Source organism: Babylonia areolata, chromosome 25 (genome assembly GCF_041734735.1).
Source record: "Babylonia areolata isolate BAREFJ2019XMU chromosome 25, ASM4173473v1, whole genome shotgun sequence".
In the NCBI taxonomy this organism is placed as follows: domain Eukaryota; kingdom Metazoa; phylum Mollusca; class Gastropoda; order Neogastropoda; family Buccinidae; genus Babylonia; species Babylonia areolata.
In genome coordinates, this window is record NC_134900.1 from 31,312,692 (window position 1) to 31,567,369 (window position 254,678).

The following is a 254,678-nucleotide window of genomic DNA, read 5'->3' on the forward strand; positions in this document are numbered from 1 at the left end:
AATCGATGGATGCTTTCAATATATATGTATATGCTTTCCCTCATCCCTCCACCCCCTCACCATACCCCCACCCCCTTGTGCACTCCGGCATTTGCAAGGCCCTTCTCCCCCACCCCACCTCCCCAACCCAACCGACCCCCTTGATGCTGCTTGCAGAAAAGTACGTGTCAGACGACCTCTGCCATTTCTCTGTAGTCCTCCCGTCCACTCTATTGTGGGAAATGGCCTCAGTGTTGTGTTGTGCAATGATTCAGTACAGGGCTTGGGGTTGGTTTTGCAATCGTCATCGTCGTCGTCTTCATCTTCTTCTTCCAGTGATTTTTGCTCTTGTCCTTTTTACTTATTTCTTTTAATTGGTTTCGCTCACCCCCACTTCTGTGTGTGTGTGTGTGTGTGTGTGTGTGTGTGTTCCAAGGCCAGATTGGAAGAATAAGCCCTGCCAAAATTTTATTCTTTGAATAAAACGTTTCGAGTTTTCTCTCTGTCTCTGTCTCTGTCTCTCTCTCTCTCTCTCTCTCTCTCTCTCTCTCTCTCTCTCTCTCTCTCTCTCTCTCTAATTTCTGATTGCATTGTTATCTCTGACATGCAAGCGTTTTGTCGACGACATATGTGTCTTATTTGGAATGGCATTGCTTTATTGCGTTACGGCTGGTATGATAATGAGAATGAAATGCCTGTTTGAATACTTTCTCAAACCGCTCTGTGTGTGTGTGTGTGTGTGTGTGCGTGAGAGAGAGAGAGAGAGAGAGAGGGGATGAATAGTAACGGTGTGTCATCATATGAGTAATCCAGATCACCGTGATGAAATCTCCACCCACCCACCCCACTCGCCAGTGCTCCCCCCACCCCACCCCCCTACCCGTCCCCACCCTTCCCTTATTCACCCGTTCGCCTGTGGACAATTTCGAGGTCTCGCACCACTGTACTAGTTCATCTTGGGTCGTGCCTTGTTGTGTTTCTCCTGATAATTCCAAAATAGACGTGAAAAATTGACCGACAGACTAGATTTATTTGAAACAAATGAGGGAAAAAAAATATATTAAAGGTGCAAAATTTACCTGTAGTTCGAGTCTGTGGTGTCAGTATGGGCATCATAGGTGGCGAACATCCTCTGGTCTGACATTTGTTTTACTGTGCAATTGTTTCACGCATGAACTTTTTTTTTTTTTTTTTGGGGGGGGGGGGGGGGGGGGGAGGGAGGATAGTAGATAACGTGCATGATCATCTTGGGGGTGGGTGGGGGTGGAAGCGATCGCTAAGGGCTAAGGCGTGGAAAAGAAAGAACACTGTGTGGCTGGGTGGATAGGTGGATGTGTCAGGATGGCGGAAGGGTAAAGCTGATTCTTCCACCCCCAGCCCCCGCCCAGTTCTTCATGGATCATGTTCTCGTCTTATTGCGTGATTGCGTACATCTTGGAACAGCACATCTGTGCAAATTGTTGTTGGACAGTCTTTGTTTTCGTGGATGTTATTGCGCCGAAGTTTTGTTCTGTTTTTTATTTCTTTCCAAACGAGCCGAGTGCATTCCGCGCGTAGCATGAAGTACGGAGACATTGCCCCCCTCCCCCTCCCCCCCCCCCCCCACCTCTACCGCCCCCCCCCTCCCCATCCCCATCCCCCGCTCATTCCTCCACAACCATCCCCCCCACTCCAAGTCACTCATTCTCGCACAGTGCAGGAAGTCTACGAGTGAGTATACAAGTACATGTTCCGCATATATATGCGATGTGCGCACATTGTGTATTTCATCAGTGCCATTCCACCCCCCTTTCGCCGCCTTCCTTCCCGTCCTCCCAGTTTTTCCACCCCACACAACCACCACCACATCACATCAACCCATCCCCAAATACCCGTGTTGTGTTTCCCGCTCAGTACAGCGCACGAGTGTGTATGCATGTTCTGCATGTGCCGCTTGCGCACATTGTCAGTGTATGTCATCGGCAACATTCCTTTCGCTCCCCATGAAGTGACGAGCAAGTGCCAACTTTTTTTCCTTTTTGTTGTGTGTGTGTGTGTGTGTGTGTGTGAAGGATGGGAATTGTGTTGGTGATAGTATAGAGATGTGGTGGGGCGTAGGGTGGCGAAAGGAGGAGGGCATGTAGTGGGAATATTGGGGGGAGGGGGGATAACTATTGTATTGGGTATGTGATTCCGATTTTCAAAAGGATGCGGTGTGAATATGCGCAGTTTGCAGAAATCGATGTCAAGTGAAGTTGTCTCTTCTTTCTCATTCTTCTTTTGCCTTGTCTGTGTCTCTATGCTGTGTACAAAATGCCAAAGAAGTGATGCCAATGATTATATGTGTAGCCCTTTGGAATACATTCGTTCTCTCTCTCTCTCTCTCTCTCTCTCTCTCTCGTTTTTCTCTTTCTCTTTCTCTCTCTCTCTTACACACACACACACACACACACACACACACACACACACACACACACACACACACACACACACACACAGTCGCCCTCTCATTTAAGAGCCGTGAACCATGCCATCCATGATGCCATTTCTGACGATACACACCTGCATCCGTTTTTTACTTCCACCAACTCCAGGTATCTTGTCACCACCTTGCGCGTTATCTTTAGAGGAGTGGAGGAGGATTGGCTTCTGCATTGTTCTCGCCTTGCTGTCTCTTAAAACCCTATGTTTAAAAGTACATGCCCCCCCCCCCCCCCCCCCCCCCCCCCCAACACACACACACACACACTTCCCCCAAAAAGGTTACGTAACTCGTTCTTGGAAAGCATACCTGCGCTGAGAATCCCCATCAGGCAAGAGACCGGAAGGTAGATGGCATAAAAAGAAGGAAAGAAAGAAAGAACGAAAGAGAAAAAAAGCGAAAAAAAAGAAGAAGAAAAGAACAGGAAAGAAAAAAAAAAGTAGGACTTCGATTTCGGCGTCGGTGGAGTGTCTGACGTCATCAATCAGCCTCGTGTCGTGAGCTTTATAGCGTGTTTTCTGAAAGGTTGCCGGTCGTATTTGGAAATGTGATGAAGAGGTGCCGTGGAAACAGAAACGCCAGCGTCTTGGCGCATCGATCTTGGCGAGGCGAAGAGAACGAGAGAGAAGAGAGAGAGGAGAGAGAGAGAGAGCTCTGTTACCGTCGTATGGATTGAAACACGAGATGTCGGCGTGGAGAATATACAGCCTCTAAGGAGGAAGGGGGTGGGGAGGGAGGGGGGAGGGATGGATATCGGGCTGAAGAAAATAAAGTCAGCACCATAATGTAGCAAGCTGGATATGCTGGAAGTCAAGTCAGTGGCAAGTTGGCGTTTTATATTGGAGGAGAGAAAAACGGGTGTGAGATCAGGTAGGGTAGTGTAAGGCAAGTGTTGGTTCTAAAAGGTCACTGGCTGTCATGGCTTCAGCTAGCTGCAGAGCCTGGCTGGCGTCGAAATCTGTTATACAGTTTTCGCTTGGATTGCGCAACTGGCTAAAAGTAGAACTACGTCAAGCAAATTTTTACTTTTTTTTTTTCTTTCTCTCTCTCTCTCTCTCCTCGTGTGAACAGGGATGGTGGAATGGAAGGTCGTGGGTGAGGGTTTATAAGGAAATGAAGTCTGCAGTGGAGAAAGAATTCATCAATATAAGTAGTTTTTTTTGTGTTTTTTTAAAGGTCTGTAATTGTTCTGATTGTAGTCGGTTTGAATATTTCAAATTGATTTGGGTTGGATTACGTTCGGTTTTTTTGTTTTGTTTTGTTTTTTATTGCGAAAGTAGTATACTGTTTTCTGCTCACAGATCAGACAGCACTCCCCCAATGTCTCTCGCTCTCTCTGTGTCTCCTTTCCTCCCCAAGTGCGCGGGTGGACACGTGGATGTGTTCTTGTTACGCTGTTTCATTATTTCAATTTTTTTTCTTGGCCCACTCCTTTGTTATGGGCCGAAGCCATAAAAAATAAAAACATTGTCATGATCCACCCCCACCTCCCAACCCCGCTCTCTCTCTCTTTCGATGGAGCTTTGCCAGTGCCATTGCTTGCAAGCTAGTTACAAAAGATCGTATCTAAAATATCTAGACAACACCGCTCAGTTCTGTTGGGTCATGGTGTTTTTGGGTGCGTTGGCAACCCAGGCAAAGGAGTCGTGTATTTTTTTGCCATTGTTATCTTCTTGGAAGTCACGTGATGTCTGTCAGACCCTGTTCTTTCAGTCACCAAAATGATGTCTGATTTTGTACGCTCTGTTCTTTGTGATGTCTTTGTAAGTGTGTCTCCTAGCTTATCCATTCTCCTGTCCCTATACGACTCCCTACTCCCTCTTTCTGTGTTCTTTTCGTTAGGGGAAGAGGGGGAAGGGGAGGGAGTCAGGAGATGGATCAGACTTATTATACAGAAACTGTCACCCCACCCCACTCCCCTCCACCGCACACTGCAGCTTTGACTGATTGAAGGCGTCGTTTTCAACACTTGGATCTGAGTTGATGCGTGTCTGTGTCTGTCTGTGTGTGTGCACTTTTTTCTGGGATGTAGTGCACTCCACTTTCATCAAGTTACGCTCTCGCATTGATTGTCTTACGTTGGTGACAAGAAGTTACTAGTTCACTTCACACTTATTCTTGTAGCCTGTCTGTCTGTCTCTCTATCAGCCTGCCTGTTTCGGTATGTCTTCCACACACGCACGCACGCACGCACGCACGCACACACACACACACACACACACACACACACACACACACACACACACACAGTTTCATCATCTAGTCTACAGAGGTGAGGAACACGTCAATATGACTTGTAAAGGAGACACTGCCACAAAGGAGGATGTAAAGACGTGGGTAACTAACCGGATAAAACGTTCTCTCTTTCACATCCCTTCCCTTGACAGTTGACATTGTCAATGATGATGATGGATCAAGTATGACGACAGGACTGGTCAGAATACGGCGCAGTTTTATCGGTCGGTTCAGTGTAAAACGTGCAGTCATTTGTGGGGAAAGGAAACATTTAATGGAAACAAAAGGCATTTTGGTTTTGACATCAGAGAACAGAAATGACTTCAGTCTTTTGAAAATCTGGTTGCAGGGTGGGGTTTATTGAAGACAAATCATCGGAAACTTTGGTATCAAATTGGATCTCATAAAACTGCCAGCAAGGCAGATCTTTCGAAATTACCTGCAGGATCGGGTGGATCTCTTTGAAGTCTAGCAGCTAGGTGTGTTTTGAAACCTGTCTGCAAGGTGAATCTCTGAAAGTGTGTCTGGAAGGTGAGATTAAAAAAACAAGCAAACAAAAAAACACTGATAGCAAGGTAGATCTGTGCCATTAAAAAGGTAAGCACTGTTAAAAAGGTAAGCACTGTTCTGGTAGCAAGGTAGATCTGTGCCATTAAAATGGTTAGCACTTACACTGATTACATGTCTGATCTTAAATATCAATGCTGTCTTTTGGAGCTATGGTTTCTTCGTGTTCTCAGGAAACTCGGGTATCTTGGTGGATCTGTAGAAACTCATTCTGATATCAGAGTTGATCTTTTGACCTTCCTTCGACTTGTTTCGGGTTTTATTGGTCTGAACACTGCCGGTGTTGGTATTTTTCGCTTTGAAACATCATGTTTACGGATACTTGTTATTGACCTCTGTTCAGCTTTGAGATAGCTGTTGTGGTCGGCTGAATATTAAACACCATGAGTGAGATAGCCTTTGTGGTCTGATGACTGTTAAACAACATGAATGAACACCTTAGCTTAAGTTATTGATGATTTTTTATGAGAGATGGCGACTCTCTTTTGGAACCAGCTGAAAGGGGGATGGAGAGGGGGGTCGGGTGAAAGGGAGGATTGGGTGGGTGTGTGGGGAAGCAAGTGCGCTGGCCGCTGATGGAGCTAATCTCTGAATATCGCGGCCCTGGTTGAAGGACGGTCACGGGAGTTGCCGATACAGCGGCAGGCCTGATAAAGACATGAAAGGGGGGCCGGTGCAGGCAAGCTGATCCCTTGATGTGGGGCATTATTTATAAGTTTGTGCAGCGATAAGCGCGCACCCCCTGTCCCCCGCCTCCACCCCCTCACCGCTCGCCTGTGCTCACTGTTCGGAGCTTTGATGATGTAGTCTTCATGGTCTGTGCCAGTGTGCAGCAGCCGTGAGCGGTATATCGGGTTGTCTTGGAACTGCTGGCTGGTGTTTGTTTTGCTGTTCGGCACAGGATGATTAAAGGCTGTACCTGATGGGTGGGTGGTTTGTTGTGGGTTGGCTTACCTTGCTGCTGAGCCGCTCTGGGCAGATGGAGCCAGAACATGGTTAGGGAGTCAGTTGCTGCGCCCCCCCCCCCCCCACCCCTCCCCCTCGCCACCGCGCCTCCCCCCTCCCGTGCGCTCACTCGCTCTCTTTCTCTCTTCTTTCAATCTTTGTCTCTCTCCCCCCCCTCTCTCTCTCTCTCTCTCTCTCTCTCTCTCTCTTTCTCTCTCTGTCTGCTTGTATGTACACGCATGCACGCACACTTTCGTCCACCACTATCGTTACAGCATTCACTTCAGCGTCTGTGTTGCCCCAGTCACAAAAACAATGTGTTACAACTTCTTCTTCTGTCCTTGAGCAGCAACACTTGCTCACATGAAAACATTTGTTCGCGGGCTTTTTTCGTCAGTGACCGTTTCAAATAGGCGTTACAAGCGAAGTAACCAAACTTTTTTCTTTTCTGAAGTGCTCTGCCTGTGCGTCTAGGTAACGGTCTTCTCCGTCATAAATTTCTCGACGTGGCGGTGTTTATTTGAAGATGTAAATACCGATACTAGTGGATTTGTAAGCCATGTTGGTAGACATAACAGCAAAGGTATTTCATGTGCTTTCACGTAAAATACGTTCACCCTTGTGAGGGAGAGGGGAGGGGGAGAGAAAATGCTAGGTATGCATTGTTTTTTGGGTGTGTGATTTCCCCACCTCAGATGAGACTTCCGTGTCTGGCTAGACGATGAGAAACAATAGAATCAGTAAATAAACATCTCCCTCCCTCTGTCTTCGTCTGTCTTCTCTCTCGCTTGTTTTATCCACACACAAGCACACACACACATGCGCGCGCGGCGCGCGCACACACACACGCACACACGCACACACACACACACACACACACACACACACTATGACGCATCGAACACAAGCTTTGCACATCAGATACTGAGACAGAAAGCCTGTCGTGTGTGTGTGTGTGTGTGTTCCCTCGTCGCCTATCCTTTACCTGTCTCAGTGTCTGTCGTGCATTCGTTGTGTGATTGCTTGCTTGGTTTCCACGTTTTGTACTGACCCCGCTTCCTAAGAACCCACCTCCACATCCTTCCTATCCCCAGCCCTCCTCACCCACCCCCTCCTTCTGCGTTACTCACATGCCATTGCAATATTACGTTGTCGTGGCTGTTAACTTAGCGTTGATGAATACTTTGCATGATTGATAAGCCGCTGGTAAGAGCGTTGACATTTTGGCTGCAGGGGAAGGGGGGAGGGGTGGAGACGACGGGGTGTGTGCCAGTTGCCTCATTAGGCTGATGGAGGGTCCTGCAGGCTCCTGTCATTTACATTTACTGCTTTGGACCTCCTGCCTGCTGCCACGAGTTGGCCAGGCCAGGCTGAAAGAGTGTGGCGGTGGTGCCTTTTGCTATTTGTATTATGGATGCTGCTTGTCGTGGCTGCTGTTACATATAGTGCGGCGGTTGAGTGAACACTTGTTTTGGGGTTGTGTTCGTGACCCGATTTTCTATGGTTCGAAAGCAGAGAGAGCGTTGCAAATTTTCGTTCATGTACGCCATTGCTCCGATTCTGAAAATCTGACTATAACGTTAACGCTCTAAAATGTTATTTCCTCCCTGTGCTTTCAAAAAATATTGACATGGAATGACCAACACTGCGGCTGTCTGTATCTCTCAGCCTGGTTGACGCCGTGACATGTTGTCAGAGCACAGTCTTATCAAGTCATCCCAAACCTGAATGGAGTCCATGGGAACATCGTCATCGTCATCACCCCCCCACTCCTCCCACCTCCCGTCATTCAACATCATCGAAATACCGAAAACAAAATGCCCCAAATTATGAGGAATTTTTAAGAAAACGTTCAGATGGAGAGGGAAGGACAGGGGTAGATCTAGAAAGGAGAAACAGTCCCGATGGTTACTTTCGTGGCTATGAATGTGTGTTTGATCAAAGTAACAAAGGTTTGAGGAACCTGTTATATGAGTACGTTGAAAGGAGCAAAATTGGACCTGAATCATTTTTTTTTGGGGGGGGGGGGAAATGAAAGAACAATTAGGCTTGGAGAGTGAAGTATTTACAGTAAAGAGAAGTAACTCTCCATTTGATGTGATATTCTTCTCAAACAGGTTTGTCGAATTCCAAACAAGTCTGTTGAAAACGATCGCCACATCTGACCCCCACCTCTCTCTCTCTCTCTCTCTCTCTCTCTCTCTCGTGGGTTTTTTTGTTTGTTTTTGTTTTGTTTTATTGACTTGTTTGTTTTTCCATCCTTGATTCAAAGTGACAAATCAGATGACCGATAGAAAAGTTAAAATTAAAAAAATAATAAATGATTAAAACGAAAGAGGCTGTTGGCACATTGTCCTTGAACTTGAAGAGGAAAATGGTATCATAGCTTGACCGCGGTGTTTGTGTTGATTTATATAGAGCAGGCAGCCAGGCAGGCAAGCCAAAAAAACAGCGGATAATATAATCGCGTTATGCGTATGCGGTGTAATTAGCTAAAAACCCTTGCTGCCAAAGTATGCAGACTTGTTACACCAAACGTTTTTCTTTTTTTAAATTAAAAAAAAAAAGATTATTAGAGATTCTTCTAATAAGTTATTTAACAAGATAGTCAGGCCCTGCAAATATTTTATAAACCGCGCTTTTTTCCTATCAGATTTCCCTTTCGCCCATATCTTTTAGCACGTATAAAATAAGAATGAAAAAAAGAAAAGTACTTGAGCGATTGCTTGTGTGTTTGTATGTCGTATACTTAATTGGTGATGCATTTCCAGTCAGAACGTTTTACTTTGGAAGTGTAAAAATGAGAGCAGCTGCCGGAAGGACAAGTAAACGAGTGATAGACTCAGCTCCTTCTGTCGTCTAACAAGGCGAGGACGCGTGCACACACACACACACACACACACACACAGCGTTCGCGCACGCACGCACCCACGTATATATGCACGAGCAACTCTTTCTAGTTTGATGATGACGGACAGGCCGGTAAGGAGTAGGTTTGTCCTGGCCAGAAGAGAGACGTGCTGCCCGTGCAGTGGCTGGTGGCTGCCGGCATGCAGTATACAGAAAAGTAAGGCGGCGACGTGCGGCAGGACTGACGGTGAAGTGTCCGGATCGAAGGCTTCTTTCCCAATCAATGGTTTGGCCATGGGAAAGTGAACAGCAGGCAGGTCCCTCTTAGAGAGGTGTGTGTGTGTGCGCGCGCGCGCGTGTGTGTGTGTGTGTGTGTGTGTGTGTTCTTGCTTGTGTGTGTGGTTGTGTGTGTATGTGTTTGTGTCAGTGTGTGTAGGGATGGGGACCGTGTCTTGACGAGCACCCTTGAGGGGGATCAATACAGTGTCCAGAGAGAGAAAGAGAGAATGGCTGGAGAAGGACGCTCCGTCACCCACGAGAGGGGATGGGGAAGAGGGCATGGGGGTGTCGGTATGTCGGTATCAGACAGATCACTAACTGGAGACACTGTCTCACTTTTATTAAATTCCCAAGCACCACCATCACCATAAAATCAAAGAGAGAGAGAGATGGGGGAGGGGAGGTGCAGTGTTTTTGAGGCGATGGGAACGTCTCCTTTACCTAGGGGGTAGGCCAGCATGAGACTCGGATGGTTTAGATCGGATCGTACTTTCGGCCACAATCGTGCTCTATACACCCCGACACCCATATAAGAGACGGAGATGGGGATATGTACAACGAACCCCGATGAAAACAGACGCATATAATCTGTATCAGATGTGCACACTACTTTTGGTACATGAATATTCAGTGCCGGTGACATGCAAGTTCAGACAATTGTTTCTGCATTCATTTGCTTGGACATAAATTTCGGAAGTATCTTAACATGGATAAAACAAACCAGCGCATCAACTTCACGTATCAAACGTAAAGCCAGAAAGTGGGTGCAAAATGTTTCCTTGGAAAGCATATGACTTCATGCTCTCCAGCTTTTGATATCTCTGCTGTTCTGTTCGACATGCTTTTACAGATTGTAAGCGTTTGTTTGTTCTAACCACCTCTGATCGAAAATTTTACCGTGTTAATTGGTGGCTACTTCCTTCTGTTGTTTCGTTTTCCTGTTCACCTTCAACACTGCTGCTTATACCACCACCTACCACGTTCTTAAAGAGTGTACCATTATTCAATATTGTTTTCATTGAAAGTAGTGTAGTTTTGTCTGATATGCCTTTCAGTTCTTTCCAGAACACTGATGAAGTTGTTTCTGTTTCCCTGTAGAAATACTGCCATATTCGTTTTCTTATTCCCATTGAGTTTCGTGTTCTTGTTTAGCCTTTATGTATGCTATCCAGTCGTGGGTCTGCCTGAATATCCACTAACGTGAAAACTACCAATATTGTACGTAAAGAAGCGAAATTGTAATGTGAGTAATCGTGCAATACATGTATGTTGGCGGTTCTTGGTTTCTTGTATCTTGTGTGCCACTTTGCATTGCGTATTTGAAACTGAGGCTCGGGCTTTTCCAGTCGCGTTTCTTGTTTATTTGTTGTGCGAGGTGGGTCTTTCGTTAATGTCCGTAATTTTCTGAAAAGAACGGGAGATTCTGGTTTGACCTGTGAGAGTCTGTGACACAGACTGGGAATGCTGACATCTGGTTAGGGGCTGGTGACGGGTTGCTTCACGTGCGTATGCTGGATTCCTTCGGGCAGACTCTGCCCGTTGTATCTGCAGCTTTATTCATGGTTGTGTCCGGAAGCTGTGTCTTGGTTACTGCCTGTTTTTGTTTTGTTTTTGGGTTGTTTTTTTGTTGTTGTTTTTTTTGTTTTTGTTTTTTTTGTTGGATAGGCTCCTTTTTCTCATTCGTCTTCAGTGTTCGATACGCTTGGAAGTGGTTCGAGAATCGATGCAGAAGCATCTTCGTCCCTATCGTTTTTCCTCTCCACCGCTGTCACCTTGTCTTCTCTTCACTATCCTCCCACTGCCGTTGACAGGTGGTGTGTCTAGATCTTCCTGTTGCGAGTGCTGCATACGATTGATTATTACTGTTGGCGATATCGTCAGCGTTTCCGTGATGAGCACTTCAGTCGTTTGTGGTGGTGGTGGTCTCAGCAGCAGCTGATGTCAAGGGGACATCGTATCCGGGAGGATGTAGGTCCACTTCTTCTTCGTTTGTTTGTTGTTTCTGGATTGGTTTGTTTTAAGCAGTGTTTCATTTGAAAACATCACAAAACAAATCCAATGCATGCAATGACAGGACCTCAGGAAAGTTCTTTGTTAGTCCTGTCGCAGTGTACATGTATAGAAGCGCTAATATGCGACTGATGCTCACAGCTTCACGGTAGGTTCTCGTGCCAAGAGAAACATGAGGCTGCCACTTGGCAGCAATTCTCCGCCTTGCGCACAGGCGTCCTGTCCTGTACTCGCCACTGACCTTCGCCATTGCCCTCTTTTCTTCTCTGCTGCTGCTGTCTTTCGTTTCTAATAGGAACCAGAGGGGTCCTGGAATGGAGAAAGCAGATAGTGTCTGTGATGGTTATTATATGTTATATCTGTTGAAGATCGCGTGGCACCATTGGTCCATCAGGAAGTGGGACTGTTTTCACATGGATGCTGTGGATCCCACCACAAGTTGGTTGGAGCTGACGGTAGCTAGGGTCGAAAGCCTGCCCGTCCCGCTAAGTCTCGTGCTCTTGCTGTCGTACAGCTTGTGCTGTTGTCATCAGAGTGTGATGTCGTTGGGGTTACGGCTGGTAATCGTTTCTGGGGCTATGTTTGGTTGTCGTTTTTGGGTGTGTGTTTGTAAATCGTTTTGGGGGTTAGTGCGTTTGGTAATCATTTTTGATTGGTTTAAACGTTTTGATCAAAGAAACCAGATAAAATACAGCATTGACAGCATTCAGTATGAAATGCATTGAAAGAAAACAACTCTTGAGCAGCAACGAGCTTGGGCTTAAGGCGTGTGCCCTTTTGTGCAACGCATCATGCGATTACCAAACGCAAAGGCGAAAGATAAACTTAACATTCCACAGAACATAATGAGTAATCGTTTCGGGGATACGACTGGTAATCGTGCGACGTGCAGTTGATGGTCAGTCTGGCATTCGTATGCTCTGCTGTAGTGTGACCGATGGAAATCATCGCTTTTCTACTACTTATGGTGGTTTTGAAGACACAGAGAGAGGGGCTGTAAGTGGAAGTTAAGGACAGGCCAACATGAATATTGTGACAGGGACGGCCGGAAAGAGTTGGGAGTCGTGGGGGTTGAGGTGTGGAGGGATGTGAGAGGGAAATATCAACAAATCGAAAGATAGGGGTGTGCAATGTACAAAATATATTATTATGCTGTGTCGATTATGGTCAGGCTACGTACAAAACTGCTAACCTGAGCAAATATACTTACACACCTTTCCTTATCGATTAGTTTTTTTAATTGTTACAGCAATAACACCAAAATGAATTGAAAGAGAAGAAAGGTAATGATGATAAAAGAGGACATGTGCGCATTAGGGAATGGAGTGGGGTGTTTAGTCCTGGAGCCGACCCTCTGGTAGACATTTATGAGAATTCTCTCACTGCAGCACTTTTCTTTTAGCGTCATATCCATCTTTCCCACAATATAACCGCACCATCATAACTTTTTTTGTGTGTGCATGTATATGAAGTTACACAATAACACACATGCACGCAGGCGCACATAATCACACATCAGTTGAACATAACGCTCGAGTCCATGTGTACTACAGACTGTGACGAAATTCGTGGCTGCGCCTTTATGGTGTGTTCACTACACTAGATAATATGCCTGCAGTATCTCATTGAGCCCTGCGACTGAGCGTCAAAATCCGTCTCATTATAACGGTTTTAGGTTCCTTCGTATACATGAAACATAAGGGAAGGGAACTAACTTCTACGGTGTTTCTGGATGTGTCCACACTTGATTTGGAGGAAAACCGTGTATTTTCTGTTATTTTCAGCATCAGTTTGGCATGGAAGCCCGCCGAGGCTGTAAGTTCCCCAGGGATGAACGGGGGGTAATATGTGGGTGTGCAGGTGAGGTCAAAAGCCCAGTTTTTGAGGGTGTCTCTGGGGGGGGGGGGGGGGGGATCTTTCGGCCTCTCCTGCACCTCGATCGAGATGTCTGGTACTCAACACACTTGCCCTAACCCGCCTGGCTTTCTGTCTGTCCGTCTGTCTCTCTGTCTCGCTCTCTCTCGCACGCGCGCGCATGCACGCTCACAAACGCACACACTAGCACCACAATTTATAAACAACAACAACAACAACAAAACATACCTCCCACCCCACCTCCCCAGCTTCCAGTAGTATCTTATCCACTGCCCGTTCAGTGCAGTCAGTCTGTCATAACGAAAGGTTTACCACACCACACCACGTTGGCTTGCCACATCAACCATCGCCTGCCACCATGCAGCCTGCCTTTGGAAGGAAAAAAAAAACGAAAAGAAAAGAAAAAGAAGAAGAAACCGCTCCATCGATTCGTGCGATCTGTATTGGAATCCAGCAGAGGGCAGATAGGGAGGTTGTTGGGGTGTGGGGAAAACGTTCAGCCACAGCCCCCCACCCCGCCCTTAACCTAAAAAAAAAAAAAAAAAAAAAAAGCTGGAAAGGAGAGGTCTGGCTGTGTTGGACAGTACAGGAAGTAAAAGCCAGCATCACATCGGGTGATGGCGACTGGAGCGGGAGAGGGGGTGGGGGTGGAGAGAGTGGGAGTTGTAAAGGAAGGGGTGGGGGGGGTGTTGGCAAGTGGCGTGAGTGAGTGAAGTGGCCCATCGATAAATCGATTCAGGGCGCCATAAAGCCGACCTCCCACTCCCCTCCCGCCATCCTCACCTTTACTACCCCTTCCATCATAATTTACCCTGTTTCTGTCTGGACGTATGGGTATAGGGACGGACCTACCACCACCGTTACCACCCACCTTTGTATCACTTTTCCTCATCTATATCCTCTGTCTTTCTCTCCCCCCACCCCCACCCCACCGTCTCCTTTACTCACACTCACACCTCCCCCACCTTCCTTCTTCCATTGCCTGCCAGTTAATGACGTCTTGTGTGATGATGGCCGGCCGTCCTTGCTCTACTTGGATGATTGGGTGAGGTCCAGGGTTTCAGTTTTCAGTTTCAAGGGGGTGTCAAAACGTGCAGGCTGATCCAAATACACTACATCCCATCAGCTTTGTGGTGGATAGGAGGCAGCAGATGCATGACATTTGCATCAACTCAACGCACTGGTCAGGCCAAAGTCCAAAGAATCAATGTGTTGAGTGGTTGAGGGTGAGTAGGTTTGTGTGCTGGCCAGTTTGCCCAGTTGTCCCACTTTGTGAATAGTGTACCGGTGTGCCTCCTTGGGTCAGTATGCGCCTCCTTGGGTCAGTATGCGGACTTAGGTAGGGAAGAATGGTTGCTCTATGGGGTGAGGGGTAAGGATGTGTATATCTGTGTGTGTGTGTGGCATCTCCCTTTCTGTCTGTCTTGCTACCCCTCCCCCTTTCTCTCCCTCTCCCCCCTCTATCTGTCTATCTATATGTCTATATATCTGTCTACTACATCCTTCCCTCTCTCTTGTATGATGCTGTGGAGTGTGTTATTGAATACCACTTGTGCTGCAGATGTAGGCTGTAATAATAATAACCATGCTGGTCATGACTGCTGGTGAATTTGGTTATTTCCTGCTCTGCAGTGTGTATAGCAGACATTGGACTTTGACCATCATGGAGAGGCCTGTCAGTCTTCCCTATTAAGTGTCCAATAAGATCTTTCTTGTTTGTGTATGTGTGTGTGTGTGTTGTGAGTGAGTGTGTGTGTGTGTGTGTGTGTGTGTGTGTGTGTGAAAGAGAGAGAGAGTGCCCCATTCTTCATTTTCTTCTGAATCAGATTTAGATTGGGTGAAACTTGGTAGGTGTCATGATTTTGGTTCATGATCAGTAGCTTTAAGTAATTAATGAACAAATTTTGTTGTTGTTGTTTTTCATCACATACTTTCATGTCACCCTAATTGTAGGAGCAGACCCAGAATTCTCAGCTACGGTTTGACCTCTCAGATGGTTTGGTGAGGGTATGATTTAGTAACTTGAGTGTAGGACTGAATTGGGGGGGAGGGGGGGGGGCAAAAAGCCCTTCAGGCCAAGATGTTAACAGCTTGGGGTTTTGGTCCAGTGAAGGTTGCACAGTTCTAGGGGGTGAGTCCTGGTTATCTGTTCAAGTGTGCAAAACATCTGGCATTCCTAGAGAAACTGGCTGTCAGAAGTGGGGTGAAGTCCTGGCTGGCATTCCAGAATGAAATCCTGGCTGTGCTTTTTGGTGTTCCCAGGGGGAAGCCCTTGGAGCATAGGATGCCCTCAGACATGAATGCACAAGCACACACATGCATACATGGACATGTGTATGCAGTAAACATATGCCTGCAACTAAAATGCGTGCACACAGACACACTTGTATACATGCACACACGCACACACACACACACACACACACACACGCACACATGCACACGCACACACGCTCGTTTCTCTTTCTCTTTTTCTTTCCTTCACACACACACACACACTTTCTGAGTCTCTCTCTCTCTCTCTTGAATTGTTCCATTCCCCGAGTGGGGCAATGATAAAAGCCACATCAAATGGAATGACACTTTTATTATGTTTTGAATTCATCACAATCTGGCTGGCAGCTAAAACTGTACCAAATGATGTGACATTAAACAGAATTGCCCCATTGATCGAATTTCTTACTAATCCATTGCCCACTATGTTAGGTTTTACTTGCACACGCTCTTACAGACATGAACATGCACACACATGTGCATACATACACCCTGTTACAGTACCCACATATGCAAGCACACACACAACACAGACACATGTGTATACATATGCATGCATGATCCAATCATACATACTGAAAAAACATGCAAGCACGCACATAATTGCACACAGTTAAATTCCACATGACACACTAGTGTGTCAGAATGAAGGATGATGAACAATAACTTCTTTCAGTGCAAACCAATAGAAACCTACACAAACAAAAAGGTGATACATTTAAAAAAAAAATTTTTTAACATATTATAACATTACAGATTGATCGGAGCAACAGCATACACTCTGTTTCAGCCCTTACATGCTTTATTTTTCTCAGAACTAGTTGGTGGTTTGATGTTTACATGATTTTGTTGAAAATGTTTGGCTTTTTTGATGGTTGCATTGTTCATTTGTGTTGCGTGGTTCGGATGGTTCCATTGTGACCTGTTTTCATAGGCTTGTGTGGGTGGAACAAGTGACAGCCCAACAAGTAATTAAATAACAGAGTATTGATTGTGCAGTTTCTTCCCCCCCAGCAGCTTTTTTTTTTTTTTTTTTTTTTTTTTTTTTTCTTTAAATCGATGGTGGTTGTTGAGCCTGAGAAATGAGGACACCTTTTATTTATCAACTTGGTGTGTTTGAACAAAGCCAGTCTCTGCCTTTTTGAAATCACATTGATTTGATTCGTCAGTGTTTCATATGTGCGTGCGTGCAAGTGTGTGTGTCCTTTGTAAACCTTTACAAAAAGGTAGTTTCCAAGCAACCACAATAACAAGAGAAACCAAAATTGGGTAAGTTATGGACATTGATAGGTCCTTTTTTAATTTTAGCCCATGCCTTTTTGAAGACAGTCTGTAGTTGAAAATCATAAATCCTTGATAAATTTTATGTGCAGTCATGTTCGTACTTGAACATAGATATTTCCATCTTCCTCCTCTTCTTATTAATGCTGTTTCCTTTCTTTCTTTTTTTTAAGAATATTTAAAAGATAAAATTCAGATGTGAAAAGGTGCAAAGCAAGAAGCAGCAGAAATGATGATGAGTCGACACAATGCCAGAAGCGTTACACTGGCATTCAAAATAACTCATTGATTTCTTGCTTTCTTCTCCCACTCTTTGTTCCACTTGCGCTGGGTTCCAGAAGCTCTGGCTGTTTAGGCCAAAGAGAAGTCTGGGTTTTTCTTCTTGTTTATTGCTTTGAGCTAATCTATTGCTTTTTTATTGACAAGAGAATGACCATAAGAAAAAAAACTCTTATCAAACTCATCAAAATGCCAGTTTTGTTTTTTTTTGTTTTTGTTTTTTGCTTGGGTGGGTGGGTATGACATGATACTGTTGATGACTTTGATGTGTGTTCAATAAAAATCTGTGCGTTTGAACAAGGATTTGAAAACAGAATACTCAGATTAGCAAAGAGAAAGCAGTGAGACATGGAAACATGCTTCGCTGCTGACTTGTTGATTCTATTTCTGCTTGATAAACTGTGTTGAATAATAACGGAAGGGTTCATGTACCGAGTTTGCCCTCAGATGGCGAAACACTATCCTAGGTGTGGTCCCCAGAAGGCCAGATATATATATACATATACATATCAGTTTTCTCCCACAGGTTAAGGAAAAGATAGGTCAGAATGGATATGACTTGTGTGTTAAAAAAAACAAAAACAAACAACAACAATAAAACTCCAAGTATCAGGTGGTTGAGTTCAGTCTGTGTGTGTGTCTGCATCAACAAAGGTCAGCAAGGTCAGAATTGTTGACTTGGAAGGCTCCATCAGCTGTGATGATGGGGGATCAACGGAGAGGAGATCTGCAAGCCAATCAGGGCAGAGAAGCAACTGAGGGTTTTGTTCATTGTAGGGACCCATGTAGTGTGTAGATATTACAGGGTTCACATGATACCTTCCAGTCTTTTTTCTCGGTTGTGAAGCAAATTTTTCTTTGATATATATTTGTTTTGGCTTTGTGTTTGGTTTGGAAAATGTATTAGTCTGGTCCCGGAAAAGAATGGAATGATGTTTGATCATATCTGTGAGAACCCTGGATTATATTATGTGCTTTAGAAATTTCCTTTTGATTATAGGAGTAATTACTTTTAATATTGGCAGTATGTAGGTAGAAATTAAGTAGTGATTGTCTCACATCACTTTATTTTTGCTTTTCCACTCAGTGATAGTCATTTGTACAGCAAGGCACAGACTCCTTCATTTTATTAGATTTTTTAAACTTCTTTCCCAATTCCAGACATTGGCCATATTCAGACAACATGTTTGTAATATCGTTTGTTGGTTGCGTTCAGACTGAGCTCAGAAACTGAAAACATTGTAAACTGCAGAAAGGACATTGCAGGTTGAACATTGTTTACAAATATGGGCTGTCAACATTGTTTACAAACATGGACTGTCAATTATACACACCATCTCACCTGCGGTGCATTCCAGGTTAAAATATGAAACCACCCACCTCTCAGCATGTTTTCTGTTCTGTTGACATTGGTAATGGCTTCAGTAGATGTTCCCTATCCAGGCTTGGTGTATTGATTTTACCTCCTGTCACTGTGTCTCCTGTGCCTGTGGAGGATCAATTCATTGTGCATGGAGTTTTCTCTTGTTTCAGTCAGATAGCTTATTTAATTTTAGAAAGTGATGGTAGACACCTTCGTGAGACTCTATGGTGATGGCATTGCTGACGCCCCTACCCTGTCCCCGCCACACCCCATTTCCCAGTTAATTTGTGTGAGTGTTGTGAAGCTGACCATTTAGCTCTGACAACAACTATTTACACTCAGTTTTTATTATTGATACTATGATATAGCACGCATCTTTGGTCAGAGACCAAACGCTAAGAGCTTTACAAACACAGAGTCGTTTGTACAACAGGCTGTCTACTTGGGTAGAGCCTGCTGACAGCCGCCTTTAGGTGCTCATCATTCGTTTCTTGTGTCATTCAATTAGGTTTCAATCATGTGTACACACACACACACACACACACACACACACACACACACACACACACACACATATACACACGGTGAGGTGATTGTGAGATGGGGCAGGGAAGCTGAGAGGTGATGGGTTTGATGTTGACCCACAGAACAAGTAGAAGCTGTTGATCTAAATGTCCCCCATGTGGTATGTGTGTGTTTCAGGTGGGTGAGAGGTAGTGAGGAGGCAGCCTGATCGGAGCCATGGCGGGTTCAAACCCGTTCGGCCTGACCCTTCAGGAGCTGAGGGAGTTGATGGAACACCGGGGCGGTGAGGCCCTGGACATTATCAACAACAAATATGGAGGAGTGGTGGAGATCTGCAAGAAGCTCAAGTCTTCACCCACTGAAGGTAAACTGCTTTGTACCTCACTTTTGGAGGTGTGGGGTGGAGAAGGGAAGAGAAAAATGACCCATTGGATGTGTATTTTATTCAAGGGGTGATACAGGCAAAAAGCTTGTATTCTTCACCAGCTGAAGGTAAACTGCTTCCTACATGGTTCAGATGTTGAAGGATGGAGAAAGAAAAGGCTAGTGTAGGGGAGAGAAGAGAAAAATGACTCAGAGGATAGATGTATATGTTACTGAAGGGGGAACAAATTTTACACAACACACACACACACACACACACCAGACTCACAGACACACACACACACACACACACACACACACACACGGTTTCTAATGAAAACTGGCACTGCTGCGTGTTTGTTTGACCCAGGTCTGTCTGGTGACCTGGACCGCACGGAGCGAGTGGAGGTGTACGGCACCAACGTGATCCCCCCCAAACCCCCGAAGTCCTTCCTTCGCCTGGTGTGGGAGGCCCTGCAGGACGTCACACTGCTCATCCTCATCGTCGCCGCCATCATCTCTCTCGGTCTCTCCTTCTACAAGGGGGAGCAGGAAGGTGAGATAGCTATTCAGCTTGCCCGTTGTGGGCAATGAGTGTAGCTGCCGTCCATGACTTCTTTCGGGTCTTTGGAAAAATTTTTTTTTTTTTAGTTAACAAAGCATTTGTTTGGATGAAGAAGGTATCAAGTGTGCCATCATTTACCTCAGCCTGTTTCTTCTATAAGAGGGAGAAGGAAGGTGAGATGTTGGCAGTGAACTGCCATACTTCTTTAGGGTCTTTTCTTTAAAAAAGCAAACTTTTTACCCTGAGTGGGGTGGGGTTGAAAGGTAAGAAAGATACCAAGTCTGCCATCATCTCCGTTGGCCTGTCCTTCTGCAAGAGGGAGCAGGAAGGTGAATGATGACAGCAGTGTTGGCAGTGTGAGCTTCCATCACTTCTTTGGGGTCTTTTCTTGGAAAAAAAACAACCCACCATCTTTTTAACACTAAGTAGGGTGTGGAAGAAGGTAAGAAAGATGTCAAGAGTGCCATTATTTCCCCTTGGCCTGCCCTTATTCGAGAGGGAACAGGAATGTGTGATGATATCAGCAGTGTTGGCGAGGAGAGCTGCCATAACTTCTTTGGGGCCTTAAAAAACAAACAACTGTTAACACTTCTTGGGGGTGTTTTCTGTAAAAGGAACGCAAAAGGAACGTGGTGTAGTGTATATAGATTTGTCCGAACATAGTGATGCCTTCTTGAGAAACAAAACTATATTTGATATAATACGGTTTATTTATATTGTGCCTAATCAAATGATTTTGCTGTTAGTACTTTACAAAACAACATTTCTGATGAAATATCATCCTTCAAAACATGCAGGTTGGCACAGTTAAGCGGACAAACTGTCTATATCACAGCATGAACATACATGTATGCCTACATAATATGTGATGATGATAATGATAATCATAATAATAATTGTTGTAGTAGTAGTAGTAATAATGATGATAATAATGATAGTAATAATTATTGTATGATGATGATAATGATAACAGTTCTCTGAGTACCACTGCTACTGATAATGATGATGATGATAACAACGATAACAACAGCTTATCCCATACATTTGTGACTGCAGAGGAAGAGGACGAGGACGAGAGCTACAGGGCCAAGGCGGACAGCAGCCTGGAGGAGAAGGTGGGGTGGATTGACGGCCTGGCCATCCTGGTGGCCGTGGCCGTGGTGGTGCTAGTGACTGCCTTCAATGACTGGAGCAAGGAGAAGCAATTCCGGGGACTCCAGAGCAAAATTGAGCATGAACATAGGTTTTCTGTGATCCGTAATGGGGAGCTGCATCAGATTCCCGTGGGAGACCTACTAGTGGGGGAAATCTGCCAGATTAAATATGGTGAGTCGGGTTGCTCGGTTTGTGTGTTGGTGTTGAGTGAGAATTATTTTTCATCAAACATGTGGGGGTTTTGTTGTCTTTATTAATGCGTTATTTTTGTGCGCTTTCATTATTTCCACTTTAATTCTTTCTTTCTTGGTGGATATTTGTTGACTGTAGAAGACTTTAGAATTTGATATATAAAGCTGATTGTAGGAGACTTTTATATAGAAGAATCAAGTGCATTATAGGAGACTTAAAAATAGATCTGTATCAATCTGTTTGTGGGAGAGACTTTAAAACAGGTATCAAGCTGATAGTTGGAGATTTTATAACAGAAGTATCAAGCTGATCATAGGAGACTTCAAAACAGGTATCAAGCTAATAGTACAAGATTTTATAACAGAGTTATCAAGCTGGTTGTAAGAGACTTGTAAAATAGGCACATCAAGCTGGTTGTAGGAGACTTTAAAACAGGTGTATCTAGCAGTAAAATAGGCACATCAAGCTGGTGGTAGGAGACTTTAAAACAGGTGTATCTAGCTGTAAAATAGGCACATCAAGCTGGTTGTAGGAGACTTTAAAACGAGTGTATCTAGCAGTAAAATAGGCACATCAAGCTGGCTGTAGGAGACTTTAAAACAGGTGTATCTAGCAGTAAAATAGGCACATTAAGCTGGCTGTAGGAGACTTTAAAACAGGTGTATCTAGCAGTAAAATAGGCACATCATGCTGGTTGTAGGAGACTTTAAAACAGGTGTATCTAGCAGTAAAATAGGCACATCAAGCTGGCTGTAGGAGACTTTAAAACAGGTGTATCTAGCTGTAAAATAGGCACATCAAGCTGGCTGTAGGAGACTTAACAGTTGTATCTAGCTGTAAAATAGGCACACCAAGCTGGCTGTAGGAGACTTAAAAACAGGTGTATCTAGCAGTATAATAGGTACATCAAGCTGGTTGTAGGAGACTTTAAAACAGGTGTATCTAGCAGTAAAATAGGCACATCAAGCTGGCTGTAGGAGACTTTAAAACAGGTGTATCTAGCAGTATAATAGGTACATCAAGCTGGTTGTAGGAGACTTTAAAACAAAGGTATGAAGCTGTTTGCAGGAGACTTTTATAATGGACATTCATGATTGTTGGATGCTTTAAAAAAAAAAACAACCACCAGATGTGTCAAGCTGATTTTAGACTTGAAAATGGACATATGAAACTGATTGTTGGAGACTTTCAATTTGTGAAAGGTTTAAACTTAAATTTCACTTTCATAAGTCAAAATGCCACTATTTTCTTTGTCCTGTCGTTGCTGTCATAACTCATAAAAAACTCAGTTACTTTCTCAGAAGTTTGTCTTCTTCTGTTCTGTGTTGATGATGGTGACACTTAGGTGAAGATCGATGGATGATTTTTTGTTTGACCTGGCAAAAAAAAGCTTCTTTCCTTTCTGGTATCTGATTCACAGGGAAAATAAAATTGGTATGAGTTAACTTGTACCAGTAGAATGCGTTTTAACACACATGTCAGGCTGATTGTAGGAGACTTAAAAACACATTGTTGGAGACTTATAACAGTCATGAAGCTGATCATAGGAGAGATAATCAAGCACTGTTCCTCTTGTTACAATGATAGGGCTCCACTCACTCACCTGACTGCAGATAATCAAGACTGATCAGTGTTATATGTAAACTTGAGAAGCGGCCACATATTTTTCTTAACCTATGTGTCTATTGGCATGCACTGACTAGGATGTGGTGGAATGAAAGAGCTGATAACCAGTTAGCAACTAGCCGAAAGGCTTAGAGAGGTGGGATGTTGTGTGCTCTCAAGGTTGCCTTCACACCCTCACTCCCTATCTTTTATCATTTTTGTCTTGCCTTTAAACCTAACATTCCTGTGTTGAATTCTGGGTGGGTAGGATGGTGAATTAACATACATGTTGGGTGTCCAAAGCTTGTATTTTTATAGTTGGCATGATTTTCCCTGTTAAGAGTGGCTCTTCCCAGCATCACTGATGGACTGGATCCTTTGGGGACAGTAGTGTTCTTGAAGGTGTCATACCTGGTACACACCAGCGCAGAAAAATGTAGCCATTTTCAGCTTGAGTCTTTTCGGAAATGTCTTTGTTTTAATCTCTCTCTCTCTCTCTCTCTCTCTCTCTCTCTCTCTCTCTCTCTCTCTCTCTCTCTCTCTCTCTCTGTCTGCTCTCTTTCTCCCACCTCTCTCTCTCTCTTTCTCTCTCCCTCTCCCCCTTTCCCCACCCCCCTCTCTCTGTTTGTCTCCCACTTTGTCCCCCTCCCTTTCTGCCTTTGCTTTCTCTCCCATCCCTACCTCTGTTTCTTTTACACACTCACACACCCACATACACACATGCATGAATAATTATACAGAGAAAGATAAAAGAGACCTTTTTTTTTTTTTTTTCTTTTTTAACATGGATTTCATTTTTGTCTGATTGCTAGATCCTCTCCTTTGTCAGTTTTATTTCCTCTTTCCCACTCCTTTATTGTTATTTTTAGTGGGATTACAAAAAGTTACATTTGATAACAGGTGAATGTCAGTGTTTCTGGATGGTTGAAAGAGAGAGAGCGTCCAACATTTTGAAAGTGAAATGTTTCAAACAGGGTTTCTAACCATGCACTCTTCAAATATCCATTAAATAAAATTCTGTCCCTCAAAAATCTTTGAGGTCTATCTGTCATATTGTTCAGAAGTGTTTTCCAAAAATCTGCATGAACAGTCTGAAAGAAGAGGTTACATGGTAGAAAGGGGCAAGGGGGGCAGGAGCGCAGATGAGTTATTGGGAGGGGTTCGGGGGTGGGTGGGTGGGGGGATGGTGAGCTGGTTTTTACTTGGGGGGTGGGGAGGTGGCGTTTCACAAACAGGAGAAATTAACAGGCAAGACTTTTTTTAAATCTAGCCCCAGTGAAAGAGAGTTAAGTCATGGAACACAAAAATAGTAACTGCTAGGACAGTTGCTGAAAGAGCGATCAGATGTTGGGGAAATTTCCCCTCCTTTGAGAAAGCCATGTATTTGTTGTGATTGTATTGAAGCTCTAACTGTTACCCAGTTTTTTGCTGTTTGAGAATGGTGGAGGAAATCACATTAGTCGAGGGTTCTGCAGCACTTTACTGACACTAAATATAGTCAATACTAACCGACTGCCTTCCTTGATGATGTATGTATGTGAAAAAGATAAATCCACATCGATCAGTGTGCGTCATAGCCAAACAGTTGTGGAAACAACAAATATGCACAGCTTATACTGCCTCCAGAAATAGAGCATAGTTGTCCGACAGCAGGGTAAAAATGGCCGTACATTATGAAAGGCCTTTCATAGAAGTAAATAGCAACCTGGACAGAAAATTAAGTACTGAAGTAGGTGGAGGCTATGGCAAAGTAGATGGAGACTGTGGCTCCATTCTGACGATGGACATTTTCTGATGCCATTCATTAACAAGATTTGACCCTATTGTAGCCTTTCCTTGCTTTTTAGTTTTCTCACAAACATGTAGAGTAGAGAAAACATAGGGAAAAAAAAATGCCTATGTCCAGGTTGGATTCAGCAGTGTCCATAACTTTGAATGAACTTGACATGAAATCAAAGATTTATCCTACAGCCATTGAGCAGTTCCTCCACCATGTAGAACTAGAACAGTTTGTAAACTGAACTGAGAGATATGCCTGCTGACTAAAATTATTATTACTTACTTTCATAAATGATGTTGGATGTAATTATTCAATTAAGTATTTCTGATCCACTCCAGATTTGCTTTCAGTAAACATTGCAAATAGCTTGCAAAATTTGAGATCAGCTGCTACAGAAATGAGGGTGTATTGACTGAGAAATAGAATAAACAGACACTGCATTATATACATCCACTCCCTTACATGATAGATACCCCTATACTAAAACAAAATGATTCTTACAGTCCCTGTGGCACTTGTTTTTTTTGTCCAAAACATATATTCCTCAAAATGTAAGTGTGTGTATGCTTGTGACTGAGTGTATAACTGTATGTGTGAATGTGGAGATATGTATTCGATGTATATGAGTGTATAACTATATGTGTGAATGTGGAGATATGTATTGGATGTATTGTTATTTATTTACCTGAAGACCAATGGGAATATGGAAGATAACTGAGAGAGACCAAAAAAACAACAAACAAACAAACAAAAAACCACAGCAGAGATGCTGGTTTTAACTATAAAAAAGATATATATGAATATTTTTTTGTTAAACTCTTAATCTTATACATATTGTTTGTATAGACCGATGAGTAAAAAAAAAAATATTTTTGAAAATGAGTGTCATTTTACTTTTAGCAGTATTGATGATTTTTTAACTGCACACGGTTATTTCATTTCTTTCCCATTCTCTTTTTATATAAGTGTACATGAAAGCCAACAGCAAAGTGAGAGCTGTATTATCAGTGGTTTCTCCAGTCAGTGGGAAACCATTTACAGCTTAGTCTTTTGTGAAGGACTATGACTCTCAAACTAGGAGGCAAAATTGCACTGGCTCTTAGTGCTGCAGCCTTGTGGGCTAGTTGGCTTTTGGGAACCAACCCAACGCTGACTGTCCTAAAACCCTCATGGCCGAGAGAGTGGGGATGTACTTGGGCAAGGCACTCTCCACTATAATCAAATTCTAGCCCAAATGTCGGAACAGCAGTTGCCTCCTCTGCTGTTCTGATGGTCATAGTGGGACACGACTTGACTATCATATACATATGAAAGTGTGTGTGTATGTGCATGTATATGAGGGAGAGGGAAATTTCATCTCCTGTTCCATCCCACTTTCTTCTTTGTCCTTGCACTGAAAGAAAATCCCAAACCCTTAAGTTGTCTATTTCTCTCTTTCATATTTTGTTTTTTGTTGTCATCATAACATCATATTGCATTTTGCCTTAGATGAGTGCAAGCATGCCACTGGTATAAAACACTTCAGTTTAAATGTTCATTGATAGGAAGAGTCCATGTCTTCCCAACTTCTGCTAAACTTTAAAATTTACTCACCTTTCTTCTTCTTGTTTCCTCTTCTTCCTTGTTCTCCCTCTGTTTCTCCTTCTCTCTCTTTCGGTTTCTCTCTAATACTTCATTTGAAATTGTTCATAGCACAGTGAAAAATGTTTCTTCTATGTGTGTGTTTGTGCTCTTGTGTACTTTGACGTATTATTGTAAAACAGTGTGTGTGTGTGTGTGTGCGCGCGCGCACGTGTGTGTGTGTGTGCTCTTGTGTACTTTGACTGATGTATTATTGTAAAGCAGTGTGTGTGTGTGTGTGTGTGTGTGTGTGCTCTTGTGTACTTTGATGTATTATTGTAAAGCACTTGGAGAGGTTTAAAAGTGCATAATGAATGTACTTCTTCTTTTCATTGTGGTCTTTGATATTACTTCTTTGTCTGTCTGTCCCCTTGTCCCTCTTCAGGACTTTGTCCTGTTTTTCTCTCACACACACACACACACACACACACACACACACACACACACACACACACACAGAGAATACTTTATTATCTCCATGAAGAAAACACATGTAAACAGTGCACAAGAATCACAGTCATATTACATTTGAACACACATGCACAGGTGTGATGTAGGGTATATATAGTTTGATCACCTGTGGATCAGTCACGGATACCTCTTGGAAACTGAAGCCACATAAATAAATGTTTACAAACACATTGGAAATCCACTGTCTGTACCAGTAATTGTAAGAGGATAAAAGTGTCTAATGAATATCAGAGGTTTTTACAGATAGACTACCCCTTGTTGTCCAAAATGAGACGAGCTTTTTATCAGTGTTACAGTCAGTCGAAAAACATGAACTAAACAATGTCATGGAAATTAACGTTGGTGCTTGTTTTATGAAAAGCTTGACATGCTGTGTTTAAAACATAACAGTTCAGATGTTCATGACTTTAAGTGAGGAACACACATACACACACACACACACACACACACACACACACACACACACACACACACACACTTACATGCACACACACACACACACACACACACACACACACACACACACACACACACACACACACCCCACTCATGCATGCATGCACAGAGTGTTTAGAAATAATTTGCCATTTTGACCATGTTATCGGTTCAAGGACACAGTGCATGTATGAAAGATCTTTAAAACAAATAGAATGCTTATTCCGTTTGTGGTATTTAAAAAAAAAAAGAAAGAAAAAAAAAAGAAAAATAAGAAAAACACAAAGTGATCAAAGGTGAATGGTTTCAGGATATTCGCCATTCTCTTTCATCAGCAGTGTAGCAGATGATTGTTTTTTTCAAGCAAAACAAACATACTGAAGTAATGCCTTTTTTGTATACCCACATGTACACCATAGAATTATTTTTGTAAGTGACCCGTGAAGTGACAGACCAAGTGTATGGGGATGAGGAGCCTGCATGTTTGAACGTTAATGATGATGCCAAGGAACTTAAGTGTTATTTTGTTAAATAGATCCCACAACACATCAGTACAAAACTTCATTGAACTGAAAATGATTAATGACCAAATGATAAATTGTTTGAACACACACTCACTGCAAACATTCGTGCTTATTTCCTGAGAGGTTGATATCTGTGCATCTTATAATATAAAAGTTAAGGCTGTAGGTTCCACAGCCTATGATGGCCATCATGGCAGTGAATTCATATCACTGTCAAGGATTTGGCAATGGAAGGTAGGGCCTAATCCTCTCTGTCACTTTAACCTTGCCCAACCGAAGTTTGGTACCCATCCACACCTGGGTAGAGTGAGGAAAATGAGAGTGAAGTGCCTTTCCCAAACACTGAATACCAAGCCGAAACAGGGCCTGATCACCTGGTGAACACTGGATCAAAAGTCCAGCGACTGTCCAATTCAGCTGCAATGCCTCCGTCTTGAATATATAGTTTGCTAATGAATTTGCTCTTTTTAACTTAGTGGCTAGTGTGTCCTAACATGCTGGATAAAATGACCCATCATCAGTAAGCAGTTTGAAAACATGCCTGGGTTTGTTTTTTTTCCATCTTTTTTTTTTTCCTGTATACTTTTGCCTTCATTTTGGAGAATGTTTATAATGGGTTTTTTTTCCAGAACTTTTCTTAAAACTAGGAGGAAAAGGTTATGATATGAAGAGCCATATGTGTGTTCATGTGTGTACGGATATTCCCTGTCTCAAGTCTCTCTCTCTCACTCTTTCTCAGTCCCCCCTTAAGTAATAAAATTCTGCTTATTTATTCATCCATCCATGTTCCTTTAAACATCACATATGGCTCAGACCAGAGGATACATCATGAAGAGCATCTCTGGAAAATGATCATTCTGACCTTGATCTTGTCTCCATGATCACAAGTTCACAGTCGTTTTTATTGTTGTTTTTATTGTTCGCTTATTTCTTTAAAAAAAAAAAAAAAAGAAGAAGAAAATACTAAACCAAAGAAAAATCCTGACTGATGACAGGTACTGATAAACAGATGCATTGATCAGAGTTTTCTTTTTAGATCTAACACCTTTCTAAGTACGTGTAGTTTGCAGACATTGGGATTGGTAGTTTTTGTTGGGGGTTGGGGGAGGTAAGTTTTTTGCAGGATGCACTTCTTTGTGGATTTAAAATGACTGATATCTTGTTCATGGTTCAATGTCAGGGAAAGTCCTAAAAGACTATGATTTGGTCAGCACTGAAGCTGACTGCTCTGGTCACCCTTTCACAGACACAATCAGAACGTGGTTACCCAATCGACAAGTGGAGAGAGCATTTCCACTCGTCTACCCTGTGGTTTAGTTGCCCCAGACAGTTGGACGGGTGGGTATTCTGAGACTTGCTTATTAGTTTGTTCACCTGAACTGCATTTCTGTTTGCAGGCGACCCAGCTTATTAATTTGTTCACCAGTATACTGCATTTCTATTTCCAGGCGATCTATTACCAGCAGACGGGGTCATCATCCAGAGTAATGATTTAAAAATAGACGAGAGCTCATTGACGGGAGAATCGGATCATGTGAAGAAGGGAGAGAACACAGACCCCATGTTGTTATCAGGTAAGTTTCAGTAATAATGATGATGATAATAATAATCATAATGATAATAAGAATGATCATAATGATAATAACAATGGAATGATAATAATAGATAATAATAATAATGGTGATGTGAAATTATATAGACCCTATTTTCTAAAAAGGGCTCCAAGTACTTTTGAAAAAACTGGGGTAAATATACATACAGATAAAAATTGTTATACTATGCACACACTCACACGCACACGCACTCGCACTCACACTCTCACTTTCACATGTATACAAATTCCAGTGTTCTGAGTAGTGCACTTAAATGCTTAGGTAAAAGATCTAACTTTTGTGTGATGGTAGGATAGAGAGGGGGTCTAACAGAACATGTTTGGGATGGTATAGAGAAGGTCTAACAGGTTTGATATGATACAGAGAAGGTCTAACAGGTGTGTGATGGAAGAGAGGGTGTCTCTCAGGTGTGTGATGGTAGAGAGAGGGTCTGACAGGTGTGTGATGGTAGAGAGGGTCTGACAGGTGTGTGAGGGTCTGATAGGTGTGTGATGGTAGAGAGAGGGTCTGTCAGGTGTGTGATGGTAGAGAGAGGGTCTGACAGGTGTGTGATGGTAGAGAGAGGGTCTGTCAGGTGTGTGATGGTAGAGAGAGGGTCTGTCAGGTGTGTGATGGTAGAGAGAGGGTCTGTCAGGTGTGTGGTGGTAGAGAGAGGGTCTGACAGGTGTGTGGTGGTAGAGAGAGGGTCTGACAGGTGTGTGGTGGTAGAGAGAGAGGGTCTGTCAGGTGTGTGATGGTAGAGAGAGGGTCTGTCAGGTGTGTGATGGTAGAGAGAGGGTCTGTCAGGTGTGTGATGGTAGAGAGAGGGTCTGTCAGGTGTGTGATGGTAGAGGTCTGACAGGTGTGTGATGGTAGAGAGAGGGTCTGACAGGTGTGTGATGGTAGAGACAGGGTCTGACAGGTGTGTGGTGGTAGAGAGGGTCGGTCAGGTGTGTGGTGGTAGAGAGAGGGTCTGTCAGGTGTGTGATGGTAGAGAGAGGGTCTGTCAGGTGTGTGGTGGTAGAGAGAGGGTCTGACAGGTGTGTGATGGTAGAGAGAGGGTCTGTCAGGTGTGTGATGGTAGAGAGAGGGTCTGTCAGGTGTGTGATGGTAGAGAGAGGGTCTGTCAGGTGTGTGATGGTAGAGAGAGGGTCTGACAGGTGTGTGATGGTAGAGGGGGTCTGTCAGGTGTGTGATGGTAGAGAGAGGGTCTGACAGGTGTGTGATGGTAGAGAGAGGGTCTGACAGGTGTGTGATGGTAGAGAGAGGGTCTGACAGGTGTGTGATGGTAGAGGGGGTCTGTCAGGTGTGTGGTGGTAGAGAGGGGGTCTGACAGGTGTGTGATGGTAGAGAGAGGGTCTGTCAGGTGTGTGATGGTAGAGAGAGGGTCTGACAGGTGTGTGATGGTAGAGAGAGGGTCTGTCAGGTGTGTGATGGTAGAGAGAGGGTCTGACAGGTGTGTGATGGTAGAGGGGGTCTGTCAGGTGTGTGATGGTAGAGAGAGGGTCTGACAGGTGTGTGATGGTAGAGAGAGGGTCTGACAGGTGTGTGATGGTAGAGAGAGGGTCTGACAGGTGTGTGATGGTAGAGGGGGTTTGTCAGGTGTGTGATGGTAGAGAGAGGGTCTGACAGGTGTGTGATGGTAGAGAGAGGGTCTGACAGGTGTGTGATGGTAGAGAGAGGGTCTGTCAGGTGTGTGATAGTAGAGAGAGTGTCTGACAGGTGTGTGATGGTAGAGGGGGTCTGTCAGGTGTGTGATGGTAGAGGGAGTCTGTCAGGTGTGTCATGGTAGAGAGAGGGTCTGACAGGTGTGTGATGGTAGAGAGAGGGTCTGTCAGGTGTGTGGTGGTAGAGAGGGTCTGTCAGGTGTGTGGTGGAGAGAGGATCTGTCAGGTGTGTGAAGGTGTGTGATGGTAGAGAGAGGGTCTGTCAGGTGTGTGATGGTAGAGAGGGTCTGTCAGGTGTGTGGTGGTAGAGAGAGGATCTGTCAGGTGTGTGAAGGTGTGTGATGGTAGAGAGAGGGTCTGACAGGTGTGTGATGGTAGAGAGAGGGTCTGACAGGTGTGTGATGGTAGAGAGGGTCTGTCAGGTGTGTGGTGAAGAGAGGATCTGTCAGGTGTGTGAAGGTGTGTGATGGTAGAGAGAGGGTCTGTCAGGTGTGTGATGGTAGAGAGAGGGTCTGACAGGTGTGTGATGGTAGAGAGAGGGTCTGACAGGTGTGTGATGGTAGAGAGAGGGTCTGACAGGTGTGTGATGGTAGAGGGGGTCTGTCAGGTGTGTGATGGTAGAGGGGTGTGTGATGGTAGAGAGAGGGTCTGACAGGTGTGTGATGGTAGAGAGGGTCTGTCAGGTGTGTGATGGTAGAGAGGGTCTGTCAGGTGTGTAATGGTAGAGAGGGTCTGACAGGTGTGTGATGGTAGAGAGAGGGTCTGACAGGTGTGTGATGGTAGAGAGAGGGTCTAACAGGTGTGTGATGGTAGAGAGGGTCTGTCAGGTGTGTGATGGTAGAGAGCGGGTCTGTCAGGTGTATGATGGTAGAGGTCTGACAGGTGTGTGATGGTAGAGAGAGGGTCTGACAGGTGTGTGATGGTAGAGAGGGTCTGTCAGTTGTGTGATGGTAGAGAGAGGTCTAACAGGCTTATGATGGTAGAGACGGTCTGTCAGGTGTGCAATGATAGAGAGGGTCTTCCAGGTGTGTGATGGTAGAGAGAGGGTCTAACAGGCTTGTGATGGTAGAGAGGGTGTTGCAGGCACCCACGTAATGGAGGGCAGTGGCAAGATGGTGGTGACGGCCGTGGGGGTGAACTCTCAGACTGGTATCATCTTTGCTCTGCTTGGTGCATCCCAAGACGATGAGTACGCTGCCAAGAAGAAGAAGAAGGGCGAAGAAGACTCGGAAGCTGGTGAGTTTCTCACAGCCATGCATGAAGCTTAGCACTTAGCCCTATGGACAGTGTTCTGTCACTCCCTGCACACAAATATACTTTATACAGATGCATGCCTTCTGAAATAACTCTAAAGATGCATTTTCCTGATAACAACGCCTTCTATTGAAGAATCCGTTGACACGCTTAGTGTGTGACAGCATGTAAGGATTGCAGTTGACATCCAGGATGTATTGTGATTTTTTTTTCTTATTATTCACATGATAGCATTAATCTTGATTTGAGTGTGCAGTGAAGCATTTGTTTGCATCTGAGAGCATGTATGTGCGTTTTTATGACATGCCATGGGTTTGAAATGAGCAATTAGAATTACAAACAGAAAAGAAAGTTATAATGATGATAGTATTGTGGAATTTTGTGCTTTGTTTCCCTTACAGATCCTGGAGGTGTCAATATTTATGTGAAAGTTGTTTACTTCTTGTTTTGAAGCAAACTGTTCATTTTGGTTAGCATGATGTTTTGGGTTCAGATTTTGTTCTCTGAGTTTGTGCTGCCTGGAGCAAGAACAAACAGAATATAGCATCGTATGAACTATATGTTTAACACAAGTTGAATTTTGACAGGTAGGGAACAGAACATTTTTGTTGTTCGTTTGAATGGATGCCAACAATACAGGTAGAGTAATTGTGATCACTTCAAAACAGCTGTTTGTAAGTGAAGATGATACATGTAACTTCCAGCAGTCAATGTCCTTATGGTATGTTGTGTCTATTGTTTGGAATTGAGAATTGTTGACATGTGGATGTGAATATTTAATGAATACTCCGGTTCTCAAGTAAGTTCGATGCAAAAAGCTAATAAGCATTATAAGTGTCGTGGATGTGGATAGTTAGATGTCAAGGTTTCTCAGTTTGCTACTGTTTAGTAGCTTTTAGTTTTTTTGTAAGATGAAATCAGTCAGGAAATAGTCATAGGAAGCATGGTATAATAATGTATGTATCAAATACATTGTGTACAATGACACAGTGCTCAGTAACAGACAAATATTGCATTGTGTACATGATACAGTGTATATTGCAAGTATTAAAAAGAGTTGGGGCTTTTGGTTTTGGCCGGAAAGTGATACTAATGGAATAACATAAGGGCTATGCTTTAATGATCTGTGTTGTTTTACAATCAGCCATTGCAGAGTAAGTGCTGGATGTGCCTTGTTGCTGGACAGGGAAAGCAATTGAAGAAAATAAGTGCCATGAAAATGACACCGATGTTGTTATTATAGATGGTGATTATACATATTGTAGCAATGAAAATATTGATAATGATTTTGATGATGATGATGAAATGCTAAAAATGTTATGACTACTATTGATAATAATGTGAGGATAATCATTTGTGACTCCATTAGTAGGATAGGGTCGTAGACTTTGTTAGATGTCAGACATGCATTATGATGTCAGTCAGTTGTACCCCAGCTCCAGGGCTTGCACACTCACATGTGCTCACACACACACACACACACACACACACACACACACACATACACACACACACACACACACACACACACACACACACACACACACACACACATGCTTTGATTTTTTTTTTTTTTTTCCTTAAAGGTTTCCAACACGAACATGAGATTAAACATAACTAATGCCAGAGGACAGTGCCACCCTAGCAGCTAGTTTCTCATTCCCAGTGCATCCCTTGAGAACCATTTTCATGCATTGACTGATAACATGTGCCAGTAGACAGGTTTCCTTGCATTATTACTGTGTATCATTTCGTCTAGAACCGAATGCCAAGTGCACTATCAGTTTTCTTCCTGTAGTCTTTAGTTTTATTTTCAATCAGACTCTTTTGTCCAGAGATTTGTGCTGCATCAGTTTAGTTTTCTTCATTTATTCATTTATTTATTTATACAGTTCCATCCGCTAGACTAGATGGCCAGTTTTATTAGTTAGCAACTATCACGGTTCCTTGCCACTTTCTGTATCTGGGCCGTCACTGTCTTAAGGAACTTAACTGCCCCATAGTTTTATAAATATTTTCAAGTGTGAGAGTGGTATCCACAGGTTTATCATTCCAGTGTTAAAAACATAGTTTTATTTGATTAAATTCATACTAGAATGAGTTTTTTCTCAAAGTGAGATCAAGCTTTGGATCCCGTCCCAGTGCCCATACTAACCTACTGATGTGTTGATTAGAAAGTGTGTTGATTTTGAAGCGAGTGATTTTGCTCTGTCCATGGCTGTCTTGTGCGATGGGACAGCACATGACGTACGCCTAGTGGCGGTCAAAGGTACAGTTGTCCCTCAAACTCTCCCCCTCCCCACCCCCCACCCCCTCTTGGGCCACTATTGGTCCTACTTGCTACCTTACCTTACCACACTGATGTGTTCTGCATTGTTTGTAGTGTGGCATACAGTGCTCTCTGATGAGCTTGTCAAGCCTTTTTTTCCTCTGTTTTTTTCTTCTCCTTTCTTTTTCTTCTTCTCATTCTCTCTCTGTCTCTCTCTTTGCTAATATGTATTCATTCTGTTTGGCCAGACTGGATATCTTACCTTTCTTTCCCCCCGTTATATGTTTACATTTCTTAATTTTGTGGGGCTTTGGCAATCTGCTTGGTCTGTCCCCCCTCCCCCAACCTCCCTTTCTTGTGTCCCAGAATCATTGGAAAATGACGGCTGTAGGCTTTACACAATCATCAGCTTGTCAACTGCCCGCCTCAGACAGTGCTGGTGGGCCATAGTCCTGTTCCTTTCAGTGTCAGAGCACTGATAATGCTTATTCAGTGTCAGAAGTTTAGGTTTTATACTGTTGACTACAGGCCGAATAAGATGGAGGTTTTAAGGGGGGGGGGGGGGGGGGGTAAAAAAAATGTGCTTTTTCTCTTTTTTTATATATTTATTGATTTATTTGTTTATCTGTCTATCTTTTTCTCTCTTTTTTTCCTTTCTTTTCTGTTTGTGTTTAAAGTTCCATGTGGCTTTTTTTTTTCTTTTTTTTTTTTAACTTTAATACACATTCTGTTGGACAAGGCTAGGCAAGGCAACTTTTCTCTTTAAATGAAAAAATAACTGTTGAGGGTACAAAAAATATACATGTTTGTATGTGTTTTTAAAACACTTCCATACCACAAGTTATGTATAATAAATGCTTCTCTTTTTGTTTAATTGACGAGGAAAGGGGTCATGGGAAAACATAGGTGACTACTGCTGTATTTAAACACATACATTGTTTCTCTCATTAAAGTGAGTAATATTTGGCATCTCCCAGTTGTTGGGCTTTTTAGTGGACTTCTCATGTTGCAAAATAAACGTATGGGAAAAAAGACTGCTGATACAAATCTGAGGTGTCAAGAGAGAGTAAAAATTCATCTGTCATCTGTTCCTCCCATTTGTTTTAGCTGTTTTGTTTGTGTGTGTTGAAGTGAGTGGTGAGAGTGTAGAGATGGATGGACTTGATGTGTGTATGATGTGGAGAGAGCTTTAAGGGGTGTGCTGTACCAGGCAGATTGTCTCTCTGCCCCCCAGGCTTTCCACACTTATCTATATCACACATTTCAGTGTAGTGTTCTTTTTTTTTATATAATAAATTTTAGTGTATACCCTTGTACTTTTTTTTTTTTTTACGGCTTTTACTAATGACCTCATTTGTGCCATTTTTTTAACTCAACTTTCAGGACACCGCAAAAACAATCATGGACAGGCAGAACCATGTAAGTGACCACCACCTCCTACCACTTATTATTCTTGCTGCCAAATGCCTCATTAGCTACAGCAGTGTCTGTTATTACTATTACCATGTCTGCTGCTGCTCAAGTCAGGGGGCTGCTTTAGCTGGTGTCAGCCAAGTTGGCAGTGAGGGAAAGGGGTAAGGAGGGGGGACGGCTGTGTTGGGGTTGGGGGGGGGGAGAAGAGACATGTAACCTTGAAATAATGGGTGCAGACGTTGGGATTATTTAGGTGTAGATTTGTGTAGCTGTGTCTGAACTGTACTGGAAGATGATGAGCACCTAAAGGCAGCTGTCAGTCAAGTCTGCCCAGAGAGGCAGCCTGTTGTGCAAATGACTCCTATCTTTATAATGCACTCTAAGCTTGGTCTCTGACCAAAGATAGGCTCTATATAAGTATCCAAAATATATATATCATAGATAATGAATAGGATTTGTCCAGTTCATGATCCTTGTTCACAGTCCTCACGTTCTGATGTGGCACAGTTTGCACGTCTGGCTTTGGTTTTCATTTCCAAGAAATTTTCTTCATATATGTTATGTATTTTGGAGGGTCTGTTTGATTTCAGATGTGCCTGAAAATGTTGAAATGTTGTATAAACTTATCAAAGCACAGTCAGCAGGATAGGTATGTGTGTTGTTGGTCCAAGGTGAACACACAAATGTCTCCATTTCAAAGACGTGCAGTTGATTGTTTGTACTGTGACTGACAACAGAGCTGTATTCAGAAGTTCGGAAAGGTGTTCAACAGGAAAGAATGAGAACAGAGAAAATCAATCACTTCAAGGTTGCCTGGGAATTGCTTAGGATCAGGTGAACAGAAGAAAGTATTTCCCTTCAACCATTGGTTGGTTGCTTCTTTGTTTACAGGGTTTTTTTTGTTTGTTTGGTTGGTTGGTTGGTTGTTTTTTTGTGTGTGTGTGGGTTTTTTTTTGTTGTTTTTTTTTTTATAAACCAGTTGTCTTTGTGATTGTTGACATCAATTCTGGCAGTGGAATCCAGTGCAGGTTGAAGTCTTGGGAAATAAAGAAACACTTGTGTCATTTGTAAATGCTAGGACGAGTTCTGCATTTGTCAAGTTCTGCTAGCACGTGCTTTTCTCCAGATTGCTAGTTTTATGATGGCTTCAGAATGTTGAGTGAAGGACCTTTGGCAGTGCAGTATAGTGTGAAGTTGGGCAGCACAAAGGCAGAGTGTGGACTGAAATGAGAAGAGAACAGGTTGAGAATTCATGGGTGAAGGAGAAGTCATGCAGTGGGAGGTAGAAAGTCAAGGATTTGGGGAAAGAAATAAAGGGACTGAAGGGAAAAAATATGCAAGGGGAAAAAAGAACAACCCAGTGGAGTTGAGGGAGGAGGGTGAATGTGATGTCCTGTTCTGGGGGAAAAAAAAAAAGCAAAAAAAAAAACACAAAAAAACCCACTGATGATGAGTTGTTGGTCTGTGTGTCCTGTCCCCTGCCCACAGTGCTACACTTTTTGTCAACATAACCCACCAGTTTCCCTTCCCCTTTCCCCACCTCCCAACCTCAACACACCTCTTTTATTTTCATCATACCTCACCACCCCATCCCACTCCTTTGCAATCTTTTTTAAGATTCTGGTCGACATTATTACCTTGCTGATGTGGCTTAAGTATTTCTGGTGTCAGGTCAAGCTCTGCTTTTGAGAGATGTGATAAGTCTTGCACAGCCTCCATATTTTGGAAACAGGCTAACGCGTAACAGAAATCAAGACGATCACGTCAAGATGATCTTGTCCACAGATGGATCTTTTGCTATTAGTTTTGAGTTCCAGAGAGGTGTCAAACTGTGTAGATGGATCCATGTATGCTACACCACATTTGTTTCAGGGGGGGGGGGGGGGGGGAGCAGATCCCTAACCTTTGCTTAAACCCATCACAATGGTAAGGCCTTGAGATAATTGTCTGATTTGGTTGGGTTTTTTGGGGGATTTTTTTCAAATGTCCTTTGATCATTTGTGTAAAGCTGTGGATGGACATACACACGGGGAAAAAAAAAAAAAAAAAAAGATGGAATTATTCACAAATTGCCTGTCAGAACTGTGCTTAACCGAAAAGTTTGTGGAAATTAAGATGGAAAACTGAGACTTTGCTGAGAAAGAAAATGGTGTTAACGCTTGTACAGTGGGTAATGATGCTGACCTGTTGTTGTTTTTTTCCTCCTTCACAGTTGTAGATTTGACCAGTCTGTCCTCTTTCATATTCCAATCCCCTCTCCCTCCATCCCTCCACTTTTGAACGCTTGTCTTTTTAAGATACCAGCTTTGCTCTGGGCTTTTTGTGGCTGTAAATGTAGTGAGATGGAACCCCAAGATTCCCAGGCAGGATTCATTGTGGAACTGTGTTCACAAAGCGTAGTGCAGTGTCATTTAGTGCCCTGCTTTGGATGTGGCTATGGTTTGTTTTGGCTTTTTGTTGTCACAACCTGTGATGTTTTGCTTTAGTTGTAAAAAAAAAAAAAAAAAAAAAAAAAAAAAGGAGAAGAAGAAGAAGAAAAAATGGTGTGGGGGAGGACTGTATGAAGAGAGAGTTGGGTTTTTTTAGACTGAATTAAGTTTGTCCCAAACACTTGCTGGATAGATACACTGTATGCCGTCAAGTCCATTTGAGTGCCGCATTCTGATAAACTAGAACCAGATGAAAATAAAATAAAAACAGAACTATATTAATCAGCTGGGCTCAAGTATATCAGTACAAACGAGACTGCTGCACTCCAATGGTCAGGAGATGTACAGTGTAGTCTGGGAAAGTGAAAGGAAGATGATGAGCATGTGTGTGTGTGTGTGTGTGAGTGTGTGTGTGTTTAGATTGCTTTGTAATTTTTTGTAAACATTAACATATATAATAAATATGTTGAAAACTTAGTGATATTATTGGTGGTATATTAGTGCATGTACCAGATTATGGGGAAATTACATTATATAGTTGCATACGAGATGAATGGATGAATAGCAACTGCAAGTTTTCTCTCACAGTTGGTATATAGATATATAAGTATATATGAATATATATAATCCTTTTTTTTTCTTTTCCTATGCACTGTTTGATTGGTAAATGCAGTGGAGTTTGTTTAGTGTAGCTAAAGAACTGTAGTAAGGGTGGTATGGTGGCGTTGACATGCATGCATAACGCTGTTTTGAGGTGCATGAAGATGATTTTTTCCCTTTTTTTTCTCTTAATACTTCACTTTTTTCCTCCATTTCCTCCCTCCCCTCATTCTCTTCCCAGTGACCATCCTGTGCTGTGTCCATTCTTCATTCTTGCTTCATTTCAACAAGAAACAAGCAGTGTTTCTTTCAGGGTTGTGTTTTGATACTCCAAGTTAAGGGCAGTGGGTTGGGTGTCCTCATTTTGTAAGTCTTCTTTCCTTTAACTAACCCAGTTTTCTTGGCTCTCTGTCAGCTAGTTCAAGAAAATTAGATGAGAAGAAAAAAACACAAATACCTCAGCTGATAAATGTTTAACATTGATCTTGTGGATTTTTTTCTTTGAGTTTTATAAACTTGATGATGGTTTGATATGCAGAAATGTTATTACATTAATGGCTGTCTCAAAGTGTAGTTGCTTCCAGTGCGACAATTCGAAATATCGGCAGAATTTAAAAGAGCATATATTTGTTGTCTTTTAAATCTGAAGTGGTTTAGTTCATCCTGCTCAACAGAATAGTATAAATTTCTACAGTAAATAAGTGGCGTAAGGACTTTAAGCATTTGTCTGGGTAAAAATGATTGGTTCAATCTGTTGGCAATGTTTTAAGAGAGAACATCTTGTCGATAAAGTTATTTATAGACACAAGTCCTTCCATTGACCAGAATATTTATCATTGATAAATTTTCATCAAAAGCAAGGAGACCACAGGCCTAAACCTGCATAATTTTGGTTCCTGCCTTGCCAAGGACTGTAACCCTTCTGCCCCAACTTCCCCTGTCTCCTTGCCCCTTCTGTATCTCTGTCTTTCCACATCGATTTTCTCTTTTTTCAGCTGAGTATTACTCTTTGTTTTATTTCTGTCTTCTTTTCTCTTTGAAAAGTGGTTTTCTTCCCTGGTTTGAATCCTGGGTTTGAATGTTTGGAAGAGTGGAAGCATGTGTTGATGGTACCAGTGGGTGCACAATGGGGTGGAACATGGAGCATTATAATCTTGCACATTGACTGATGAATTCATGTGGATTTCTGGAGTAAGGTCTGTTTCTTGTGACCTGATTATTTCTGATTAAAAACCAAGGGTTTTTTGGTTGTTGTTGTTTTTTAGCAGCTGTACACTGTGTGCTTAAGTAGCAAAATAAACAAGAAAAAAAAATTCAGTTTGCTTTGAAATTTACCTTGTAGCTGATGGTGTCTTTCTTCCATTAACATGTTAGAACATTTTGTACACCTCACCTCAACAGTTAAGGCATTCATATTAGTTGTATTCTTGATTGTTCATGCTGAGGCCTACAAGGGAGAATATTTCATGAAAGTGAGCCGGAACCGGCAGTCTGTATACAACTGTGCATCTTTCGTATCTAAGATCCATCAAGGTTAGGAAGAGGCAGTCACTGAAGTCAACTGCAGGTAGGACATCTTTAAAATGGGAAGTGAGGGAAAGCGATCATCTCAGATATGAAGCCTTTATTGCATAGTAACTTCATTGCCTGAAACTTCAAATTGACACCAATTTAACTTCTTTTTTTTTTTTAATCAGATGGTCATAGCTATGTCCTAGACTTCACCAGATTTTCTTTCTTTTTTTGTGTGTGACCCTCTTAGGATGACAACTTTTGATCGTGTGTACACCAGTGATCATTGCTGAAAACTTTGAAAAATTGTAACAAAGGAAAATATCTGGTTCCTTCGCCCCTTCATGTTCCTTGCAGCAAAACAAAATGAAGAATCTGTTTTCAAACTCTTCCTGAATGATCAGGTCACCAGGAAATGGATGTGCTCTTCATCTGTCTTAGATTTGATAGTTATTATTTAACTCTTGTGCCCGTCACTGACCCTCCTTGTTTGTTTTCTTGTTCTTGTCTCAAGACTATCTTTCTATAGGGTTGGCTGTATAATCTTGGGTGTGGGTGCTTCTTTTCTTTCCTTTTTTTATATTTTATTTTATCCAGTATGCTTTCACAGTTTCTTTATTGACTCCTTATGCATGCATGTCACACGTCAAAGATTTAACATGTCATCTTTGCATGAGAGAAAAGAGGTGACAAGGTTAATATCATGTACATATATATGTATATTATTGCATGGAATGTAGGGTATGTCTCCTTTTATTGCTGTGTTGAGAGGTTTGTGGGTGTAAGGCTTTCATGATACATGTACTAATAACTGCCTGCTGCATCCATGCTTTCTGCGCTCTAGAGATGTTCCGATGGGTTCTCTTATCTTCATACCGCAGACTGTTGTCAGTGATTACAATTTAAGGCAAAAAATTAAAGTTCTAATAATGCAATATGAATTTTAGAAGAGAAAAGAAAAGAAAGCATTGATGCAGTAGATAATGATAACATGAAACTTTAATGATTTTACAGGGAATGGCAAATGGTAAATTGAAGAATGATATTGCTGAGTGATTTAAAGAATGTCTCAACATTAATTTTTTGCATGCTGATTGTTTGGTTTGTGATTGAAAACTGTTTGAATTGCCATGAGTTTGGTTTTGCCCATGTTTGAATTGCCCGTGTTTGAATGACGGAGTTTTGTTTGTTTGTTGTTTGTTTCTTTCTTTAGTGCTGTCCAATGAAGCGGGCGGCAAAGTGGGTACGTTCTTCTCAAGTCCTTTCGTCCTTTTGTCTTCTCTCTTTTTCTCACCGTGACCTGTTTTTTCACCATTCATCTTTGCATTAGATCATATCAAGTAAAACCTCAAAGGACATTCTCTTGATTTTTGCCTTGATGTAAAAAAAAAAGAAAAGTTTCTTCCATCTCTCTCTTCATGGCCTTCAGCATTGAGGTTAAAAGTGGACCTGGTTTTCAAGTGCTTCGATGAATGTTTTGCATTAACCTCTTGACTGCTGAATCTTGATGAAATAAGATTAGTGGAATACAAGTTTAAGTGTGATTGTTACTTCATGTGTGCTTGTCAGCAGTGTAATTGATTTTAGCGAACAACAGCAATACAATCCTGGAAGAAAGGGAGTCGAGAAACAGAATGGTGGCTGACGTCCTGACCTGTAAGCTCTGTCTTGTCTCAATGAGGTGGCAGTCCTCCATGTATGAGCATAGTCATCAGCAGCAGTCAAGGGTTTAATGCACTGAGAAAACCTGTAAATTGTCAGTACTGACAGTTGATTCTTGAAAGAAGAGGCAGACAAATTCTCTCTTGCTATGTCTGATTCACAAAGGATCTTGGCATGGAAGAATGCTTAACAGCATGAAGTGTGTATTCATGAATTGAGAGTGGCATCTTGTCTAACGATTCCTCTTGAGACTGTCTTCAGTTCTGCAGTCTACTTGGGAAGTGACGGATACATTCATTGCATTGTTCATCACTTGGGAAGTGACGGATATATTCATTGCATTGTTCATCACTTGGGAAGTCACTGATATGTTCCTTGCAGTGTTCATCACTTGGGAAGGGACTGAAATGTTCATTACTTGGGAAGGGACTGATACATTCATTGCATCGTTCAGCTCTGACATCAGCCTTTGCCCTGTCAGTCTGAGACTGCTCTTATGGACAAGTTTGATATTTAATATTCATTATTTTCGTTTATTATTTTCGTTTCTGTCTATGCCTGTCTATCTCTCCATTGTGTATTTCTCCTGATCCCATCCCCCCTCCCCTCTCTCTCTCTCTCTCTCTCATTCAAAGTTAGAATTAATTTACTGTGCACAAGAAGCACTTTTGTTCTACAGGTTTAAGTTTGTACGTATTTTACATTTTGTTGTGGCTGAGTGATCACCATATTGTGTACTTTTGACCTCTTTCTAGGGGCCGGAGGCCTGGAGATTAAAGTTTTGTTCTTGTTCTTGTTCTTGTTCTCTCTCTCTCTCATTCACATGCGCACGTAAACACACAAACACACACACACAGTGTTGTGCAGAAACTTTATTTTAGTGAGTGAGGATAGCTGATCTACAATATTTTTTATAGTGGTTTTTGTTTTTTGAATTTAGTTTTCAGTGCCTTTTACAATAGAAACCAATAGTTTTTTTGGTGTTTTTTTTTTTTTCAATCAAGTGTTTAGATGAAGTTCAACAAGCCCTTTTGAAATTCAAGGTCAGAGGTCACAGAACGTAGCATTATAATAACAGGAAAAACTTCTAGGCACAAAAGAGATAAGGTCTTGCAATTAAGCTTGATAACAGGTATTGATGAAGCTGAGAAAAAAATTCAAAAAAAGTCAAGGTCAGGAGTCAAGAGTTCAAGGTCACATGGTAAAATGCGGAAAAAATGTTGAAGTATGATAGAGCTTCAAAGAAACATTCTATTTCTTCTATTTTTTTTCTTTTTTATGATTAAAACCTGTTTGAGTGATTGGTTTTGGCCATTGAAAACAATTTCAAAAGTCAAAGTTGGAAGTCAAGGTCACAAAGGTGCCGTTGAAAATATCCTGTTGCAACAGGTTGATTTGCTCAATAGTGTCCGTTTTTTTGTTGTTGTTTTTTTCCCCCTTTATGCAGTATTTCTATGTCAGTTGTGTGTATGACATGTGGCATTTCCACTTTTGACTGTTCCTTAAGAAGAACCTATAGGTCAGAAACATTAACGTTTCCTGTCAAAGTGAGCCATATTTGACAACCTACTGTTCTTGTTTTACAGATTTTCTCTCCTATTGTCAGTTTCATAGACTCAGCAGTCATCTTTTGTTGTTTTGAATTAGATTTAATTCTGTTCGATTCAAGAGACGTTATTGTTTGACTCAAACAATTAAAACAGAAAATGTGCTTTTATTCAAATACTTACCAGCACAATATAGCAACCTTTCTTCTTATTATTATTATGAGCAATTACGCCTAATCTTGAAAATAAGCCCTAGGTGTTTACAAATAGAACACATATGTAAATATCAAAAATTGAACACAAGATACCAAACATTAAAACTGTTCATCCACCACCACCCACACAATACACACAAGCACATGCGTACGTACGCACACAAGCCATAGCACACAATTGTAAATAGTACACAATCAAAAATACCACCAAACAAATCCTGAAACTATCAAAACTCACTCACAAATAGTCATTTTAGATCATACTGGAAACGGATGAGCTGTTGAGAATTAATCTGGAAGGGAAAAACCCTCAGAGCACAGTTTACAATTAATTGGCATCTTCTTTTTAGTGAGTGATATTTTAGCCTCAATGAAATACTCATCAGCAGATTATCATAACCTTTCAGTTCATAGTTTAAGAATGATTGGCATATTCTTATTATTATGTTTTTTTGGTGAGTAATGATCACACTTTTCACCCCACCCCAACCCCTTCCCCACACCCCTCCTCCCCCTCTCTGCTGTGTGTGTGTGTCCCCCCTGAACTCCAGACATGGACAGCATCAACGTGTCCATCCCCAACAACTCGCACAACTCAGCGGGGGCGGCGGTTCGCTCCCCTCCGACACTGGTGAACAAGGACGGGGACGGGGCCCCCAACAACCAGGTGGTGGCCAACGCCTCAGGGGACGCAGGAGAGGAGGCAAAGGAGAAGAAGAGCGGCTTCGGCCGCAAGGAGAAGTCGGTGCTGCAGACCAAGCTGACCCGCCTGGCCATCCAGATCGGCTACGCTGGTGAGTCGGTCCGTCTGTCCATGTTGCCTGTGTTGTTTCGTTCTTAACCCCCTTGAGTGCCTGCTGGGGGTGGGGGTGGAGGTGGGGACAGTAGAAGGTTGGTGTTTCCAGTCATAAATCAGCATCAAGAACAATCTGCTCCCAAAACAACAGGTCAAAATCGAATGCGTGAATTTTTAGCTTTCCAGAGATATTTCCCTTATTTTGATGATGTCATCACTAGGTACAGTGGCACTCAAGGAGTTTATGTATGTGTTGCATTGGAAGTTCTAATGTACAGTACATCTTTATTCATCCATTTGGAAATTAAATTGCATTAGAAGTTGCATTAGAAGTTATATGTTATGACAGAGCATACCATGAATAAGAACTTATCCTTTTTATTGCAGACAATAATGCAATGGGTCTTTTTTAGGACAGGAACTACCATTTAAGAAATTCTTATTTGGAATTAGTGTGTGTTTCTTTGTGTTGTTTGAAGTCTGTGTTGATTTATTTTACTGTTTGATAGATCAAACTACTGTATTTTATTACATACATGTATTTATTTGATATCATTTACTCATTGACTTTTTAGTTCAACCTTTTTTTTTTTAAATTTAGGTTTATGAGGGTTAGATTCAACTGTGTTAATTGAGTGACGAACCTTTGAATGCACACATAATTCAGAAGTGAGAAACCAAGTTCGGCAAATCATCTAACCCTGTGAAAACTTCTGACCAGTGAACAGACACAAACTGAAGTGGTAGGGGCATGTCTTAGGATCAGCAGGACTTACCAGGAGTCACGACAATCCTGCACGACACAGTGCAAGGGAGAAGAGTGAGAGAGGGGCAGACAGAAAAAGAGATGGGAGGACAATAACCCAGACCATATGGACAGGCCTTATGCTGGGCAACACCCTGACATAGACAAGGAACAGGGAGAAATGAAGAACTGGTAGCCAGGTTATCAGTGTTGGCCCTACAGTGGAGACTATGGGATATAAGAAGAAGAATGATGCTCTCTCTCTCTCTGTTTTTTTGTTCGTTTGTTTTTGCCAGAACGACCTGAAGCAGTAAGAGAAAATTATGTTCTTTTTATGTTTAATCTTTTTTTTTTTCTTTTTTTTTTTACCTAATTGCAGTTCATGAATATGTTGTCATGCTTTCTTTGCTTTTTTTTTTTTTTTTTTTTTTTTAACCCCAAAAGGTAACACTTTCAGTTCCCTTTGTATCATAGTTAAAAATCAATCAAGTGTTGTACATGGAATTGAAGTGAGGATGTTGATGACTTAAGAGTTCAGTGTTGTACATTGAAATAAAGTGACTGATGTTGGTGACCACGCAGGAACGGGCATCGCTGTGCTGACGGTGGTGATCCTGATCGTCAAGTTCTGCATCCAAGAGTTCGCCATTGACGGGCGGACGTGGACCTCGGAGTCGACCACGCGCTACATCGAGACATTTGTCAAGTACTTCATCATTGGTGTCACCGTGCTGGTGGTGGCTGTGCCTGAGGGCCTGCCCCTTGCCGTCACTCTGGCTCTGGCCTACTCTGTCAAGGTCAGTGCTCAGTTATTTATATATATTTATGTATGTCTGTATTTATTATACAGTTGTGGGTAAGCGGTACAAAGACACGCAGAAGAACGCTATCACAATGTGCGACATCAACCCCAACCAATTCTACAGCTGTGTGTAAGTGGTTCAAAGTCACCCAGAAAATCACCTTCACAGTATGCCACTTCAGCCCCTACCAGTACACTACCCTGGCCAGTGACTGAAATGCCTGTTGCCGTGCCCATCCACCAAGCTGCCAGCACCTTTGAAGCAAGTTGTCTTGTCAGTCTGGAGTAAAGAGGACCAGGTGGAAAAGCAGGGACGAACAGAACCTAGTGCAGACAAGACATTTCCTTACAGCATTCCGGAAAGGACCTGCTGCTTTCTAGTCAGACTTGTCAGCCACCAGCATTTTTCTGCACAAAGAGGACATGACTGATTTGATCTTCATACTATTCTTTGATCTCATAGTCATCACCAACAACGGCATACAGTTGTGTTGTGTGTGTGATTTTGGACATATTTTTAATTGATCTTTAAACATTATTTTGGTTTCTTTTTTTAATGTTTTCAGAACTAACAGGTATTCAGCCCTGAAAATGCCCCTTTTCTGTCAGCTGGACAATGAGCAGCATGATCGGATTTGAATGGATGGATTGTTGGTCAGAAATATGGATGGTGATATGGATGGATTGTCGGTCAGAAATATGGATGGTGATATGGATGGATTGTTGGTCAGAAATATTGATGGTGATAGGGGTGGATTGTTGGTCAGAAATATTGATGGTCATGTGGATGGATTGTTGGTCAGAAATATTGATGGTGATGTGGATGGATTGTTGGTCAGAAATTTATAATGGTGATGTGGATGGATTGTTGGTCAGAAATATTGATGGTCATGTGGGTGGATTGTTGGTCAGAAATATTGATGGTCATGTGGATGGATTGTTGGTCAGAAATATTGATGATGATAAAGGTGGATTGTTGGTCAGAAATACTGATGGTGATGTGGATGGATTGTTGGTCAGAAATCTTGATGGTGATAAAGGTGGATTGTTGGTCAGAAATATTGATGGTGACTTTACTACTGAAATGGGTTGATCGTTGATCAGAAATGTTGTGTCAGTGACTGTAGAATTGAAATGGGTTGATGGATGATCGGTGACTGGATTGCTGAAGAGGGGAGGTGGGTGTTGTGCAGAAAATGATGCATGACAACAACCTGGTGCGTCACCTGGACGCCTGCGAGACCATGGGCAACGCCACCGCCATCTGCTCTGACAAGACTGGCACCCTGACCACCAACCGCATGACTGTTGTCCAGAGCTACATTGGCGGTCAGTAGCTGGCTTTGTTTGCACTGTAGGGCTGTGTTAGTGAAGGAGGGTGGGTTTTTTGGGGGTGGGAGGGGGAGGGCGGGAGACCAGGAGTGGTGGACACCTTTTAGGGTCATCTACAATGTTCATCCCCCAGTGTCAAAATGTTTCGAATAACCAGCCGCCCTGTCTGCCATTTCAGTTACTGTTTGTTGTTGGGTTGGGGGGATGTCGGGGAAAGAAATTACTTTTCTTTCAGTTGAATTATGTTTATATCATCATGTCCTAAGTGTTGTGTCATTGTTATGTGGACATATCATGGTGACATGGGAGAACAGTTGTTTTCCAGGTTTTGAGTTGAGACCTTTGCGTGTGTTTGGAAGTGTTGACATCTTTTTTTTTCCTTCAAAACAATAGCCCTTCAGTTTGTTTATTTTATAGAATTAATTGTTGTTAGTCTTCCAGTGAACTTGAATTTAATTTGAATGCATTGATGTTCTCCCGTTTCTCAGCTGTATAATCTTTGACCAAGACCCAAGGTGGTGATGAGTGGATGTGGTGTTTGTGCCATATTGTCCAGACTGTAAGGCAATACTTTGACCCATGTGCCCCTTTAATAGGGTGCACCTAAGGTGCAGCTATGTCTAAAAGAAGTTGTGAATTGGATTTGTATCATATTTTGGTTGATGTTTGACTTTGTGGGGCACTACTGTATGAAGTCTGTCAGTAGGTGCATGCCGATAGCTCAATCATGGATGATGTCAGTCTAATCTCTCTTGATCTTATATTCAGGAACAATTTTTGTTTTGATTGTTTGAATGTTGATCTTTCTCGCTTTTGATCTTTTTTGCTTTCATTTAATTTTTTTTTTTCGTTGGCCTTACAATATACTGCACCATATATATTTTTTTTAAATCAGAATTTTTGAAAAATGCGGGGTGCGCCTTCTTACATGGAGGACCATGTAGTCTGTAAATTATGTTAGGTATGTGTGGCTGTTTGCAGAGGTTCACCACAAGTCCACACCACCCTATTCTTCCTTGAAAGGGGATCTGGGTCATCTGGTGGTGGAGTCAGTGTCTGTCAACAGCGGCTACACCTCCAAAGTTCTGGTCAGTGCTTTCTCTCTCTCTCTCTTTCTCTCTCTCTCTTTCTCTCACTCACTTCCTCTCCCTCACCCCACTCTCTCCTTCCTGCCCTCTTTCTCTCACTATCTCCCATACCTTCTCTCCCTCCTACCCCCCCACCCCCCTGTCTCCTTCCTTCCCCCTCCCTCTCCCTCCTTCCCTCTCTCTTCTGCCCCCTGTCTCTTTCTCCAGCTGTCCTATCCTTCTTTTCAAGCAATTAGCAGTTTGTTTATACAAAGGTTTCAAAATTAGAAGTACAATATGTAGTCGAGTGACTTCATGTTTGTGTTTATGTTAAGGAATACTAGTTAATGTGTAGTTATTTGTACCTCTAATGTTTGTTTACCTCACCACTTCATGAGGGGCTATAGCCTATATTGAATGAAACATCTGTATCCATATATTCTACCCTTCCTCTCTGTCTGTCTGTCTGTCTTGATCCCTCTGTCTCTTTGTCCCTCTTACTCTTCTTGTCATTAAGGTAGTGTGTGTTGCTGACATTGACAGTCCCCAGAGATGGATGGAGACAACTCCCCCCTCTCTCCCTTCCTCTCTCTCCTTTGCTCTCTACCTCTCTCTCTCTTCCCTCACCCCCTCTCTCCCTCATTATCTCTCCCTCCCTACCTCGGCTTTCCTCCCTGCCCCTCTCCCTCTTCCCTCCTCCCTCACTCTCCCTCTCACTCTTGCTCCCATTCTCATTGTTATATCGTGTCTTTAAATCTTTGACAGCCTCCAGAGACGGACGGGGAGATGCCGAAGCAGGTGGGCAACAAGACGGAGTGCGGGCTGCTGGGCTTTGTGCTGGACCTGAAACAGAGCTACGACAGAGTGCGCGAGCAGCACCCCGAGGAGTCCCTGGTCAAGGTGTACACCTTCAACTCCGTCCGCAAGTCCATGAGCACCGTCATCAACCGCGGCAACGGCAGCTTCCGCCTCTACACCAAGGGGGCCTCCGAGATCGTCCTGAAGAAGTCAGTGGAGTAGTTGGTAGTAGTATTCGTAACAGCAGCTGTTTTGTGGTAGTTGTAGTGGTAGTAGTCTTCAGTTTAATGACAACTACTGCCTGTATACCAAGGAGTCAGTGGAGCAGTTAGTAGTAACAGTAGTTGTAGTAGCCTTCAATCTAATGGCAACTACTCAGTAGTAGTAGTAGTTGTTGAAGTAATTATAGTCATGAATTTAACCCTTTCACCGCCAGCAAGTTTGGAGTGCAACACTCCCTGGCGCCAGCTGATTTTCAAGAAAGAGCAAGAAATTATACCTGACGATTTCAAATTACTATAACTTTTTGAGAAATGGTGGCATTGTTGGGTGTTTTTTTTTAGCAATAAATGATGTTAGTACAAGTGAAATATTTTGATTTTTGTGTTAATTATCATGTTTTGTTTTGTTTTTCAATACAAATTTTGCACTTTGACACATTACAGACATAAACAAACACAGGTACAACACAAACATCACTGCAGTGCAGTTGAAAACAAAGCAAACTCACCAGTTGAAGTCTTCAGTGCAGCTATATTTCCCATGTAATGGTGTGATCCAGAATATAATCCATGGGAAACACACAGAATGAACTTGCGATTTTGTAGAAAAATGATGATTTCTGTCACTTCACTTGAAGGTTTCACAGTGTCCTCACTTGAAATATCTAACTATGGTGGAACTATATATACACTTTAAAACTATCTGATGAAACTGAAATACTACTAAAGTCAGAAAATAAATGAATGGAGATAAAATATATACAAATATGTACACATGTCTAAACTGTTCACTGTTGGAGACCGTGATTTTTTGTTGCTGCTGCTTTCCTTTAGTCCTCCACAGTGTGGTATAATTCAAAGCACAGAGTGGGACACATGGGTTTGTTGCACTGCTTGCATTCAGAACGGGTCTGTGTCCTCTTCCATCCAGGGGTTCTGCGGTCGCTGCACACGGTGCATTCTGGTCGCTGGCTGTCGGTCCACTCCTGCATGAAGTGTCGCTCTGTCAGTCGTCCTGGTTTTGGTGTGTCTGACTGATGTCTGATTCTGCTGGTGGGAACAAAGCCCTCCAGCAGACCATCAATCACCTGTTCCCTGAACTGTCGTGCAGGAAGGACACTCCCTCTGGTCACTTTCTTGTAGGTTATGTAGCCATTTGTGAGTGCCACTTCGCGCACACGGTGGTAGACAGCGTGGTATCATTTTGATACCTTGTGTGGGTAGGCACATGTCCCCAGCAGCTGGTCAGTGAGGTCAACACCACCCATGTACTGGTTGTAGTCCTCAGCCACCATGGGTTTTTCAATGGTTTTGAAGCCACCCTGGTGTTTTCCTGACTTCATCCTCTTGTCAATGGTGGTGTTGGAATGGACTGACGACAAAAAGACAACATATTTAGTGTCATGCCACCCACATGCAGCAATGTTGGTGACTGACTTCAGGAAGATTGGGTCATCACTCTTTCTCAGTCGGCTGTTGTTTGGCAGCAAGGCAGGAGGCATGTTCTTTCTTCCAGGGCGTACTGTCCCACAGCGACCTATCCCAAGTCGCTGAAGTTCATGGACAAGGTTGGGCGAGGTGTAGACGGAGTCAGTGAAGATGATGTGACTGCTGTCCTTCAGTTCCTTCACTAGTTGGAGAACAACCTGCTCTGTTACACTAAAGTCTCCAGCTATCTGTAGATTGGAGAATGTCTCCTTTACTGTGTATATCAAAAATTTCAAGGCGTATCCAGATTTTGCCTCTGACAAGCAGAATTGCTTGATACCATATCAAATTGGCTTCAGAGGCAAATATTGTCGAAAGAAGATACGTCCTTTGAATTTGATCATGGTCTTATCTATGGAGAGCTGTTGTTCTGGGCTGTAGACCTGGCTGTAGAGTGGATCCACAATGTTGAGGAGAGGTCTGATCTTGAAGAGTGGGTCACACCCCTCCTCACCCCGTTGTACCTGCCTGGAGTTGTCACTGAAGTGGAAGAACCTGCTTATCAGCTCATACCTGTTCCTGGACATTATTGATCCAAATGGCAGGTTGAGCAGCCAGTATGTCCGCCAGTAGTCTTCAATTTCAAAAAACTTGCAGAAGTACTGAAAAGATAGCGTCAATCGATAGAAGGAGATTCCCCTGGTCACATGCACAAAATATGGCCTTTCAAACCTCCCCAAAATAAGAGTGATTGGTTTGTGAATGACCTACCCTCTTTTGGTCGCATTTCGCTGACCACGGCGGCCTCCCTAGCGGGTGCCAAAATGCAACCACAGCGCCCAAAGTGTTAAGAATAACTACCACCTCTACATCAAGGGTCCTCCAAGATATCTTGAAGAAATCAGTGCAGTAGTTACTTGTAGTAGTTGTAATAGTCATACCAGTCTTCATTTTAATGGCAACAAGTCAGTAGTAGTATTTGTTGCAGTAGTCTTCAGTTTAACAACTACTGCCTCTACACCAAGGGGGCCTCAAAGATCATCTTGAAGAAGTTGGTGCAGTTGTCGTAATACTTGCTGTCTTGAGCTGACTTTAGCATCTTTCTTTTTAAATGAAGTCAGTTTGTAGAAGTTCAGTTTAGTGGCAGCTACTGTGTCAACACTCAAGGGGGTTGCTTGAGATCCTCTTGAAGACAGTGGAGTAGGAGTTGTTGTTGTAGAAATCATCTTCAGTTTTAACATCTTTCTTAAGTGAAGTGGTTGTAGTAGTAGCCTTCAATCTAGTATCTTTCCTTTTAAGTGAAGTTGGTGTTGTAATAATAATCTTTAATTTGACGTCTTTCCTTCTTGATGAAGTAAATAGCTCATGTGTTTATGCAAACAAAGTGAGTCTGTGTCTTAACCCTGTGTTTTGGATGTTTGTGTTGTGTTATGTGTGTATGTGTGAGAGGGATTCTTTTGTTTTTTTTTTTTTTTTTGTTTTTGTTGTTGTTGTCTTTTTTTGCATGAACACCAAAACCAAAATTGATGACGTATGGATCTGCAGCTGATGTTTGTTGTTGTCAATACAGATGTAGCTACATCATCAACAAGGATGGGGAGCCGCAGCAGTTCACGGCCAGCAACCAGGAGGAGCTGGTGAAGACGGTGATCGAACCCATGGCCAGCGACGGACTGAGAACCATCTGTATTGCCTACAAGGACTTTGTCAAAGGTCAGCAATGCTGTCTCTCTTGTGCTCACGTGTGGCAGTACTTCTGTTTGATCAAGATTTTGGTAGTGGCTATTATTTTGGTAGGTTTTTTTTACTTTTTTTTAGTCTCAGTAGATTTCTCTGTATGAAATTCAGTGGTGTGTGAGTGTGAGAGGAGAAAACATTCCTTTATTCATACTGCTGTGTGGCTGTGAGAGGGGAGAGCGTTCCTTCGTTCAAAGAGATGGTGTGTGTCTGCGACAGGGGAGACCAGCGCCCCCAACGAGGTGTCTGTGGAGGAGGAGCCAAACTGGGAGGAGGAGGACAGCATTGTGAAGGGACTGACCTGTATCTACATTGTGGGCATTGAGGACCCTGTCAGAGATGAGGTACATCATGAGGAGTTCACTGCCCCTGGGGCCACTAAGCGGCAGTGGGACTTGAAACTGTGTACTTTTGATTAATGGTGATGTGATGGCTTGTTCTCCTTTCTGCCTCTTCCTTGTCTTCACTTTCTCCAGTTTTAGAGTTCTGCATGCGTGTGAGTGACTGGTGCGAAAGCGCTTTGATTTGTCTTTGCACAAGATTCAGCGCTATATAAATACTATGATGATGATGATTATTATTTTCCTACTGTGTGTGTTGGGGGGGGGAGGGGTGGAGGGGGGGGTGAGTGTTTGTGCACATAAGTATGTGATATCACAAGAAGAACTGCAGCTAAGGCAGGCAAAATTTGTTCACGACTGTTTCTCTTTGTGAACATAAACATAGTTACAAATGTGATGAGGACCATGGGAGCTTGTGACATTATGCACAACAAATTAGATTTATGTCATACTTCTATTGTCTTGTACTAAGGTTTCATGGTATAAAAGCATTCTATTTGGCATTGTTTACTGTACCTTGTCAAACTGATGCTTACGAGGCCTCTCAGCTTGCTCTGCTTGGCCAGATTTAACAAGGCAAAACAGTGAAAAAATGCCCAGCCAAGTCCACACTGCTCTAACCAATCAGACACACAATCAGCTACAAGCATTGATCACTCCTCCTTTCTAGTCTGTTCTGTTCTATTCTATTCTGTTCCATTCTGTACGCCCAGCCAAGTCTGTACTGCTCTAGCCAATCAAATGCTGTTAGCAGCTACAAGCGATGCCTCATTCCTCCTTTTTTGTCTATTTTGTTCTGTTTCATTCTGTTCTGTTCTGTTTAATCCCACCAGAGGTTTCATAACTATAAAGTGTGTGTATGATTGCTCCCAGGTTCCGGAAGCGATCCGTAACTGCAAGTCCGCGGGTATCTGCGTGCGGATGGTGACAGGTGACAATGTGAACACGGCACGCTCCATTGCCTCCAAGTGCGGCATCATCCAGCCTGGTGACGACGGCCTAGTCCTGGAGGGCAAGGAGTTCAACCGTCGCATCCGTAACTCCAACGGCGAGGTGAGTCCATCCACCTTGAAGAGATACAGAGTAGATGGCATATAGCATGTGCAAAAGTGTACACTGATGGGGAGGTGAGACTGTCCATATGGTGGAGATAATAGAACAGATAACATGTACAAAAGTTAAGTATGACTTGACAAAAGCAGAGTAAGTAAAGAAAGTGTGCTAATGGGGAGGTTAAATACACCTTAAGCAGTGTAAGTAAAGACCGTATGCTGACAAGTAGGCAAGTTACAGCATGCCAAAGCAAGGCAAGGTGTGGCATAGCATAACAAGACAAAGCGAGGCAACTTTATTTTGCATTAAAATCCATTGTTTCATCTGAGGTACTTAGAGTGCATTGTATGGGGAGTTTGCACTATGTAAATGTTATCATTATTATTGTTATAAACACTGATGTGGGTCCACTGGTGTGTGCAGATCTCACAGGAGAAGATTGATGAGGTGTGGCCCAAGCTGCGAGTGTTGGCAAGGTCCTCCCCCCAGGACAAGTACACGTTGGTGAAGGGCATCATCGACTCCCGGCTCAGCTCCAACAGGGAAGTGGTGGCCGTCACAGGGGATGGCACCAACGACGGCCCTGCCCTCAAAAAGGCTGATGTCGGCTTTGCCATGGTGAGCGTGTGGTCTGCAGAGTTTGTGTCACTGGTCCCAAAGCCAGGTTTAGTTGTTGTGGGGGTGCTGCAATTCTGAAAGCATCACCATCATCTCCCATTTCTGATGGTCGTAGGGTAGGGCCTGGGTTTCAGCAAAGCTTCTTTCTCAGTGTCTGTCCAGTCAGTGACTTTGTTGTAGCTTTTCCACCAGTTGTGTATTTGTCACCTCCACCCCAGTGGCTAATGGTGAATGCTGAGTTTACTCCTGGAAAACCATCCCCATTGTTGGGAGATTACTCCCCACCCCCACTTTTTCCAAATTTCACCCTGAAGTTTGGGGAATAAAACTGGTAGAAGAATTTTTCGTGTAGGTAAATGTTGAAGTTTTTTTCTGCTCTGTGCATGTGTAATTGTGGTCACATGACTGACAATAGATGGCAGTGCAGTGAGGATGTGCTGCATATCCCACACTTGTCTCTTGTCCTTCCCATATGTCTGCCTTGGCAGAGTTCATTCGTTTGTTAGTTTTCCTGATACCCAATAAAACCTGATCTTTGGTGTGTGTCCATGGCATAGTTCATTTATCAGTTAGTTTTCCTGGTACCCAATAAAACCTGATCTTTGGTGTGTGCCTTGGCAGGGAATCTCTGGCACTGACGTGGCCAAAGAGGCTTCAGACATCATCCTGACGGACGACAACTTCACCAGCATTGTGAAGGCGGTGATGTGGGGACGCAACGTTTACGACAGCATCGCCAAGTTCCTGCAGTTCCAGCTGACTGTCAACGTGGTGGCTGTCATTGTCGCCTTCATCGGCGCCTGCAGTATCGGGGTAAGTACACCTTTGTGTCTGTGCTTTTATGTCACTATTGCCACAAGTAAAAGACTTCATGTCTGTACTGTCATGTCGTTTCTGGAGCTGCATCTTAGTATATTTCTGATATTTCAGGTGCAAGACCTCATGTCTGCTTGCATGTTGTATTTGGAACTGTACTTCGGTGTATTTCCCTGCAGTATTGGCATAAGTACGAAACCTCATGTCTCTGCTTTCATGTTGTTTCTTGAACTGCACCTTAGTTTATTTATTATCTTTTTAGCAGATATGTCCCTTCAATATCTCTCCACTATTGTGATGATGATAGTCTTTCACATTTCCAAATTCAACAGACAGAAATGGATCGGGAGTGTGTGTGCATGTGAGTTTGTTCTGGGGTGCTTTGTGCTGAAATTAGGAGGCAAGATTGCACTGGCTCTTTGCACTGCAGCCTTGGGGGCTAGCTGGCCTTTGGGAACCATTCCAACACCATCTCTCCTAAAAAAACAACTCTTTGCACAGAGAGAGGGGATATAACTTTGGCAAGACACTATCCACTATAATTAAATTTAGCCCAGGACAGCAGATGTCTCCTCTGCTGATCTGGTGGTCATAGTTGGACACATACATATCACACATATTGATACACTTTGTGACTGAGGTGTGGTTGCGGTTGGTGTGTACAGGACAGCCCCCTGAAGGCCATCCAGATGCTGTGGGTCAACCTGATCATGGACACCCTGGCCTCCCTGGCACTGGCCACAGAGCTGCCCAGCAGTGAGCTGCTCAAGCGCAAGCCCTACGGCCGCACCAAGCCCCTCATCTCCAAGACCATGTTTAAGAACATCACTGGCCATGCCATCTACCAGATCATTGTCATCCTTGTCCTGCTCTTCAAAGGTGGGGGACTGCCGGTGTCTGTGGGGGTTTTTTGGGGGGTTGGTTGTTGGGAGGTTTTTGGTTGGTTGTTGTGTGTAGAGGTTTTGGTTGGTTGATATGTGTGGAGGTTTTTGGTTGGTGGTTGTGTGTAGAGGTTTTGGTTGGTTGATATGTGTGTGGTGGTTGTGTGTAGAGGTTTTGGTTGGTTGATATGTGTGGAGGTGTTTGGTTGGTGGTTGTGTGTAGAAGTTTTGGTTGGTTGATATGTGTGTGGTGGTTTTGTGTAGAGGTTTTAGTTGGTTGATATGTGTGGAGGTTTTTGGTTGGTGGTTGTGTGTAGAGGTTTTGGTTGGTTGATATGTATGGAGGTTTTTGGTTGGTTGGAGTGTGTCTCTGGTTGGTTGATATGTTTGGAGGTTTTGGTTGGTTGATATGTTTGGAGGTTTTTGGTTTTGTGTTCGGTCTTGAGGTTTTGTATTTGTTGATGTGGTTGTTTTTTGACTGTATTTGTATTTATTACACTTTTTTTTCCTTTTTTTTTTCCAAGCCCAGAGTGTTTCAACTGGGCAACCACTTTGCTTCCATGGCATTGTCACAGTAGTGTTCCTTGGTAAAAAAAAAAATTAAAAAAACCCCAAACAAACCGCAAACAAGTACACATGCAGACATAAGAAATAAATAAAAAGTAGTGCTGCACTGTAGCAACATGCTCACCCTGTGGAAAGAAGCCTGAATTTCTCACATAGAAATGTGTTGTGACAAAGAGTAATACAATTCAATGCAAACCAACATAATGCTGTTACACACTGCAGTGCAATGCAGTACAACAGAACACAGTATAACAGTGCAACACAACACAGTGCAGTGCAATACAGTTCATTACAATTCAGTACAACAGAACAGAGTACAATACAACAGAATGCAATTCAACACAGTACAGTACAATACAGTTCAACACAGTACAGCACAACACAATACAGTAATGCTGTGCAGTGCAGTGCAAAACAATACAATGCAGTTCAACACAGTACAACATAGTACAACACAGTACAGCACAACACAATACAGTAATGCTGTGCAGTGCAATGCAAAACAATACAATGCAGTTAACACAGTACAACATAGTTCAGCACAGTACAATACAGTAATGCTGTGCAGTGCAATGCAAAACAATACATTGCAGTTCAACACAGTACAACATAGTTCAACACAGTACAATACAGTAATGCTGTACAGTGCAATGCAAAACAATACAATCCAGTTCAACACAGTACAACATAGTACAACACAGTACAATACAGTAATGCTGTACAGTGCAATGCAAAACAATACAATGCAGTTCAACACAGTACAACATAGTTCAACACAGTACAATACAGTAATGCTGTACAGTGCAATGCAAAACAATACAATGCAGTTCAACACAGTACAACATAGTTCAACACAGTACAATACAGTAATGCTGTACAGTGCAATGCAAAACAATACAATGCAGTTCAACACAGTACAACATAGTTCAACACAGTACAGTACAGTAATGCTGTGCAGTGCAATGCAAAACAATACAATGCAGTTCAACACAGTACAACATAGTTCAGCACAGTACAATACAGTAATGCTGTGCAGTGCAATGCAAAACAATACAATGCAGTTCAACACAGTACAACATAGTTCAACACAGTACAACATAGTTCAACACAGTACAGTACAGTAATGCTGTGCAGTGCAATGCAAAACAATACAATGCAGTTCAACACAGTACAACATAGTTCAACACAGTACAACATAGTTCAACACAGTACAATACAGTAATGCTGTGCAGCGCAATGCAAAACAATACAATGCAGTTCAACACAGTACAACATAGTTCAACACAGTACAACATAGTTCAGCACAGTACAATACAGTAATGCTGTGCAGCGCAATGCAAAACAATACAGTGCAGTTCAACACAGTACAACATAGTTCAGCACAGTACAATACAGTAATGCTGTGCAGTGCAATGCAAAACAATACATTGCAGTTCAACACAGTACAACATAGTTCAACACAGTACAATACAGTAATGCTGTGCAGTGCAATGCAAAACAATACAATGCAGTTCAACACAGTACAACATAGTTCAACACAGTACAATACAGTAATGCTGTGCAGTGCAATGCAAAACAATACAATGCAGTTCAACACAGTACAACATAGTTCAGCACAGTACAGCACAGTACAATACAGTAATGCTGTGCAGTGCAGTGCAAAACAATACAATGCAGTTCAACACAGTACAACATAGTTCAACACAGTACAGCACAGTACAACACAGTACAATACAGTAATGCTGTGAATACAATTCAGTACAACATAGTACAATACAGTACAATACAACACAACACAGTACCATACAATAATGCCGTTCCTACCCCTGCTATCCCAGGCGCGGACCTGTTTGGCATCGATGAGGGCATCGAGGCGGCCCAGAAGCTGCATGCTCCCCCCAACCAGCACTTCACCATCATCTTCAACTCCTTTGTCATGATGACGCTTTTCAACGAGGTCAATGCCCGTAAGATCCACGACCAGCGCAACATTGTGGAGGGCCTGCGACGCAACCCTGTCTTCATCGGCATCTGGATCGGTACCTTCATCCTGCAGGTGAGGAGGGCAGAGCTGTGCAGTACAGTACAGCACATTACAGCACAATACGTTGAATTGCAGTGCATTACAAAACTGTACTACGCTACACTACACTAACCTACCCTGTCTTGTCCTATCCTGTCTTATCCTATCCTATCCTTTCCTATCCTATCCTATCCTATAGTATCCTATACTATACTATACACTGTGATACAACTATAGAATACTATGCTATACCATACAATACAAGCACACTTCGCGAATCGCATAAGAGCAGTGATAAGAACATATAGGTAAAAGCACCCACAATTTAAATAATTAAAAAAAAAAGAAAAGATACAAACAGCATAAAATCTAAGGGGAAAAAACTTTGTCTAAACATGATTTCTCTTCATTTTTCATCACACACACACACACACACACACACACACACACACACACACACACACACAAGAAAAAGTGATGAAATTGAACATTGATACCAGGATATCTTTCTTACTCTTGTCACTGATCTAGCAGAAGAATTTTTGCTTTATTTTAGCTCTTTGTGTTTGGTATAGAAAAGTTATGTTCTGGTCTGGAAAAGGTCTGACTTTTTGTTTGGTCACTGCTGTGGGAACCAGGATTCCTGATGTGTTATGTGCGTGGGTGTGTGCAGGTGGTGATCGTGCAAGTGGGCGGCCTGGCGTTCCAGACCCACGAGCTGACCGCTGACCAGTGGCTGTGGTGTATCTTTCTAGGCGTGGGCTGTCTCATCTGGGGACAGGTGAGCACTGTAACAAAGCCTGACACTTTGTACCCCATCAGTACAGCTGCACTGTTGTTTCTGTGGACCAGTCCTTCAATGGCTGAGTGCACTGTCAAGGCCATACTTCATTCACGAAACACACACATCACCATCAAAAACATGCTCAGTCTCCTTGAAAACACTAAAGAGCAATGCAGAGGCTAAAAGCAGCTGGCTGAAAGCTCAGAGTGATAATGCAATGTATTGAGAATGCAAAAAATGCTTACAGAAGTATGGACCATACTTGGTCCAAAGGATGCAACCAGGTGAAAAATCAGTTCAAAAGGTATCAAGTGTTAACTGAGAAGGAAAAAAAAGAAAAACAGAACTGTGACCACAGCAGTGATGTGAAGGCAGCTCTCCACAGTTTATTTTGTCATAAGAGATTACTTGATCCTATGTTCGGAGTTGAGTTTTCACCACCTCAGTTCAACCCACGTTTGATGGGAATTTAACTGGCTGGATGCTGATGTCAGGCAGCAGAATACAGAACACGGTTCAGATACCTTGTTTTGTTGTCATTTAACACATACTGGACTATCCCAACACTGCAAGCTGTTAATTGTTCTCTGAGAAAGGAACATGTTGGATTGATTTTTTTAATGAATTTTTATGTACACACAAGAAGAAGAAAAAACCAAAACACAGTTAGGTCATCTGGGTATTTCTTTTAGCAGAAGCAGAGTAAATCTTAAGATATATTCAAGAATAACAATGTTGGTAGCAGGATGTTGTTACATGTGCAAGGTAGAATCACAGGTACAACGTTTCCTTTGGCTAACTTAACACAAGTAATGCAGAAAAAAAAGGAAAATAAATGAGTCTTGTCCAACAGGACTTTCTATGGATACCATTTTCCATGCAATTTAGAATGTTTTGACTCAGTGAAATGTTCATATTTTTCTATGTTTCTTGGTTGTTGTATTCATTTGCTTTTATAAAGAAAGTATGTGGCAAACGAGAGAGAGATTTAATTTGATAATCTTGCCCGGTCCATGCTCCAGTGCTGAGTTGTGTAATGGACAAGGGCAGAGAATGAATGAATGAAATGACAGCTGTGTTAGTGATCCCTGCAAATTCAAATGATATTGATAAGAAGCAGCAGCTTGATAATAAAAATTATAAAAGTATTCATCTTGTCCATTGCCAAAGCTAAGCTCTTTCACACCACACACACACACACACACACACACACACACACACACACACACACACATGCAAGCAAGCACATGTTTAGATCATCACAACAATACCTATCTGCAACACTGATGTTTATGTTTGTGGTTTACATCATCATGGTGCTACCAACCTCCAGCACTCAATGTTTTCTCTGTGTTTGTTTTAGACCTTCACAACAAAACCTGCTCACAACTCTGTCTGTGGTTTAGATCATTGCATTGATTCCTTCCTTAACATGTTTTGTTTGTCCTTGTGTGTGTGGTTTAGATCATCACAGCAGTACAGCACTTCATGTTTGTCTGTCTGTCTGTCTGGTTTAGATCATCACAACGATACCTACCCGCAAGTTGCCACGGTTACGGTTGCCGTGTGGAGGAAGGAAGGAGGCGAGCGAGGACCAGATCGACGGGGAGGTGATAGAGGATGACCCCGTAGGGGACGGCCGGGGTCAGATCCTGTGGGTGCGCGGCCTGACCCGACTTCAACAACAGGTAGGTCACCCTTGTCCTGTTCTCACCCCACCCCCTCTCACCCCCTTTGTCCCTGCCCTCGTCCCCCTTCTCTCCCTCCTCCTTCCCATTAACCTCGCGTGTGTGTGTGTGTGTGTTGAGCGGATGACGCATGTATGCGTGTTTGATTTTGGCACCTTGGTGTGTGTAAAGACCTTTTTTTTTTTTTTACCCATAGTATGACCCAGGTTGACCGTGTGTGTTTTTGCTGTGCGTTGCATATTCAGTGTGTGTGTGTGTGTATGTGTAATGTGTACTTGCTTGCTGCCTGGAAGGGTTTGTTGGTGTGGTGTGTTTTGCAGTGTATTTCAGTGGTTGGGTTTTGGTGTGTCAATATTAACTGTGTGTTTGAGTGTTTGGAAATGTGTGTATGTGCCTGTTTCATGTTACGTTTGGGTGTCTCGTTTAGTGTGCGCATCACAGTGTAGAGAACTTTTTGTGGTGATGGCTTTTTGACGCATCAAATTTGAGAGTAAGCCGGCCCTACCCAGTGTAATCTGATTTATTATGTTATCGATCCATCTAAAAGGCCATTAAAGCAGATAAGTGTAATTGTTATTGTCAGGAGATTACCTGTTCCTGGTGTTAACCTCTCTGATGTTTTTTCTTTGGGTATATGTTACACCATACCAAGAAATTCTGGATCCCCTGTTCTGTCACTGCTGACCCTCTTCTGCCCCTACAAAAAAGACAATTGAACATCGTTACATACTTTTTCTGTATTTTAACTGAATGAAACATGTGATGCCATTCAGTACTTCAGTGTGATTGGGTTCAATTGGCCAAAGTTGAGAGCTAAACTGATGTTCCACTTTGATGCCTCAAAAACCTCTCTGCTGTCCCATTTTAGTCGGCCGTTGTGCATTGAAGTGCAGAGGTTGGTCTGTGTTGTTGGCTGTGTGGCTGTGTCCATCAGCTGTGGTTGTTTGAGAGTTCCCAGTGTGAGTGTTGGGGTTGGGTATGTTGCCTGTAGACAGAGGAGACCTACTGTCTTTTGGCAAGTCCTAGGTTGCAGCAGTTTTGTCCATCAGTATTTTAGTCTGTTGAATTCTGTGTGTGCTGTTTTGTGTGTGTGCTGTTGTTTTGTATGTATATCATGGGCATCAGTGTGTCCTGCTTTTGTAGGCTGGGATGTTGGGTGGGATTTGGTAGGAGGTTGTGAGGTGTGCTGCATTGTCCTCGGTGGTAGTTGATGAACTGGCAGAAAATCTGCTGAGAGACCCATGGTGATGATGGTGGTTTTCCATGGAAGGGAAGCACATTGGCTGTAACTCGCTTGTTTTACATTACAGAAATCCACAGGTTAATCAAGTTTCTGTAATGAAAGGAAATCACCTGAGACAGAATATAACAGCAGGGAGAAATTTTTTAATCACAGTGATAGGGAGAAAGGAGGTGGGGAAACCAGCTTGCTTAGGTGGGGGAACGAAGGCTGGAGAATTAGTTGATGGCATTCTCCAGTATGCAAGGTCAATGAGCAAAGGAAATGTGAAACGCCAGGTCAGTTTTATCTTGATACCGCCCTTCAGCCACCTGCCTGGGTTTGAAAAATAGTAGTTTAAAGTTTTTGCTTTGCGGCTGTCTCATGGAGGTAGGAAATGGTGGTCACAGGAAGTGAGACAGTTGAAAAGACTTTGTTCTCAGATGATGAAGTATGAGTCATGGAGTGCTGTAAAAAATGTATGAATTGGATTTGTTGTTTGTGAGGGAGTGAGCAGTTTTCATGCACAAGTGTCATTGTACTGCATAGAAGTGATGGGAAGACAAAGTGGGAGATGGTGGGGAAGAAAGGACAGGACGTCTTGTTGCATGTGTGTATTGTGTGCTGTGTGGGCCATGGGCATTGCTCACCTTGTGTCTGCATCCTGCTGTGGGTTGTGAGTGGTGAGCTTTGTGACGCTGTACGCTTCTTCAGTCTGTGCTGTGTCATAAAGGGTGTTTTTTTTCCCCCTTATATTATTACATGTTGGGACAGAGTGTGTCTGTACATGTCATGCACATGTATCCCAATACATTCCATATCCTTTGTTCGGAGAGAGAAAATGTGACAGGGAAATAGGGGAGGCAGGGGGTAAAAGGGAATTCTTATCTGTCAAAGGATGATTAGAGTGAATGGGTGTGTGAATGCAATGTGAAAGAAGGGTGATGTGGAAGCTGCTTCTCTTGTGGTAAAAGTGTGTCCAGCATGCGGATGTGTGTTGTTTGGTGTGAACTGTCTTGTCACAGTCTTGTTTCATCCTGTCCTGTCCTGTGTTGTCGTGTTTGTGATAATTACAGGTAAGTGATGATTTGGCAAGAGTGTTGTTCTGATGTGTGTACCTAATGTGTACCTAATACTGGTGTTTTGTAAAAATGTGTTGAACATGTTATGCAGTACTGATGATTAACATTGATTTTTAATGGTTACGACTGTGAGCATGGATCTTTGTTACTTGATGTGATCAGTATATGTATAATCTGTAGATGGTAATTGTTTTCTTGATTTGCAGGTTTGTAGTCATGTAGAATTTTTAGTTGTCTAGTGTCTTACAAATTGGGTTTGTTTTTTTGTTTTTTTTATTAATTCAGTGTTGAGTAGATGTATTTTTCCATGTTTTAAAATAGATTTGATAGTGTCCTTATTTTATATGAAGGTTATTTTTGTTCATTCCCCACCCCTTCCTTTTCTTTTGCTGGGTGGGTTGCAAAATTATGTTTCCAAACCAGTAAGAACTGTGTTTAGGATGATGTCCCCAGTTGATTGTTTATGGGACCTTTTGGTTGTCATAGGCTGTCATAACCTACATGCAGTATATATACATATATATACATATATAAGGTAATAGATGATTAAACAAAAAGCGTGTAACCAAGATAGTTTAGAGAAAAAGTAAATATATATTGTATGACATATGATAACATAACAATCATTGCAGAAAATAGAACATTTCCAGTTAATTGTTGTTGTGGCTAATATCAGGACAGAGATGATCATGTTGCCTGTGTGATCTCATGCTGAATGTTTTTCTAACTGAAGTAAAATGTTGTTGGAACTGTTCGTCATCCGTGTTTGTGAGATGATCTGCGTCTTTCTAACATGTGTGTGTGTGTGTGTGTGTCCGTCCTTGTGAGCATCAGAAGTGGTGTTTGTTCTGTGTTTCCCCCACAGTCCTTGGAAAAGAAACCATCATGCGCAATCATGTGTTTTGTGGTCCTGTGGCCTGTCCTCAAGTGTTTGTGTGGCCAGCGATCATTGTGAAAGGGAGTCCATCCCCCTCATGCTGTTCCATTCCTGCAGTGCTCTCCCCTCTCTCTCACTCTCTCCATGTTTCTCTCTCTCTGCACTCATGTCATGTGGTGTTGTCATTCTCTCACCATCTCTCTCAGGTGTGTGGTTGGTGGCCTCTCTGTAGTAGTGTTTCTCCAGTCCGCCTGTTCTTTCTCTTCAGGACGTCGGTGTTGTTTCTCTTCTTCCTCTTCCTTCTCTCCCTGACCACCACTGTCCTCTTAAAAGTCACTAGCCAGTCAATATCTCCTTACACAAGTATAGGCGCCCAGTTTTTCCACAGACTTTTTTCTGCCAAGGGTCCGTGGATGATTGTTGTAGGCTCTGGTGTTTTCTGATGACCACCTGGTTTTTGTTAGGTGTGGCTGCGTATTGTGGGTGCCTGGATGCGTGGATGTGTACATGCATGAGTGTGTTCAACATGAATATATAGGTATGTTCATGAATGAATCTGTGAATTGAAAAATTGTGATTAAAGTTTAGAAAGAAATAGTATCTTTGCTTAACGTTGACCATTGTTAAAGAAGTATATCATATTTTTTATCAACGCTGACCTTTGTTTAAGAACACTGCTCTCAAAATGTGAATCTAGGCTGTTGGGTTTTCTTTGTATTTTTTCATAATTTTGTTTCAGAAAATTGTACTGTCAGCCCTTATTTTGTGTAACAGTCTTGATTTTTTTAGATACTTCAATGATTTGCAGTGGCACAAAAACCTAAAAAGAAATAGGAGACAGCATTACTTACCCAGGGTTTATCTGATTGATTGGTTTATGCCAAAGGACAGTGGTGTTGTGAAAGTGTTCTCTTTGAAAGATGTTGTGACTGTTGCTTCTGTCAACAGCCTTGAATGTTGCTGTTGTTGTAATTGTCATGTACACTGATTTTTTTTTCTATGGCTCCAGTGGCTTAAACACATGTTGTACAGAAGCAGAGATGTCTCTGAATAAAACACCAAGCAGTGTTTTTTGGAGAGTTTCTTTTCCCTAAATGAGGGAGTAATGGACAATAGTTGATACTGGGGTACAGTAAGTTTGTAAGAGAGAGAATGTTGCACCAAAACTGATAATGCAGTTAAAGAACTGACAAAGCAGAGATTGTTACACCAAATTTGAGAATGCAGTATCTGCCGGTTTAAAAGGCAACATGTGATGAAGATGTGTTGACAGTTTTTTTGTCTCCATCGTTGTACACATTGCTCTTAGAAGTATGTATCTGTATATTTTGTTTGAATTGACTTTTTTTTTTCTTTTTTTTTTCTTCTGCAGTTTATCATAGTGCGGTATCATCAAGTTGTATTTCATTAAATTCATTAAAGGAGCAACATCTGTTGATTCATGCTGAAGTTCACCAAGTTTTTTGGGTTTTTTTTTTTTTAACTAATAACTTCATTTTATATGTTCACCAACTTTTTCAAACAAAACTTTGTTTTATATATTCACTAACTTTTTCAAACAATTTCCTACTATCAATCCAAAGTGATGTAATACATTTTGAGTAAATCAGAAGTAAAGGAACAGCCAGTAGCAGCATTTTTTATTTATTTCTTTTAATGATTCCAGTAAACTCTGCTTGGTGTTAGAGACCCCAAACCTGATGTTGTGATTGTGTAGATTGTGACAAATGGCTCTCTATACAGCTTTTCCTTCCAAACAGCTATTAATTGAATCTCTGCTCTTGTTGTGATTATGCCATCAACAGGACTGACAGAAGGATAGTGATGTTGATCTGGATTTGCTGTGATGTAGGGTGGGAGGCTGTGTTTGGTATTGGATGCAAGAGTGACCCGAGTGTGGTGTGTGTGATCAAGGCAGTGCCTGGTGTAGTGAACAATAATGGCGGTACAAAAGCCAGAGAGACCTCATGTGTTGGGTGATGATCACCGGGACTGGCCAGGCAGAAGGGGCCCCTGGTGCAAAGCTGATGGGAGGAAATCAGTGACACTGATATGGCAAAACAAATGATAAAATAATAATAATAATAATAATACAAACATGCACTGTGTTTGTAAGAGGCTTGGCAGTGTGGTGGTGTCTGTCACTCACTGGGGCAGGGCCTAGGGAAGGTAGCAAAACTGGGTGTGGTGAGGAGGGGGGAATCAGTGACACTGATGTGCAGGAATAAACCAAATATGCATTGTGTATAGTAGTATATAACGGGCCTGGCAGTGTGGTGGTATCAGTCACAGGGACGGTGCTTTGTTGTACCTAACAGGCACGGCAGTCACTTTGCTGATACCAGTCATGGGGAGAGGGTCTAGGAAATATGGCTAAAATGGGTGCCTGAAAAGAAAAAAACAAAAAAAACACATGCACTTGTACAGTAGTGTGTAATAGGCTTGGCAGTTGGGTAGCATTACTCATGGGGACAGTGCCTATGATTTATAGGAAAAAGAAATGGGTGTTGTGGTAGGGGAAGCCAATGACACTGATGTGCAAATAAAATCCAAACCTGCACAGTGTGCAGTATCATATGATAGGTTGGACAGTCAGGTCGGTGGTTCCAGTCATGGGGACGTGGTATAGGAAATCTGCTGAAACGGGTGTGGTGCTGGTGGAGGCGAAATCAGTGTGAAGAGTGCAGGTATTGGCTTCTGTGAGGTGTCAGTCAGCATGGAGGTTTGAAGGTATAAATTAACATGGAGACTTCAAGGCTTTTGCTATGGAAGTATGACTGTTCAGTGTCTTCAGGGTTTTTACAGTGGAACTGGGTTTATGAAATGAGTGTTCCAGTCTCTTGCTATGAAAGAATGATAGGACCAATGCTGGGGGAATGAATGGTCTGGATTGTGGGGAAATAGTGGAGAGAAATGGTCCCCAGGTCATCCATAGTGCCCCAAACATCAGAGACTATGGGATTGAAGAAGTGTCAAGCTCATGTCAGTGGGAGGAGGGTGGGCTTGGCTAGTGGGACAGCATTAAGCTAGTGGTGTGTCTTGAATCATGGGGGGGGGGGGGGGGGGGGGGGGACAGTGATTTGTTGACAGAGGAGAAAGGAATAGTCTAGCTGATTGTGAGCTGAGGAGCACTCAGGAGCTGATGATTTTGGGGAACGAACAAGCTCTGATAGTGGCACAAAGAGTTGACTGTAGTTGGGGTGGGGGGTTACTGAGTATGAAATGTTCAGATGTTGATTGTTGGGGATTAGGCAGATGATCACAGCAGGTGGATTGTCAAAATCAGAATAACTTCATTATCCCAGCAAGAGAAATTGAGTATTGTGAAGTCTGTGATAAGACAGATTATAAGCATGACTGATATTGAGACAGTGGTATTGTGCAAGGAGCTAGCTGTGGTAAAGTATGTGGTATACATGGTGTTTTGTGTGATGTGGGGGGAAGGGGGAATATCAAAACAGTGCTGTAGGGGAAGGGATGGAAATGCCTCTTTAGACGTTCACTGTTGAGGTGTTTGACCAGTGTGGACAGTGGACCTGCATCTGGCAATATTGATACTCTGTCTCTGAGAACATGTTTTTGTGAACAGGGAAGAAAAGCACTGGGGAGTCAGTTTGGGCCATGTGTTGTGGGAATGAGCTTGAAGATGATCTATCACTGGGTTTTGATGGTCCTTCACAACAGATAACAAACAGTGTTGATGTCAGTATCAGTCCTCTCCAACATTTTTAGATGGATACTGTTTGGTCAGGCCAGCCAACAGGAGTAGTGACATAATGAGTGAAAGAAAGCTCAGGGTATAACATGATCCGGCATAAGGCAGAGCATGGCAAGAAAAAATGGATATTGTGGATCATAGTTCTGATGACCTTTGAAGTTAAGGTTGCCATGGATGACATTGCAGGTGATACAGAAGAAAACATCATGATGCAGGCAGTGCATGCATGGTCATTCAGTGCTCACAGATAACAACTGCAACCATTTGTTGATAGGGTTGATGCCAGCTGTGTGAAAAGGTTGCAATAAACATCGTTGTTGATGGTGCAGAAATAGGATGGTGGTGTTAGTCTGGCTGATGGCAGCCTGGTTCCTGTTGCACTGAGGATCAGGGAGTTGTGTGTGTAGTGAGAGTGGAGCAGAGAAGGGAGAGGACAGGCATAGTGGCATTGGTGTTTCTTGGATTAAAGATAGTTTAAAACAGGACAGGGAGGGAGATGTTGGGGGATGGGGCAGATGCTGATGCAGGACGTGTGTGTTATGTGTACTGCCAGCTGCGTGTTGTGCGTGCCTTCAAGAGCACGCTGGAGGACCTGGAGGAGAAACGCAGCGTTCATAGCTTCCACAGCTTCCACAGCCTGCGCTCGTCGCGCTCACATCACGGGCCCCGCACCATCACGGAGGAGGCGGCAGCAGCCCCCAATGCCCACCACAACCACGACCGCTTCCTGCGCACCACCCCGCCCCGCCTCACCTCACCCTCCTACCCCACCGCCCCCTCCTTCCGTGTCAAGAGCCAGTCGTTTGAGAACGTGCCCCTGGTCAGCAAGCAGCCCTCCCCCATCCTGGCCTCTACCAACCCCGCACACAAGGCCTCTCCCCCCAAGACGTTGAGCCACTCAGACATTGCCAGCCACAGATCAGAGACTTCTATGTGAGGGGGCCAGGCACATGCAGAGACGGGAGGCTGGCCTGCCACTGTACTGTCTGTCCCTGTCGATAGAGGGCTGGGCCATGGTTCCAGACTTCCTTTCACTGTTAACACTGTGTGTGACCTTGTCCAATTGGCTGGTGTATGTGTGTGTGCATGCCTCTCAACGTCAGTCAGACTTTGTGCTGAGCACCGTCAATGCACAGTCTGTGTGCTGTGGTACCGGATGTCACATCCTGTGTCTGTGAAAATGAAGGAACAGAAACCAGAAAAAGGACAGATGGGTATGTCCCCTGAACTACTGCTACACAGTGAACATGCTTGGATGGTTTACATTGGAGAACTAAGGTTGTTGCCTGGACGCTATGACTGCACGAAGGAAAAAGGGGACCAGGACACTATCCGCTTTGGATCACAACCAACTGCTCCGTTCCTTCCCCATCAGCAGAAAGACACAGCACAGAAGGGACAGTGATGTCATCAGACATGGCTGTGTCTGCCCCCACCCCCTAACAGTTGCACTTGTGTGTGTGTGTACGTCGTGTGACCTGTAGGAAGCAAAAGAAACTTGAACTTGCGGGCTGATGGCAACGACTCATTCCTACTACAGCTACTATGTATTTTAGAGAGAAAGGAGGACAAGTTTCAGATCGGGTCAGTCCTGTATGTGTATGTCTGTGTCACATGTAGATGATACCCCAGATAGGTGACAGTTTTCATGGGGATGGATGGATCTACACAACATTTTGGATTTTGTTGTTCATATTTCCTGATTATGATGATGAGTGCAGAGAGACTTGCACAAGCGTTTCCTCTCTTCTTCTCTTACATACAGCAAACGGTGGATGTTTTGAGTGAGAGACAACTGAAACATGTTCTGTTGTTGAAAATGGTGTATATATGTTGCACAAGAGCAAGAATTAGTACAGCACAGATTATTGTGTGCCCAGTTCAGATGTATGTCTCTTTCTTTTCCCTCTCTCTCCTCACAGTTTTCTGTGTATCTCCCTCAGCCCCTGTATATCTCTGTTGGTCTGTCTGTATCTCTCTCACTCTCTCTCTCTCTCGTTCTCTCTCTCTCTCTCTCTCTCTCTCTCTCTCTCTCTCTCAATCTCAGCAACTTTCCCATTTCTCAAGAATGTAACACTTTGCTTGGGTTCTGTGTCTGAAGAAAATTGTTCAGTGTACCATTGATGCATATTTTTTCTTTCGGTCACATTTTGATTTTCTTCTGGGCTGGGTTGCATGAGGCAATCTTTGCGGCGCAGTGTTTGCCTGGAGTTAAAATTTTTTGTTCCTAAATATATGGAATTGACCATAGAGTCAGGAACATTCATTACGAAAAGCAAACTTAGCACTGCTAAGTTCACTCATGCAGCCCATCCCCAGTGCGTATTGAAAAGTTTTCTGATATCAGTTTGTGTAATCAAAAAACAAAACAAACAGGAGAAAGTTTGTTCATGCTATGCCTTTTTTTCCCTTTCCATTTGGATTGTGAATGTTTGACTTGGATCTTTAGGATGATCTAGACTTCAAGGAAAAGGGACTATTAGTATCATGTTGACAGTTAGAAGGGGGGGCGGGGTGTGTGGGGGGGGGGGAAGGGGGGGGTTGTTGTTATTTTTTTGTCAGAATGATTTTGACTACATAATGGAATGATTGTTGACTTGTCAGATTTTTGACTGTGTGTGTGAAGGGTTGGGACCAAGATTCTTACATATTTACCACAGCTGGGTTCCCATTTTAGATACATACACCCGGAAAAGATGTACAGTGTAAAGAGCAGGACAAATACACACCAAAAGTACAATGCTGGGGCGTTGTTCGGTGCAGTGGCGAATGAAAATGAACTGGTCCACAGAATAGTGCTGTGTGTTAAAAATGGACTGGTTCAGTGAAGACACATTGCAGTGCAAGTCATTCAGTTAAAAAATGACTGTTCTGTGGATCATGATACAGTTCAGTTCAGTTTTGGTAGCCATGGATACGAGGTCAAAAGAGAGTCCTCAATTCGACACACACACATTGATTGATACGCATGCACACACACATCCTTTTCCTGTGCACCTTTTTGTGGTAATCGTTTCTTTCAGAACAGCGAGTTTTTGTTTTCTTTTTCTTTTTTTAACCCAGTGAAGATGGTAGACATCAATCAAGTGAAGATGGTGTTTTCAGTATGAGTATGTCTGCAATCTGATGATGGGTTCAACATCAAACCAAGCAGAGCTAACTGCCAGAGCTTAGGTGGTTAGACATGGTGACCCTATACTGTTTACCTTAAAAAGAAAGTACCATAAACTGTCTGCTCAGTTCATTGTTTTTTGAAGTGAGAAACAGAAGTTCTCTTTTCCAGTGATAGATTCAGTTCAGTTCCACTGTACTGGCCATTGTGGAAATTTGTCTCAAGAGTCTACAGGCAAGACAAAGAAACCACTCAAGAATTCAGTCCCCTAGAGCGCAAACGAAAGAATTCAGATTTTTTAAATCGGCATATCCATGACAAAGTCAAGTTCTATCATCCCAGTTGACCTGTCGAAGTAGAGATCTGAATTTGTGACTTGTCAGGCCAGGGATAAAAAAAAGAAGAAAATTTGAATATCTGGAGTTAGTGTATGTGCATGTACATGATTTTTGTTGGTTGCTGCCATTGTTACTGTTCCTGCCGATGGTAATGACCTAGGCCTTTGGTTGGTTAGTATGGCTGATCAGCCCTCTGATGTGTGGGGTCAAGGTTGAAGGTTGTTTGCATTGTGCGGCACATATGCTGATGTTGATGTTTGTCCTCTTGACCTACATGTCAGTTGATGAAACAAAAATGCACAATCTGAATCTTTTTTTCTTTCTTTTTTTTGGAGGGGTGGGGTGGGGGAAGGGGGTCAGATTTTGTCATTTATGAACTTCATGTGTGTGTGTGTGTGAGAATGTGTGTATGCATGGCAAGATACCTATTGGAGTTGAACTTTATTTTTTGGTCATTTTTGTTTTCTCCTTGTGGGTTATGGTTGCTTTGTGCAATCAAGAAGTGTTGAGGTTGTACCTTGTAGATTTTTTGAGAGATGAAGAACTAACCTGGTGTCTGGACTGAATATATGCACTGATTATCAGGGCGAACGGATGGGTACTGTTATTGTCAATCAAACACATGCTTTTTGTTGGATGAATTCAGAAGATAAACTGTTTGTTAGTCGGGTCTGTGATCAAACTTTTCCAATGCTTTCATGATTTTTTTTTCTTCCTCCTCCACATGTCAGTCCCTACTGTGATATTTTGCTCTTTGTTTTTTGTTGTTGTTTTTTTTCCCTTTTTTTGGTGGAGATGCAGTTAAAAAGATTCCATTTGTAGGCATATCAGTGATTGTACCATAGGAATGTTTTCACTGTTGAGGATGTTTCGCTCTGCTTAGTGTGGTACTAGTCAATGTAAGTAGTTGATCAGCCTGTAGATTGTGTGTGTGTGTGTGTTGGTTGTAGAGTTTTCACACTTTACATAGCCCCCTCTGAGTGTGTGTTTGTGTGTGTGTGTGTGTGTATTGATGATGACCTGTTAGTTGAGTTGGTGTGCCCTGTGATCTGAATTAACCTTCATCGCATTGCTGGAGGCTGTGGTATGATCTCACACTGTGCAGAGCCTTGTGAGGAGAATCTGTTTGTTGTCATATGGGGAGTGGGGGTTACAGCTTCATCACAGCAGAGTGGATTTTAACCACCTATTGGCTGACGCCCTTAAGGACATTGTTATTCTGGGTTTGGTTTGGTGAAGGTTGCGTTTTTAGAGGCAGTGAGACCTGGAGTTCATCACTTTCTACATTCACATACGATAGTTTTCTTTTCCTGAGGCCTTGCTCGGACCGCCATCCAAGGCACAGGTGATTTTTGAAGAAATTAAGGAGTAGAATGCAGTAGATTTCCCTGTTCTGAAAAAGCTGTTAAAAGGTGGTTTCATGAGGCTCATATTGAAAGAATAACATTACACTTTATTTATGCCAGTGTTCTTAGTTTAAAAAAATAATAATAATAATTTTCTTTTCTTTTCTTTTTTTTTCTTTTTTTTTTTTTTTTTTTTTTTTTAGATATGGGGGAATCATCTGTAAAGTTGAACATATAGCAATTTGTGTAGAAATTGTACAGGAGTTTTTTTGAGCTGTTTGCAGTGGATAGAAAAGTGGATTCTATTTTCAACATTCATTTGACATTTTATTTTAACCTGATCTGTTTTGACATTCCCTACCACCCATTAAAGAAAGAAAGGAGGAGGAAGAAGATGAAGAAGAAGAAAAGGAGTGGGAGCACAACTTCTTTTTCTCTTTTGTCACATTTTCAGGAAGAAAAGAGAAGGGAGCTTATTTTCTGGTACAGTCAGAATTCAGTATACTGCTATTTTCTTTTTTCTTTTTTTCCTAATCGTGTGGCTGGCTAGGGCTTCAAACAGGGAGCAAAATATCTGACTGAAAGAAGTGCACTTGCAGCTCAAGTTATTTCCGTTTTCACTTTTTGTTTTAAGGGAAGATTAGGGAGGGAAGCAGGAAGAGGGGGCGGGGAAGAAGAGAAAATTGTGCAGAGCAGTGTTCATCACTCTGTAGCAGCCTATGTATATTTTACCTCAGGATATTCACAACTTTCGCTCATTTTGGTTTTGACGCAGAAGTGTGTGTGTCTCACACTTGTTGTTTCTTTTTTTAGAATACATTTGGTTGTTGATGTTAATGTGCTGGGTTTTTTGTTTATTTGTTTGGGGTTGTTTTTTGGGTTTTTTGTGTATGTGTGTTTTTAATGCACTCTGCTGGTAATTGAAATATGATTTAGGCAGAGTGGTGAGAAAATAATGCTTGGGATATTCCCAGAATTATTGATTCACAGGATCACTCTCTCTCTCTCTGTCTCTCTCTCTAGTTGTAATTAGTCCGACAGATATTATCATTATCTTTGGGGTACAAGAAGTCATACCAGTGCGCTTTTTGAAATGTTAGAAATCAGGAACAAGAAAAGAATGCTGTTGAGCCACATCTGATCAGCAACAGGAAAATGCTGGTCATAACAAAACAATTATGCTGGTGCCTAAACTGAAATGCTTCTGATCGCATACACATAAAACAGTTTGCATACACATAAAACAGTTGAGATTGGTTTCCCCCCTCTCTTTTCCATGATGTATACCTTTCAGGGTTGTTTTTTTTTAATGATTAATTTTTTCATCCTGCCTTCTTCAGTTCTCAAGATACATTAGCAAGGCTTTTGTGTATATTTTTTTGTAGCCAGTTAGGACAACTGTAATATTTATGATTTCTTTTAATTATTTAAACATAAGATTGCAGCTTTCCTTGGTTGGTCTGTCAAAGACTGGAAATTTTCATAGCGTGTTTCCCTGTGATTGCTATGCACAGTGTAGTGTGCGTTACCTATGCATTTTGTTCAGTTTTGTGGTCACAGAAAAGTCAGTAGATGTGCAGAGACCCTCCTTCCCACCACACAAGCGTTCCTTTCACAGCTGTCCAGTCTTTCTTGTTCCCTTGAGTTTTTTTTTCTTTCCAGTTTTCCATCCACCTCTTGACCCAGTCAGTCTTCAGGATGCTCCCCCACCCCCTCCACTCCCACCACCCTCTTGTTGGTCATTTTGGTGGCCACTAAGCTGTTTGACTGGAGTCCCTTCAGTTTGCTGGCAGGTGTTTCTGTGAGCTGTGTGTGCTTACACATAGTCTCCATGACATCATTCCTCTCTCACTTTTGTTTTCTGCTGCCTCACAGATCATTCATCTTTTGTTATGCTCACAGGTCCTGGTTACATTTTGTTTACAGTCCAGTTTACGGTCATTTTTCCTTTGTTCTCATACTCACTCATTTGTGTGTGTTCACAGCTTTCCATCAACCATTTTGTGTTCGTTTGTTGATAGTTCAAGGACTCACCCCCACGTTTTGGTTTGTGTACAGTCAGTGTGTGGATCATCTTGTCTTTGTTAGCTGTCATAGGACTGTTGCTGTGAAGACAATGTCCCCCTCCCCCATCCTCCCATCACTGATGTGCTAACATTGTGGCTGGCGCCGTGTTTCACGTGACAGTCACAAAGTAGAACCTGCTGTGAAAGGGCAGCCCTCAACTTCTGTCAAGGAAACATCATCATGATGGTACGTTTTGGGGTCAAAAGAGAAAGAAAGTGCTAAACAGATTTTGCTTGGGGGGGAGGGGGGGGGGGAATGAGGGGGAATGTCCACATATCAGGTTCTACATGTTCACAGTTCTCTTGGTTTGTAATTTGTGTTCTGGGTGTGTGTGTTTGTGTGGTGGTTGTATTAGTCACATTTACTTTCACAGTGTTTGTTTCTTTCCCATTTGTTTTCAGATCCGTGTAGTTAATGCTTTCCGCATGAGTTTAGACGCTCGCTACGACAGCCGTAGTATGTCCTCCGTGCATAGTTACCACTCCCTTCAAAACGCTAGGATCGGCCCCAAAAAGACGCCTCAGCCCTATGCATTCGACACCAGTGTCGACTCTCCCGAAGCTGAACGTCAGTCGGAAACCCAGTTCTGACCTGTCAGCTGACCTGACCAGCGGAAGAGGGGGAGACTATCACGCTGCCTCCTTCTCAGATGGTACACACAAAAAAGAAGAAACAAATAGAGAGAGAGCAAGAGGGAAGAAAATACAAAACAGTGATGATTGACTTTAAAAGAGGAACATTTCTTATTGTTATATGAGAAAAGTTACTTCTTAAAAAGAAGCATATTCCTGAAATTGGAGAGATAAGTGTTTAGTATTGCAGAACAGCAGGCAGCCTGGTTTTAGGCGTTAGAGAAGAGAATGAATGAACGAACACACGATTGGGACCAAGCTTCTTTTTTGTATTGTTGCATGGTTGGATATAATCTTCTCAGAGTAGAAGGAGAGAACTTGATTCAACTCAGCAAGTGAATATTGATTCACACAGAAATATTGCTTGCTTTCCAAGTGTGTGTGTGTGAGAGAGAGTGTAATGATGATGATCAGAGGTAAAAAAAATTTTTTTTAAATTTAAGCTGGGTATCATGGCATTGTTATTGATCACCTCATCTTGGGGGGGGGGGGGGGGGGGAGAAAGAAAAAATCACCTCCCAGTAGGCCTTGTCTCATGCTGGTTCTCTTCCTCCAACTTCCATGCTGTGCTGGCACTAAGTCTGGTGCTGGCAGGGATGTTGGCTGTTTAAACGGTGGTGTGGTACGTCGCTGGTTGGGGATTGTGTGATGATGATGAGAGTGGTAGGCATGTCTTGGAGAAAGAGAACCGACCACTGGTCCCGGAATCTTCACAGCATGGACCCGTGTGCCTCCTTCCACCTCCTCTTCTCCTTCCTGTGCCTCCTCCATCCATGGCCCCCCGCCACCCTCGTCTTCGTCATCACCTCCGTCTGATGTACACCACTGTGTATGTGTGTGTGTGTGTCTGTGTGAACACCTCACCTCCTTTTGCAGCAAGCAGCTGACTTGACTGGACTTGTTGTGAATGATGTTGTGCACTTGTTTATGGATTCAACGTGTTTTCACTGCTTACTGGCTGGGGCGGTGGTGATGTTGGGGGTTTGAGGAGCAGGGCAGGGTGGAGTGTGTGTAGGGGTGGGTGGGTGGAGAGTAGAGGTGGCTTAGTGTGACATCACAGCACTGTGCTGTTGCACTTTTGGTAAATCAGTGGCCGTCAATCTTTTGTTAACCAGTAGTATGACCTCATCATAATACATTGTTTAGAATGTTCACATGTCCTTGTTCATCTTTTGTCACTGAGTTCAAGAATTTTTTTAATTTTTTTATAAAGATTGTTTAGAAATAATGATGATTACTGAATACAAAGAAGTGGCAAAAAAAAGGTAGTGTCAGTTTATAGTGGCTTTACATGGTTTGTTGTATCATGGCAAGTTGGAAGGGTTTGTTTTCTCACTTTCAATGGCATTTGACTACTCACTTTTTTTTTTTCTTTTTCTTTTTATTAGCACTGTTGTGAACACTGTTTATTGTGCTAAGCGACGAGAGAGAGCAAGTTAGCTGAAATTACATATAAAACATTGTCCTTAAAGCATTGGGGACGTAGCATGTACTATGATATGTAATGTACCGGTAATCCTCCCCCCCAAAATGTGCACAGAATCATGTTCAGTATCAGTCATTGAACCTTGAATTTTTGGCTACATACGTAAAGAAGTTGTTTATCTCTGTGTGAAGGTAATTGATTTTTTTGTTGTTGGGCTTTTTTCCCCACCTTATTCACAAGGTTGTTTTCTTTAATGTGCTTGAATTAAAGAAATGATAATAATAACGATGATTAAAGTAAAACATCCTTAAGAAATAAGGAAACCTGGAAATGTGAAGTAGGACCAGTGTAGTGTCACAGAAGAACGGTGTTTATTCAGAGTCACAAGCCTTTTCTTCTTGGCAGTATTAGAGATGGATCTGACGGACTGCTGCCCCTGTGGCTAAGTTAGTATATTTCTGATCGCAGCTGAAAAAATTTGTCCTGTGAAATTCTTCCTGTGAACCACAGTCGACATGTTGAAGGCGATGACCACTACTTCCGTGATTTGGCTGTTGCCACAGACAGTGAATGATGATAGGACTTCGCCATGCTAAGAGTGTCAGGGAAAAACTACCCTATGAACTTCTTAAGAATGCTGTGTTTGACAGTTTGTTGGAAACGATGGCAAAGCAAGCTTTCCACGCCGTTCAGCCTGTAGCTTTGAAGACACAGAATTGCTTGGTTCAGGGGGGCTGCAGCTCAGCAGATTTTGAACCAGTGACAATGATCTGGCGGTGATAGGGGTTGGGAAAAGGGGGGTGGGGTAACTGGCAGTGCAAGGAAAGAGGGAAGGAGGGTAACTATTGATGGAAGAAAGGAAAAGGGGGTTAACCAATAGTGGAATAGAAGGGGGAAAGGAAGGCAGTGTGGAAATTAAACTCCTGACTTCCGAATCGGTGTATTGAGCACTGTCATAGTGACTTTAGTGTAGAACAAGAATGATCAAAATGTTAATCCAAACTATCTAAATAGTTCCGCTGTTCTCTCACAGCTTGTACGCATTAGAAATGAAATACAGATGGGGAAAAAAAAACCCTGTTTGATGGATGAAGCTTGATGCACCATGCACAAAATTCACAATTTGTTTATGCAACAATCCAAAGATCACACTGTGTATAACTGTGCTGTTCAGCCTTAACTATTGTTTGTTAAGAAAAATGATGGAGAAAAATAAAAGAAAGGAAGAAAACGGCACAGAAAGTTTTGAAGTTGAATCACTGTATAGGAAATGTTCACAAAGAGATGTACAGAAATGACAGAAGGTTCAGGGCATCATACAGGCACAAGATTTCTTTCTTTTTTTTTTCTTTTTTTTTTTTTTTTAATGTAATCATTCAAATAGGCCTGTAAAGGAGTGATGTGTTCTTCAGTTTAATGTGTATTCACGTAGTGTCATTTTTTACGATAAGGAATGTCCGGTCAGGCAAGGGTCAGTCTTTTTGCAAAGCTTTAAATTCCCCCCCCCTCTCCCCCCCTCTCCCCCACTTCCCTTATAATTATGATGATGTGTGATTATGTAGCACAGCTGAGAGTAGTGCAACAGTGATGATGAATGATGATATTGTTCAGGGTTCCCACCAAGTCATGGAAGTCTGATAAATAACAACAGAAAAGCCATTTCCAGGGCTTGAAAAGTCATGGAAATTAATGTTTTACCTTGTAGCTAGGTCTGGAGAAGTCTTGACATTTTCATATCTTTCACCACACCTAATTTATTGGAAGATATTGCATTCTCAGGAGGGGAAAAAATGAAGAAGAAGTGGAAGACGATAAAAAAAAAAAATAATAATAATGGCAGTGGAAGTGGTAAAAATTAAACATTATTGTCAAAAGACCTTCTTCAGCAACCAGTCTTTCAACAAAATTTAATGCTTTTATTTGTTGTCATCTCTTTTTCATTGAAAAATATATTAACAGGAATGAACCTCGTAGTCCATACAAAAACTGATTACCCACAGTTTTGATGGATATGTGGTAATTATGTAGTTTATGTGTGAGTTTTGCATCCAATGTTCGGGTGTACTGTTTTTGGAGGTCCTAGAAAAAAGGCAGGGTTTTGGGAAAAGCATGGAATTTTGGGGATGGGAATTTGATTCCATTTCCTGTCACCCATGGTGGCGTTTTCTTCACTTACACTTGTGTGGGAACCCTTCCAAGCACACAGTTGTTCAGAATGTGCTTTGTGGTATTGAACCTCATCCCCAACCCACTTTACTTCCTCTTTCTGCCCTCCCCACTTAGCCTTGACATAAACCGTTTTTGTTTTAAACAGATGGGGCTCCAGGATTCATTGTTGTAAATGAAATGAATAAGTAGTGTACTGTTTTCAACATGTGTGTTCATGTAATATAAGAGAGATCAGCCCACGGTGTATGGTTTGGCATTATCAGTGTGTATAGGGTGGGTTGTTTTTTGTTGTTTGTTTTGTGTGTTTGTGTGTGTTTGCACCAGATATGGACTGTGGCAGGTAAAGATTTCTGGGTAAGAATTCTAGCAGAATATGATCTTCCCTTCCTACCGCTTGACCAAATTGATCAACTTGACCAAATTGATCAACGTGATGCATGCACGCATGTAATTGAACACATTTACTCACTTACACTCTTCACACTCACCTACATGCACGCACGCATGCACACACACACACACACACACACACACACACTTGCACACTCATGAGTGCCGCTCATTCTTTCTGATTTTTTTCATGACGGGTCATGCCTGTGATCAGTGTAGTTTCATATTATCTGTACCAGTTAATACATATAAGCTTATGTACACTGATGAAAGTATACCCACATCACTGTCACACTGATTCCCTTTTTTGCCTCTTGTTCTGGGAATTGTGGAATGGACCAGTCACTGGATGGAAATGGAAATGGATCTTTCTTTTTTAGGTCTTCCTTGGTTGAAAGAATGTTGTAGCTGCCATAGAAGAACCTTGCAAAGTGTGTTTTGATAAACTTCGATAGTGTGTACTTTGTCATGATGCAGGATTTTTTTTTTTTTTTTTTTTTTTTTTTTGTGGTGGGGGTGGGGGGTTGTTTTGAGTTGACATTGTTTCTTGACAACACAATTGTTTGATTATGCTGATTGATTACATAGAATCTTCCCATGAATGTGTACAATAAGTGGATTTGACTTGAGTTCAGTTTAAACAAAACAAAAAACAAAACAAAAAAACATTAGGGTGTTTTGTATGTCATGTGAAAGTCATTGTTGTAGATTTATCAATAAAAGGTGTGTATGGCGGTAAACGTTATGCAAAAAAATAATAAATAAATTATATCTGTGTGTTAGATAATGAACAAATGCTGGCAGACCAAGGGCAGTGAAGCCTCTGTTTTTTGTTGGTGGTTTTTTGGGGTATTTGGGTTTGTTTTGTTTTTTTTTAGTGGAGTTATCTGTCAGTTTCCGGATTGAGAGTGTTGTTTGTGTGTGTCTGACACAAGCAAACTGTCATCATGGCATTGATCCACTTCATAGAAAAAAAAATGGTGGCACCAGTGCTGCTTTGCTCTGTCTGTGGATGGAGCAGCCATTATTTCCAGTTATTTAAGTGTGTTAGGGAATTAAATCACTTATTTTTGCTACAACTTCTTCTTCCTCTTATCCTTCAGATAGCGCCCTTTTTAGGTGGCACTTAATACATTGATGACGTGTCTTTTGATAATGTCACTGTCTGTCCCTGTGTCCTTCTCTGGTAGGCACTTCTGCCTTAAAACTGCACTGTTGTGTTGACTGTTTGAGAATGTGTTTCTTGAGACATGTTTCTTCGAGGAACAACAACAAATTTATTACATGTATTTCCACACCTTTCTCCTCCTTCCCTCCAGAAAACTTGATCTCACGGAATACTTCATTGTCAGTTTCTTTAGAAGAAGAAGAAAGGGGGTTGGGTGGCGGGGGGGGGGGGGGGGGGAATACCCTGTGGTTCTACTAGTATGTATTTTACGGAGACAAACGTTTACTTCTAAGAGGCCGTTTCACCACCTTTTCTTTTTCTTTTTTTTTCTTTTTTTTTCTTCTTCTTCAGTCATTCCATTCCAATGTCCATATCTGCTGATTACACATATGATTTGGTTTATTGTTGTTTGAAAGATTGTCTTGTTTGTTCATGTGGTTATTTATTTATTCAGTGAAAGCTAGAGATACAATAGTTGGTGAGCAATGAAGCAAAAAGTGTTAAGATTTTTTTTTTTTTTTTTTTTAATAATCTTCAGCAGTCTATTGAAATTAAAAATGAGAAAATAATTAAGCATAAATTGTCTGCAATGAAAAGCAGCCGATGTTTTTTGAGTGCTTGTCATTCTGGGGGGGCGTTTGGCTAGTGGAGATATGGATCAGGTGTTTCAAAACAGGAGAAAAAAGAATGAATGTTAGTATTCATTGAATATTGTCTGTTAAGCATGAAAAAGGAGAGAAAAAGAAAAGTGAAAGGATGGATTATTAGTCTATCAGAAAGTGAAATGTATGGATTATTAGTGCATCAGAAAATGAAAGAATGGGTTATTTGTATATCAGTAAGTGAAACACATGGATTATTACTGCATCAGAAAGTGAAAAGTGGTTGTAGGTGTATCCGAAAGTGAAAGGATTGTTAATGCATCAGAAAGTGAAAGGCATGGATTATTAGTGCATCAGAAACTGGAAGGATGGATTAGTAGTATATCGGAAAGTGAAAGAATGGATTATTTGTGCATCATAAAGTGAAGGAATGGATTATTTGTCTGATAGTGAAAGGATGGATCAGTAGTACATCAGAAAGTGAAAGGACAGAGTTTTGAGTGTACGGTTTATTAATATGTACATCAGTCACATAGTGTTGATAAATTCTGGATAATAGATAATGTTCATGCACCTTTCCTCACTGGAGTGATTCTAAAAGTCTGAGCATGTTGGACTGTATTGTGTATGTGTCTTGTCTGTTTGTCTGTCTGTCTGTGTGTGTGTGGTCAGTATCAAACAATTGGTAATCCAACTGTGGATTTTCATTATAGCTCGTTTGAGTCAACGTTTGAAATATTTATACAGACTTACCATACATTGAATTGCTACCCACTGACGTCACGCACTCACACAAAGGCACATATATGCATGCACACACATGCTCACATGCCCTTCACACCCACACACACACACACACACACACACACACACACACACTGAACAATCGACTTGAATTCATTTCAACCCTTGTACAGAGGAACTTGCACAAAAGTGCACACAGAAGCACACTTGGTTTTTCCATTGGAATGCTTCTGAACTTACAGAATTTTGTAAATACAGAAGTAAAACAATGGAGTTGAAATTGATTTTATTTCCCTCTGCACAGGATTGCCAGTCAGTTGAACCGTTTTGTTTGAATTGACCAGGGTGTTTATTATCGTTTTTGTTTTTTTGGGGGGGATTATTGTAGGGGGTTAAGTGTCACACACACACACACACACACACACACACACAGGACACTGCTTGTTTTCTGCTCCTCCTGTATTTGTTGTATTTCATGAAGCTCTCTTACATAACACTATTTCCTGCCCACCCATGCACCCACCCTTTTCTCTCTTCTTTGATGACAGATAAGATCCCTCTACTGTTTAAAGGAAGGGAAGAAAGAGATGATTAGAAAGGAAGGAAGGAAGGAGAGCAAAAACGATGACAGCTAAAGACAGTTGTATCACTGTTAGAAAGTTCACCACATATCATTTACTACTTTCACATGTCATACTATTGAGAACAGGAACATTTGTCTTTCCTTTGTGTGCGTGTGTGTGTGTGTGTGCGCGCATCTCAAGAAGTGACCAGTGTGTTAGGGTTAGGCATAGGTCAGGTAAGGAATGACCAGTGTGTTGGGGTTATATGTCGGTCAGGTATCTGCTCCTCAATTGTTTGTTGTTGTTTTCTAAGCATATGCGGTGTAGCATATTTATATGGATCAGTCATGCATTTTGACATCACCTTGAAACTTATACTCTGTGTGTATGTATTTATGTATGAGCCTGACAGTGATAGCACTTGTGTGCCCCTGGTACGTTTGGTTTTGTTTTTGTTTTTTTTTGTTTTTTGTTGTTGTTTTTTGTTTGTTTTTTTCAAAATATTGGATCATTCATTTTCTTCTTTTTTTTTCTTTTTTTTTTTTTTTTCTTTTTTTTTTTTCCATATGATGTTTAATGATGATTCATATCTGTGCACACTGCAGACTGTGCCTCTCCAATCTGGACCCCCCCCCCCTCCCCCCCCCCTCTCTCTCTCTCTCTCTCTCTCTCTCTCTCTCTCTCTCTGTCCTGTTTTCTGGGGGCATGAAAATATGTTGTGCCAAAAACCAAAAAAAGGGAGGGGAAAAAAAAAACGACTAAAAAAAAAAGTTTATAGACGTTAATACTACTTTATCATTTATGGAAAGAATGATGGCTAAACCTTTTACTGTGTGATAACATTCTTTTTTATGTTCTGTATGACATTTGTCTCATGTCAGCAGACAGGTGATGATAAGAAGTTGGTTTTTTTTTTTGTTTTGGTTTTTTTTTGTGTTGTTTTTTTGGTTTTTTAGGAAGTGGCACTGAGCAAAAATTGTGTTTTATGATACCTTGTAAAGGCATGTAAACAGCTTGTAAAGCAAGTCAGGGCATGTAAACCACCTTGTAGGGGCAGGTAAACATTTTGTCAAGGCACGTTAACACCTTGTAAGGGCAGGTGAACATTTTGTCAGGGCATGAAAACACCTGGTAAGGGCAGGTGAACATTTTGTCAGGGCACGTAAACACCTTGTAAGGGCAGGTGAACATTTTGTCAGGGCACATGTGATAAACACCTTGTAAGGGCAGGTAAACATTTTGTCAGGGGAGATAAACACCTTGTAAGGGCAGGTAAACATTTTGTCAGGGGAGGTTAACACCTTGTAAGGGCAGGTAAAACATGTTGTCAGGGGAGGTTAATGCCTTGTAAGGGCAGATAAACATTTTGTCAGGGGAGGTTAACACCTTGCCAGGCAAGTGAACATTTTGCCAGGGCAAGTGAACAGCTTGGAGGGCAGGTAAACATCTTGCAGGACAAGTAAACACTTAAGGCAAGTAAACGCCTTGTATGGCAAGTAAAACCTTGACAGAGTTAGCAAATACTTTCCACTGATTCCCAGTGAGTCCTTTTTCCAGATGCCAGCAATTGATTCAAGCTAATCCAGTGTTTGATAGATCCAGTGAAGGAAGTCTTGAAGGAAGTTCTGAAGCTGCAGGGTTAAATGGAGTCTTTGAGGAAGATATTACGGAAGGGTTAGGTTAAAAAGACCACAAAAAAAAAAGAAAAAAAAAAAGAGCGTTGTGTCTGTGGAGGAAAGTGTGTGTATTGTATATGCTTGAGTGGTAGTGGATGTGTGGAAAGCTGCTTAACACTTAGTGTATGAACATTGAAAGGGACACAGGGGAAGAGAGATGATGTCTGTTCACTCTGTCAGCATGTTGTGACCTCACGGCCTGGTTACTACAGCAGTGCATATGACGTGAAAGGGAAAGATGCTATGTTGTGTTAAGATAAAAATGATATTGTTGAAGGTGGGGTGTGACAAAACAGTATATACATCAAAGAAGTCTAATTCAAACAAAAAACAAAACAAAAAAAAAGTGATTGTTGTCAGAATTAGCATGTTCTCACACACACGCACACACACACACAAAAAAAAAAAAAAAAAAAGAGAGAGAGAGAAGAGAAGATGCTAAGTTCTCTGTTTAGAATGGCCTTGTTTTTGATTGACTTCTGTTCATTTTGCGCGAACTGTTTTGAATCACCTCAGTCCTTTCATCGTATTTTGAAAATGATGAGAATCACGGGTCAGAAAATGTTTTGGCACTGGTGTAAAGTTCAGCACATACATATATATATATATATATATATATATATGTATGTATGTGTATGTATATATTCAATAGAATAACCTGTTTGCTAGTTTTATTTATATGTGTGTAAGGTGATAAATGTGGAAAGTGTGCAGTCAGAATCATTGCGAGTGCTGAATGCTTTCCATTGATATTGGGTGCGATATTACCTGTTTCATGCATTATCAGTCAGAAATATCATTGTAAACAGGGAACCAAACACACACCTGCGAGAGAGTGGCATTTTCAACACCACACCACACCCCATCCCCCTCTCCTTTGCTTTCCACATCTTCGCTGGGTATCACATGCAGCCGTTTGGAGTTGTTTATTCATTCGTTTACAGTGGAGTGGTGGCATAGTGGTCTTGTGCCTGACTAGGAAGCAGGTGTCCTCAAGTTTGAATCCCATATGGGCTGGGAACTTTCTCACTGCCACCCTGCAATCCCCACCCTGAGGTCCCATGTGCAGCATGCTTTTAGCATGTGTGAATGAACCCACTGCAACAAAGTGGTTTGTCCCTGGCAAATTTTGTTGGAAAAAATGCACTTTGATGCAAAGGGTTTTTGGAAAAAGTGTGGAATTTTGTTTGCTCAGACTTGAAGGACGCCTATAGAATGGTGTGTCCCTTACATTGCTTGTCCCCACCATGTATCTAAGTCATTTATCATTGGAACGGTAGTCAGAGTAAGTTAGTTTGGCACAAAGTGTCCAAGTGTCGTGAACGTGTCAAATGAGAATTTCTCAGGTTTTGATGCTTTTTTTTGCTCTTTTTTTTTTTTTTTTTTTTCCTTACTGTGTAGTATGTGTAATTGTGTTTTCCAAACTTGTTTCCATGGATGAAAAGGAGTATATCTTGTTGGTTGTGCTGTTCTAGTGAAGTTGAGAAGGATCATTATAACATTTTCTACATTCTGCTAACTTTTGCACCTTTTTCTTTAAAATTCATTTGGAACACACAAGGAAATTGTTGCCATCCTTAAGTGTCACTATTGTAATTTGTTGGTGGTTGTTTGTTTGTTTTTGTTTTGTTGTTATTTTTTAGTCTTAAATCAAATGTGAGGGTAATATTGATGATATTGACTCTTCTTTTTTTTCTTTTTCTTTTCTTTTTTTTTCCTTTCATCCTCTCAGTGTTTTGTTTCTTTTCTTCTCATCTTACTCTCCCACATCAAATGAGTTTAGGCAAGTCAGGAGGTGTTGATTGATGTTTCCTTGCCAAGTAGTTGATAGCTGGGGGGGTTTTCCTGCTCAGTGGATATTATTTGTAAACATAAGTATGACTTGTACAGTATAGAGTTTAGTTGATATTGATAATGCATTTGAATGTAAAAGTTATTTGGAATATGCCTCCTTGTACCTTCTTGTGGATTCCTTACTTTTATTGGTGAATTGAGGCTAAACTACAAGTTAAGTGTTAGCAGTGGAGGGGAATGGGAAAAGATTCTGAATATTTAAACAAACAAGGCTTCTTACAACCACAAAAAACAAAAACAAAAAACAAAAATTTTAACTATTCCTATAAAGAGGAAATCATAAGTATTGTAACAAAAAAAAGTCACATTAGTTTGGGCCATAGATGTGAAGAGTTATACTAATTTTCTACTTGCATGAATAAAGCTTCCTTCTAAGAGAGGTGAACTGTTGTTTCAAGAAAGGGGAAAAAAAATGTTTTCAAAGCTCAATTTTCCTCTTCTTTCAGTTTTTGAAGAAAAGAAAAATCTCGGACGGTTATGCCCAGTTGGTTGCAAGGATTGCAATGACAGCGTTAACAGTTGTTTGTTGTTAGTGGTATGAGAATCCTTTTATATATATGTATAATTTAGATGTTAGAAGGGATGATTGATGGGGGCGTTTGATTTGTTGATGATAGGAAAGTCTGGATACCTTATAATAAAGACTGGTAAAGGAGGTAGTGGGAAGAGGTTGAAAAGGGGGTGAGGGGGGTTGTGGAGCAAAGGAGTAGTGGGGGCAGATGATGCATGACGATTGGGAGGTGCATCGAAAGAGAAGCTGTCCATTTTGTAATTGTTCCATGCTCTCTTTCCCCTCTCCCTCCCCTTCACACCCTCTCTTACTCTCTGGCACTCTATCCTGTTGATTTAAAATGATATGCTATAATTTGTGTGATTGTGAATGGTCTGATTTTTGTGTACTTTTTCATTTCCACGTTTACTCACACATCAATCAGTTTATAAAAGGAAAAAAAAAGAACATGGCATATTTGTTACCTCCCTTTTGTTTGAACCAATATTTTTGCTGTTTTGATTCGTTACTTGATGAACTGTTCTTTTGATTGATGTTTTTATTTAAGTTCAGTATAGTCTTTTTTTTGCAGTTGAAAAAATGGCCTGGTTACATGTGTAGCTCAGATATGAAGTCTCTGTCTCCATTCTGTCCTTTCTACTCTCTGTCTCTGTCTGTCTCTGTCTCTCACTTATCGTTTTACACACTTTTATCATTCCTCTTGATGTATTAACCTTCTAGAAGACTGTATGTGCAAAGTTGGTGTACATATGGAAATCTTGTTTTGCAACAACAGTTAAGTAATTGTTTGATTAACCACTGGTATTTTAAACTGAAAGATGTATATGTGTAATCTTATCAATTTGATTTCTTTTTTTTTTCTTTTTTTTTAATCAGTTGGTATAGATTTTTCTCTTTTTTTTCCCCCTGGCATTAATTGCACACTGGGTTTATTTTTTGTTTTGTTTTTGTTTTGTTTTTCGGTCGAATGAAGATTTCTTCAACTGAATACTGTCCTGGCTATGATTCATGTTTTTTATGAATAAAACTTCAAAATGTTGCCACAGTTTCTGAAGTTCTTGTTGACAACATACTTTTGACAGTCTTCCCTCTTCCTGTATCTCTCCTGTCTTTTTTTCTTGTCTCCTCTCTCTTCTCTATATCACTTCTCTGTCTCTTTCATTTGTCCCTCTTCCTCTTGTATTAGCACGTTTCTCCTGCAACATGCGTGTGATTCGTTAACAGATGTGTGTTGGTTGTTTTTGTTGTTGTTTTTATATCACGGATGGTGAGAATTCTTGGCTGCTTGATTTTGACTGCATGTTTTAACAACCTACCAACACAAGGTGTGTGCCTGAAAAAAATGAATTGAGACTTAAAGGGAGAGCAGTCAGTCAGTGGCCTCAGGATGCCATGCCTCCAGGAAAAGTGTCTGTGGCACCCAGGGTATGTAGCAGGATTTCTCTATAGTTTCTACTTCCACTACTACTACTATATTATGGACAGTAATATTTACTAGTAGGGTTGTGTGTGTGTTTCGGCCATGTTGGTTGTCTGCTGTTGATACAAAAGCTATATATATATATATGATAATTTACAGGGAGGAGGTATTTATCAGATGAATTTCTTAGATTAAATTTTACCTTCTCGTAACCCTCCATACAAAACAAACAAGGAGTGTATGGGAAAACAGAAATATGTACATTTCTTTGTTTTTCTCTTTTGCTTTTTGTCTCTGTATGCGAGTACTAACAAGTTGCAAGTTGCTTTATTATTATGAGTGAATGTTTGTATAATGTGAGCATTATCTGCATCGTTGCTGCATTATGAGCAAAATTGTTGCATCATGGGTGTCCTGAGTGCATTCCCTGTTGTGAGCATCTTGAGTGCATATTCAAATAATCCCTTTTGTTTTGTTTTTGTTTTACTTTATTAAATTGCTATCAACTTAAAATCCTTGCATTTGAAATTATGCCAGGCAGAGCAGTTTTGTCAACCGTCACAGTTAAGTTGATTTCATGACAATATAAGTTTCTTGTTTGTTTATTTGTTATTGGATTAATTAATCATGCATTTCTCATTATCTGGAATGTGTGAGTGAGTGAGCATGCTGATGTGTATGTCATTGTGTGTGTGGGATGTGTATGGCATTGTGTGTGTGGATGTGTTTGTAAGTGTTTTGTTTGCTCATGCAATGCGCTTGGTTGCATAAAAATTAAAATTATAAGGACTGTGCTGAGGGTGCAGTGATCGGAGATAAGATTGCTTATTTCATTGCTGTGTAAAGATGAGATTGTTTATTTTATCACTGTGTAAACATTCAAATCCAATCACTTTTTGTGTCCATGAAAAGTGAGAGGGGATGTTACAAGTTTTAATGATAAATTTAAGCATGATCTCCAGTTGATATATATTGGCCTTCTCTCTTTTTTTTTTCTATGATGCTTCATACTCTTTGGCAAAATCTTTGGCATTTCTTCCTTTTTCTTCTTTATTTATCTTTTGAGAATGAGAGCCTGCTTCCACTCTGAAGGTTCACAGTTATGCAAACTATAGGGAACAGGTACTTGGTTGCTGTGCTATGCTATGTGCTATGCTTATTCAGACCCAGCCCTTGTTGGACAAAAATGAAAGAAACATTTGCTTTTTAAGATTCTGGCATATTTTTTTTACACGGGCTGGACAATCTTCAGTCTTTCAAGAGTGGCTTTTCAGGGACTTTTTTTTTGGGGGGGGAGGGGGGGAGTTTTGGGCAGGGGAGGGGGATGTGGGGGGGGGAGAGATAGGAGGGTACAACACACACGATGCATAAAAGACAAGAATCTTTGCATTTGCTTAGCAACTTAGTTATCTTAAATGGTTACACAGTAATTATAGTATCATTGAACACATTCATCAGAAATCAGTACAGCTTGCTGTGGTAAATGTTTCTGAATTCATCATATAATGATAACACTATTATTAATGACTTTCATCATACTGAGTACAGGTTGAAGAAAGACACATGCTTAAAGAAAAAAAGCACAGACAGTGATTATTTAACAATTCATCAGCTGTGGACACAGGTTCACTCTAAAAAGTTTTCGTTTTTGGAAAATTTCAAAAAATTCATACTGCTATTATAAACAAGCACTTACTGAGGAACTTGATACTGAGAATCTATCTTTATATAAACTGCCTAATCCATTTAATCAGTTGATTAGCACAACATTTTTTTCCCCATGCAGACTTTCATAACTCTTAATTTATGAGTTCCATATACCTTCTCTCTCTCTCTCTCTCTCTCTCTCTCTCTCTCTCTCTCTCTCTCTCTCACAAAGAATTTACCTGAAGACACATACAGATCAGTGACATGTTCACCTCAGCGAATTTAGGGAGGAAAACGTCGGGGGAAATCATCGCATGACCACACGATCATGTCACACCTGAATGTTTGCACAAACTCTCCTTTCTCTCTCTCTCTCTCTCTCTCTCTCTCTCTCACACACACATAACACTCATCTTCCTCTCTCCACCTCCTGTCCTGTTTGCTCTTTCCTCTCCTCTGTGCACTGTCTGTGTCACTGTGGCTATTCCACATTCACAGTTTCAGGTTCAAAATGCTGCTGCTTAATTTTTTTTTTTTTTTTTTTTTTTTTTTTTTAATACTATTCTGTAGGTTTGTTAAGAACAGTTTCAGCATTTTCATCTTCAGGTCACATGGGGTTTGGTATTTAAGGCCATTGTGTGTAAACTGGTTTGCACTTTTTGCTTTTGGGTGCGGTGGCTAATGCTTCACGCTCAAGATTGTGATTGCAGGTCTCTCTGGATGTGTTCTCAATGTCCATCCCAGAAAGCTTCTGGTTTCTATTTCGATCAGACTATCATCCCAGCAGGATAGTGTTATTGTTTGATATTTCAGGTTACAGGCATGATTTGTGAAGCATGTGTAATCATGGCACTGTCGTTATTGGATTCTCATGATGATGGGCACCGTTTGTTTTTTGTTTGTGGTGAGCATTTCATTAAAATAATAATTTTTTTTTAAAACGTTTCATTTTTTAAATTAGTTATATCCTGAAACAATACTAAAGGTTCAGTTGTTATGATAAGCATTATCATCAGAAACATTGTTTTGAAATACATATAAATGTCTGCACTTACAGATTTATATCATGAGCCTTCATCCTAAGCAACAATGATGCTTGAATGTTAAAGGCAAAGCTTGTTTGTTACGACAAGCCGATCATCCATTATGGCACAATCATTGTTTTAACATACTGATTACAGGCACAGTTTTTAAAGCTTTCACAGCATCAAAAAAAAAGAAAAGAAAAAGGATATGCTCCATACCTAAGGTGTGTTTGTTTTGTGTGTTTGCGTGTGTGAGTGTTTCACTCGTTCGTTTTCACATCCAGTACTGTAGACAATAATGCTTAATTGTATTAGATGATGTGAACATCATCACCATTACAAAGCAGTGATAAATAATAAATGTCTACATTTGCTGTGCAATATAAATATAGTTTGTTGTGTTTACTTGTTTGTTTTTAAACTGTAATCGTCAAAACAGGTAATAAATATCAACTATTTAGCATTATTTATAAAACAAAAATAATGAATGCGTATAGAAATTTTAATTTTTAAAGCACAAACAATTAATAGTAATTTAATTGCGTATTGGGTTTTGTTAAGATTTCTGTGAACTCACAGCTAGAGAAAATAATTATTTGGCTTGCCTAGGATTTATCAGTTTTGGGGGGCAAAGGCCTTTTTTTTTCGGTTTTTCTTTTTTTCTTTCTTTTTTTTTTTTTTTGCATGCATGCCAATTGCCTTATTCTGCTTGCTTGCTTTTGCATGCTGGGTGCAGGTTTTGGTAGGGTAACAATGTGCTTCTTTTGTATCTCTTCCATTCCCTCTGCTTTGCTTTGCTGTGGCAGAGCCTAGTGCTGTCACGTCATTGATTAAGCTTCTGTGTGTTGATTAACCTGGATTCAGTAATCACAAACCAACAGTGAAAGATGGTGGTGGTTACCAACTTGTTTCCTCTATTGGAACTTCAGTGTAAAATCTCTCTCTCGCTCTCCCTCTCTCTGTCTTCCTTTCTGTTTATCTGTCTCTCTCCATTTATCAGAGTAGATATTTTCTGATATATCAACAAAGCAGCAGCTTTTTATGCATATGTGGTGGTGTTTTTAAACAACTTAAAACTTTAAAAATGCAACTCTTTTTTCTTTTTTTTTTCTTTTTTTTTTTCAAAATGCAAAATGTCTTCATCATCCCTTCCCCTCCGCCTTATCTTTGCAGTGAATAAACATAGTGGAAAAGGGGTATTGCAAAACATTATTAAATATTTTGGGGGTAATAAAAAGTAAAGAAAGGTACAGCTTTCTTTGTTGTTAGGAAAGTATGAACCATTATTGAAGAGAAGTATGAGCCATTAATATGATTGAAAAGTATGATTCACTATGACATAAGTATGAACCATTATTACAGAGAAGTATGAACATCATTATGATAAAGAAGCATGAACCATTATTATAGAGTAGTGTAAGCCATTAATATTAGTATTATTGTTATGGAGAAGTATGAATCATTCTTATGATAGAGGAGTGTGAACCATTGTTGTTGCAGAGAAATATGAACCATTATCATGCTAGAGAAGTGAGGAGATTTATGATAATGGTAGAGACAGTTGCTCCTCCCCCATGTGTGTGTGGGAAGTGTCAGAAGTGTGGTCAGTGCAGAGGACTGCAGATGTGGTTGACACACTGTTGGCTTCTTCGTTTGGTTCCTTTCCCAGGATGGTCCCCTTTTTGCATGTCCTTTGTTCTTTTTCAACCTTTGTTCCTCAGTCCCTAGCTTTTTCCTTTTTTTTTCTTCTTTTTTTTTGATTATTATTATTATTATTATTATTTAGCTTTGATTTTTGTGTGTTCTTTGCTTTTTTTTTCTTCCCTATTTAGGTGTGAGTATTTGGTTTTGGCTTTGTTTTCGGTAAATTTGTGGTGTTACAATTTCCTTCATGAGTGTTTCTCTCTTTTTTTTCTTCTTTTTTTTCCTTTTTTTTTTTGTCTTGTGTATGTATGTGTGTGTGTGTGTGTGTGTTCAGGAACACTGATCACTCATCAATCACTTTGTTTTGACTTCCCCCACCCCACCCACCCACCAGGCACTTCACTTCACTTCCACAACGTTTAATTGGTTTCCCTTTTGTTTTTCTGTTTTTCAGATCCGTGTTGTAAATGCTTTCCAAATGGACTTAGATTCACACATGGACAGCTACGATAAGCGTAGTCGGCCATCAGTGATTAGCCTGCAGTCCATGCAGGCCGCCCGGGGAGGGGTTAGTAAGAAACCCATTCTGGCCAGCTCTCCAGAGGCCGACGAGTCCACCAGCTCACCGTTTTTCGGTCGAAGTGAAAGCATACCATACGCTGACGAGTGAATTTCCCTTCGCCCCAGCCCCCCTCTCCTGTTTGTCTCCTTCATCACTGTTTGATCAGCCCCGGTTCAGCTTTCTCTCCTTACGCCCCTGAACCCCCCACCCCCTCCCCTCCCTGCCCATCCCGGAAAACCTTGGCTTTTTGCAATCTTGATTCAGGGAGGGGAGACGTTTCTGCCCTTAGGTGGATGGTGAGTGTGCTGAGCAGAAGGACAGTGGGTCAGCCCTGAGATGTTTGGATCAAAAACAAAAAAAAAAGACTATCAGGGCACCACCTTTTTGCAAGTTCATCGGCTCAGTCCCCGACGAGAAGATGAGTGAGAGTTTGGTGGAGTGAGAGGGGGCGGGGGGGTTGCTAAAATGGTGTTCTACAAGGAGTGATGTTTTATAATAAAAAAAAAAAAAGAAAAGAAGGTGAAACATTGTAATTTATGAGGCATTCATTACTAACTTAACACTTTTTACCCTTTGTTTTGAGTAGAACGTAATCTTTCCAAAGGCCATTGATGTATATATGACTTAATTCCTCTCTCTGTAGATTTGTAGTAGAGCTGAGCATAGCCGGTCATCCGTCTCCAAATTCACTTTTCATGTCTTTCTTCTGGAGGTGGTTTCTCTCTTTCTCATCCTGCATCCCCCTCACCCCCTTTCCTTGAGGAATCTTGTATGGTTGGTATTGTTCATTGGGAGGTATGTTTACGTAACTGCTGACTGTCAGGAAATTAAAAGTTGTGTCTGTTGGAAGATCCAGTTCAGGTGCCATTCTGGTCCAGATTCCCACTGAGGTTCACACTGCAGGTGAATCCGACATCATCAAACGGTGTCCACAGTAAATCTGGGTTTACTTTACTTGTAGGGTTATATGCAAAGACATGTACATTACAAAGGCTCACAGACGAACCGCACTGCATATTACACACCTGTACACATGTTTGTGTTCAACATACACACAAATATATATATGTTCATCTTAACTTTTCCTCACAAGACCAATGTCATAAAATGCAGACATTTCAGGAGATGGTTTCTGCAGCTGATGGTTTGGGAATGTGGGAAGATGGCAGGCAACCTATGCACATAGAGATGTCTCAGGGAGTCCCTCTGCACTGGGTGAAGGAGTAGAAGTACAGGCTGTTATGTGCACAGATTTTTACAAAGAGGCTACATGTCCCCGATTGTTGGTACTGACTGGAATGTTGTTGAGCTGTTATCCTGCTCGCAGCGCCATTTCAGAAGCTGCTGTCCTGCTCGCAGCGCCATTTCTGCATGCTTTGACAACTTGAAACTGCTGTGGATCGTTTTCCTCCTGAAAGCTTCAGTTCAAAGTTAAAGTTGGGAGTCATAAAATGCAGTTGCCCCAGGAAAAGGAGTTAATTTTCCCACAAAAGCAAAAACAAAAAAAATACCATAATGAATAATACACTTTCACTTTGCCCCATGAAGTTTTTAATTTGAAACGGAAACTGGCGACCTTTCAGAAAATTGGGGAGGAAAAAAAATGATTGTAAGCTGAAGTTTGTGTGACTTATAAATCATCTGGCTTGTTTGTTTCACACAGGTTGTTATGATTGACGTGCACTTTTTTTTTCTGCTCTCCACTGTTGATGTTTATGTGACACTCTTGATCAGTTGTGGATGCACTGGCGACACCAATCCCTTGCCAATCCTGTTCAGCTTTCATGGTGTGTCTCATGCTGTCACTGCTCCGCTCCCCTCCACTCCCCCATCTCCTCACTACTCCCACTCACCCCCCACCACACCCCACATGTATCCTGTTAAACCATGTCCCCATGTTTTCTGTTCCATCATTCATAGGTTGGCCCCTTGCGCTCTCTCAATTGTCATTCCAATGTGCTTGATAGATCTTTTTTCCACACGTCCACTACCGTTCATGACGCACATTATATTCAAACTGTTCACTTTGAAACCTGATTGGCTGCTGATGACTCTCACTTTGGGTATATATGTGTTTTGGGGGAGGGAGGTCTCTTTTTTTTTCTTTTTTTTTAAGTCGGCTGTCAATTTTTTTGTGTCCAGTGATTTGAGTGTAGCAGCAATGGTCGTCAGATGGATGTTGGGGTTTCTCGTCGCTCATCTTCTTTCTTCCTCCACACCCTCTTCTTCCCCCTTCCCCACCCTGTTATTTGTCAGTGTTCCTAGTAATCTCCAGTGACTGTAGCAACACTGTTTGGGTCACTTGGGCGTTTTCTCACCTTTTTACCATGTTCACCTCGCACTGTTTGAAGTCAAAACATAGATTATTGGTGTGTGCACTGTATATATTCCAAAATTGAAGTGCAGTGTTCGGTTACTTGGTCTGCAGTTGTATGTGGGAGTAGTAAGTTTTATTATAGCTCCTTAGGACCATGAGGCGTGTGTGTATGTGCCGCCTGAGAGTTTGTCCAGAGCTGTTGAGATTCAAGTCAGTCTCTTAGGGCCTGCTGGGGTTGGAGTCTGTCAGCTGAGGCTTGACCCTCAGATCTGGCAGCTCGTCTGTCAGATTCCCTGGCTCAGAGCAGCAAAGAACATCTGTTTCCAAGGTTTGTTTCTTGCCTGTCCTTTCACCTTCACAGCAGACACTTTGAGGTACTGTCATTCATGAAGTACACATGGGGTAGAATTGGATTATGACAATTCAGTGGAGTTTCAAAAGACGGCTTGTTCTCTCAATGAATACAGTTTTAAACTTGTGGAGAAAATTGATGAAACAACTGTTAATGTTAAAAAAAAAATAATAATAAGAGATAAGACTTCCACCAGAATAAACAAGCTGATTATGGTTTCCCAAACATCAAAATACAGGTTTGGTCTGTGGAGAAGTGAACTGCAGCATTCAAATCAATGTATGCACAAAGTCTTAGTACATGCGAATCATGAGAAAAAGCAAAGGTTCTTTGTCCAACATCATGTCATGTAGCATAATGGTGCCCCAGTGAAGACCTAAAAGTCCAGTCACTTCCCCAAGGGTGGACGGACACTTAGTCAAGTCCGCAGGAATCATGGTGCAACTACAGTTCCCTCAGATTGCCAAGCTGATCTCTCGCTGCACCGGTGTCTGGAAATGCACGTTATAATCACCACAAGGAAAAGATGGAAACAGTGAGTGATGTGACTTTGATAAGCATCATGGTGAACAGAAAAGCAGCATCGTCTCGACCACAGATTGTCATCACTTGTCTGCTGTTCTGGCGTTTGGTTCCACAGCAGTCATGACAACAGTGGGAGGGAAGGGAATGGGGGAGTAAGGATGAAAATGGTGAAACAGGAATTCTCGTGGAAATATGAAAGTGGAAAACAGATTCTGATGGAGAGATGAACAAGCACATGTTGTGATAATATGGTCATGGTTGATTGAAAGAGAAGTTTTCTTCTAGTTAACATGTGCAGTTGTTTCAAGATGATAGTTTTATTGTATGTTTGTGTAAGAGATTTTCTTCCCCAACCCCATTGATTTTTTTTTTCCATTTAATGTTGAACACAGCAACGATAGCAATTATGATTTTTTTTTGTTGGTGCATTTTCCTGTGGTTGGTTGTCAGCTGTTTTTGTAGAGTTCTGATGATTGTGTACTGAAATAATTATGTGGCCACAAACCTTTCTGCAAAACGTGTATGAATAACTGATGGAGATAATTCAATATTTGTATCCCATTATAAGTTGAGTTTGACATTGTCATTTTGCTGTGTAGATATTCTTTTCTCTATGCCCTCTATTCAAAACCATGGTGATTCTCTTTGTACATGCATTATGTATATACATGCACTTATTTATCTGCTCACACGCCTGTATCTGCTCACACATCATGCATGCACACATACACATGCATGCATACACATGCACACACACACGCGCGCATACACATGCACACACACACACGTGGGCACACACACACATGCAGGCACACACACAGTTCAGATTTTATTATCCATGACTGCACAGTTTCATCCACAATGAATTTCACTATATGTTAGGTACATGACTCTCACCCTCTTCCCTTAAAAAGAAAAAAAAAAATGTTTGAATATTGTTTTTGTTGTTTTCAATTAATGGAAGCTTTCCTTTTTATCTGTTTCAAGATAAAGGTTGACAGATGTGATTATTGAAGGGCTTAGAACAAAGAGGGATAAAGCTTACGATAATGTGATTGAAAGAAGGGACGCTATCAATATGATTAGGCCAGTACCATCATGGTTAATGGTTAGATGAGAGTTCTTTATCTCCAACACTGTCTGGCTAGTGTTCATATGGAGATATTCTGAGGCAAAACACTGAAGTATCAGGCTTTGACACATAACTGACAGACCTGGAGGAATCTGGTGAACAGTTCTTCTGTGCAGCACCTGAATGACCCTTCACAGAGTTGAAGGAGAAGAAGATCTGCCTGATTATAATCATGATGCACTTCATACAAGCATGAAGCTGCCGCCACCACTTATCAAAGAAAGATTAACCAAGGCATTTCTTGACTGGTGTAGGCTCGCTGGTGAGAACAACATGGGATGGACATGTTCTGCTACAGCGACTGCAGGAGAAGATCGAAGGCAAGGGTGGTCAGGGTGCTAGTCTTTTTTGGATGAGATGTTAAACTGAGAAAACTGTGCAGCATGCATCTTAGCGCACATAAAAGGAACCTCCAGTAGCAAAAATTGTTATCCTTGGCAAAATTTTGTATAAAATCCATTGATGGTAAAACAGATACACTTGAAGATAAAACAATGAAAAAAATATGTATGTAAGTGCTACATGCAGTATGGTGACAGGCTTTCCATAGGGAGAGAAGGCCATTGTGAAAAAAAAGAGAAAAGAAATACAATACAATATAACTATGATATACAGCCTTAACACTTGAGCAGTCTTTCTATACATCTCCATCACATAACATCCAAGTCTTCCCTCTTGGACAAAAATGTTAAACCGTCGTTACAGTAAATGACAGATGACTCTTAGAGACATGCATTCAGTCTGTGCAATAGTTAGAACCACTAGTGCCGGTAAATTAGATGCCATTTCTCAATAGCTGTTGCATAAAACACTAAAGAAAAGTATGAAAACATATAATCAGAAAATTATTTCATCTTTGTAAATATCCAAGCAAGTTAAGCTTTTTGAAGGGGGTGGCATGAATTTAATTGGTCTTTTAAAAACATAGATATTGCTTTCCCAGATCTGACCTTTTTCCCATTTTTTAAGATGGTGCTGAAATCTACTGTATAAAAATTACCCAAACTCTTAGCTAATCACAAATGTGTTGGAGGAATATGGACATTGCCACCATTTTGCATGTGAAATACAATCCAATAATGTACAAAGTCTATCCAGATGAATTAACACATTACCGTTTTTACATGTCAAGACTGTTTATTGTCTGCACACAGGTTGAGAAATTCACTGTTCAACAAGTGCAAACAATAAAATAAGCTGCAAATAAGCTGAACCTTCACATACATCAGTAGCCACATGTTGAAAAGTTCAATACATCTACAGACAGTTAATGAATAAACGGCGTTTGATAACAGCTTGGATGAGTCACAAAGTCAACAAACCAAAGGAAAATTCTTGTTGTGAAACTGTAATCTAATGTCCTGGGTTTCAATAGAAGAGAAACAAGCGCATTGTGATAACCAGTTTTTTTAACCTGTGAACTTTTTTTTAGTTCTTTAATTTGTATGTAAATTTTCAACAACAAATGATATGAGAGGGGTTGGGGAGGAGGAAAATCACGTACAGTTTGAATTATGAAATACATGTCACTTTCACAAATGAAGTTCAAGATGACATCATGCACTCCCAATGAAAAATCGAGCAATCAAACGAAGAGATAAGATGTAAAAAGGACGAATGGTCAATGACAATGTATATTGTTGTTTGGTCATGGAATGATACCATGCATTTTATGTGTGGATCTTTCTTTGTGTTTTTTTTCTGTTGCTTTGGTGGTATTAAATGGCAATCTTGAGTTTAGAAAATCATAAATTATATATTAGCTCCTTAGAGAGAGAGAGAGACAAGTGTGTGCAAAAGTCTGAAATGTTCATAGCTCTCAGACACACCCTCCTCAACATCCCTCCCCCACCCTCCCCACCGCCCCCTCTCTCTCATCCACCCTCGCTCGCTGATGCTACATCACCACCACAACACTCGTTGCTGTTTGCACTTCGGAATGATCTCTTCTTCTTCTTCTTGTTCATGTCATTCTTACTTAGCCCTGTGTTATTTGTTGTTGTTTTTTTGGGGGGGTGGTTTTCTTGGCTCTTGTGGATTTGTGTTCATGATGAGGTAGCATTTGTTTTTGTACAGTCTGGGTGTTGAAACAGTTTTGCATTCGAGCTTGGAGTGCAAGTTATGCATACCTTTTTCTTTTTCTTTCTTTCTTTTTTTTATATTTTTTTTTTTTTATTTTTTTTTAATGTTCCACTCGTCCGTTTGTCCACGTGATCCAGACGGTTTTTTGTTTGTAGCAAAGTTTGTTGGGAATTTGGTTTTTTTTTTCATTTTTTGTGAAGTTGTAGACTGCTTTTGAAGATGACATGTGTATGTGATGGAGGTATGGTTGGTTGGTTGGTTGGTTAGTACTGTACTCAAACTGCCTTTTTTTCAGTTCTGTTCATTTGTGTGTCTTCAGTTTGTGTGTGTGTGTGTGTTTTGTTTTTTGTTTGGTATATGTTTATTCCATGTTTTCATCTGTGTTGCCCCTGGTTGTGCCAGTGGACTGGTTGAGGTGGGGGAGGGGGTTATGGACAAACATCATAGTGTTGATCAGTCACCAGAACATTATTGTTGACTTGTACTTGATGACTTTTAATTAACTTAGGTTGCCTAGGAGTGTTCACCTTCCCTCTCACGGAGACCACCCCACCCCACCCCACCCTTAAAAAAAAAAAAAAAGAAAAAAAAAAAAAAGAAGAAAAAAAAGGTGTGTTGCTATCATGACCTTAAAGCCTGCGTATATGACAGATATGCTGGTGGTGTTATTTGTTTTGTTTTGTTTTGTTTTTTTTTTGTTTGTTTGTTCCCCCCGCCCCCCTATATAATGCAGCAGTTTAGATTTTAGGCCTGTGTCTTTTTTCTTTTTCTTTTTTTTCTTGTCTTTTTTTTTTTTTTTTAATCACCCCACTCCCCACACCCCTGATTTTCCTTGTTTTGTACGCTTGCTTGTTTGACAGAATGCCGTGTTTACCTCAGATGTGTGGTCTCTCTCTCTCTCGGCACCCCTCCCCCTCACCTCCCCCTCCCCCTTGGGTGCCAACCCCCTCCCCCCCCACCCCCACCAACCCCTCACATCCACCAAGTTTATACATTTTTATTTCTCCCCCACCCCACCACCCCTTTTAATGTGATAGCGGCTGTGTCTGTTAATCTTTTTATAATGTTGCTCTTGAGTTTTGGTGTCTTTGTAAGTTGAAGCGACCCCACTGTTTTTTCCACCTTGATTTACTTGACTGACTTACTTATCGTCAATTCTCCCCCCACCCCCACCCATCCAGAGTTTGATTATGATGATGATGATAATGATGATGATTTTATTATTATTATTATCATGAGTTTGGTTGTACTGTCTACAGGTGAATGATAATAATTCTTTCAGTTTTTTTCTGTTTTCTAGGGACGTCCTTCCCTTTCCTTTTTATCTGGTGGAACTGATGCAGAGTGTGTCGTAGTAGGAAACATTGTTATAATAAAAAAAAAAAATCTTTCTTTTGTAAAATGCTCAGACTTGTGCGTGGTGTTGTTGTTGAGTGGGGAAGATGATGGCTGGTGAGCGAGACGAAAGAAAGAAAGGGTGTGGTGAAGTTGCAAAACCAGTCTTTAACAGTGCTTTAGTTTGCTTAGTGTTAAGAATTCTCTTAAGTCTTGTGGAGTTAGGGGAAATTCTTATTGCTAAACAAACCTAGCGCTGCTAAGATTGTCCTTGCAACCCCAGCCCTGGGCCAGAGCTGTTGTTCATCACCTGTACTTCATCATCACCTGCATTTCATTCAACACTTCTTGCACCAACAGGGGGGTGGGGTGGGGAGGATGGTGACACTGCACTGTGGTTACATGGTTTCTTCAGGGACAGCAGCCCGTATTTCACACACAGATATCTGTTGTGACAAGAAATAATACAATACATTACAATACAATACAGAGCAATATAATCTTCTGGTCTTTTTTCCACCCTGTCCTCATTTCCTGTTCGTTTATTTCCTCTTCAGTTTGCTGCATCGTCTTTTGTTTGCCTCACAATGCATATCCACAGCAGCACAAGATCTCGGTTTCAAGGAGGTGATCCATATTATTCACCACACCACATCTGAAGAAACAAGTATTGGATGTCTGATCTGTCCAGAAACCCAACTGGCTGGGCTGGTCAGGCCTTGAAAGTCTGCCATTGGTTTGTATACAACTTTTTTTTTTCTTTTTTTTTAAGAATGGAAGTATTTAAATAAACAGTAAATGTACAGAAATATAACATGAAAGATACATAGCAAGCAACACACTCCCCTTTTTTTTCTTTTTCTTTTTTTATATAGATCGTCCCAGTTTGTCACAACCATATCCACATGAATATTGCTTCACTCACCGTGCTTTGGCAGCTCTTGAAGAATGACATGGATGTATCACTGTCAGGTTTGACAGTGACTTGCTGTAAGTGAAGACCCAAGTCATTGCGCTCTGGTGTCAAATTCAGCTTTGTTTTTTTAATTCTGCATTTGTGGGCTGCAACCCTCACGTTCAATCATGTCAACTTGTGATTTTTTTATGTGCCTGACTGTTCTTACCCCGCCATGTAAGCAGCCATACTCTTATTTCTGGAGGTGTGCATGCCAGGAACGTTCATGTGTCTGAATGTGACATTAAATGACCTGGTTCTGTAACGTCCATAATTATTAAATCTTTTTTGTGAGTGTATACATGAAGGGGATTTAGGCACCAGTGGATCTGCACGTTTTGTGGTGGTGGGTTTGTTTTTTTTTTGTGACCTGGGAGAATGGAAAAATCTCCATCCATAATCCATCAGGTGCCAATATTCGGAACAAATTCAGGACCCTCAAATTGAAAGTCCCAACTTTTTAACTATTCAGCTGTTACACCTGTCTACAATTTTGTTTGATAATTATTCTTTTCATAAAGCAATTTACTGTTCGTAAAATCAAATGTCGACGTCTTGGAACAAGTTGAATTTGTCTGATTCATATAATAATGATGATGATAGTAATGATAAAATAATAATAATGACTTTAGAAATAATGCTACAAAACTTGCAGAAGCAAGCCATATATGAACTTTACAAATCCAGAACTAGATATGAATGAAGTGAGCTCATAAGATGAAACAAATGAATTAAAATTAAAGGTAATTTAAAAGAATTAATAAAAGCACAATCATTAATATTATAAAACTGCAATTTAAAAAACCAAAACCTACAAAGTAATAAGTCTATACTCGCAACGCAACAACTCCTATTCTCCAGCATACATCCACAATTTTTTTTTCTTTGCTGGATGCTGTCCACAACTCCCTCTGACAGAAAATAACTGGAATTCTGCCGCAGGGTGTAGTAGTTGTAAGCTCCTGTACCTGTCATACTGTGATGCCAAAAATGCAGAAAAGATTCAAAACAGTTTGGTGGTGGATATGCTGGAAAATATTTGAAATAAATGAAACAGTTTTCAAAAAATAAAGGCCTAATGTGATTAAAAATCAACTCGCATACATAAAGTGTCATAATGAGAATCAATGAAGTTGCATTTCAAGGTGGTATTGAAGAGAGTGGACTGATCCATATGTGTCACACCACATAAGCATAACAAAAAATAAAACTTATAAAGCAGGTAACTAACCAATGCCTAAACCCAACATGCTGGTCAGTCCTTCAGCCTGCACTTGGTTTGTGTAAAATATTTGACATAAAGTAGAATAATCAACCAAAGTAAACGAGTAAATGCATTAAAATATAATAAAGTGAAAGATACACAGAAGGCATATAACTGAAATAAAACAACAAAAATGAGTGAACTGCACTCGTCCACATGCTTGCATGCACCCACCCACATACAAGCACAATTTACAGGCTCTTTATTTAAAAGTCCTTTCTCCAGCAGAAAATTGGACCCGGATCACCCACATGATAGGTGGGGATACTGACCACTACACAACCAAGGAACTACTACTTGCAGCAACCACAGCAACTGAAACAAGTTGAACTCATCGCAGAAATAATGGGTTGTTGTTCATCATGGATTAAACCATTCACACACACACACACAGTTTGAGCGCATACACAAGTACTTAACAGATCCTTGCACACGTTCTGGGTTTGTGAGATTTTCAAACTATGGTCAGCCTTTGAGTTCAAGTTGTCAGTGCAGCACATGGGTATCTGTTTTCCAGATACTGCATACTGGTGGTGGTGGTGTGAGTGTTGGTAAGTCGTTGATTTACACCCCATTGGTTTTCGCCTTGAAAGTCAGATTTTTGCGAGTCTTCAAGACTCACAACTGGTTTATGATATATATAGGTACAGGAATTTGCTGTTTAACATGTGTAAAATTACTAAAAACTGTAAATTAAACTGAGTAAGTGCATAAATTAAAATCACTCACATGCACACACTTACATTTTGTCCAGGTCTCTATAACCCACAATTTCCTCCATACTCCCTTCCATTTTCCCGTTAGAATCCTCCCCCTTCTCTGTTAGTCTCCACTTCCCCTCCACCCACCCCCTTCATTGCACAAGGTCCCATTAATGACTCACTCCAAAATCAGATGTATATGGTAGTTGTGTCCCACTATGACCTCATCTGAACAGCAGAGCAGGCAACCGCTGTCCCAACTGTCTGGGTAAGAATTTGATTATAGACATAATAGAGCGTCTTGCCCACGTTACATCTCCACTCTCTCGGCCAAGAGGGTTTGAGGACAGTCAGTGTTTGGATGGTTCCCAAAAGCCAACTAGCCCCCAAGGCTGCAGCACTTGCCAGTGCAGTCTTGATCCTAGTTTGTGAGTCACAGTCCTTCACAAAAGACTAAGCTGTATAAATGACTTCCCATTGCAACAGAGAAACAATCTATTAAACAGCTCTCACTTTGCTATCGGCCAAAATCACATACATTGTAATGTTATGGGTGCTTGCTCAGTCACATGGACGCACCTAACACATACCCAGATGTATACAATTACTCCTTCACACATTTCAATCAAGTGTGTTTGTACAGGAAAGCCAGCTCATCTTTGTGGTGCACTTGTTTGTGTCTTGCAAGGCAGGGTTTGTCTATTTACGAATCACACGGTCAACAGAACAATATTCGGGAAACAAGTGTGAAGCCACCACATGGGAAACAAACTGCAGAAACTTAACTAAGGGGAACTACCCCAAAGAAACTGGCGAAGGAAAAATGGCGGTGTTTCCCTTCGAACTGGCTTGAACAATCGAGGTGAGTACTTTTACTTATTATTCTTTGTTTGTTTTAATTCCAACCCGACTGCAAGTGCCATCCTAGGACTGAAAGATATGGATAAGATGTGATCTTTTTATTTTAATTCAAATAAACCCTTTCATTCAATCATGACTTTACTCTGTGTGATGAGTTCTTATCCGCTAAATGCGGCCACTTCTGTCGGACACAGCCCAATATATAAAGTGTTAAAATGATAAAACCTTGATTCGTTACACACACACACACACACACACACACACACACACACACAATTATGTATATATGGTGAAGTAGCGCTGTAGCATCCGAAATTCAGCTCCAGAATTATATATATATATATATGTGTGTGTGTGTGTGTGTGTAATATATTATATGTACATATCCAGTTTTATTGGACATCTGCCTTACTGCACAGCACAATACACGAACGTATGCACGCACGCACACGCACGCACGCATGCATACACACACACTCACTCACCGCGAATCACGTGATCACTCAGGCACGCTAGCACGCACGTAATCGCACATAAAACCGACATGTATGAATACTGGAATGTTTCCATGCAAACAACGTATAACGAACACGTCAGCCATTTTGCTAACTTTATTATATATTTCCTCTGGAAACAAAACAAAACAAAGGATTAAAATGGACCTACGCTGGTGAAACATATAAGCAGGTCTACAACAGGGTATAGGTCAATAACTCAATTGGTCAGTAACCATCAAAACACATCAGTCATGCAAACATATCAAACAAGAGTGACAAGGCCTTCCAAGACACTTGTGATACACTTGAAAAAACAACAACAAACTTTATAACAATCAGTAAGTCTATTCGTTAAAGTGTGTTCTGTATTTGTTATACAAAACTTCGTGGTTAAAGGGAAAAAAAAAGGCCTGAGCGCAGATTCCAAACCAGCATATTCGGGTGGAAAGAAATTGTCTTAGTCACTACACCATTGCGGATCTATCAATAACGTTAAAAAATTAATATATAAGCATGCTTTTTTAAAGGGCGATAAATCGATTGCGGTGTTCGAACTGATCACGCTGTTTAAATCATATTGTTTTGGTGTATCTCGGGCATTTGAGAATTCTTTACACTCCTTGGTAAAAGGAGACGTTGCCATCGCCGCAATCACACTGCAACATTTAGCCGTTTTCTCTGGATCTAGATAGATGCAGGGCAAAATTAGTTACACTCGCCAGGAAAGTTCGACACGGTCGATTCAATTTCTCTTTGCAATTTGCAGTGGTAGTGTCTTGGTGATTACTGACATATGTTGATTTGTCAGCATACCTAATGGCCGATGAGTATTATACTAATTCTCATCTTGTCTTACCTGCTCTGTGCAACCACAGATCGAGATCGAGGTCTTGTCAAAGTTACTTTTATAATAATGGATACTTATATAGCACACTATCCAGAAATCTGCTCTAGGTGCTTTACAAAAACGCTTTTGTTAACATAAAACATTATATCTATGTTACATACACACACCAAAATGTGACCCCACACACACACACACACACACACACACACACACACACATATACGCACGCACGCACGCACGCACGCACGCACACACACACACACACACTCACTCACTCACACACACACACACACACACACACACACACACACACACACACACACACACACACACTGCATACATACATTTTAACATACATGTGTATCTAACAGCTACCCAAACACATACGCACACATAGGCAGGCACAAACTTACATAAACACACGCACACACAATACACATTCATATACATGCATGTAGTTATGTACACATACATTTGTATACACACATAGTCAAGCACACCTAACGAAAAGGAAGTGGATCTGCCACAATTGAACTTATTGCTGAGGGAAAAGGTGAGTTTTGAGACGGGATTTAAAAGATGCGAGGGAATCAGAATGACGGAGGTTATCAGGGAGCTTGTTCCACGTCTTTGGCGATTGAGATCTTCTCTTAGCCCTGGCTGGTTGGAAACAATATCATCATTAGGGTGACAGGAAAACTTGAACCGGCATTTAACTGGCGCAGACTTGTCTTCCTGGCCACCTTCCACCAGCACACACCTCGACCCCCGTCACTTCTTGGGCATAGTTTTCAGGTGCCGAACATTCCGTACAGGTCCACGAGAACTGCACCTGCAAGGCAGACGGGCGTTAGCGCCTGGCAAAAGCCTCGCCTACCCCTGCATGTGCACGTGCATCCCTTCTGACAGCGCGCCATTTGTTAAACTGCATGGCGGGTATCGTCTAGAACTCTTCTCTCTCTCTCTCTCTCTCTCTCTCTCTCTCTCTCGGATTTTCAATCAGTTATTGAGAAATCAACAATGTTATGTAAAATTTGGTAAATTTGCGATCACCCGCCCAAAACTTCCTATTAACAGTGGAGTCCCGTATATCGGTGCACCAAGCAAGAGCACTGCTCCACTGAGCAGTACGTAGTGGCAAGCCTGATGCACGACACTAATTATATGACCCTTGCACCAAATAAGAAAATAAAATATTTATTCATCATTCACTCTTTTTTTCCCCGCAATATAAGTATATATATCCATGTATCCTGGGGTTGATAGATACTGATGAATTATTCATTTCCAAACAAAAGAAATCAAACTGAAGTACGAACTTGGTAACTTGATCCTCCTACGAATATTAACTTAACATAGCGCCATGTAAGCACGACACTCGTGCTCTTAATGATGTCGTAACACAAGGTTAGCTCAGGCCAAATGCCATTAGTCGCCATTATAATTGAATGAAAACGAAATAGATCTCTATCCAGCACTATCACATACCCCAACAGATTTCAATGCTCATGTGCACTATACAGTTTCAGTTTTCTCAACGAGGCGTACGTCACTGCGTTCCGCGGACACAATTTTAATCAATATAGGCCGTTACATCACACCAAATCTGTTGGGCGGATGCCTGACCAGCAGCATAACCTGGCATGCTAGTTAGGTCTTGAGTGCATGCAATCAATACATCTGTGCACCCATCAGGGTAGAATTGTACAGAATTTTGCCAGTGGACAACACCTATGTTGCCACGGGTTCTTTTTCAGTGCGTCAAGCGTGTGCTGCACACGGGACATCGGTTTATCGTTTCATCCCAGTGACTAGACACTCACTTTGATATTCCTCTTTGATATTCCCGTCAAACTTCGGGGAATTGGCGAGACCAAGACGGATTCGAATTCAGACCCAAATGGACACTGTAGGCAAATAAGCGTATAACCATTACAGTGGCTCCTTCCTCCAACACACAGCTTTTTCCAAAGGTAAAGGCAAGGAGTCTATTTCGTGTGTTCCCTGGGGGCATTGAAACGAACTGAAACCGAAACGAACGAAACCGAACTGATCTGTTTCTGACAGTTCAACCGTTTTCTGACACACAAGAAGATACAGATGCCGATGAAGATGAGTCCGACACCAACAGAAGAACGTGCGTTGCTCGTCTCGCGCTCAGTCGACTTGAAGGTGCGGTGTTTTGATTCTGCCGCCACTTGTTAGCGTTGACAAATCGCGGCTCGCTGCACAACTGCGCAAGTCAGTTGGCCTGATTTCAGGCGCGTTTAACCCCATTTCTGTCGGTAAATCCCTTTAACTCTCTCCATACGAACGGCGAAAGAGACGACGTTAACAGCGTTTCACCCCAGTTACCATCATCAAAATATTGCAAGCGGGAGGCTCTTATACTGAAGACGTGAATGTTGACAAAGAATACCACAATTCTGACGACGGAAGCTAAAGGTTGGGTCATTCAGACACCCACTGGACATCCGAGGGGTCTGTGTAGAGGAGAAGAGAGGACTGGCCGTACTGAGTGAGTTAACCAACTTTCCTCATACTGGGGAAGTTCTGTCTAGTTTGGCAGTGACACAGACCCTGTCGAGTCTTTCTCTGCACCTGCAACATCTGTTCATTGGAAAAGAGTGTCGCTGCTGCATAGGAATCGTGTGCGTAATGCAAACACTTCCATGCCCAGAAAACTAGATAGTAAATTAGAACTCAAGTGTACATGTGCATCATCAACAGCATAATCTTAGCCATGGCCACAGCTTACCGTTTTCGGACACACAAGAAGATACAGATGCCGATTAAGATGAGTCCGGCACCAACAGAAGAACCTATGATGATGGCATCAGAAGTCTTATCTGTGAACAAGAGACAGTCAGTAAAGCATATCAGACAGCTGTCTGTTGTGACAGGGAAATTACACTTCAGACATTAGTGTCTGTTGTGACAGATCAATTACTCTTCAGACATTAGTGTCTGTTGTGACAGGTAAATTACACTTCAGACATTAGTGTCTGTTGTGACAGATAAATTACACTTCAGACATTAGTGTCTGTTGTGACAGGTAAATTACACTTCAGACATTAGTGTCTGTTGTGACAGGTAAATTACACTTCAGACATTAGTGTCTGTTGTGACAGGTAAATTACACGTCAGACATTAGTGTCTGTTGTGACAGGTAAATTACACTTCAGACATTAGTGTCTGTTGTGACAGGTAAATTACACTTCAGACATTAGTGTCTGTTGTGACAGGTAAATTACACTTCAGACATTAGTGTCTGTTGTGACAGGTAAATTACACTTCAGACATTAATGTCTGTTGTGACAGGTAAATTACACTTCAGACATTAGTGTCTGTTGTGACAGGTAAATTACACTTCAGACATTAGTGTCCGTTGTTACAGGTAAATTACACTTCAGACATTAGTGTATGTTGTGACAGGTAAATTACACGTCCGACATCAGTGTCTGTTGTGACAGATCAATTACACTTCAGACATTAGTGTCTGTTGTGACAGATCAATTACACTTCAGACATTAGTGTCTGTTGTGACAGGTAAATTACACGTCAGACATTAGTGTCTGTTGTGACAGATAAATTACACTTCAGACATTAGTGTCTGTTGTGACATGTAAATTACACTTCAGACATTAGTGTCTGTTCTGACAGGTAAATTACACGTCCGACATCAGTGTCTGTTGTGACAGGTAAATTACACGTCTGACATCAGTGTCTTTTGTGACAGGTAAATTACACTACAGGTAAATTACACTTCAGACATTAGTGTCTGTTGTGACAGGTAAATTACACTTCAGACATTAGTGTCTGTTGTGACAGGTAAATTACACTTCAGACATTAGTGTCTGTTGTGACAGGTAAATTACACGTCCGACATCAGTGTCTGTTGTGACAGGTAAATTACACTTCAGACATTAGTGTCTGTTGTGACAGGTAAATTACACTACAGGTAAATTACACTTCAGACATTAGTGTCTGTTGTGACAGATAAATTACACTTCAGACATTAGTGTCTGTTCTGACAGGTAAATTACACGTTCGACATCAGTGTCTGTTGTGACAGATAAATTACACTTCAGATATTAGTGTCTGTTGTGACAGGTAAATTACACTAAAGACATTTGTCTGTTGTGACAGATAAATTACACTTCAGATATTAGTGTCTGTTGTGACAGGTAAATTACACTTCAGACATTAGTGTCTGTTGTGACAGGTAAATTACACTTCAGACATTAGTGTCTGTTGTGACAGGTAAATTACACTTCAGACATTAGTGTCTGTTGTGACAGGTAAATTACACGTCAGACATTAGTGTCTGTTGTGACAGGTAAATTACACTACAGGTAAATTACACTTCAGACATTTGTCTGTTGTGACAGGTAAATTACACTTTGGACGTACGTCTGTTGTGACAGGTAAATTACACTTCAGACATTTGTTGCGACAGGTAAATTACACTTCAGACATTTGTCTGTTATGACAGATTGATTACACGGCAAACATGTGACATGTTTACACGTCAGACATTTGTTGACACAGGTAAATTACACACCAAACATGTCTGTTGTGGAATTTGTATAATACTGAGACGCATGTGCCGGGGCCAACGTCTTCTCAGCCTATCAGTGCATTTCCTTGCTTCAAGCGCTGAATAGCCAATAAAGAATAACCCACCTGAACCCCAGCAACAGCGAAGGACATGTGGCATTGGAGTTTCGACAATGTGATTGCATTTAACCGAACATGGAGTATGATACAAACTCCCCATTTTGGTGTTATATACTGTACCGTGTAAAACCAACGCAGATTTCAAAGCAGACGGAGGAGGGCACAGTTTTAGTGGTTCTTACGGGGAGCCTGAGTGACAGTTTTGTTAACTGCTACTAAGAAAACCCCGTGGAACCATCAAACCTGGTCATACGAAAATCTCTAGATAGAATTTGATGAATGGGTTCTCCAAACACCGGAAGGCTGTCCTCAGAGCATGCCAAGGAGGCACAAAGTGCCGAAAGGCAGCAGAAGTGGCAGTGGCCCTCACTTCATGTGCTCTCGGGTTCAATCAGCCAATATTTTTCTGGGGTTCTGCAAAGCCTTTCGTGTAGTTTTCACCACAGAATAGTTCACACTGATCGAGGCTAGAAGACGTATCTGAGAGGAATATCTGCTGCAAGATCTATCCCAGTAGTATTGAGACACCAGACTGGACGTAGATGCCGATCTTTATCCACCTTGGATAAGGCGTCAAAATCCACCAGTTGTACAACTGACTTCCTACGCTTTATTGGAATGCACAGGAAACTGCATTCAGTGGTTGAATATCCTCGTGCAAAATCCACCAGTTGTACAACTGACTTGTAAGGCAGACTGTAAGCCACTGTTCAATGTGCATGTGTAACAGGACACATCCATACCAACTGATTTAACTGCTGGTCAGTACAGGTAAAGGAAGTAAACACATGATGTTCAAATTGTGCACGTACCTTCAGTACAGTGTGATCCAGTGAAGCCCTCGGTACACCCTCCCGTGCACTGCCCCGTGTCGTGACGACACTCACTGGTGTTCCGGCAGTTACCACACGTCTTCTCACACCCTTCACCGTAAAATCCGTCCGGACATTCTGAGACAAAATACAAGCAATCATTATAGGAAATGACAGCTCCCTTTATTTAAGTTCAGTTTCAGTTTCAAGGAGGTGCAGAGCGTGCAGACTGATTCATATACGCTACACCACAGCTGCTGTAAAAAAAAAAAAAGAAAAAAAAAGATGAATATCAGAAAAGAGAAAAATAATGAAGTTGTATTAAAAACAGAACAGAACCTTTATCTTCGCATAAACTAACTCTCTGATCAGGCATTGAGAGCTTACCCTAAACATGTGTAAACCATTAACATAATCAATATAAGGCTGGGGGAGGGGTGGGATTGGGGGGTGCGGGGGGGGGGGGGGAAGAAAACGAAAAAACAACAACAAAAGAACCAAAAAAACGAAGACACAAAATAAGCCAACAAAATTACCGATTCATCCAGCCACTTTTATTGCTGTCATACTTTCCAGTAAAATTGTGACAGCAATGGAAATCCATTGGTTACAACACAGCAAGACAGAGGGTACATCTTCATTACAGAGCGGGAGTAAACTTGTGATTACAACACAGCAAGACATGGGGTATACCTTCATTACAGAGCAGGAGTAAACGTGTGATTACAACACAGCAAGACAGGGGGTATACCTTCATTACAGAGCAGGAATAAACGTGTGATTACAACACAGCAAGACAGGGGGTATACCTTCATTACAGAGCGGGAGTAAACGTGTGATTACAACACAGCAAGACAGGGGGTATACCTTCATTACAGAGCAGGAGTAAACGTGTGATTACAACACAGCAAGACATGGGGTATACCTTCATTACAGAGCGGCGTGTGCCACCCAGCTTGACAGCCAGACCGACACTGTCCGTTGGTGGAGTGACAGTAATTCTGGGTCTGTGTGTTGAGACAGCGACCACATTGCCTGGTGCAGTTCCGTCTGTACCACCCGGCCTGGCAGTCTGTGGGACATTATTGAAAGGCGTGTGGGGTCAAACAGCGAAGTCGTGTTGCAAAGCGGCTGTTGCTTTTTATCCGACTGAAACCAAACACATGTACCTAGACGCCTGTCAAGACGCCTGTTTTGGGGGTTGCAGTTTTTCTCTGTGTGTGTCGCTTTGTCTCTGTCTCTGTCTCTGTCTCTCTCTCTCTCTCTCTCTCTCTCTCTCTCTCTCTCTCACTGCGATGGAGGGGGGGTTCAGTATTGACACACTGAGAGAAGGCAATATATGTGTTGTGCTGTTGGTGTGATGTGTTCCTGTCTGGCCACAACAGATTTCTCAATGTAACATAATGGCTGCTCTCTCCATGGAGAGGAGGAATTTTGTTTAATGTCCCGTCACACACATATCGGTGATTGAAGACATTTTGTTAAAGTATTTATGAATACATTTGAGTGTTATCGGTTAGAAGGGGTGGGAGGTGTGAATGAATGGAGGGTTGGGGGAAACTGGGCAAATGAGGGTGAAATGTGGGTGAAATTTGAAAAAAAAAAAATTAATCTAAATACAATTACAGGAAATTACTTAAAGGACTTCGTAAAAGAGAAGTCGTTAAACTGACAAGTGAAACACCTGATAATGAATGCAAAAAGTCAAAAACATCAACGTTCTCAGTCACTTGTGAAGACACACTTTCGTGCACATAAGGCTTCATCAAGCTACAGTCAAAAATTATATGCTCAATTGTTAGGTTACTGAAGCATATGCACTTGACATTAGAACAATACTTGGAGAGGGTGTCACCACAGTGCAGAGCCATCCTTCCCCAACCCAACCCGTCTGTTCTTTTTGGTTTGTAGGCAGGTATGTACTTATCTTCTTAACTCACTCAGTACGGCCAGTCCTCTCTTCTCCTCTACACAGACCCCTCGGATGTCCAGTGGGTGTCTGAATGACCCAACCTTTAGCTTCCGTCGTCAGAATTGTGGTATTCTTTGTCAACATTCACGTCTTCAGTATAAGAGCCTTCCGCTTGCAATATTTTGATGATGGTAATTGGGGTGAAACGCTGTTGACGTCGTCTCTTTCGCTGTTCGTTTGGAGAGAATTAATGTGTATTTTTCTAACATAGTTTTACCAGGGGCAGATCTTGTTCTTTTTATATGTGCGCGAGTGCCCTCAGTTTCAGTTTCAGTTTCAGTAGCTCAAGGAGGCATCACTGCGTTCGCACAAATCCATATACGCCACACCACATCTGCCAAGCAGATGCCTGACCAGCAGTGTAACCCAACGCGCTTAGTCAGGCCTTGAGAAAAAAAAGGGGGTAAATAAATAATAGATAAATACATTAAAAAAAAAACTAATAATAATAATATGTACAAGACGCAAAAAATTGATGAAGTCAACTATAAGCGTACATAAATAAATAAATAAATAAACACTAATTTAAAAAAAGTAATAATAATAATAATAAAAGTGCACACAGCACGCGGGGCCTCAATTCATTCCACGTCTACGTCTCTTGGTAGTTCGTCTTGTCTGACGACGACATCTATGGTCTTCTCAGTCTCGTTTGGCGTGGACTCGCATATGACTGTGGAGTTCTAGTTTGGATCTGCATGGGCGTCGCAGTGAGGATAGGGAAACTGTGCGGGCTCTTTGGGCATTGCTGCTGCTGCTGCTGCCACCTCAGTCTTCTTGCGGACCTCGGCGACGGTTCTGCGGCAGTTCTTTTCAAAGTTGTTGAGTGCATGCTTTGTCAGAGCACGCCAGCCGGTCCTGTCTTATGCACCCTCCTCTAACTTCCTTGGGTGGGTGGGATTTCAGTTTGCACAGTGTTGGCCTCAATGGAGACTTTGAAGAGTTCAGAGGCCTTCCTTTCTTTCTTTTGCCAAGGCAAAGTTCGCAAGAGAGGAGCTGCTTTGGGAATTATGGAGTCCTCCATTCGGATGATGTTTCCTGTTCAGTGAAGCTGGGCTTTGAGGATAATGGCTTCGATGCTTGTGGCCTCAGCTCTGTCCAAGGTCTACAGATTTGTGACCCGTTGTCCTGCTACCGTATGCTGAAGACTACACGCAGGCTACGCACGTGGAAGCGCTCCAGGAACCTGGTGTGTCTTCTGAACAAAGTCCAGGTCTGACAACCGTACAGAAGGCTGGAGAAAACGACCGACTCGTACACTTTCAGCTTGGTTGATGCCTGGATGCTGCGCTGGTTCAGTACGTGGGGTCGCAGTCTGCCAAGTACTTGGATTTCTTTGCAGATCCTGGCGCTGATCTCCTTGTCGAGGGAACAGTCACTGGAGATGATAATGTCGAAGTATTTAAACTCCTCTACAGTATTCAGTTCTTCTGTTTCCTCAGTGTACATGGGGGGCTGGGGTGGGGGTGTGAGGGGCAACAGGCTGTAAATAGTGGGATGGACTGGAGCAGGACCTCTGATTTGCCAAGACTGATGGTGCCCGTGAGAGCAAAGAGCCGCGCTGCTTCATCGAATTTGCCGACAATCGTCTGGAGATCAGACTCCTTGTGTGATGTCAGGGCGCAGTGGTTTGCAAACAGCGCTTCTAGGATTATCTTCACCACTGTTTTAGTTCTGACAGTCAGTCGGCAGAAGTGGAACCCATCTCCTCTGTACTTAAAGTACAACCCGTCTTTGGTGTCTCTCACAGCATGGCTGACGACATAAGTGAAGAAAATGTTGAATAGCATCAGGGTCAGGACGCACCCCTGTTTCACACACTTAGATAGAATTCTCGATTGTATCAGACTCCTCTCATGAAGTACTGTCCAGAGCGCCTCTTTATGACAATATTGAATGCCATGGTCAGGTCCATGAAGACTGCATGCAGTTCTAAGTTATGTTCTTTGCATTTGTCTTGTACTATACGAATTGCAAAAATCACGTCAACAGTGCTGCGATCTGGACGGAAACCACAGTGAGCAGGTTTTCCTCTTGAGATGGCAGAGATGTGTCAGTTGAGGATAATGCGCGCCAAGATGTTTCCAGTGATAGACAGGAGGAAAATGCTTTGATACTTGCCGTTGTCTGATTTGCTGCCATTGTTTTTAAAAAGTGAGACAACTCCTGAAGCTTGTCCACTCCCAGATGGCCAGTGGGCCCGCTGCTGTGAATATAACCGCACGGTGGATTTTTCAACAGAATTTCGCCAGGGACAGATCTCTTGCCTTTTATGTGCACCAGTGCATGCAGCACACAGGACCTCAGTTACGTATTTGATATACAAAAGATACAAAGGACTGCCGACGTTGGAACTGCGACAGTCGAACCCGGTTGCTGCTGCTGTGGAATGAGTTTCAGTTTCAGTTTCAGTAGCTCAAGGAGGCGTCACTGCGTTCGGACAAAACCATATAATGTGGAATGAGTGAAGCAGGAGTAATGCCATGGAAACGGTGCACATGATGGGAAAACAGAAACGAAAAACTTAATTCTATAGAAAGGAAAGACAATCCGTGTGTACTGCATTGAAGTCAAACAATCTGAATCGCATTTGATTGGTATGTCTAGACGTCCAACTGTACTTTCCGTGTTTGCAAGAATCTGGAACAATACTGTCAATCAAAATAATTTGTAAAAATTATTAACAGCATATTACCACCAAAAAGAAAAAAGAAAAAAACTCACTTCAACTAGGATAAATAAACTGGACCAGCTGGTCAGATATTCAGATATGGTAGCGCTCTCATGTTTCTTGGAGGACTAGCAATTTTCCACACTGATTCCCTTTTATTATGTGTGTGTCAGTGTTCTGAACACAATCGTGTAGCTTATATGCTATTGAATGTGTGAGCAGATGCTGGTAGGGGTACGCTGAAATACATTGTCACTTTAGTTTCACGATTTGTGTTCTGCGTCACTCACAGTCATAGCAATTTCCAGTGTCCTTGGAACAGGCGTTTTTGCCGGGCCCGTTCTGACAGTATAGACTGCAGTTTGAGTTACACGATGGCCCGTACCTGCCCACTGGACAGTCACTGACCTCGCTGGGCACTGTACACACACAATGACCAACTGGTCTGTAATAGTAAATCTTGAAATACATATATATCCACCAACGTTATGAACCTACCGCAGTCTCAGTGGAAATATAATACTCATTATCATTGATGTTAAAATAATCCTTCCTCTTTTTCTTTAACGATGGCACAAAGTTGAATTTACAAAGACAATGACTGATCTTCGAATTTGAACTCAATTCCCTAGATATGACTAAACCACAAACAAATGATTAATGAACCGATATAAACACGGCAAATGAACGAAGAAGGGATTTTCGGTCATTGAATCAAAAGGGGGTGCTGACTGCCGGAGCAGAACCTGCACTGTATCTCTTAAATTCGGAACATCAGCCTCAGCCTGCCCAACAGTGCACAAGTGAGGGAGGTGGAATTTGAAGGCTACACTCTTTTACTGGCCGAAAACATATAATGGGGATTAAACTGACAGAAATTTGGCGTTGAGGAAGTTGACTGACAAACAAACTTTATACACAAAATTATATAATGATAATAATAATGATGATACTAATGATAATGTGCATTTTTTGTGCTTAACCTGCGGCTCTAAGCGCCTTTAGCAATACATTTGTTATAGATAAGAAAAAGGAATATAATAATATATATATATATATTATATAGTGAAGTGATGGCCTATAGGTAACGCGTCCGCCTTGGAAGCGAGAGAATCTGAGCGCGCTGGTTCGAATCACGGCTCAGCCGCCGATACTTTCTCCCCCTCCACTAGACCTTGAGTGGTGGTCTGGACGCTAGTCATTCGGATGAGACGATAAACCGGGGTCCCGTGTGCAGCATGCACTTAGCGCACGTTAAAGAACCCACGACAACAAAAGGGTTGCAAAATTCTGTCGAAAAATCCACCGATAGGAAAAACAAATAAAACTGCATGCAGGACAAAAATACAAAAACATGGATTACGCTGTTGTGTAGCAACGCGCTCTCCCTGGGGAGAGCAGCCCGAATTTTGATGCTTGCACACTTTCTCAATCCGCGTGTGACTGACAGAAACGAAAGCAAGTAGGCTTAAGCACATGTGATGCGCCTTCTATTGTGCTGTCTGTAAAAAATTTTTAAAAAGTGTCGGTGATTGTACTCACCCCAGATTTGCATTTCAGCCATGTTGAGTGACCGATCGTCACTGATCTGTGAGCTGGGTGGCTGTCTGGTGATTCGGACTGTCTGTCCATACATGACGGCGGAACACGCCACGTCCACCCTTCTGGTGTTGTCGGGCATGGACTGTATTGATGCACATTCCTGGCCGTCCACGGTGATGGCGAAGGGAACCAGGCGCCGGTTAACTTTGAACATGAAAAAGTCAGACAATGCATCTCTTTTTTGGGGACTGGCTACAGATTTGCTGGTACCTTTGAGCCTCGAAATCAAGAGCCTCAAATCATAATCCATCCCTTGTTCAACGTCTATAGACTGACGAAGAGCTTTACGATTCCGGAGAGCGTATTAGGGCGATATGGGGCCAGTGGTCTCAGTTGAAACTTGATGGCACAGAATACCGTGATTGTCTTATCAGTTTCAGTTTCAGTAGCTCAAGGAGACGTCACTGCGTTCGGACAAATCCATATACGCTACACCACATCTGCCAAGCAGATGCCTGACCAGCAGCGTAACCCAGCGCGCTTAGTTAGGCCTTGAGAAAAAAAAAAAGGTGAATAAATAATAGATAAATACATTTTTTTTAAATGACTACTAGTAATAATAATATGTATACGGCGCAAAAACTTGATGAAGTCAACTATAAGCGTACATTTAATTTTTTATTTTTTTTTAAGTAGTAGTAGTAGTAATAATAATAATATGTCTTATCAGTGATGGAGCCTCTTCGAAGTTGCATTGATGGAATAAGGGACCATATATCATTGTCTGGTTAACAATTTTCCCAACCACTCATGCAGAGAGGGCCAGAATAGGGGGGACAAGGGAAGGGGGCGGTGTGAGGTGGGAAAGACAGAAAGGCAGACCGGTAAAACCGTGTGGCCGATGTGAGAAGAAACCAGTTGCTATGTGACACAGGGTGGAGTTACAGGAAATGAAAGGAGCCGGAAGTCATGTGTGTGTGTGTGTGCTGTCTGTCTGTCTGTCTGTCTGTGTCTGTGTCTCTGTGTCTCAATTTTTTTTTCTTGTTCCACACACATTCTGTTATGTACAAACGTGTAGCTATCCATTACTGTCCAAATGAACTTTCGAATTTCAGGTTTTTTTCCAGATCATAACTAGCCAAAATATCACAAACTCATGTCACACACAGTTCACATTTGTAGCCACTTCACCTGTATTTATGGATAAACCAATTCTCATGCTTTTCAAGAGTTTGAGAGATCTGGAGATCTGTCGCTCAACAAAGTGCATTCTGTCAACACACAATTTATTCTCATGCAGTTTTTGTGTGTGTGTTTGTGTCTGTGTTCGTCTGTCTGTGTGTATCTGTGTCTGTGTTTCTCTGTGTGTGTGTCTGTCTGTGTCTGTGTATGTGTCTCTGTGTGTGTCTGTCTGTCTGTGTCTGTCTGTCTCTCCTTGTGTGTGTGTGTGTCTGTCTGTCTGTCTGTCTGTCTGTGTCTATCTGTCTGTCTGTGTCTGTCTGTGTCTGTGTATATGTGGGTCTGCCTGCCTGTCTGTGTGTGTGTGTGTGTGCGCGCGCGCGCGCGCGCTAGGCACACGACGTCGTGACATGACGTGTGTGACCAGGAGAACTCCACTCACATCCAGGACGTGCCCAGGCGGTCATGTCCTGCAGGCGGTACACCCCGCCCAGGTCCACCTCCCACCACTCGTCGTTATTATTGACGGTGTGAATTCCGTTGGAAGGGTAGTCGCCGTCTGTGTTTCCATTGGCTGCTTTGCCGGAGTCGTCAGAAGAGAAATACTTGCTGCTCTGTCGGTATGTTTTTCCAGGTGCCACGTTGACTGCAACACACACATACAAACACACGCGCGCGCACGCGTACACACACACACACACACAAACACACGTCAAGTCAAGTCTCACACACACACACACACACACACACACACACTGACTGAGACCATTTATTGTCAGATGAACTTTTTGTTGTACTGACCTTTAACAATCATTTGAATGAATATTAACTGACCAACACAAAGAAGATCAAATTTGGAAACAAAAAAAACCGCACAATGATATGAAATACAATTCTAAAAAGCAACACATTCAACAAACCAATTTACCAAATATCAATAACATCAATATCTCAAAAAATGTCTAAACACACACACGTATATACCCACCCCCTACATACATCCATGTATGCACACATACGCCCATTCAGATTCCCCCACGTCATCTCCCTTCCCCAGGTCACCAAGTACACTTATATGGTCACATTCTGGTCTCTTTCCCCCGCTACACAGACATGTAAGTATTCACACCCACGTGCACAAGCTCTCTCTCTCTCTCTCTCTCTCTCTCTCTCTCTCTCTCTCTCTCTTAGTACCTACTATGTCACCAGAGCTTTTCAGCTAATGACATTAAACATTTCAGTGTTCTCTCTCCCCCCCCTCCACATCTCACACACACACACACACACACACACACACACACACACACACAAGACAAATGGTTTATTGACTTTAGCCTTGCTCATATCAGGGGAAAGGGGAAATCAAAAGCACCAAAACACATGTAAAATGTTCTTCCACACTCTCCAATACACACACACACCGAGACGTTCACAAAATGGATATGGACATGGACAAACTGGTTTTTCGTTTACACATCTTGGAACATGTGGCCATCAGCCCAGGAGATATGGAAATAAACAGATAATAAACACTAAATTACTTAACTGGTTGATCTAAATTTCAAACTGTGATAAATGTATCGAGCAATATCTGTCATATATTTACGGTCGTTAAGAATTGTCAGCTGCTGTTTATTTGGATCTTGCGCAAATTTCAGAGGAAGGTATTTTGATCTTATTGCTTCATTTGAATGACAGCTAAACAGAAAGTGAAATTAGAAAAACCGACCAACTGGATGGCTTTCCATTAAGTCAACTGCATTTTTTTTTTTGGAGGGGGTGTCAGAAACCAACGATTTTCTTTACTAGGTTGAAATACACTGGACATGGTAGTTGGAAGATTAAAGGATGCAATCATGTTATAAAGTGGTTTGAAATGTGATTGAGTGTCTGAACATTCGAGCAAAAATGAGGGATGTGAAGGATCTCACAACAAACACACAGTGGTGATTTCAAACACTGACACACACACACACACACACACACACACACACACACACACACACACACACACATACTCACGAACACACGCCCGCACGCACATGTTCACACGCTCAAAGTTCATATGCGCACACGAGCTCGTACACTCAACTCTTTACAATCAGTCCAACAAAAGGAAAGGTATCTACAGAGAACGATATTTAATTTATATACAACTGTTGAATCGTCTTCCTGTCTGCACAGGTTCACCACATTTTCTTTTAGTCTGTCTGTCTCTCTCTCTCTCCCTCTCCCCCCCCCCCCTTCCTGACGGTCTTGCTGTCTTTTTCACTTGCAGAAAAGGTTCATTTCTTTCCAAAATCAGTTTACGTTACATGTCGAAATGCATAGACATGAAATTCAGCAACAATAACATGAAATCTTTGTGTTCACACATAATACTCATCATCATCAGAATTACAATAAAGCAAATGCTGCACATACAATGTGAAACAGGAATTGTATATATGATTATCTCGAAACCAATCAACAGGCAAGGTGATAGAGACGTATTCTATCTCTGATCACAAAACAAAAGAAAGAAAAAAATCCGGGGAAGTGAAAACGACAGAAGAGAAAGGTTACCATCGTCAGCCTGAACGCTGACCAGCACACAGCCAAGACACAGCCAGACCACTCCAATGCCAGTCCGCTCCATGGCCACCAGCACAAGGTGCTGACAGGGGGACGGTCAACACAGCTATAGTCACGCCGTTTCTCTCCAACCAGGGGACGGTCAACACAGCTACAGTCACACCGTTTCTCTCCAACCAGGGGACGGTCAACACAGCTACAGTCACACCGTTTCTCTCCAAAGCTACAGTCACACCGTTTCTCTCCAACCAGGAAACGGTCAACGCAGCTACAGTCACACCGTTTCTCTCCAACCAGGAAACGGTCAACGCAGATACAGTCACGCCGTTTCTCTCCAAACGAAGTGCATGTCAACAGCTCCGAGCTCTCTCACTGGCTGTCGTCTTCGCAACTCTTTATTTAACGACCCAGTGTGTGGTAACACAGAGGTGCGAATCTCACCAATTACGTAACTTGATCTCCGTTGCTGATATAGTGTCAGTGCTTAATAACCCATGCACATAACATGGCAGATACATTATCTTGGAGCCATTTAATTGCACTGATGTACGGTTCACTCGTGCATGTAGACATTTTGGAATCAGTAATGGGAATCGTTACAAATCGTAATTATTGGTATCTGTCTCGCTGACTGGTTGTCATGAGTGTGACGTGGCTTGTCAGTAATGCGCATACTTTATCATGTGTTTGATTTATTTTCACGTGAACTGTGGTGCTTCAAATGCTGTTATGTCGGGGGTAGGCAGTGAGGATAAGCTCTCACTGGTGTATAAAATGCTCCAAATGTGTGCGTCTCAGATGGCCTCTGACAGCAAAGTCCATCTCCGGCCTCACGTGTGGTTTAGCCTCAAAGCCCAGTGGAGCTGTTTCTGTTGGCAGGAGGAGGGCGAAAGCGGATCACTAGCACCTTAAAACCAGTTGCTTCGGGCAGACGGGACTCATCAACCTAGGCTAGTAGCACGTCTGAATGAAAACACTGATTAAAACCTCAACTGCCTTGTGGCCATATGGCTATACCCGCTCATGGGAAAAGCTTCGGAAGTCAACCCTGAGGTGAAACCCGCGGTCACCAGTCCCTGAGGCAGTCTGAGGCTGTATTCATCAACGTCCTGGCAACTCCTGTGACAGCGCTGTAACCATGTGTATCGGCACTTGCCTTTCCATTGGATCATCTTAGCGACCTGGGGTTGGGGGGGGATATTGCTTGGGTAACGGTCTGTCCTCCATACCTGCTTACACAGACTTTATACCCTAGAGAGGACACTCCGGCTTCACTCTACAGCGTCGACACAACACGGGAAGCAGCAGTCTACCGGTCATAAGTCTAATGCTCGATCGGCGTAGAGCTGGACGACAGGAGCTGCTTCCGACAGTGGGAGAGATCATTGCATCTCATTGAGCAGCTACCGCCACGGACTTCGTACATGTCCGTGAACTATCGCCCGCTTCTCGAGGACCCCTCTTGGACCGCCAACGAGGCCTACACCCTCACAAAACACCAGGACCAACGCCTCGACCACACCACCCTTCACGGAGAAAGACCACAGCATGAACAATTTGACGTTAAAGGGCAGATTGCTAAAAGGTCGTTGAACTCACCGCTTCAAGGCCCGCTTCAAGCCAGTAGAGTGCTTTCTCCCCACGGTCCCTTATTTCACTGGATGCGTGATGTTTAGGGTGGAAGTCGACATGCGAATCGACAAGTGTGCACCAGGCAACAGAAATAACAAAACTCCTGCCCTGAAGGTGGGCACTGGGAATGTCAGCACAATGACTCCAGGCTTCAATGACGACGTAGAAAAAGCGAGCGATGCTCGGGAGATGGCAGTGACATGGAACTGACCAGACTGCAGATGGACATTATCGCCTGCAAGAGATCAGACTCCCAGGGTCAGGATCTGTGAGAGAGAGAGAGAGAAACTTAACCTTTTCTGGCAGGGGAAATCACCAGACGAGGCCAGAGAACTCAGAAACAGCTTGCTGGGGTCCATCATTTTACCTACAGATGGAACTGAGCGTATCATATTATCTCCAGTCTCCAGCTCCTCACCTCAGCGGGACTAGTCAGTCTAATCAGTGCCTCAGCAACTCAGAGTCTTCTGTAGACCCCCCCACGATCCAAGCACCGATCTTGACCTGATCCTTACCGTGTGCTCTGGCACATCCAGTGTCCAGCTTACACAGCGCGGATTGTGACACTGACCACTCCTTGGTCTGCATGCACCAAGGTGAAACTGCGAGCCAAGAAGTTGCACTCCTCGGAAAAGGAGGGCAGATCTCACATCGACACCAACAAGACACGTGAACAAGGGAAAGTGGAGGAATTTGGACGCATGCCAGAAAAATCGTTTCCATGAAAGAGGACCAGCAAATCGGCAGGTTTTTTTATTTTTTTTTATTAGTTTGTTTGAGGTGCACTCTGCTGAAATGACACCCGCCATCGAAGAGAAGAGACAGGCCCTAGCAGCATGCAAAGCCTGTCCCAGTGAGAAGAATTTTTTAACCTGAAAGTCCTTCCAACAGTGCACCAGGCGAAGCGCCAACGACTGCTGGCTCCAGCTCTGATCCCAGATACAGAATGCAGCTGACACGAGTAACATCAAGAGGGTGTACTTCTTCTTCGTCCATGGGCCGCAAACTCCCACGTTCACTCAATTGTACACGAGTAGGCTTTTACGTGTATGGCCGTTTTTAACCCCGCCATGTAGGCAGCCATACTCCGTTTTCGGGGGTTTGTATGCTGGTTATGTTCTTGTTTCCATAACCCACCAAACGCTGTGGATTACGGGATCTTTAACGTGCGTATTTGAGCTTCTGCTTGTGTATATACACACGAAAGGGGTTCAGGCACTAGCAGGTCTGCACATATGTTGACCTGGGAGATCGGAAAAATCTCCACCCTTTACCCACCAGGCGCCGTTACCGAGATTCGAACCCGGGACCCTCAGATTGAAAATCCAACGCTATAAACCACTCGGCTGTTGCGCCCGTCAAGAAGGTGTAGATTGAATCAAGCTGGCGCTGGGTACCGTGCAGAAGAAAACCGCCCCTGTGAAGTCTGCCAGAGGAGAGGATTGGGCGCAATAGATGAAGCTCTGGTTAGAGCACTTCTCTGAGTTTTACGCCCGGGAAAACGTGGTTACCAGACACCCTGTACGCCACTGAGCGTCTGCCTGTGTTAGATGAGCTCGACAGAGAACCCCCTGTCGAAGAACTCAGTGAAGGTCTGGGCTTCCTTACCCGTGGCAAAGCACCAGAAAAAGACGACATCCATGCCGGTCTTGAAATGCTGTATGGGAACCAGCATCATCACCTGACAACGTGAGATCTTGTGCCTCTGCTGAAGAGAAGGCGAGAATCCACAAGACACGAGAGATGCAACTGAAGCCACACACACAAAAAAAACACCCCAAAACAACCACAACAACAGTTTCAGTTTCAGTTTCAGTAGCTCAAGGAGGCGTCACTGCGTTCGGACAAATCCATATACGCTACACCACATCTGCCAAGCAGATGCCTGACCAGCAGCGTAACACAACGCGCTTAGTCAGGCCTTGAGAAAAAAAAAAAAGGTGAATAAATAATAGATAAGCGTACATAAATAAGTAAATAAACAGATATGTGCATGTGTGTGCATGAAAAATGATGAGGTGTTGATGTGATTTAGTATGTGTGTCCTGTGTGCGTTACCTTTAGAAAATATATATACATCCCCGACCTCTAATTTTCTGTTGAAGAGGGGGTATGACCTGACCTGACCTACTGATGGTATCGTGCCAATGCTTAATCACACGTTGAGCAGCACTGAGAATTACGGTGTTAGATGGAGCCATCCCTTCTTTCCCGGTAACACCTACCAAATGTGTGTGTGTGTGTGTGTGTGTGTTCAAGTGCATGCCACGTCAGTGTGTGAATTCGTGAAAATTGGTGGTGGTGTGCTGCTGAGGTGCTTTTTGTTTGTACAGTAGAAAGAAACAAGTGGTTCACTGCCAGTGGTGCAGACAGTGTCCGTGAGGGTAGAGGGGTTCGAATCCCAGTCTTGCCGGCCCTCAGTTTTCTCCAGAGTTTGACTTGAAAAGTGATCAGTGAAACTGAGTGTGTAGTCAGTCAGGGTGAGACGATAAACAGAGGTCCTGTGAGCAGCACGTATCTGGCGCATTGGGGAAAAAAACAACAACAAACAAACAAACAAACAAAAAACCAAACAAAAAAACATGGCAACACAAAATTAAGCGAACAAAATTGGAAAGAGAAATCCATTCTGCTACACACACACACACACACACACACACACACACACACACACACACACCACTGAGACACACACGCGCGCGTGCGCCCGCACACACACACACACACACACACACACACACACAGTATCCAGCATGTACCATGACAGAATCATTGAGTTGTGGGTTGGTGTTGTGTCCTCCTAAATCAGTGGGGGTCAATAGAAGAAGAAGAACATCAATGAAATGTTAATGTTTGGACAAACATCATAGATTAAGTTAAATGGAGAGGCAAACAATGAAATATGTAAAGTTCTTTGCATAGTACTGTAGTTCGGCATTTGTGTGTGTGTGTGTGTGTGTGTGTGTGTGTGTGTGTGTGCAAAAGCAAGCACCACCAATTAACTCATTCAAGAATCAACTGGACAATTCTACAAAATTCCTAACTATTTTTATAGAGTCATGAATAAATAAAATGTAAACGAAGCTGACTGAGTCGAACCTTGACCAAAGTCTGTTACAGAACATGTCATCAGATCAAAGAAGGGACTATTTATAAGCTTCAACGCTTGCGTTTGTCCCTAACCTACTACTACTACTACTTATTTATAAATTACTATACACTGACACGTACACAACAGACACACTGGCATACATACATGAATATTGACAGAGGCACACCGCGCACACGCACGGCACACACACACACACACACACACACACACACACACACACGGTACAGCTGTCACAGTGACAGACGCCACGCCAAACTGTGGTATTATTGTCGCAATCTAAAACACCATTTGAAACAATTCAACGTGGATAACTCCACTCAGTCAGATGCAAACACGATGACGCAGGCACCCAGCATGAATCCATTGGAGACATAGGAACACCAACTGCAGCAGCGGATCCCCCCAGTTTTTGGTGCCAGAATAATCAACCCGTATGACTGTGGGCCCTCAACAACGAAGAAGAAGAAGAATTAATCGCAAGCCCAACCAAAAGTGAAAGGCACGAAACCGAAACTTAAACCACCAGCGTGTACCGTTTCGCTAAAGTTGTGTAAAAAGATACTTAAATCGACGGCCATCGCAATATTCGCGGGAGGTTCGACGGCTTGGGTACGTCAGTGAACATCATTGAACATTTACATTCAGAAGCACTTTGAACCCATGTACGTAGGACCCGGGCTAGATGTTTATGCGAACATTTTTAAAGTGTTTCGTTATGAACAGTAAAACGCTCAGAATTTGCAGTAAAGGGGTGCGACATGTAGGCGTGATGTGCATCCTGTTTTCGGTTCGTGTGGCATCAAACGAAAAAATATTACTGATGTAACCTGGCAAAACAGCAGTCAGTGAAAGGCAAAAGGAAAGAATGCATTTTCTTCAAATGAGAAGTGTTTGCAGGAAAAATTCGCGGCGCTCAATTACAGAAAAAGTGTCGTGTTAATGAAAAACAGTGTCGTGTCAATGTGATGCGCATCCTGGTTTCGGTTCGTCTGCTCAGGTGTGCTTGAAGTGGGGGTAAACCACTTCTGATGTCATATTAGGTTTTCTGCAAAAAATATTCAAAAAGTTAAAATGAAAGTAATAGTTGTAGTCCTATAAGGACTGGCAGGTTGTCTGCCTAGGCCTTACGGCCTTTTTTGTGTCCCCATCGGTATCTGTCTATGGAATGTGCGTAGGTTATTTTGTTGACACAATTATTTGCTTTATTTCATTCGTCCAAGTCAAAAAACTGGTATTTTTTTGTGTTCATATCAAGGAGATTTTTAAACATGTTAGTATTCCATGCAAGTTTAGTTTGAATTAGTAGTGCATTCCATATTTGTGCAATTCTGTTAGCTAATGGATTTTCCTATACTGATAATGAGATGCCACTTATTTTGCTTACATACAAAAAATCAGAAGGCTGAAAGTGCATTACTTTTAGAGACATGTTTATGTTAAAATGATACATCAGAAGTGATTAAAAAAAAAGAAAACAAAGAGCAAATCATGGATGAATAACTGCATAAATGTGGTATACAAATTTAATGGTAAAAGCAAACATTAAAAGTACAAAAGATAACTCATCATCTTCTTGACAGGCAGCCTCCTTCAAAATTGAAATCTGCTGTGCATGGGCATCGCCAGTGATTGGTCCAGTACAAATCACAGTGCCAATATAAATTATCATGAAAATACAGTAATAAAAGAAATAATAATAATAATAACAAGGGTGGGGCTGGGATTCAGTGGGATACATTACCAGGTACAATGTTTTTTGCTTCAAGGGGGTTAGATGCACCACTCTGCCCATATCAGAATCAGCTAAACAGTCTGTAAGAAATGTTCACCAAAATATTTTTGGGAAAGAATAAAAATGTCTTTTAATCAAATTAATGGGCTGAGGCTGTGGCCAAATGATTAAGAGTTCTGCATTCTTGCCCAAGGGTCCAGAGTTATATCCCTTGTTTTGGTACATCTGGTGGGCAAATAGTGGAGATTGTTTGGTCTACCAGGTCAACATGTGTAGACCAGTATGTGCCTGAACTCCCTTCATGTGTATATGCATGAACAAGGCCAAATACCTTAATGCTCCTGAAATCCATGTCTGTCAGCATAAGGTGGGAATGGAAATAACAAAGTATCCAGCATGCACCATGACAGATTTATTATTGAGTTGTTGTTTTTTCCCCGTTCTAATGTGAGATCAATAGAAAAACACACACACACACGAAAAAAAAAAGATAGTGTTTGGACAAAGTTTTTTTGAAAACATCATGGATTAAGTTATAAATATAAATATATGCATATATTTATTTTTCATATAGGTTACACAAGATGCCCTCCAATGTATTCAAGTCCAAGTCCATGTTTGCTGCTGTTTGCAAAAAAGCAGGACTTATACTGAAAAATGGAGAGGAAAACAATGAAATAAGTAAGTTGCTTGCATGACACTATAGTTTTGGTTCTAATTTGTTTGTTAAGTGAGAACTGTCGATCTGCTGGTGTTTTCTTCGGCATTGAAAAGTTGATCACTGGTTTTCTAGCTCATGTTTTTTTCCTTCAGATTTACCTGTTATAAAGTGATGGTATTTTGGTTTAGATATTATCCTAGATGCAGTGCTTATACCTAATACACATTTTAGACTCAGTTACTTGATCCAGCTGTTAAGCAACTAAGGATCTTAGAAACAAAAAAAATTGTGAGATAACACAAACTTGTTCAAAAGTAGTGGTGCCTCATCCAGAAACTGAAAACATGCAGAGTAGAATGAGTTTATTCTTTCCATCCTGAAATACATCATTAGTATTTATTTGATTTATGAGTTTAGTATAGATCTATATTGTAAGGTTTTCTGATTTTGCATTGTAATTTTCTCTCCCCCCCCCAGGTTTTCTGGTGTTGAAAGTTTTAAGTGTACAACTAGTTTTGTCCAAACCTGATCATAATGTGTTTTTGTATTTCTATAGGTGTGCTCATTGTCCTAGTTGTGAGGAAAATGGTATTGTACTACACTACTTGTATCATTTAGCACTTTGGAACTCCAAAGAAGGCATAGTATTGTAGTATATGCAGGGGGTGGAACTCGCAAGGTGCGGGGCATCCAAGATGGCTGAACTGTAAACTCCTCAGTTGTGTCATTGGTGACAAAGTATTATTCCATACGTTCTGTATACTGATCCCAATCTTCCCCTTCAGCAAGTCCGAACTCCTTGAGTTGTCCAAAAGCAGCCATCCTCGTCGCCAAGTGAAGTAGAGGCACACACAGGTCAGAATGCGGAATTATTTATTCGTCTAAAGAGCAACTGAGGAGTTTACAGTTCAGTCATCTTGGATGCCCCGTGCCTTGCGAGTTCTGCCCCTTGCATATACTACAAGTATGAAACGGGCACTATTGGTGTTTGGTATTATCTTACAGTTACATAATGTGGTAGTTGTGTTCCTGTATATCAAAGTGATACGTATATTTTTTAATTAATACTTTCTCTGCATATGGTTTCAATTGTTGAGAAGTACGAAATGAGCAATTCAGCGATTGATTTCTTTGAAGGTCATTACTCATAAATGACAGGTGTTAATTAACTAGTCAGTACAGTGAATGATTTACTTGTTTATTTGACAGGTGTTGACAAGTCAGTGTTCCAGAAGAATTTGACCACAGCTCTGAAACGGCAGCAGGGTGATATTAATGAGGTAGGTGATCTTCTGCTTCTTCTTCTTCTTTGTTCGTGGGCTGGAACTCCCACGTTCACTCTTATATACACGAGTGGGCTTTTACGTGTATGACCGTTTTTACCCCGCCATGTAGGCAGCCATACTCCGCTTTCAGGGGTGAGGTATGTGATGATTGCTGTGGAAACTGTATTTTCCAGGAAAAATACATAAACACAATGCTTAAAGTACAATCAACAGTTAAAAAAAATAACAACACACACACACACACTCAGACACACACACACACTCAAAACTGCATTAGATTACATGGTGTGTTGACTGAATGTACTCTGTTGAGTGATAGATCTCTATATCTGCCAAACACTTGAAAAGCATGAGAATTGGTTTCTCTGTAAATACAGGAAAGTGGCTACAAATGTGAACTGTGTGTGACATGAGTTTGTGTTGTTTTGCTAGTTGTGATCTGGCAAAAACCTGAAGTTTGAAAGTTGATACGGAAAGTAATTGATTGCTACACTTTTGTACATAATGTGTGTGGGGTTAAAAAAGAAAAAAAAGTGGAATATTTTTGTGTTTTTTGTTAGAAATTTGAATTATAGCAAGAAAGCTGGATTAAATGAAAGTTTGAAAAATGACTGTTGGTTTGTACATTCCTTTTTGAAATTATTTCAGATTGTCTTATTTTTAAAAGCTGTAATTCATTAATGCATTTATTGTGTAGAATTTATTAAACATTTTGCTTTTCATAAGATATATTGTTTTTTCTCTTTTTTTTTCTTCTGCTTTTTTTCTGCCCATCATCTGCACCATTTCAGTGGCATTACTCCTGTTCTGCTCAGAGTCCCTCATACACAGCCACATCCAGGTTTGTCCGTTGCACTTGCAGTCCCAGCATCGGCAGTCCACAGGTAACTAACAGTGTCAGGTTGCCAGGAGGCCACACATCAGAGGAGACCCTGTGCTGCTGCTGAGTCACCTTTGGTGGTGTAAAGGCATGCCTGTTCTGATTTGGCGTACACAGGACACCACCGACTGAGTCCCGTATTGATGACAACAATTGCTTAATTGTGGAGTTGGACTGAGTGAGCACCCTGTCCAGCGTGGAAACTGCCACGATGTCTCTGCAGTGAGAGTCCACCATGAATCCGCTGGCACTGAAGACTTTCACAGGACTCAACTCAAGCGTGGAAGTGCAGGGGGATTGAAACTGAGGTCACTGTGAGAGCAGGGCATGAAAGACCACAAAATTTAGGACAGTTTAAAAAAAATGTATATATATATTGATAATGAATGAAGATGGTCATAAAGTATTGCTATGGAGGTCCATTTTACATTTTTGGATATGATAAGGCTGAATGCTTCATTTTATAATAATATCCTGGAGTCAGCAGGCCAGAGAGATGCAGACACTTGAAGTGTTGGTCAGGAACTTTGAGTAACACTCCCAAAGTATCGTGCATGAAGTGGATGAAACTCAGCTGTGGGGTCCCAGTCTTCCCATTTAACCCCAAGCACACTCAACTCTGGGTAGAACTGGCCACAACCTGTAAAAACCGACTTCTGCTGGGAACCGAACCTACATCCTCCCAGCCATCAGTATGTCACACAAACCACTTTGCCATAGTGGCTGGTGTTGATGCTGTGTTCAATTTCAAAATTAAAAAGCACATCATAGAAATCACAGTGTTACAAATTGCATGATGACATTTTTTTTTTACTGCTATTATAGACATATAAAAACTAAGGCAGTACATAGATGAATATGGACATATCATGTGTCTGTAAATGTGTATTTATGCATGTAAGGGGAGGATGTCTAAAAAGTGTGAAAAAGTGTACTTAAACAGTTTGATGCATGCATACTTCCTTTCTGTGTGTGTCGTGTGTGTGCGCGTGCATTCATGTTCACACAGGTCATAGAGGAGTTTCTGGAAGGTTTTGGAGACTACACCGGAAATGAACAAAGGTATGTTTTCTGACAGTATGTTTTGTAGGACCAAAGTAGTAGTCCACAAAGCACCTCCATCCATATGGACCTTGCAGCCGTACAGGACATGTGTTCAGGTGTTCTGTGGCCCTCCACCATCTGTTGCTGAGTGTGTACCTGCTTCCCTTGTTAAGGGGTGCTCATGGCAAGGCAGTGTGAAGTTGTCTGGTTCTGTTGACCAGGAGAATGTGTCGAGCCTTTCTCTTCCTTCGTCTTCACCAAGTTTGTTGCCGTGGGTTCTTTTATGTGCATGCTACACATGGGACCTCGGTTCATCATCCCATGCAAATGTGACATTGTGTCAGTGTGTTGTGTATATGTGTGTATCTCTATACATATAGTTTGAGTTTATAAGTGTAACATTGATGCAGTATGTGATGTAGAATATTGTGTGTTTTGTAAAGCACCTGGAGCAGTTTTTTGGCTAGAGTGCTGTAGTAAGTATCCATGTTTATTGTTATATGATGAACTGTTCTATGTCTGTGCGCCAGATTCCATAAGAGCTTGCTGCCAACAATGACAACCAAGGACTGTGAGAGGTAAGGCAACTAGTTTAACAGATAGGTCCAGGTAATCTTTAGCATTTTCTAGTTTATTATTTATTTTTTTTATGAATCTTTGATCAATATATATATATAATATATAATGTATATATTTCAGGAGTGTGAAGTTAATTTCATTGAGTAAACTCATGAATTCATGGATGTTGATGTGTTGAAGAATATAAAAGAAAGCAGTTAAAGCTGCAATCATATTTACAGTTATGTCTTTTTTTTTCTTCTTTTTTTTCTGCTTTTTTCTGTTCATTTCAGTTTATTGTAACAGTTCTTTACTTAATCCGCTGCACTGCAGCCTTTGGAGTTAGTTGGCCTTTGGAGGCCATCCCAGTGCAGACTGTCCGAAGACCTTCTTGGCTATGACAGTGGGGATGGGCACGACACTGTCCACTATGGTCAGATTCTAGTCCAGGTAGTCGGGAGAGCAGTTGCCTTCTCTGCTGTTCTGATGGTCATAGTCAGACATGTAGTTCGCATGCCAGACCACCGGCTCCCCAACAAACTGCTGTACAGCGAACTCCAACATGGCAAGCGCTCCCATGGAGGCCAAAAGAAGCGCTTCAAAGACACTGTGAAAGCTTCTCTGAAGGCCTTCAACATCAGCCACGACACATGGGAGCTGAATGCAATGGACAGACCAAAGTGGCATTCAGCTGTCCACAAAGGCGCCAAATCCTGTGAGGCCAACAGAATCACTGCAGCAGAGCAACGCAGACAGGCCAGGAAAAGCAGTGCCAGCAAGTCCCCGACAGCCACCACCATCCCCTGTCCACACTGCGTCAGAACCTTCCGGGCGCGGATTGGCCTGATCAGTCATCTGCGCACCCACAGAGCCCAACCCACCCACCCCCAGGATGACTAGATGGTCCTCGTCGATCCCGACGGACGAACCACACAGTCAGACATGACTGGCTGTCATACTCCCGTTTGAAGTGCATATTTCAGAACTGTAATATGCTTTAGATAGAATATTCTCATACTCTCTTTTTTTTTTTTTTTTTTTTTGTCTTTTACCAAGGGCACATGGAACACGGAAGATATCAAAATGTAAACCAGTCTTCAGTTTTAGACATTGTTGATTTAATTACACATACTTAACCGTGACCCAACTAGTGCAGACTCCGGCAGGGGTCTGACATTCCTGTCCTGTTATTATTGATTTTTTTTTTTTTTTTTTTTAATCTTGAGTACCAGTGAAGGAAATGAGCTCTTTTTTTTTCAGTGCCAGATCCAAAGTGCAAGACAGTGTTGTCCGCATTCTTCTGGGAGTGGAATGTTTACAGGTATGGGTTTTTTTGTGGGCTTTTTTTCTTTTTTCTTTGTCTTTTCACTTGCCTGGCTGTATTGATGACCAGTCACCCAGTTGTTTACAAATATGTTTTATGATTTATTTCATTCATAAAATGATTTTCTTTGTTGAGTAATTTCACATTTTATCGAAGGCAAGGGGATTTGGTGGGGCTGGGTTGTAGTATTTCATTTTGGTGAAGAGTAGGTGTGTGTCAATATTTTAGTGGGTTTTTTTTTTTTTTTTTACATTCAGATTCAGATAGTACCAGGTCCAACAAATGTGTGTACAAATATAGTTGGTGAAATGATAGTTTTTCACAAAGTGTTGATAACTAAAAATTATTGTTTTAAAAAAAAAGAATTTAAAAAAAAAGAAGAGACGGCTTTTACAAAACTGTTTTAATGAGGGAGTGTGTGTGTGTTTTATATGTGTACTGTGGCTTCTTCTTAAACTGTATGTACAGGCACACCACACAAACTTAACAATACCACACATACACGCGCGTGCGCACACACATACACCATTAACATATGCATGCATCGTTCACACACTATTAATGAAAACTGTTTATGTTCACATATATACATACTCAATATATGGGTGCGCACACACACACACACGCACGCACACATGCACGCACTCACGCACGCACACACAGAGGTGTGCATGTTTGTGCTGTAAAACAGTGTGCATGTTGTGTCCTAATGTCTGTCTATCTGCCATTGATTCCTCAGCCACCACTGGTGAAAAGTTTGCTGGAGAAGCTGCCAGAATTTTCCCAGGATGATGAGTAAGTCTTCTTCGTTCGAGGGCTGCAACTCCTGTGTTCACTCGTATACACGAGTCAGCTTTACATGTATGACCATTTTTAACCCCACCCTGTGGGCATTCTTACTTCATTTTCTGGGCTTGTATGCTGGATATGTTCTTTTTTCATAACCCACCGAACGCTGACGTAGGTTATGAGATCTTTAACTTGCACATTTGATCTTCTGCATGTGTGTACACACAAAGGGAGTTCAGGCACTAGCAGGTCTGCACTTTTGCTGACCTGGGAGATCGGAAAAATCTCCATCCTTTACCCACCAGACGCCTTGACTGGGATTTGAATCCAGGACCCTCAGAGTGAAAGTCCAATGCTTCAGCCACTTGGCTGTTGAGTCCGTCTGAGTGAAATAGTTTGTCAGATGTTCAGAATGTTTCCAGGATGTAAAGTAAATCAAAGAGAAGGAGGTGGGGGTTGAGGCTGTTGGAGAGGAGGGGTGAGTGTCGAGAGATTGGGGTTGGGAGAGGGTAATGAACATATGTTATATTTGTATGTGCGCGATTAACCCTTTGAACCCTGAGTTCCTAAGCAATTTTAACCCTTCTGCCTGAGCTCCTGAGCCAAAATTTGCAAATAATTGGTATTAAACCCTTTGAGCCCTGACCACCGCTTTACCGGTGGCAGAGAAAAATGACATAATGCCCAGCCACCGGTTGAGCGGTGCGTAAACACTTGAAGCATGCAGAGTCTCAACCTGGCCCGTCAGGGAAGAAATCAGGGACAAAACGTGCGAGAAAACAACTGTACACAATGCAGCAAGTAATTAATATGCTTGGTGATTTATTGGAAGTAGAGTATGACAATGATTACTCTGACAGTGAGGTGCAATTCGAATCGGATGATTTTGCTACAGATAGTGATGTTGAAAATGAATCTGAGCATGCAGAATCAGTTGATCAAAGGAGGCGTGTCATGTTGAGACTCTGCATGCTTCATGGTAGAAATCGATCTTTTTTATCCAAAGCACATGCACAAAACACAGTGAAAAGGCGCGACAATGTCGGCACTACCTTCGCTGACATCAGAATATCACGGTTTTTCTGATTGGCTCTTCAGTATAAGTCAACCAATAGCAAAACACGACAAGTGTTTACGCACCGCTCCACCGGTGGCCAGGCATTATGCCACCCCTCCCCACCACCGGTAAAGTGGTGGTCAGGGCTCAAAAGGTTAAGTGTGCCTTGAACTCATGTGATAGTGTGCATGCAGGTGTGTATATGAGCATTTGCTTGTGAGAAACAAATGACCTTGTATGACTTCCCCAAGTAAGCTTCACAGACATGACCATTTGACCAAAGCAGTGATGACGCACACACTGTTGCAGGGACGGGGAAGGGGCCAACCTACCTCGACTGTTGCTGGCACAGTTCAGGTGGCTGGATTTTGTTGTGGACAGCAAGGTGAGACAATCAACAGCTCCTGTGCTACGTATTGTTTGATGTTATACTATGTGGCTGCCTTCACCTCCACACCCTGTCTTGCTCCCTACGATCAGCTTCGGATCGGTTACGTATTCGCAGCTTTCCCATATTCAAACACTCAGACAGCTGTTTGCCGCTCTTTCTCTGTCTCTGGACCTTGCACCTGGAATGAGCTCCCTGTTTCGCTTTGTCAAATCTCCACAATCTCTGTCTTTAAAACGCACCTCTTCCAAAAATAGCCCTCCACTTCCCCCCTCCCTCGCCTTCCTCTTCCTTGTCTACAGTTTCTGCAGCTGTGTATTGATAAGTTTTGTTTTCATATCTCTGAATGAAGAGTTATACATGCATGTGACTGACTGGTGTGTAAGTGCTTTGGTTTGCCCCTGCACAAAATTCAATGCTATATGAATACTTTATCATTATTATCTACCAAGCTCAAAGCGTTTTACAAACACGGAGTCATTTACACAACAGGCTTCCTACCTGGATAGAGCCGACTAACACTTGTCATTAGGTACTCATCATTCGTTTCCTGTGTCATTCAATCAGGTTTAAGTCATGCACACACACACACACACTCATACAGGGATGTAACATTTTATATGTTTATTTACCATGCTATGTAGGCAGCAATACCATGTCTTCGGGGGTGTGCTTGCTGGGTATTTTCTCGTTTCCTTAACCCACCCTACGCTGACATGGATTTCAGGATCTTTAATGTGAGTATTTGATCTGCGTGCGTACACACTTAAAGGGGGTTCAGGCACTAGTAGGTCTGCACGTATGTTGACTTGGGAGACTGGAAAAATCTCCATCTTTTTTAACCCACCAGGTGCGATTTGGATTGAACTCGGTAAACAGGAGGATCCAGCACTCTGACCATTTCACCATCGCACTTGAGAATTATTATTGTGTCGTCTTTCTATGTTGGATCCCTCAGAACATGACCAGCATGCTGTTGGAGCTGATTGAAGCCACAGAACTGGACGTGCAGAGAGAGATCATCAGCGCCCTGCCCTCCATGGTGGATGATTCAGACCATGCTGCCGTGGCCAGCAAACTCAAGTCAGTCGTTGTTCACCTGTGTCCTTTAACAGTAGATAACCTGGATTTCTACAAATGGGTCTGTATCTTTCATCTGTGCAGTTTAACAGTAGATAATCTGGATTGCTACAAATGGGTCTGTATCTTTCACCTGTGCAGTTTAGTAGTAGATAATCTGGATTACTACAAATGGGTTTGCATCTTTGACCTGTGTAGTTTAGTAGTAGGTAATCTGGATTGCTACAAATGGGTCTGTATCTCTCACCTGTGTTGTTTAATAGTTGATAATCTGGATTTCTACAAATGGGTCTGCATCTTTCGTCTGTGCAGTTTAACAGTAGATAATCTGGATTGCTACAAATGGGTCTGCATCTTTCATCTGTGCAGTTTAGTAGTAGATAATCTGGATTGCTACAAATGGGATTGCATCTTTCGTCTGTGCAGTTTAGTAGTAGATAATCTGGATTGCTACAAATGGGTTTGCATCTTTCATCTGTGCAGTTTAACAGTAGATAATCTGGATTGCTACAAATGGGTCTGGATCTTTGACCTGTGCAGTTTAGTAGTAGATAATCTGGATTGCTACAAATGGGTTCGCATCTTTCACCTGTGCAGTTTAACAGTAGATAATCTGGATTGCTACAAATGGGTTTGCATCTTTCATCTGTGCAGTTTAACAGTAGATAATCTGGATTGCTACAAATGGATCTGGATCTTTGACCTGTGCAGTTTAGTAGTAGATAATCTGGATTGCTACAAATGGGTCTGCATCTTTGACCTGTGTTGTTTATCAGTAATAGATCTGCAGTTGCACTGCCACAGAGATGTGTTTCTTGATCAGTGTTCAGCTGACATTTTTTAAGTTAAATGTTAAGGAAGAACATCAAGTCACTGTCAGGAAGATGAAAAAAAAAAAGGTTAATAGAAATACAAACAACTCGTAACTTTGTTCTTCAGTGTATCATTCAGTGTTGAACACAAAAGTACATGGCTATACAGTATACTATATTGCTGGAGAATTCTACATGATAAGATATATGCACTACTGTGTTTATGGTACAGTGCATTGTGTTGAAAATGATATGTACACATTAGATATAGTGTACTAATTCAGTTTTTATTACTGTATAGTTCAACGTAGTAGAATGTGCACAGTACAATGCATGCAATAAACTGTTGTGTTTTGTGTAGAATATGATAAAGTGTACATAAGTAGTATGCTATATTGCTGTAAGATTCTATAGAATACATACAGTACCATGTGTCCAGTGCACTGTAGTTTTGTGCTGTGCAGTACAGGTCACTGAAGTGTAATTCATGCATACAGTCATAAAACAGTGCAGTGCAGTGGTCAGTGTTGTTCCGCCAGAGACCTGTTGGTGAGTGAGACCCAGCTGACGGTGGTGATACTGGACGCTTTGGTGTGTCTGGACCTCCCTGCAGAAATTCTGACCCAGGTAAATATTTTTATTACCACCATTTATGTAGCATTATGTTGCATGTCCCTTGATTCCAGTGTCTTTGAAATGACTGGAGACGGGCGCAATAGCCAAGTGGTTAAAGCGTTGGACTGTCAATCTGAGGGTCCCGGGTTCGAATCACGGTGACGGCGCCTGGTGGGTAAAGGGTGGAGATTTTTACGATCTCCCAGGTCAACATATGTGCAGACCTGCTTGTGCCTGAACCCCCTTCATGTGTATATGCAAGCAGAACATCAAATACGCACGTTAAAGATCCTGTAATCCATGTCAGCGTTCGGTGGGTTATGGAAACAAGAACATACCCAGCATGCACACCCCCGAAAACGGAGTATGGCTGCCTACATGGCGGGTTAAAAACGGTCATACACGTAAAAGCCCACTCGTGTGCATACGAGTGAACGCAGAAGAAGAAGAAGAAATGACTGGAGACGTTTCAGGTGCTGTTTTTGATAGGAATTTTGTTGCAGCAGTGTTTGCAGCAAAATCAAAATTGAGTGGTCTTGTGCATTTTGTGACAGACATCTCTGAAGTCTCTGAGAATTTGTATACAGCTGAGGCCAGAAATACAAACAAATTGGGAGAGAAAAAAAAGAAATCTTGTTAAGTTTTAGCTCACGTAATTACATGTATCCATTGGTGTTATCAGCAGTTAAATAACTTCTGCCATTTTTGGGGGTGAGGGGGATATGGTGTGCAAGCTGGGTGTGTTTGTGATTAAGGGGGGACTTGGCGTGCATTTTTCTAGTATTTTTGTATCTCGACTTCTACTAAAGCTATTGCCATGAAATTTTGCACATAGACAGCAAAGTGGATTTGGAGCTAGAATACAAAGTTTCAAAAGTTCATGTTACATAGAAATAATTTTATGATTTTTTTTCTCGTTTTTGTGCTGTCGAAAACACGTACGTCTGCTCCTCCTCTACAGTTTGCAAAGTTAGGTAGTATTGAAGCTAAAATCATAATCAATACAAAGGACATGAATAGAAGAGTGCAATAGACATAAATTAGTATGTATAAATGTACATAAATGTAAATACCATCACCAAGACTTTGGAGAAAATTGACAAATGTAAATAATTATTTTTAACCTAATATAACACTAAAACTGTCCAATATCCATACTTTCTAATGGTTTCATTGCACTCAGAAGCCATTTTTCCATCTATATGCAAAATTTCAAGGCAATAGCTGTTGTAGAACTTGTACAGTAAAGGAGGACAGTACATACGTATGGAATAAAAAGTCGTTTTGAGAAATTTGACTCCAAAGATAGAATTTAATGTGGACAAATGAAAGGAACAATTTTCAATAGTATTACTATCATTTTCCAATAATTATCAAATATGATAGCTTGTCAAGACATTCTGTACAGTTTTTTCTATGTGGCACTGGAAATGAAACACTCAGAACTGCCCAGGCCCATACACCTCCCCTTCTCTTTCTTGTCTTTCCTGGCGTTCCATGCGTCGCACCATCTCTATTTTCTTTCTCTTCTCTTTCTCCTTTTCTGATGATTTTCTGCTGGATTTCACCACCCTGGCAGTGTCCTCTTTCAAAACAAAGTCACCCAGAGTGCTTCCTCCCACAAGCTCCAGTTCCAGCATCACATCCAGCAGGGCCGAGGACCCTTTGTTGACCTCCCTCAGTCACACTCAGGCTCTGAAACACATGATACATTACAGTACACTTTTTTTTTTGCACAGCTTCATACATTTGTAACACATACACACATCTGTACAAGCAGTCTTACACACACACACACACACACACACACACACACACACACTGAACAAACACATAACCTGAAACACACACATGGAATATAGACATCTCATACACATACACAATGAACAAACCCATAACCTGAAACATTCAAACACACAGAATAATCACACACACAAACACACTATGAATAAACACATAACCTGAAACACACACTACTACACTGAACACACTCACAGCCACACACACACACACACACACACACTGAATAAACACAACCTGGAACACACACACATTGATTGAATAAACACATAACCTCTCACACACACCCCACGACACACACACAGCCCCACACCCACCCCCTCACACCACAATCTAATTCAATCTCTCTCCTCTCACACTTCACAAGGACCAGGAAGAAGTATGAATGATAAAGAAAACGAAAAATAAACAAAGAAATCAACGATCGACTTACCGGTTCTTTACATTCTGGACACAATGCACCACTGGAAGCGATGAGAGACTGAAGGCAGCTCAGGTTCATGATGATGTTGAGATCGTCACTTCTCACTTCTTCTACAGCTTCCTCTTCCAGTCTTTGTTTTTTGCTGGGTCCAGACTCATCTTCTTCTTCACTAGAATCAGACACTGCCTTCTTTTTTTAGAAAAGGTCCTCTTTTTTTTCTTTGAAGTAGAGGACGGGTATTCCATAGCAGACGACGTTGATGGAGTCGGCTCACATGTTGTCGATTCGACCTCAGTTTGCTGTGATTGGCGGCTGGCTTTTCCACATTTCCCTTTTCTCTTCTTTGTACCAAACTTATGGAGTACTCTAAACTTCTTTCCAAACTTTCTTGGCATTGTAAAAAGGCAAAACTGTGCCTAAAACTGACAAAATGAATGTCCTAGTTCGCTCACTTCGAAACCGACGCTATGAACGAAGATGGCCGCTGACTGGAGTTTCGGCCAATCAGAATCATGGATTTACCCAGGTGACAGCTTAGGCCCAATCAACGGTTTATACACTGTTGTTGGGTGAGCCATTTCGTGCTTCGCGGAGCTCTCGCACTGAGGTTGTTTGCATATGAAATTAGGTTGACCGGAAAGAGCGTATGTTTAGCTTTCAAACGAGCGGTCACACACCTCAATTGGTAAAACGAAAGTGGTGGTTGCTAGGGTCTGAAGATAGCGATTTTTGTGATTCGACTTCGATTTCCGATAAATATTTGAGGCCACCTACATTAAAAAAAGTACAATTACACACACTTTTATGCAAAATTAAAGCAAAAGACACCCAAAAAGTGTTTGTAGATATATTATTCTTTCAAAATTTACAATAACCCCAAAACACATTTTCTAGTGATTTTTCATCAAAAATGCACGCCAAGTCCCCCCTTAATGATCTACTGAACACTGAAATGGATTACAGGATCTTCATATTCATGTTTGCATAAGCACATGTGGGTCATTGAAGCATTTGGAGCTCTGAACACGCCTTGACTCATGAGAATAGAATTTTGTTTTCTTCACTTAAACCCACAAGCGGTGCTGAAATATTATGAATACTGTGTATTTTTTGTCAAAACAGATCTATGTGAAACTCAGACTGCTCTCCCAGTGTAGGGCGTGTCACCATAGTGCACCACCCATTTTGTGTTTTTTTTTCTGTGTGTTTGTGTTTATTTTCCTTTGAAAGAGATTTTTGTATTGAAGTTTGCTAGGAATGATTTTTTTTGTAGCCGTGGATTCTTTTACATGCATTAAGTGCATGCTGCACACAAGACTTCGGTTTATCATCCAATCCAAATGACTAAAGTGGACCGAGAGGACCATTTAATGGATGTCTGGTGTAGTAACTACTTGTCAGTCTTCTTGAAAGCGATACGTTTTGTTTTCCTGTGGAAATGAAGATGATGAACATAGATACATGTGAAGGGTGTGGATGACAGGTGCGTGGCTCAGCCACACGAGCCCTGCAGTCTGTTGACGTTGAAAACCTTCCTGTGGTCCTCAAGTTCCTCCTGAAAACGACACCAGCTGCTGAACTGCCAGAGGTGAACCAGTTGTTTGGAGCTCTTCTGCTTCTTGTTCGTAAAGTTCCCTCTACGTGATGTTGTATGGTTCCTTCTACTTAATTTTGTATAGTTTCTTCTACTTGCTGAGTGAGTGAAAAAAAAAAAAAGATTGTATAGGACCAAAACATTTCTCTAGTATGCTTATATCTGCTTTAGTATATGCTCCTAGAGCTAGAAGAGATCAAATATTTCATAATTGTAAGTTTTCAATGAATATTTTCTAACAAAGCAAATGTCTGATATTATTAACATGTTATAGGTTATTGGAGAAATCCGGAATGGCCTTGACCTTTATTCTCTGGTGAGAAGCGCCAAAGGAGCGAAAAAAGCCAAAACGTGAGTTACTGTGAAGGTGGTAACAGTAATTCCCCTTGATTTGATTGTCTGGCTTTGCTGCTCTGTAAGCAGGTGGTTATTGGCCAGAAATGTCTTTTTCATCCATTGTAAAATTCATTTAGATGCATTTTATAATTATTATTTTCTGTCACGATAATTTTGATATACTCTGATTTTCCCCTTGTCATGTTATTTTTATGTTTTTTGTTCTCGGGGTGGGGAGGGGGAGGAATTTTTCTTTGTGGGTTTTTTGTATTGTTATTGTATTCTCTTCTACCCTGTGTCTGTCTGTTCTAATAGAGAAATGAAAAATGTGAAGAAAAATGTATGTAAAGAAAGAAAAGAAAGAAAAAAAAAAGATGATTAAAATAAGATGGTTTGATTTGCTGAGAATAAGAATGCTGGAACTTGGTATTGCACTAGTTTTGTCACAATGAATTTCTCTGTGTGAAATTCGAGCTCCTCTCCCAGCAGAGAACATGTCGCTATGCCAGCGTAGTGCAACCTATATATGCATGTAGATATGTAGATTTACTTTTTAGATTCTGCCTGCTTGTGGTGGTTTTTTTTTTTTTTTTTTGTTATTGTTGTTTTTTGGGGGTGGGGGTCAGGGGAGGGCAGGGGGTTGCTTTCAAAGTGGATTTTTGTACAGAATTTTGCCTGAGACAAACTTTGATGGACAGTGAATGATTTTTGTTGTTTTACTTCAGAGACAGCGATGAGAGTCAGGACTGTGTGGTACTCATTGTGGATACACTGCAGTCTGGCATTCAGTTCCAGCGAGGCATTGCGGACGCTTGGCTAAAGGTTTGAACATTCTGTGTGTGTGTGTGTGTGTGTGTTTGTGTGCCTGCTCATGTGTGGTGTATTTGTGTGAGTTTGAATTTGCGTGCATGTGTATGGTTGTGTGTGTGTTTATGTTTGTGTGTGTGAGTTTGTGTGTGCGTTCCTTATATGTGTGAGATTGTGTCTGTTTGTGGATTACTGGTTATGTATGAGTATACGTGAGTGGGTGTACTTAAAAGGAATTCTGCTCTGAGAAAGAAGAAAAAGCTGCCATATATATTATGTCTTGTTCAGATTCACCCATTTCTTCACTGCCTTCTTCTTCTTCTTCTGCGTTCGTGGGCTGCAACTCCCACGTTCACTCGTATGCACACGAGTGGGCTTTTACGTGTATGACCGTTTTTACCCCGCCATGTAGGCAGCCATACTCCGTTTTCGGGGGTGTGCATGCTGGGTATGTTCTTGCTTCCGTAACCCACCGAACACTGACATGGATTACAGGATCTTTAACGTGCGTATTTGATCTTCTGCTTGCATATACACACGAAGGGGGTTCAGGCACTAGCAGGTCTGCACATATGTTGACCTGGGAGATCGTAAAAATCTCCACCCTTTAGCCACCAGGCGCCGTCACCGTGATTCGAACCTGGGACCATCAGATTGACAGTCCAACGCTTTAACCACTCGGCTATTGCGCCCGTCTCTTCACTGCCTTAATCCAGGGAATATCAAGTCTTGTTTTTATGGATGGAAATTAGTAATTAGATACTCAGTAGTTGACAATGATAATAATGGATGCTCATATGTATTAATATAGATGTAGTTAAACTGTTTATGCTTTACGCATTCACAAGCTCTTCTGTTCTGATCAGTGTAACAAAGTGTATTTTCAGTAGTTTTTAGAATTTTATGTACCTTTTTTTTATGTGACATCAGTTAAAGAATAATTACACAGTTTTGTTTGTAATTGTATTTGTATTTCTTTTTAACACAGCAGATTTCTCTGTGTGAAATTCGGGCTGCTGTCCCCAGGGAGAGCATGTTGCTATACTACAGCGCCACCCATTTTTTATATATTTTCCTGCATGCAGTTTTGTTTTTCCTATTGAAGTGGATTTTACTACAGAATTTTGCCAGGAGCAACCCTTTTGTTGCCGTGGGTTCTTTTACGTGCGCTAAGTGCATGCTGTACACGGGACCTCGGTTTATCGTCTCATCCGAATGACTAGCGTCCAGACCACCACTCAGGGTCTAGTGGAGGGGGAGAAAATATCGGCAGCTGAACCGTGATTCGAACCAGCGTGCTCAGATTCTCTCGCTTCATAGGCGGACGCGTTACCTCTAGGCCATCACTCCACTATGTGTTTTATTCACTATAATGACTTAAAGATGGGAACTTGATTTTCATCAGTTGGTTTTTCAGAATGAAACATTATGAATGTTGTTGTTTTTTTTATCAGCATAAGACATTCAAGTGGGAGAGGTCTGGATATTTCGGCTGGGCTTTAAGCAAGAAGATTGGATTTGGGGGCATGGAGCATACATATATAACCATGTTTATGCGCTGGTGTGAGGAAACAGACAGGGCTTGTACATGCGTACATGCCTGCACACATTATCCGTAACATTGATGCGCTATCTAATTGTTGAATTTCAAGCTGAAAGTTGCACCACATTTTGCAGTACAAACTTTGTCAAGACAATGTGTCATGCATTACAAAATTTGTCAAGTCAGTGTGTCATTATGCAGTACAAACTTTGTCAAGACAACATGTCATGCAGTACAAACTGTCAAGACAATGTGTCATGCAGTACAAACTATCAAGACAATGTGTCGTGCAGTACAAACTTTGTCAAGACAATGTCATTATGCAGAACAAACTGTCAAGACAACATGTCATTATGCAGTACAAACTGTCAAGACAACATGTCATTATGCAGTACAAACTGTCAAGACAATGTCATTATGCAGTACAAACTGTCAAGACAATGTGTCATTATGCAGAACAAACTGTCAAGACAACATGTCATTATGCAGTACAAACTGTCAAGACATGTCATTATGCAGTACAAACTGTCAAGACAATGTGTCATTTTGTAACTACATACTGCTTGAGACTTAAACCTATTTTTTAGACTGATATATATGGGTTGTTGTTTTTTCTTCTCATGTTATGAAGTCGATAGACGGTGAAAAGGAAAAGCTGGGCGTTCTGGAGCTGGTGATCGTGCTGATTCTGCACCAGACCAAACACCGCAAACCTGTGGAGAGTCTGGTCAGGAACAAGATCCGCAATGGTGCCGTCACTGAGACGCTCCTTCAGACAGCGTTCACCTCTCACAGCCAGGTAGGGTTTGAATGTGCAGGTGTGTGTATGTGTGTTGTGTTGTGTGAGTGTGTGTGTTGTGTGAGTGTGTTTGCTTTGTGTGTGTGTGTGTAAGTGTGTGTGTGTGTGTATTTTGTGTTGTGTGAGTGTGTGTTTGCTTTTTGTGTGTGTGTGTATTTGCTTGCTGTGTGTTCATACACGCACATTTGTGTTTTAAAAGTTTGGGGAGAATATGAATTGTTGCTCCTTCAGACAGCGTTCATCTCTCACAGCCAGGTAGGGTTTGAATGTGCAGGTGTGTGTATGTGTGTTGTGTTGTGTGAGTGTGTGTTTGGTTTTATGTAAGTGTGTGTGTGTGTATTTTGTGTTGTGTGAGTGTGTTTGCTTTGTGTGTGTATGTGTGTGTGTGTGTGTATTTGTTTGCTATGTGTTCATACACGCACATTTGTGTTTTAAAAGTTTGTTTGGGGAGAATATGAATTGTTGTGTCTTGTTTGTATGTTGATTTTTTTTTGTTTTATTTTTTTAATTTTGTTTTTTTGGGGGGGGGAGGGGGGGGTTGCTGCCCCATCATATGCATCGTTTCAATGGCATTACTTGAACGCCCCTTTTTTTTTCAACCCCCAATCCTCACTCCAGCCATTGTTATTTAAAAGGTAAGGGCTGTATTAGGTGGTTCCATCCATTTTATGAGGAAAGGGGCTGGGGTGGGTTTGGTGGAGGGGGCGGGAGTGGGGGGTGGGGGGGGGGGCATGTAGAATAATGGAGATAAATCACCTTATTTATCTTTTGACATCATGGCTTCATTCAAGCAGTGATAAGTGTACTGTCAGTCACAATGAAACACGGCAATTTACTCCACTTCCCTGATGTAACACGTCACTGTGCTTGTGCTTGATTCACAAATGGGTGGTGACACTCAGTGAAAGACCAGAGAGAAATGAAAGGAAAAGCAGCAAGGGGTACAACTCGCTCCCCAAAGCCATCAGAGTAGGGTCCCTTTGTGGTGTGATCACTTCTCAGTGTTCAGTCCAGTCTCAGTGAATGCAGCAACATTGGTTTCACTCTGTACCAGAGAACAGTTTTGAACTTTGAGCTTTCTGTCAATCTTTTTCCCCTTTTGGGGTGTGGAGGTTGTAACTTGAACTGTTCCAGGAAGTATGAAATGTGAAAACTTTTGAGTGTTCACCTGTTCCTGGACCAGTTGTGTTGCTGACACACGAGAGGAAAAGAGATGAAGAAAGAAAGAAAAAAGAATGGGAGGAAAACAAACAAAAACAATCATGCATAAAAACAGAAGTTGGAAAAATGAACAAATAAATGTCTCAAGAAATCTTTTGATTAAAAAAAAAGATGTCGATAATGCACATTGTTTCATACAAAATAGTCCTCAGTATTCAAGAATCCTTGAATTGTGATGTTTTCTTCGTTCATGAGCTTTAACTTCCACCCAAGATTACAGAGTGGGCTTGTATGTGCATGGCCGTTTTTACTGTGGAAGGTAGGCAGCCACACTCCCTTTTCAGGGGTGTACATGATGGTTATACAACCCACTGAACACTGATGTGGATTATGAGATCTTTGATTAACATGCGCATTTGATCTCCTACATGTGTTCACACACAAAACTGGTTCAGACGCTAGCAGGTTTGTATATCTGTTGACCTGGGAGTTTGGAAAAATCTGGCACCCTTTACCCACCAGTTGTCATGAATAGGACTCAAACCCAGGACCTTCAGATTGAAAGTCAATCGCTTTAAATCCTTGGCTGTTGGGCAGTTGACACAACTCTTCCCCTCAAAATGGAATGAGCAGTGTTCACAGCAAAGCGTGGACTTTCACTCTGCCAGTCACACAGAGGAGTGGGGGAGGTGGAGGGGGTAAGAAATGTGGATATTGCTAGCTGTTGCCCCCACCATGGATTGTGACTGATTTGGGAGTTTGGTTGTCCTGTCACTGCATCCTTTGAGCAGCAACAAGCGTTGTTGTGGTATGTCCATACAAACAGTATATACTCCTGTATATTTTGGTGTGTATATGCAACTTTGATGCAATGTGCTGTGTATGATACATGTTTTTTTAAAACGCCCAGAGCAGATTTCTGGATAGAGTGCTGCAATAGTATCCATCACCTAGAGCTGTTTTCTGGATAGAAAGCTGTAAAAGTATCCATTGTTATTATGTTTATTTATTTATTCATTTTTTTAGTGCTGGTCTTGGTATGATCTGGTTTTAAATGCATGCTTTATTGTAGAGAAGCCGTTTGCCATGTGTGTGTGGCGGGGTGCTAGTGAGTATCAGTGCATACGTTGAATGTGTATTGAAGTGCGTGTTGAAGGGATACATTTTCTGGAGGGCGCCATGGATGGGTGGGTGGTTTCCAGTGTTCAGTTGCGTAGTGGGGGTGGGCATGGGTATTGATAGGGGAGGGGGGGAGGAAATGTAAAGCACTTTGAGCCGTATTTCTGGAGAAACGTGCTATATGAATGTCCATTATTATTATCATTATTATGATGTGTGCAGGTGATGCAGAGCAAGTTCAAGGCAGTTCTGTCACTGGCGGAGGTGTTGCTCAAGTCCCCAGAGGTGTCCCTGTCTTACATCGGCCATGTGCTGTACAAGCTGGCTTTCCGCTCCCTGAACACCTTTTGTAGACAGGTGGGGGACTTTGTGTGTGTGTGTGTGTGTGTTTCTTTGGGGTTTTTTTTTTAATGTGATTTTTAGATGGATAGTGTTTTAGTCTCTTTGCTGATTCCTCTGTCTGATGTAGTGTGCATGTGTATCTCTCTCTCTCTCTCATAATTGACATTAACATGGCGTGATATTCCAGAAATACTGCTTAAAGCGCTTTACTTTTCATTCCCCCTCTCCTCTCCCATCCTCTTCCATACCTCCCCCCCTCCCACCCACCCACCACACACACACACACACATGCACAGAGAAACACATGCCAGAATATACTCGCACGCTTTACCTCCATTGAACATTGAACAGCCACACACCAACCCATGACGCCCTCTGAAAGACACATCACTGCAACACGCACTCACGCACAAATGCCCCGCCACACACAAATGGCAGACAGCTTCCCTACAATAAAACATGCGTTTAGAACAGTGTTGCAGTAAAAGCTCTACATAAATAAAACATTGTGACTGTGAGTGAACATGATCACACACAAATCTGTATTCTGGTTCAGTTTTACTCCTGAAGCCTTTTGCCAAGACTGCAGCATCTCCATTAAGCTTTTCTCCCCAAGCCTCCAAGAATGTAGCATACCTGTACAGCTTGTCTCAAGTCTCCAAGGATGTAGCATACCTGTACAACTTGTCTCCTCAAGCCTCAAGACTGTAAGCATACCTGTACAGCTTGTCTCCTTAAGACTTCAAGACTGTAAGCATACCTGTACAGCTTGTCTCCTTAAGACTTCAAGACTGTAAGCATACCTGTACAGCTTGTCTCCTCAAGCCTTCAAGACTGTAAGCATACCTGTACAGCTTGTCTCCTTAAGACTTCAAGACTGTAAGCATACCTGTACAGGTTGTCTCAAGCCTTCAAGACTGTAAGCATACCTGTACAGCTTGTCTCCTTAAGACTTCAAGACTGTAAGCATACCTGTACAGCTGGTCTCCTCAAGCCTCCAAGACTGTAAGCATACCTGTACAGCTTGTCTCCTTAAGACTTCAAGACTGTAAGCATACCTGTACAGCTTGACTCCTCAAGCCTCCAAGACTGTAAGCATACCTGTACAGCTTGTCTCCTTAAGACTTCAAGACTGTAAGCATACCTGTACAGCTGGTCTCCTCAAGCCTCCAAGACTGTAAGCATACCTGTACAGCTTGTCTCCTTAAGACTTCAAGACTGTAAGCATACCTGTACAGCTTGACTCCTCAAGCCTCCAAGACTGTAAGCATACCTGTACAGCTTGTCTCCTTAAGACTTCAAGTCTGTAAGCATACCTGTACAGCTTGTCTCCTCAAGCCTCCAAGACTGTAAGCATACCTGTACAGCTTGTCTCCTTAAGACTTCAAGACTGTAAGCATACCTGTACAGCTTGTCTCCTCAAGCCTTCAAGACTGTAAGCATACCTGTACAGCTTGTCTCCTTAAGACTTCAAGACTGTAAGCATACCTGTACAGCTTGTCTCCTCAAGCCTTCAAGACTGTAAGCATACCTGTACAGCTTGTCTCCTCAAGCCTCCAAGACTGTAAGCATACCTGTACAGCTTGTCTCCTTAAGACTTCAAGACTGTAAGCATACCTGTACAGCTTGTCTCCTCAAGCCTTCAAGACTGTAAGCATACCTGTACAGCTTGTCTCCTTAAGACTTCAAGACTGTAAGCATACCTGTACAGCTTGTCTCCTTAAGACTTCAAGACTGTAAGCATACCTGTACAGCTTGTCTCCTTAAGACTTCAAGACTGTAAGCATACCTGTACAGCTTGACTCCTCAAGCCTCCAAGACTGTAAGCATACCTGTACAGCTTGTCTCCTTAAGACTTCAAGACTGTAAGCATACCTGTACAGCTTGTCTCCTTAAGACTTCAAGACTGTAAGCATACCTGTACAGCTTGTCTCCTTAAGACTTCAAGACTGTAAGCATACCTGTACAGCTTGTCTCCCCAAGCCTCCAAGACTGTAAGCATACCTGTACAGCTTGTCTCCTCAAGCCTTCAAGACTGTAAGCATACCTGTACAGCTTGTCTCCTTAAGACTTCAAGACTGTAAGCATACCTGTACAGCTTGTCTCCTCAAGCCTTCAAGACTGTAAGCATACCTGTACAGCTTGTCTCCTCAAGCCTCCAAGACTGTAAGCATACCTGTACAGCTTGTCTCCTTAAGACTTCAAGACTGTAAGCATACCTGTACAGCTTGTCTCCTCAAGCCTTCAAGACTGTAAGCATACCTGTACAGCTTGTCTCCTTAAGACTTCAAGACTGTAAGCATACCTGTACAGCTTGTCTCCTTAAGACTTCAAGACTGTAAGCATACCTGTACAGCTTGTCTCCTTAAGACTTCAAGACTGTAAGCATACCTGTACAGCTTGACTCCTCAAGCCTCTAAGACTGTAAGCATACCTGTACAGCTTGACTCCTTAAGACTTCAAGACTGTAAACATACCTGTACAGCTTGTCTCCTTAAGACTTCAAGACTGTAAGCATACCTGTACAGCTTGTCTCCTTAAGACTTCAAGACCGTAAGCATACCTGTACAGCTTGTCTCCCCAAGCCTCCAAGACTGTAAGCATACCTGTACAGCTTGTCTCCTCAAGCCTTCAAGACTGTAAGCATACCTGTACAGCTTGTCTCCTCAAGCCTCCAAGACTGTAAGCATACCTGTACAGCTTGTCTCCTTAAGACTTCAAGACTGTAAGCATACCTGTACAGCTTGACTCCTCAAGCCTCTAAAACTGTAAGCATACCTGTACAGCTTGACTCCTCAAGCCTCTAAAACTGTAAGCATACCTGTACAGCTTGACTCCTTAAGGCTCCAAGATTGTACAGTTGTACCCCTCAAGCTGTAGGCATTCCCATTCAGCTTGAAGCCTCGAGGCTCCAAGGATGTAGTATAATTGTTAAACTTTACTGCCCAAGACTGTAGCGTACTTTTTCACCTTGACTCCTCAAGCCCCTAAGACTCTAGCCTACCAGTTCAGTTTTACTGGTCAAGACTGCAGCATACCTGAATTGAATGACACAGGAAACTAATGAGAGGCACCTGGTGGCAGCTGTCAGTCGGCTCTACCCAGGTAGGCAGCCTTTTGTGCAAATGGCTGCATGTTTGTAGAGCGCTTAGAGCTCGTTCTCTGACCGAGGATAGGCGCTGTCTAAGTATCCATATAATCATCATCATCATCATGGTAAGTTGGTGATGTGTGTGCAGGAGATCGTAGCCAACCTGGTGATGCACCTGGGCAGTGGGAACAGCGAGGAGAGTGATGCCTCCCTGGATGTGTTGGCTGACCTGGTGGAGCATCACCTGTCGGCCATGGCTCCCTTCGCCATCTTTTTCAAGGTGGGTGCTTCTTTCTTGTTGTTCCATTTTGTTTTGTGTCTGTTTTGCTTCATTGTATTCTTTGCTTTAGGCACCATGGCTTGGCGCTTGACTTGTAGTCCAGCCTTCACCTGTGATCAGGGTTCGTGGCCTCGTATTGCCATTGGTGGTGTATCCTTTGGGAAGGCAGTTTACTCCAATTTTCCTCATTCCACCCAGGTGTGAATGTGTGAGTGTCTTTGGTCGGGGAAGGTTAAAATGGAGGAAGAAGGGGAATGGGCCCCGCCTTCCTGTGGTGAACCCTGCACACAGTGGATGTGAATTCACTGCCTCTCTGTGACGGGCGCAATAGCAGAGTGGTTAAAGCATTGGACTGTCAATCTGAGGGTCCCGGGTTCGAATCACGGTGACGGTGCCTGGTGGGTAAAGGGTGGAGATTTTTACGATCTCCCAGGTCAACATATGTGCAGACCTGCTAGTGCCTGAACCCCCTTCGTGTGTATATGCAAGCAGAAGATCAAATACGCATGTTAAAGATCCTGTAATCCATGTCAGCGTTCGGTGGGTTACGGAAGCAAGAACATACCCAGCATGCACACCCCCGAAAACGGAGTATGGCTGCCTACATGGCGGGGTAAAAACGGTCATACACATAAAAGCCCACTCGTGTGCATACGAGTGAACGCAGAAGAAGAAGAAGAAGACTGCCTCTCTGCTGTGGAAATCTCTGCTGACAGCCATGTAGTCAACAAGGCATGTGGATGGTTTTTGACTTTATTCATTCATCATCAGTTGTTCCCTTGTTGAATCAACAACTTCTCGTTTTTTTCAAAATCCATTGAGGAGCTCTCTTTGCTTTCTTTAATCAGACTTCCGTTTATTTCAGATATTCATCTTTTGTTCCACCCACCTCTTTATACAACTTCACCCTCCACTCTTCCATTTTTGACTCACTTGTGTAAACAAAGTGAGTCTATGTTTTAACCCGGTGTTCGGTTGTCTGTGTGTGTGTCTGTGTGTCCGTGGTAAACTTTAACATTGACATTTTCTCTGCAAATACTTTGTCAGTTGACACCAAATTAGGCATGAAAATAGGAAAAATTCAGTTCTTTCCAGTCATCTTGTTTAAAACAATATTGCACCTCTGGGATGGTCACCAAAAAAAAAAAAAAAAAAAAAAAAAAAGAAGCCTAATTATATGCAAACTGCATTTACTGTTATATTTATATTTTTTTGTATTCTCTAAACTTGGCACTCTAATCAACAAGAGCAGTCATTATTATCATTTTTTGTTCAAACAGGAACTTCTTTTGCTAAGCATGGAAGTTTTATTTATTTTGCAAACGTTTTGGTGCAGATAGTAAGAAGGGACATTACTCTGTAATTAATGCTAGGGGACTTAATTTGCTTTAAACTGATTTTTCTCATCTTAAACATTACATTTTGAAATAATACTCAATACATAAAAAGCTTGGATTTTTTTTAAAAAGTGTATCACAAGTGAGTCTTGAAGGCCTTGCCTCTCTTGTTATTTATGTTAAACATTCAAATCTGCAAATGAACACTTTAAATCAATTCTTGATATGTGAAAATTGACACTTCAACCAGATGTCTACAGTCAGTTGTATGTGTGACAGGCCTTCAAAAACAGAATTCTTCTTCCTTGGTCTGGTTACAGCGGCTGCTCGACTTCCAGCAGCAGAGCTTGTCACTGCTGGCCATGCGCAAACTGTTTGGAATGCTGGCTCGTCTGGCCTTCAGTGCCAGCCAGGACATTGCCTTGATTCAGGTAACGAGCCTGTGACACGTTAATTACCTGTCAATGTAGCTGTCGTTTCAATCGTTGGCCTTCTACGTTATCTTTCATTTTACTGTGTTTTAATAGATTTACTTATTTGATTGTGTTGATTTATTGTTTTATTTCATTTTATGTTAATGTTATGTTTACATAAACCTAGGCTCTCTAGAAGGCCTGAAGAGTGCGTTGGGTTTATACATGGGTGAGGTATTTTTCTTGATGGGTTTTTTTTGTTTTTGTTTTTTTTGGGTTTTTTTAACACAGATGAGGTGGAGCATATATAGATCAGTCCACACGCATTTACACCTTGAAACTGAAACTGTCTGGGGAGTTGTTTTTTTTTTTTTGTTTGTTTGGTTTTTTTTTGGTTTTTTTTTAATCTGCACGTTTAATGTTGCATCCTTCAGATTGTTAACAATTTTTATGCCTCTATCACTGTGTCCATCAAACAGCCGTCTCTTTGAATTCCTCAGTACAAAAGAGACTTCATTACTGATTTAGTAATCTGAAGCAAAATACCCCAAAGCATTATCAGAAAGAGGCAGGATACATGCGTGCAAATGCGGTTGTGTGCCTTTATTTGTAGACTGATCAGATGTTCATGAATCATTTTATACACTAACTTGGGGCAGTGAATATAACTGGATCTTTCAGTTTCAGAAATATTGTTTTAGTGTGTTACTGTATTGATACGTTTAACGGTTAACTCTCTCCATACGAACGGCGAAAGAGACAACGTTAACAGCGTTTCACCCCAGTTATCATCATCAAAATATTGCAAGCGGAAGGCTCTTATACTGAAGAGGCGAATGTTGACAAAGAATACCACAATTCTGACGACGGAAGCTAAAGGTTGGGTCATCCAGACACCCACTGGACATCTGAGGGGTCTGTGTAGAGGAGAAGAGAGGACTGGCCGTACTGAGTGAGTTAATTATTGTTTTAATGACACATACTTAACCGTGACCCACTAGTGCAGACTCCGGCAGGGGTCTGACATTCCTGTCCTGTGCAGTGTTTGTGTCACGGTGAGAGAGAGAGGATCAGTGTAAAGTGATGCCAAACTTTTCAGGATGACCTGCACATGGTGATTCGGAAGCTCGTCTCAAGCATGGATACAAAGTAAGTGAAGGGTTCCGAGGCCTGACTTCAGTAAAATGCACTTTAGTTGACTAGTCTGTGTGCTTGTGATTGTGTTTATCACTTTGTTTATGCCTGCATACAATTATGTGTGTGTGTGTGTGTTTGCATTCTGTGAGTGTGTGTGTGTGCGTACATGCATACATTCTCAGCACATGCGTGTGCATGCTTAAATGTTCTCATCTTGTGTGAATTTGACGTCGAAACTATGTATGTGTGTGTGAGCATGTGTGTGTGTGTGTGTGTGTGTGTATGTCTATGCGCTTCACTGACTGGGTTTTGACCCTGTCACAGTTTCTTTTTCAATAATTTTGCACTATGATTTTAACAGAAAGCCTGATGGAGATGAGAGACACCTGTGGGTTTGTGACTACTTTATTCTGTATTGCAGGTACCTTTGTCGCGGTGTGGTGGGAGGGGTGATGATGGTGTGGGGAATGGGCAGTACCAGGTGAGTGGTGTTTCATGGATTGCGTACCTGTATCTTTTTCTGTTCTTTTTTCTATGCGGAAGTTCTGGCATCAAGAAAAGAAAAAAAAAGATACTCTAACACGGTGCTTTGGAATCCCTTGGAGTCTTGTATTATTTAAAACATGAAAAAACATCTATGATAAGAGTTTATATTTTACGTAAATAGTATCTGAAATAACAGTGGCGTGGATTTGATCTAATCAAGTAAAAGCTTGGTCTGTGACCAAAGATAGGCAGTATATGAGTATGAATGATAATAATGATAAAGGCGAGATGGGGCTGAAGATGGAGGAGCAGACAATAAGAGAGAGAGGATGTTGTGACATGATCACCTGTACAGTGGGCAGGAAGCAGAACTGAGCGAGTCACGCCTGAACGAAGTGGTGAGTCTGCTGACCATGATTCGAAGCGGCAGCAGTCGACGCTCTGAGGCTGCAGCACTGTTTCTGGACGAGCTGGCGGCGATGGTATCCCACGGCAACCTGCACAAGAAAGTGGAGGTCAGAACACACACAGGCAATTGGAGTGCTCGGAACAAATGCTTACAGTCAGGGAAACAATTAAGCGCACACGCACACAGACCCACGCACGCACGCACTCGCACACACACACACACACACACACACACACACACCAACCCAGAACATACAGGCACACACATGGGCACACACACTTGTGCACGTCTGGCAAGTGTGCAGATAAAATCTGTTAATCTATGTGTTCATTTTGTGCGTATTTCAGTTTGTTCTGCACATGAGCATAGATGCATGCTTTTGAAATTTTATAAGTTTCATAGTCTACTGGACTGATTTAAAGATTTTACTGATTATAGTTTATATTGGTGCTCATTGACAGATTTCTGCATGTGTGTGTGTGTGCATGCATGCATGTGTGAATGCGTGGATGAGTTGAATTCATGTTGTTTTTTCAATCTGCATGTCTTTGAACTTTATTTTCTTGAAGTACAATTTAACTACAAATATTTTACTGTGACTCGCTAGTGTAGACTTTCTTTTCTGCGATATCTTTGAATTTTATTTTCTTGGATTACAATTTCTGCCCATATAAAAATGCCAGTTAATGTTCAGATATATTTATTTAGTGATTGATTACAGTATGACACAAAGGATATTATGCATTGTTTCAGACATGGATCTTGGAGAATATGACGGACATGTTTCAAGAAAATTTTGTTGTGGATATTGAAGAGGAAAACACAAGGTAATTCGTGTGTGTGTGTTCATGCATGTGTGTGTGTTTGTGTTTTCTTGTTTTTATGCTTGTGTATGTGTCTGCATGAATGTGTGTGCGATTGGGCATGTGTTGGTTTGTGTATGCATGTTTGTGTGTGTATGTGTGTGTGGGGTGTGCAGATTGATTGGTGTGCTTGTGTTTGTATATAAGTACCTATTTCCATGGGCATTTGTGCACAGGTACATATGATTTGCATTTATAAAATAAAATGAATTCTTGGATATATACATGTGGGGGAGAAAGGTAGTGTGTGTTTCATGTACACATGAACTAATGAAAATGGAAATTTTAATGGATCCTCAAATGTGTGCATATAGATACATACATGTGTGTGTGTGTGTGAGATATATCATGCATTCTTGTAAACATGAGCTGTGAAGATGTGTCTTACAAAAACAAACCAAAAAATGTCAGGAGCTTAACATCTAGTTGTTGATTTTTCCCCCCCTTCCGTTTCCAGTGTTGTTGGCATTCCCATGTCGCCACAGTTCTGTTTGAACGACAAGGAAGAGAGCAGCATTGTCATCAACCTTCTGCCACAGGTGGCCAAAGAGATCATGGAGGCAAAGTCGTCGTCATCCTCCTCCTCCACAACTAGCAGGTGAGGAAGACTTTCGAGACAACATGTTCATAGGATCGTAGTAACGTTTAGGTCACCATTCAGGAGTTGGAAGGTGTTGCTTTGCTTTGGGCAAGCCGCTGTGGTGCAAGACCTCTTATATGAATTTCTCTTACTTAACTCACTCAGTACGGCCAGTCCTCTCTTCTCCTCTACACAGACCCCTCGGATGTCCAGTGGGTGTCTCAATGACCCAACCTTTAGCTTCCGTCGTCAGAATTGCGGTATTCTTTGTCAACATTCACGTCTTTAGTTTAAGAGCCTTCCGCTTGCAATATTTTGATGATGGTAATTGGGGTGAAACGCTGTTAACGTCGTCTCTTTCGCCGTTCGTATGGAAAGAGTTAAGAAGATAAAGTATTCTGTGATCTGCTGTCTGAATAGGCACAAGGCTGTATGTTTGCAGACGTATTGGATGTAACATTAATGACAGCAATGTGCTGTGTTTTGTAGTCAGAACATGGTGTACTGTGTTGTGTTAGTGAATAAGAATAAGAATTCAAGTCTCTGCATTTTGCAGGTTGAATTTGAACTGAAATATTTGCAGACATATTGGACATAACATTAATGAGAGCAATGTGCTGTGTTGTGTAGTCAGAACATGGTGTGTTGTGTTGTGCAGTCAGAACATGGTGTGTTCTGTTTTGTGTTGTGTTGTGTAGTCAGAACATGGTGTGTTGTGTTGTGTAGTCAGAACATGGTGTGTTGTGTTGTGCAGTCAGAACATGGTGTGTTCTGTTTTGTGTTGTGTTGTGTAGTCAGAACATGGTGTGTTGTGTTGTGTAGTCAGAACATGGTGTGTTGTGTTGTGTAGTCAGAACATGGTGTGTTGTGTTCTGTAGTCAGAACATGGTGTGTTGTGTTGTGTAGTCAGAACATGGTGTGTTGTGCAGTCAGAACATGGTGTGTTGTGTTGTGTAGTCAGAACATGGTGTGTTGTGCAGTCAGTGGTGTGTTGTGTTGTGTAGTCAGAACATGGTGTGTCGTGTTGTGTTGTGTAGTCAGAACATGGTGTGTTGTGCAGTCAGAACATGGTGTGCTGTGTTGTGAAGTCAGAACATGGTGTGCTGTGTTGTGAAGTCAGAACATGGTGTGTTGTGCAGTCAGAACATGGTGTGTTGTGTTGTGAAGTCAGAACATCATGTGCTGTGTTGTGTAGTCAGAACATGGTGTGTTGTGAAGTCCGAACATAGTGTGTTGTGAAGTCAGAACATAGTGTGCTGTGTTGTGCAGTCAGAACATGGTGTGTTGTGTTGTGTAGTCAGAACATGGTGTGTTGTGCAGTCAGAACATGCTGTGTTGTGAAGTCAGAACATAGTGTGCTGTGTTGTGTAGTCAGAACATGGTGCGTTGAGTTGTGTTGTGTAGTCAGAACACGGTGTGTCGCGTTGTGTTGTGTAGTCAGAGCATGGTGTGTTGCATTGTGTTGTGTAGTCAGAACATGGTGTGTTGAGTTGTGTTGTGTAGTCAGAACACGGTGTGTTGCGTTGTGTTGTGTAGTCAGAACATGGTGTGTTGCATTGTGTTGTGTAGTCAGAACATGGTGTGTTGTGTTGTGTAGTCAGAACATGGTGTGCTGTGTTGTGCAGTCAGAACATGGTGTGCTGTGTTGTGAAGTCAGATCATGGTGTGCTGTGTTGTGCAGTCAGAACACGGTGTGTTGTGTTGTCAGAACATGGTGTGTTGTGTTGTGCAGTCAGAACACAGTGTGTTGTGTTGTCAGAACATGGTGTGTTGTGTTGTGCTGTCAGAACATGGTGTGTTGTGTTGTGCTGTCAGAACATGCTGTGTTGTGTTGTGTTGTGTAGTCAGAACATGGTGTGCTGTGTTGTGCAGTCAGAACATGGTGTGTTGTGTTGTGCAGTCAGAACATGGTGTGTTGTGTTGTGTAGTCAGAACATGGTGTGCTGTGTTGTGCTGTCAGAACATGGTGTGTTGTGTTGTGTAGTCAGAACATGGTGTGTTGTGTTGTGTAGTCAGAACATGGTGTGCTGTGTTGTGCAGTCAGAACATGGTGTGTCGTATTGTGCAGTCAGAACATGGTGTGTCGTGTTGTGTAGTCAGAACATGGTGTGTCGTGTTGTGCAGTCAGAACATGGTGTGTCGTATTGTGCAGTCAGAACATGGTGTGTCGTGTTGTGCAGTCAGAACATGCTGTGTTGTGCAGTCAGAACATGGTGTGTTGTGTTGTGCAGTCAGAACATGGTGTGTTGTGTTGTGCAGTCAGAACATGGTGTGTTGTGTTGTGCAGTCAGAACATGCTGTGTTGTTCAGTCAGAACATGGTGTGTTGTGTTGTGTTGTGTTGTGCAGTCAGAACATTGTGTGTTGTGTTGTGTAGTCAGAACATGGTGTGTTGTGTTGTGCAGTCAGAACATGGTGTGTTGTGTTGTGCAGTCAGAACATGGTGTGTCATGTTGTGCAGTCAGAACATGGTGTACTCGGTGTGCCTGTCGCCACATTTCCGTCTGGTGCAGACTGGTGAGAGACAACTTCAGGAGGGAAACATGGAAGGCATTGATGCTCTTCTGGGTAAGCATTTCTTCCTCACATATACCTGCGAAATACTCTTAATGTTCAGTGAATCTTGCACATGTCGACAGTCTGATGTGACTGAAGAGTGACATTCAGTGTGTGTCCGCTGTGTGTGTGTGAGAGAGAGTGTGCTTGTGTTTGTGTGTGAATGTGTTCGTTCATTCTTCAGTTTCACAGCATTCTACTTTCAGTGATAATGGAAAAATGATAGAAGGGATATGTGTTTGTGAGTGAGTTTGCATGTGTGTGTGTGTGTGTCTGCAGGCTTTTACATGTATGATTTCATCTCTGCCTTTCGCTTTGCACCAGAAAGTCATCTTTTCCAAATCTGTAAGCACTCTCCGTTTCTTAATTTTGCAACACCACCCCATGTCTGCCGACTCCCTTTGCATGTATGAAGTATGAGAGGAGGGGGGGGAGAGAGAGAGGTTGTGAGTGGTTCATGTAATTTGTTATATTTTTTTTTAATGTAAAGCGCCGTAAGTTCTTAGAAATGACACAGTACAAATGTTCATTATTATCATTATTATTATTGTGATGACTGTATTTCCTTGCCATGAAAGCAGCCATGTTCTGTTTTGGAGGGTATGTGTTTGTGAAGCTGTGTGTTGTGTGTTGGCAAGGAGTAAGGTGGGAGAATAGTAAGGACACTTGTTTGCCAATGGTGATGGTCTGAGTTTGAATCAAACTGAGCTTTTCATCATTCTCATGATACTGTAAACCTAGCTTCTGTGTGCAGCATGCACTTGCTTGGCACACTGAAAAAGAGCCCATGACAACAAAGGTATTGTCCTCTGGCAAAATTCTGTAAAAGTAATCCACTCTTAACAGGTACACAAATATATACATGCATTCACTCAAGGCCATCTGCAGATGGAAAATGAATTGTTTTAGGACAGAATATGTCAGTAATGTTTCTTGCATCTGTGGTGCTCACATAACAGCCAATCATATACCAACTTGTGGAATGTTAAAGTCTCACATCCCTGAACTGAAATCACCTTCAGTGTTGACGATCTTCAGCAGTCCATTGCTAATGTATGACTTTTTCAACTCCTTGTTAAATAGTCCAGTTGGTTCGCTGTTATACTTAGTTTTTCATTAGAAATATGTTTATATTGTTATGGTTTTTTGTTGGTTTTTTTTGCTTTTGTTTTTGTTTTAACAAAACTTAAATCAATTATTTTCTATATGTAACACACACACACACACACACACACACACACACACACACACACACTTTCACTTACTCGCATGCATATCAGAAATCCCCCCCCACCCCACCCCCACCCCCTTTCCTCCCACTCGATTTTTTTCTTACCCTCATCTAATATCACTTACAGTGAAAAGACGTTAAACTAAAGAACGAACGAATGACAAGCGCTTTGGGTTATGCTGCTGTCAGGCATCTGTCTAGGAGAGGATGTGTAAGGTATATGGACTGGTCTGAACGCAGTGACGCCTCCTCCTGAAACTGGAACTGCATGTTGGCAGGCTGTCCCCTGTACCTACCAGAGGAAGCGGTGTACACCAAGCTGGAGTCGTTGTCTGACAGGGAGAAGGACGTCCTCTGCACCTCCCTCTTCCACGGTCTGAACTGGTTCAGAGAGGTATCGTCATATTGGGGGTGGGGGGGGGGGGGGGGGGGAGTGTGTGAGGGTGACATTCTCTGCTCCTCTTTTCATTGTCTGAACTGGTTCAGAGAGGTATCGTCATATTGTGGGTGGGTGGGTGTGTTTGGGGGAAGGGTGTGTGTGTGTGGGGGGGGGGGGGTGATATTCTCTGCATCTCTTTTTACTGTCTGAACTGATTCAGAGAGGTATGGTCATAATATTGTTGTGGGTGTGGGTGTGTGTGTGTGTGAGGGGGGGACAGGGGTGGGGGTGACTGTGTGAGGGTGACATTCTCTGCTCCTCTTTTCTGAACTGGTTCAGAGAGGTATCATCATATTGTGGGTGGGTGTGTGGGGGTGTGTTTGTATGTGTATGATTGATTATGTGTGCTTGTGCATATGTATGTGAGAGTGTGTGTGTTTGCGTGAGTTTGTATGTGTATGTCTGTGTGTATGCATGTGTGTGTAGTTTTTATATCATTTCATCTGTTGTTTGTTGTTGTTTTTACTTTAAGGTAAACATATATTCTCTGTTGTTGTGGTTTTTTTGTTGTTGTTGTTGTGGGTTTTTTTTATCTTTCTTTAGTTTAAAAATACACTTTTTTTCTTTTCTTTTTTTAATGTCAAGATCATGTTTTCTATATTTCACTGTGCGTGTTGTGTTTGTGGACAGCTGCATGTCTCTGACCAGTGTCAGTATCTCTTAGTTTCATTCCTTCTTTCTTCACTTGTAATGGGTTCCATTTACCTTCTTTACCAACCTGGTATCACTGAGTATCATTCCTTCTTTCTTCACTTGTAATGGGTTCCATTTACCTTCTTTACCAACCTGGTATCACTGAGTATCATTCCTTCTTTCTTCACTTGTAATGGGTTCCATTTACCTTCTTTACCAACCTGGTATCACTGAGTTTCATTCCTTCTTTCTTCACTTGTAATGGGTTCCATTTACCTTCTTTACCAACCTGGTATCACTAAGTTTCATTCCTTCTTTCTTCACTTGTAATGGGTTCCGTTTACCTTCTTTACCAACCTGGTATCACATAGTTTCATTCCTTCTTTCTTCACTTGTAATGGGTTCCATTTACCTTCTTTACCAACCTGGTATCACTTAGTTTCATTCCTTCTTTCTTCACTTGTAATGGGTTCCATTTACCTTCTTTACCAACCTGGTATCACTTTAGTTTCATTCCTTCTTTCTTCACTTGTAATGGGTTCCATTTACCTTCTTTACCAACCTGGTATCACTTAGTTTCATTCCTTCTTTCTTCACTTGTAATGGGTTCCATTTACCTTCTTTACCAACCTGGTATCACTTAGTTTCATTCCTTCTTTCTTCACTTGTAATGGGTTCCATTTACCTTCTTTACCAACCTGGTATCACTTAGTTTCATTCCTTCTTTCTTCACTTGTAATGGGTTCCATTTACCTTCTTTACCAACCTGGTATCACTAAGTTTCATTCTTCTTTCTTCACTTGTAATGGGTTCCATTTACCTTCTTTACCAACCTGGTATCACTTAGTTTCATTCCTTCTTTCTTCACTTGTAATGGGTTCCATTTACCTTCTTTACCAACCTGGTATCACTTAGTTTCATTCCTTCTTTCTTCACTTGTAATGGGTTCCATTTACCTTCTTTACCAACCTGGTATCACTAAGTTTCATTTCTTCTTTCTTCACTTGTAATGGGTTCCATTTACCTTCTTTACCAACCTGGTATCACTTAGTTTCATTCCTTCTTTCTTCACTTGTAATGGGTTCCATTTACCTTCTTTACCAACCTGGTATCACAAAGTTTCATTCCTTCTTTCTTCACTTGTAATGGGTTCCATTTACCTTCTTTACCAACCTGGTATCACTTAGTTTCATTCCTTCTTTCTTCACTTGTAATGGGTTCCATTTACCTTCTTTACCAACCTGGTATCACTTTAGTTTCATTCCTTCTTTCTTCACTTGTAATGGGTTCCATTTACCTTCTTTACCAACCTGGTATCACTTAGTTTCATTCCTTCTTTCTTCACTTGTAATGGGTTCCATTTACCTTCTTTACCAACCTGGTATCACTAAGTTTCATTTCTTCTTTCTTCACTTGTAATGGGTTCCATTTACCTTCTTTACCAACCTGGTATCACTTAGTTTCATTCCTTCTTTCTTCACTTGTAATGGGTTCCGTTTACCTTCTTTACCAACCTGGTATCACAAAGTTTCATTCCTTCTTTCTTCACTTGTAATGGGTTCCATTTACCTTCTTTACCAACCTGGTATCACTTAGTATCATTCCTTCTTTCTTCACTTGTAATGGGTTCCATTTATCTTCTTTACCAACCTGGTATCACTTAGTTTCATTTCTTCTTTCTTCACTTGTAATGGGTTCCATTTACCTTCTTTACCAACCTGGTATCACTAAGTTTCATTTCTTCTTTCTTCACTTGTAATGGGTTCCATTTACCTTCTTTACCAACCTGGTATCACTTAGTTTCATTCCTTCTTTCTTCACTTGTAATGGGTTCCATTTACCTTCTTTACCAACCTGGTATCACTTAGTATCATTCCTTCTTTCTTCACTTGTAATGGGTTCCATTTACCTTCTTTACCAACCTGGTATCACTTAGTATCATTCCTTCTTTCTTCACTTGTAATGGGTTCCATTTACCTTCTTTACCAACCTGGTATCACTTAGTATCATTCCTTCTTTCTTTACTTGTAATGGGTTCCGTTTACCTTCTTTACCAACCTGGTATCACTTAGTATCATTCCTTCTTTCTTCACTTGTAATGGGTTCCATTTACCTTCTTTACCAACCTGGTATCACTTAGTTTCATTCCTTCTTTCTTCACTTGTAATGGGTTCCATTTACCTTCTTTACCAACCTGCCACTCTGATCCAGCCCTCCCCTCGCCCCTCTGGCCATTTTTGTTTTTTCAAATTGAAAATTAATTGAAAATTAACGCCAAAGAATCGATAGACAGATAGAAAATGCGAAAAAAACTTAGCCATAGAAGTGCACAGGAACAGGTGTCGAGATGGCTGCCGGAAAAAGAGGGCGCTAGCCAGGGGGACAAAGGGGACATTACCTACTTCCAGGAGGTTATCAGCCGTAGTACTTTCGTTTTCTCCACATAGGCGGATAGTAGTTTGCACAGTACAGGAATGTCAGAGCCCTGCCGGAGTCTGCACTAGTTGGGTCACGGTAAGTATGTTATTTAAACGTAATTTTAGATAGAAAATTTCCTTTCTGCATCAAAAATGCGCACAAATAAGAAATATTCTCTGTGCGTACACATCTGTTGGGACACAGAACTTGTGGAATCAGTTTTTCCACCTATGATTTTGATTTGGATTTGTTGCATCTAAACATTACAGCCTTCCTTTGTTGTGCAGATTGTGAACGCCTTTGCCAGTCAGTCAGACACAGAGATGAAAGGCAAGGTGATTGAGAGGCTGCACGACATCACACACCTGACACAGGTGTTGGCCAAATGTCTGGCAGGTAAGATACACTGAATGGTGTCACCTGTGGACACACTGTCCAGGGCTCTGTCATATAGCAGCAGTACTTTTTTTTTTCTTTTCTTTTTTTTCTCACTTGTGAGCACAATTTTACTTCAGATTAAAGGCAGTGTTTTTAGTTTTTTGTTTTTTTCGTTTATAATCACAAGTCCTATCTTCCCCCCCGCACCCCCCCACCCCCCGCATCTCTCTCTCTCTCTCTCCGTCTTGTTTGTACCTCATCCAAACTAAAGTCACATTTTTCTGGGCATTGATAAAAGTTTTAACAAGTTCCGTTCTTTCTCTTTTTCTCTCTCTCTCTCTCTCTCTCTGTCTTGAATCCAAATCCAAATCTGAATCTCTCTCTCTGTCTTTCTGCCTCTTAAATTCAGACACTGAACGTACAGGATCACAGTCATTTATTGGTCACTATGGAAGATGTTGACTTTTGGTTGAGATGTATTGTGCATGTGCATGCACAAATCGAATGACTGAGCACATGTGTGTGTGCGCGCGCACGTGTGTGTTTCTTCTTCTTCTTCTTCATTCGAGAGCTGCAACTCCCACGTTCATTCATATGTACACGAGTGGGCTTTTACATGTATGACCGTTTTTACCCCGCCATGTAGGCAGCCATACTCTGTTTTCAGGGGTGTGTGTGTTTGAATGAGTTTGTAAGATGAAGTATGCATGACGGACGGACGTTCAGCATTGTAACAGGTCAGGAAGCATTCAGCAGTGAAACATTTCTGAGTCATCTGTGTCCATGTTTTGTGCAGCTCATCCCAAGTACAGCCCCAGCTTGCTGGGCCTTGGTGGAGAAGACGTCAAACAGACGTCCGCTGCCAGTACATCTAAAGGGAAAGGCACCGGGGACAAGAAGAGAGGCCGCAAGAGGTGAGAGAAATACAGGGTCCTTTTTTTTTTCACTTTTTTTTGGTTTTATTCAAAGATTGCATAGTGCAAGGAACAAAGCACGCTTGACGAACAGTTAGCATTAACGATTAACGAACATTAACAATAGCAGGGTAGAAAAGGAAAAAAAAAAGGACAAAAAAGAAAGACAGGATTTGATTTCGTTCATTTTAACCTGTGTGTGTGTCTGTGTGGAAGGGGGGGGGGGGTTGCATATGTGTGTGTGTGTGTGTTAGGTATTATAAATGTGCATGTGTAATATTTCTTTTTTTCCATTTTTTCCCTGTTGTTTTTATATCCCTTTTTTTTTAAAAATCCATTTGAATTATCTCCACTGTGTGTGGTTCCTCTTTTTTGTGATTTTTATTTTGTAGCTTTATTCTTATGTTACCGATGGGGGGTTAAAAAAAAACAACAGCTCTGACCCTAGCTTGCTGTTTTCTCTCAAGTTTTCTGCAGCATTAAAAAATCATTTCATAGGGTTATGTTTGCAGAAGAATCCCTATCTCCATATCTGTCCTGAACGTACTGTGTCTACAGAAAGCATGCTGAGAAAGAGAACGAGTCAACACAAAGCGAAGTGGACACTACTCAGAACGTGACTACACAGAGTGAAAAGGTGAGACTTACCTCCCTTTCTCATCTGGTGCATGTAGGTTATAGGCATAGCTATGTTGATTCTGCTTGCTATTTAACCGACTGAAGATTCATACCGGATTTTCTCTCTGTATGTATTCGTTCAAGAAGAAGCTTTCTTCAGAACATCCGAGGGACTTGCTCAGTCAACATGCAGTGCATTCTATCCATTTTCTTACCATCATGGACGCACATTTATGTGCTATCAGAAACCCTGCAGAAGTCAGTTTGCGTAGGAAACGTGACAAAGACTGATCTGATCATGATGAAAGGTGTAGAGCTGTGTTCAAAGTGGTGTGTTGTCTGTGACAGCAAAGCACACAGGACGGAGACGACGAGGATGACAGAACCTCTGCTGATGGCGCAGACTTGTCTGCCTTCGCCCACTGCTTCAGGTCTGTAGTCAGCAAGACTGCTTTTGTTGTTGGGGCTGCCTCTCTCATTACTGTTATTGCTGTTACATTACAAGACTGCTTTTGTTGTTGGGGCTGCCTCTCTCATTATTGTCATTGCTGTTACATTACAAGACTGCTTTTGTTGTTGGGGCTGCCTCCCTCATTATTGTTATTGCTGTTACATTACAAGACTGTTTTTGTTGTTGGGGCTGCCTCCCTCATTATTGTTATTGCTGTTACATTACAAGACTGCTTTTGTTTGGGGGGCTGCCTCCCTCATTATTGTTATTGCTGTTACATTACAAGACTGTTTTTGTTGCTGGGGCTGCCTCTCTCATTATTGTTATTGCTGTTACATTACAAGACTGCTTTTGTTTGGGGGCTGCCTCCCTCATTATTGTTATTGCTGTTACATTACAAGACTGCTTTTGTTGTTGGGGCTGCCTCCCTCATTATTGTTATTGCTGTTACATTACAAGACTGCTTTTGTTGTTGGGGCTGCCTCCCTCATTATTGTTATTGCTGTTACATTACAAGACTGCTTTTGTTGTTGGGGGCTGCCTCCCTCATTATTGTTATTGCTGTTACATTAATCGGTACTGTAATCATTAACATTGATATTATTGTTATTGTTATTATTAGCAAGGAAAACCTTCTCCCATTGTCACACCATTGTGCCTCAGGTTTTGAAATTAATGCAGGCAAAAGGTAGTAGTTCAGTCCATCATGATGAATATGTATTATCTGATACATGTGTAAATTATGCTAATTGACTGTTTAAAAAAGAATGGGTTTGTTATTCCATGATGAAGACAGCCTTTCAGTACACAGAGTGCTTTTTTGTTGTTGCTTTCTTTTGGGTTTTTTTTTTTTCCTGTCGAATCCTTGCTGTTAGTTTCTTTTCTGTCGTATGGTTGATTCACTGGTTCTCTGATTTGTCGGTACAGTCATATACACCTTATCTTTATGACTTTTGTTAACTCACTCAGGACAAGTTTTCTCCCTTGCTTTTCCCCACAGACGGCCCATTTGTAGGGGTTTGGAAAAAAATTACAAAAAATACAAAATACTGTGTAAGAAAATGAAACTTTCAGAACTGGTTTATTACGTATTGAGCTATTACATATAAAAAAAAATAAAATTTCTCATTTTATTTTTACAGTTTTGCCATATGTAGGAAATAATGCCAATTTTTCACCCCGAATCACCATACCCATGCTTGCTTTCTCCATTAAATTCACTTTCTTCTTCGTCATCATCCACCTCTTCAATGTCCGACCCTTCAGTTTCTAGCATTTCAAGTACTTCGGCAACCCTAAAACATTGCCGTCACTGCCTGGTTCGCTTCACAACATTCTGAGAAGAGGCCGCTTTGCTAACAGGCTGGCACGCGAGCAGACGACCGGTCAGTGACTTTGTCAGCGTGTGTGCGAGACAGGCCACACATCCCAGACTAACCAGTCATACTATTCGATTGTGGAGTGACCCAGAATAGCGCACTCTGCTTGGCTAATCACAAAATCACATGTACAGCGCATGATGGACTTTTACTTTCGGAGAATGCTATTCCATTCCTTCGTCCGAAACCGAATACGTTTTGTGTAGGAATGCGTGAGCATTCCTTCGTCCGGAAAGAGTTAATGTAAAGACAAAGTTAAAGAAAATAAAAGTAAATACAGGCTTTCAGGGAAGACGGTTACGGTGGGTGTGAGAGTATGTTCTTCCTACCCACTGGTCAAAATGTTGCACCTGTTCAGATCTGAACTTTCTGCAGGATAGTTCAAAGCAAGTTGCTCTGTCTTCTACTTCATTCATTGGCAGTGACTCACACTTTCACTTGTATACATGAGTGGGTTTTTACATGATTGGCCGGTTTTTACCACACTCTGTTTTTGGAGGGTGCCTGCTGGGTGTGTTTTTGTCTCCATAACCCACCAAATGCTGACATGGATTACAGTATATTTAATGTGTGTATTTGATCTTCTGTATGTGTATACACATGAAAGGGGTTCAGGCACTTTCAGGTCTGCACATCTGTTGACCTGGGAAATTGGGAAAAAATCTCCACCCTTCACCCACCATGTGATTCAAACCCCCGGGACCCTCAAGATTGAAAGTCCAACGCTTTAAACACTCATCTGTTTCGTCCCTCATTTGCTCTTGTTATTTCAGCAAGCCATTTTGGCATTCTGTGTGTTTATTCAGCATAGTTTTAGGAGGGACTGTCGCTTTCTGATGAAAGTTGTTGTGAACTGCAGGGAACTGGATCTGGAGGTGTTCAGCATTCTGCACTCAGGGCCCATCACCCAGGCTTCCCTCGACACAGACCTTCACACTACGGTAGAGTTACAGTTCCTTGTTGACACAGAGTTGGACAGAATCAGTAATGAATTATGATTAAAAAAAAAAAAAAAGAAAAGGAAGAAGTCTGCTGTTGTATACCATGATTTAAGCACATATGGCTTTCTCTGTCTGATTATATATTTTTGAAATTATTTTTTATTTGTTTAATTTTTCAGACGTTAAAATAACAGATGTGATACTCTTTGCAGAGATACCGTTTGGTGGCCTGTCCATTTGGTTGCCTGTCATATTTGACAACATTAACTTGTACAGCTTCATTTGTCTCTCTCTCTCTCTCTATATATATATATATATGTGTGTGTGTGTGTGTGAACAAAATCCAAGCAAATTAGATTTTGGTCCTGTATCTTAAATAAGTATTCACTTCCGTTTACAAGGAAACGTTGCGTATGTGAGTGAAACATTGCTCTGTCAGCAAATGAGTACTGTTTCAAAGAAAAACTGAAAAGATTATGGTTTTAAAGTTACCACAGTCAGGACCACTCAGAAAAGAGGTGAACCAGACTACCCAGCCAGTACTGACAATGTACAGAGAAAAGATTGTTGTTTTCTTGTTAGTGGACGAGACAGGTGTTGTTCAGCAGGCAAGACAGGTGTTGTTCAGCAGGCAAGACAGGTGTTGTTTTGTTAATAGGGGGCAGGACATGTGTTTTGATATTACTGGGCAAGACAGGTGTTGATTAGAAGGCAAGACAGGTGTTGTTTTGTTAATATTTGTGGGCAAGACAGGTGTTTTTTGTTGTTTTTTTGTTAGTAGGTGATACAGGTGTTGTTTTGTCGTCAGCAGGCAAGAGAGGTGTTCTTTTGTTGTTTGCAGGCAAGACAGGTGTTGTTTTGTCGTTAGTGGGTGTGATAGCTGTTTGGTTATTAGCTGATGAGACAGGTGTTGTTTTGTGGTCAGCGGGCGAGACAGGTGTTGTAAGAAAGGTGTTGTTTTGTGGTCAGCGGGCGAGACAGGTTCAGATCCAGACGCCACAGCTGCAGTTTCTGATGGAGGACCTGGTGAAGAAACTGAACCACTCCCTCATCGCCACGGCCTCCAAGCGACGTGCTTTTCCTGGAAAAGTGAGAACGCTTTCTCAATTTTTACATTTTTTGTTTTCATTTCATCATATTGTTGCCTTACAATCCTTCTTTTTGTTTGCTTTCCCAGTTGTACTAATTTTTTTACTCACTTGTGTAAACAAAGTGAGTCTATGTTTTAACCCGGTGTTCGGTTGTCTGTGTGTGTCTGTGTCTGTGTGTCTGTGTCCGTGGTAAACTTTAACATTAACATTTTCTCTGCATATACTTTGTCAGTTGACACCAAATTAGGCATAAAAATAGGAAAAATTCAGTTTTTTGTTCAAACAAGAACTTCTTTTGCTAAGCATGGACGTTTTATTTATTTTGCAAACGTTTTGGTGCAGATAGTAAAAAAGGGAAATTACTCTGTAATTAATGCTAGGGGACTTGATTTGCTTTAAACTGACCTTTCTCATCTTAAACATTACATTTTGACATTATACTCAATACATAAAAAGCTTGGATTTTTTTTTAAGTGTATGCTTGTGACTGTGAGAGTTGCAGCCCCTGAACACAGAAAGAAAGAAAGGAAAGTATGAGAGAGAGATTTTGTGTGTGTATGTATGTGTGTATGGGGTGTGTTTGTGTGCCGGTGTGGGTGCTTCATATACAGGTTCACATGTGTGTGTATTCAGGTATACTTGTTGATTAAATGAGTCTGCGTAACTGGTGTAAACTTGTACAGCTTTCTGTGTGATAATCCCCCAGCGCCCCCCTGCCCCTGCCCCCACCCCCCACACCCCCGTTTCCCACCCTCTCCCTTTTTACCTGAATCTCTGTACATTTTTGCCTTTTGCCTTAATCTGTACTGAAGCATTTCCATTCATGCATATGTGTGTATTTGTATGTGTGTGTGTGTGAGAATGTATGTATGTGCCTCTGTGTGGGCATGTGTGTGCGCTTGCATGTATGTGTGTGTGTGTGTGCGCGTGTGTGTGTGTGTGTGTGTGTGTGTGCGTGTGTGTGTGTGTCCCCTCCACAGACAAAGAGCGGAGGGGGGAAGCCCAAGTTCAGTAACCTGGACCAGCAGAAGCCGCAGCAGGTGGCGGTGTTCATGGTGGACCTCTTACCTGCCCTCTGCACCCACCTGGAGGCCACCAGTGCCTTCTTCCAGGTAACGCCTGTCCTCCCTTCCTCCTTCACTCTCTCATCCTTTCTTCTTCTTCTTCTTCTGCGTTTGTGGGCTGCAACTCCCACATTCACTCGTATGTACACGAGTGGGCTTTTACATGTATGACCATTTTCACCCCACTATGTAGGCAGCCATACTCCGCTTTCAGGGGTGAGCATGCTGGGTATGTTTTTGTGTTTCCATAACCCACCAAACGCTGACCCTTGCTCTTTGGTTGTGTGTGGTTTGAAAACCGTTATCAACACCATTTTTGTTCCTGTGACTGTTGCTGTTGTAACTGTTGATGTTTTCACTGATGATGTCACTGTTGATGTCACTGTTGCTGTTGTCACTGTGACTTGTTGTTACTGTGACTTGTTGTCGTTGTTGTCACTGTGACTGTTGTTGTTGTTGTCACTGTGGCTATTGCTGTCACTGTTGTTGTCACTGTGACTTGTTGTTATCACTGTTGTTGTCTCTGTGACTGTTGTTATCACTGTTGTTCAATGACTTTTGTTGTTATCACTGTTGTCACTGTGTTGTTGTCACTGTGACTTGTTATCACTATTGTTGTCACTGTGACTGTTGTTGTCACTGTTGTTGTCTCTGTGACTGTTGTTATCACTGTTGTTGTCTCTGTGACTGTTGTTATCACTGTTGTTGTCTCTGTGACTGTTGTTATCACTGTTGTTGTCACTGTGACTGTTGTTATCACTGTGGTCACTGTGACTGTTGTTGTCACTGTTGTTCAGTGACTGTTGTTGTTATCACTGTGGTCACTGTGACTGTTGTTGTCACTGTGACTGTTGTTGTCACTGTGACTTGTTATCACTGTTGTTGTCTCTGTGACTGTTGTTGTCACTGTTGTTCAGTGACTGTTGTTGTTATCACTGTTGTTGTCACTGTGACTGTTGTTGTCACTGTTGTTCAATGACTGTTGTTGTTATCACTGTTGTTCAGTGACTGTTGTTGTTATCACTGTTGTTGTCACTGTGACTGTTGTTTCTGTGGCTCTTGGTGTCAGTGTTGGTGCTGTGTGCAGACACTGATAGCAGACAACGACGGAGTGATGGACGGCCCAGGCAGTCACTCCCCAGAGGCGCTGCGCATGGCATCATGTCTGCACCTCCTGCTGCACGCCCTTATTGCCGTCTTCTCCTGGTCAGTCTGTGCTCTGGGGGCTGGCTGTCTGTCTCTCTGTCTGTCTGTCTGCCTTTGTGCTGTCTGTCTCTCTCTGTCTGTCTGCCTTTGTGCTGTCTGTGTCTCTTTCTCTGTCTGCCTTTGTGCTGTCTGTCTCTCTCTGTCTGTCTGCCTTTGTGCTGTCTCTGTCTCTGTCTGTCTGTCTCTGTCTGCCTTTGTGCTGTCTGTCTGTCCCTCTGTTTGCCTTTGTGCGGTCTGTCTGTCCCTCTGTCTGCCTTTGTGCTGTCTGTCCCTCTCTGTCTGCCTTTGTGCTGTCTGTGTCTCTGTCTCTGTCTGCCTTTGTGCTGTCTGTCTGTCTCTCTGTCTGTCTGCCTTTGTGCTGTCTGTCTGTCTCTCTCTGTCTGCCTTTGTGCTGTCTGTCTGTCTCTGTCTGTCTGCCTTTGTGCTGTCTGTCTGTCTCTCTCTGTCTGCCTTTGTGCTGTCTGTCTGTCTGCCTTTGTGCTGTCTGTCTGTCTCTCTGTCTGTCTGCCTTTGTGCTGTCTGTCTGTCTCTCTCTGTCTGCCTCTCTCTGTCTGCCTTTGTGCTGTCTGTCTGTCCCTCTCTGTCTGCCTTTGTGCTGTCTGTCTCTCTGTGTCTGCCTTTGTGCTGTCTGTCTGTCTCTCTGTCTGTCTGCCTTTGTGCTGTCTGTCTGTCTCTGTCTGTCTGCCTTTGTGCTGTCTGTCTCTCTCTGTCTGCCTTTGTGCTGTCTGTCTGTCTCTCTCTGTCTGCCTTTGTGCTGTCTGTCTGTCTCTGTCTGTCTGCCTTTGTGCTGTCTCTCTCTGTCTGCCTTTGTGCTGTCTGTCTGCCTTTGTGCTGTCTGTGTCTCTCTCTGTCTGCCTTTGTGCTGTCTGTCTGTCTCTGTCTGTCTGCCTTTGTGCTGTCTGTCTGCCTTTGTGCTGTCTGTGTCTCTCTCTGTCTGCCTTTGTGCTGTCTGTCTGTCTCTCTCTGTCTGCCTTTGTGCTGTCTGTGTCTCTGTCTGTCTGCCTTTGTGCTGTCTGTCTGTCTCTCTCTGTCTGCCTTTGTTCGGTCTGTTTGTCTTTCTGTCTGTTGGGTTTGTTTTTGTGTGTACTATTTTTAAGGCATGTTTTTGTTTTTTTAATTTTTATTTTTATTTTTTTAGGAATACTGTCCCAGGCTATGTCAAATAGCATTTATTCATTTATATATCTGTTTTTTAGGAATGGTTTCGCTTTTCTGAGTGTTGTCCCAGGCTAAGTAATATTATAGCAAACAGCTTTTTTTTTTTTTCAATGAATTTTGTTCTGTGCTACATAGTCGAGTGTCAAACCGCATTTATTTATCTATATATTGTATTTTATTTATTTTATTCTACTTTATTTTTTCAGGTATCACAGATTGACATAAGTTACCATTTACAGCTTAGTCTTTTGTGAAGGACTATGACTCTCAAACTAGGAGTTAAAATTGCACTGGCTCTTAGTGCTGCAGCCTTGTGGGCTAGTTGGCCTTTGGGAACCATCCCAACGCCGACTGTCCTAAAACCCTCTTGGCTGAGAGAGTGGGGATGTAACTTGGGCAAGACACTCTCCACTGCAGTTGCCTCCTCTGCTGTTCTGATGGTCATAGTCGGACACGACTGACTATCATATATTTTTTTTTTTTTTTCAGGAATGGTTTTGGCTTGGCTGAAAACCGGCAGCTGTGGAAGGACAGTCTGAGTGTGCTGGTGGGAAGGGTCAAGGTCACAGGACCCACGCAGCAGTCTGTGTCGGAACTGATCAAGTGAGATGTGTGTGGGTGTGACTCTGAAATGCAATTGTATGTGTGTGAGTGTCTTGTATGTGTGTGTGTGTGTTTCTGGGGTTTTTTATGTGCCTTTGTGTGTGTTGTTGTTGAATATGTTTTGGCATTAGTAGCCGTGATGTGTGTGGTGTGTATTCGTGTTAAGGAGAACCTGTACAAGTACATGTATACAGATCTGTATGTTTGTGGATTCATGTATGTCAGTGTATGTTGAATACAATAAAAACAGTTTTGTACAGGAGAATACAGGACACACACACAAACATTTTCCACACACTACACACATGCGCAAGCATGCATATTCACACACAAAACACACCTCACACTCCACACCCAAGCATAAGAACACAGACTAGATATGTAAATGTACATATTGCGCTCAAAATACAGACCAGTCTTTGGTGATGCAGTGTCAGTTTGTTCCCATTGTGTTGTTTTTTTTAGCAATGAGGGAACAAAGGCCAGGGTTTTGAGTTCATGTGTTGGTCAGGCATCAGCTCTGTTATTTATTTTTATTTTTATTGTTGTTGTTTTTTAAGCAAATGTGGTGTAGCTTATATGGATCAGTCAAGGCTTAACACCACCTCAGGGACTGATCAGCGTGTTGGGTTTATGTGAAGGTCAGGCATCTGCTCTTGGGTTGTTTTTGTGTGTGTGTGTGTTGTATACAGATCAGTCTACACACTTTTGAAACCTCCTTGAAACTGGAACTGACTGTGTGTGTGTGTGTGTGTGTGTGTGTAGATCAGTCTACACACTTTTGAAACCTCCTTGAAACTGGAACTGACTCTGTGTGTGTGTGTGTGTGTGTGTGTGTGTGTGTGTGTGTGTGTGTGTGTGTGTGTGTGTGTTGTATATAGATCACTCTACTCACTTTTGAAACCTCCTCAAAACTGGAACTGACTGTGTGTGTGTGTGTGTGTGGGTGGGTGTGTTGTATATAGATCAGTCTACTCACTTTTGAAACCTCCTCGAAACTGGAACTGTGTGTGTGTGTGTGTGTGTTGTGTATAGATCAGTCTACACACTTTTGAAACCTCCTCGAAACTGGAACTGACTGTGTGTGTGTGTGTGTGTGGTTCCACAGGGGAGCGTACCAGTACATAGAGAAGTTTTCAGACACTGTGCCCAACCTCCCCTCAGCCGCGTCCTTGGTGCGACTGCTGACCGTGCTGGCCAACAGGGCGGAGGATGAAACGCTGCAGCACAAACTGGGTACAGCCACCATCACCTCCTTTCTAACGCTCGCCTCATGTCACAGAGTGATGTAAGCTAACAACAGTTGGGCCAGACACCTTTCTAACGCTCGCCTCATGTCACAAATTAATGTAAGCGAACAACAGTTGGGCCAGACACCTTTCAAACGCTTGCCTCATGTCACAGATTGATGTAAGCGAACAACAGTTGGGCCAGACACCTTTCAAATGCTCGGCTCATGTCACAGATTGACGTAAGCTTACTGCTGTGCCAACAGACTGGCGCAATAGCTGAGTGGTTAAAGCATTAGACTTTCAGTCAGAGGGTCCCGGGTTCAAATCTCGATAATGACGCTATGGGTAAAGGGTGGGAATTTTTCCTGATCTTCAAGATCAACATATGTGCAGACCTGCTGGTGCCTGAACCCCTTCGTGTGTGTACACATGCAGAAGATTAGATATGCATGTTAAAGATCTGTTACAGACATTAAAGATCAGTAATCCATGTCAGCGTTTGGTGGGTTATGGAAACAAGTACATACCCAGCATGCACACCCCTGAAAACAGGGTATAGCAGCCTGCATGGCAGGGTAAATAAACGAAACAGTCATACACATAAAATGTTACATGTCTGTGTGGGTGTGTAATGTGTGTGTGACTGAAACCTGATTGAATGACTCAAAGCACCCAATGGCAGCTGTCAGTTGGCTCCATGTATGAAGACAGCCTCTTGTATGAATGCTTCTGTGTTTGTAAAGCGCTTAGAGCTCTAACCAAGTATAGGTGTTATATCTTCTTCTTCTTCTTCTGCGTTCATGGGCTGCAACTCCCACGTTCACTCGTATGCACACGAATGGGCTTTTACGTGTATGATCGTTTTTACCCCCACCATGTAGGCAGCCATACTCCGTTTTCGGGGGTGTGCGTGCTGGGTATGTTCTTGTTTCCATAACCCACCGAACGCTGACATGGATTATAGGATCTTTAACGTGCGTATTTGATCTTCTGCTTGCATATACACACGAAGGGGGTTCAGGCACTAGCAGGTCTGCACATATGTTGACCTGGGAGATCGTAAAAATCTCCACCCTTCACCCACCAGGCGCCGTCACCGTGATTCGAACCCGGGACCCTCAGATTGACAGTCCAACGCTTTAACCACTTGGCTATTGCGCCCATCAGGTGTTATATAATTATCCATATTATATCATATCACACAGCAAAGTTAAGAGCTGTACAATATATAGTTTCACCGCTGCAACGGGAATTCATTTACAGGTTAGTCTTTTGTGAAGGACTATGACCATCAAACTTGATTGTACCGGCTCTCAGTGCTGCAGCCTTGGGGGCTAGTTGGCCTTTGGGGGCCATCCCAATGCTGACTGTCCTAAAGTCCTCTTGACCGAGAGAGTGAGGATGTAACTTGGGCGAGACACTCTTCACAATAATCAAATTCTAACCCAGATATTCGGCACAGCAGTTGCTTTCTCTGCTGTTCTGGTGGTTATAGTCAGACATGACGGATTATCATACCTGGGATTCTTCAGACTCTGAAACTCGACTAAAAGAAGATATGGAGAGCGGCAGAATTTAAACTTATATGTATGTGATCGGCTGTTGTGTGTGTGTAACAGCTGAGCTGTCCATCAGATATTATCTGTCCATCAGCTCAGCTGTAAAATGTGTGTGTTACAGCTCAGCTGTCCCATCAGCTGTTGTATGTGTGTGTTACAGCTCAGCTGTCCCATGAGCTGTTATGTGTGTGTTACAGCTCAGCTGTCCCATGAGCTGTTGTGTGTGTGTGTTACAGCTGAGCTGTCACATGAGCTGTTGTGTGTGTGTGTGTTACAGCTCAGCTGTCCCATGAGCTGTTATGTGTGTGTGTGTTACAGCTGAGCTGTCCCACCAGCTGTTGAAGCGTGAGTGGCTGGACGGGAAGGGTCAGCGGGAGAAAGGTGCCGCCTGCAATGAGATGCTGCAGACCCTGGTCAAGTGAGTCTCCCTGCTGTTCACTCTGTACCATGAGTACTGTTCTGTCCATAAGTCTTAGTTGCTTCCCTTGGACAGAGTACAGCTATTCAAGTGAGTCTCCCTGCTGTTCACTCTGTACCATGAGTACTGTTCTGTCCATAAGTCTTAGTTGCTTCCCTTGGACAGAGTACAGCTATTCAAGTGAGTCTCCCTGCTGTTCACTGTTTGTGCCATGAGTACTGTTCTGTCCATAAGTCCTAGTTGCTTCCCTTGGACAGAGTACAGCTATTCAAGTGAGTCTCCCTGCTGTTCACTCTGTACCATGAGTACTGTTCTGTCCATAAGTCTTAGTTGCTTCCCTTGGACAGAGAACAGATATTCAAGTGAGTCACTCTGCTGTTAACTCTTTGTACACCAAGTACTGATTTATCTGTAACTCATAATCCCTTCCCTTAGACAGTTTCAGTTTCAGTTTCACTTTCTCAAGGAGGCGTCACTGCGTTCGGACAAATCCATACACGCTACACCACATCTGTTGAGCAGATGCCTGACCAGCAGCATAACCCAACGCGCTTAGTCAGGCCTTGAGTGCATGCTTACATATTTGTGTACCTATGAAAGTGGATTTCATTTTACGTAATTTCGCCAGAGGACAACACTCTCGTTGCCATGGGTTCTTTTTCAGTGCGCCAAGTGCGTGCTGCACACGGGACCTCGGTTTATCGTCTCATCCGAAAGACTAGACGCTCAGTTTGATTTTCCAGTCAAACTTAGGAGAAAGGGCGAGAGCGGGATTCGAACCCACACCCTCACGGACTCTCTGTATTGGCAGCTGAGCGTCTTAACCATTCTGCCACCTTCCTCCCCTTAGACAGAGTACAGATACTTCTTTACTGCTATGGGTATGTCGCAGTTTCGTTTTCCCAGTGAGTTGTATTGTCACTCAGTGCTTTAAGTTCAGCATGTTGGCTTTGGCCTCTACATTGTTGACTGGTGTTTTCTGAAGGATAGAGAATACGTTTGATGATGCTGTGTGCATAGCGTGTATAAAGTATGGCCTTGACAGTGCACTCAGCTGTTGTAGGGCTGGTCCACAGAAACTGCAGTGCAGCTGTACCGATGGGGTACACAATGTTACAGGAGATATTTCTTCGGGTTTTTTTTTTTTAAATATGTCACTAATTAAAGCCCCTCTGGATTTCATTATTTCTGTTATATTCCTTTTGACATTACAATCCATATATACTACACCACATCTGCTAGGCAGATGCCTGACAGCAGCTTAACCCACCGCGCGTTTCAGGCATTGAGTGCATGCATGTACATTCATGTTCCTGTCAGATCAGGTTTCTTATAAACAATTTTGCCAGAGGACAACACTTTTGTTGCCATGGGTTCTTTTTCAGTGTGCCAAGTGTTTGCTGCACACGGGATCTCAGTTTTGTTTTGTTTTGTTTTTTGACTCACTTGTGTAAACAAAGTGAGCCTATGTTTTAACCCGGTGTTCGGTTGTCTGTGTGTGTGTGTGTCCGTGGTAAACTTTAACATTGACATTTTCTCTGCAAATACTTTGTCATTTGACACCAAATTAGGCATAAAAATAGGAAAAATTCAGTTCTTTCCAGTCATCTTGTTTAAAAAAATATTGCACCTCTGGGATGGGCACAAACATTTTTAAAAATGAAGCCTAATTATATGCAAACTGCATTTACTGTTATATTTATATTTTTTGTATTCTCTAAACTTGGCACTTTGATCTGATATTCTGACCCAACAACAAGAGCAGTCATTATTATCATTTTCTGTTCAAACAGGAACTTCTTTTGCTCAGCATGGAAGTTTTATTTATTTTGCAAACGTTTTTTGGTGCAGATAGTAAAAAAGGGAAATTACTCTGTAATTAATGCTAGGGGACTTAATTTGCTTTAAACTGATCTTTCTCATCTTAAACATTACATTTTGAAATTATAATCAGTACATAAAAAGCTTGGATTTTTTTTTTTTAAGTGTATCACAAGTGAGTCTTGAAGGCCTTGCCTCTCTAGTTTTCTCATTTGATTGACTAGGCACCAAGTTTAATTTTCCAGCCAAACTTGTAAGAAAGGGCGAAAGTGGGAATCAAACCCACACCCTCACAGACACTGTATCAGCAGATGAGTGCCTTACCCGTTGTGCCACTTTGCCCCGTGTTGCAGAACGTGGGTGTCGAACAGCGCGGACCCCCCGCAGGCCATGCAGCTGATTGCTGACACAGGGATGACAGAGTTACTGCAGGCCGGTGCTCAGTCTGGCTCTGACACCTACCCCACCCTCACCAGGTCTGTCGTCGTCCATGTTGTGGGGTGTATTCCTTTGGGTGGGGGGGTGTTGCATGATGGGGCATGAAGGTTTTTGCTGTCCACGTCTTGTCGTGTGATGCCTTTTGTGTGTTTGTTTTGGTACTCGTTTTATTTAAGTAAATGTGATGCAGGGTTTCATACTTAGATACATCAACCTAAAGGTTCATGCAGAAGCTTCTTTTTTTTTTCTGCCCAATCATCTGCGCCATTTCAGTGGCATTACTCCTACACCGCTCATTCAGAATCCCCCATTCACAGCTGCACCCGGGTTTGTCTGTCGCAGTCCCAGTGCCGTAAGTCAGTTGATGCAGAAACTTGGGAGGAAAAGGGTTAATCCATCAGTCCTGGGCCAGGCTGCATGAGGTGATCTTTGCAGCCCTAAGTTAGCTTAGAGTTAAGAATGTTCAGAGTGCAGATATTCAAGTTAGTCTTCCTGCTGTTAAATCTTTGTACCAAGAGTACTGATTTATCCATAACTGCCTATAAGGAGTTTATTGAGGAGTCTGGAACATTTTTAATGATAAGCGAACATTGCACTGCTAAGTTCGCTCATGCCGCCCACCCCTGACCTCTCTTGTCCTCTGCTCCTCTCTGTTGAAGGGGCTCCAGGTGGGATAGAGTCCCGTGTCGGAGTTTCCGGTACGGTGCTGGTAGCACAGATGATGTTATGATTGCAGGTCATCGTTCCCAGTGTTCCTTCGGGTGATCCTGAGTGAACTGGTTGGCACCGTCAAGCGCACGCCTCCCCTGAAGCGAACAGATCCCAGACAGGTCAGTTTTTTGTTTGTTGGGGGTGGTTTTTCCTGTGTCCAGCTTCATATCGATCAAATTGTTATCTGTCTCTGTCTCTCCTTCCCTCTCCTCTCTCTCTCTCACACACACACACACACTCTGTCTCTCTTCCCATCCCTCTATCTTTCCCCTGTCTCTCCTTCCCCTCTCTCTGCCCCTCCTCACTCTCCCCCTCTTGCTGGTCAGGTGTAGCAGTGGGCATGACCTGTAACTGTAACAGAAAGATAACGATGTATTGTGTGATGACTTGAGTTCACAGATGCTCATGCTTTGTGTGGTTCAGGTGCAGGAAGACCGTTTGCTGGGCTGGAGCGTTGCGGTGCGTGTTCTGTTCATGGCGGTGGGGATTGTGAAGGAATTGAACAGCCGCGCAGGGATCGCTGCCAGTCTCAAGGTAGGTGTGATATTGTAATGCACTGTATTGCATTGCATTGCATTACATTACATTGTTTTGTGTATGTATAGTATTTTCTGTGTGTTGTTAAAACTCCAAACATGTAAGAACGACGTGCTGTGTGCTTGCAGTACAGCCGGCAGTTCGTGGAGGTGTTTTTGCTGCGAGGGATGCCAGTGCTGGACGCAACCTTCACCTCGCACAGCGCTGACGTGCACTCCTTGCTGCGCTCCCTGCAGCAGAGCACGCGCATTCTCCAGAACATGTGCGGCCATGCCAAGGTAGGTCACCACTCCTGGAATCTGCCCTGCATACCGTACGGAGTACAGAATGCTTTGTTGTCGGAGTGAGAGAAATTGATTTGTGGTGTAAAACAGGTAAACGCTGTTCTGCATATTTATATAAAAGACGTAAAATGCTTAGATGTCTAGTTAGAGTGAACCATTCACACAGTAGAAGAAACAAAACAAATGTTTTTTGCATTTTCTATTGGTTTGTGTGTGTGTGTGTTCTGTTTGGCCTACCTGCTTTTTCTTTTTCATCCGTTCAGTCTCTCTCTCTCTCTCTCTCTCTCTCTCTCTCTCTCTCTCTCTCTCTCTCTCTCTCTCTCTCCCTACCTTTCTCAAGCACACACACACACACACACACACACACACACGCATACTCTTTACCTACAGGTGAGTGTTAAGATATGTTTGTGCACAGATACTACCATCAGCTTCAATGAACATTTGTTTTTCTTAACCAGTCTTCAGACAGTGCATGCATTCATGGAAGGTACTTCCAAGCATTTATGATATCACACACACACACACACACACACACACACACACACACACACACACAGCAGCCAAGTACTCTTGAGAGTCTGACACTCAGTTCTGTTTCGCCTACCTGCTTTTCCTCTCATTGAGGGTACAGGCACAATCACAAAGTAGCCGAAATAGGGACAGGTGAAACTGACCTCAGAGAGGTGAAGGGTGTGTTGTGCTTTGCGCAGATGGAACATTGACCAGTGTGTTGTGCTTTGTGAACAGTGTGATGTGGTATGCTGTGTGAACAGTGTGTATTGATGTGTACAGAGGGAACAGTGTACAGAGGGAACACTGTGTTGTGCTGTGTGATTAATGTGTTGTGCTGTGTACAGAGGGAACAGTGTGTTGTGCTGTGTGAATGGTGTGTTGTGCTTTTTATATAGGGAACAATGTGTTGTGCTGTATACAGAGGGAACAGTGTGTTGCATCGTGAACATGTTTTGCTGTGTGAACAATGTTGTATGCCATGTGAACAGTATTGTCTGCTGTGTGTACACTGTTGTATGCTATGTGAACAGTGGGTTTGTCAGCTGTGTGTACACTGTTGTATGCCATGTGAACAGTGTCTTGTCTGCTGTGTGTATACTGTTGTATGCCATGTGAACAGTGTGTTGTGTGCTGTGTGTACACTGTTGTATGCCATGTGAACAGTGTGTTGTCTGCTGTGTGTACACTGTTGTATGCCATGTGAACAATGTGTTGTGTGCTGTGTGTACACTGTTGTATACCATGTGAACAGTGTGTTGTGTGCTGTGTGTACACTGTTGTATGCCATGTGAACAATGTGTTGTCTGCTGTGTGTATACTGTTGTATGCCATGTGAACAGTGTGTTGTCTGCTGTGTGTACACTGTTGTATGCCAATTGAATAGTGTGCTGTGTGTACACTATTGTATGCCATGAACAGTGTGTTGTCTGCTGTGTGTACACTGTTGTATGCCAATTGAATAGTGTGCTGTGTGTACACTATTGTATGCCATGTGAACAGTGTGTTGTCTGCTGTGTGTACACTGTTGTATGCCATGTGAACAGTGTGTTGTGTGCTGTGTGTACACTGTTGTATGCCATGTGAACAGTGTGTTGTGTGAACACTGTGCTGTGTGAACAGTGTGTTGTGTGCTGTGTGTACACTGTTGTATGCCATGTGAACAGTGTGTTGTCTGCTGTGTGTACACTGTTGTATACCATGTGAACAGTGTGTTGTCTGCTGTGTGTACACTGTTGTATGCCATGTGAACAGTGTGTTGTCTGCTGTGTGTATACTGTTGTATGCCATGTGAACAGTGTGTTGTGTGCTGTGTGTACACTGTTGTATGCCATGTGAACAGTGTGTTGTCTGCTGTGTGTACACTGTTGTATGCCATGTGAACAGTGTGTTGTCTGCTGTGTGTACACTGTTGTATGCCATGTGAACAGTGTGTTGTCTGCTGTGTGTACACTGTTGTATGCCATGTGAACAATGTGTTGTGTGCTGTGTGTACACTGTTGTATACCATGTGAACAGTGTGTTGTGTGCTGTGTGTACACTGTTGTATGCCATGTGAACAATGTGTTGTCTGCTGTGTGTATACTGTTGTATGCCATGTGAACAGTGTGTTGTCTGCTGTGTGTACACTGTTGTATGCCAATTGAATAGTGTGCTGTGTGTACACTGTTGTATGCCATGTGAACAGTGTGTTGTCTGCTGTGTGTACACTGTTGTATGCCATGTGAACAGTGTGTTGTGTGCTGTGTGTACACTGTTGTATGCCTTGTGAACAGTGTGTTGTGTGCTGTGTGTACACTGTTGTATGCCATGTGAACAGTGTGTTGTGTGCTGTGTGTACACTGTTGTATGCCATGTGAACAATGTGTTGTGTGAACACTGTGCTGTGTGAACAGCGTGTTGTACCGTGTTGAACACAGTGTGCTGTGTGTACACTGTTGTATGCCATGTGAACAGTGTGTTGTCTGCTGTGTGTACACTGTTGTATGCCATGTGAACAGTGTGTTGTGTGCTGTGTGTACACTGTTGTATGCCATGTGAACAATGTGTTGTGTGAACACTGTGCTGTGTGAACAGCGTGTTGTGCTGTGTTGAACACAGTGTGCTGTGCTGTGCTGTGCTGTGTGCAGAGGACGCAGGACGTGAGTCAGGTGAACCAGGTGCCGGTGCTGAAGCGAGCCCTGGAGCGACTGGTGCTGAGGGTCAAACACATGCTGTCCGTCAACAACTGTCAGAGGGCCTTCTGGATGGGAAACCTGAAGAACAAGACCCTCCAGGTGAGGGGTCACCTGTCGCTGACAGAAATACTGCAGAGTGTGTGTGTGTGTGTTGGTTGGTCATTGATTTAATGACGTCTGTTCTCTAGGGTGATTTTACACACACACACACACACACACACATATAAATAGATATAGATGTATGTATATGTGTGTGTGTGTGTGTGTGTTAGGGGCAGTAAGATGTTTTGTACCCCTGAAATTTGAAACGGATCTAGGTCTTTGGATCCCTCTTTGTGAATTGGTAACCCAAACGGGGTGCCAGAGGTGTTTATATTTTCTATAAGTGTGTTTGCACAAGCACACATGCTGACAGTATGATAGTGTGGAATTGATAGCATTATGTGTGTGCGCTGTTTGTGGTGTAAAAATATTGATGATAAAACATATTAATATAGCACACTATCCAGAAATCTGCTCTAGGCGCTTTACAAATCACAGTTTTATATATAGTGCATAACATCAGTGTTACATACACACAACAAATGTACTAGCAAACTGTGCATGCACACATAAGCACAATGCTTACATACATTTAAAAACGTTCAAACATACATATGAACGTACCATACCAGCCCCCCTTCACACACATGCACTCGCACACAGGCCAGATTTGAAAGAAGTGAGGGAGTCAGAATGTCAGTTTGTCAGTCCGTTTCACTTCTCTGGGACTTCAAAAAAGAAAAGGATCTATGTCGGTAGGTCTTAGTTCTGATACGGGGTTTCCTGAGAAGTATCAGGAGGGCAGAGCTGGTGATACAGACTGCAGACATGGAGGAGTTCAGAAAGGTGCAGACTCACTGACTGAGGAAAATGTCATAGTGGATTGCTTGTAGTGTATTCAGTCAGAAACAGCCAACCAGTGGGGAGACTGAAAAAAGAGAAAGGTGGATTTAAAAGCTCTGCAAATGAGTCTGGCAGTCATTCTGAATTCATTGCAGTCTTTCTGAGAGAGATTTGGGAAAGCCAGCCAAGAGAGAATTGTAGCAATCCATTCTTTAGAGAACAAAAGCACACACAAGTATTTTGGTTGCATCAGTAGAGAGAGAGTGGCAGATAGAACAGATCCTGTGCAGTTCCAGTTGTTAGAAATGTGCTGTTGGAAGGAAAGAAGACTGGAAAAGGATTACGCCAAGACTGCAAACAGAAAGAGAAAGTGAAACAGGTGTGCTGTTAATCAGAGCAGAGTCAGGAAAAGAAGGATGTTGAGGAAACTTTTTTGGACAGGCTTCCTAAGTTCAATCTTATTATCATTTAGTTGCACCTTATTGAGAGTCATCCAGTTTAGGTCCACAATGCACTCCAAGAGCCAAAGACAACGGTGCATCAATTTCAGTTACAGAGGCCCACTGATAAAGTTGAGTGTTATCAGTAAAGCTCCCAAAATATGAATATATACAGAGGAGGAATTTTGTTTAATGTCCCGTCACACATATTGGTGATTGAAGACATTTTGTTAAAGTATTTATGAATACATTTGAGTATTATCGGTTAGAAGGGGTGGGAGATGTGAATGAATGGAGGGTGGGGGAAACTGGGCAAATGAGGGTGAAATGTGGGTGAAATTTGAAAAAAAGAAAAAAAAAATCTAAATTACAGGAAATTACTTAAAGGACTTCGTAAAAGAGAAGCCATTAAACTGACAATCGAAACAACTGATAATGAATGCAAAAAGTCAAAAACATCAACATTCTCAGTCACTTGTGAAGACACACTTTCGTGTACATAAGCCTTCATCAAGCTACATTCAAAAATTATATGCTCAATTGTCAGGTTACTAGAGCATATGCACTTGATATTAGAACAATACCTGGACCGTAATGAATTTAATAATAGTCTGAGAGCTAAACCCAGAATTGGTCTGCGAATCGGACCGAAGTCTGAGAGAGTCAACTGACGAGGTTTTAGACTTGAATTCAAGCACCTATAAAAGTCTCTTTCTAGTATATTGCTGATTTCCTTGTATGACAATGGGCAGTATACTTTTATACTATCTACATGATTTTTTGCTGCCCTGTCTGCTTGGTCGTTATAAAGGAATCCAGTGTGGGATGGTATTCAACAAAAATCAACATTTGTACCCTTCACAAATAGGGAGTGCAATAAATACCTAATTTCAAACAATAAATCTTCTCTTTGATTATTCTCAAAAAGGAGCAAACTTTTAAAAACAGATTGAGAATCAACACAGAATGAATATATACATATGTGTGTATGTGTGTGCACATGCTGACAGTCTTATGGCATGGAATTGAAGAGGAAGATGGCAGATTGGTTTTGACACTTATCTGCCAATACATTGGTTTTGACACTTACCTGCCAACACATTGGTTTTGACACTTACCTGCCAATACATTGGTTTTGACACTTACCTGCCAATACATTGGTTTTGACACTTACCTGCCACTACATTGGTTTTGACACTTATCTGCCAACACATTGGTTTTGACACTTACCTGCCAACACATTGGTTTTGACACTTATCTGCCAACACATTGGTTTTGACACTTACCTGCCAACACATTGGTTTTGACACTTACCTGCCAATACATTGGTTTTGACACTTACCTTGGTTTTGACACTTATCTGCCAACACATTGGTTTTGACACTTACCTGCCAGTACATTGGTTTTGACACTTACCTGCCAATACATTGGTTTTGACACTTACCTTGGTTTTGACACTTACCTGCCAATACATTGGTTTTGACACTTACCTGCCGGTACATTGTCCGCTGAAGGCCTGGGTTCCATTCCTGCTCTCGCCTCTCTCCCAGGTTTGACTGGTAAATCAAAACTGAGCGTCTAGTCATTCTGATGAAACAATAAACTGAAGTCATGTGTGCAGCGTGTATTTGGTGCACTGAAAGAGAACCCATGGAAGCTGAAGTGTTGTCCTCTGGCAAAAATTTTCTGTTTTTTGTTTTGTTTTGTCCTAATCCCAATTCCCCCGTCCCACCTCTCACACACACACCCTTCCAGTATTATGTTTTTTCTTTCTATATCACTGACACTCACCGTCCCCATTTTAGATTTTGTACTCTATCTTTTCCACATTCTGTTCTCTCTCTCTCTCTCTCTTCCTTTCTTAGTCCCCTCCCCCTTGTCCCCCCTCCCCCCCCACCTCAACCGCCCCCCCTTTTCATTTGAATATTCAGAAATGTCGATTTCTAATTAATACCAACAATCATCATTATGATAGGAATGATAATAATCCAAATAATATTATCATTTATTTTCAGTCTAATATCATCATCTTAGTTGAACAGACTATAAATAAATAAACGATGTAGAAGAAATGCACTCTGATAGGTACACAAATATATATATATATATATGTGCATGCACTTGAAGCCTGAACAGTGTGCTGGGTTATACTACTGTCAGGCATCAGTCTAACAGTTGTGATATAGTGTATATGATACAGATAGATTCATGAGCATCCTCCCCTCCACCCCACCACCACCCTCCCCCCATCCCCCAGCAGGATGACAACGATGGTCATCATCGATCTCGATGGACACACCACCACCAGTGTATATGGATTGTCAGAACGCTTTGATACCTCCTTGAGAAACTGGAATTAGCAGTCATCTGTGTGCACTGGTTGCATGCATTGTGTGTGTATGTGTGTGTGTATGTGTGATCACTGTGTGTGTGTGTGTGTGTGTGTGTGCAGGGTGAAGAGATCCTGTCTCAGGCCCAGAGTCAGGAGTCCACCACCACCAACGAGGAGGAGGAGACAATGCCCGACGACGACGATGACAGTGAAGTGGTCAGTTGGGGACTCTTGGTCCTTACATAATGATAGTAATCATAATAATAGTGGAGTGATGGCCTAGAGGTAACGCGTCCGCCTAGGAAGCGAGAGAATCTGCGCGCGCTGGTTTGAATCACGGCTCAGCCGCCAATATTTTCTCCCCCTCCACTAGACATTGAGTGGTGGTCTGGACGCTAGTCATTCGGATGAGACGATAAACCGAGGTCCCGTGTGCAGCATGCACTTTGCGCACGTAAAAGAACCCACAGCAACAAAAGGGTTGTTCCTGGCAAAATTCTGCAGAAAAATCCACTTCGACAGGAAAAACAAATTAAACTGCACGCAGGAAAAGATGCAAAAAAAATGGGTGGCGCTGTAGTGTAGCGACACGCTCTCCCCGGGGAGAGCAGCCCGAATTTCACACAGAGAAATCTGTTGTGATAAAAAGAAATACAAATACAAATGTAATACAGACCATGCCTGATGATGATGACGACGGCAAAGTGGTCAGTTCAGGACCCTTGGTCCTTACATAATGATAGTCACAATGATAGTTATAAAATATTTACGACACTCTTCCTCATGCTAACAATTGATTTGTTTTTGGAGGTTGAGGGTGGTTATTGGTTACAAAAATTTATACCACAAGGAAGTGTAATCAAGACTACAAGCAAGACAAGTGAATTGTGCCTGTGACAAAGCATGCACACACACACACACTGCAATGCAACATACTAAACCATACCACACTTCACTAAACCACACACCAACACATTCATAAAAGCAGATTTGTACAGATGTGTTTCGAGGCCAGATTAGAACTGAGATCATGTTTCAACATTGCGAATTTGATAGGTTTACTAAGTTTATGTCATGTGACAGGACAAGTTATGAAATGGCATGCTGTCCTTTAATTTCTGTTGGAGTGGGAGAGATTAGTCCTAGCCAGAATTGAACTTGATGGTATATTGTATTCATCATAAGAAGAATGAATGGCATTTATTTGCTGTTTTGATTCCTCAGGAGATGGACACGACGGAAAAAGATGCCTCTGATGAGTCTGGAGACGGTTCCATCAGCGATACTTACTGATGGCCGCCCCCTGTACATACCCCAACATCCATCTCCATAGGTCACGTTGTTTGAAACGCACTTCATCCACACCTGAAACTTCACTCGTCTTGTGACCTGTAATGAATATGGACATGCTTTTTCCCCCTGGCAGTCTTTCTTTTTGCTTTGCTGCACATGTTTACAGAATTCCCAGGGGAAAAGGAGTAGGGGGGTCAAATGGGAATGTTTACACATTTGTACAAATGGTGGTTTTCGCTTTTTACCATGTTAACAACTTTGTTGTCATTTCACACATAGGATGCATGTCTATAGAACTGATGAAATATGAGCATGTTTGAAAATGGTGGTCATTCTGGAGAAGTTAAGCAAACTGATAAAATTGTGTGCATGTATATGAGATGATAGCGAGGTGCTGAAACATGCTTGTAAGACGTTAATGTATTGGTCGTGTGTGGAAAATGCTGAACTGACCAAGGACAGGCCAGGCCACTCTCGTACCAGGACAACACAAAACAAGTCACAGTTCATTTTATTTCAGGGAGTCAGCATTGCTGCTTCATACTCCTAAGTAGAATGAAATGAGGATGATGTTGAGAGGGCTATACTTCAATGCTGTACAATCTTAAATAGTTACCATGGACAAACAAGGCACACAACATCCAATATTGCCCCAACATTGTTTCAACGCTGGTCAGTTTCGATTACTCCAATACACAGAGGCACCATGTTGTACACAACATGGTATGCCTGACCCTGGAAAAGGTAGAAAACATGCAGACCCAACACACACACAGCTCAACTGGCGAACATCAGCATCCACAAGAACACTGCACAGCCAGTGTCAAGTCAGAAAACTGGTATTGAGATGGCAGATACTCTGGCGCAACTGTTGCTGTTGAGTGGACTAGACCTCACTATACTGGTCAGGCAGTTCAGTTCAATGGACCAAATCTCTCTACTCATAAATCATGTGAAACTGCACCGTTCCAGGTGTTTGGTTTAATTCTAAATGTATTTACTAAATTGTATTAGCCAACCTTACGACATATCCAAGCACATTGGAAAACATGTTCTTCAGCTTAAGTTGTATGTAGCCTGGCAACACGTACAACAGTTCATAAAGCCCTCACTTGAAGAAAAATGGGGGGGGGGAGATCCATGAATGTTGTAAAATAAAAAAATAAAAAAATATGAAGATAATATACCACTGAGATCCTGTCAATCATACTGAATGGGGCGGTTAGGGGGAGGGGACAGGTCTGGCCTACAAAATCATGTACATAAAAAATATATCATTGTTTTGAGATATTAAGGCCCCCCCCAAATTTTTTAAAATCTTTTCCCCTCCCTTATCTTCTGTTGATAGCTGACCATACAGGGTCTCCCCTTCCCATGATGGTACAGGGTGTGTGTATCGTTATGTAGTTACCGCCTGCTTGATACTAGCAGAATATTGCCGACTTGTACAGAAAAGGAATAAATGCATATGATAATCTGAAATATTACTTTTGGCATGTGTACACAGAAAATTATGAACAATTCATTGTCAAACAAAAAAGATTCCACTTGCTGGTACATTCACTTTCTGATATAGCTGCCTGAAACTTTTGTTTTACAAATTGTGGATAAATATCCAATCCATACAAAAGCATTGTGAAAAAAAAAACTTGATCATATTATACAAACACTGAACAATGAGAAATTGTTAAGAATGACTACGAAATGGGTTGGGTTGAATCTGCAAATGTTCATAACATGGGGGTTGCTGTCCTATGCAATACAGTTTCCTTGTGAAATGCAATTCCCTAGTCGAACAATGTTAAAAGTATAAATGCCTTTTAATTTCAGATAGTTTTTAGTGGTTGAATAGGTACCTGCGGTGGCTTGAATGTCCACAACCACACTTGGACTGCCGACATATCTCCCTTCTGGTCCCTTTCAGCAACTGGTTTTGATGTGTTACTTGCAAACTACTTGATCTGCTAGTTTTCAAGACTGAACAGTAACCCCTTTTTTTCTTAGGGGTGGGGCGGGGGGTTTACTGCTGCCCCAAATTTGGAAAAACTTTTCATATATATTAGAGACAGCCACAACCTTTTTTGGGTGGGTGGGGGGTGCCTTTCCTGAATACATCTGCCACAATGCCCCTGGACCCATATTCTTAAGATTAGTTAAATGAAACTATGAAAAATGTAAACTTTCCCCTGCAAATTAAAATAAATAAATGGAAAAGCATCAGTTCATAAAAACCACACCCACCGCTGCCGAAAAGAATACTGTGTTACATTCTGACTCGAACTGACTGACTGAATTGATATACAAAAAAAAAAAAAAAAAGGGCTGTTTTGTGTGCACACAAATCAACTTGATCAGAAAACCTCTGCTGTATGATTTTACATGGAGCTTAATTAGATCATAATTAGTGGATCTTCACCAAACATCTACACTGTTTTGTGAATCTTCACCATACACCTACATCAACACAAAAAAAATCCTTCAAGTAACTAACATCTCCATTCAGTTGCGTTACTCAAGAAGGTGTCACTGCATTCGGATACGCTACGCCACATCTGCTAAGCGGATGCCTGACCAGCAGCATAATTCGGCGCACAATGTCGGGCTGAGGGAAAATAAAATGAAGTAATATACATAGATAAATTAATCTCCATCAAAACACTGCAGTATTCTCAAAGCTATGAATTAAATAATCTGCATTGTCTTGGAGATGCCTTGTTCTCCACTGACTTGTTTCATTTTCTTCTGCTCTTACTTGCTTTTTAATTGATCAACCAAGAGTGTTAATTATAATGAATCCACCCCCGAGAGGACTGATACATCTTCAGCTTACCTATCCTGAAAATAAACAAGTTCTCACATAATTTTAAATGGAAAATCTGGCAGTTGAAAATATCCAGCGCACAACCTTGACCAACTTTCTGACTTTATCACCAAAATGACAGTACATGACAAAACCATTCCTATCACTGCTTATATTCTTCCCCAGTAGAAAATGTCTCAGTTTAAGCACAGACAAATGTACCACCAAATACAATATCAATATGAAAAACAGCATCATAGATCATGTTTTTTAACTGATTAGAGCAGACACAAAACCACCGCACTGTTCAATGGGTGATGAAAAAAGTACCGTTCTGATGAGACAATGGCTAGGTTGCATATACTTAGACACTGTGAAACTCTCAAATTAGCCATCACCTGCTGATGTCATCTTCTGCTGGTTATAAAATGAGAATTGCTGCTGCCTTTGTCCAGTATTAGTATTTTGTACATCTATGTACAAACACTGCACCACATAAAATAAATCATCAAACACATACATGCCTTGCAAATATCTCCACAAAAATCTCACACCACCAGTCAAACCTAGCACTTACATATTTTTGCTGTACCAATAGTATTTAAATATCCCAGAGAGAAGAATTTACACGACAGCTTGAATATCTTTCCATGTACATTTGTGCTGTAATTACACACAATCAAAATCAACTACTTTACTTTTTACACAAACTGATACTCACATCAGGACAGAGAACCACTTACAGACTGATAGAACTAGTATTATATATGGGATGAAGAACCAGGACACTGCATTAACTAAATATTATTTTCAAATTAAGGTGTATGATTTTTTTTCCTGCAGAAAACCCTGTGGTAATTTCCTGACAATCTGATGGCTGACAACAATGAAAAACCTTTTTTTTTCCTCCTTTTTCTAAAAATACTACTGCAGCATGCACAATATAATGAATATTTATAAAGCATAATGAGAAGGAAAGCCAATATTCTGACAACAAATGTCAGCTGTTTGACTTTGTACTCATTCATTCACAAACCACGTGGGAAAATACAAAAATTACACAGATTAACTTACAAAAGTGGAATAACTTGAGCATAACCTTGATAATGTAGAGATAAGTTGATCAATTTTAAATAATTTAAAAGCAAAAAATAAATATATATACACACACCATTCACAATGAATTCCTCTACTTTGTCAGCAGTGTTTCAAAAAATGACAGATTCACCAGCGAAACAAACCCATCACATGATGGATTACAGAAAGGAAAATTTTAAAATGGTGATGGAATTGCAATTCTCAAAGAACTCAAGGGGGGTGGTGGGGGAATCAAGACCTTGTGCAACACATAGTAGCAGAAACTATGTGGAAGTACATCCCCAAGAAACTGTGTGGACCCAACAGGTCACCAAGGAAATACTGATACAGCAATACAAAGAAATGAAGACAGGTCCACTGTAAGAGGTAATTAAGAGATCCAGAATTCAACAACATAAACATCAGAGACGACAGCAACTGAAAATCGACAAACAGCCCCACAACTGTATGGACCATTACTCAATGGAAGAATGTAAACGGAAGAAAAAAATGCCATCTTAGAAATCTGTAGGACATTACAAACCAAACCAAACGGATAAACAACCAGGACATTAAATACCAAACTGATATGCTAAAATCGTCTTTAAAAAAACAACAACAACAAAATACAGTGGCCATTTCTTGTCTGAACTGACAATGTTCAGCTGATTAATCAACTGACATTCGCAAACAAAAAAACTGAAAGTCATGTTACAGTCTCCAACCACACAGAAAACTTGTTAGTCATTATCACTATATTAATATAATTAATTAAATTTGGTATCATCCTCATCAGTGAGACAACACATGCAGGTCCATGTGTCTTTCGTCCCTTGTGCATTCACACCTGTCACAACCTGCAGGGAGTACACGCCACAATCCTTGTGGCTTGTGGTCAGTCATGTTGTGTTCATCATGAAAGTGAAATGCGATTCATGAACAATGCAACATCCATCATATATCAATTCATGATGATTAATGTGTTGCAGAACAATACTTACTTCTTACTCTCTTCATTCCAAGCATTAAATACCTACCTGGTACAGGACTGGATTTATCAAGTTCAATAAATTTAATCTCTCTTCCTCCAGATGAAAGGAGGCACAATTACTTCCCTTGTAACAATCATTACATATGGCATACCATCAAGGTAAAAAGTGCTGCTTTTCACATTGTTTTGAAATGAAGTAAAGCAGTACCTTCAAAAATGGAATATGATGACAGTTTGATTTCTGAAGTGGAGTGATGGACTCGCAGAAAACATCAAGCAGCAAATACACTGAAGACGTCTTCTGTGTTACCACAACAACCCGACGTGCATTTTCATCATGGTCCATGCAGCACTGCGACAGAATTTGAGCAGTAGAGGTCCATAGTGGGTCAACATGAAACAGGCATCCATTACAAAAACACACAGCTGTTGGTGAAATGGTCCGGGCAGGATCCAGCGAAGACTCCCTCATTTATGAGACCTGACTTTTCACACCCGTCTCCAACAGTTCAGGATTATTCGCCGTCCAGCCACCATCACAGCTGTCTCAAAATAGTAAATGGACAAGAAACCAGGACACACTCAAACCCAGAAGGCAAAACCTCACTGCCAACTATTCAGACTTGTGACCAGGTTAACAAACTGCCATGATTCGGGAACTAATCAAACTCAAAAGACTACAACACACAGAACAAGAAATGATGAGGATGATTACAAATTAAGGAAGCTTAACTCCCCCAAAATAATTCTCTGAAGCGATCTCCCTGCTCAAAGTTTGCTGCCCAAAGAACTGCAGACAGACATGATGGTCACACTTTTTTTCTTTTTTTTTCACAGAGTCTGACCATGCATCAAATATACCAGTGACATTAACACAGAAACTTAACAAACCCACACTTCACAAGGCAAGGAGAAGAAACAAAACGACAAGAGGGCTAACTTTACACATCTGAAATGGGTGCGTTTAGCAGTGAATAAATAGTCCTACAAATGGACCCTTCTGAAGTAGAGAGCTAACAGAACGGAGGAGAGTTCCTTGTGATGTTTTACAAACACACCTGGTCTTCATGACCAGCCCAGAACCTGTAGACATGTACAATGCTTGGGTAACTGGAAACGTTTTAAAAAAATGTCATGTTTACACATCTGTGTAACTACAATCTTTTTTTTAAAATATGACACAACACACTATGTACACATCTACATGGACAGGTAAACACCAACACATTAAGTGAACATATCTACATGGACAGGAAACACCAACACACTATGTACACACCAGCACTATGTACACTCATTTACAGGTAACACTATCTGGGTCTACGGGCTTGTTTCCACCAAGAAGTGAACTCGCATCATACAGCATCTATCTCTAGCTCCACAGTGGGGGTATGTGGGGGAGAAAAAAACACAGAGCAAAATGTGGCTCTCCTTGTAAATTTGCAAACCATAATAATTTCCTGAAGAAAAAACTGGCTCCTAACATTATCGATGTGTTTGCAGCCAAGTTCCTTCACTGCAGAAAAGCATGCATTGTCTTCTGTTGGAAATCAAACACAAGGACAACATCATTACAGACACATGAAAATGGTTCGACAAGACAGCAAAACACGAGAAATGAGACTGGAAGTGGGAAGAAACAAAAGAAAAGTAAAAGATGCAAGTGTGACACTTGAGTTTGTGATCCCCAAGTGAACGCACACAACACTGACATTACATGTCCAAAGCCTGTCACAGATAACGGACATTTTACCTTTCCCCAGTGAAAGGTAGAAGCCCATTCACTCCTGGCTGGAGTGAGGAAAATTGGAATCCTACTTCAGAAGGTTATCGGCCGTAGCTACTTTCGTTTTCTCCGCATAGCGGGTAGTAGTTTGTACAGGAAAGGAATCAGACCCCTGCCGGAGTCTGCACTAGTCGGTCACGGTTAAGTATGTGTAATTAAATGGAACAGTAAAGTGCCTTTCCCAACAACATCACACCAAGCCAAATCAGGGCCTTGAACCCTGACCACTGACGAATACTGGATCACAAGTCCAACGCCTGACCGATTCACCTTCAACACCCGGAACATACACCCTCAAAAGCAAGGGCATGGTCACAGGGTGCATGTTTTGAGGAGAAAGGATCACTTTGTGTGCGTGCGTGTGTGTGTGTGTGTGTGCTTTTTTGTACTTTCTTCATAACCTCAGCAGCACCCAGCCACTGTCTGAATAATTCTACATCCTTTAACAAAGGAAAAATAAAAAGAGTTCAAGTTCACCAACAATTGAAGGACATTCCCCACACAACATTGCGTAACATAACATTGTGGATGTGCAGGAGAGAGTATTTTCATGTGCACATGCTTGTTCATGTGCAAAGTACTTGATGCAAGTATGTTTATGTATGAAATATCTTTTTTGTTGTAAATGCCACAAGCACCCTCCCTAGTAGGTGCGAGCATCAATCTGCATCATCATCATCATTACATGTATCGTAACAAGTGCTGAAGACTTCAATGTCCGCCTTGTGGCGAAAGCTGGCCTGTTTCACACACACACAGTGGAATGGATGATTACCCACAAAGAACTGGCCAGAGTTTAGTTAACATGGTTTGCAAATACAACATCACACTTAAAAATTAAAAAAAAGGAAAGAGACCCAGACATCTATAAGTAACCACTGAACACGAAAACAACTTTTAAACAGCCAGCTGTCCTTCCACGAGAGAACAAGGAGACCAAAAACATTGTACACAAATGAAATAAAGACATTTTTAAAAAGGAGGGGGGAAAAGTATAGAAATAGGTACTGTCATGTCTTTTTCACATAATGCCAGAAAAACCAACAGCAGCAAAGAATTGTGTAGGAACAGAAAAGTGATAATTCAGGTTCCTGAAGAAAAAAAGGGGGTGCAGGGGGAAGAAGAAGAAAAGCTTTCTGTTGTTTTGTTTTTGGTAGGAGGCTTGACCAACAAGGAAGGCATGTTAAACCTACTCACACACAGCAAGAATATGCTCCATGGACTGCATGCAAATGCGGCCCACAAGCAAAAATGTCTGAGCCAGGACACATCCCCCTCATCTTCCCTTCCTCCTCTGTCATGCGACAGAAACTTCATGTCAGTTTAAACATCATTTTGAAAGCAAAGTGACTGCAAAACCATTTCTTTCCTCTCCGTTTCTTTCTGCATTTGTAGACTTTGTGCAACTACCGTGTTCAATGGTATCTTGATCAAGAAAACTTTACTGTATTTAACTGTTTTCATCCCACCATGAAGCCATCTGGGACCCAGGGCAGCACTGCTCCTGTGGTGAAGATCAGTGACATATTTGTACCTCCCACTGCTGAACATAGCACTCACTTAGTACACAGAACGCTTGACAATACAGACATATTTATTTTTACAGACCTACATAGTTACAACTGTGATGGCAGCAGTCCTGAGGGACCACACACCTGCTTTCAAACAAGGTCAGTGCGGTGACTGGGATCTGAACATCTTTCATCAAGAACAGGGCAGAGTCAAACATTCTGTCACCAACAGACAGCAAGTATAGTTGGGTTTTTTTTGTTTTGTTTTTTTAAGGAGAAATCAGTGGATGCCTAAAGCAGCAAGTATAGTTAACATGAACTCCCACACTGACCTGATGGGTAGGGATTTTGTCAAGGTGACAATGTGATCAGAAGACTTGTTTTTTTTATTTGGCTTTTTCTTGGAAAAGGGGAAGTGGGGTATTATAATCTTTTCTTTAAAATTACATCACTGGTTTACATTTTTCGTCATGGCATAATGAAAAAAACAACAACATTCTGTTGTTTTACTTGAATCTTCCACACTGCATCAGTGGCCTTACCCTGACACTGCCACTTCCAACTCGACAAACACCCCATAAACCATCCCACCCACACTTGTTTTTTCATACTCAAGAGTGTTACAGGGAAATATCAAGGTTCGCACACCCTGCCGCCACCCATTTTTACTGATTTTAAAAGAAAGAGCAAGGTTCCCACAGACATAAACAAACAAAATTCCATACTTTTTTCCACACCTTACTGAATTTTTTTCCACACACAATGCAAACTGAATAAAAACTTTACCTGCTACACAATGAGATCAGCGGACATACGAGAATCTATATTCAATTTTCATCACTTCCAGTTTGTTTCTTAAATGCATTAGCTCTTTGTTGAATGGCACTTGTCAAGAGATTTATCAAAGTAACAAAACTTTTTTTTCCTGACCCTGAAGGCCAAAAGACATTTTTCCAAAACTTTTTCCAAGCCTCCACAACTCTGTACAAACCTTGCCAACACCAGAGTGAAGGAGGAGGGTTGATGCCTCAACAGAAAGGGACCAGTTTTTTAGTACTGACAAACGTCAGTCCACCAACTTGTCCACATGAAGACTACAGGCCGCAATGAAGACATTCTGAGCTATGTGCCAGAACTGCAAACAAATCCACTTGGCATAGGAGGGGGGGCAACAGAAAAAACACCAATCCTTAATTAAGTATATACGCTGCAGGCACTCTATCAAAGTGCTGACAAGCTGTGAACGCACATATAACCCGACGACCAACTATCCTGAATACTGTTCTTAGGTGGTAGAAGGAAGGATGGTTACAAGTACATGGGCACTTCAAAACATTGCAAACATCCACACTAAAAACCATGTACCAAACATCCAGCTCTGCTTAATTAAATTCCAAGTAAAAAAAAATATATAAACCCAGTAAAATCCACCACTCACAGAGCAGTTTCATATGATGTGGGTTTGGGGTTTTTTTTGCAAATCCAAACACAGCGTCAAAATACTGTGTTATCTGGACATCCACAGCCCCAAGCAAGGCACTGTGAGGGAGAGAAAAAAAACCTGCGACTAGACCTGTGCCTGACAGAAATGTGGAGGCGGAGTCAGTCTGTGACCACAGCCTGGGGGCGGAGCCTAAGCCTGTCAGTCACCTTCCTCTGCATCACCGACACCCACTTTCTCTGCTCACTGATGCAAAACAGGATGGAGCGTAAACCTTGCAGGGTGCCATCCATTGAGCATGTTCCTTATAAAAAAAAAAAAATAATAATAAAAAAATATCCCAGCGCATGTGTAAAGTTCAAGAAGCTGATTTTGGGCTCCTCTCTGTACCTCTCAGCAGATCTTTATCAATTTCCCGATTCTTTGCTTTGCGGTTTTGTAACCCTTCCTGTATTTTTTACCTGGAAAAAAATCAAAACCAACAAACATAAATAATCTTTGTGACAAATAATGACCAGTAAATACAAATTCCTCCCAGTAAATACAAATTCCTCCCAGTAAATACAAATTCCTACAAATTCCTCACAGTAAATACAAATTCCTCACAGTAAATACAAATTCCTACAAATTCCTCACAGTAAATACAAATTCCTCCCAGTAAATACAAATTCCTCACAGTAAATACAAATTCCTCACAGTAAATACAAATTCCTACAAATTCCTCACAGTAAATACAAATTCCTCACAGTAAATACAAATTCCTCCCAGTAAATACAAATTCCTCACAGTAACTACAAATTCCTCACAGTAAATACAAATTCCTACAAATTCCTCACAGTAAATACAAATTCCTCCCAGTAAATACAAATTCCTACAAATTCCTCACAGTAAATACAAATTCCTCACAGTAAATACAAATTCCTCACAAACTAAATGTTGTTTAAAAGGTGTATTTGCTTACAAAAATCTTATCTTTAATCCCACCCACATTTTTTTTTTTTTTTTTTTAATTACACAGAAAGTATTGTTTAAATATTTCTTCACAATCTCTGCTGCTGAAGGTGTAAATGTGTTTGCTCCGTTTACCTATTTTTTCTGGCCAATGCAATTAAAACCTAGCAATAACTGCCGCCCAATTAGAACCCAGAAATAACTACCCCCAATCAGAACCCAGCAATAACTACCCCCAATTAAAAACCCAGTAACAGGCTCAACAGCCGAGTGGTTAATGCGTTGGACTTTTAATATGAGGGTCCCAGGTTCGAATCTCGGTAACAGCACCTGGTGGGTAAAGGGTGGAGATTTTTCCAATCTTCCAGGTCATTATATGTGCAAACCTGCTTGTGCCTGAACCCCCTTCGTGTGTATACGGAAGCAGAAGATCAAATACGCATAGTAAAGAGCCTGTAATCCATGTCAGTGTTCGGTGGGTTATGGAAACAAGAACATACCCAGCATGCACCCCCCGAAAACAGAGTATGGCTATGGACTATCCCCAGAACCCAACAACTATCCCCACTCGGAACCCAGCAGCAACTATCCCAACTCAGAACCCAGCAGTCCAACTTACACTTGGATTTGGAAGCAGTGGGTGTGAGGTCACAGACCCATTTCTGTGCAAGCAGGACATTGGCTATTATTCCAGCAACGACAACACACTATTAGAACCGTGCAATGACAATCCCCATTTTAAAAAACACATGCACACACACAATAATATTCCCATTTAGAACCCAGCTATACCTATCCAGAACCACCACGAACTGACTCACATTTGGGTTTGGACGCGGCGGGCGTGCGGTCGAAGACGCGTTTTTGTCCCAGCGCGGAGCTGCCCACCCCGCCACTGGTGGACGGCCCGGGGTCAGGGCTGGACGATGGCCCGGGGGTCGGCCCCGATGGTGACCCCAGCGGCCCTGGGGAACTGTGGGACGGCGTGCGTGACTCTCTCGCCTTGCCCCCTCCTCCGCTCATCTTCCTGGCCACCTTCTTCACAAGCTGCACGACCAACAAGGTGCCTCAGGTCACTTTCAGGTTCAAGGTTCAAAGGCCCCATAGCCTTTTACGGTCATCAGGAGAAGGATTATCACTTAAGATGCATTTGTCTTTAATCAACACTGATTAAAGATGATTTCAACTTGACACACAATGTCTCCAAAGCAAACACTTGTAGGCCAGCTCACCTGTGGGTTTTCCTCCAGTTTTTTGGCAGTGGCAGCCAGACCGCTGACCACTGCCTGGTTCTTGGCCCCCACCCTCTGCAACCTCTCCTCCCCCTTGTTCGGCACGTTCACACGAGCTGCGAAAAAAAAACAACCAACACCCATCCATGTTCTGTCCTGCTTCACGGCACACCTGCCCAATACTCACACTTGTCGTCACTCACACCTGTCGTCACTCACACCTGCCCACTACTCACACCTGACATCACTCACACCTGTCATCACTCACACCTGCCCACTACTCACACCTGACATCACTCACACCTGTCATCACTCACACCTGCCCACTACTCACACCTGACATCACTCACACCTGTCATCACTCACACCTGCCAACTACTCACACCTGACATCACTCACACCTGTCGTCACTCACACCTGCCCACTACTCACACCTGTCATCACTCACACCTGCCCAATACTCACACCTGACATCACTCACACCTGTCGTCACTCACACCTGCCCACTACTCACACCTGACGTCACTCACACCTGCTCACTACTCACACCTGACATCACTCACACCTGCCATCACTCACACCTGCCCACTACTCACACCTGACATCACTCACACCTGTCGTCACTCACACCTGCCCACTACTCACACCTGCCCACTACTCACACCTGTCGTCACTCACACCTGACATCACTCACACCTGTCGTCACTCACACCTGCCCACTACTCACACCTGACGTCACTCACACCCGTCGTCACCTGTCGTCACTCACACCTGTCGTCACTCACACCTGCCCACTACTCACACCTGCCCACTACTCACACCTGTCGTCACTCACACCTGCTCGTCACTCACACCTGTCGTCACTCACACCTCACACCTGTCGTCACTCACACCTCACACCTGTCGTCACTCACACCTGTCGTCACTCACACCTCACACCTGTCGTCACTCACACCTGTCGTCACTCACACCTGCCCAATACTCACACCTGACATCACTCACACCTGTCGTCACTCACACCTGCCCACTACTCACACCTGACGTCACTCACACCCGTCGTCACCTGTTGTCACTCACACCTGTCGTCACTCACACCTGCCCACTACTCACACCTGTCGTCACTCACACCTGCTCGTCACTCACACCTGCCCACTACTCACACCTGTCGTCACTCACACCTGCCCACTACTCACACCTGACGTCACTCACACCTGTCGTCACTCACACCTGCCACCTATCCATCAATCTCCAGTCACCCACAGATTACAGAGACTTATTTCTGAATAGGTACCTAGATGATTATTTCATCACAGTCATAATTCTGGACAAATGCCATTTCTTTTCTTTTCTTTTTTTTCTTTTTTTCCTTCATCGATCCGGACCCCTGCTCCCTAAATACAAGTGCACCTTATCACCTTACTGGTAATTAGTCAGAGAACAAGATGGGATTTTCATATCAAAGCACAAACTAAAAAAAAAAACTCCCCCCACCAAATACCAAAGAAGAAGAAGGAAAAAAAAAAAGCATTTGTTGTTAGGAAATAAGCTGACATGCTTACACGTGAAAGTAAACAAAAACTTCTGTACTCTAGCTGTCATTCAAGAGTAAAAGGCTGATTCTTTTCATAAGACAACAAGCAGAGATACTCAATGTGTGTTATGTATGTATGTATGTGTGTGTTTGTTCACATCTGCCTGCATGTGTGTGTATGTGCACATGCATCTATGTGTGTGTGTATATGCATGTGTGTGTGTGTGTGTAAGTGTATGCTTGTGGCACACACATGCATGTGCGCTGCTGTGCGGAAGTATACAGGATGCCTGTCATCCCTGACCATTCCTCGCCCACACAGAGAACAGCCTCCCACCTTTGGGGTTCCAGTTGTCGTCCTTCTCCTGCACTTTGGTGGACTTTCCCTCCAGCTGCTCTTCGTCAGACATCTCAAACGATGGGTACACTGTCAACACAGTCAATGAAGTTAACCAGACTTGTACACACAACACTTCACTAATCAGTCCCTGCAGTTTCTGCACTGTCAAAACCATGCTTCATACATAAGACACACATTATGTCACTGAAATGTCCCATTGAAAACAGTAGCAAACGACATAGAGGCTAAAGCAAATAATGCAAATAAATGCACAAAGAATATTACTGAACAAGAAAGTGAAACTTAACCTGCCCACTGTAGTACAGAAATATCCGTTCTCAGTCCAAAGGAAGCAACCAGGACATTATGGATCAATCAGTATTTGGGGTAGAGAGTAATAAATACATAAGATAAATAAAAATCAGACCTGTTAACTTGGCAACATCAAAGGCGGGTGTGTGTGTGTGTGTGTGTGTGTGTGTGTGTGTGTGTGTGTGTGTGTGTGTGTGTGTGTGGTGTGTGTGTGTGTGTGTGTGTGTGTGTAGGAAGCGGGAAGGAGGGTTCTGAGAGTTTGGGCATGCGGGGGGGGGGGGGGGGGGGGGGGAATATGGATGAGTTTGTGGGTTAGAAATGAAAGAAGAGCAACATATGTGCATGTCTGCAGACATGTGTGTGTGATATTTATTTATTCATACTTTCTTAACTCATTCGTAACTCACCCAGCTTTTATCTCATTCACACTGTATTTCTAATGTTTGCACCTGTCGAACAACGAATTTCTGTACCTGTGGATGCACACAATAAACCAGTACTCAGTCTTGAGAGCGCCTCACTTACTGAACTCCGAGTCCTGATAGCAGTCGGCCATCAACTGCTCCTCCTCGTCAGCAGCAGAGGTGGTGGGTCGGAGGGCAGAGGTCAGGCCAAAGGGCGAGGGGCCGTACATGGAGGTGGACCCAGAGCTCATCGACAGCATGCTCTCCACCGCAATCAGCTGGGACGAGTCGGCCGTGGCCCTGTCACCACACACACCACAGACACCACCATCATCAACAGATCAACAGCAAGGACTGCACACTCTGCACCAGTCATTTCCACTGCCCCTGACAGATTCTGTGGAACATAATTCAAGGTTCCCACAGGAGTTAACCCTCAAAGTGCTGGATATGATAAAACATACATACAGAAATCATGCTTAAAACAAAGGGATAGTTTGCCTCCGCTACCTGTGCTCTGATTTGGGGCATTTGTATGCTTATCAGTAACAATAAATAGGTAAACCTTTACATTTTTGGAAAGTAGAGTGAATAAAGAATCAGATAAAAGTAAGAAAAAGGCTGTACCTTGTATGTAGTTGGAGATATTCCACAGGATATAATCAACAAATTTTGCACACTTATTTTCCAAAAACGTCAACCACTATGTTTATAGGTATTTTCATACCTTTTACAGAGTCAAAATGTCAAAATTTGCATTAAACTGTACAAAAAAATGTTCTGGCTGCAGAATCATGATATGAATATAACTGAAACAATGAAATTATAAGCATTGTGTTCTTTGTTTGAGACATGCCCACTGACAGGCGCAATAGCTGAGTGGTTAAAGCGTTGGACTTTCAATCTGAGGGTCCCAGGTTCGAATCTCGGTGGCGCCTGGTGGGTAAAGGGTGGAGATTTTTTCGATCTCCCAGGTCAACGTATGTGCAGACCTGCCAGTGCCTGAACCTCCTTTGTGTGTACAAGCACGCAGAAGATCAAATACGCACGTTAGAGATCCTGTAATCCATGTCAGCGTTCGGTGGGTTATGGAAACAAGAACATACCCAGCATGCACAACCCCAAAAACGGAGTATGGCTGCCTACATGGTGAGGTAAATAAAAACAAAACGGTCATACACGTAAAATGTTAGTAATGGTCAAAGTTATGACCGCTGAACATTAATGGAAGAAGAAGACACCACAAGCGCGCACATCTACAATACTTTTGTGCAATCACAGGCAAAAACAGAAAAAAATGTTTACTTTTAGCTCATGCTGCTTTCAAAAGCAGCAAGCATGCTTTGAATCAAAATAATTCCCAGTTTTCTAGCTTGATTTGGTCAAGAGTTCGCAACAGATCCATGCCTAACCCACATTACCACCCCTCCCCACCCCTATCACCCACCCCCCAGTTTTTGTAGCTGAAGACACAAAACTGAATGAACAACAAGCAAGCCAGCATGCCCAAGTATCAAAATAACAGAATCCCTGTCAGCAAACAAATCATCACTGGTGACAAGGTCACTCATTTCCTGAGCTTTGTCAACTTTAGTGTCACTCATTGTTTCCAAAAATATGGAGCTCTGGACTTGGTCAAAGTTTGTGCAAACACAAGCAGGGAGGCAGCAACACCAGAACAAGGCAATTTTATGAAGGCTACCGAGTATAGCCGAACCTTATGTAAACAGAGCCACGACAGTGGCCCATCGCACTTCACAGGGAAAGCCACGACTGTGGCTCATCGTGCTCTCCAGGCTAATAAACAAATTCCATTCTATTTCCCCAGACCTTCTCAAGACCAAACTGAAAATTTCCCATACCAAACCCAAAGCCAAACGGAGTCAAAATGTGTCTGCTAGACCACCGACGAATGAGACTGGTGGAAAGCCTGGTAATGATGTTCAGTTTCCATCACCTTTTATTTGTTCTGTTTGACTTGTTTTCTTTTCAAATGCATTAAACTCTTTGCAGAACAGTAATGGTCAATAGTTTTATCAAAACTCCAAGACTTTTCCAGACTGTGGAAGGAAGAACAATTTTCCAAGACTTTTCTATCCCTGCAGATGTTCTCTCATTCCCCCCCCCCCCCACAAGACTTTTCCAGAATTTCACTGACTGTACAAAAACCTGAACAGCACAGCTGTACAGACGACACACACTACTCACATCCTGCTGTGGTAATCCGTGGCAGCCACCTTCAGTATATCAGCTATGGAGTTTCCACTTTCCTCCCTGACGGGGGCTGTCTGTGGCAGAAACGTCACAGGTGCTGGTTCTCTGACTGCTTTACTCTCCTGCTTCAGCTCTGTCACAGCACCAAACACCGCCATTAGTGTGTGAAAACATAAAGGAAGGACAGATCCAATGATCATGATGAATAAATAAAACACTGATATCAACTCATGTGCAAATCATGTTGGGGAGAAAGTTTCCATGTAATTTTACCAAAACAGAATTTTTTTTTTTTTTTTTTTTTAATAATAGCTCTTGTCTTTATTCACAAAGCATTCACAGTGTTAAGCAAGCCAATGATGCTCAGTGAGTTCCTTTACTTTAACTCATGTCAAGGCTTCCTGTAAGCTGAAAACTCTTTGGGGTCCACGCATTTCTTTTACAATAAATCTATGGGTCCCAGACTACATTCTGATGCTGCACATTCAAATCAAATCTGCACCACTGAAGACATACAACGGCAGGCAAACCTACTAGTCCTAATCGACTAGCTTTCTGAGCCACGGAATGGTGAAGGCAAAGAATTCTTCTTCGAGGCAAACAATCCTGGCATCAGATTGAATCTCACACATGATTTTTCTTCTGTTTTTTCTCTCTCGGGGACCCGCTTGATGAAAGACCAGTGTGTCATTTCCATTTTTAAAGCATCAGGAACGCATGTTTATATGTAATCAGAAGCCCTGCTAATGAAAGTAAAAGGCTCAGACAAATCCTGACACATTCTGCACAACCTTCAGTGTCAAAGCAGGCAAGAACCAATCTCACATGCAGGTTCAGTTCAGTTCAGTAACTCAAGGAGGCGTCAATGCAGCCTGACAAATCCATTACATATACGCTAAACCACTGCTGAGCAGATGCCTGACCAGCTGTGTAATCCAACATGCTATTGGCTTTGAGGGTAAATAATATAAAATAAAATGAAATAAATAATCTGAAACATGATCAATGAAGTAAATAAGGAAAATGTTCTTACAATCCTGTCAAGCTCAAATATTTACTGCAGCTCCTCTTTCACTTTGGTCAGCAACTTACAAAAAGCTTGTGTACGTTATGCCCAGACAATGTATTTGGGGCACCTCATGACAGAGTTAGCCACAAAGTTTGGCCAAACAGAGCAAACTAAAAGCCTAGTTTACATCAGTTTGACATGGTACAGTACATGACACCGAAGACAGTGTCTAATGCATCTTCTCCTTCACTGTCAGCAACTTAAGAGTAGGTCATGCACATGATGAAACACACACTGACAAACTAAAAGCCTAGTTTACATCAGTCTGACATGGTACAGTACATGACACCGAAGACAGTGTCTAATGCATCTTCTCTTTCACTGTCAGCAACTTAAGAGTAGGTTATGCACATGATGCTCTTTGTATCATTTCTGCTGACCATATTCCTTGAAAGAGGACAAAGCTGGAGTCTGACAGATTAAGTCAGTATGCTGACTTAAAATAGCATTAAAATTTTCAGTGTGTTCCCATCCTGGTGCCAAATTCCGAATTTTCTAATTATCTTGGTTTTCTTTACACTTACAGGATGACTAACATCAAGTAATATACCAAATCTGTTTCTGAAACAGATAAAATAACTTGACTATATATATAAATAAATGTATGTATGTATATACACACACATATCCCTGTGGGCGCCTGTGTGCTTCCAGCTTTGGGCTGCGGAGTCACATGCACTGCCATCGCTGAGTACACAGACCTAGTCATCGTCGGCTCACAACAGACTAGCAAGAAACACACACATACACGTATATATAATATACACAGATATGCTTTCAATCTCAGGAAGGTGAAGGTGCCAGACAAGGCACACCACACTCCGCCACTCACTGAGGGTCACGGGTTTGACAGGGGAGGGTTTGTGTCGGTTGGCCTGCTGGGCATTGGGCCTCTCGTCCACCACCAGGGTGTCCTTGTCGCTGTCCTCCTCCTCCTCCTCCCGCTTCTCCACCCCGCCTACCTCCGCCTTGGGCACGCTCTTCTCCTTCCCCACCGACGCCCTGGGAAAACACACAATTTCCCTGTTGTTTTGGAGTGGGTTTTTTGTTTGTTTGTTTGTTTGGGGTTTTTTATCTTTTTTTTTTTTTTTACTCTTATCAGTGGGTCACTTACATAGGGTTCCCACCAAACAAACTTCCATACATTTACCAGACCAGACTGAACATTTTCTATACCAAACACAATGCCAAAATAAATGTGTCTTGCTGAACACTGACAAGAGAGGTCGGCAGATATCTCAGTGTCAATGTTCAGTTTTCGTCATTTGTCTTCTTAATTGCTTGTGTGTTGTTTTCTTTTTTATGCATTAAGCTCTTTGTTGAATGGTACTGGTCAAGGGTTTTATCAAAATTCCCAGACAGGTCAAAGGTTTTATCAAAAGTCTTTTCCATGGCAAATCACATGCTTGGGTCATGGTTAAGTATGTGTAATTAAACATATGCTTTCAAGACTTTCAGCCCTGGAAATACTTTCATTTTTCAAAGACTTTACCAGACTTCCATGACTGTGTGAATCCAGATTTCAATGTTTCTCATAAAAACACCTTCAGTGTCAGCCAAACAAAAACATAATTCCTTACAATCATTTCAAATAGTTATTATCTAAACATGAAGTCAATGGGACATTCTGCCTTTGGGAGCAAGCTGTCTGACATCACATGCATATATCCACCCAAAAGATGGTGTGATCTATTGTCCTCATTCACTTTCAATCATGTCAACGAACTGTGGAAAGTGATGTTTTAATGCCAAAATTGATTTACTTCTGATGTGGTAATCATTTCGTACCTTATAATCATATCTATCTGACACGTGCATGTGTGTATGCATTAAAGTGCGCATATGCACAGGTGTATGTGTGTAAATGAGAAAGACACGGGGAATGTCTTATCTGTTGACTGACCAGCACCATCGCCCCCTTTGTGTCTATGTATACGCTTGCAGAAGAATACTCATTTCAAACAGCCCGTATTCCATGGCAGTGTTCAGCGAGTTATGGAAACATGACCATACCCTGCATGCACACTCCTGGAGTCTGGCTGCATAGCCAACAGGATAAAAACCATCATACATGTAAAATTCATATCTGTACCTGCAAGTAAATGTGACAGTGGCTGCCAACAAACACAGAAAAAAAAAGAATTATTAAGAGAATAAATACCCTAAAATAAAATAAGATACATATTCATAAATAAAAATGATTTCAAAATATCTCTGAAATATTTTTTTCAACAAGAGAGGCAAGGCCTTCAAGACTCACTTGTGATACACTTTTAAAAAAATCCAAGCTTTTTATGTACTGAGTATAATTTCAAAATGTAATGTTTAAGATGAGAAAGATCAGTTTAAAGCAAATTAAGTCCCCTAGCATTAATTACAGAGTAATTTCCCTTTTTTACTATCTGCACCAAAAACGTTTGCAAAATAAATAAAAATTCCATGCTTAGCAAAAGAAGTTCCTGTTTGAACAAAAAAATGATAATAATGACTGCTCTTGTTGTTGGGTCAGAATATCAGATTAAAGTGCCAAGTTTAGAGAATACAAAAAATATAAATATAACAGTAAATGCAGTTTGCATATAATTAGGCTTCATTTTTTGTTGTTGTTGTTGTTGTTTTTTTGTTTGTGCCCATCCCAGAGGTACAATATTGTTTTAAACAAGATGACTGGAAAGAACTGAATTTTTCCTTTTTTTTTTATTCCTAATTTGGTGTCAACTGACAAAGTATTTGCAGAGAAAATGTCAATGTTAAAGTTTACCACGAACACACAGACACAGACACAGACACACACAGACAACCGAACACCGGGTTAAAACATAGACTCACTGTGTTTACACAAGTGAGTCAAAAAGGGAACAATAGCTACTTACACAATGCGCAGCTTGGTGTCTGCCACTTCGCTCTTTCCAACCACTGCCATCTTTTCCTCCTCCTCAGTCTCCACAATCTCCTTCTTGCTTTTCTTGGTGCAGCGGCTCTTCTTGTGCTTCCTCTTCCGTTTGCCAGAGTCGCCTCCCTTGGCCAGAGCGCCCAGTTTGACAGGGGGGACTTTCTGCTCTTCCGGCTGCGACGTCTGTGCCTCCGTTTTGGGAATGCGCACTTTGAGAATATTCAGTGGTGGGGCTTCATCCTCATCGTCATCCTGATTCCAAGAGACAAAAACGTTTTTAGGATTTATTTTTGGTTTTGTTGTCATTTTGTCTATTGCCAGAAACCCTGGGTATTATATAAACTGCTGTGTATACATGCTTATGATAAAGAAATTAAGTATGAATTAATTTTTCTGAGGTAAACTAAACACACCTGCAGGGTCTGGGTATCATATACCCTGGGCAGATGCCCTGTGCTGATCAGGTTGCTTGATTGAATATGCCACCCAAGCGGTTCAGCAATATTTCTGGGAAGAAACGTCATAAACGTATAATTACTTCCTTCTTTTACCCTTTAAGTACAGCAAGGATCTCAACTTACTCAACTTTCCCCGCAATTTTTTTTATTTTATAGATGATTCAAAATCTAAAAGAATAATCACTCAAATACTATGATCGTTCTAATTATTGTCAGGATCAAAAAAACTATACACCTCAGGAGAGAAAATAAATGACTGAACACTTGGGAAGTGCTGAAATACCACATTCTAGCTTTAATCACAAACAGAACATGCACAAAAAAGTGCACACAAAAATGCACAAACTGTACCCAAACTTCTTCAGAAAGTCACCCAGAATTTTGTCAAGAGTTGTGTCCCTTCCCTAACTGTTCACACTTAGATGAAAGGTCAGTAAAACAGTTCAAAGAATCAAGATTTGATGCTGAAGCTTTACCTCCAGCGCATACAACGGAATGAGTAAACACATGCACACACCCGCGTAATCACATGGTTGAATCAAACCAACCTGGAAGTTGTACACATTCTTTCGCTTTTCTTCGTCCATTTCCTCTTTCTTTTCCTCTTTATGTTTGTGGAAGTCCAGTCGAAGCAGCATTGGCTGTTTTTCTTCCGTCAGTACCGGCTTGGGTTCTTCCGCCTTCTTTCCCTTCCTCCGTGGGGCCCTCTGGGCTTTCTGTCCAATAGAGAAACAAACAAAATTAAACAGATTTGAGGGGAAGGAGAACAAGTGTGTGTGTGTGTGTGTGTGTGTGTGTGTGTGTGTGTGTATCCCACTGCTCAGGCAACAATTTTCTATCAACGCCTGAGCGTGAAAATGCACACACTGTTTAAGCACAATGCACTGTGTTTTGTACAATGGACAATACTTCCTTGCAAGGAAGTGCACAACAGACAAGGGTTTGTTTGATGTTGCGGAAAGGAAATCAGATAGATGGAGGGCGCAACCAAGGATAATCATTTGAAGTTTATAAACAGATGTACAATCACTATATCACAAAAAACACCATTCTTACGCTTTGTCTAGTTTGTATTTGTTCATCTGTTTCGTTATTTAAAATGAGTCTCTTTATATATGTAAAGCTGAGAGAGGTAACAGTTTTGTCTCTCTCTCTCTGTTTCCACCTGTCAGTCAATTACCCCACCCCCACCCCCCTCATCCCCCCCTCCCCCTCTCTCCCTCCCTCCCTTACTTCTTTGTCTGTGTGAATGTCTGTGTGTGTTTTTTTCTCTCCATGTCCTTTGTTCTTTCAACAATTAAAAACATTTTCAAGCTCCATAAATATGACTGATATAGATATAAATATGAACATTTTTTTAGAATTAAAAATATATCTTAAGCTAGAATAATCATAATAATAATAAACTGATTTTTTAAAAATTTGAGAGCACACCATAAGCTTCCACTAGTTGCTGCTTTAAGTGTTTGCAATGTCTTTACTTGCTTGTAAGAATAAGATCATGTTTAAACCAAAAAGAAGCAAAATAGTGCAGACTGATACGGTAAGATTTCAGTGAGAAATCAACAACAACAACAATCAATTAACCAAGAAGAAGTATAATCATGTACCGCTGCTCCAGTGCTGAATTTCTTCAGAATGCTGTTGAGTTCCTTGATCAGCTTCCCGTAGCGAATCCCTTCCAGTTGAGCTGGGTCGTTGCCTCGCTTGGCATACTGAGACGCCCCCCCGAGGTGCAAGGAGGAGTGGAAAAAATACATCATCAGCCACATGTTTTGAAGCACTGAGCAGCCAACTAAAGTCATAAAGTCATGCGGACTCTGTGTGCATGTGCACACGTGTGTGTGTATGTGTGTGTGTGTGTGTGGTTGTGTGGTGTATGTGTGTGTGCACATGTGATATAAAATCAATAAAAAACTATATATAAAAAAACATTTTTAAATCTCTCTCTTTCAAATCTATTTTAACAAGCCTGATCTATAAGCAAATAATGTAACACAACATCTTTAGCAATGTGTTTGTTAATACAAAACACTTTCGCATGAATATTACTGTGAAATGATAAAAGACGCAGTCATTTCTATTCATCCGTTAATCCTCACACTGCCACTTCTAAAACTAAAAGCATGAACAAGAAAGAAATCAATTACACTATAAAAAAAAAAATTTTTAAAGAAAAGAAAAGAAAAGAGACCAATCCCTTGCAGACTGTAGCAGCTATTGTTACTGCTGCTACATGACCAGCTACGATCACCACAATCATCAGAGCACACTAAAGAATTCAACATTCTTCTTCCACAGTCATGAATCATCTTCTGTTTTTTTTTTAACACATTATTCTGTTTATTATCCAACTGCTCTGGATGCCAGCTCTGGTAAACTAAATACTCATTTCCCCCTGACATCTCTTTTTTATATATATGTATGATCATTTTCAAATTATGCTGCTGTAGAATTTATAATCAAAGACAAATGAAAGGAGACAGGAGAGAGGGGTGGGGGAACAGGAAGAAGATAAAATATCATCTTAAAAACTGGGTGGTTGATTACATTACTAAAAAAAAAATATTTAAACAAATTTTTTTTTTCAAGGAAATTCACAACTCCTAGATAAGAATATCAATCACATACATTTCTCTCCCTTTGCCTCCACCCCCCCCCCTCCCCCACACCCCCCTCTACCCTCCACTCTCTCTCTCACACACACAGATGCACACTCACAAACCACCAGTGGGAAAAAATAGTACTCAGAAAGCAACGTTTTAGTACTTGCTTGCAAAGAAAAGGTTTTAAAAAAATATAAGTAAAAAAAAAAAAAAAACACAACAGAAACCAAACCATTCATCTACTGTGAATCAAAGCAAGCACTTAAAACAGCCTTATCTGTTAACACATAGAAAAAAAAAATCATGATAAAAGATGTGCATGATACAATGACTGTTAGTTACACTACACATACATAATAGTTTAATACAATGACTGTTACACTATACATACATAACAGTTCTTATATCTATGCTTTCACTTTAACGTGCAACAAAAACCTATGCCTACAGGGGAAAAAATTACAAAGGCAGCGCCAAAACTTTTCTGCAAAAAGCACGAGCTCCACATATCATTGTTAATTTGGTTGTTAATTTGGTTAGGTGTTTAATTAAGCGGCTCTATAAATCTGCTGCAAAGCGCATATTAGAGTATGATGTTAATGAATGAGAGGATGATGGAGAGGTTGCGGGTGAAGAGAGGTGAGGGTGGGCATACAAAAGGTTGCCCAAGATTTCAACAGCAAAAAATATGAAGAACATGCAAAAACAAAAACAAAAAAAGTATAAATAATACTAGTACAAAAAAAAAATGCAGCATGTTCCACCAGTCATAAACCAATATTATCCTTTAGAAAAAAAAAAAAAAACTGAACCAATGAGACTCCCAAAGAAAGAAATGTATGGTGTAAGCTTAAAGGAAGGAGGGAAAAAAAAAAGAAATAAAAGAAAAAGTAACCAGTCTGGGATTCCTTCTCACTTTCAGTGTTGGCTGCTTGATAGGAAAAAAAAGAAATAAAAGAAAAAGTAACCAGTATGGGATTCCTTCTCACTTTCAGTGTTGGCTGCTTGATGACAGTATTAACTCTCATGTAGGAAAGAGTACCATCACTTTTTTTTTTTACTTTTTTTTTTTTTTTTTACCCTTCTTCCTTTTTTTCTTTTCTTTTTTTATTTTATTTTTTATACATCAAGTAAACCTTCTGAAAATAAAGATCATCACCAACTTTTTCACACATTAAAAATAAATGAATCTAAATGGGTTTTTTTCAATTTTTGTTGGCTTTTTTTATCACTAACTTGTGAGGTACAATTTCACTTAAATTTTATATTAAAGCAGTGTCATATTTTTCATTATTGTTGCTGTTTTAGCGAACAGACTGATGGTGTGGTAAATGATCACACTGCACAAACGTCATGCGAAAAAAGCAAACACAGCTATCATGATACTGTGAATCAATATTCTGTTTTCATTCTCTTTTTTTTTTTCTTCTTCTTTTTTTTTTTTTTTTTTTAATTAAAGAAAACTATACAATTCTTAGTAAGTTGCAACATGACCACAACCACAGCAAAGACTAATTTCCTATGTAAACAGTAAAGCATCTGATCTGATCCATAACGACTTTGAAACTTTGAATTTATACACTCACATTCTTGACTGATTTGGTAACAATACATGTACACACAAACCAGATGGCAGTGTGTGTGGATGTGGGTGTATGTATGTATGAGAGTGAGGGAGAGAAAAGGGAGGGGGGAGGGGTGGGGGTGGGGGGAGAGACCATGACAAACAACACAGCATCTGTAGTCATGACAAAGACAAGCACACCACTGGTCACAAGCGTACTTCCGTAACAGTTCCAAATGACAGGGATATTACCACAAGGATCGAATCCCACTAAACAAGCCGAGAAAACAGAAGACACTACCACCCAATCTTACTGGTTCCCGAAGTTGACTATCACTTTATTTCAGCTTTATTTCAGCTTGTGCATCACTTTATTTCAGCGTCTGCACTATGTATTCTGTCCAGTGTCCAGGCAAGCCAAACTCAGTCAGTATTAACGAGTATTTAATATTTTTGTCTTCTTTTTTTTTTTCTTCTTTTTTTTTTTTTTAAACAGGCTGCCTTCCTCTGAGGATCAAGAATAATATATATGACAGATGACAGAAACAAGAGCACATACACAGCAGAAACACTTTATGAGAGTTCCTCAGAGAGGGGAAGGGAGATAATTATATAAACGGAAGAGTAAAGATACAGGAGTCACTTCACTATCAACAATACAACATAAACTTTTAATCACCACCCGAGATGTGAACCGATACAGGCGACAGACAAGAACCATGCTTCAGTTGTGTGAAGGAGAAGGAGGGAGTGGAGGGACGGGGGGAAGGCACAGTAAAAACTATCAGGACAACAACAACAACTGTCAAGACAGATTCAGGAATGTGGGGTTGTTTTCTACCATTCCATGCACTTGCAGTGCACATGTATGGGTTGTTTGGGGCTTTTTTTTTTAACATCCATGCACTAGGTACAAGAAACGTATGCGTGTGTGAATTTATATAAACATTAACAGGCATGCAATTGCCACATATATATATATATATATATATATATATATATATATATATATAAAAGACTCAAAGTATGTGTTCATGTGTCACTGTGTGTGTGTGTGTGTGTGTGTGTGTGTGTGTGTGTGTGTGTGTGTGTGTTAACAAGTATGCAATTACAACATGAAAAGAATGACAGAGAAAGAGAAAGAGAGAGAGAGTGAGTGTGTGATTGTGATTGTGTTTGTGCCTGTGTGTGCCTGTGTGTGAGTGTGTGTGTCACTCTGTGTGTGTGTGTGTGTGTGTGTGTGTGTGTGTGTGTGTGTGTGTGTGTGTGTGTGTCTATTAACAAGCATGCAATTACGATATGAAAAGAATGACTGAAAGAGAAAGAGAGTGAGTGAGTCTGTGTGTTTGTGTCTGTGCCTGTGGCTGTGTGACTGTGTGTGTCTGTGTGTGAGTGTGTGCATGTACTGCAGCATATGCATGCAACAACCACACAGAAAGGCTGGTCCACAGACAGACAGACAGACAGACGGTCCCCATGGGCAGCTGGCATAACAAGGGATGACACAACTACCACGACAGCAGTCAGAAAGCAAAACGACACGTCTGCACGCACATTAGTGAAGCGTCAGCAATAGGGGGGCATTATCATGAGAACCCTGCAGACATGCTTTAGACTGTGTTACAAACACACTGCTTCACCCGGTCTCTCATACATCCATGCACCTAAAGGACAGAACACTCAAAAGAAATTTTAAGTGATGGTGGTTTTGTTCAGTTTTCGTTTTGTTGTTTTTAAATGTCTGAACATGTTACGTTTTGAGTATTTGATGTTGTTTTGGTTAAACAGACATATATGATCCATTCGCATGCAGCTAGCTACATGTGGGGTTGTGTTACTTTCTCACTACAGTGATTTTTTTGTCTTGCACACAAAATATATGTGATTATAAAAGTAGTAGAGATAAACAAGACAACAGTAACACAAACAGGTAAATAAACACTTCTGAACAGATGGTGAGCGCTTCCTTTGCTACTTTTTGTTCAAAGCATGCAAATTTTTTTTTTTTTTTTTTTTTTTTTTTTTAAAGAATTAGTACGGATGTTTTTGGAGTTTTTAAAACTGATGCAAAATAATGTTTTTTTGTTTGGGGCTATTTTTCCCCAGCATGCACACATGCACAAAGCAATCCAAAAAACTGAATTCAACTGAAAATATTCATCAGAATAGTTCTGCACTTCCAGAGAGAAAAGAAAACTACCTTAGGTAGTTAGGAACAGCAAACACTGACTCGGCCAACACAGGTAACAGAGACCAGACCAAACAAGGTAGTCCCCGTGTCAGCACTCTCTTCTCCACACCCCACCCTCGCTGCTCTTCTCATTTCTTTCTTAAGACATCCCCATCCCACCCCCCTCACACACAAAAATCTATCATCTATATTTGTATTTGTATTTCTTTTTATCACAGCAGATTTCTCTGTGTGAAATTCAGGCTGCTCTCCCCAGGGAAAGCGTGTCGCTACACTACAGCGCCACCCATTTTTTGGGTATTTTTTCCTGCGTGTAGTTTTATTTGTTTTTCCTATCGAAGTGGATTTTTCTACAGAATTTTGCCAGGAACAACCCTTTTGTTGTCGTGGGTTCTTTTACATGCGCTAAGTGCATGCTGCACATGGGACCTCGGTTTATCGTCTCATCTGAATGACTAGAGACAGCAAGTAATGACAGGACATGATAACTAAGTGGTTAGAGCACTGGAAGGTGGCAGAATGGTTAGGACACTCAGCTGCCAGTATAAACAGTCGGTGAAGGTGTGGGTTTGAATCCCGCTCTCACCCTTTCTCCCAAGTTTGACTGGAAAATCAAACTGATCATCTAGTCATTCACATAAGACGATAAACCAAGGTCCCATGTGCAGCACGCACTTGGCGCACTGAAAAAGAACCCATAGCAACTATAGTGTTGTCTCGCTCTCACTCTTTCTCCCAAGTTTGACTGGAAAATCAAACTGATCATCTAGTCATTCACATAAGACGATAAACCAAGGTCCCATGTGCAGCACGCACTTGGCGCACTGAAAAAGAACCCATAGCAACTATAGTGTTGTCCTCTGGCAAAATTCTGAAGAGGAAATCCCCTCTGATAACAACTATATGAGCATGCACTCGAGACCTGACTAAGCACACTGGGTTATGCTTCTGGTCAGGCACCAGCCTAATACTAACAGATGTGGTGTAGCGCATTTTGGATTTGTCTGAAAGCAGTGACGCCTCCTTGCGAAACTGAAACTGAAACAAGAGCACTGGACTTCTAATCCTAGGGTCCTGGGTACAAACCCCAACTGCAGACTAACAACATATTGTATAAACTGGTCCCCTTTTTTTGTTTTTGTTTCCATTTGTGTTTTTTGCACAACATACAAACTACTGTTCGTTCTATCATGTTTGATCACTGAAGGGCAAATGTTACAAATACACATCAGAAACACCTCAGAACGACATGTTCAACCATGACAAGGAATCTGGCAAAACATTACTTGCCCTGCACATTTTCATAACTCTTCATTTTCCGATATGTCCTTGCAAATCTCTAGTGCACTGTCCAACAAACTTTCATCAATCATAACACAAAACTTGCCGATGAAGTATGATGTGAAAATGTGAAAACGTAACCCTTCCCTCTTCCTCTTTAAACACCACCCCCCACTCTCCCATCCCCCATCGTTCTACCTCCAACCAGCATGCACAAGTGCCACAGACACCGAGAGGTGAGAGGGGGGAAAAAAAGAAGAAAAAAAACAAAACAACTCAGTCTAGACATCTAAGCTCACACAGCCCCTTGAGAGAAAAAAAAAAGTACACAGACTGTGACATAGTACACAAGGAGGAGAGGGAGTCATGCCACAATTATTGGTTTCTTAATAAAGTAGGTCACATCATCAGCAAAACGCAGCACTATATTACTCTGGTTCACCTATCCAGTCATGGACTGGTTATAGTCAGCCTTTTTTTTTTTCTTTGGTACAATGCAACACAGACAGAAAAATAAACCGAGGCTGAAAAAATGAAAAGAAAATCATCCCCACCCCACACCCCACCCATTTTGTTATTTCACTAGCTTTTGTTTTATTATTTACATAAGCACAAGGCTTTTCTTGATGCAAGAAGATGATGACAGAGGAGAAGGTTTTCCTGGCCTCTGTGAGACAATACCAAGCAGACAAAATAATGACAAGATCACCACAGCCTTTTGGTCACATCCCTTGTCATCAGTTTACAGCAATCTGAGACTGAGAGATATCACAGAAGATCTGATAGATGCACTGTACGCTTCACTTGTGCCCATCGCTCCCGGTGGAGCATAGGCCATCGACGACCCCTCGCCATCGCACTCTATAGAAAAAAAGATAAAAAGAAGAATAGAGAAAAAGATAGATGCTCTGTGCCCTTGTGGAAATGCAGCAGCCTTGTCTTCAGAAGCCATAAGTTTTGTGAACACAGAGATTGTTTTTCTTTTTTTTCAATTCTCCAGAGGAAGCAATTACAGGGGTGTGATGTGGGAGGTTTGTTGGGGGTTAGAGGGGGTGGGGGGGGGGGGGGTTGGAAAGGAAGACAGAGTGACAGAGAGGGAGACAGACTGAAAAAGACAAGAGAAAGGGACAGTATCAGTAAAACACAGAGAGCAAAGCTGAAGGATCATTTAAAAAAAAAAAACAACAAAAAACAGACAAGCAAATCACAGAAACACAGGAAACGGCGACAGATGATGAAACATAAAGGGAGAAAACCTACGTTCAAAATCAATTACGAAACATACTGTTGCGTCTTCTCCCCACCAACTCCCTTCTTCCTTGCCTCCACCACCCCTCACCCCCCATTTTTTCTTCCACTTTTATATACCATCAAGGCCCATTTGTCCAGTCCATGATGGCAAGGCGAACCAGAGTGGTGTTAAAATCTACGCAGCAGCTAAAGCAAATACGTATAAACAAATCAGGAGGTCAGAGGGAAAGGGGAGGAGCCAACTTACGATACACTTGTTGTTCAGCTGTGTCCAGAGCGAACAGCCACAAACAGAGAAACGTTAACCACTTCGCAACCACCGCAAACCCACAGACACTTTCAGAGAACAATCATGAATTATGTTTTGGGAAGTGAATGACAAAGAAAAGAAGATGAAAAAAGAGGCAAAAAAAAAAAGAAAAAGAAATCCTCTATCCCAAAAGTTCATTGTTGGTGTCCAGAACCACCTAACCCCCACCCCCACGTCCCAAACCATCCATTTCAATCTCGGAGGAAAATGAAACATGTCAACACTAAGTAATTCTTTTCTTCTTCTTTTTTTTTTACAGTCTGCCCCATATTCAACACACTCCCAATCCCACAGCCACCACTCTCACACCACTAAGTACAAATAATCACACACAGCCACACCCATTCTGTCCCCAGCAGTCTACAATCTGTAACTGCCGGGAGGCCACCCCACCAAAGAATCCTACGCTGCTGCTGTCAAGTGTTATTCATCCATGACTATTCTTCAAATCATGCAAAATATCATCTACTACACCTCTCATTCACAACAATATTAACTCTTATATTCATTCCCCAAATGACCACAGTATCAGCTTTGTCATATATCTATACATATATTTGACCATACAGTGTCAACTTCCTGTTAGAAGAGGACAACTGCCGCCCTATTCATTCAACAACAGCAACCATCATGGTTCATGGCTGTTGACACTTAAGACTTGACAAAATCTCAGCACAGAAATAAAACCATAGAGGAAATCAAGTCTGGGCACCATGACAGCAGATGTAAACATGAAGGAAAGACATGAATCATAACAAAAGCATGTGCTGTATGCAACTAGGCAGTCAAAAGGCAGTAGGCAATCAATCTTTTTTTTTTCATTCTTCAGGACTGAAAAAAGTACGGTTGTGGTGAGAATGGAAGAGTAAAGTTTTTTTCTCATTCTTGGCAGCAAGGTTTGAAAATAGTCTGGTCTCCCAAGTTTAATAACCTCTCAAATAAGTTTAATAACCTCTCAAACTTTATCTATGGACAGGAGTTCGATCAGTTCCATTATGTTTGTCAATGCTGTAGCAATGACAAGATCACAAAAACTGGGAGAGAGTAAGGAAAAATGACAATACAATCACTTCCTCCAGCATCAACAGTCTTTCTCCTGTCACAGTCATTTTGTTTGTTTTTCATTCAAGCTTTTTCATCACCTGGGAAGAAACAGTTCTGTGCATGTACGACTGAACCATACTTTCTCATCTGAAAGAAGTTAATACACATGCATTTTAAAAAAAAATTTTTAATTAAAAAAAAAAAAAACATACACACTTACAACAATCCCTCTGTTTAACCTATTTCCACATGAATAACAGGTTGATATGACAAATCTTTTTATGATAATGGTGGGGACCATAAGATACCTGGACATGACACAAGAACACACTAGCTAGGGGTCATGTCTGGAGCAGCAAGCCCTTAAAAAATGCACATAAAAAGTATTTCTCTACCCCATTCTGTCCTCTTCTTCAACAAAATTGCTCTACTGGCTGTTTTGTTTGGGTTTTGGGTGTTTTTTTTACCCCAAACAACACAACTATGTACATTTTTACAAAGGTAGGAGAAGAAGAAGGAAATCCAGTAAGCTTGAACACGGGTAAGAGAAACATTAATCCGCATAAGTTTTTTTGCCCTGTGAGCATTCTTTCAGACTGAGGCAGCAGAGCCAGACACAAGTGACAAATGCAATTCACTTCCAGCAGAAATACACACAAGTTCTAATGTTGGAATCCATAAAATCATCACTGTCTGAAAACATACGTCAGTAAGAAAAGAAAGGAGAAAAAAAGCAGCAATGGAAGTCTTGATGTCCATGCATGAAGTCTTGGATGTGAACAAACTGATCAACTGCTACATCTGTGTGAATGTATGTATGTGTGTTTGTGTATAAATATCAACAAACCCAGAGCATGCACACGTCTTTGGTGAGTGCCCAAGTTTGGACATGGGCAACAGTGCATGTATGTATCACTGAACATTTCAGTATCTAACTACTAACCAAAGGTGATCCTCTCTAATATCAGGAATTCTTTTGGTTACAGGAAATGAAGAATTCATATTTCCGATTATCAAGCTGATGAAGTTAATTATCAGCAGCGTGCCAAAATAGCCCAGCAAAATTTACAAATAAATTGAGTTGTGCTACCCAGCAAACTCACATTTCCAAACGAATACATCATACAGCATGTTGTGCTTCAAATTGTTTACAATACATATACATCACCCACCCCACACTATTCTGCTCCTCTACAAACAATGCAAACACCCGCACACACAATATCTCAGACAAATTTCTCAACATTTTAAATAAAGCCCAGTAGGTGTCTGCCTTTGATCTCTTTCTTATTCTAACTTGCATTCTGTTGTATAAATGCTAAGGACAGTTATAACTTATTCTCAGTGGCACTGCTCTTCCTTTTCGCTCTCTCTTCCTCTGCCCCCTCTCTCCACCCCTCCACCCTGAGACCCCCATCTCCCTCCTCAAGCCATCACCCCTGCACCTTCACCTCCATTTGGTTTTTTCCCAGTGCTTGTTCAATCATGACCAGTACTGCCACACATATATGCAGACACTTACACAAAAGTAATATTTATAACCCCCACCCCCTACCCACACACACACACACATATATACACACTTTTTTTCCCTTATCTATTCACCCTCAGAAAAGATGTTAAACTAAAGAACACTGACTGACTGAAACCATTCACTGTCAGATTAACTTTTTGTTGTGCTGACATTTTAGCAACTATTCGAATTAATATTAACTGAGCAACACAAAGAAAATCAAATTTGAAAAAAAAAAAAAACAATATGAATTTAATAAGAACAACATATTTAACAAATCAATTTACCAAATTTCAATAATAACTAAAGAACACACACACGCGCGCACACACACACACACACACACAGACACACACATGCAGGCACACATACACACACACAGAGGTAGTGTGTTTATGTAGTATTACTTTGCTTGGCTACAAAGCATGAAGCAACCAGCTACTGGTCATGAAGAAAAAGAGCAATAAAAATGTATAGGACTCAAGACTCCTAAGTGAAACCATTACAAAGCATTTCACTGTTGTCTGTTCTTCTTCATCATGGCTGACACCACTTTCATCTACATGAACATCTCACTCTCCACAATACTTTTGTTTTCTTGCCCTGGTGGCAGTGCCTCTGTGTGTGTGTGTGTGTGTGTGTGTGTGTGTGTGTGTGTGTGTGTTTGAGAAGAGGTGAGTGTGCAAGCACACCAGCTTGTAATTCATGTCTGTGCATGTGTATGTATATTAAGCACAAATCTATGTGGTTTTATTCAGGCACAAACATACATCACACACAATCGCACACATATTCCAAAACATACACTCACAGACACTTACACACAAACATGCCTACTTGTGTGCACACACAAGCATTCACACACATTAATGAGCGGGCATGTACACACACACCCACGCACACACACACACACACACAAATGCAGACACGCAAATACACACAGCACTTCACTAAATACACACAGCACTTCATTAAAAAAGTGGGTTAATTCCTCTAAGTTAATTCCTGTCATACCAATCACAGCAAAAGCTCAACCCTTGCTCTCAAAAGCTAAGAGTAATCAGTTTTATCTTTCATTTTAAACAGTACAGATCTATCATTTCTGTGCCAACACAGCTGAACACTAAAAACAGCTTTCTGCACCACACTACAAAGAGCTTCCTTTGTCATCAACAACCTTTACGCCACCCACCCAATCTCTCAACCTGCTGTACAATTCATGGACAGGAGCAGGGGGAGGCAAATGTACAAATGATACGCTGGCAACGTCTGCACTGATCACACACACACAAAACACTCACATCCTTCCGCTGGGTCCATTTCTTCAGATGTCGAGCCAAAGCCTCTCCACCGCTCAGCATGTATGCAGGGGGGGGCTGACGGATTTCCAGGAACCCTGCCCACAACACACACCCAAGATGATTTTTTTTTTTGGGGGTGGGGGGAGGGAGGGAGAGGGGGACAGGGGGGGTATCATTCTTCTTCACGGACTTAAACAATGACTGTGAAAGAGTTAGCCCAAATATTGCTCATGGTTGTAAATATTACACAGCTTTTGTATTGTATCTCAGCCAAATATTTTTTTTAAATTAATAATGAAATCCTATATTACACTACAGTTACAATATAATACTATATTAATACATCACAAACATGGCATTCCATTCCATGAGTCATACATCACTGCCAGGTCATTTTCAGTGACTCACATTCTAAAAAAAAAAAAAAAAAAAAAAAAAAGTGATACACATGCTCTTTCTTTGTAAGGGAACCATTTCCAAAACAAACCATGTATACATACATAGAGAGAGACAGAGAGTGGCTCAAATAAAGCACTCTTCAAAGTAACTTCCAGTAGCAAATGCTCTAAAAAATATTTGTATATTCAGAGCGTAGTTAACTTTTCCAATGTAGCACTGCATGTCTGACTGACTACTAAAATATCAAGTCAGATATTTTGCATCCCTTGGCCTTACTAAGGCTTTGAACCAAAAACCATACAGCAGAACATTCATTTCAGTTTGTGAACAGCAGTCACAAATGCTGAACAACAGAAATACAAAAAACCAAGCACAAAAGAAGTACAAAACTGGACATACCATAGTCAAGACAGAAAAAAAGTTTCCTGTGTGACACATAAAAATAGTCATGTTGTTAATTCTAAATCACAATCAAATGGTATGGCTCTCAACATGCAGTGGTTTTGTCTCACCTTGAAGGTTGTCATAGATGTACTTGGCAGCAAACCAGTTGACTGTCTCATAGTTTGGAAACTGATACTTTTCATTGGTCTGCAGCCGCCTTTCAATTTCATAGGCCCTGAAAAAAAAACCCAACCAGATATGTATGTGACAGATAGATAATGTAAGCATCTGAATAGTCTCTTTCCCTTTTTCTCGCAGACTCTCACTCTCTCACACACAATCTCTTATACACACACATTTTTTAAACAACTAATTAAATAAACTCAAACACTGTACACATTTCATAAGATCAACACTGTATCTCTGGTAGTTAAACTCAGCACTACACTGTCCTACACAGCACCACATGAATAATCAAATGATCGCTCTCTCTCTCTGGTGGGGTTTGACTGTGATGAAGGATTTTGTGTTCAGGCTGTGATAAATGCATTTGTTTCTTTGGCTCTCATGTGTGTTTTCTTTGAACCTGACCTGGTGAGGACAGCAGTGGAGGGTGGGTTATCAGGAAGTAGGAAGATTATGTCTAGTGATGTGTTTTCACTGTGTTTGATCTTTATTTCCCCTTCCTTTTCTTTCCTATTTGCTTCTTTTGCCTTAGTCCCTCTTCAAGTCAAGGGATGGATGTAAAAAAAAAAAAATCCTTTATCTAAAAGCATGTTTCTTGTTTATCTTTCACCCTAGTTAATACAGAATTTGACTTGACTTATCTTTCACACACACACACACACACACACACACTCACACACAAAACACACACACACACACATATTCACAAACACACACACACAAACACAAACACACACACACACTCACACACAACACACACACATTCACAAACACACACACACATGCGTGCACACACACACACATACAAACACACATTCACTGAAAGAGCCAGCAGAGCTTCCACACTCACTCCAACTGGAGGGGGACATTGTAAATGTGCAGGAAGTTTCCGCCAAAGACCAGGGAGTCAATGGGCGTGTACACAGCGTGGATCCAGGCCGTGGGGATGAACACTGTCTGACCCTGCTTCACCACCAGGCGCCAGCAACGATCCACCTGCAACACGCAAACAAGTGCTTCCCCATGAGAATTCAAGACAAACTCAGCAACTGTATGAACTGCACTGATGCTGTGCTGGTTATAATTGTGTGTGTCCATGATATATATATAAATTTTTCACATGACGGTCTGTGTGTGTGCATGTGTGCTTTTTTCCCCTTGCATACAAGGTTGTGTGAGCAAGTGTGTCAAGTGTGTGTGTGTGTGTGTGTGTGTGTGTGTGTGTGTGTGTGTGTGTGTGTGTGCATTATCTTTGGTGCACATTTCTATCGACTTTTACGTGTATGACCGTTTTTACCCCGCCATGTAGGCAGCCATACTCCGTTTTCAGGGGTGTGTATGCTGGGTATGTTCTTGTTTCCATAACAAGCTGAACGCTGACATAGATTACAGGATCTTTAACGTGCATATTTGATCTTCTGCTTGCATATACACGCGAAGGGGGTTCAGGCACTAGCAGGTCTGCACATATGTTGACCTGGGAGATCGTAAAAATCTCCACCTTTTACCCACAAGGCGCCATCACCGTGATTCGAACCCGGGACCCTCAGATTGACAGTCCAACACTTTAACCACTCGGCTCTTGCGCCCATCGATATGGTCAATTAGATTTTACTGGAGAAGTGATTATGCAGCTTGCAAGTCTGGGTAAATATGAAAAAGTTCCAGAAGCATCTAATTCTATTCACTGTTTTCGTTCCATTTTCCCATAAAAAAAATAAGAATAATAATAATGATGATAAAAAAGAGAGAAAGAATTGTAAAAAAAAATTTTTTTATTAAAATGTTATGCAGTGTTAAAGAAATAATAAAAATAAAAACAAATGTGATGTGTGTTACCTGTGGAAACCACCTGTGCTTTGTGGATGGCAGGAACTGCCTTCTGAGTTTTCATGAAGGTAAGGTCATGCATGTATATGTGTGGGACTCAAATGCAAGGATAATAGGGTGAGGACAGAGCTGGTTTTTTTTTATGGTTTTGTTGTTGTTGTTGTTTAAATTTGAGCACATCACTCCTCTTTTGCAACATCTCCACTGGCTCCCTGTCTCACACCGAATAAAGTACAAGATCAGCACTCTATGCTACAAATGTATTCACAAATCAGCCCCTTTCTATCTCTGTGGCTGCCTTCACCTCTACACTCCATCTCGCTCACTACGATCAGCTTCGGACCCACTCCATTTACGCATACCCAGATTCAAACACTCGACTGTTGGCCGCCGTTCTTTCTCTGTCTCTGGACCTTGCAATTGGAATGAACTTCCTCTTTCGCTTCGTCAAGTCTCCACACCCAGCTCTTTCAAGTCTGACCTTAAAACCCACCTCTTCCCAAAATAGCCTCCCTTCCCTGCCTCTTCCTTGTCTTTAGTTTCTCCAGTTTTAGAGTTATGCGTGCGTGAGAATGACTGGTGCGAAAGCGCTTAGATTTGTCTATGCACAAGATCCAGCGCTATATAAGTACCATTATTATTATTATTATTAAATTTCCCTTCTATCAGTGACGACTTCTGAAATAAGTATATCCAGTTTGTTATTACCAACAGTGTTATAACAGGGAAAAACCATGACTTCTAATAGTATGCATGGGTTTGTGTATACCATATGTTTCTTTCACTGTTTCTTCCTCAGGAAGTTTGGTCTATAAATGCACATTTTATAAGCATTTTAAAATTGCTGCACAGTTATTGCTAAAAAAATTTATAAAAAAAAAAAAGTCTGAAAATCTCCAAAACTGTTGAGAGTTAAGTAACTACAAACTATCAAGTAGTTATGGTTGATGATGCTGTCAAGGATGGACAAGACAAAAATGAAACCCTTTCTTTATTCAAAGAAGGTTCCCTGAACTAAGCACTGATTCACTTAAACTGTCACCAAGTAGATAGTGATATACAGAAATAGAAAAAAGAGTTAGTGAATGAATGAGTAAGTGACAGCAAGACTGAATGTGAGCATGAGTGTGCGTGTGTGCATGAATGCATGTGGGTGGTTGGGGTTTTGTTGACAGTACACAGTTTTAGTTATGATCTAATTCAAACTCAAAAGTACAACAACAAAAAAAGAATACATATAAAAAAATTGTCATACATAAACTGATATGTTCCAAGTGCAAGCCAGTAAAAAAAAATAATAAAAAAACTACATATAAAAAAAAGAAATGACCAACATTATTGTACAGCTCAAAACAGAATGTATCTCACCTTACTGTCCTTGAACATACCTGGCAGGAATAAAGTCAATATACTAACAACCAAAACATGTGTGCTGGTAACAAATGTTGGCAAATACATATCGAGCACTATATACATGAGTACCTATATATATTTCCACAGTTCTTTCATAAATGAATCAAAAAATGAATCTACAAACTGAACAACAACAACAACAACACACACACACAAATAAAACCAAAAAAATCTCAAGTCATCCTCACCATGTCTCCAAAGAAGACCTGGTTCTGTTTGGCTGAAGATTCCCAACTTTCAAACAGCTGCAAATTGGTCTCCGTGGGTTCTACAAAAAAGAACACCTTCTCCCCCTGCAAATACAACCAAAAAAACCCAACTTAAATATCCAATTTAAAAAAATACATAAAAGTGTGAACATGCAGTGTAATACAGGAAGAGAGAAAGAAAAAAGAGAACAGAAAAAAGAATTAGACACAGATAGACAAAGAGACATGGGGAACATCACAACGAAATAAAAGAGCAGTCAGATTAGGAAAATTTATATCCTTATTTATGGTTATTTGAATATGAATATTCAAACACTCACACAGTAAGGTAAAACAATCAGAATCAAGCCTGAACCAAGTATCACAATCAAAGCTATACAACATCAAAAAGCAGTGAACAATGCAAGAACATTGAACAGGATGATTTAGAAGGTTAAAAAATGGAGTGTAACAGAACCAGTCTGTGTGAAAATCTGCATATGTCTGGTGCTATTGATTTTTGCATTTTATCCTGTCTCACTTCTGTAACAAAGTATATACAATAATACAACCTGTAAAAAAATATATCGATAATAATTAAGCTGAAGGAGATGCATGAAAAAAAAAGGTTGTATCAAAGTTGCTAAAGTTTTTCACAGCACATTTCTTGGAACAAAGTAACTTATGCCTTGACAAGCCTCTTTCCTGTAACAGGTTTCAGGATTTGTAGAAATCCAGCATTCTTTTTTCTTCTGCATTTATGGGCTGCATCTCTCTACATCAATGTATTGTTACAAGAGTCTTTACTTTTATGTCTGTGTTTTTACCACACTATATAGGAAGCTGATTTTCATTTTGGAAGATGAAAGCATGCTATACATTTTTTAATTTTTATGTCTTCTTGCATAAAATGATAATAGTATGCCATATGTTTCTGAGTTTCCATGACGAAAATGCTAACATGAACTGCAAGATCTTTAACAAGCATATTTTATATTCCACTTGTGCATATACACAGAGAAAGTTAAGACACGAGCATGTCTACACATTGTGCGTATACACAGAGAAAGTTAAGACACGAGCATGTCTACACATATGCTTACCTAAGGAACTAGAAAAATCTCAACTCTCAAAACAACAAATAGCAAAGAGTGGTAACTCTCTCCATTTACAAGGTACACAACTTCAAGTCAGTGCTGCTTACGCTAAGCACTGACTTGAAGTTGTGTACCTTGTAAATGAAGAGTTACCACTCTTTGCTATTTGTTCGTCATTTGATCTCCTGGCCTTATTGTTTGTTAATTTCCTCTTAAAACACCAGACGCTGCCAGGGAATTCCAACCACAGACCCATAAACCCACTGAACGTAAGTCCTATGATCCAACTGCTTGGCTACCACACCATGACAAATCAAAAATCCATGTTCTAAAATACACTACTGTCATGACAACAGTGGATTAAGACTCTTGCACATGAAAAATGCAAATATCTTCACGGAGCCCCCTTCCCATCACTTCACTTTCCTTCCACATGCCCTGTTAAATTCCTTTCTCATTATTCAAACACCTCCCTAAAATCAGAGTGAGGCAAAAAATAGTCATCCACATGAAAGCCAACAGATCTACAGGTGAATGTGTGATAACTCACAAACATAGAAAGAAAAAAAAGAAAATTAATCTGACACCTAATCATTCCAACCTTGCAGTGAGACAACCAGACTCCAGTTCTACTCCTCACATCAGGATCTCTTGGTTATTCTCTCTGGTCACTCCCACAAATCCCTTCTCCAACCCATAAAGGAATCCCCCATCCCCTAAAATCAAGTTTAATCTAATATATTATACTGTTTCCCAGTTGTGCTGGACTCTGCCAGTGGTCTGATTCCTACCCTACACAAAATACTACTGCTCCGCTCATGAGGAGAAATCTAAAGTAGCTGCAGCTAGTGATCACCCTTAGTAAATTACCCCCCTTCTCTGTGCTCATGCAGGGCCCTCTTTGCTGTGCATCCAAATGACAAAAAAAAATTTTTTTTTTTTTTGCATTTTGTGCATCGACGTGGCTAAGTCTTTTCGCATTTCCTCTCTCTCTCTCTTTATAAATTCTCTACAACACTGAAGTCTTACCTTCAGAACATGGTACCACACTGAGGTGCCACCGAAGTCGATGTGAAAGTCGGTGAAGCTGTCCTTGACCCCCATCAGACAGTACTTCTGCACCTCTGGTCGGTCCGGCACCATTTCGTCGATCCGTTCACTGGGCCATAAGGCAGACACCCAGCTCAGCTCTTTCACAATCCGTGGTGGTTCTACCAGTGGAGCTAAGCTGGAAAAGAATGAAGTCACTGCCTGCTAAACTTGGAAACCCATTACGGTTTGCACAACTTATGCAAACTATGTATATATGAATGCTTGTTTTCTTTTTTATGCATGAACTTCTGTTGAATCAAAAAGCTTCACACACAAAAAAAGAAAACATTTCTTATACAGCATATAAGATCTGTGATGTCTAAAAATGAATGTTGAATTAAAGACCCCAAAAAAGAAGTAACAAAACACAACAAAAAGAACCTTTCGATACAACAACTAATTTAATTGCAAGAAAAATAAGACAAATAAAACCATAAAACAAAGAGGAAAAAAAGCACGCAAAAAAGCACAAGACTTACTCAGTCTTGGAAAACTCCAGGCTGATGACGTTGAGGATTTTGTCCCTCTTTCCCGGGCTGTTGAAATACTCTGTCCACTGCCGCATGACCATCTTCTGATCCTCTTGGTATTCAACATCAATCACGTCAAACTCAAACAAGGGACCTGAAACACACAGTAACACAGAGATGCAGTTACCAATAGAAGGGATTTACATTTCTTTTCTTCTAATTACAATGAAAACTGTGGTTGTGATACTGTTACATATCATTAACCCTTTCGCTGCCAGGAAAAAAAGATTTAAGTAAAATCTGTTTGCCAGGGTTTTTTCACAAAAAACGGGTATAAATTTTCAAAAAATTCTGTGCTCTTTGTTATTGGAGAAAGACCCATAAAAGTATATATTTTCTGAAAGGTAAATGAATAAAGAATACAAAACACGACGTTTTCCATTTTATATATTTTTAGTGACATGCTGTTGTTTTGAAATCAGTGTTTTGTTTTTTTGTCACATTTTCAACTTGTTCATTACAAACATTTGTCAGGTAATTAGCACTAAAATATCACATTTTCTGGACAAATGGATATCTGCACACACAGAATCATACTAGAACAACCACAATAAAAAAAATGAAAAAGAGATAAGATACATAGTTTGACATGGTACAGTATATGACACGAAAACACAATGCACTGTGACTTCTCCAAGTGATAATATGGATGCGAGGCCACACCCCCTCAGTCTCCAGCCCCCTCCTCTTCACCCCTCTCACACGGTCACTTTATCCAGTTCTCATCAGACCTTGTTGGCTGAGTGCCAAGAAAATCACTCACACTGTGTCCTAATAATAATTCGGTTACTGTCTGTCGTCTGCTACGACAGTGCAGCCGGCATCACTCACTGGTAGTCATATCTTGGCGCCTGTCTTGATTGCTCCCTTTATTTTCTATCAAATTGTTCTATAAATGTTCATCACTGTCTTCTCCTTCGAATTTATGCTGCAATTCTTTTCTGGTTGATTTAGTTTGCCACGTTCGCATGTCTTGAGCACAGCATCAGTCTGACATTTTGTTGAGCGAGTGAGGTGAGGAGCCTGGCAAACACTGCAGCCAGTAACCCAACCAAAACATTCGTTGATGGTGTTTCTAGCTATGAATAGAATCTAGACAGATTCCCCATGCTAAAGCTAACAGCATTTTTGTCAACGAACTGAATGCAAAGCAGGGAAAAATCAGAATATTTCGATGACGAGTTATCTCATCATTGTGGCAGCGAAGCATACATGCTTGCTATGATGAGTTATCTTGTCATATAAGCAGCAAATCCGCCTATGCGGAGAAAACGAAAGTAGCTACGGCTGATAACCTCTCGTAGTAGGTTACCTCCCCATTGCATCCCTTTAAAACAGGAATAAGTACTGTCAGAGAACAGCCATTAAAACAATGCTCATCCAGTACGCAAATTTACATGTTTGTTTTCTGGTTGCTGTTTATAATACACACATTATACACATGCACACACACATACACACACTCATAAATTATTCTAACTATGAAAATACACACACACCCTGATGACGTAATTGAAAACATCTGTGCTAAGTACAAGACACCTCCAACTGCCAAACTGTACACATTTCATCATATTTTCAAAAATCTTATTGACGAGTCTGTGAAGTATTACTGTGACACATGCCATAAATTTTTAACAGAATGATTATCCCATCTCCTCCTCCTCCTCTGTTCGTGGGCTGCAACTCCCACATTCACTCGTATGTACACAAGTGGGCTTTTACATCGCCATATAAGCAGCCATATTTTTGGGGGTGTGCATGCTGGATGTGTTGTTGTTTCTATAACCCACTCAACGGTAACATGGATTACAGGATCTATAATGTGCATACTTGATCTTCTGCTTGGGTACACACACAACGAGGGTTCAGGCACAAGCAGGCCTGCACATATGTTGACCTGGGAGATCGGAAAAATCTCCACCCTTTACCCACTAGGCTCCGTTACCGAGATTCAAGCCCAGGAGCCTCAGATTGAAAGGCCAACGCTTTAGTCACTCAGCTATTGCGCCCGTCAGTTATCCCACCAATACAAAGACCACAAGGTTCTGGGTTTGATGCCCAGTCTCGCCTTTCTCCAAAGTCTGACTGGAAAATCAAACTGAGTGTCTAGTCATTCAGTTGAGATGATAAACCAAAGTCCTGTGTGCAGCACGCACTCAGCACACTGAAAAAGAACCCATGGCAACAAAATGGTTGGCCTCTCGCAAAATTCTACCTTAATAGGTAAACAAATTAAAAGTTTAATATATTTTCAAGGTATAATGAAAGCGCTGGGGTATGTTGCTGGACAGGCATTTGCCTAACAGATGCGGCGTAGCATAAGGCAGTGACGCCTCCTTTAGAAACTGAAACCAACAATCATTCAAACACTAGATATGGCTTCACACTGATTTCCTTACCAACTTTCTTTTCCACATCTTCCACAGAGAAAGTAGGTGGCGGCACATGCAAGTCCAGGCCCTCTTTTTTGTCCACCATGATGGGTCGGTTGAAGCCATGAGTCTCGAAGTACTGTGTGGTCAAATCTCTTCCACGAAGCCGCACCACTATTTCTTCAGCACTGAAACATAAACAGCAAAGCATGTCATCTGAAACAAACTGGCATGACAATTGATAACAATTCCAGTTTTTCTTCTTTTTGTTTTTGTTCTCTATTCTGCACTTTTTCTCTGAAACCCCAAACTGACTGTTCATCTTATGGATGTGGGTCTCTTGGCACACTTGTTTTGTATTTGGAACATACATACATTTACCAAAACAATACAAAATATTCTATTCTAACTATGAACTAAAACTGTCAACAGTAAACTAGAACTAACCAAATGAATGAGCTAAAAATTAAACAAAAGACAAAGAATAAGGTCAGTTACTTCATGGTCTCTTTTTTTCTTTACTTATGTACTAACTTACTGTCCATTGTGCCCTCTGGCATGTAGGACAGCAACAAAGAACCGTCACTCTTGTCTGTTTTGGGCCAGTCTGAATGGTATCCCAGATGTACTTCAGATCCTGAGTTCTGGGTCCTGGCTTGACTGTTTTGCGCCAGGCATTCTTTGACCTTCCTCTCTTGTGACTACCTTCTGGTGTCCAATGAAGGGCTGTCCAGGTGACACTACTTTGCTCTCTTCCCATGATGTGTCCTATTCGTTTCCACCGCCTTCTAATAATGATGGTCTCAATATCCTCTTGATTGCTTTGAGTAGCTGATGATTGCAGATGATACTGGGCCAGAAGATTCACACAATTCTACAAGGGTTTTTCATGTAGAAGGCTGATAACTTGGTTAGTCCACTCTCAGTCACCCTCCAGCATTCTGAGCCACAGAGCAGTGTGGAAAGTACACAACACAGAACCATTCCCTCCCTTTCTAGCAATCTTAACACCCTCCTTCTATCCTAACAATCATAACACCTTCCTTTCATCTATCTTAACACCTCCTTCCATTCAACAGAATTACAGACTCATATTCAAAACCAACCAGTTCCTACTGAAAAGCAAATCTACCTCAATTTATCAATCAAACATCAACAGAAATTATTTCGCCAAAACTGACAAAGAGCACACAGTTTCAACAACAAAAAGGTATTATATAACATTAACAGGAAGTAATAAGACAAAAATGCAGAAAGCACACATACCTGGGGAAATGCTTCTGTTTGATATCTCGTATTATTTTCAAGACTCCTGTCTTCACCTGCTACAAAAGAAAAAAAAAAGAAGAGAATAATGTCACACACAGCAGGTGGAAGACAACATGATTTGCTCCCTTTATTTGTTTGAATCAATACTTGTTTTCCTGTTTGTTTGGTTCGGATTTGCTTTCATTCTTTACAAAATCATAGCTGGCTCAAGAGACAGGCAAAGTGGTTTCATTCGTTTGTTTCAATTTCACAATCTGTTTTATATCTTTTGCTTCAATTTTACAATCTATTCTACATCTTTTCTTCCCTGTCATAACATATATTTTTCCAATGAAAACACAGGACACATGATGACCTCATTTGGATTTCCTTGCCAATTCCATGCATGTTGTGAACTCATATTAATCTCAATGTCATAGATTCAGGGACACTGTTGTTAACCCTCAAAGTGCTGGATATAATAAAACATACTTACAGAAATCATGCTTAAAACAAAGGGATAGTTTGCCTCCGCTACCTGTGCTCTGATTTGGGGCATTTGTATGCTTATCAGTAACAATAAATAGGTAAACCTATACATTTTTGGAAAGTAGAGTGAATGAAGAATCAGATAAAAGTAAGAAAAAGGCTGTACCTTGTAAGTAGTTGGAGATATTCCACAGGATATAAACAACAAATTTTGCAAACTTGTTTTCCAAAAACGTCAACCACAATGTTTATAGGTATTTTCACATCTTTTATAGAGTCAAAATCTCAAAATTGGCATTAAACTGTGCAGAAAATGTTCTGGCTGCAGAATCATGAAATGAATATAACTGAAACAATGAAATATAAGCACTGTATTATTTGTTTGAGACACACCCACCGACGCCACGCACGCGCACATCTACAATACTTTATGCAATCACAGGCAAAAACAGAAATAAATGTTTTCTTTTAGCTCATGTTGCTTTCAAAAGCAGCAAGAATGCTTTAAACCAAAATAATTTCCAGTTTTCTAGCTTGATTTGGTCAAGAAATCACAATAGACCCATGCCTAACCCACTTTACCACCCCTCCCCACCCCCATCACCCACCCCCCAGTTTTTGTGGCTGGAGACACAAAACTGAATGAACAACAAGCAAGCCAGCATGCCCAAGTGTCAAAATAACAAAGCCGTTTTCACCAGAATCCCTGTCAGCAAATGCATCATCACTAGTGACAAGGTCACTCATTTTCTGAGCTTTGTCAACTTCAGTGTCACTCATTGTTTACAAAAAATACGAAGATCTGGACTTAAAAACTCGGTCAAAGTTTGTGCAAACACAAGCAGGGAGGCAGTAACACCAGAACGAGGCAGTTTTACGAAGGCTGGCGAGCATAGCCGTACGATGTCGGACCTTATGTAAACAGAGCCACGATCGTGGCCCATCACACTTTACCGGGAAAGCCACGATCGTGGCTCATCACGCTCTCCGGGTTAAAGGGACAGGGCAGCAAGCATTTTCTGCCATGAGGCCTAGCAGGTGGTGTCTTGCTTAATTACGTCAATTCAAACAGGCGCCACTCAGTACCACTGCTGTGTGATCAAAGCTACAAAATCAACACTGACAGAGATCCCTGCAGTCTGTCGTGGGGACCATGACAGAACAAACCTTGGTGCCAGTGTGTATAGGGAATTCAGGATGATTCGTGTGTAGTTGATGGTAATGGCACTGAGACGGAAACAGAAGATGGTGTAGTTAAAAAGAAACTCAAACACTTTACTGATGAGATATGTTTTGTTCTGTTGTGATTTAAAGGATATATCTGAAATGCAGTTGTTGTTTTTGGGGGGTCAGAGAAAAGGTAATTTAATCAAAAACAAAACAAAAACACATGCAAACAAAATCCAAGTGACCGAGAGGTTCATTGTTTACACACAAGTCCCTGTCCCAAAAAGCAAAAGTTACAAACATGAGACTGAGTGTATCAAATTACAATTATCTTATTCCTAAGTTTTTCACAATATGCAACAGATTAATAAAATACTAGCTCATATGTTCTTCCTCTGTTACAATAAAATTCCCTTTCTCCTTTCTAAAACTTCTGTTCTCGTTCACTAAATGTCATTAACTAAGCATCAAGAATTTGTACTTACTCTCCCCTCGACTCCAAAGGCTGCTGGGTCATAAAGCGGTCGTTCTTTCACTAGAGATAGAAAGACAAGAGAAATTAGCAACTTCAGAAAAATGAAATAGATAAATAACAAAATATATTTTTCATACTGTATTTTGTTTGGGAATTGTCACACTACAACAGTTATAGATAAACAGGACAATATGAAAATCTGATATGTCCTGCCCTGATTCATGTACATATTAAGTATGTAATGGATCTCTTCACAACTAGAACTGTAGAATTCTGTGATTGACCATGCATGAATTTCAACAAAACTAAACTAAGATGTAAATAAAGTAAAACAAAAGAACAAACCTGAATAAATATAGTTGTCAACAAACTGACTTCGACAAACATTTAAAACAATCACAAATAATATTTTTACATTTACAGATAACAGAATCAGATCTGATATATTCATAGATAACAGTATCAGATTTCACACTGCAAGGAGGTACCACATTTTCATACATACTTGCATTTATCAGGGTTTTTTTCAGAATGTTGCAGACCATAAAATGGCATAATATCAGTATGACTTGACAAACTAATGTACAAATGAAAAAATTTCTGTGTATTACATTGTTAACAAATCTATAGCAAATATATACACATAACCGTACATGCAAGTGTGTGTGCATGTGTGTGTGTGCATGTGTGTATGCATGCGCTGACATGCATCACATATTTCTGCTTACATGCAAACGAGTTAAAACTGTCCAAGCATCTGTATAACACTTACATGCATGCATGCTTGAAATAGTTGCTTCACTGCATGTGATGTAAACAGGAATGGCAAAGAATTATTTTTTGCTGAGGAGTATTGACTGTATTCCATGGTTTGGGTTTTTTTTTTTTGTTTTTTAAAGAAACTCAGAATAATTCAACTGCCAAGACATCATATATATATATATATATATATATATATATATATATATATATATATATAAATATAAATAAACAATTTTCTAGATTCCCCAAACTATTTTCTTTTCAGTCTGGCCGTAATTTATATAACAACCACCTCTCTCCTCCTCTACTCTGCCCAACTCCTCCCAAAAAACACCCAACATGTTCCATCCCTACTCCTCTTCCCCCACTCCCCCGTCTCCTCTCCTAACCCCCCTCTTCTTCCCTTCACCTCCTCCTAACTCTACCACTATGCCTATACGTACAGGTAAGAGGGCCATGTTTCTTTTCACACAGCGGACAGTGGTATCGCTCAATCTGGGCTGCCAGATGTTCCTGAACACCAACACAGCTGAAAATAAAAACAACTGGTTAAAATGGCAAAGAATATCTGTTCAAAAAAATCACTGTAAAGTGTAATGTTCAAAACAAACATGAAACAAACATATTCAAAACAAACAAACATATCAGCAAACAATAAAACATAACCAAATAAACATGGCAATATCCACAATCATTCCCCACATGACGGAACGAGTTGCATTTACTCCACCAGTCATACAGAAGAGTGGAGGAGAAGAAATATGGATAGCCATAAACACCATAAAAATATTTTCTTCTACTTCTTTGTTGCTGGTTTCCTCTTGGATGGTGAGAGTTAGGATGTCTTTTTTCTTCAATTATGAAAAATGCTGCCAGATGCAAACAATTCTTATAAGCTGGAAAGACTTTAAAATAACTTAATATGGCCCCAGCTTCCTGACTTTCCAACTATTTTTTCCTCATTTAGTTTTAATCACTTAATTGGAGGGTGAAAACCAACAGAATAGAGAAGGGACCAGACCAACTATAAAGAGAGTCAACAAATTTTCATTTCCAGAACTGAATCTTTCTTATAAAAATTAAGTTGTTCCTTCTGGTGGATTTAGGACAATGGAGTCAAATATTAGAGGCAGGCAAACAGAAATAGATAAATATCCAACTCCTTCCTCCAAGCTTTCTTGACTAGATAAATATCCAGCCCCAAACACAACTCCTTCCTCCACAATTTCTTGACAAAGTTTATCTTTAATTAAAAAATCTAATCAATTATAGTATTTTACTATTTATACAATTTGTAGACTTTCTTCCTACCTGAACTCATTTGTTTATAAATTTGTTTCTTATATCTTGTTAAAAGCATTAAAAAACAAAACAAAAAAAACCTTCATTGATATGTAGTGAAATATGGATGGAGTCTACGTCATTAGTAACCTGTGACCTGGAAATAGTATCCAGGGAGACAACTGAACCAATCCGGAGAAGAGCGGACAGCTGTGTGGGTAACGGTCTACCAGTGCCGAGACAAACACACTCCAGAGACGAACACGCTCCAGTACGGCAAGAGCTGATTGCCACGAAAGCAGACTGGAAAAAGGCATCTGCTGCAGATCCAGAAGAATACGGCAGAGCAGAATACAGACCAGCATTGACAACAAAACCAAGCACCCAAACTGGAAGGCACTCGCCCACATACGTGTGCGAGAAGGGACTGCTGATTCCTGTACAACAATCATTGAGAATCCTCTGGCACTGAGTCTGGTAAGTGGCGTTCAGCTGTGCAGTGAGAATGTGGCTATGTTTATAGGAAACAAGTATATACGCCTATGTTGGACTTATAGTGTGTCCGAAATTACACTAAATACTTTAATTATATAATTTGTACCAGTTTCTAACATTCTTGAGAGAGACACACACAGAGTATTGATACAGTGATAGTAATGGCACAGTTTCAGTTTCAGTAGCTCAAGGAGGCATCACTGCGTTCGGACAAATCCACATACGCTACACCACATCTGCCAAGCAGATGCCTGACCAGCAGCGTAACCCAACACGCTTAGTCAGGCCTTGAGAAAAAAATAAATAAATAAAATAATAAATAAATATAATAATAATAATAATAAATAGATAAATTATTATGATAAAAAATAATAATAATAATAAATAAATAATTATTTTAACAAATAATAAAAAAATAAAATAAAATGAAATAAAATAAAAAATAAATAAATAAATAAATAATAGATAAATACATAAAAAAGAACTACTACTAATAATAATATTTATAAGGCGCAAAAACTTGATGAAGTCAACTATGAGCGTACAAAAATAAAAATAAAAATTAATAAATAAAATAGAATTAAAAAATTAAAAAAATAAAAAAGATAACAATGATGATAAATAAGCAAATAAATGTAAAACATGCAGACACACATTCACACATACACTCACATATGCATAACAGATATGCACCAAACATGCAGCTTCACAGATATAAAAGCACAATCAAATACACATAAATGTACATGAGCCCCAACACACACACACACACACACACACACACACACACACGCATTACCCTGCACCCCCTCTAACCCCCCTCCTCCACACACTCATTTCTAGGCTACGTATCGCAGTTTCCACGACACACACACACACACACACACACAGAGGCACACTTACTTGTACAAGCACACACACATACACCCATATCCCTCACCCCCAACCCCACACACATATGTACAAATATATATATGCACACCCGCACTTTCCAATATTCCGTTGCTCCCACAGTGTAGGCATGCATACAAACACATACCTCATCCTCTACCCCCCACTCCCCCCCAACCATCCCCCCCCCACCCCCCAACCCCCTCCACACACACACACGCACATGCACCCTCATGCACACACACACACAGACCTACACAGACACAAACACACACACGCACAGAGGCTGCCACTGGTTGGCCGCAAGAGGGGTGGGAAAAGATCTGTGATGCCAAAAACATGGCATCTGGTGTGTCACTCAGTCTATTGTATTTGGAAAAAGCCCACAGAGACTCTGTTCCGTTTTGAAGAAATTTGCGCAATGTTGGTTTGGAAATGATGCCAATAAGTTAAAAGTCAAAATGGCACAGATAAGTCATAAGTCAGAATGTTTAAAATACAGATTCAGAAGACCTTGCCCCTTAATGAAAAGGTATGAATAATAACTATATATCATATATACGAACACTATATATATTATAATAATATAAATATACAAACACACACACACACACACACACACACATATATATATATATATATATATATATATAATAATAATAATACTAATAGGTTAGATATTAAAAGTTAAAAGATCATAAATCCATTACAAATGATACTACACCCATTTAAGTTATTTAGAATCACATTCACATCAGATATAATCTGGATTTTCTGTAACTGTGAGAGTGCAGTGAGTAAACCACATAGTGAAAGTGACTACTTTCGAAAGAAGGGGGTGTGGGGGTTCAGAGGGATATGAAATGGGCGGGGCCTTTCCTGTGAAGGAGGAAAAACGAGAATGGCCTTTTGATTTTGTGGTGAACTCAGAACTGGTAAAATGATCCAGTGTCCTGTAAGTGTAACACTGCAAAGTTGTGGTGCGTTTTCTGGAGCAACCCAATGATATTATCAGGCCCTGCTGCCTTTTGTGCTAAGTTATGATATAAAGTCAAATGAATTTAAATGGCCATTACTTTTTTTAATTAATTATAATTTGTGATAGTTCCCTTTGTCTAGTAAATGCAGAGTGAGTACGATGTGAGTAGGTACACTTTTCGCATTCGGGTGATCCCATCTGCAACGTAACTTTAAAAGAAACATAGTATTCAATCTTATTAAGATGCTTACCTTCCGTGAAACCAGTCCTTGCATTCGTCACACTCAATCATAAACGCATCATCGTAAGGTTTTCTGCAAATACAATACACAGGCGGCCCCTCAGCCTCCATCTTTATTTTTTTATTGCATTTTGGGATTGCGAGTTCCGGCAAGTTGCAGAAATGTCGTTTTACCGCTAAGGACCCGAATATTATTTCGTGACCACACTGGATGAATTTAAGATATTCGAGCACTGACCTTCACCAGCACCCAACAACCATCCATCCTTTGGCTACAAACAATAAGTACATACTTGCAGGACTTCGACAAATGCAGATCATTATCAATCATAACCGAAGAGTGCAGTCCCATGTCATTGAAATTCCATCGCGGAAATTCATCTGATGACGCAAAATTGCATCAGATGATTTAAATCTAGACGACACTCGACCGTTCAATGAGGATACAACAGAAGTTGTTGTTTTGGGGGTTTTTTGTTTGTTTGTTTGTTTTGTTGTGTTGTTTTTGTTTGTTTGTTTTTTGGGTGTTGTTTTTCTTTGTTTTTTGTTTGTTTCATGTTTGTTTTGCTTTAAAGGTCCCTTGCTTCCATTTCACGATCAATTTTTCTTCTCGTGTTCGTGGCCTGTCATTTTTGATCAAACCCTTTCGCAAAACTGCTTCTGATACACCAACATACACAGTCAAGGCAAACATACCCCTGGGCTTTACGTCTGAACCATATTATTATAAGAGCTTGTTTGGCCCCATCATGAGGCTCATACTATAAAGCCTGTGTAAGACCCGTATTGGGATTCCATAGCAGAATTTGTTTCTGTATTGTTTGCTTTTTCTTGCTGTTTTGATGTGCATGCTGTCGTAGAATTTATATATTTCTCATTCCCGTTTCAAAGATCCAAAAATACACTGCAATGTGTCTGCTTGAAATGAACGACAGTCATGCGTGAACCCCTTTTCATAATTCCTTTTTTTATGGTTTCATCTTGGAGTGTGTAGTATATAGAGAGAATATGTATAACAGAGCGGTTGATCCATATATGCTGCACAAAATCTGCAAAAAAAAAAAAAAAAAAAAGGATTTATGTTTATCATCATGTTTAAGTGTATATTTCTCTTCATCTTGTTTTATGCAGTTGACACCTCACATTTCATGACAATGTTTCCAAACAGAATAAAAGATGTGCAAAGCCAGGAGCAGATTGCTCACATTTCATTACAATGTTTCCAAGCAGAATTCCTCTTCTTCTTCATTGTTCATGGGCTGCAACTCCCACATTCACTCATATGTACATGAGTGGGCTTTTATGTGTATGACCATTTTTACCCCACCATGTAGGCAGCCATAATCCGTTTTTCGGGGATGTGCATGCTGGGTATGTTTTTGTTTCCATAACCCACTGAAAGATGACATGGACTACAGGGTCTTTAACATGTATATTTGATCTTCTGTTTGCATATACACATAAAGGGGGTTCAGGCACAAGCAGGTCTGCACATAAGTTGACCATGGGAGGTTGCAAAAATCTTGACCCTTAACCTACTAGGCGCTGTTACTGAGATTCGAACCTGTGACCCTCAGATTGAAAGTCCAACGCTTTAACCACTCGGCTATTGCATCCGTCCCAAACAGAATAAAAGACATACAACGCCAGAAGCTGATTGCCTAAGGTGACTAGAGACCTGCTGAGTTTGTCTGTGGATGAAATATAACCGCAGAGGTAGATGGTGCTGTTTTCTGTGTTGAGTTCCATTCCATTGATGGTGATGCAGAGATCCACTGATGTTTTCAAACACAGTCACATTACCCAAGATTGTTTTGATTTGTTCTTTTTTTTCTTCTTTGCTGTGACTCCCACTTTCATTCATGTACATGAGTGGGCTTTTACATGTATGACTATTTTTACCCCTGCCATGCAGGCAGTCAGGCTCCATTTTCGGGGGTGGGGGGTGGGGTGCATGCTGGGTATGTTTTTGTTTCCGTAACCTACCAAATGCTGACATGGATTACATGATCTTTAAAGTAGGCATTTGATCTTCTGTATGCCTATACACATGTATATGGTTCAGACACTTGCAGGACTGCACATCTGTTGATTGAGGAGATCAGAAAAATCTCCTTTATTCACAAGGCATTGTGACCAGGATTCGAGCCCAGAACCCCCAGACTGAAAGTCCAAAGCTTTAGTGACTTGGCTGTTGTGCCCATCATACAGATTTGTTTACAGCTGGCATTTCACAATAAAGACACCCAAATGACTGACTCAAGCACTGTCAATAGCAAGGCTTGCTCTATCTTGCACTCAAGGCCTGATTAGCATGTTGGGTTCATGAGTACATTTGGTGTCTGTCCCTCCAAACCCTCCTTCTTCCTATTTTTTCCCACCAGGACATTTGTAGCATGGATCAGCATGTTAATTTGAATCCTCCTTTATTGCAAAAATTTGCACCATTTTTTGTCTCGATAAACTTTTTAAAAAAATTTTTAAAATAAAAAACTGACATGCATACTTATACATTTCTGTGAAGGCCCAACAACTATTTTGACAGTACTGAACTTCTTGACCACCAGTTCCAAACTACGTTTCATCCACGCTGTAAATTTTTGGTGTATGTCTGTGAGACTTTGGTGTAAACATGTGTGTGTGTGTGTGTGTGTGTGTCAGCAAGTTGGATGAGTGGTGTCATGATATCAGTTTACAGCGAGGGTGTAAATGGATTTATTTTATTTAATCATTTACATTTAGTGAGTTTTGCATGTTTGCCAAGAGCTTGGATCTCCATTGAAGCACAGAATGTTCATTATTATCCTACTATATTTTTCTAAGTGTAATAATTCAAGCATAAAAATGAATACAATGAAACCAAATTGAATGTGATAAGAATCTGCAAGCATGTCACTTTATCACTTGGCCATTGTGACAACAGAAAATGAACATTATTGTTGCCGTCAGCCAGCCAGCAACACAGGCCCACCTTCAGAAATTATATGGAATCATAAATTTTTATGTAGAAACATTTTGATTCACTGTGATTTTTACAAATCAGTGAAAAGGACATTTTTCTGTTAATGACAATCGAGTCCATGACAACAATTGTGAATACAATAGTGACAAATATGAAAGCTGGTCAGTCACAATTAACCTATATTTACTATTTATGAACTGGGATGGGGCACCATGATGTGGCCTAATTTCAAGGTGTTTGCAAAACAAATGTTGGCACAATGTTGTGTGGGCAATGGGTATGTCGGTGCAATAATAGTACTTGGACAAAATGGAATGTACACAAATGTGTCACTCTCTTGGCTGGCATCTTGCTGGCAGGCATAACCATTGTCACTGCCTGTCGTGGCGTGCTTGTCTCACCTGTTGTTTCTGAACTGACGTGAAAAGCAAGACCACCCATGCGATGCATTGAAAAAATATCCACTATAGTACTTGTCAAGAACCATTGTCAAATGAATAACTATATATCAACAAGTCACATATCATACCAAAATGCGTGTGTGATATGTGGAGAAGAGTAGGTGGAAGGGGCAATGAGAAAGGGGGAAGAGGTAGGTCAGGACAATCTGGTGTTCTGTTAAGTGTACTTAGCAGCGACTATCTGGAAATTATGCACCAGACAATTGTCATTATCATAATTGACTAATACTCATCACAAGTCATTCCACCATGGGTTCAGTATGTTTTGTTTCGATGGTATTTCCATGCTCAATATCCTGGTTGGTGCCCTCAGTACTTTTTTTTCCTTCTTTTTGTTCTTTGTCTTTTGCACAAACATCATTCCCAGCAGCAAAGTCACAGCAGATGTCGACATGTTTCATGCCAGAATGCTCTTTCTCTGCTTGTTGTAATGTTGTCTCTTATCATTTTATTTGTGTCATAACTGAAATTCAGTAGGCATGTGTGCAGAGCTGAGGAAACTTGAGCACTGACAGTTCTGTCTCATGGTAAATTGGTTTTATTCTTTTGATTCCAACAAGCTGACACATTTTTGGAAAGTTTTTTCCCGTTCTTTCTTGAGGTGTTCACACCAGAGAGTAGCATGATTGCATTTCTTTTTTCATGACCATTACATTTTGTTTGCTGATACTTCTTGTTGTCAAGTTTACACCACATGATTCAGTTATCATCTCTGTTCAGTTTCTTGCCGAGCCATGCACCAAAAGAAATTTGGGGAACCACCCTTTCTTGATCTACCTCATGACTGTCTCAGAAGTTATGGCGTCTTTATCATCCTCATGACTTTGCATCTTAAGGGCTTTGCTCTTTAGCAGTGGAAGGTCAGCGGTTAACAGTGTTGTTTGTTGGTGTGACAGGGCAAGATGCAGTGGCAGGAAAAGCTGTGGTAAATTACAAGGGAGAAATCCGGATAGGTTTGTTTTCAGAAGGTGTTCTGGTCATTTTTGCTTTTGCTCATCTTCATGTCTCATTCAGCCAATCCTACCCATATTCATGTGTTGTGTGAAGGTGTGTGTGTGTGTGTGTGTGTGCGCGCGCAACAATACAGAAACCAAGTTTAAGGCTCTTTTTGTTGTCGTGAAATACACACGTAACCATACACAGACAAAAACCATGCACAGATGAACCTTTTTTTTGTTGTTTTATAATCAGTATTTGTTCTCAGCTTCATTTACCATATGATTGTAAGCTAGTGCAAAGGTGAATGAAAAAGAATGGTACCTTACATGCAGAACCACTGTTCATCAAAGAAATGCTGAAAAAGAGACAAGAAGACACAGAGAGGACACTCATGGAATGTCATCCCTACGGACTCATCCCTCCTTCCATAAATTAAACAAGACACCAAGGGATTCAGGCATCAGAAGCGTCCACAGTGAAATAAATCTCCAGATAATCATCTGAACACAGAATCTGTTTTGGCCATGTGCAAAATTAATTAAATACCAATAGCATAAGAGTTCTGAGAGACACTCTTGAGTTATGTATCTTTAAAAGTCCTTCTTTCACATCTATGGACAATATTGTAACAAAATAAAGCTTACTGTTTTTGGGTTGTTTTTTTTTCTTTCCTGTAATGTTGATGTTATAAAACCATTATCTTGAAAAATGATAAATAAATAAATAAACAATTAATAACAGTAAAGTTTACTGCTGTGAAGTCAAAGATTTCCTCATCAAAGTATTACCGATATCACCAACAGTAAAATAAAAACTTTTCCTTCAGAAAGAAAGAAAAAACCTGTCCAAGGTTTGGGTCAAAAAAAAAAAAAAGTTTCCAAGGTTTGTTCCTTCCAGGTCCCCTCCCTCCCCACCTTTGTGATTCCCTACTGACAGTTCTGATGCCTGAAATTAAATAAAATCATACATTAACAGACAAGTGCCTGTAATAAGGGAACTTCAAATGTTTTTAAACATTACATGCAAATCCCTCTGACTGAATGGGTTTTATTACATATGAACATACATGACATACTATTATCAGAACACTATACACATGGAGTCAGAATACAATGCCACAAGAATTGTCCACAATGCCGCTTTAACGCTATGAATCATGGTCACTGGTTTTTCAGGTTTCATAAACAGAGTGGTCTTTTCAGTGTTAATGTGGATGTTCACATACAGGTCCAACACTTTTAATCAATCTAATCCAACTATACATACTGATAGGTTGAAGGTAATGATGCAACTAATCATGCCTTTCACAATGCATTTCAGAGCTGAAGTCAATTAACACTCAATACAGTGTAGAACACTATTCTTTCAAAACATTTTCTATTAAAAAAACAAACAAACAAAAAAAGTCTGAACAGACCTAAATCAATCCTGCATAAAACAGTTTAACAGATATCATTCAATAATTATGTACACTTCAAAACAGTGCAAAACAATGACATCTCACACAGTCATGATTAATCTCACATATTCAGATAATTAGCAAATGAACATTCGGCCATGATTTACAGAAAATGTCACCTGAACAGAACAGTACTATCATTAACAGACTATCTGACTTCACTGCTTCTTGCTATTGCTGAGAACCAATGCTCCTGAACAGAAAGTTTACATGTCAGTCTTGATGGTCACCATTTCATTTCTCCTTTAAAACTTCAGCCCCCTACACAAAGAACAGCTCTAAAATCATTAATAAAACACCAATCAGTTCCAATATGTAATTTTTCATCATAACATGGAAGAAAACCTAACACTACTTAATTTCCATGTGTAGCATCAAATGGATCTACAGGAAAATGAGAGAGAACAGTCATGTGAAGTGTCAATGAATCAGTAAGAAAAGAAAAAAAAATTCAGGAATGCATTTCTTTAATAATTGTCCTGACTTTCAATGATCAAGAGAAACAGGGATGGGTTGGATACAAAAGTGAGCATCGCACTGTAATACCACTGTAAGAAAAAAAAAACAGAAATAATTCAGACAAAGCCTTTGAACATGTGGGGATATGGAGACATGATCACAATGGGGCTTAGAGAAACACAGAATCAACAGACCTGAAATCATATGTATAAAACGCGCTAAAAAAAGAAAAAGCCATGTATGACAAAAAAAAGACCATACGCCTCAATACATCTGCTACAAAATAGTACTAAGATGTGTAAAAGAAAAATATATATATAACCTTATTACTGACACAAATAAGACTACAAGTTTTTTGACGGGGTGGGGGAGCCTCATTCCCTGTGAAAGAGAATCAAATGATTAAAAACAAATCACCTTTTGCTTTTTATTCAAAGGAAATGTGGGAGGGAAATCATAACAAATAATTACATTAAAAAATGGTGATCTAAGTCCAATTCCAAATCAGGAAGAGATGGAAGCATCAGACAGAAAACCTAGGCATCTTGCAAGCCAGTAAACTAACACCTGAATGTCACATGCCATGCCAAGAAGAAGAAAAAAAAGCCCACTGAAACATGATGCTTAAAACAAATATATATATCAACCAAGAAAAAAAAAAAGCACACATGAACTGTCTGAATGGTTTGTGACAAGACTGGGAGGTGGTATCTCTCACTTCTGGTCTATGCTGCCTGCTGCTGCTCTTCCGTGTGCTTCACTTTGGAGAAGTCAAATTCCTCACCCATAATTCGCTTGTAGGTATGCAGCACATCATCACAAGTGGTCTCAAAATGAGTTGTCGCATCATACGACTTTGTGACGTAGATCTGTGATAGACAGAACAACCAAATTTCATGACAGACAGAAGAATGCAATGCATGACTACTATTGCTTCATGATGTACATAATATGCCAGAACAAAGATTGGAAGGAAAAAAAAAAAAAAGAGTTGAGCGAGGAAAAGACTTTCAAGCTTTATATCAATTAATCTACACAACAAATATTTTTTGTGTTACAAATAATTCTTGAAAGAAAAGGACTGTGATCCATATGAAGGGAAAATAAGACAGAAAAGAAATCTGCTTGTGAGATTTCTTTTCTGTTCATGGGCTGCAACTCGTTAGTTCATTCCTACCAAGACAGTCAAAAGACCTGCCAATACCCTAATCCTCTTCATGTTTACACACATTCAGAAGACATGCACATGAGTGAATGTGAAAGCTGCATCCTACAAACACAGAAAGAAAGTGAAGAATTCAAAGAGAAAGAGCAAGAAATGAACATAGATGCAGGTGTAAAGACAACTATGACGCTCCATCCCTGGACAGATCAACATCACCAGACATAGCCCCTGGTTGAAGAATGCAACTGTAGCCAGAGATGCCAACTTCCAAAGACAAATGATAGAAACATCTATGTGCAACTAGCTAACCAGCACAAAATGGCTAGAATTTACATTTTTGTAATCTTCTTCAATACAAATTCAGGTATTCCCTTTATATTTTCCTCAACACTACCCATAGGGTAAAACAAGAGATTAGATAATTTTGTAAAGACAAACAAAATGTACAAAGTATAAACAAAATGAGCAATGTGATGCATACCACCTTTTGCCTCCCATCCACAAAGTATCTAACCCCGTCCCTCTTTCTCCCCACCAGTACACTCACCTTGCTGTCAGTTTCCTCCACCACAGGCTCAAAGAGGTCAGACACAGAAACAAACCTGAAAATTTCAAACACTCAACTCAGTTGAAATCAAACAACAGATAAATGAGATTCAAATCTGACATCATCAGTATTCAGAAGAGGAGGCAAAGAAACAAAAGAGGCTTCTATAGAATTTAGGAAACAAACAAACAAACAAAGCACACACAAAATTAAAAGATGGAAGAAACCAGGCAAGGTTTCTAAGTAAGCAAGTGTGCACCTCTTTCCTGATTACTCACTACAACCTTCGTTCTTTCCCAGAAAGACACTATATTCTTTGTATTCTATTACTTAACACTTATCACTTTCACTATGGGAGTCATAAGTCCATGTGCTCATAACAAGTATTTGGGTCATGCGAACTTTCCATGCATACTTCCCCAGTGTTAAATGCAAATGGACATATTAACTTACTCTTTTGTACACACCATTATTCAGGTCTTGTTTAAAAACCTAAGTTTCAGTTTCAGTTTCTCAAAGAGGCATCACTGTGTTCAGACTAATCCACATACACTACATATATATTATGTTCCTATCAGAGTAGAATTCTCCTACAGAATTTTCCCAGACAAATCTTGTTGCCATGGGTTATTTTTCAGTGTGCTAAATGCATGCTGCACATGGGACCTTGGTTAATCATCTCATCTGAATGACTAGACGTTCAGTTTGATTTTCCAGTCTAACTTCGGAGAAAGGGTGAGACCAGGATTCAAACCCAGATGCTCAAAGACACTGCCTGGGTAGAGAAGCGTCTTAATCATTCTGCCACCTTTCTACATGAATCTTGATGAATAGACCCAGATCTATACAAACCTTTATATAAGAAACTGCCTTAGATGTAAGCCTAGGACAATAAAATGAGTGAATGGACATCATCTGTCAGAGCCCAAAAACGACCTTTCAGTGTTTTAACAAAACTAGTGGAGTGATGGCCTAGAGGTAACACATCTGCCTAAGAAGCGAGAGAATCTGAGCGCACTGGTTCGAATCACAGCTCAGTCGCCAATATTTTCTCCCCCTCCACTGGATCTTGAGTGGTGGTCTGGACGCTAGTCATTCGGATGAGACGATAAACCGAGGTCCCGAGTGCAGCAAGTATTTAACGCACGTAAAAGAACCCATGGCAACAAAAGTGTTATTCCTAGCAAAATTCTGCAGAAAAATCCATTTCAATAGGAAAACCAAATAAAATTACACGCAGGAAAAAATACAAAAAAAATGGGTGGCGCTGTAGTATAGCGATGTGCTCTCCCTGGGGAGAGCAGCCCAAATTTCACACAGAGAAATCTGTTGTGATAAAAAGAAATACAAATATTTCACAACGTAGATCCATATTACTTCCAAATTCATCCTGCACACGACTGGACAGGACTAAAGACTGGACATTTATCATATTTATAGTGCATACTCTCTGTCACAACAGATTTCTCTTTATGACATTTGGGCAGCTCTCCCCATGGACTTTGCATCAGTACAATGCACCACCATCTTTTTTCTTTGTTCTTTTCTGCCTGCAAATGGATATATCAGAAACCCTTTTGTGGATTCTTTTACGTGTGCAAAGTGCATGCTACACACTGGACCTCAGTTTATTGTCTCATCTGAATGACTAGCGTCCAGACCACCACAAAAAGTCTAGAAGAGGAGGGTGATAATGTTGTCGAGTGTGGGATTCAACCCCGTGTGTTACCACTAGGCCACCACTCCACATAATAGAAAAAGGCAGAGACAGACACATAGTGCTACACTCACTTCTGAATAATTGGGCCCAGGAGATTCAGTCCTGGCTCCAGTTCAGCCTCGGGGTTGGACGTCTCCACTGTGGTGCTGACAATGGCTAGGTAGTAGCCTTTGGCACATACTTGATGAGCGGACGACACCACACAAATGTAGATATCTGAAACAAACAAAAAAAACCCCAACATTTTCTGATCAATGCTTGATAGTATCTCAGCTGAATACAATGTCATTCTATCGTAATCATAATACCTGAGCTGAATACAGTCATTCAACCTTCATCATAACAAAAAACAAAAACAAAAAAAAAGACAAAAAACTGTCACTTATTCTTACATTATAACCTCTTCTTCTTCGTTTGTGGGCTGCAACTCCCACATTCACTTGTATACATACATGAATGGACTTTAACGTGCATGACAATATTTATCTTGCCATGTAGGCACCTATTCTCCATTTTCAGAGGTACATTATAACTCATAAGACAATTCTAATTGGTGTGTATCTATGTGTCAATCTGTGTGTGTGTGTGTGTGTGTGTGTGTGTGTGTGTGTGTGTGTGTGTGTCCTTCAGAGTGAGAGAGAAAAAGATGGAGACAAAGAGAGCCCAAATTGAATGACAGGAGCACAAAGGACCGAATGGGGTTAAGAAAGTATGAGGGGGAAAAGAGGAGGCAACAGAGATTAGAAGATGAGAGATCACGGGAATGCCCATCTACACTGGGAATCACTGAGTAAGAACAATTAGGTTATCTCCATGAGTGAAAACAAGTAAACAGTTAAATAGTGTGTTTCCTTGCACATCAGTGGAGAAAAAGAGAACGAGACTGAGAAAGAGGGAGAGCATTTTATGCCCAGCTGAAAACCTATGCTATGCACACAGGTGAAAGGAAATTTTCTTCCAAAAATTACGTTTAAGTAACATACTAACCATGACCCACTAGTGCAGACTCCGGCAGGGGTCTGATTCCTGTCCTGTGCAAACTACTACCTGCCTATGCAGAGAAAATGAAAGTAGCTATGGCCGATAACCTCCCGAAGTAGGTTACCTCCGCTGTGTATCCCTGACTAGCGCCCTCTTTTTACAGTAGCCATCTTGACTCCTGATCCTGTGCTCTTCATATGGCTAAGTTTTATCATATTTCACATGTGTAAATCAGGAAACAGCTGCTGTGTGCTTGAGGGATGAAGGTGTCCACCATGCAAGTTCTGCTGAAATGTACGGAAGCTGGAAGGATGTGACGGGGTCTTGTGGGGCAACCGCATGTCTGAAAGACAAGGTGCTTGCTTCCAAAGTGACAACAAAGTCATCCTCTGACTGGACATTTTTGTACAATGGGAAAGTTAGATCTGTGCATATGTGTTCACAGTCTCTCCTGTATCCACAAGCTGATCACAATATAAATAAAGAACTAAAGCTGACCAAAATGTAACTCTGTTCGCAGAAAAATGTTTTCATCTCATGCGTGCATGCTGTCAGCACATTTTTTGTAAAGTGGTTCTGCAATGGACATTTCTATTTATGGTCTATATGCCTGTTTTAATGACAGCGTTGTGTACTTAGATGTATGAAAACACAAACATATGAAGTGTATTCAGTCTCTCCCTTTTGGGGCCCAACACTAACCGTCTTTTCGGTTGACCTGTCCCTGGGGTACGATGATCTGAACAGACTCTGCATCCTTGGTGTTTGGCACTGGGTGGTTCATGATACAAATGGCCCGCACCACCTAGAATACAACATGTCCAGTTTCAGTTTTTCAAGGAGACATCACTGCCTTTGGACAAATCTGTATACACTACACCACATCTGCTTGGCAGATGCTGACCAACAGCAAAACCCAACATACTAGTCAGGCCTTGAGTGCATACATACATACTTGTGCACCTACCAGAGTGGATTTCTTCTGCAGAATTCTCCCAGAGGGCACCATTTATATAGCCATGGGGTTTTTTCAGTGCGCAAAGTGTGTGCTGCAAATGGGACCTCCGTTTATTGTCTTATCTGAATGGTTAGACACTCAGTTTGATTTTACAGTCAAAGCTGAGAGAAAGGGCAAGACCAGAATTCAATCCCCAGACTCTCAACGGACACTGTATTGGCAGATAAGTATCTTAACCATCATGCCACCTTCCTCCAGGAAGGTCCTGATCCATGAATCACACTCTTTCAAATCACTCTCAGTGTATCTATCATTCACCCATTCAGGACACTCAGGCTGCCCAGAAAAAAAATGTTTGAAAATAGGTAGTGCCACAAAAAGAACCACCGTGATTTCATTTTTAAACAGACTGGCCTCAAACATGGCTTGATGACAGGAGATAAATTATTCTTTTACTTTCGCCTGTTTCTTTTTGGTCACATAGGTTAAAATTAAAATCATCTGGCTCTTTGTTATGATCGCTGTTCATGAAAATTCCTTCAAACTAATAAAAACCTTTGACATTTTCAATGTAAAGTTCAAAGACTGCAAAAACTCTGATCAAACAAAGGATGGAAGACTGTAAAAGACCAGCACTCTGTCAAAACATGCATGTCAAAAACTGCTTTATCTAAATACCATGTTATCAAGGCAAAACAATACTATCATGTCCTCAAAACAAAACAAAAAAGCCATTTACCATTTTCTCTCAATACCATCTTATACCAAGCCAAAATCATACTGTCTGGAAACAATTGCAGTTCTACTTCGCTAATCCACTGATCAAGAAAACTGGTTTCATTCAGGACAAAATGTACAGTCATGAGCCTTTACTGAGCAGAAACCAACACCTACTCACCTGCCCCACTTTTTTGCATTTGTTAGGGGCGTAACTGGGGTCGCAGACCACGGCATCGCACTGTGCCATGGCCCCCTCTTTGTCCTTCACTCCAATCACCTTGCCTGAATCGTCAGTCACAATCTCACAATCTGGCTTGTCCAGCATGTACGTACCACCATAGATAGCGCTTAGCCTGAAGAAGGAGAGAAAAAACAACAAAACAATCTGAGCATTTTGACCTTCCTTTTTAAATCTAACAATGACACTCTCAAACAGTTTGTATCAATGACAATCAAAGTTCACAAAATGAAGAGAGCTTTGTAGCTTCCATGACTAATCTTTGTCTTCAATAAATTAACCTGTTCACTGCCAGAGAATTCTGTAAAAAGTGCCCCCCCGCCTTCCAGGGAATTTTAATGAATGAGGAGTAATAAATCATATAAAAATCATAGCACAAAATCTGTAAGAGATACGGGGAAAAAAGTGAATGAGTTTTTTTGTTAACGATAATGAATTAATATTCTAAAATTGGGCTTTTTTCCCAATTATTTTGATTGCAGATAACTATTCAGTCATTTCAAAGACACTTTTAATGCAATAAAAAAGTCTTTTTTCACCACAACAGAATGATATCCAAAATAAAAAGAAACAAAAACAGCTGGAAATGACATGATTCTTGTCTTTATACCAGCAGATGAAAATAAAACAAGTCGTAAGTTTATGATAAGATGTCATTGTAAAGATTTCCTCTTCTGCTTCATGTTTGATTTTTGTAAGACTAAGAGGGACACAAATATTTTAATATATTGTGAGTTTAGAAAATCAAAAACCAGAGAAAAAGAAGGAGAAAGAACTGGGAGGCAAGAAAGGAATGAGTATCATAATGGGCAGAACAAAAGAATTCTCTTCCACTGTTCCAGGCCAACATTTTTGGACTACCATTTGTTTTCATGCTAACCAATCCTCTTAACTGTTAGTTCACATGCAACAGACAGCACTGCTTTGCTAGGAGCTTAAACTGATATCTATATCAATACACACTGCAGCAAGGTCATGAATCAAACTACTGCCTTACCTGGCAAATCCCTGTGGCAATTCACCAAGTCCATAAAGAGGATACAGATACGGAGTCTTCCCATAGCGGCTCAAGGACTCAAAGTACAGTTTGCACCGAGATACCAGGCTCTTGCAGGGCTTCGATTTGTAACTGAAACATGAAGCCATTCATGTCACTTTCAAGTAAACATTAATGAAATGTTAGATGTACATCACTGGGAATAAGGCAAAGATTATCTGAAGTCATTCATGTCACTGTCAAGTAAACATTAATCAAATGTTAGATGTACATCACTGTATATAAGCCAAAGATTCTTTAACCCTTTAGCTGCCAGGAAAATAAGATATAAGTGAAATCTATTTGGCAGGGTTTTAAAAAAAGAAAGCAAAAAAAAAACTCTTCCATCCCTCTCATACGGTCATTTTATCCAGTTCTCATCAAAGCATTTTGGCTGAGTGCCAAAAATATCGCTCAGAGTGTGTCCTGCTAATAATTTGGTCACGTTTCTGTCATCTGCTACAGATGTACAGCTGGCATCACTCACTGATAAAGGTATCTTGGCTAGTCTCTTCATTGCTCCCTTTATTTCCTATCAAATCATCCAATAAAAGTTCATCACTGTCTTCTCCTTCACATTTACGCTTAAATTATTTGTGAACATCAGCGAAAGAAAGCAATCTTGTTGATTTGATGCACCATGGTTGCTC

The 254,678-nt window shown here is 41.4% G+C and overlaps 6 protein-coding genes and 1 long non-coding RNA gene across 22 annotated transcripts in view; 4 read left to right on the forward strand and 3 right to left on the reverse strand.

Moving 5' to 3' along the window:
• LOC143299785 (plasma membrane calcium-transporting ATPase 2-like) overlaps positions 1 to 101,100 on the forward strand; it is a 169,681-nt gene extending 68,581 nt beyond the window's left edge. For 9 of the 12 annotated variants that reach the window (XM_076613201.1, XM_076613200.1, XM_076613205.1 and 6 more), the window contains 22 exons: positions 19,101 to 19,287; positions 19,657 to 19,842; positions 20,908 to 21,177; positions 29,082 to 29,207; positions 31,976 to 32,128; positions 35,799 to 35,834; positions 41,583 to 41,612; positions 44,345 to 44,587; positions 45,917 to 46,131; positions 47,330 to 47,465; positions 48,450 to 48,556; positions 49,301 to 49,542; positions 52,553 to 52,695; positions 52,939 to 53,063; positions 53,934 to 54,113; positions 54,537 to 54,731; positions 55,353 to 55,544; positions 56,213 to 56,426; positions 58,834 to 59,051; positions 59,692 to 59,799; positions 61,320 to 61,490; positions 93,175 to 101,100. In XM_076613201.1, the coding sequence (XP_076469316.1) occupies positions 19,140 to 19,287; positions 19,657 to 19,842; positions 20,908 to 21,177; positions 29,082 to 29,207; positions 31,976 to 32,128; positions 35,799 to 35,834; positions 41,583 to 41,612; positions 44,345 to 44,587; positions 45,917 to 46,131; positions 47,330 to 47,465; positions 48,450 to 48,556; positions 49,301 to 49,542; positions 52,553 to 52,695; positions 52,939 to 53,063; positions 53,934 to 54,113; positions 54,537 to 54,731; positions 55,353 to 55,544; positions 56,213 to 56,426; positions 58,834 to 59,051; positions 59,692 to 59,799; positions 61,320 to 61,490; positions 93,175 to 93,390 (3,654 nt within the window). In that variant the 5' untranslated portion in view covers positions 19,101 to 19,139 and the 3' untranslated portion in view covers positions 93,391 to 101,100. Of the gene's footprint in view, positions 1 to 19,100; positions 19,288 to 19,656; positions 19,843 to 20,907; positions 21,178 to 29,081; positions 29,208 to 31,975; positions 32,129 to 35,798; positions 35,835 to 41,582; positions 41,613 to 44,344; positions 44,588 to 45,916; positions 46,132 to 47,329; positions 47,466 to 48,449; positions 48,557 to 49,300; positions 49,543 to 52,552; positions 52,696 to 52,938; positions 53,064 to 53,933; positions 54,114 to 54,536; positions 54,732 to 55,352; positions 55,545 to 56,212; positions 56,427 to 58,833; positions 59,052 to 59,691; positions 59,800 to 61,319; positions 61,491 to 75,650; positions 76,341 to 93,174 lie in introns of those variants that run through there. The other 3 variants (XM_076613209.1, XM_076613211.1, XM_076613212.1) reach the window with 3 other exon arrangements.
• Positions 68,883 to 69,323, forward strand: LOC143299985 (uncharacterized). The gene has a single exon (XM_076613541.1). The coding sequence runs from the start codon at positions 68,883 to 68,885 to the stop codon at positions 69,321 to 69,323; it is 441 nt and encodes a 146-aa protein (XP_076469656.1).
• On the forward strand, positions 83,873 to 88,023 carry LOC143299786 (uncharacterized). Its single transcript, XR_013057565.1, has 2 exons — positions 83,873 to 84,042; positions 84,085 to 88,023. It is a non-coding gene; the product is annotated as an uncharacterized LOC143299786 (long non-coding RNA).
• Positions 101,101 to 106,456: 5,356 nt separating the features above from the next.
• On the reverse strand, positions 106,457 to 126,743 carry LOC143299754 (uncharacterized). Of its 2 annotated transcripts, XM_076613143.1 has the most exons (9): positions 126,610 to 126,743; positions 121,572 to 122,063; positions 119,449 to 119,652; positions 117,828 to 118,031; positions 116,576 to 116,704; positions 112,568 to 112,714; positions 111,643 to 111,780; positions 108,909 to 108,999; positions 106,457 to 106,982 (listed from the first exon to the last, which is right to left on the reverse strand). In XM_076613143.1, the coding sequence occupies exons 2-9, from the start codon at positions 121,642 to 121,644 to the stop codon at positions 106,922 to 106,924; spliced, it is 1,047 nt and encodes a 348-aa protein (XP_076469258.1). In that variant the 5' UTR covers positions 121,645 to 122,063; positions 126,610 to 126,743; the 3' UTR covers positions 106,457 to 106,921. The 2 variants fall into 2 exon arrangements, with proteins under 2 accessions (XP_076469258.1, XP_076469257.1); XM_076613142.1 differs by lacking the exon at positions 126,610 to 126,743 and having other exon boundaries at positions 121,572 to 122,603.
• Positions 126,744 to 126,826: 83 nt separating this feature from the next.
• On the forward strand, positions 126,827 to 188,830 carry LOC143299752 (Fanconi anemia group D2 protein-like). 2 transcript variants are annotated; one of them, XM_076613138.1, is made up of 42 exons: positions 126,827 to 126,933; positions 128,631 to 128,737; positions 129,927 to 129,997; positions 131,893 to 131,945; positions 132,458 to 132,505; positions 133,746 to 133,806; positions 134,549 to 134,604; positions 135,965 to 136,040; positions 137,002 to 137,126; positions 138,475 to 138,562; positions 142,258 to 142,362; positions 142,643 to 142,719; positions 143,430 to 143,526; positions 145,686 to 145,853; positions 148,356 to 148,490; positions 151,715 to 151,846; positions 153,504 to 153,614; positions 154,696 to 154,745; positions 155,155 to 155,214; positions 155,575 to 155,734; positions 156,382 to 156,455; positions 156,949 to 157,089; positions 159,532 to 159,638; positions 161,136 to 161,251; positions 164,635 to 164,743; positions 165,522 to 165,639; positions 166,198 to 166,276; positions 166,606 to 166,688; positions 168,947 to 169,028; positions 169,998 to 170,117; positions 171,100 to 171,231; positions 172,271 to 172,389; positions 174,037 to 174,150; positions 175,259 to 175,386; positions 177,260 to 177,359; positions 179,534 to 179,656; positions 180,355 to 180,448; positions 180,753 to 180,863; positions 180,995 to 181,144; positions 183,793 to 183,939; positions 187,618 to 187,713; positions 188,722 to 188,830. In XM_076613138.1, the coding sequence occupies exons 2-42, from the start codon at positions 128,641 to 128,643 to the stop codon at positions 188,788 to 188,790; spliced, it is 4,182 nt and encodes a 1,393-aa protein (XP_076469253.1). In that variant the 5' UTR covers positions 126,827 to 126,933; positions 128,631 to 128,640; the 3' UTR covers positions 188,791 to 188,830. The 2 variants fall into 2 exon arrangements, with proteins under 2 accessions (XP_076469253.1, XP_076469252.1); XM_076613137.1 differs by having other exon boundaries at positions 126,903 to 126,986.
• Positions 188,831 to 189,289: 459 nt separating this feature from the next.
• Positions 189,290 to 240,519, reverse strand: LOC143299753 (lysine-specific demethylase phf2-like). 3 transcript variants are annotated; one of them, XR_013057562.1, is made up of 23 exons: positions 240,394 to 240,519; positions 236,940 to 237,025; positions 235,745 to 235,794; positions 233,622 to 233,680; positions 232,383 to 232,543; positions 229,930 to 230,074; positions 229,388 to 229,586; positions 227,262 to 227,366; positions 224,681 to 224,826; positions 223,773 to 223,879; positions 222,862 to 222,956; positions 218,941 to 218,958; positions 211,411 to 211,515; positions 210,349 to 210,516; positions 209,323 to 209,594; positions 207,282 to 207,451; positions 205,375 to 205,513; positions 203,288 to 203,466; positions 202,448 to 202,537; positions 200,580 to 200,695; positions 200,169 to 200,394; positions 191,245 to 198,857; positions 189,290 to 191,213 (listed from the first exon to the last, which is right to left on the reverse strand). XR_013057562.1 is itself a non-coding variant. In XM_076613140.1 (22 exons), exons 1-22 carry the CDS (start codon positions 240,492 to 240,494, stop codon positions 198,790 to 198,792), a joined length of 2,805 nt encoding a protein of 934 aa, XP_076469255.1. In that variant the 5' UTR covers positions 240,495 to 240,519; the 3' UTR covers positions 189,290 to 198,789. The 3 variants fall into 3 exon arrangements, 2 of the variants coding, with proteins under 2 accessions (XP_076469255.1, XP_076469256.1); XM_076613140.1 differs by having other exon boundaries at positions 189,290 to 198,857; XM_076613141.1 differs by lacking the exon at positions 218,941 to 218,958 and having other exon boundaries at positions 189,290 to 198,857.
• A 4,450-nt stretch (positions 240,520 to 244,969) lies between these two features.
• LOC143299402 (rab GDP dissociation inhibitor beta-like) overlaps positions 244,970 to 254,678 on the reverse strand; it is a 15,971-nt gene continuing 6,262 nt past the window's right edge. The window contains exons 6-11 of the mRNA XM_076612583.1: positions 253,990 to 254,121; positions 252,933 to 253,107; positions 251,779 to 251,881; positions 250,167 to 250,311; positions 248,376 to 248,430; positions 244,970 to 247,532 (exon numbers count right to left, since the gene is read on the reverse strand). Coding sequence (XP_076468698.1) covers positions 247,389 to 247,532; positions 248,376 to 248,430; positions 250,167 to 250,311; positions 251,779 to 251,881; positions 252,933 to 253,107; positions 253,990 to 254,121 — 754 coding nt within the window. The 3' untranslated portion in view covers positions 244,970 to 247,388. The remainder of the gene's footprint in view (positions 247,533 to 248,375; positions 248,431 to 250,166; positions 250,312 to 251,778; positions 251,882 to 252,932; positions 253,108 to 253,989; positions 254,122 to 254,678) is intronic.

Excerpts from the sequence above, each read along its gene's own strand:
- LOC143299985 (XM_076613541.1), top strand. The coding sequence starts at position 68,883 with ATGTTGGGGGATGGGGCAGATGCTGATGCAGGACGTGTGTGTTATGTG.
- LOC143299754 (XM_076613143.1), bottom strand. The coding sequence starts at position 121,644 with ATGGAGCGGACTGGCATTGGAGTGGTCTGGCTGTGTCTTGGCTGTGTG. Across the intron at positions 112,715-116,575 it reads CACTGGAAATTGCTATGACT|ACTGCCAGGCCGGGTGGTAC; the intron begins GTGAGTGACGCA and ends AATGTCCCACAG. Across the intron at positions 109,000-111,642 it reads TGGATCACACTGTACTGAAG|ATAAGACTTCTGATGCCATC; the intron begins GTACGTGCACAA and ends TCTTGTTCACAG.
- LOC143299752 (XM_076613137.1), top strand. Across the intron at positions 137,127-138,474 it reads GCCGTGGCCAGCAAACTCAA|AGACCTGTTGGTGAGTGAGA; the intron begins GTCAGTCGTTGT and ends TTGTTCCGCCAG. Across the intron at positions 142,363-142,642 it reads CAGCTGCTGAACTGCCAGAG|GTTATTGGAGAAATCCGGAA; the intron begins GTGAACCAGTTG and ends AACATGTTATAG.
- LOC143299753 (XM_076613140.1), bottom strand. The coding sequence starts at position 240,494 with ATGGAGGCTGAGGGGCCGCCTGTGTATTGTATTTGCAGAAAACCTTAC. Across the intron at positions 222,957-223,772 it reads CATCTATGACAACCTTCAAG|GGTTCCTGGAAATCCGTCAG; the intron begins GTGAGACAAAAC and ends TGTTGTGGGCAG. Across the intron at positions 198,858-200,168 it reads CGCCGCGTCCAAACCCAAAT|GTAAAAAATACAGGAAGGGT; the intron begins GTGAGTCAGTTC and ends ATTTTTTTCCAG.